At 38.3% G+C, this 288,358-nt stretch overlaps 3 protein-coding genes and 1 non-coding gene across 12 annotated transcripts; 2 read left to right on the forward strand and 2 right to left on the reverse strand.

Annotated features, from left to right (window-relative positions):
- The first annotated feature begins 1,053 nt into the window (after window positions 1-1,053).
- Window positions 1,054-164,703, forward strand: LOC145990982 (proton-coupled amino acid transporter-like protein acs). 6 transcript variants are annotated; one of them, XM_083126592.1, is made up of 11 exons: window positions 1,054-1,117; window positions 98,163-98,253; window positions 136,038-136,156; window positions 137,041-137,196; window positions 145,756-145,906; window positions 146,533-146,654; window positions 148,307-148,391; window positions 148,793-149,065; window positions 152,566-152,744; window positions 155,516-155,691; window positions 159,893-164,703. In XM_083126592.1, the coding sequence occupies exons 2-11, from the start codon at window positions 98,215-98,217 to the stop codon at window positions 160,132-160,134; spliced, it is 1,542 nt and encodes a 513-aa protein (XP_082982718.1). In that variant the 5' UTR covers window positions 1,054-1,117; window positions 98,163-98,214; the 3' UTR covers window positions 160,135-164,703. The 6 variants fall into 6 exon arrangements, with proteins under 6 accessions (XP_082982718.1, XP_082982715.1, XP_082982716.1 ...); XM_083126589.1 differs by lacking the exon at window positions 1,054-1,117 and adding an exon at window positions 84,639-84,746; XM_083126590.1 differs by lacking the exon at window positions 1,054-1,117 and adding an exon at window positions 97,069-97,299.
- LOC145991748 (uncharacterized) lies at window positions 18,923-24,133 on the reverse strand. Its single transcript, XM_083127801.1, has one exon. It carries the CDS (start codon window positions 24,131-24,133, stop codon window positions 18,923-18,925), a length of 5,211 nt encoding a protein of 1,736 aa, XP_082983927.1.
- A 24,593-nt stretch (window positions 164,704-189,296) lies between the features above and the next one.
- Window positions 189,297-258,455, reverse strand: LOC145990983 (nocturnin-like). Of its 4 annotated transcripts, XM_083126596.1 has the most exons (7): window positions 257,759-258,454; window positions 216,999-217,287; window positions 203,527-203,750; window positions 201,243-201,308; window positions 199,245-199,366; window positions 192,192-192,398; window positions 189,297-190,070 (listed from the first exon to the last, which is right to left on the reverse strand). In XM_083126596.1, the coding sequence occupies exons 2-7, from the start codon at window positions 217,070-217,072 to the stop codon at window positions 189,579-189,581; spliced, it is 1,185 nt and encodes a 394-aa protein (XP_082982722.1). In that variant the 5' UTR covers window positions 217,073-217,287; window positions 257,759-258,454; the 3' UTR covers window positions 189,297-189,578. The 4 variants fall into 4 exon arrangements, with proteins under 4 accessions (XP_082982722.1, XP_082982724.1, XP_082982721.1 ...); XM_083126598.1 differs by lacking the exon at window positions 216,999-217,287 and having other exon boundaries at window positions 257,759-258,455; XM_083126595.1 differs by lacking the exons at window positions 216,999-217,287; window positions 257,759-258,454 and adding an exon at window positions 225,435-225,933.
- A 12,967-nt stretch (window positions 258,456-271,422) lies between these two features.
- Window positions 271,423-271,506, forward strand: TRNAL-CAG (transfer RNA leucine (anticodon CAG)). The gene has a single exon. It is a non-coding gene; the product is annotated as a tRNA-Leu (tRNA).
- The last annotated feature ends 16,852 nt before the right edge of the window (window positions 271,507-288,358 follow it).

The raw sequence follows: 288,358 nt of genomic DNA on the forward strand, positions 1-288,358 counted from the left end.
GTGTTCAAAAGGATTAATCTTGTGTTATCTGCAAAATAAGAGTCACGGTTTTGTTTATTGGAAGGCAAGACAAGAATGAAAAATTGAATCCTTTATGTTGGATGAGTCATTGCTGTCAGAAGCGATATGGGCAGAAATAAAGTGCAAGAAATATTTGTATTTTAGAGGACACCTTTTCCAGCATCCTTGCGGCAAGGTACGTGCTTATTTAAGTTGTAATTGTAACTATAATTGTGAAAAGTGGAAACATTACAAAACAAGCGGTTTGTGTAACGGGCTATCTGTTACGCAATTTGCCGGCACCTGTTGCATGACTGGGCCGGCAAGCGGCCGACGCTATTGCGGTGTCATGCTGCAATAACCTCCCTGTATATGCACATATAGACTGGTCCTTTTCCAAGTAATGTTCCTCAATGAAGACTCCCCCTACCTCAGATCCGATCCTGGTTGGTCACTCCTTCACAGAGGCCATCAGAGCCTGGGAAAGGGGTCTCACTTATCGCACAACACTTGAACAACCTTGTGTTCTGACGTCACGGGAGAAAGCTTTTTAATTTTAGGCTAAATGTCTACGTTGTTAGGTTAGGCTAGCTATTCTTAGTTATCTTAGCCTAAATAATAATTATTATAATTTTTCATTGTATTTATGCTAATGGAACCTAACCTAACAGGCCTAACCTAACCTTGTAGGCATTCCTCATCTGACGTCAGAACATAAGGTAGCAAAACTGTTGTTCGAAGAGGAAGACCCTTGGGAAAGACGAGTTGGCTTTCCCGATTCGATTGTTTACCTGAAAATCTCCTGTGAACTGTCTCTCTTTTACAAAATATGAAGAAACAAAGCAATAACGTAAATCTAGTGTCAAGGATGGAGCCAAAATACCGTGCCTCTCCTTTCCAACACATGCCTGCAGGGTTTGCAAAAACATTTTCAATGCCAGTTCTATATTTAAACTCGGAGAATATTGCAAACTCGAGCGAGCTCCGTCAAATACTGCGTGGGTTCGCTAGTGTGTCTTGCACACGACTACCATGTGACCCCTCTGCATCTGTGTAGTGACGGAGCGGTCTACGTAATAAGCAGCAAAATGCGTGTTGCCGGTTGACGGTTAGGAAGGTAAGTGATACTCTGGGAGTTTTGTTTAATATCCTTTTAACGTGAGTGTTTTGTTCATCAGAGTTTCACTATTATGAATTAACAGAATGAAATGGGGGGGGGGGTCTGCTTAATATAATTTCTGTTGTCGATTTAATTTATGTTGCTTTTCTGCCAGACTTGACTAACCACGACGATGACAATGGATGTTGGTAAGATGTATAGGGACAATCACAAGCACATGTGGGGGAAGTGGTTAGCACAGAGCGCCACGACACCAGGGGTCCCAGGTTCGAATACCGGCCTGTGTATGGGTCGTTCCGATACTAGGGAGGACCCACTCTGTCAATTCGCCGAGGCCCCGCGCCAGATAAAAATAATAGTGTGCGGTTTATTATGAGTTAATAGGCCGCTGATGTTTCCAAATAAGTAACTAATATGATTTGTTTTTGTTGTTCTGATATAATTGAACAGGAACGACTTGAGATGATCGGACCCCTCTCTGATTTTCTTCTTATTTGGCATACTCACTAATTGAGGCCTCCTCATCACGAATCTGAATTTAAAATTTGTCGGAAACTTCTAGAGATTGCAAAATAAGCGAAAATAAGGCGTTAGTTTTCGGAATGGAAACCGTCGATTTTGGCGATTTTTTTTTGTTTCAGAAGCAAATATATATATTCCTGATACTAGCACGACACCAAATTTTAACTATGTTTGCCTAACCTAACCGAAACTAACCTAACCACGCGCCAATGGTTCGCAAATATTTGCAATTTCTAGATCCTGATACTACCTTGACACGAAATTTTAACTATGTTTGCCTAACCTAATCGAAACTAACCTAACCACGTGCCAATGGTTCGTGGGGCTAGCGCCAATGGTTCATGAGGCTAGCGTCAATGGTTCGCAATTTCTAGAAGTTTCCGACAAATTTTAACTTCAGATTCGTGATTAGGAGGCCTCAATTAGTGACTGTCAAATATGAAGAAAATCGGAGAGAGGTCCAGTCATCTCAAGTTATACCATTGAACATATTGAAAAAAACAAACTGAAATGATATTCTAAACGGCGTACTACATAAAAATCGTGTTCAAATATTGCTTTACTTTGCTTCTCTGCCACTTTTGGCTAATCGCGAAGATGATGATGATGAAACCAGTGGCGGCGATTAGGGGGCTAGGGGGTAAGGTGCCCCCCACTCTTTGCCAATTTTGCCCCCGCATTATGCTAACCCTTAGATACGAGGAAAAGTAAACCCCCACCCAGTTTTGGCACTTTGGCTCCTACTTTTGGAACCCAATCGCCGCCACTGGATGAAACTGATGAAGGGACGCTCACAAAGAACACCAATGCCCTGGCGTCGTGGAACGTTGTGCTACCCACTCTACCACAAAGGTTGGCTAGGTATGGGCGTTCTTTGTGAACGTCCCTTCATTAGTTTCATCACTCATCCTCATCTTCGTGATTAGCCAAAAGTGGCAGAAAAGCAAAGTAAAATAAACTAAATCAATCGGTCATTTAATCTCTTACGTCTGTACGTCTCGTTATTTTTTTTCTGGTGCTCTCACTGCTGTCTCTCGTATAGTGCTATCACAATATACGAAAGCTCTCCTCCCCCTGCATTAGACCGTGCTATGAAGGCACAGGGTGCTCCAAAATTCTGCATAACATCTCCACTCTCCGTCCGACTTTACCTACCCTTCCCCTGTTCACGTTACGCCCAGGTTCCAGGCGCGATTAATGATAGCCTGGGCAAGCCTCAGAGCGAAGAGTTAGTGGTAACTATGTGGTTTGGTAATCATGGGGCTCAGGGTTCGATCTCCGAGGAAGGGACATTGCACAGTTGTTCGAGAACCAGTTTAAGCTGTAGGTCCAGTCCCGATTAGCCCACCTGAGCAAAACGTGGACTTGAACGTCGCGGGGGTTATCGAACGTGAGTCTCCCGCATGACAGACAGATGTCGTACCGACTGCACCATAGTGGCTTCTACAAGTTTACTTTTGAGGTATGTTTATTCAAAATGTCTTGCAGTGTTCTCATACAACAAATAAGGTACGTGAACCCAATATGGCCTACCTAAGGTTTGCATTTGTTTCTAATGGTGTACAAAGTCAGAATAGTAAAACTAGTGGCAAGATTCAAGTGAGGGAATATTTCTGTACGTTTACTGAAAATTGGAGTCCGTTCCAAATAATAACATGGGCGCAGTGAAGATTTTGTTTAAAAGTAACGTTTAGGCCACATTGGGTACATATGTGGCCTAGTAATATATTTTCTTTTTTCGCATCAAAAAATGCAACAGAAATTGTAAGGAAAGTACCACAATGTTATTTTCATAGGTAGATACGTTTATTTATATGCTTACGTTTTATTTACATAATGACTTCATGAGATTACACAAGGAAATAACATCGTTTAGCAACCAATAAACAAGGAAGTCACGTGTCATAATTTGTCACCAGAGACCAGGCCCGTACCCAGGGGAGGGGCCATGCCCCCTCCCCCTTCTCGAGCCATGAATTTTTTTGATATGAACCTATAAAAAGCTACTAAAACAACCGACGATTTTTCAAACTTGTAAAAATTTGAATTTTGTCCTTGCATAAATGAATATGTTTGTTGGGTAGAGAGGCAGTTTTCAGAAGTGTACAATCTGCGATATTGGGTGCTTTTAGGTTTATAATCATTGATGCAAGGCTACAAGCAGTGGCGGCGATCGGAGGGTCATGGGGAGGGGGAGTACCCTTCACTATTTCCACTGTTGCTCCTGAACTACCGAGACCCGGTGGAGACACATAGTGATTCGGATCCCACATTAAACTGTAGTTTCAGTCCAAATTAGTCTATCTGTGCATAAAAGTGGACCAAGAACAGAAACTCAAACTTGTATACTAAGAAAAAGTAAATTGTCCATGCCCCCCAGTTTTGGCAGCCAATCGCCGCTACTGGCTACCAGGTGAAAATGTATCTCTCTCTCTCTCTCTCTTTATATACGAAGGATCGTAGCGGGCTATGGGTTAACTCATATTTAGAATCCTTTATTGTAATAATACATAATTGCTAATGCGTATGATTTAATTTGAAAATATATTCTATTCTAAACATAGATTTATCGTGGCTGTCCAATGGTTCTGGGATGAGCAAATAGAAGACATTTGAAAACATTTTTAATTTGCTAAACTCAGAACTATCCGAATACTTCTGACCAGTATCAGCGATTGGGTGCCAGAACTGGGGAAGAGGGGGGGGGGGGGTAAAGACAGTTAGTTTCTCTTGGTAGACAAGTATTAAGAGGGCATAGTACGGGTGCATAAGTGGCAAAAAGTATATATATATATATAACACGAATCTGGCCCCTCCCTAAAAAAAATCCTTGGTACGGACCTGCCAGAGACCACATCACCGTCTCGGCACATAAAAGATTCTTTTTCATCTTTAGTGACTCTCACACACAATACGTGAACATAAGAGTAACAAATGTCACATTTGCGCATATCTTCCACGATATATTTCTATGTAGGCCATATTGATTCCACCTTGCATAGTGTTTTTTCCTTCCTTATAACCAGGACTTTGGATTACATTCTAAACTAAGTAAATTTTTGTAAAGTACGAATTATGAGCTATCATAATATGTACTAGAGATATAAACACCTATCACTAAAAAGGTCTAGTAACTTAACTATGCAATATTAGATCACATACAACACAATCACTAGGTCCAGCGATTTTACCTCTTTGTCCACAAGTTACTATACTATAAGCGCAATCAACAGGTTCAATCACGTCATTCGGACAGTCTATATAACATACTACCGTCATCTGTTGAATTAACCTTGTAACTACACAGCATTCCTTGACATTCGCTATGAGACTAGGTGGCAAGCGGCCCGGCGTCAGCGCTTGTCTTTCCCGGCGAACGGGGTCCGCGACAGTCGCTAGAGTCGGCTATTAGAATTACAGTTTTCATATTGTGTACTAACCTTGACTACAGAAGGTGTTGAAAATGATGTCCCTCTGCTGTAACACATTCCTGACATCTCCGAAGGAAATCGGTATTTACACGTGCAAGTTCGTCTACTGTAATTCTCCCGATTTATCGTACAATACTCTCTTTTAACTCACTGATGGTGTGCGGATTGCCTTTATATACTTTATTTTTTAGATTTAAGAGTTTTAGCGGCTCTAAATGCTGTGGTTTTTGAAACACCCGTTTCTTGTGAGAGGCGGCGGATAGATTTCCGAGGAGACTGTTCTAACCTTTGTCCTATCTCATCGAGTTTTTCCTCAGTAAGTACACGTGGGTTTTTCTTTCCACTTTTATTCAGAACTGACCCTGTTACTCTAAACTTTTTACGAGGTTTAACATAGTGGTCCTATGTGGAACGGGAACACCAGGAAATCTCGTTGCAAAACGTCGTCGCACTTCTCCACAATTTCTCTTTCCGAAGTAACACTCGACAAGATAAATCCTTTGTTGTAATGTAAACTTTTGTGGTGCCATATTAAGCCACAATCTTCAACACACGAACACGACACAAGACAACTTCCGAGGGAGGATTATACTGTCAGTCTGCAACGTCAACAGCAAGGGAAAGAGAGCGAAGGCAGGGAGAGCGAAAAAAACAGACTGTAGCGTGCCACTGTCGCGGACCCCGTTCACCGTGAAAGACAAGCTCTGACGCCGGGCCGCTTGCCGCCGAGTTTCGTAGCGAATGTCAGGGAATACTCTGTACTTGGAAACAACAAATAGGCCATATTGGGTTCAGATACCTTATTATCTGTATGACTAACAGTTCCGTAATTTCAATTCTTCTCGCGAAGATTTTATATACTATTAGCAGCAAAAGTACCACTTTCTCACTTTCAAAGTATTGACGAATACTGAAAAATAATCATGATAATTTATGAATTCTCAGAGAAAACTTTCTCTCTCTGATTTAGAATTAATTGAGAAATGTAATATCTGGGATCAGGGTGCGAAATCACTGCAGATTGGTGGTGGTGGGGGGGAAGGAGCAGACAGACACTATATATATATATATATATATATATATATATATATATATATATATATATATATATATATATATATATAAATAAATATAAAATGTCATTAAATAATCAAATTATATTATAAAATATACAATATATTATATCGACTGTCTTTCTTTCAAAATGTAATTGCAAATTGAAGATTTTGATGTAGTACTGATGCTATGAACAATGATTTGCGTAAGAGAGGAGGGACAAAAATTAATAGCTAGACATAATAAGAACATAATAGTTTCCTGTATAAAATTCACATATAAGTGCTATTACGTGTTTTACTAATATATTTATATACTTCGTGGTTGCTAACGAAAGGCGGTGAGAAATGGGGAAGAAATAAGTCGGTATAATTTCTGTGTTCTGGGGATTGGTGGATTCAGTGTCCTAAGATATGAGGCTCTTTGTTGTCCGTTCTTTTTGTATATTATCGCTATTATTCCAGTCAAGTATATTCGAAACCCAAACTAATTGTTTATTTTCGTTGTTGAAACAAAAACTCTCCCCCCCCCCTAGAAGAGTTTGGTGGGGGAGAAATTTCAGGACAAGATTGTTGGTGGGAATAATCGAGTTTCCTCCACCTTCAGCTCGAACAATGAACGTATACTTAATAAAAAACAAAAAAAAAAAAAAAAACTGGGTAATCCTAGATGTGCTCACAGTGGAGGTGTTATGCTAGGTCGTATAGAAGGACAGCATGAAATGAGTGAGCAGCAGGTGAAAGCCACATGTAATACATACGCACACAAAATTACACATTAGGTCTAAAAGAGCATTTGTTTATTTTTACGTTTTTGTCAGAGCTAGTTTCCGTGAAGGAGGGGCCAGCGTCAAGTGCTGCTTGGCCGAAGGCCTGGTTATCCTTGTGTTGGTCCCATCATCTGTTTCATCATTTACCATGCAGAACAAAAAAAGGAACTTCCTTGCTGAGAGCAAGCGGCATCCTCCTACACACCAGGCACCCCTATCTTTCCCTCATAGAATTTAATTCACAACTTTTAGGCCAGGCAAGTGTTGAAAGGAGTCCGGAACAACATTGACCCAGATATGGACGATCTTGTCCCAGTTTGCAATGAAAAATTGATGTACTAAGCAAGGAGTGTTTTCTTCTAAGTGGAAAATGGTATAAGCATATGCAACGTTCATAGCTGAAAGACATCTTTGTTGTCGAGAACAAGCATTTTCTTCCTTTCCTTACATCTTCTGTTTATACTGTCTCTCTCTCACTGGGTATAATACATACATACTTACTCAATCTCTCTCTCTCTCTCTCGTCTTGTAATCAATGGTCCCGGGTTCGATTCCGGGTGCAGGTACATTGGGCAGTGGTTCGGATTGCACTTTAAACTGTATGTCCAGTCTCGATTAGCCTGTTTGTGCATGAAGTGAACACCCCACCCCCAAATGAAATGATCCGCACACCGAGTTGGAGAATTTCCCTCCGTGAAGAAGATAACTGGGCTTCGTCCTCGTGCCAAGTGATACCAAGGTAACCGTATGGCGGCTGGAACTATTCCAGCCACGGTCTCTCTTCACAAACAACTGACTCATTCGATACGAACGAACAATGTCACGTAGAATCCTGCCAGGTTGCTTTATAGTACAGACCTCATTCAACAGATGAATCGTGCCATTGTTGTCATTCAGGATAAACAGAGCTCTGGCATTGCTAACAACAATATACATTTGATCTTGCTTTGTTGTATCCCGCAGTATTTCAGACACTTTCGTCTCTTGATGATTTTTAGCGCCTCCCCGATGGCGCCTTGTAATCAAGGGGTCCCGGGTTTGATACCCGGTGGAGGTACATAGTGATTCGGATCCCACTTTAAGCTGTAGGTCCAGTCCGGATTAGCCTTACTGTGCATTGGAGGCACATGGCACAGTGGTTCGGATCCCACTTTAAACTGTAGGTCCAGTCCCGATTAGCCTTACTGTGCATAAAGTGGACTTGAAACACCAACTCAATCAAACAAAATATTGATATTTATTTCTCTGTCTTTTCCAACCCGCCCCCTTCCCCATCGAGGGTTGTAGTGGAGAGTATAGGGCGCATACCCTCTCGTTGATGCTACTCATCAGCGTATATCATCTATTACAATCAGGGTGGGTGCGGGGCCTGGTACATACAATATTAAAAATCAAAATTTATCAGATTCTTGTTCCTTAGTCTGAAGTACAGGTGCTCTATGTAATAATAACATAAACATTATTATATTTAATTTATATACATTTCGTATTATTATCTAAGAGCAATAAGCACAACCTATTGAAAGTTAAAACTGAGGATTATGTGAGGTTAATAAAAATCTCAAAATTATTGTTTGATTTCAATTCTGATGTACTCCTGGTGGGACGTTTATTATTTAGTTCTAACACTGCGTGTGTTCAATATCAAACTGTTACTTTAATTATAAAAGTGGCAATATTTAATCATATCCAATAACATAATTCTCTCTTTTTTTACTTTTCATTGGATTTTGACGCTTTAGTGAATTTACATTCATTCATATGAATTAATAATTTTTCACACCATGATTTCATTTTATAAGTAAACGAACAATACATATTAACTATTTTTACACAAATATTTGAACACGATTTTCATGTACTTTGTTTAGAGAATGATTTCCGTAATTCTGGATATCTTTAAGTATGTCAAAATAATCCACGATTGCAGGCTATACCAGATTAGTTACTTAATTGCAAGCATTAGCGTCCTATGAACTCGTAATATTATCGTACACAAGAAAATATTTTTATCAGCGCTGGGGTTCCCCCTGAGGTGCGGGGCCTCGGACGAGTTGCTACCCCCTAGGGCCAGCTCGGGCTTCAATCCGTATACTTCTTCTTTCGTCTCTTCTTATTTATGTAATTTCACCATTACTATAGTGATTACGCTCAAATACTTCTGGTTTCATATGATTGGAAACATAATGTTGAGAAGGGGAGAGTAATAATGAATAATGCGCGTCAATATTTTATCACTATCATTGAACTAAAATAATACTATATAAATGCGCCCAATGTGTGCAGGTAGTTTTAGCAGAAACTTTGTTAGCTTGATTGATATTTTTGTGCAGATCTTGAGTAAAATTAGTTCTCCAAAGTAGCGAAATCATTTGACAAGTCTGATACTTCAGTGTCCATGCTACTGATAGCAGTGGTGCGTTCAGGATTTGTGGGAGGGATATGGCCGTAGCAAGAAACCTGTTATGAACGGTCGGCCCTAATACCTCTCCGAGATCCCCAGCTTTCACCCCTTAATTTGCACTCGTGGTTTTATGTCTTGCACTTCTTGTGGAAGTAAGATGATTGCAGAGGAAAGACTTGATTGAAGCAGACCCGTGATTGCGTAACAGAAGTAGTCATGCGGGGTGGAAGACTTGTCTGAAGGATTCAAAGCAATTTGATCCAAGCGTAAGCACCATGATCAAGTACACTCGGGCAATGATTTCCCCGTTGCGCAAGGCCAGGATCTTACTAAACCATTAGGCTACAGCTTTGTAATCGGACCAACACGGAACATGTTGTAATTTAGTAACAGAAAGACTGCTTGTTTCTAGGTGGTCTACAAGGAAAACAGGCATAATAACAATCAAGAGTGCTAATGGCATATTGTCATTATTTATTGTTAGCTGTCCACTTAGAAATTGCAATTGCAATTTCTTTACGCCGGAAGAGAAGCTGAATATTACATTCAATTCGATTTCAAACTTTAAGGCTTGAATTGCACATTCAGCTTAGTGCAGGAAGAGGGAAGGAGGGTGTTATGTATAATCACCAGCAATAAAAATGTGATACCTAGACACTGAAATTTCGTTGTGTGTTTCCTAACTCTAGGACAAAAGCTGAAGTTTCTACTCGAGATTTGAGCTCATGGATGTGACATCTATCGAGAGATCGTGGAACTACTCTTTTTTTGGGGATGATCTACCCTCCGTGGCGTAGTGGTTGGCATAGTGCGCTACGACGCCAAGGGTCTCGGGTTCGAATCCCGGCATGAGTGTTCTTTGTGAGTGGCGCTTCATCAATTTCATCATGTCGTCACTCATCCTCATAACTCATAACTCTGGGGTTCATCCAGTCTCTAAAGTGGGTAGGCGACAGGTGCCGACCACATCATCACTCTTTGCAGTGATTCAAAGGATTGAATCCCCAAAATAATACCAAAATAGCAGAGGAAAAGATTTCGCGAGATTTTTCAACCTATCTTTAATCAGAAAAAAGTTATATCTGCATGATTGTGACAAATATATCATTTTCCAGGCGTAGGAAACTGTCAGAATGCACCTAACGCTTGAGGAACTCATCGAGATCGTACTACTTGTAGAGGGTGTTAAGGAACGTTTGAATCACACTGAATATTAATAGAATATAGAATAATAATAGAATATTAATAGAATTCTATTTATTAATCTAGAATTCTATTCTATTAATAGAATATTAATATAAATTAATAGAACACAGGAAAAATAACAGAATTTACGGAAGCTTCCTTCTGTGCTGGGTCTGGATAGTAATGTGCGAGTGTCACTACCCCTGTGAAGTTGGCCCGACCCATTCGCGTTGCCCACTTCAAAACTAGTCAGGACGTTAGTTCTTCGTTAGTTCTCGATAGTTCTCATAAAATTTTCGTTAGTTCCGAAAATACATAAAAACTATTAAGGAAATAAATGGGTCGGGCCAACTTCACACTTTTTCGACCCATATTCAAATTCGAACCGAAAACCATCCAGATCGATTGATTTTCGTTAGTTCCCGTTAGTTCTCATAAAATTTTCGTTAGTTCTCAAAATTTATCCAATTTATTCGCCGAACAAAAAATGGAGGTAATTTGCAGTTTTCCAGTTTTCACACGGAAATTTTATCAAAAAATGGTCCGTATTGGTAGAATATAGAGAGTATGAGTCAATTTTGTTGAAACTTTAGTCATTTTATGAAATTTATACAATTTATTCACTGAATAAATGCTTAGACGAAATGTGTTGTCCTGAACGGCCAAATTCCGTTGCCCACCTCCAACCTAGTCAGGACGTTAGTTCTTCGTTAGTTCTCGATAATTCTCCTAAAATTTTCGTTAGTTCTCAAAATTTATCCAATTTATTCGCCGATTAGAAAATGGAAGCAATTTGAAATGTCCCAATTTTGACACGGAATTTTTCTCAAAAAATGGTCCCCATTGGTAGATTGTAGAGAGTATTTGTCAATTTTGTTGAAACTTTAGTCATTTTATCAAATTTATCCAATTTATTCACTGAATAAATGCTTAGACGAAATGTGTTGTCCTGAACGGGCAAATTTCGTTGTCCACCTCAAACCTAGTCAGGATGTTAGTTCCTCGGCAGTTCTCGATAGTTTTTATAAAATTTTCGTTAGTTCCGAAAATACATAAAAACTATTAAGGAAATAAATGGGTCGGGCCAACTTCACACTTTTTCGACCCATATTCAAATTCGAACCGAAAACCATCCAGATCGATTGATTTTCGTTAGTTCCCGTTAGTTCTCCTAAAATTTTCGTTAGTTCTCAAAATTTATCCAATTTATTCGCCGAACAAAAAATGGAGGTAATTTGCAGTTTTCCAGTTTTCACACGGAAATTTTATCAAAAAATGGTCCGTATTGGTAGAATGTAGAGAGTATGAGTCAATTTTGTTGAAACTTTAGTCATTTTATGAAATTTATCCAATTTATTCACTGAATAAATGCTTAGACGAAATGTGTTGTCCTGAACGGCCAAATTCCGTTGCCCACCTCCAACCTAGTCAGGACGTTAGTTCTTCGTTAGTTCTCGATAGTTCTCCTAAAATTTTCGTTAGTTCTCAAAATTTATCAAATTTATTCGCCGATTAGAAAATGGAAGCAATTTGAAATTTCCCAATTTTGACACGGAATTTTTCTCAAAAAATGGTCCGTATTGGTAGAATGTAGAGAGTATGGGTCAATTTTGTTGAAACTTTAGTCATTTTATCAAATTTATCCAATTTATTCACTGAATAAATGCTTAGACGAAATGTGTTGTCCTGAACGGCCAAATTTCGTTGCCCACCTCAAACCTAGTCAGGACGTTAGTTCCTCGGCAGTTCTCGATAGTTTTTATAAAATTTTCGTTAGTTCCGAAAATACATAAAAACTATTAAGGAAATAAATGGGTCGGACCAACTTCACACTTTTTCGACCCATATTCAAATTCGAACCGAAAACCATCCAGATCGATTGATTTTCGTTAGTTCCCGTTAGTTCTCCTAAAATTTTCGTTAGTTCTCAAAATTTATCAAATTTATTCGCCGATTAGAAAATGGAAGCAATTTGAAATTTCCCAAGTTTGACACGGAACTTTTCTCAAAAAATGGTCCGTATTGGTAGAATGTAGAGAGTATGGGTCAATTTTGTTGAAACTTTAGTCATTTTATCAAATTTATCCAATTTATTCACTGAATAAATGCTTAGACGAAATGTGTTGTCCTGAACGGGCAAATTTCGTTGCCCACCTCAAACCTAGTCAGGACGTTAGTTCCTCGGCAGTTCTCGATAGTTTTTATAAAATTTTCGTTAGTTCCGAAAATACATAAAAACTATTAAGGAAATAAATGGGTCGGGCCAACTTCACACTTTTTCGACCCATATTCAAATTCGAACCGAAAACCATCCAGATCGATTGATTTTCGTTAGTTCCCGTTAGTTCTCCTAAAATTTTCGTTAGTTCTCAAAATTTATCCAATTTATTCGCCGAACAAAAAATGGAGGTAATTTGCAGTTTTCCAGTTTTCACACGGAAATTTTATCAAAAAATGGTCCGTATTGGTAGAATGTAGAGAGTATGAGTCAATTTTGTTGAAACTTTAGTCATTTTATGAAATTTATCCAATTTATTCACTGAATAAATGCTTAGACGAAATGTGTTGTCCTGAACGGCCAAATTCCGTTGCCCACCTCCAACCTAGTCAGGACGTTAGTTCTTCGTTAGTTCTCGATAGTTCTCCTAAAATTTTCGTTAGTTCTCAAAATTTATCAAATTTATTCGCCGATTAGAAAATGGAAGCAATTTGAAATTTCCCAATTTTGACACGGAATTTTTCTCAAAAAATGGTCCGTATTGGTAGAATGTAGAGAGTATGGGTCAATTTTGTTGAAACTTTAGTCATTTTATCAAATTTATCCAATTTATTCACTGAATAAATGCTTAGACGAAATGTGTTGTCCTGAACGGCCAAATTTCGTTGCCCACCTCAAACCTGGTCAGGACGTTAGTTCCTCGGCAGTTCTCGATAGTTTTTATAAAATTTTCTTTAGTTCCGAAAATACATAGAAACTATTAAGGAAATAAATGGGTCACACTTTTTCGACCCATATTCAAATTCGAACCGAAAACCATCCAGATCGATTGATTTTCGTTAGTTCCCGTTAGTTCTCATAAAATTTTCGTTAGTTCTCAAAATTTATCCAATTTATTCGCCGAACAAAAAATGGAGGTAATTTGCAGTTTTCCAGTTTTCACACGGAAATTTTATCAAAAAATGGTCCGTATTGGTAGAATGTAGAGAGTATGAGTCAATTTTGTTGAAACTTTAGTCATTTTATGAAATTTATCCAATTTATTCACTGAATAAATGCTTAGACGAAATGTGTTGTCCTGAACGGCCAAATTCCGTTGCCCACCTCCAACCTAGTCAGGACGTTAGTTCTTCGTTCGTTCTCGATAATTCTCCTAAAATTTTCGTTAGTTCTCAAAATTTATCCAATTTATTCGCCGATTAGAAAATGGAAGCAATTTGAAATGTCCCAATTTTGACACGGAATTTTTCTCAAAAAATGGTCCCCATTGGTAGATTGTAGAGAGTATTTGTCAATTTTGTTGAAACTTTAGTCATTTAGCCAAATTTCGTTGCCCACCTCAAACCTAGTCAGGACGTTAGTTCCTCGGCAGTTCTCGATAGTTTTTATAAAATTTTCGTTAGTTCCGAAAATACATGGAAACTATTAAGGAAATAAATGGGTTGGGCCAACTTCACACTTTTTCGACCCATATTCAAATTCGAACCGAAAACCATCCAGATCGATTGATTTTCGTTAGTTCCCGTTAGTTCTCATAAAATTTTCGTTAGTTCTCAAAATTTATCCAATTTATTCGCCGAACAAAAAATGGAAGCAATTTGAAATTTCCCAATTTTGACACGGAATTTTTCTCAAAAAATGGTCCGTATTGGTAGAATGTAGAGAGTATGGGTCAATTTTGTTGAAACTTTAGTCATTTTATCAAATTTATCCAATTTATTCACTGAATAAATGCTTAGACAAAATGTGTTGGCCTGAGCGGCCAAATTCCGTTGCCCACCTCAAACCTAGTCAGGACGTTAGTTCTTCGTTAGTTCTCGATAGTTCTCGTAAAATTTTCGTCAGTTCTCAAAATTTATCCAATTTATTCGCCGATTAGAAAATGGAAGCAATTTGAAATTTCACAATTTTGACACGGAATTTTTCTCAAAAAATGGTCCCCATTGGTAGATTGTAGAGAGTATTTGTCAATTTTGTTGAAACTTTAGTCATTTTAACAAATTTATCCAATTTATTCACTGAATAAATGCTTAGACGAAATGTGTTGTCCTGAACGGCCAAATTTCGTTGCCCACCTCAAACCTAGTCAGGACGTTAGTTCCTCGGCAGTTCTCGATAGTTTTTATAAAATTTTCGTTAGTTCCGAAAATACATAGAAACTATTAAGGAAATAAATGGGTCGGGCCAACTTCACACTTTTTCGACCCATATTCAAATTCGAACCGAAAACCATCCAGATCGATTGATTTTCGTTAGTTCCCGTTAGTTCTCATAAAATTTTCGTTAGTTCTCAAAATTTATCCAATTTATTCGCCGAACAAAAAATGGAGGTAATTTGCAGTTTTCCAGTTTTCACACGGAAATTTTATCAAAAAATGGTCCGTATTGGTAGAATGTAGAGAGTATGAGTCAATTTTGTTGAAACTTTAGTCATTTTATGAAATTTATCCAATTTATTCACTGAATAAATGCTTAGACGAAATGTGTTGTCCTGAACGGCCAAATTCCGTTGCCCACCTCCAACCTAGTCAGGACGTTAGTTCTTCGTTAGTTCTCGATAATTCTCCTAAAATTTTCGTTAGTTCTCAAAATTTATCCAATTTATTCGCCGATTAGAAAATGGAAGCAATTTGAAATGTCCCAATTTTGACACGGAGTTTTTCTCAAAAAATGGTCCGTATTGGTAGAATGTAGAGAGTATGGGTCAATTTTGTTGAAACTTTAGTCATTTTATCAAATTTATCCAATTTATTCACTGAATAAATGCTTAGACAAAATGTGTTGGCCTGAACGGCCAAATTCCGTTGCCCACCTCAAACCTACTCAGGACGTTAGTTCTTCGTTAGTTCTCGATAGTTCTCGTAAAATTTTCGTTAGTTCTCAAAATTTATCCAATTTATTCGGCGATTAGAAAATGGAAGCAATTTGAAATTTCCCAATTTTGACACGGAATTTTTCTCAAAAAATGGTCCCCATTGGTAGATGGTAGAGAGTATTTGTCAATTTTGTTGAAACTTTAGTCATTTTATCAAATTTATCCAATTTATTCACTGAATAAATGCTTAGACGAAATGTGTTGTCCTGAATGGCCAAATTCCGTTGCCCACCTCCAACCTGGTCAGGACGTTAGTTCTTCGTTAGTTCTCGATAGTTCTCCTAAAATTATCGTTAGTTCTCAAAATTTATCCAATTTATTTGCCGATTAGAAAATGGAAGCAATTTGAAATTTCCCAAGTTTGACACGCAATTTTTCTCAAAAAATGGTCCCCATTGGTAGATTGTAGAGAGTATTTGTCAATTTTGTTGAAACTTTAGTCATTTTATCAAATTTATCCAATTTATTCACTGAATAAATGCTCAGACGAAATGTGTTGTCCTGAACGGCCAAATTTCGTTGCCCACCTCAAACCTAGTCAGGACGTTAGTTCCTCGGCAGTTCTCGATAGTTTTTATAAAATTTTCGTTAGTTCCGAAAATACATAGAAACTATTAAGGAAATAAATGGGTCGGGCCAACTTCACACTTTTTCGACCCATATTCAAATTCGAACCGAAAACCATCCAGATCGATTGATTTTCGTTAGTTCCCGTTAGTTCTCCTAAAATTTTCGTTAGTTCTCAAAATTTATCCAATTTATTCGCCGATTAGAAAATGGAAGCAATTTGAAATTTCCCAATTTTGACACGGAATTTTTCTCAAAAAATGGTCCGTATTGGTAGAATGTATAGAGTATGGGTCAATTTTGTTGAAACTTTAGTCATTTTATCAAATTTATCCAATTTATTCACTGAATAAATGCTTAGACAAAATGTGTTGGCCTGAACGGTCAAATTCCGTTGCCCACCTCAAACCTAGTCAGGACGTTAGTTCTTCGTTAGTTCTCGATAGTTCTCCTAAAATTTTCGTTAGTTCTCAAAATTTATCCAATTTATTCGCCGATTAGAAAATGGAAGCAATTTGAAATTTCCCAATTTTGACACGGAATTTTTCTCAAAAAATGGTCCGTATTGGTAGAATGTAGAGAGTATGGGTCAATTTTGTTGAAACTTTAGTCATTTTATCAAATTTATCCAATTTATTCACTGAATAAATGCTTAGACAAAATGTGTTGGCCTGAACGGCCAAATTCCGTTGCCCACCTCAAACCTAGTCAGGACGTTAGTTCTTCGTTAGTTCTCGATAGTTCTCCTAAAATTTTCGTTACTTCTCAAAATTTATCCAATTTATTCGCCGATTAGAAAATGGAAGCAATTTGAAATTTCCCAATTTTGACACGGAATTTTTCTCAAAAAATGGTCCCCATTGGTAGATTGTAGAGAGTATTTGTCAATTTTGTTGAAACTTTAGTCATTTTATCAAATTTATCCAATTTATTCACTGAATAAATGTTTAGACGAAATGTGTTGTCCTGAACGGCCAAATTCCGTTGCCCCCCTCCAACCTAGTCAGGACGTTAGTTCTTCGTTAGTTCTCGATAGTTCTCCTAAAATTATCGTTAGTTCTCAAAATTTATCCAATTTATTTGCCGATTAGAAAATGGAAGCCATTAGAAATTTCCCAAGTTTGACACGGAATTTTTCTCAAAAAATGGTCCCCATTGGTAGATTGTAGAGAGTATTTGTCAATTTTGTTGAAACTTTAGTCATTTAGCCAAATTTCGTTGCCCACCTCAAACCTAGTCAGGACGTTAGTTCCTCGGCAGTTCTCGATAGTTTTTATAAAATTTTCGTTAGTTCCGAAAATACATAGAAACTATTAAGGAAATAAATGGGTCGGGCCAACTTCACACTTTTTCGACCCATATTCAAATTCGAACCGAAAACCATCCAGATCGATTGATTTTCGTTAGTTCCCGTTAGTTCTCCTAAAATTTTCGTTAGTTCTCAAAATTTATCCAATTTATTCGCCGATTAGAAAATGGAAGCAATTTGAAATTTCCCAATTTTGACACGGAATTTTTCTCAAAAAATGGTCCGTATTGGTAGAATGTAGAGATTATGGGTCAATTTTGTTGAAACTTTAGTCATTTTATCAAATTTATCCAATTTATTCACTGAATAAATGCTTAGACAAAATGTGTTGGCCTGAGCGGCCAAATTCCGTTGCCCACCTCAATCCTAGTCAGGACGTTAGTTCTTCGTTAGTTCTCGATATTTCTCGTAAAATTTTCGTCAGTTCTCAAAATTTATCCAATTTATTCGCCGATTAGAAAATGGAAGCAATTTGAAATTTCCCAATTTTGACACGGAATTTTTTTCAAAAAATGGTCCCCATTGGTAGATTGTAGAGAGTATTTGTCAATTTTGTTGAAACTTTAGTCATTTTATCAAATTTATCCAATTTATTCACTGAATAAATGCTTAGACGAAATGTGTTGTCCTGAACGGCCAAATTTCGTTGCCAACCTCAAACCTAGTCAGGACGTTAGTTCCTCGGCAGTTCTCGATAGTTTTTATAAAATTTTCGTTAGTTCCGAAAATACATAGAAACTATTAATGAAATAAATGGGTCGGGCCAACTTCACACTTTTTCGACCCATATTCAAATTCGAACCGAAAACCATCCAGATCGATTGATTTTCGTTAGTTCCCGTTAGTTCTCATAAAATTTTCGTTAGTTCTCAAAATTTATCCAATTTATTCGCCGAACAAAAAATGGAGGTAATTTGCAGTTTTCCAGTTTTCACACGGAAATTTTATCAAAAAATGGTCCGTGATTGAGTCCGGTCACTGGACCAAAATGAATGTTTTGTGTGTGGCCACTGATGAACCAAAATGTGCTTGCCTGTTGGGCCGAGATGGGTCTGTCTAATTTGTACGATGCACGCCAAAGAAAATGATAGTACTTACTGCGTGTCGCTGTCACAAACCCATACCTCTGGAGTGGAGGACCATATTGAATTCCATAAGTTGATTCGACTCGGATGATTGCAAATGACACTCACTGATAATAACTAAGATATATTGAATAAAACAAAAGATTACAAGTATGTGCAAACTTGGTGCAATGCAACGCTATGGACGGAATGAAACTACCACGCACACTCGGCCATATTGTCTCGCGAACTAAGCGTCACTCTCTCTCTCTCTCTGTTCGAGAGTAAACATAAAACAAAACTGAATTCCCCTGACATCTATTGTTAAAAATATCAAACATATCAATTATGACTTGAGACATATTCCCCCCTCTTGGTCAAACAACGTTTGACCAACAAAATTCACTTATCTCCGTCCTTATTGCACTGAGGGAGTGGAACTAGTCTGTGAATCGATCTCTTGAAGATCCCTGAAGCTGTATGCACTGTGGCCACTTGCACTAAGCCGTCTCTTCCTGGCTGGACGCTGGTGACTCTTCCCAATTTCCATGATAGGGGAGGCAAGTGGTCGTCTTTGATAAGAACTATCAAACCTGGTTTGAAGTTTTCTTGTACGCTAGTCCACTTGGAACGTTGCTGAAGACTGTTTAAATACTCCTTGGACCATCGCTGCCAAATGTTTTGATGAAAGCTTTGGAGTCTCTGCCATCTAGACAGTCTATTTCCTGGGAGGTCAGTGAGGTCTGGCTCGGGAAAGGAAGTAAGGGCTGAACCAATGAGAAAATGTCCAGGAGTGAGAGCACTTAAATCTTCAGGATCGTCGGATAAAACAGTCAGAGGCCTTGAATTTAGGCATGCTTCTATTTGTGTGAGCAAAGTTGCAAATTCCTCAAAATTCAATGTTGACTTTCCTACTACTCTGACTAAATGATACTTCATGCAGCGTATTCCACTCTCCCATATTCCTCCGAAATGTGGTGAGTTAGGTGGAATGAAATGCCACTGGAAGGATTCAGAACTCGCGTACTCATGAATATTTTGTGTGAATTCCTGCGACGAAAATAAGCTATGTAGCTCTTCAAGTTCGTTTCTTGCCCCGACGAAATTCTTGCCATTGTCACTGTACAGATTGGCACATTTACCTCTACGAGATGTAAATCTTCGCAAGGCTGCGATAAATGCGTCTGTGGTGAGATCGGAGACGAGCTCTAAATGTATAGCCTTGGTGGCTAGACAAATGAATAAAGCCACGTATGATTTACGATGAACTTTGCTGCGTGGCGAATGCGATTTAAATGGAAAAGGTCCGCAATAGTCTACACCAGAGTTGAGAAATGGCCTTGACGGTGTGACTCTAGGTGAAGGAAGTTGACCCATGAGTTGATTGGCCGTGGTTGCCTTCAACTTGTAACAAGCGAGGCAATTGTGAATTACTTGCTTGATTGTACGCCTTGCTCGTACAATCCAGTATTGTTGCCTGAGGGATGACAACAATAACTGTGATCCTGCATGAAGCTGTCTCAAATGTTCCGCTTCTATTATAAGCTGTGTCAGGTGACCTTTCGAAGGTAGAATAATTTGATGTTTTGTTTCATACGTCAAATTGCTATTCTTGAGTCTTCCTCCAACGCGAAGAAGGTTGTTGCTGTCCACAAATGGGTGCAGGCTCTTCAATGTGCTGTTGGCTGAAACTTGTTGGTGCCGTTGAAGATCTTGAATTTCAGACTTGTAGCTTGATAGCTGAGCAGTCTTGATGCATGTATGCAATGCTGATTGCATTTCCTTTGTTGAAAGCCTTCCTTTTACTTTGTTGTTGGACTTTCTGCAGTTATGTATGAATCGCTGACAGAAAGCTATCACTCGAGTTAATTTCGATAATTTGGAGAATCGTTCGATTGTTTGCTCAAGCGAACTCTGGCAAATTGATACTGCCGTTATGCTTATTCCCTCCGGTATTTCTACTTTCCTTGGCTGCTGCGTAAGTGGCCAATGATCTTCTGTATCTGTTAACCAATGTGGCCCATGCCACCATAAATGGCTATGTTGTATTGAAGTGGGTTCAATACCTCTTGAGATTATGTCTGCCGGGTTATCTGCTGAAGGAACATGTTTCCAATCGCTAATTTGCGTAATGTCTTGAATCTCTGCTACCCGGTTGGCTACAAAGGTTTTCCATCTGTTGGATGGTGCTGCTAACCATGCCAATACAATTTGTGAGTCCGACCAGAGATGTATCTCGTCTACCTTCAGACGTAAAACTGGTAATACCTTGTGGACTAATCTTGCTAGGAGTAATGATGCACATAATTCAAGACGAGGTAATGTCACCTTCTTGACTGGCGCTACTCGTGATTTAGCACAAAGTAGATTTACTGCTGTTTCGCCTTTATGGTTAGTTGAATGCACATACAAACATGCACCGTAAGCATATTGAGATGCATCTGCAAATCCATGTATCTGGATATTTCTAACTGTTCCATTAATTAGAACAAAACGATTGACTTCAATGTGTTTAATTGCAGGGAGTTGTCTGCGCAACTGTTGCCATTTCTGATTCAAGTCTTGTGGAAGTTCTTCATCCCACTGAACATTGCATGTCCACAATTGTTGAAGAAATAATTTGTATGTAATAACAATTGGAGCGATGAGACCTAAAGGGTCAAATATTGACGCAACGACTGATGCTACCTGTCGTTTAGTGCTTGATATTTCGACGTTATTCGCTACTTCAGAAGCTTTGCTGTTGATCAGTAATTTATCTGCAATAGGATCCCAAGATAAGCCTAAAGTCTTCACTTCTGAATCGTGAAATTCGACTGGAAGCTTCATTTCACGCATGGCTGGTGGAACTGCTTCTAGCACTGTCGTGCTGTTCGAACACCATTTACGCAAAGTAAATCCTCCACGCTGCATAATGTTAATTAATTCTGCCTGAATCTGCAATGCTTCAGCTACGTCTTGTGCTCCGCTCACTACGTCATCAACTAACATGTCTTCCTTGATGATACTACTAATGCGAGGATGCCTGCTGATTTCGCTGTCTGCCAGTTGCTGTAAGCATCTAGTAGCTAGGAATGATGCCGAAGCTGTGCCATATGTAAGCGTTCGTAGCTCAAAAACTTCAATTGGATGCTTGTTGGAGCTTCTCCACAATATTCGCTGTAATGGATTGTCATCTTTTTGCACCTTAATCATTCTATACATTTTCTCTACATCTCCTGTGAATGCTATAGGATGTGTGCGAAATCTTGTCATGATGGAGAATAAATCTTGTTGTATGGTGGGCCCGACCATCAATATGTCATTGAGGCTCTTGCCACTTGTGGTTTTAGCCGATCCGTCGAAAACAACACGAACCTTGGTTGTGGAACTCTGTGGTTTGATTACTGCGTGATGTGGCAAATAGTAGGCTACCCTGTGGTCATGAGACATAGGTAATTGTCCTACAGGTACCATGTGACCTAGCTGTTCATATTCATTCATGAATTCTGTGTAAGGAATCCTTAGTTCCGGTTGATGCTCAAGTCTTTTCTCTAATTGGAGAAATCTCTTGGTGGCATGTTGAAGTGAATCGCCCAATGCTTCTCGGCTTTCTTTGAGTGGAAGTCGAACGATGAATTTGCCTGTTTCGTCCCTCACCGTGTTTTCACAATAGTGATGCTCACAGCTCATTTCTTCCTTTGTTCTATGCCTGGTATATATCTCCTCAAGGTCCCAAAATCGCTGAAGCTGTAGGTGGAGACTTTCTTCCGTTCGAAGGAAGCATGATATCGATGAATTGTTTCCACTGCATTGTTGTGGAATGCGTCCTGCGACTATCCATCCGAATTCAGTGTTTTGTAGAATCGGCAAATCAGCTGAACGTGTTATGCGATCAGGCTTGAGAATTTCGAAGAAGATCTGGGTGCCTATTAAAAGATCTATCTTCGCTGGCACATCAAATGTCGGATCTGCCAATGTTACATGTCTTGGTATTTTGATTGATGCTCGGTCGACTCGATGTGAAGGTAAGTTGCTTGTGAGCCGCGGCAATATTGAGCATTCAATGTTGGAACGCCATGTGTTTATTCTAGATTGCAACTGAATATCCACCTTGAAGTTTGCTTGCGACTCAGCATTGTTTATGCCTTGAATCGGTAAATGCTGAGGATGTTTCTTCAGTTTGAGACGCTGAACCAACTCTTCAGACGCAAAGTGGCTCTGGGATCCACTGTCTAGCAAGGCTCTACAGTATATCCATTGACCTGCATGATTCTTGACCTTAACCACTGCCGTGGAAAGTAACACGCGTGATGTATGTTGCCCTTTGAGTGCACAATAAGAAGCTTGTGGAGTTTGATCTTGATTCTCGTTTTGCGTTGCTTGAGAATTTTCATTCTTGCCTTCTTCCGTAGATTCTGTGCTGGAAAATGACGTTCTTGATATACTATCATTATGCAACAATGTGTTATGCTTCCGTGAACATTTTTTACACGAACCTGCCTTGCAAAGACGCAGTATGTGATTTGGAGATAAGCAGTTCGTGCAGAGTTTATTCCTTCTAACACAATCATACTTCTGTTTGTTAGTCGCGGCAATAAATGATGCACACCTAAAGAGAGCATGCGGCTCTTTACAAAAGAAACAAGAATTCGCACTAGTGGTACTAATGAAAGATTTCGAAAAACCCTTGTTTGATCTTACATTGTAATGTTGAGGTTTGATTGATTGCTTATTTACTTCACTTGGTGCGGGCTGAATGCTTTCCAGCGCTTGACATCGTCTTTCCAAAAACGAAAAGAAATCATCTATGCTGACAAAATCTGTTTCACTATTTTGCAGTTCCCACGCTTTCCTAGTTCCTGAATCTAGCTTAGACACAAAATGCTGAGTGAGTAACATGTCCGCCAAAGGTACATCTGTGTAAAGTGCATTTACTGCATTCAAGTTGCTTGTCGCACATCCCACAAAGGAACGCAATTCCTGAGCACTTTCCTTGCTGACTGCCTTGATGTGCAATATTTCATGAATGTACGATGATGCGATTAGCTTCTTGTTTGAATATCTACTCACTAACAACTTCCAGGCCACTGCGTAGTTTGCCTCCGTGATGGGTAAGTTTTGAATGAGCTTGTACGCTTCGCCCTTGAGCGACGAACGTAGATACTGAAACTTCTGAATGGAAGCGATGTCTTTGTTATTATGTATTAAAGACGTGAAAGTATCTTCATAGGACAACCAGTGCCGATAATCACCCTCAAACGTTGGCAATTCTATTGTGGGAAGTTTGAGCCGGGTTGCTGTGACATGCGATGTGTTGACAGCATCATGCTCCGCTTGAACCTTATCATGCTGCGATAATAAAGCTTGCATCCGGGCACTCAACTTGTAGTACGTCGTTTCCAATTCGTCTCTGACGTCATCCTGCGATGAACCAGTTTCAGCTTCTAACTGATCTTGCACTTGCTCAATGTCCACCCAAATGCGAGACAATGCATTGAAACGAGTACGCACTTCTTGAATGTTTCCTTCACTTTCACTGAATTGATTGACGAAAGTTTCCATTCGAGTGATTTTTCCTTTTAATGTCCCTCGTTGTCTAACGAGACGCTGCTGCACTTCGCTCTCACTCATTTTTATGAAGAACACGAAAGGTTAAAGGAAATAAATGCAAGGAAATGAGCCAGACAAAGTAAAATATACTTACCGACCTCCTGCGCCGTTGTCGTGAAGAAAATGATGCATGAAACGTATCATCCAGCTGTTTACAATCCTTTGCTGCGAACGACAATGGAGCTGCATTGTTGGCAATATGGCTGCTGTAAGAAACTGTTGTTTCCGCACTGCACTAGCACTTGACCTTGAACTTGAATAGAATGTCACGTAGCTGAAACATCCGTGCCGGTAAGGACCAAAATGAATGAGTCCGGTCACTGGACCAAAATGAATGTTTTGTGTGTGGCCACTGATGAACCAAAATGTGCTTGCCTGTTGGGCCGAGATGGGTCTGTCTAATTTGTACGATGCACGCCAAAGAAAATGATAGTACTTACTGCGTGTCGCTGTCACAAACCCATACCTCTGGAGTGGAGGACCATATTGAATTCCATAAGTTGATTCGACTCGGATGATTGCAAATGACACTCACTGATAATAACTAAGATATATTGAATAAAACAAAAGATTACAAGTATGTGCAAACTTGGTGCAATGCAACGCTATGGACGGAATGAAACTACCACGCACACTCGGCCATATTGTCTCGCGAACTAAGCGTCACTCTCTCTCTCTCTCTGTTCGAGAGTAAACATAAAACAAAACTGAATTCCCCTGACATCTATTGTTAAAAATATCAAACATATCAATTATGACTTGAGACAGTCCGTATTGGTAGAATGTAGAGAGTATGAGTCAATTTTGTTGAAACTTTAGTCATTTTATGAAATTTATCCAATTTATTCACTGAATAAATGCTTAGACGAAATGTGTTATCCTGAACGGCCAAATTCCGTTGCCCACCTCCAAACTAGTCAGGACGTTAGTTCTTCGTTAGTTCTCGATAGTTCTCCTAAAATTTTCGTTAGTTCTCAAAATTTATCCAATTTATTCGATGATTAGAAAATGGAAGCAATTTGAAATTTCCCAATTTTGACACGGAGTTTTTCTCAAAAAATGGTCCGTATTGGTAGAATGTAGAGAGTATGGGTCAATTTTGTTGAAACTTTAGTCATTTTATCAAATTTATCCAATTTATTCACTGAATAAATGCTTAGACAAAATGTGTTGGCGTGAACGGCCAAATTCCGTTGCCCACCTCAAACCTACTCAGGACGTTAGTTCTTCGTTAGTTCTCGATAGTTCTCGTAAAATTTTCGTTAGTTCTCAAAATTTATCCAATTTATTCGGCGATTAGAAAATGGAAGCAATTTGAAATTTCCCAATTTTGACACGGAATTTTTCTCAAAAAATGGTCCCCATTGGTAGATGGTAGAGAGTATTTGTCAATTTTGTTGAAACTTTAGTCATTTTATCAAATTTATCCAATTTATTCACTGAATAAATGCTTAGACAAAATGTGTTGGCCTAAGCGGCCAAATTCCGATGCCAACCTCAAACCTAGTCAGGACGTTAGTTCTTCGTTAGTTCTCGATAGTTCTCGTAAAATTTTCGTTTGTTCTCAAAATTTATCCAATTTATTCGCCGATTAGAGAATGGAAGCAATTTGAAATGTCCCAATTTTGACACGGAATTTTTCTCAAAAAATGGTCCGTATTGGTAGAATGTAGAGAGTATGGGTCAATTTTGTTGAAACTTTAGTCATTTTATCAAATTTATCCAATTTATTCACTGAATAAATGCTTAGACAAAATGTGTTGGCCTGAGCGGCCAAATTCCGATGCCAACCTCAAACCTAGTCAGGACGTTAGTTCTTAGTTAGTTCTCGATAGTTCTCGTAAAATTTTCGTTAGTTCTCAAAATTTATCCAATTTATTCGCCGATTAGAAAATGGAAGCAATTTGAAATTTCCCAATTTTGACACGGAATTTTTCTCAAAAAATGGTCCCCATTGGTAGATTGTAGAGAGTATTTGTCAATTTTGTTGAAACTTTAGTCATTTTATCAAATTTATCCAATTTATTCACTGAATAAATGCTTAGACGAAATGTGTTGTCCTGAACGGCCAAATTTCGTTGCCCACCTCAAACCTAGTCAGGACGTTAGTTCCTCGGCAGTTCTCGATAGTTTTTATAAAATTTTCGTTAGTTCCGAAAATACATAGAAACTATTAATGAAATAAATGGGTCGGGCCAACTTCACACTTTTTCGACCCATATTCAAATTCGAACCGAAAACCATCCAGATCGATTGATTTTCGTTAGTTCCCGTTAGTTCTCATAAAATTTTCGTTAGTTCTCAAAATTTATCCAATTTATTCGCCGAACAAAAAATGGAGGTAATTTGCAGTTTTCCAGTTTTCACACGGAAATTTTATCAAAAAATGGTCCGTATTGGTAGAATGTAGAGAGTATGAGTCAATTTTGTTGAAACTTTAGTCATTTTATGAAATTTATCCAATTTATTCACTGAATAAATGCTTAGACGAAATGTGTTATCCTGAACGGCCAAATTCCGTTGCCCACCTCCAAACTAGTCAGGACGTTAGTTCTTCGTTAGTTCTCGATAGTTCTCCTAAAATTTTCGTTAGTTCTCAAAATTTATCCAATTTATTCGATGATTAGAAAATGGAAGCAATTTGAAATTTCCCAATTTTGACACGGAGTTTTTCTCAAAAAATGGTCCGTATTGGTAGAATGTAGAGAGAATGGGTCAATTTTGTTGAAACTTTAGTCATTTTATCAAATTTATCCAATTTATTCACTGAATAAATGCTTAGACAAAATGTGTTGGCCTGAACGGCCAAATTCCGTTGCCCACCTCAAACCTACTCAGGACGTTAGTTCTTCGTTAGTTCTCGATAGTTCTCGTAAAATTTTCGTTAGTTCTCAAAATTTATCCAATTTATTCGCTGATTAGAAAATGGAAGCAATTTGAAATTTCCCAATTTTGACACGGAATTTTTCTCAAAAAATGGTCCCCATTGGTAGATGGTAGAGAGTATTTGTCAATTTTGTTGAAACTTTAGTCATTTTATCAAATTTATCCAATTTATTCACTGAATAAATGCTTAGACGAAATGTGTTGTCCTGAATGGCCAAATTCCGTTGCCCACCTCCAACCTAGTCAGGACGTTAGTTCTTCGTTAGTTCTCGATAGTTCTCCTAAAATTATCGTTAGTTCTCAAAATTTATCCAATTTATTTGCCGATTAGAAAATGGAAGCAATTTGAAATTTCCCAAGTTTGACACGCAATTTTTCTCAAAAAATGGTCCCCGTTGGTAGATTGTAGAGAGTATTTGTCAATTTTGTTGAAACTTTAGTCATTTTATCAAATTTATCCAATTTATTCACTGAATAAATGCTCAGACGAAATGTGTTGTCCTGAACGGCCAAATTTCGTTGCCCACCTCAAACCTAGTCAGGACGTTAGTTCCTCGGCAGTTCTCGATAGTTTTTATAAAATTTTCGTTAGTTCCGAAAATACATAGAAACTATTAAGGAAATAAATGGGTCGGGCCAACTTCACACTTTTTCGACCCATATTCAAATTCGAACCGAAAACCATCCAGATCCATTGATTTTCGTTAGTTCCCGTTAGTTCTCCTAAAATTTTCGTTAGTTCTCAAAATTTATCCAATTTATTCGCCGATTAGAAAATGGAAGCAATTTGAAATTTCCCAATTTTGACACGGAATTTTTCTCAAAAAATGGTCCGTATTGGTAGAATGTATAGAGTATGAGTCAATTTTGTTGAAACTTTAGTCATTTTATCAAATTTATCCAATTTATTCACTGAATAAATGCTTAGACAAAATGTGTTGGCCTGAACGGTCAAATTCCGTTGCCCACCTCAAACCTAGTCAGGACGTTAGTTCTTCGTTAGTTCTCGATAGTTCTCCTAAAATTTTCGTTAGTTCTCAAAATTTATCCAATTTATTCGCCGATTAGAAAATGGAAGCAATTTGAAATTTCCCAATTTTGACACGGAATTTTTCTCAAAAAATGGTCCGTATTGGTAGAATGTAGAGAGTATGGGTCAATTTTGTTGAAACTTTAGTCATTTTATCAAATTTATCCAATTTATTCACTGAATAAATGCTTAGACAAAATGTGTTGGCCTGAACGGCCAAATTCCGTTGCCCACCTCAAACCTAGTCAGGACGTTAGTTCTTCGTTAGTTCTCGATAGTTCTCCTAAAATTTTCGTTACTTCTCAAAATTTATCCAATTTATTCGCCGATTAGAAAATGGAAGCAATTTGAAATTTCCCAATTTTGACACTGAATTTTTCTCAAAAAATGGTCCCCATTGGTAGATTGTAGAGAGTATTTGTCAATTTTGTTGAAACTTTAGTCATTTTATCAAATTTATCCAATTTATTCACTGAATAAATGTTTAGACGAAATGTGTTGTCCTGAACGGCCAAATTCCGTTGCCCCCCTCCAACCTAGTCAGGACGTTAGTTCTTCGTTAGTTCTCGATAGTTCTCCTAAAATTATCGTTAGTTCTCAAAATTTATCCAATTTATTTGCCGATTAGAAAATGGAAGCCATTAGAAATTTCCCAAGTTTGACACGGAATTTTTCTCAAAAAATGGTCCCCATTGGTAGATTGTAGAGAGTATTTGTCACTTTTGTTGAAACTTTAGTCATTTAGCCAAATTTCGTTGCCCACCTCAAACCTAGTCAGGACGTTAGTTCCTCGGCAGTTCTCGATAGTTTTTATAAAATTTTCTTTAGTTCCGAAAATACATAGAAACTATTAAGGAAATAAATGGGTCGGGCCAACTTCACACTTTTTCGACCCATATTCAAATTCGAACCGAAAACCATCCAGATCGATTGATTTTCGTTAGTTCCCGTTAGTTCTCCTAAAATTTTCGTTAGTTCTCAAAATTTATCCAATTTATTCGCCGATTAGAAAATGGAAGCAATTTGAAATTTCCCAATTTTGACACGGAATTTTTCTCAAAAAATGGTCCGTATTGGTAGAATGTAGAGATTATGGGTCAATTTTGTTGAAACTTTAGTCATTTTATCAAATTTATCCAATTTATTCACTGAATAAATGCTTAGACAAAATGTGTTGGCCTGAGCGGCCAAATTCCGTTGCCCACCTCAATCCTAGTCAGGACGTTAGTTCTTCGTTAGTTCTCGATATTTCTCGTAAAATTTTCGTCAGTTCTCAAAATTTATCCAATTTATTCGCCGATTAGAAAATGGAAGCAATTTGAAATTTCCCAATTTTGACACGGAATTTTTCTCAAAAAATGGTCCCCATTGGTAGATTGTAGAGAGTATTTGTCAATTTTGTTGAAACTTTAGTCATTTTATCAAATTTATCCAATTTATTCACTGAATAAATGCTTAGACGAAATGTGTTGTCCTGAACGGCCAAATTTCGTTGCCCACCTCAAACCTAGTCAGGACGTTAGTTCCTCGGCAGTTCTCGATAGTTTTTATAAAATTTTCGTTAGTTCCGAAAATACATAGAAACTATTAATGAAATAAATGGGTCGGGCCAACTTCACACTTTTTCGACCCATATTCAAATTCGAACCGAAAACCATCCAGATCGATTGATTTTCGTTAGTTCCCGTTAGTTCTCATAAAATTATCGTTAGTTCTCAAAATTTATCCAATTTATTCGCCGAACAAAAAATGGAGGTAATTTGCAGTTTTCCAGTTTTCACACGGAAATTTTATCAAAAAATGGTCCGTATTGGTAGAATGTAGAGAGTATGAGTCAATTTTGTTGAAACTTTAGTCATTTTATGAAATTTATCCAATTTATTCACTGAATAAATGCTTAGACGAAATGTGTTATCCTGAACGGCCAAATTCCGTTGCCCACCTCCAAACTAGTCAGGACGTTAGTTCTTCGTTAGTTCTCGATAGTTCTCCTAAAATTTTCGTTAGTTCTCAAAATTTATCCAATTTATTCGATGATTAGAAAATGGAAGCAATTTGAAATTTCCCAATTTTGACACGGAGTTTTTCTCAAAAAATGGTCCGTATTGGTAGAATGTAGAGAGTATGGGTCAATTTTGTTGAAACTTTAGTCATTTTATCAAATTTATCCAATTTATTCACTGAATAAATGCTTAGACAAAATGTGTTGGCGTGAACGGCCAAATTCCGTTGCCCACCTCAAACCTACTCAGGACGTTAGTTCTTCGTTAGTTCTCGATAGTTCTCGTAAAATTTTCGTTAGTTCTCAAAATTTATCCAATTTATTCGGCGATTAGAAAATGGAAGCAATTTGAAATTTCCCAATTTTGACACGGAATTTTTCTCAAAAAATGGTCCCCATTGGTAGATGGTAGAGAGTATTTGTCAATTTTGTTGAAACTTTAGTCATTTTATCAAATTTATCCAATTTATTCACTGAATAAATGCTTAGACAAAATGTGTTGGCCTAAGCGGCCAAATTCCGATGCCAACCTCAAACCTAGTCAGGACGTTAGTTCTTCGTTAGTTCTCGATAGTTCTCGTAAAATTTTCGTTTGTTCTCAAAATTTATCCAATTTATTCGCCGATTAGAGAATGGAAGCAATTTGAAATGTCCCAATTTTGACACGGAATTTTTCTCAAAAAATGGTCCGTATTGGTAGAATGTAGAGAGTATGGGTCAATTTTGTTGAAACTTTAGTCATTTTATCAAATTTATCCAATTTATTCACTGAATAAATGCTTAGACAAAATGTGTTGGCCTGAGCGGCCAAATTCCGATGCCAACCTCAAACCTAGTCAGGACGTTAGTTCTTAGTTAGTTCTCGATAGTTCTCGTAAAATTTTCGTTAGTTCTCAAAATTTATCCAATTTATTCGCCGATTAGAAAATGGAAGCAATTTGAAATTTCCCAATTTTGACACGGAATTTTTCTCAAAAAATGGTCCCCATTGGTAGATTGTAGAGAGTATTTGTCAATTTTGTTGAAACTTTAGTCATTTTATCAAATTTATCCAATTTATTCACTGAATAAATGCTTAGACGAAATGTGTTGTCCTGAACGGCCAAATTTCGTTGCCCACCTCAAACCTAGTCAGGACGTTAGTTCCTCGGCAGTTCTCGATAGTTTTTATAAAATTTTCGTTAGTTCCGAAAATACATAGAAACTATTAATGAAATAAATGGGTCGGGCCAACTTCACACTTTTTCGACCCATATTCAAATTAGAACCGAAAACCATCCAGATCGATTGATTTTCGTTAGTTCCCGTTAGTTCTCATAAAATTTTCGTTAGTTCTCAAAATTTATCCAATTTATTCGCCGAACAAAAAATGGAGGTAATTTGCAGTTTTCCAGTTTTCACACGGAAATTTTATCAAAAAATGGTCCGTATTGGTAGAATGTAGAGAGTATGAGTCAATTTTGTTGAAACTTTAGTCATTTTATGAAATTTATCCAATTTATTCACTGAATAAATGCTTAGACGAAATGTGTTATCCTGAACGGCCAAATTCCGTTGCCCACCTCCAAACTAGTCAGGACGTTAGTTCTTCGTTAGTTCTCGATAGTTCTCCTAAAATTTTCGTTAGTTCTCAAGATTTATCCAATTTATTCGATGATTAGAAAATGGAAGCAATTTGAAATTTCCCAATTTTGACACGGAGTTTTTCTCAAAAAATGGTCCGTATTGGTAGAATGTAGAGAGAATGGGTCAATTTTGTTGAAACTTTAGTCATTTTATCAAATTTATCCAATTTATTCACTGAATAAATGCTTAGACAAAATGTGTTGGCCTGAACGGCCAAATTCCGTTGCCCACCTCAAACCTACTCAGGACGTTAGTTCTTCGTTAGTTCTCGATAGTTCTCGTAAAATTTTCGTTAGTTCTCAAAATTTATCCAATTTATTCGCTGATTAGAAAATGGAAGCAATTTGAAATTTCCCAATTTTGACACGGAATTTTTCTCAAAAAATGGTCCCCATTGGTAGATGGTAGAGAGTATTTGTCAATTTTGTTGAAACTTTAGTCATTTTATCAAATTTATCCAATTTATTCACTGAATAAATGCTTAGACGAAATGTGTTGTCCTGAATGGCCAAATTCCGTTGCCCACCTCCAACCTAGTCAGGACGTTAGTTCTTCGTTAGTTCTCGATAGTTCTCCTAAAATTATCGTTAGTTCTCAAAATTTATCCAATTTATTTGCCGATTAGAAAATGGAAGCAATTTGAAATTTCCCAAGTTTGACACGCAATTTTTCTCAAAAAATGGTCCCCATTGGTAGATTGTAGAGAGTATTTGTCAATTTTGTTGAAACTTTAGTCATTTTATCAAATTTATCCAATTTATTCACTGAATAAATGCTCAGACGAAATGTGTTGTCCTGAACGGCCAAATTTCGTTGCCCACCTCAAACCTAGTCAGGACGTTAGTTCCTCGGCAGTTCTCGATAGTTTTTATAAAATTTTCGTTAGTTCCGAAAATACATAGAAACTATTAAGGAAATAAATGGGTCGGGCCAACTTCACACTTTTTCGACCCATATTCAAATTCGAACCGAAAACCATCCAGATCGATTGATTTTCGTTAGTTCCCGTTAGTTCTCCTAAAATTTTCGTTAGTTCTCAAAATTTATCCAATTTATTCGCCGATTAGAAAATGGAAGCAATTTGAAATTTCCCAATTTTGACACGGAATTTTTCTCAAAAAATGGTCCGTATTGGTAGAATGTAGAGATTATGGGTCAATTTTGTTGAAACTTTAGTCATTTTATCAAATTTATCCAATTTATTCACTGAATAAATGCTTAGACAAAATGTGTTGGCCTGAGCGGCCAAATTCCGTTGCCCACCTCAATCCTAGTCAGGACGTTAGTTCTTCGTTAGTTCTCGATATTTCTCGTAAAATTTTCGTCAGTTCTCAAAATTTATCCAATTTATTCGCCGATTAGAAAATGGAAGCAATTTGAAATTTCCCAATTTTGACACGGAATTTTTCTCAAAAAATGGTCCCCATTGGTAGATTGTAGAGAGTATTTGTCAATTTTGTTGAAACTTTAGTCATTTTATCAAATTTATCCAATTTATTCACTGAATAAATGCTTAGACGAAATGTGTTGTCCTGAACGGCCAAATTTCGTTGCCCACCTCAAACCTAGTCAGGACGTTAGTTCCTCGGCAGTTCTCGATAGTTTTTATAAAATTTTCGTTAGTTCCGAAAATACATAGAAACTATTAATGAAATAAATGGGTCGGGCCAACTTCACACTTTTTCGACCCATATTCAAATTAGAACCGAAAACCATCCAGATCGATTGATTTTCGTTAGTTCCCGTTAGTTCTCATAAAATTTTCGTTAGTTCTCAAAATTTATCCAATTTATTCGCCGAACAAAAAATGGAGGTAATTTGCAGTTTTCCAGTTTTCACACGGAAATTTTATCAAAAAATGGTCCGTATTGGTAGAATGTAGAGAGTATGAGTCAATTTTGTTGAAACTTTAGTCATTTTATGAAATTTATCCAATTTATTCACTGAATAAATGCTTAGACGAAATGTGTTATCCTGAACGGCCAAATTCCGTTGCCCACCTCCAAACTAGTCAGGACGTTAGTTCTTCGTTAGTTCTCGATAGTTCTCCTAAAATTTTCGTTAGTTCTCAAAATTTATCCAATTTATTCGATGATTAGAAAATGGAAGCAATTTGAAATTTCCCAATTTTGACACGGAGTTTTTCTCAAAAAATGGTCCGTATTGGTAGAATGTAGAGAGTATGGGTCAATTTTGTTGAAACTTTAGTCATTTTATCAAATTTATCCAATTTATTCACTGAATAAATGCTTAGACAAAATGTGTTGGCCTGAACGGCCAAATTCCGTTGCCCACCTCAAACCTACTCAGGACGTTAGTTCTTCGTTAGTTCTCGATAGTTCTCGTAAAATTTTCGTTAGTTCTCAAAATTTATCCAATTTATTCGCTGATTAGAAAATGGAAGCAATTTGAAATTTCCCAATTTTGACACGGAATTTTTCTCAAAAAATGGTCCCCATTGGTAGATGGTATAGAGTATTTTTCAATTTTGTTCAAACTTTAGACATTTTATCAAATTTATCCAATTTATTCACTGAATAAATGCTTAGACGAAATGTGTTGTCCTGAATGGCCAAATTCCGTTGCCCACCTCCAACCTAGTCAGGACGTTAGTTCTTCGTTAGTTCTCGATAATTCTCCTAAAATTATCGTTAGTTCTCAAAATTTATCCAATTTATTTGCCGATTAGAAAATGGAAGCAATTTGAAATTTCCCAAGTTTGACACGGAATTTTTCTCAAAAAATGGTCCCCATTGGTAGATTGTAGAGAGTATTTGTCAATTTTGTTGAAACTTTAGTCATTTTATCAAATTTATCCAATTTATTCACTGAATAAATGCTCAGACGAAATGTGTTGTCCTGAACGGCCAAATTTCGTTGCCCACCTCAAACCTAGTCAGGACGTTAGTTCCTCGGCGGTTCTCGATAGTTTTTATAAAATTTTCGTTAGTTCCGAAAATACATAGAAACTATTAAGGAAATAAATGGGTCGGGCCAACTTCACACTTTTTCGACCCATATTCAAATTCGAACCGAAAACCATCCAGATCGATTGATTTTCGTTAGTTCCCGTTAGTTCTCCTAAAATTTTCGTTAGTTCTCAAAATTTATCCAATTTATTCGCCGATTAGAAAATGGAAGCAATTTGAAATTTCCCAATTTTGACACGGAATTTTTCTCAAAAAATGGTCCGTATTGGTAGAATGTATAGAGTATGAGTCAATTTTGTTGAAACTTTAGTCATTTTATCAAATTTATCCAATTTATTCACTGAATAAATGCTTAGACAAAATGTGTTGGCCTGAACGGTCAAATTCCGTTGCCCACCTCAAACCTAGTCAGGACGTTAGTTCTTCGTTAGTTCTCGATAGTTCTCCTAAAATTTTCGTTAGTTCTCAAAATTTATCCAATTTATTCGCCGATTAGAAAATTTAAGCAATTTGAAATTTCCCAATTTTGACACGGAATTTTTCTCAAAAAATGGTCCGTATTGGTAGAATGTAGAGATTATGGGTCAATTTTGTTGAAACTTTAGTCATTTTATCAAATTTATCCAATTTATTCACTGAATAAATGCTTAGACAAAATGTGTTGGCCTGAACGGTCAAATTCCGTTGCCCACCTCAAACCTAGTCAGGACGTTAGTTCTTCGTTAGTTCTCGATAGTTCTCCTAAAATTTTCGTTAGTTCTCAAAATTTATCCAATTTATTCGCCGATTAGAAAATGGAAGCAATTTGAAATTTCCCAATTTTGACACGGAATTTTTCTCAAAAAATGGTCCGTATTGGTAGAATGTAGAGAGTATGGGTCAATTTTGTTGAAACTTTAGTCATTTTATCAAATTTATCCAATTTATTCACTGAATAAATGCTTAGACAAAATGTGTTGGCCTGAACGGCCAAATTCCGTTGCCCACCTCAAACCTAGTCAGGACGTTAGTTCTTCGTTAGTTCTCGATAGTTCTCCTAAAATTTTCGTTACTTCTCAAAATTTATCCAATTTATTCGCCGATTAGAAAATGGAAGCAATTTGAAATTTCCCAATTTTGACACGGAATTTTTCTCAAAAAATGGTCCCCATTGGTAGATTGTAGAGAGTATTTGTCAATTTTGTTGAAACTTTAGTCATTTTATCAAATTTATCCAATTTATTCACTGAATAAATGTTTAGACGAAATGTGTTGTCCTGAACGGCCAAATTCCGTTGCCCCCCTCCAACCTAGTCAGGACGTTAGTTCTTCGTTAGTTCTCGATAGTTCTCCTAAAATTATCGTTAGTTCTCAAAATTTATCCAATTTATTTGCCGATTAGAAAATGGAAGCCATTAGAAATTTCCCAAGTTTGACACGGAATTTTTCTCAAAAAATGGTCCCCATTGGTAGATTGTAGAGAGTATTTGTCAATTTTGTTGAAACTTTAGTCATTTAGCCAAATTTCGTTGCCCACCTCAAACCTAGTCAGGACGTTAGTTCCTCGGCAGTTCTCGATAGTTTTTATAAAATTTTCGTTAGTTCCGAAAATACATAGAAACTATTAAGGAAATAAATGGGTCGGGCCAACTTCACACTTTTTCGACCCATATTCAAATTCGAACCGAAAACCATCCAGATCGATTGATTTTCGTTAGTTCCCGTTAGTTCTCCTAAAATTTTCGTTAGTTCCCAAAATTTATCCAATTTATTCGCCGATTAGAAAATGGAAGCAATTTGAAATTTCCCAATTTTGACACGGAATTTTTCTCAAAAAATGGTCCGTATTGGTAGAATGTAGAGATTATGGGTCAATTTTGTTGAAACTTTAGTCATTTTATCAAATTTATCCAATTTATTCACTGAATAAATGCTTAGACAAAATGTGTTGGCCTGAGCGGCCAAATTCCGTTGCCCACCTCAATCCTAGTCAGGACGTTAGTTCTTCGTTAGTTCTCGATATTTCTCGTAAAATTTTCGTCAGTTCTCAAAATTTATCCAATTTATTCGCCGATTAGAAAATGGAAGCAATTTGAAATTTCCCAATTTTGACACGGAATTTTTCTCAAAAAATGGTCCCCATTGGTAGATTGTAGAGAGTATTTGTCAATTTTGTTGAAACTTTAGTCATTTTATCAAATTTATCCAATTTATTCACTGAATAAATGCTTAGACGAAATGTGTTGTCCTGAACGGCCAAATTTCGTTGCCCACCTCAAACCTAGTCAGGACGTTAGTTCCTCGGCAGTTCTCGATAGTTTTTATAAAATTTTCGTTAGTTCCGAAAATACATAGAAACTATTAATGAAATAAATGGGTCGGGCCAACTTCACACTTTTTCGACCCATATTCAAATTCGAACCGAAAACCATCCAGATCGATTGATTTTCGTTAGTTCCCGTTAGTTCTCATAAAATTTTCGTTAGTTCTCAAAATTTATCCAATTTATTCGCCGAACAAAAAATGGAGGTAATTTGCAGTTTTCCAGTTTTCACACGGAAATTTTATCAAAAAATAGTCCGTATTGGTAGAATGTAGAGAGTATGAGTCAATTTTGTTCAAACTTTAGTCATTTTATGAAATTTATCCAATTTATTCACTGAATAAATGCTTAGACGAAATGTGTTATCCTGAACGGCCAAATTCCGTTGCCAACCTCCAAACTAGTCAGGACGTTAGTTCTTCGTTAGTTCTCGATAGTTCTCCTAAAATTTTCGTTAGTTCTCAAAATTTATCCAATTTATTCGATGATTAGAAAATGGAAGCAATTTGAAATTTCCCAATTTTGACACGGAGTTTTTCTCAAAAAATGGTCCGTATTGGTAGAATGTAGAGAGTATGGGTCAATTTTGTTGAAACTTTAGTCATTTTATCAAATTTATCCAATTTATTCACTGAATAAATGCTTAGACAAAATGTGTTGGCCTGAACGGCCAAATTCCGTTGCCCACCTCAAACCTACTCAGGACGTTAGTTCTTCGTTAGTTCTCGAAAGTTCTCGTAAAATTTTCGTTAGTTCTCAAAATTTATCCAATTTATTCGCTGATTAGAAAATGGAAGCAATTTGAAATTTCCCAATTTTGACACGGAATTTTTCTCAAAAAATGGTCCCCATTGGTAGATGGTAGAGAGTATTTGTCAATTTTGTTGAAACTTTAGTCATTTTATCAAATTTATCCAATTTATTCACTGAATAAATGCTTAGACGAAATGTGTTGTCCTGAATGGCCAAATTCCGTTGCCCACCTCCAACCTAGTCAGGACGTTAGTTCTTCGTTAGTTCTCGATAATTCTCCTAAAATTATCGTTAGTTCTCAAAATTTATCCAATTTATTTGCCGATTAGAAAATGGAAGCAATTTGAAATTTCCCAAGTTTGACACGGAATTTTTCTCAAAAAATGGTCCCCATTGGTAGATTGTAGAGAGTATTTGTCAATTTTGTTGAAACTTTAGTCATTTTATCAAATTTATCCAATTTATTCACTGAATAAATGCTCAGACGAAATGTGTTGTCCTGAACGGCCAAATTTCGTTGCCCACCTCAAACCTAGTCAGGACGTTAGTTCCTCGGCGGTTCTCGATAGTTTTTATAAAATTTTCGTTAGTTCCGAAAATACATAGAAACTATTAAGGAAATAAATGGGTCGGGCCAACTTCACACTTTTTCGACCCATATTCAAATTCGAACCGAAAACCATCCAGATCGATTGATTTTCGTTAGTTCCCGTTAGTTCTCCTAAAATTTTCGTTAGTTCTCAAAATTTATCCAATTTATTCGCCGATTAGAAAATGGAAGCAATTTGAAATTTCCCAATTTTGACACGGAATTTTTCTCAAAAAATGGTCCGTATTGGTAGAATGTATAGAGTATGAGTCAATTTTGTTGAAACTTTAGTCATTTTATCAAATTTATCCAATTTATTCACTGAATAAATGCTTAGACAAAATGTGTTGGCCTGAACGGTCAAATTCCGTTGCCCACCTCAAACCTAGTCAGGACGTTAGTTCTTCGTTAGTTCTCGATAGTTCTCCTAAAATTTTCGTTAGTTCTCAAAATTTATCCAATTTATTCGCCGATTAGAAAATTTAAGCAATTTGAAATTTCCCAATTTTGACACGGAATTTTTCTCAAAAAATGGTCCGTATTGGTAGAATGTAGAGATTATGGGTCAATTTTGTTGAAACTTTAGTCATTTTATCAAATTTATCCAATTTATTCACTGAATAAATGCTTAGACAAAATGTGTTGGCCTGAACGGTCAAATTCCGTTGCCCACCTCAAACCTAGTCAGGACGTTAGTTCTTCGTTAGTTCTCGATAGTTCTCCTAAAATTTTCGTTAGTTCTCAAAATTTATCCAATTTATTCGCCGATTAGAAAATGGAAGCAATTTGAAATTTCCCAATTTTGACACGGAATTTTTCTCAAAAAATGGTCCGTATTGGTAGAATGTAGAGAGTATGGGTCAATTTTGTTGAAACTTTAGTCATTTTATCAAATTTATCCAATTTATTCACTGAATAAATGCTTAGACAAAATGTGTTGGCCTGAACGGCCAAATTCCGTTGCCCACCTCAAACCTAGTCAGGACGTTAGTTCTTCGTTAGTTCTCGATAGTTCTCCTAAAATTTTCGTTACTTCTCAAAATTTATCCAATTTATTCGCCGATTAGAAAATGGAAGCAATTTGAAATTTCCCAATTTTGACACGGAATTTTTCTCAAAAAATGGTCCCCATTGGTAGATTGTAGAGAGTATTTGTCAATTTTGTTGAAACTTTAGTCATTTTATCAAATTTATCCAATTTATTCACTGAATAAATGTTTAGACGAAATGTGTTGTCCTGAACGGCCAAATTCCGTTGCCCCCCTCCAACCTAGTCAGGACGTTAGTTCTTCGTTAGTTCTCGATAGTTCTCCTAAAATTATCGTTAGTTCTCAAAATTTATCCAATTTATTTGCCGATTAGAAAATGGAAGCCATTAGAAATTTCCCAAGTTTGACACGGAATTTTTCTCAAAAAATGGTCCCCATTGGTAGATTGTAGAGAGTATTTGTCAATTTTGTTGAAACTTTAGTCATTTAGCCAAATTTCGTTGCCCACCTCAAACCTAGTCAGGACGTTAGTTCCTCGGCAGTTCTCGATAGTTTTTATAAAATTTTCGTTAGTTCCGAAAATACATAGAAACTATTAAGGAAATAAATGGGTCGGGCCAACTTCACACTTTTTCGACCCATATTCAAATTCGAACCGAAAACCATCCAGATCGATTGATTTTCGTTAGTTCCCGTTAGTTCTCCTAAAATTTTCGTTAGTTCCCAAAATTTATCCAATTTATTCGCCGATTAGAAAATGGAAGCAATTTGAAATTTCCCAATTTTGACACGGAATTTTTCTCAAAAAATGGTCCGTATTGGTAGAATGTAGAGATTATGGGTCAATTTTGTTGAAACTTTAGTCATTTTATCAAATTTATCCAATTTATTCACTGAATAAATGCTTAGACAAAATGTGTTGGCCTGAGCGGCCAAATTCCGTTGCCCACCTCAATCCTAGTCAGGACGTTAGTTCTTCGTTAGTTCTCGATATTTCTCGTAAAATTTTCGTCAGTTCTCAAAATTTATCCAATTTATTCGCCGATTAGAAAATGGAAGCAATTTGAAATTTCCCAATTTTGACACGGAATTTTTCTCAAAAAATGGTCCGTATTGGTAGAATGTAGAGAGTATGGGTCAATTTTGTTGAAACTTTAGTCATTTTATCAAATTTATCCAATTTATTCACTGAATAAATGCTTAGACAAAATGTGTTGGCCTGAACGGCCAAATTCCGTTGCCCACCTCAATCCTAGTCAGGACGTTAGTTCTTCGTTAGTTCTCGATATTTCTCGTAAAATTTTCGTCAGTTCTCAAAATTTATCCAATTTATTCGCCGATTAGAAAATGGAAGCAATTTGAAATTTCCCAATTTTGACACGGAATTTTTCTCAAAAAATGGTCCGTATTGGTAGAATGTATAGAGTATGAGTCAATTTTGTTGAAACTTTAGTCATTTTATCAAATTTATCCAATTTATTCACTGAATAAATGCTTAGACAAAATGTGTTGGCCTGAACGGTCAAATTCCGTTGCCCACCTCAAACCTAGTCAGGACGTTAGTTCTTCGTTAGTTCTCGATAGTTCTCCTAAAATTTTCGTTAGTTCTCAAAATTTATCCAATTTATTCGCCGATTAGAAAATTTAAGCAATTTGAAATTTCCCAATTTTGACACGGAATTTTTCTCAAAAAATGGTCCGTATTGGTAGAATGTAGAGATTATGGGTCAATTTTGTTGAAACTTTAGTCATTTTATCAAATTTATCCAATTTATTCACTGAATAAATGCTTAGACAAAATGTGTTGGCCTGAACGGTCAAATTCCGTTGCCCACCTCAAACCTAGTCAGGACGTTAGTTCTTCGTTAGTTCTCGATAGTTCTCCTAAAATTTTCGTTAGTTCTCAAAATTTATCCAATTTATTCGCCGATTAGAAAATGGAAGCAATTTGAAATTTCCCAATTTTGACACGGAATTTTTCTCAAAAAATGGTCCGTATTGGTAGAATGTAGAGAGTATGGGTCAATTTTGTTGAAACTTTAGTCATTTTATCAAATTTATCCAATTTATTCACTGAATAAATGCTTAGACAAAATGTGTTGGCCTGAACGGCCAAATTCCGTTGCCCACCTCAAACCTAGTCAGGACGTTAGTTCTTCGTTAGTTCTCGATAGTTCTCCTAAAATTTTCGTTACTTCTCAAAATTTATCCAATTTATTCGCCGATTAGAAAATGGAAGCAATTTGAAATTTCCCAATTTTGACACGGAATTTTTCTCAAAAAATGGTCCCCATTGGTAGATTGTAGAGAGTATTTGTCAATTTTGTTGAAACTTTAGTCATTTTATCAAATTTATCCAATTTATTCACTGAATAAATGTTTAGACGAAATGTGTTGTCCTGAACGGCCAAATTCCGTTGCCCCCCTCCAACCTAGTCAGGACGTTAGTTCTTCGTTAGTTCTCGATAGTTCTCCTAAAATTATCGTTAGTTCTCAAAATTTATCCAATTTATTTGCCGATTAGAAAATGGAAGCCATTAGAAATTTCCCAAGTTTGACACGGAATTTTTCTCAAAAAATGGTCCCCATTGGTAGATTGTAGAGAGTATTTGTCAATTTTGTTGAAACTTTAGTCATTTAGCCAAATTTCGTTGCCCACCTCAAACCTAGTCAGGACGTTAGTTCCTCGGCAGTTCTCGATAGTTTTTATAAAATTTTCGTTAGTTCCGAAAATACATAGAAACTATTAAGGAAATAAATGGGTCGGGCCAACTTCACACTTTTTCGACCCATATTCAAATTCGAACCGAAAACCATCCAGATCGATTGATTTTCGTTAGTTCCCGTTAGTTCTCCTAAAATTTTCGTTAGTTCCCAAAATTTATCCAATTTATTCGCCGATTAGAAAATGGAAGCAATTTGAAATTTCCCAATTTTGACACGGAATTTTTCTCAAAAAATGGTCCGTATTGGTAGAATGTAGAGATTATGGGTCAATTTTGTTGAAACTTTAGTCATTTTATCAAATTTATCCAATTTATTCACTGAATAAATGCTTAGACAAAATGTGTTGGCCTGAGCGGCCAAATTCCGTTGCCCACCTCAATCCTAGTCAGGACGTTAGTTCTTCGTTAGTTCTCGATATTTCTCGTAAAATTTTCGTCAGTTCTCAAAATTTATCCAATTTATTCGCCGATTAGAAAATGGAAGCAATTTGAAATTTCCCAATTTTGACACGGAATTTTTCTCAAAAAATGGTCCCCATTGGTAGATTGTAGAGAGTATTTGTCAATTTTGTTGAAACTTTAGTCATTTTATCAAATTTATCCAATTTATTCACTGAATAAATGCTTAGACGAAATGTGTTGTCCTGAACGGCCAAATTTCGTTGCCCACCTCAAACCTAGTCAGGACGTTAGTTCCTCGGCAGTTCTCGATAGTTTTTATAAAATTTTCGTTAGTTCCGAAAATACATAGAAACTATTAATGAAATAAATGGGTCGGGCCAACTTCACACTTTTTCGACCCATATTCAAATTCGAACCGAAAACCATCCAGATCGATTGATTTTCGTTAGTTCCCGTTAGTTCTCATAAAATTTTCGTTAGTTCTCAAAATTTATCCAATTTATTCGCCGAACAAAAAATGGAGGTAATTTGCAGTTTTCCAGTTTTCACACGGAAATTTTATCAAAAAATAGTCCGTATTGGTAGAATGTAGAGAGTATGAGTCAATTTTGTTCAAACTTTAGTCATTTTATGAAATTTATCCAATTTATTCACTGAATAAATGCTTAGACGAAATGTGTTATCCTGAACGGCCAAATTCCGTTGCCAACCTCCAAACTAGTCAGGACGTTAGTTCTTCGTTAGTTCTCGATAGTTCTCCTAAAATTTTCGTTAGTTCTCAAAATTTATCCAATTTATTCGATGATTAGAAAATGGAAGCAATTTGAAATTTCCCAATTTTGACACGGAGTTTTTCTCAAAAAATGGTCCGTATTGGTAGAATGTAGAGAGTATGGGTCAATTTTGTTGAAACTTTAGTCATTTTATCAAATTTATCCAATTTATTCACTGAATAAATGCTTAGACAAAATGTGTTGGCCTGAACGGCCAAATTCCGTTGCCCACCTCAAACCTACTCAGGACGTTAGTTCTTCGTTAGTTCTCGAAAGTTCTCGTAAAATTTTCGTTAGTTCTCAAAATTTATCCAATTTATTCGCTGATTAGAAAATGGAAGCAATTTGAAATTTCCCAATTTTGACACGGAATTTTTCTCAAAAAATGGTCCCCATTGGTAGATGGTAGAGAGTATTTGTCAATTTTGTTGAAACTTTAGTCATTTTATCAAATTTATCCAATTTATTCACTGAATAAATGCTTAGACGAAATGTGTTGTCCTGAATGGCCAAATTCCGTTGCCCACCTCCAACCTAGTCAGGACGTTAGTTCTTCGTTAGTTCTCGATAATTCTCCTAAAATTATCGTTAGTTCTCAAAATTTATCCAATTTATTTGCCGATTAGAAAATGGAAGCAATTTGAAATTTCCCAAGTTTGACACGGAATTTTTCTCAAAAAATGGTCCCCATTGGTAGATTGTAGAGAGTATTTGTCAATTTTGTTGAAACTTTAGTCATTTTATCAAATTTATCCAATTTATTCACTGAATAAATGCTCAGACGAAATGTGTTGTCCTGAACGGCCAAATTTCGTTGCCCACCTCAAACCTAGTCAGGACGTTAGTTCCTCGGCGGTTCTCGATAGTTTTTATAAAATTTTCGTTAGTTCCGAAAATACATAGAAACTATTAAGGAAATAAATGGGTCGGGCCAACTTCACACTTTTTCGACCCATATTCAAATTCGAACCGAAAACCATCCAGATCGATTGATTTTCGTTAGTTCCCGTTAGTTCTCCTAAAATTTTCGTTAGTTCTCAAAATTTATCCAATTTATTCGCCGATTAGAAAATGGAAGCAATTTGAAATTTCCCAATTTTGACACGGAATTTTTCTCAAAAAATGGTCCGTATTGGTAGAATGTATAGAGTATGAGTCAATTTTGTTGAAACTTTAGTCATTTTATCAAATTTATCCAATTTATTCACTGAATAAATGCTTAGACAAAATGTGTTGGCCTGAACGGTCAAATTCCGTTGCCCACCTCAAACCTAGTCAGGACGTTAGTTCTTCGTTAGTTCTCGATAGTTCTCCTAAAATTTTCGTTAGTTCTCAAAATTTATCCAATTTATTCGCCGATTAGAAAATTTAAGCAATTTGAAATTTCCCAATTTTGACACGGAATTTTTCTCAAAAAATGGTCCGTATTGGTAGAATGTAGAGATTATGGGTCAATTTTGTTGAAACTTTAGTCATTTTATCAAATTTATCCAATTTATTCACTGAATAAATGCTTAGACAAAATGTGTTGGCCTGAACGGTCAAATTCCGTTGCCCACCTCAAACCTAGTCAGGACGTTAGTTCTTCGTTAGTTCTCGATAGTTCTCCTAAAATTTTCGTTAGTTCTCAAAATTTATCCAATTTATTCGCCGATTAGAAAATGGAAGCAATTTGAAATTTCCCAATTTTGACACGGAATTTTTCTCAAAAAATGGTCCGTATTGGTAGAATGTAGAGAGTATGGGTCAATTTTGTTGAAACTTTAGTCATTTTATCAAATTTATCCAATTTATTCACTGAATAAATGCTTAGACAAAATGTGTTGGCCTGAACGGCCAAATTCCGTTGCCCACCTCAAACCTAGTCAGGACGTTAGTTCTTCGTTAGTTCTCGATAGTTCTCCTAAAATTTTCGTTACTTCTCAAAATTTATCCAATTTATTCGCCGATTAGAAAATGGAAGCAATTTGAAATTTCCCAATTTTGACACGGAATTTTTCTCAAAAAATGGTCCCCATTGGTAGATTGTAGAGAGTATTTGTCAATTTTGTTGAAACTTTAGTCATTTTATCAAATTTATCCAATTTATTCACTGAATAAATGTTTAGACGAAATGTGTTGTCCTGAACGGCCAAATTCCGTTGCCCCCCTCCAACCTAGTCAGGACGTTAGTTCTTCGTTAGTTCTCGATAGTTCTCCTAAAATTATCGTTAGTTCTCAAAATTTATCCAATTTATTTGCCGATTAGAAAATGGAAGCCATTAGAAATTTCCCAAGTTTGACACGGAATTTTTCTCAAAAAATGGTCCCCATTGGTAGATTGTAGAGAGTATTTGTCAATTTTGTTGAAACTTTAGTCATTTAGCCAAATTTCGTTGCCCACCTCAAACCTAGTCAGGACGTTAGTTCCTCGGCAGTTCTCGATAGTTTTTATAAAATTTTCGTTAGTTCCGAAAATACATAGAAACTATTAAGGAAATAAATGGGTCGGGCCAACTTCACACTTTTTCGACCCATATTCAAATTCGAACCGAAAACCATCCAGATCGATTGATTTTCGTTAGTTCCCGTTAGTTCTCCTAAAATTTTCGTTAGTTCCCAAAATTTATCCAATTTATTCGCCGATTAGAAAATGGAAGCAATTTGAAATTTCCCAATTTTGACACGGAATTTTTCTCAAAAAATGGTCCGTATTGGTAGAATGTAGAGATTATGGGTCAATTTTGTTGAAACTTTAGTCATTTTATCAAATTTATCCAATTTATTCACTGAATAAATGCTTAGACAAAATGTGTTGGCCTGAGCGGCCAAATTCCGTTGCCCACCTCAATCCTAGTCAGGACGTTAGTTCTTCGTTAGTTCTCGATATTTCTCGTAAAATTTTCGTCAGTTCTCAAAATTTATCCAATTTATTCGCCGATTAGAAAATGGAAGCAATTTGAAATTTCCCAATTTTGACACGGAATTTTTCTCAAAAAATGGTCCCCATTGGTAGATTGTAGAGAGTATTTGTCAATTTTGTTGAAACTTTAGTCATTTTATCAAATTTATCCAATTTATTCACTGAATAAATGCTTAGACGAAATGTGTTGTCCTGAACGGCCAAATTTCGTTGCCCACCTCAAACCTAGTCAGGACGTTAGTTCCTCGGCAGTTCTCGATAGTTTTTATAAAATTTTCGTTAGTTCCGAAAATACATAGAAACTATTAATGAAATAAATGGGTCGGGCCAACTTCACACTTTTTCGACCCATATTCAAATTCGAACCGAAAACCATCCAGATCGATTGATTTTCGTTAGTTCCCGTTAGTTCTCATAAAATTTTCGTTAGTTCTCAAAATTTATCCAATTTATTCGCCGAACAAAAAATGGAGGTAATTTGCAGTTTTCCAGTTTTCACACGGAAATTTTATCAAAAAATAGTCCGTATTGGTAGAATGTAGAGAGTATGAGTCAATTTTGTTCAAACTTTAGTCATTTTATGAAATTTATCCAATTTATTCACTGAATAAATGCTTAGACGAAATGTGTTATCCTGAACGGCCAAATTCCGTTGCCAACCTCCAAACTAGTCAGGACGTTAGTTCTTCGTTAGTTCTCGATAGTTCTCCTAAAATTTTCGTTAGTTCTCAAAATTTATCCAATTTATTCGATGATTAGAAAATGGAAGCAATTTGAAATTTCCCAATTTTGACACGGAGTTTTTCTCAAAAAATGGTCCGTATTGGTAGAATGTAGAGAGTATGGGTCAATTTTGTTGAAACTTTAGTCATTTTATCAAATTTATCCAATTTATTCACTGAATAAATGCTTAGACAAAATGTGTTGGCCTGAACGGCCAAATTCCGTTGCCCACCTCAAACCTACTCAGGACGTTAGTTCTTCGTTAGTTCTCGATAGTTCTCGTAAAATTTTCGTTAGTTCTCAAAATTTATCCAATTTATTCGGCGATTAGAAAATGGAAGCAATTTGAAATTTCCCAATTTTGACACGGAATTTTTCTCAAAAAATGGTCCCCATTGGTAGATGGTAGAGAGTATTTGTCAATTTTGTTGAAACTTTAGTCATTTTATCAAATTTATCCAATTTATTCACTGAATAAATGCTTAGACGAAATGTGTTGTCCTGAATGGCCAAATTCCGTTGCCCACCTCCAACCTAGTCAGGACGTTAGTTCTTCGTTAGTTCTCGATAGTTCTCCTAAAATTATCGTTAGTTCTCAAAATTTATCCAATTTATTTGCCGATTAGAAAATGGAAGCAATTTGAAATTTCCCAAGTTTGACACGCAATTTTTCTCAAAAAATGATCCCCATTGGTAGATTGTAGAGAGTATTTGTCAATTTTGTTGAAACTTTAGTCATTTTATCAAATTTATCCAATTTATTCACTGAATAAATGCTCAGACGAAATGTGTTGTCCTGAACGGCCAAATTTCGTTGCCCACCTCAAACCTAGTCAGGACGTTAGTTCCTCGGCAGTTCTCGATAGTTTTTATAAAATTTTCGTTAGTTCCGAAAATACATAGAAACTATTAAGGAAATAAATGGGTCGGGCCAACTTCACACTTTTTCGACCCATATTCAAATTCGAACCGAAAACCATCCAGATCGATTGATTTTCGTTAGTTCCCGTTAGTTCTCCTAAAATTTTCGTTAGTTCTCAAAATTTATCCAATTTATTCGCCGATTAGAAAATGGAAGCAATTTGAAATTTCCCAATTTTGACACGGAATTTTTCTCAAAAAATGGTCCGTATTGGTAGAATGTAGAGATTATGGGTCAATTTTGTTGAAACTTTAGTCATTTTATCAAATTTATCCAATTTATTCACTGAATAAATGCTTAGACAAAATGTGTTGGCCTGAGCGGCCAAATTCCGTTGCCCACCTCAATCCTAGTCAGGACGTTAGTTCTTCGTTAGTTCTCGATATTTCTCGTAAAATTTTCGTCAGTTCTCAAAATTTATCCAATTTATTCGCCGATTAGAAAATGGAAGCAATTTGAAATTTCCCAATTTTGACACGGAATTTTTCTCAAAAAATGGTCCCCATTGGTAGATTGTAGAGAGTATTTGTCAATTTTGTTGAAACTTTAGTCATTTTATCAAATTTATCCAATTTATTCACTGAATAAATGCTTAGACGAAATGTGTTGTCCTGAACGGCCAAATTTCGTTGCCCACCTCAAACCTAGTCAGGACGTTAGTTCCTCGGCAGTTCTCGATAGTTTTTATAAAATTTTCGTTAGTTCCGAAAATACATAGAAACTATTAATGAAATAAATGGGTCGGGCCAACTTCACACTTTTTCGACCCATATTCAAATTCGAACCGAAAACCATCCAGATCGATTGATTTTCGTTAGTTCCCGTTAGTTCTCATAAAATTTTCGTTAGTTCTCAAAATTTATCCAATTTATTCGCCGAACAAAAAATGGAGGTAATTTGCAGTTTTCCAGTTTTCACACGGAAATTTTATCAAAAAATAGTCCGTATTGGTAGAATGTAGAGAGTATGAGTCAATTTTGTTGAAACTTTAGTCATTTTATGAAATTTATCCAATTTATTCACTGAATAAATGCTTAGACGAAATGTGTTATCCTGAACGGCCAAATTCCGTTGCCCACCTCCAAACTAGTCAGGACGTTAGTTCTTCGTTAGTTCTCGATAGTTCTCCTAAAATTTTCGTTAGTTCTCAAAATTTATCCAATTTATTCGATGATTAGAAAATGGAAGCAATTTGAAATTTCCCAATTTTGACACGGAGTTTTTCTCAAAAAATGGTCCGTATTGGTAGAATGTAGAGAGTATGGGTCAATTTTGTTGAAACTTTAGTCATTTTATCAAATTTATCCAATTTATTCACTGAATAAATGCTCAGACGAAATGTGTTGTCCTGAACGGCCAAATTTCGTTGCCCACCTCAAACCTAGTCAGGACGTTAGTTCCTCGGCAGTTCTCGATAGTTTTTATAAAATTTTCGTTAGTTCCGAAAATACATAGAAACTATTAAGGAAATAAATGGGTCGGGCCAACTTCACACTTTTTCGACCCATATTCAAATTCGAACCGAAAACCATCCAGATCGATTGATTTTCGTTAGTTCCCGTTAGTTCTCATAAAATTTTCGTTAGTTCTCAAAATTTATCCAATTTATTCGCCGAACAAAAAATGGAGGTAATTTGCAGTTTTCCAGTTTTCACACAGAAATTTTATCAAAAAATGGTCCGTATTGGTAGAATGTAGAGAGTATGAGTCAATTTTGTTGAAACTTTAGTCGTTTTATGAAATTTATACAATTTATTCACTGAATAAATGCTTAGACGAAATGTGTTGTCGTAAACGGCCAAATTCCGTTGCCCACCTCCAACCTAGTCCGGACGTTAGTTCTTCGTTAGTTCTCGATAGTTCTCCTAAAATTTTCGTTAGTTCTCAAAATTTATCCAATTTATTCGCCGATTAGAAAATTTAAGCAATTTGAAATTTCCCAATTTTGACACGGAATTTTTCTCAAAAAATGGTCCGTATTGGTAGAATGTAGAGATTATGGTTCAATTTTGTTGAAACTTTAGTCATTTTATCAAATTTATCCAATTTATTCACTGAATAAATGCTTAGACAAAATGTGTTGGCCTGAACGGTCAAATTCCGTTGCCCACCTCAAACCTAGTCAGGACGTTAGTTCTTCGTTAGTTCTCGATAGTTCTCCTAAAATTTTCGTTAGTTCTCAAAATTTATCCAATTTATTCGCCGATTAGAAAATGGAAGCAATTTGAAATTTCCCAATTTTGACACGGAATTTTTCTCAAAAAATGGTCCGTATTGGTAGAATGTAGAGAGTATGGGTCAATTTTGTTGAAACTTTAGTCATTTTATCAAATTTATCCAATTTATTCACTGAATAAATGCTTAGACAAAATGTGTTGGCCTGAACGGCCAAATTCCGTTGCCCACCTCAAACCTAGTCAGGACGTTAGTTCTTCGTTAGTTCTCGATAGTTCTCCTAAAATTTTCGTTACTTCTCAAAATTTATCCAATTTATTCGCCGATTAGAAAATGGAAGCAATTTGAAATTTCCCAATTTTGACACGGAATTTTTCTCAAAAAATGGTCCCCATTGGTAGATTGTAGAGAGTATTTGTCAATTTTGTTGAAACTTTAGTCATTTTATCAAATTTATCCAATTTATTCACTGAATAAATGTTTAGACGAAATGTGTTGTCCTGAACGGCCAAATTCCGTTGCCCCCCTCCAACCTAGTCAGGACGTTAGTTCTTCGTTAGTTCTCGATAGTTCTCCTAAAATTATCGTTAGTTCTCAAAATTTATCCAATTTATTTGCCGATTAGAAAATGGAAGCCATTAGAAATTTCCCAAGTTTGACACGGAATTTTTCTCAAAAAATGGTCCCCATTGGTAGATTGTAGAGAGTATTTGTCAATTTTGTTGAAACTTTAGTCATTTAGCCAAATTTCGTTGCCCACCTCAAACCTAGTCAGGACGTTAGTTCCTCGGCAGTTCTCGATAGTTTTTATAAAATTTTCGTTAGTTCCGAAAATACATAGAAACTATTAAGGAAATAAATGGGTCGGGCCAACTTCACACTTTTTCGACCCATATTCAAATTCGAACCGAAAACCATCCAGATCGATTGATTTTCGTTAGTTCCCGTTAGTTCTCCTAAAATTTTCGTTACTTCTCAAAATTTATCCAATTTATTCGCCGATTAGGAAATGGAAGCAATTTGAAATTTCCCAATTTTGACACGGAATTTTTCTCAAAAAATGGTCCCCATTGGTAGAATGTAGAGAGTATGGGTCAATTTTGTTGAAACTTTAGTCATTTTATCAAATTTATCCAATTTATTCACTGAATAAATGCTTAGACAGAATGTGTTGGCCTGAGCGGCCAAATTCCGTTGCCCACCTCAATCCTAGTCAGGACGTTAGTTCTTCGTTAGTTCTCGATATTTCTCGTAATATTTTCGTCAGTTCTCAAAATTTATCAAATTCATTCGCCGATTAGAAAATGGAAGCAATTTGAAATTTTCCAATTTTGACACGGAATTTTTCTCAAAAAATGGTCCCCATTGGTAGATTGTAGAGAGTATTTGTCAATTTTGTTGAAACTTTAGTCATTTTATCAAATTTATCCAATTTATTCACTGAATAAATGCTTAGACGAAATGTGTTGTCATGAACGGCCAAATTTCGTTGCCCACCTCAAACCTAGTCAGGACGTTAGTTCCTCGGCAGTTCTCGATAGTTTTTATAAAATTTTCGTTAGTTCCGAAAATACATAGAAACTATTAAGGAAATAAATGGGTCGGGCCAACTTCACACTTTTTCGACCCATATTCAAATTCGAACCGAAAACCATCCAGATCGATTGATTTTCGTTAGTTCCCGTTAGTTCTCATAAAATTTTCGTTAGTTCTCAAAATTTATCCAATTTATTCGCCGAACAAAAAATGGAGGTAATTTGCAGTTTTACAGTTTTCACACGGAAATTTTATCAAAAAATGGTCCGTATTGGTAGAATGTAGAGAGTATGAGTCAATTTTGTTGAAACTTTAGTCATTTTATCAAATTTATCCAATTTATTCACTGAATAAATGCTTAGACGAAATGCGTTGTCCTGAACGGCCAAATTTCGTTGCCCACCTCAAACCTAGTCAGTACGTTAGTTCTTCGTTAGTTCTCGATAGTTCTCGTAAAATTTTCGTTAGTTCTCAAAATTTATCCAATTTATTCGCCGATTAGAAAATGGAAGCAATTTGAAATTTCCCAATTTTGACACGGAATTTTTCTCAAAAAATTGTCCGTATTGATAGAATGTAGAGATTATGGGTCAATTTTGTTCAAACTATAGTCATTTTATCAAATTTATTCACTGAATAAATGCTTAGACAAAATGTGTTGTCCTGAACGGCCAAATTTCGTTGCCCACCTCAAACCTTGTCAGGACGTTAGTTCTTCGTTAGTTCTCGATAGTTTTTATAAAATTTTCGTTAGTTCTCAAAATTTATCCAATTTATTCGCGGATAAAAATAGGAAGCAATTTAAGATTTCCCAATTTTGACACGGAATCTTTCTAAAAGTATGGTTTGTTTTGGTAGAATGTAGAGGGTATGGGGCAATTTTGTAGAGACTTTAATCATTTTATCAAATTTATCCAATTTATTCACTGAATAAATGCTTAGACGAAATGTGTTGACCTGAACGGCCAAATTTCGTTGCCCACCTCAAACCTAGTCAGGACGTTAGTTTTTTGTTAGTTCTCGATAGTTCTCGTAAAATTTTCGTTTGTTCTCAAAATTTATCCAATTTATTCGCCGATTAAAAAATGGAAGCAATTTGAAATTTCCCAATTTTGACACGGAATTTTTCTCAAAAAATGGTCCGTATTGGTAGAATGTAGAGAGTATGGGTCAATTTTGTTTAGTCATTTTATCAAATTTATCCAATGTATTCACTGAATAAATGCTTAGACGAAATGTGTTGGCCTGAGCGGCCAAATTCCGTTGCCCACCTCAAACCTAGTCAGGATGTTAGTTCTTCGTTAGTTCTCGATAGTTGTCATAAAATTTTATTTAGTTCCGCAATTGCATAGAAACTATTAAGGAAATAAATGGGTCATGCCAACGTCACACTTTTTTCACCCACAGGGGTGGGCACCGGTGGGAAAACGCCCACCCAAAATTCCTGTGCCCACTCGATTGCCCACCCAATCAAATTAAATAAATATATACAATTATGATAATGTAAATGGTTCTGTAAGTATAGGCTGGTACTCACTCCATGTATATTTTACTTGTGAATTTGGAGATACTCGAGAGTTCAAAATTTTCATCCCATAACAAGCTTTGCTGTCATTTGGCGAAATCTTTGTCTAATAAGCAAGTTTACAAAGATTAGAGAAAATATCTTCTTGAATGAAATTAATTTAAGCTTTTTCTTTCTTCTTCCTTAATTTTGTCATTGGAGAGCTAAAAGCACTATCAGAACTTTTTTTTTTTAACACTGCTATGACTGGAAGAAATCAACAAGCTTAGTAAGTTTTATTGGATATTCACAATTATGAGGTATGCTATATGATCAAGACTTAATCAGGATTTAGAAGGATTTGGAGGGTTGCAGCTCCCAGCCTTCAATGGGGAAAAATTGCTTTGAAATCAGCCATATATTGAAGTAAAAAAATATATTAGGAATGTGGAAGTATGAAAAGTATAACTAACCATCTGGCATGACTTGGGTTAAAGGTTATAGACTAACTGAAACTGTGCATAGATGGGAGTGAGTTCTTGATGTTGTCAACACCGGACCAGCACATAAATCTCGGCCTGGGTATGATCAAAGTAATAAACAATATACAAATAAAAGCATTTTCCTTGCCTTAATCACAATGATGACTATGAATGATGATGATGAAAATGATGAAGGGACACTCATAAAAACAGCCATGCTCAGACCGGGATTCGAACCTGGGACCCCTGGCGTCATAACCCACTGCGATAATCACTCCCCTGGTAATTTGATGTGTCACTTTCTTTATTCTCTGGCAGTTTTATTTGCATAACTGTCATCTTCAAATAATGCAATGTTTCTAAAATTACAATTTTTGATTTGTTCTAATTAATAACGAGTTATCACAAACACTACCATACCGAGGTGACCCAATTTTAATGTAACAGTTTTGTAGGTTTGGAAAAAATCTATAGAATTACTGAACTGATATTATTAGTGGCTAGCACTATTTGCAAGTTCTCTTCCAACATATAAATTTTCACTATCAGTTATGCAGTTCTTATGATTAACTTGCATGAATTTCAAAGATGATGAAGGAAGGGGTGGAAAGAAACTTTGTTCCCTGTGTATATAGCACCGTGCCATGAAGGTACATTAAGGTATCTGGGCCCTACATATGTTTCGATCATCTTGGAGGTGATGTGATCAGCACCACGCTGCGGCCGCTTTTATCCTCTTCCCCCCAGGTACCATTTGATTTTATGTTTGGTGGCCCATAGAGCCGCTTTATGTGGGGACAAAGCCGGAAAAATTACGACCTTAGATCACCCACCAAGATTTTCCTGCGTAGCAGTCAGACTAGAATCAAATGAAGCTAGAATTTCAGGAGAAATGCAATGGTGAAGGTTTCTTCAACAAATCTTTAATCAGGAAGATGTTACGACTGCATGATTGTAACAAATGTATCATTTTCCAGGTGTTAGAAAACAGTGTCATATATATATCACATCACCCGTTTAAAAAATTTGAGTTGAATGCAATATGGCACACGTCCGCTTGGAACACACCAACGTAGTTCCCCCTATGACTAACATGTTTCTATCGACCAATTGTAGCCAGCCTAACTCCTTTCCTTTCTATACGGGGCGTTAACGGACTTTTGAATCACCCTCTTGTCCCTTATATGTGACTTAGTCAGCATGAGATCAAGAGTTACACACGCACACACACATACATGTGTGTGTGTGTGTGTGTAAAGGCAAGTAGGTAGTAGGGGGCTTTGGTAATATTTTGCGGGGTGGGGGCCAAACTTTGTAGATCCGGCACTGCCAAGAGGATTATCTTGACTGCGGTTACAGGCGCTAGAGACTCATTTGCCTACAAGAATACAGTTTACAGGATGTACTATTCAGGAGGAAGGTCGACATTTGAGTGTGTTCGAAAAGGTCACACTTACAGCCCAAATGATCTGTAAAAAAGATACGAATTACTGGATACGATGATTAGGTTTGATGAATTCCTTATGTCCTGATTGCTTTCTACACAAGGTAAGAGGGAAATCGAGAGAGAGAGAGAGAGAGAGAGAGAGAGAGAGAGAGAGAGGAGAGAGAGACACTGGGGGTAGATACGTGCCTTACGTTTGTACTGCCCACCCTAATTTATCAATAAACAGCTTCTGCCCACCAGGTCGAAAAATTCTACCGACGCCCCTGTCGACCCATATTCAACTTCGAACCGAAAACCATCCAGATCGATTGATTTTCGTTAGTTCCCGTTAGTTCTCAAAATTTATCCAATTTCCTTGCCGAGCATATTTTTTTATTTAGTTCTTAACATTAGTCCAAGAAATATGGAGGCCATTTGTGGTTTCCCTATTTTCCGCAGTCGAGTTTGACGATACAGAGGTCCATGTTAGGTTTTAAACAATATTGCCCTGTTTTTTTGTAATACTTAGGTAATTTTGACAAATGTATCCATTGTATTCATGAGATAAATGGGTTGTGAAAATTTGGAATTGGAAGTGGTCGGAGAAAACACTTTCTCTTTAGGGGGCGGAGATTTTTTTTTGGCGGGTTTCTTGTTTCGCCTTTTCCGCCCCGCAAAGTGTTTCATATTAATTAAAATAGATTAATTGGCCTCAATTTTCTAGTTCCACATCTTTGATCTATATCACTAATGTAAAAGCACATTTGTATCTAAATTTAAATTACAGCTTTCGAATTAGAATTGATAGGTACATAAGCAGTTGTTGGGAAAAGATTTGCTTTCTTGAATGGATGTATTTCCAAGTTTTATCATCATATTTCAGTAAGCTTATTACGTCTACCATATACACTCACATATCTAAAGTATTTCCGTATATATTTTGTAAATAGAATCTAATACTACAAAATTCATCTCTTGAATTTGCCATATGAACATTCATATGAAGCTAGAGAAAAAGAAAGAAAAATCATATTTCTACAAAATAGAAAATTTACTATGAAACCTTTTTACATTTGTAGCTTAAGATATTTGTATTCTGTCTTTCAAGTGTATCATCTATAATGTAACTTAATGGCTGCTGAATCTGGTCATGGAGCAAGTCCTGTTGCATTTTGCCAATCTAATGTAGTGGTTCTGAACCGTTGTGAAATCAAAGAGCGATAACTTAAATTTATTCTAGTCGTTGATCTACTAATATATATATATATATATATATATATATATATATATATATATATATATATATATATAGACACACACTCCTCACAAAAAGTTTGGAATATTACTCTATTAGGCACAACAAATTTGGAATGTTATTACATTAGGCAATAGGTGATAGTCACAGTGGCATATGTCGGCGAAAAGACGGGAACGTCGACCATACAAATACCATGTGTTGTTGATTTTCAAGCCCGTGTCTATCACCTATTGTCTAACGTAACAATATTCCATACTTTTTGTGAACAGTATATATATATATATACAACCTTAGTGACAATGAAGTTCGACCAGAAAGGAATACGTGATTAAATGCACAGAGGCATAGGCGGTGGAATGGGTGACCCGCAGAAGTGACGCATGAGTGTAAGAGGAGGCGTGTGAGCAGGCAAGAATCGTGATCCCAGCATGTTGCACCCAAGGTCACGTAAAGAACGAAAACGGGGAACTATACGCGTGACATTGAACTTCGACCAGGCACCAGACCCATAGGGAAAAATTCCAGATAGTGGCGCATTCGACGGAAGCATGACGTCACGGACACAATAAGGGAGTCCGCCGTATATAAGCGCGTGCTGTGCACCGAAGAACCGCAGTGCATCATCACCATGGCCAGGGGCAAACCTATTGACAACACCGTGAGGAGAAGAGTGGTGGAGTTGCAACGGGATGGACTCAGTGAACGGGAAATAGGGCGCCAACTGAACTTACCCAAGTCAACCGTCCACTGCATCATCAAACACCACCAAAATACGGGTACTACAGAGCCAGGTAAGGCCCCCGGTCGAAAACGCCTGCTGAGCGTGCGTGACCTACGGATATTTAGGCGCTATATCCAGACCAACAATCATGTTTCTGTGGCCGAATTACTACTGTGGACTCGAGAACGCTTTCACATTGAAGTGTCAACCAGAACCATTCGCCGTTACCTACAGCGATGCGGTTACCGAGTGTACAGTGTAGAACTTTAGTAAGGCCTCACTGAGACCGCACCTTTTACGAACAAAACAGACAAAAACTGATATTGAATTGGAAACACTGCATCATCAATGCTGAAACTCTATGCAAGATAAGGAAGAGCTGCACAGGTGTCAGTCGTGAACACCACACAGAAGAGAATGTTAACCATGAGTCATCAAGGAATTAGCACAGCGTTTCTTTCTGTGGTCATTCGGCCTCGGAAGAAATATTTATTGTCCATTTTGAGCTTTCAAGAAATCAGGTTCTGAGCTGGCGATTTATTTCCTTCATGAATGAAAATAGGTTGTTCATTTGTTCGTTTCTTTTCTCTCTTTTGTCAATAGCTCTAAAACAAATATAAAAAGAAAACGAGCAAAGAAGGTAGTTTCTTTCGGCACGTGGCAGGCATATGTGGTAACTTTGCTATTTCTACGACCATATTATATCCCTCTTGTTTACTTTCAACGATAAGGACGAATGTTGGAGTGACCAGAAAAAATTAACGAACACAATAAGCTCTTAAATATTACCCACGCTTCGAAAATAGATTCCGGCCCCAGTGGCAGAGTGGTTACGACATCACGCTACGACGCCAGGCCTGGCCTGGCCTGGGCTTGAATTTGTGAGTGTCCAATCATCAATTTAATCATATCGTCACTAATCCCCATATTTGATTGAGTTTGATTGATTGAGTTTGTGTTTGAAGTCCACTTTATGCACAGTAAGGCTAATCGGGACTGGACCTACAGTTTAAAGTTGGATCCGAACCACTATGTGCCTCCACCGGGTATCGAACCCGGGAATCCTTGTTCACAAGGCGGCGATGCTACCACTCCGCCATCGGGGAGGCCTCCCCCATATTTGCAACTTAGCCAAAAGTGGCACAAGAAGCGAAGTAAAATAAAGCAAATCAATCACTCGAACATAGGGTCTCCGGTTTCATAGAGCAGTATGCAAAGCACTCGGTCATGAAGACCCTCAAAATTGAAATAATAAGTGGAACAAAAAAACAACCTGATATTAGAGTATTTTAAGAGTTTAGGCAGATTAACAGTTCATGTCAACCTAAAACAATTTCACCTGTATTGTGTGATATATGGTTCTGCCCTAATATAATTAAACGTGCTCTTGCAATAATAGTTACACATTTCCGTCTTACAACACACAACCTCGACTCGGCACGATATGTGCATTTCTTTGCCCCTTTTCTGTATTTTTTTCTATTTAGGATATATTACGTTGCCTTCTTGCCTCTTGGTTAATCCGTGGTGATGAGAATGATTGACCAATTGATAACATGGATGTGATGGGGCAAACATGCCTTAATCATGGTTCGAACTTAAGACCTCTGTCTTCAAAGCACGTTACAATCTGCCACGTGTGTCTTTTCATCTCCAGTCACCATTAATTTCAAGAGGTAGAAAACGACGTTACTCAAACAAATTGTATAAATAATTTCCATGACTATAAACATTTGTTGCACTTGTTGAGAGAAATCCATACCCTCGTAATGTTATAAGTAAACGTCGACCTAGCTGATGTCCCAGGAACCCTTCCTTGCACGAAAATCACACTGTGTCCATATGATTTACGACTGAACGCTTACTAAAGTAATAGAAATGTGCATCCCCATTTCCATTAATCGTTCACTCTTCGTATATTTTGAGGTCAGCTAATTCGAACATACGACCCTAAGACAGCTACACACTGCCAAAAAAACTGCAGTGTCAACAAAGTAATTACTGTATATTTATATATTTTATTTTTGGTAATGGAAAATTTTTCCCTTCAGATTCTTATTTATGTTTGTTTGGTTTATTTTACTTCGCTTTTCTGCAGCTTTTGGCTAAACGCGACGATGAGGATGAGCGATGAAATGATGAAATTGATGAAGGGACAGTCACAATGAACACCGAACGAACACAATGCCAAGGCGGTGTTTAAGCAAGCTGTGTTAACCACTCTATCACGGAGGCCGGAATCCTTTTTAGTTAGGAGAAATCGTTCCTTGACAGCGAACTAAGAACATTTAATATGCGTCACGTCAGAGTTATAATATTTGAAATTTCTAACAATCAATTGGGATTCACTCTTAACCATTTTTTTTGCCTACATAACAACTTCCACACAGTTAAGATCGTTTACACTAAGGACAACAGCGTTAAAGTCCATGCTTTAAGGAATGATTAAGCACATTATAATGACGGAAAATAATAATTCACATGACTATATTCATGCATTACATCGGTGAAACATTAATTTTCGTTCAGGAAGAAATATTGAAAAACGCAGGGAATCAATGACCAATTGGTTTATTTATTTTACTTCGCTTTTCTTCCACTTTTGAGTAATCACATAGATAAGGATGAAAGGTGTGTTAAGACGAAATTTGTGAAAGGCAATCACAAACGTAGGACACAGCCCAAACTTCACAGACCATTATACTGGCCTTGTCTAGACGCCAGATCCTCGTTAGTCTGCAAAATATACTCCATTGTCACAATGGCGTAAGCATTCGTAGAATAAATTTGTATATCATTCTCCCCCTCCCCCCAAAAAACGTGAGCTAAAATATTGCGCATTCTGTGATATATTCATTACTTCTCAGGAACCACTCGCGGCCTTCAACTAGTTTATCCTGAAAAAAACTGCGGGTTAGGATGTTAACAGATATTTCAGGGACAATATCCAAAGAATACTGTCACAGCCGCAGAATGCAAAACATTTCTATTTTCTCATTTCTACTACAACCCTGGCGAAAAAAAGGCGGCTGGAGCGTGGTGCTGATCGTATCACCTCCAAAATGGCCAAGCTCGAGAATATTCGGTGCCCTATTACCACATCCCCTAAATGTGCCTTCATGGCACGTTGCTATACGCACGAGGAACTTTCCTAACCTTTACTGCTACTGACTACTCATGCCAGGAATTTTGGTATTTTATATACTTTTTTATTTGCCCATTGCTAACCTGGTTCATTCCCAGCCATAACAGCAATTAGTCGATGCAATAAACATACGCCAAACTTAAAAAGAAATGGGTGTCGGCGTGCGCGCGCACGCACACACACATACACAGATAAATGGGGGCGGGGGGGGGGGGTAGGAACACAAAATTCTTCCACAAACTGCCCCGATCATGCCTGACAAGACTCCAACAGAAAGCTTTCCGGAAACAAGTTTACGTGCGCATAGGGTAGTGATGGCCTTGTCTGCAACTGCCTTCCCCCACTTTCTTATCCAATACAGGAGTAATGAAGTGTTTCCAACTACCTTCCAATCTAACTAAGATTAGCGAGATCTTTTTTTAAAGTTCGCCAGTGTACAAGGCGAAACGTAAACCCTTCCTTTTCATGTTGAACAAAGGCAATCGACTACGGTGGGCACGAATGTACCGGGGATGGACATTTCGGCAGTGGAACAGGGTTTTGTGGACGGACGAATCCATTTTCAATGTTGTGTACGGGAAAATACGGAAAACAGTCATTTGTCGGAAGGAGGAACAGAATGAAGCAAAATGTTATGCACGTCGGGTAAAGAAACCTGCGTCAGTGATGGTATGGGGATGTATGACGGCATCTGGGGTTGGCCCACTACACGTCTGTGAGGGCATTGTGAATGCACACGCCTATACACGCATACTGGAGCGGCATCTTCCCACAGTGCGAAGGCACCTGTTCCACAGGCGGCGTCTCATCTTTCAACACGACAATGCCAGGCCTCATACAGCGCGGCTGACAAGATAATGGTTGACTCGCCATCACGTGCGAACTCTGCCATGGCCACCATCGAGTCCCGACCTCTCGCCCATTGAGAATGTGTGGCGTGTTCTTAAGCGACGTGTGCAACAGAGGGGACCCACGACAGTGGCTGCTCTTATCGCCTGCCTGCAGGAGGAATGGCACCGCATCGATGTGGAATACCTTGAACGACTCGTCCGCAGCATGCCCAGACGCATTGCCACAGTTATTCGCCGACGGGGCGGCGTCACACCAGGATCCCCTCTAACAGTGGTCGAACTTCAATGTCACGTGTAGATGGACGAAATTTTTTTATTTTGTGTGGACACCATACATTGCTGCGTTGCAGCGGAAATTTATGTTTTCCTTTGTTCCATGTAGCCTGCTGAATAAAAAATGTTCAGCATATGCATGTGTTCTCCTTCTTTCACAACGCACTCCTATATTTGTGACTGGTCGAACTTCATTGTCACTAAGGTTGTATAGAAACAAGAAACAAGAAACCCGCCAAAAAAAAATCTCCGCCCCCTAAAGAGAAAGTGTTTTCTCCGACCACTTCCAATTCCAAATTTTCACAACCCATTTATCTCATGAATACAATGGATACATTTGTCAAAATTACCTAAGTATTACAAAAAAACAGGGCAATATTGTTTAAAACCTAACATGGACCTCTGTATCGTCAAACTCGACTGCGGAAAATAGGGAAATCACAAATGGCCTCCATATTTCTTGGACTAATGTTAAGAACTAAATAAAAAAATATGCTCGGCAAGGAAATTGGATAAATTTTGAGAACTAACGGGAACTAACGAAAAACAAATTTGGAATGTTATTACATTAGGCAATAGGTGATAGTCACAGTGGCATATGTCGGCGAAAAGACGGGAACGTCGACCATACAAATACCATGTGTTGTTGATTTTCAAGCCCGTGTCTATCACCTATTGTCTAACGTAACAATATTCCATACTTTTTGTGAAGAGTATATATATATATATATATATACAACCTTAGTGACAATGAAGTTCGACCAGTCACAAATATAGGAGTGCGTTGTGAAAGAAGGAGAACACATGCATATGCTGAACATTTTTTATTCAGCAGGCTACATGGAACAAAGGAAAACATAAATTTCCGCTGCAACGCAGCAATGTATGGTGTCCACACAAAATAAAAAAATTTCGTCCATCTACACGTGACATTGAAGTTCGACCACTGTTAGAGGGGATCCTGGTGTGACGCCGCCCCGTCGGCGAATAACTGTGGCAATGCGTCTGGGCATGCTGCGGACGAGTCGTTCAAGGTATTCCACATCGATGCGGTGCCATTCCTCCTGCAGGCAGGCGATAAGAGCAGCCACTGTCGTGGGTCCCCTCTGTTGCACACGTCGCTTAAGAACACGCCACACATTCTCAATGGGCGAGAGGTCGGGACTCGATGGTGGCCATGGCAGAGTTCGCACGTGATGGCGAGTCAACCATTATCTTGTCAGCCGCGCTGTATGAGGCCTGGCATTGTCGTGTTGAAAGATGAGACGCCGCCTGTGGAACAGGTGCCTTCGCACTGTGGGAAGATGCCGCTCCAGTATGCGTGTATAGGCGTGTGCATTCACAATGCCCTCACAGACGTGTAGTTGGGCCAACCCCAGATGCCGTCATACATCCCCATTACCATCACTGACGCAGGTTTCTGTACCCGACGTGCATAACATTTTGCTTCATTCTGTTCCTCCTTCCGACAAATGACTGTTTTCCGTATTTTTCCCGTACACAACATTGAAAATGGATTCGTCCGTCCCACAAAACCCTGTTCCACTGCCGAAATGTCCATCCCCGGTACATTCGTGCCCACCGTAGTCGATTGCCTTTGTTCAACATGAAAAGGAAGGGTTTACGTTTCGCCTTGTACACTCGGTAACCGCATCGCTGTAGGTAACGGCGAATGGTTCTGGTTGACACTTCAATGTGAAAGCGTTCTCGAGTCCACAGTAGTAATTCGGCCACAGAAACATGATTGTTGGTCTGGATATAGCGCCTAAATATCCGTAGGTCACGCACGCTCAGCAGGCGTTTTCGACCGGGGGCCTTACCTGGCTCTGTAGTACCCGTATTTTGGTGGTGTTTGATGATGCAGTGGACGGTTGACTTGGGTAAGTTCAGTTGGCGCCCTATTTCCCGTTCACTGAGTCCATCCCGTTGCAACTCCACCACTCTTCTCCTCACGGTGTTGTCAATAGGTTTGCCCCTGGCCATGGTGATGATGCACTGCGGTTCTTCGGTGCACAGCACGCGCTTATATACGGCGGACTCCCTTATTGTGTCCGTGACGTCATGCTTCCGTCGAATGCGCCACTATCTGGAATTTTTCCCTATGGGTCTGGTGCCTGGTCGAAGTTCAATGTCACGCGTATAGTTCCCCGTTTTCGTTCTTTACGTGACCTTGGGTGCAACATGCTGGGATCACGATTCTTGCCTGCTCACACGCCTCCTCTTACACTCATGCGTCACTTCTGCGGGTCACCCATTCCACCGCCTATGCCTCTGTGCATTTAATCACGTATTCCTTTCTGGTCGAACTTCATTGTCACTAAGGTTGTATATATATATATATACTGTTCACAAAAAGTATGGAATATTGTTACGTTAGACAATAGGTGATAGACACGGGCTTGAAAATCAACAACACATGGTATTTGTATGGTCGACGTTCCCGTCTTTTCGCCGACATATGCCACTGTGACTATCACCTATTGCCTAATGTAATAACATTCCAAATTTGTTGTGCCTAATAGAGTAATATTCCAAACTTTTTGTGAGGAGTGTGTGTCTATATATATATATATATATATATATATATATATATTAGTAGATCAACGACTAGAATAAATTTAAGTTATCGCTCTTTGATTTCACAACGGTTCAGAACCACTACATTAGATTGGCAAAATGCAACAGGACTTGCTCCATGACCAGATTCAGCAGCCATTAAGTTACATTATAGATGATACACTTGAAAGACAGAATACAAATATCTTAAGCTACAAATGTAAAAAGGTTTCATAGTAAATTTTCTATTTTGTAGAAATATGATTTTTCTTTCTTTTTCTCTAGCTTCATATGAATGTTCATATGGCAAATTCAAGAGATGAATTTTGTAGTATTAGATTCTATTTACAAAATATATACGGAAATACTTTAGATATGTGAGTGTATATGGTAGACGTAATAAGCTTACTGAAATATGATGATAAAACTTGGAAATACATCCATTCAAGAAAGCAAATCTTTTCCCAACAACTGCTTATGTACCTATCAATTCTAATTCGAAAGCTGTAATTTAAATTTAGATACAAATGTGCTTTTACATTAGTGATATAGATCAAAGATGTGGAACTAGAAAATTGAGGCCAATTAATCTATTTTAATTAATATGAAACACTTTGCGGGGCGGAAAAGGCGAAACAAGAAACCCGCCAAAAAAAAATCTCCGCCCCCTAAAGAGAAAGTGTTTTCTCCGACCACTTCCAATTCCAAATTTTCACAACCCATTTATCTCATGAATACAATGGATACATTTGTCAAAATTACCTAAGTATTACAAAAAAAACAGGGCAATATTGTTTAAAACCTAACATGGACCTCTGTATCGTCAAACTCGACTGCGGAAAATAGGGAAACCACAAATGGCCTCCATATTTCTTGGACTAATGTTAAGAACTAAATAAAAAAATATGCTCGGCAAGGAAATTGGATAAATTTTGAGAACTAACGGGAACTAACGAAAATCAATCGATCTGGATGGTTTTCGGTTCGAAGTTGAATATGGGTCGACAGGGGCGTCGGTAGAATTTTTCGACCTGGTGGGCAGAAGCTGTTTATTGATAAATTAGGGTGGGCAGTACAAACGTAAGGCACGTATCTACCCCCAGTCTCTCTCTCTCTCTCTCTCTCTCTCTCTCTCTCTCTCTCGATTTCCCTCTTACCTTGTGTAGAAAGCAATCAGGACATAAGGAATTCATCAAACCTAATCATCGTATCCAGTAATTCGTATCTTTTTTACAGATCATTTGGGCTGTAAGTGTGACCTTTTCGAACACACTCAAATGTCGACCTTCCTCCTGAATAGTACATCCTGTAAACTGTATTCTTGTAGGCAAATGAGTCTCTAGCGCCTGTAACCGCAGTCAAGATAATCCTCTTGGCAGTGCCGGATCTACAAAGTTTGGCCCCCACCCCGCAAAATATTACCAAAGCCCCCTACTACCTACTTGCCTTTACACACACACACACACACATGTATGTGTGTGTGCGTGTGTAACTCTTGATCTCATGCTGACTAAGTCACATATAAGGGACAAGAGGGTGATTCAAAAGTCCGTTAACGCCCCGTATAGAAAGGAAAGGAGTTAGGCTGGCTACAATTGGTCGATAGAAACATGTTAGTCATAGGGGGAACTACGTTGGTGTGTTCCAAGCGGACGTGTGCCATATTGCATTCAACTCAAATTTTTTAAACGGGTGATGTGATATATATATGACACTGTTTTCTAACACCTGGAAAATGATACATTTGTTACAATCATGCAGTCGTAACATCTTCCTGATTAAAGATTTGTTGAAGAAACCTTCACCATTGCATTTCTCCTGAAATTCTAGCTTCATTTGATTCTAGTCTGACTGCTACGCAGGAAAATCTTGGTGGGTGATCTAAGGTCGTAATTTTTCCGGCTTTGTCCCCACATAAAGCGGCTCTATGGGCCACCAAACATAAAATCAAATGGTACCTGGGGGGAAGAGGATAAAAGCGGCCGCAGCGTGGTGCTGATCACATCACCTCCAAGATGATCGAAACATATGTAGGGCCCAGATACCTTAATGTACCTTCATGGCACGGTGCTATATACACAGGGAACAAAGTTTCTTTCCACCCCTTCCTTCATCATCTTTGAAATTCATGCAAGTTAATCATAAGAACTGCATAACTGATAGTGAAAATTTATATGTTGGAAGAGAACTTGCAAATAGTGCTAGCCACTAATAATATCAGTTCAGTAATTCTATAGATTTTTTCCAAACCTACAAAACTGTTACATTAAAATTGGGTCACCTCGGTATGGTAGTGTTTGTGATAACTCGTTATTAATTAGAACAAATCAAAAATTGTAATTTTAGAAACATTGCATTATTTGAAGATGACAGTTATGCAAATAAAACTGCCAGAGAATAAAGAAAGTGACACATCAAATTACCAGGGGAGTGATTATCGCAGTGGGTTATGACGCCAGGGGTCCCAGGTTCGAATCCCGGTCTGAGCATGGCTGTTTTTATGAGTGTCCCTTCATCATTTTCATCATCATCATTCATAGTCATCATTGTGATTAAGGCAAGGAAAATGCTTTTATTTGTATATTGTTTATTACTTTGATCATACCCAGGCCGAGATTTATGTGCTGGTCCGGTGTTGACAACATCAAGAACTCACTCCCATCTATGCACAGTTTCAGTTAGTCTATAACCTTTAACCCAAGTCATGCCAGATGGTTAGTTATACTTTTCATACTTCCACATTCCTAATATATTTTTTTACTTCAATATATGGCTGATTTCAAAGCAATTTTTCCCCATTGAAGGCTGGGAGCTGCAACCCTCCAAATCCTTCTAAATCCTGATTAAGTCTTGATCATATAGCATACCTCATAATTGTGAATATCCAATAAAACTTACTAAGCTTGTTGATTTCTTCCAGTCATAGCAGTGTTAAAAAAAAAAAAAGTTCTGATAGTGCTTTTAGCTCTCCAATGACAAAATTAAGGAAGAAGAAAGAAAAAGCTTAAATTAATTTCATTCAAGAAGATATTTTCTCTAATCTTTGTAAACTTGCTTATTAGACAAAGATTTCGCCAAATGACAGCAAAGCTTGTTATGGGATGAAACTTTTGAACTCTCGAGTATCTCCAAATTCACAAGTAAAATATACATGGAGTGAGTACCAGCCTATACTTACAGAACCATTTACATTTCCCTAATTGTATATATTTATTTAATTTGATTGGGTGGGCAATCGAGTGGGCACAGGAATTTTTGGGTGGGCGTTTGCCCACCGGTGCCCACCCCTGTGGGTGAAAAAAGTGTGACGTTGGCGTGTCCCATTTATTTCCTTAATAGTTTCTATGCATTTGCGGAACTAAATAAAATTTTATGAGAACTATCGAGAACTAACGAAGAACTAACGTCCTGACTAGTCTTGAGGTGGGCAACGAAATTTGGCCGTTCAGGACAACACATTTCGTCTAATCATTTATTCAATGAATAAATTGGATAAATTTGATAAAATGACTAAAGTTTCAATATAATTTACTCATACTCTCTACATTCTACCAATACGGACCATTTTTTGATAAAACATCCTTGTGAAAACTGGAATACTGCAAATTAACTCGATTTTTTGTTCGGCGAATAAATTGGATAAATTTTGAGAACTAACGAAAATTTTATGAGAACTAACGGGAACTAACGAAAATCAATCGATCTGGATGGTTTTCGGTTCGAATTTGAATATGGGTCGAAAAAGTGTGAAGTTGGCCCAACCCATTTATTTCCTTAATAGTTTCCATGTATTTTCGGAAATAACGAAAATTTTATAAAAACTATCGAGAACTGCCGAGGAACTAACGTCCTGACTAGCTTTGAGGTGGGCAACGAAATTTGGCCGTTCAGGACAACACATTTTGTCTAAGCATTTATTCAGTGAATAAATTGGATAAATTTGATAAAATGACTAAAGTTTGAACAAAATTGACACATACTCTCTACATTCTACCAATACGGACCATTTTTTGAGAAAAATTCCGTGTCGAATTTGGGAAATTTGAAATTGCTTCCATTTTCTAATCGGCGAATAAATTGGATAAATTTTGAGAACTAACGAAAATTTTACGAGAACTATCGAGAACTATCGAAGAACTAACGTCCTGACTAGGTTTGAGGTGGGCAACGAAATTTGGCCGTTCAGGACAACAGTTTCGTCTAAGCATTTATTCAGTGAATAAATTGGATAAATTTGATAAAATGACTAAAGCTTCAACAAAATTGACCCATACTCTCTAGATTCTATCAATACGGACCATTTTTTGAGAAAAATTTCGTGTCAAAATTTGGGAAATTTCAAATTGCTTCCATTTTCTAATCGGCGAATAAATTGGATAAATTTTGAGAACTAACGAAAATTTTACGAGAACTATCGAGGACTAACGAAGATCTAACGTCCTGACTAGATTTGAGGTGGGCAACGAAATTTGGCCGTTCAGGACAACACATTTCGTGTAAGCATTTATTCAGTGAATAAATTGGATAAATTTGATAAAATGACTAAATTTTCAACAAAATTGACACTTACTCTCTAGATTCTATCAATACTGACCATTTTTTGAGAAAAATTCCGTGTCAACATTGAGAAATTTCAAATTGCTTCCATTTTCTAATCGGCGAATAAATTGGATAAATTTTGAGAACTAAAGAAAATTTTATGAGAACTATCGATAACTAACGAAGAACTAACGTCCTGACTAGCCTTGAGGTGGGCAACGAAATTTGGCTGTTCAGGACAACACATTTCGTCTAATCATTTATTCAGTGAATAAATTGGATAAATTTGATAAAATGACTAAAGTTTCAATATAATTTACTCATACTCTCTACATTCTACCAAGACGGACCATTTTTTGATAAAACATCCTTGTGAAAACTGGAATACTGCAAATTAACTCGATTTTTTGTTCGGCGAATAAATTGGATAAATTTTGAGAACTAACGAAAATTTTATGAGAACTAACGGGAACTAACGAAAATCAATCGATCTGGATGGTTTTCGGTTCGAATTTGAATATGGGTCGAAAAAGTGTAATAGTTTCCATGTATTTTCGGAACTAACGAAAATTTTATAAAAACTATCGAGAACTGCCGAGGAACTAACGTCCTGACTAGCTTTGAGGTGGGCAACGAAATTTGGCCGTTCAGGCCAACACATTTTGTCTAAGCATTTATTCAGTGAATAAATTGGATAAATTTGATAAAATGACTAAAGTTTGAACATAATTTACCCATACTCTCTACATTCTACCAATACGGACCATTTTGTGAGAAAATTCCGTGTCAAAATTGGGAAATTTCAAATTGCTTCCATTTTCTAATCGGCGAATAAATTGGATAAATTTTGAGAACTAACGAAAATTTTACGAGAACTATCGAGGACTAACGAAGAACTAACGTCCTGACTAGATTTGAGTTGGGCAACGAAATTTGGCCGTTCAGGACAACACATTTCGTGTAAGCATTTATTCAGTGAATAAATTGGATAAATTTGATAAAATGACTAAATTTTCAACAAAATTGACACATACTCTCTAGATTCTATCAATACTGCCCATTTTTTGAGAAACATTCCGTGTCAACATTGAGAAATTTTAAATTGCTTCCATTTTCTAATCGGCGAATAAATTGGATAAATTTTGAGAACTAAAGATAATTTTATGAGAACTATCGAGAACTAACGAAGAACTAACGTCCTGACTAGTCTTGAGGTGGGCAACGAAATTTGGCCGTTCAGGACAACACATTTCGTCTAATCATTTATTCAGTGAATAAATTGGATAAATTTGATAAAATGACTAAAGTTTCAATATAATTTACTCATACTCTCTACATTCTACCAATACGGACCATTTTTTGATAAAACATCCTTGTGAAAACTGGAATACTGCAAATTAACTCGATTTTTTGTTTGGCGAATAAATTGGATAAATTTTGAGAACTAACGAAAATTTTATGAGAACTAACGGGAACTAACGAAAATCAATCGATCTGGATGGTTTTCGGTTCGAATTTGAATATGGGTCGAAAAAGTGTGAAGTTGGCCCAACCCATTTATTTCCTTAATAGTTTCCATGTATTTTCGGAACTAACGAAAATTTTATAAAAACTATCGAGAACTGCCGAGGAACTAACGTCCTGACTAGCTTTGAGGTGGGCAACGAAATTTGGCCGTTCAGGACAACACATTTTGTCTAAGCATTTATTCAGTGAATAAATTGGATAAATTTGATAAAATGACTAAAGTTTGAACATAATTTACCCATACTCCCTACATTCTACCAATACGGACCATTTTGTGAGAAAATTCCGTGTCAAAATTGTGAAATTTCAAATTGCTTCCATTTTCTAATCGGCGAATAAATTGGATAAATTTTGAGAACTAACGAAAATTTTACGAGAACTATCGAGAACTAACGAAGAACTAACGTCCTGACTAGGTTTGAGGTGGGCAACGAAATTTGGCCGTTCAGGACAACACGTTTCGTCTAAGCATTTATTCAGTGAATAAATTGGATAAATTTGATAAAATGACTAAGGCTTCAACAAAATTGACCCATACTCTCTAGATTCTATCAATACGGACATTTTTTTGAGAAAAATTCCGTGTCAAAATTGGGAAATTTCAAATTGCTTCCATTTTCTAATCGGCGAATAAATTGGATAAATTTTGAGAACTAACGAAAATTTTACGAGAACTATCGAGGACCAACGAAGAACTAACGTCCTGACTAGGTTTGAGGTGGGCAACGAAATTTGGCCGTTCAGGACAACACGTTTCGTCTAAGTATTTATTCAGTGAATAAATTGGATAAATTTGATAAAATGACTAAAGCTTCAACAAAATTGACCCATACTCTCTAGATTCCATCAATACGGACAATTTTTTGAGAAAAATTCCGTGTCAAAATTGGGAAATTTCAAATTGCTTCCATTTTCTAATCGGCGAATAAATTGGATAAATTTTGAGAACTAACGAAAATTTTACGAGAACTATCGAGAACTAACGAAGAACTAACGTCCTGACTAGGCTTGAGGTGGGCAACGAAATTTGGCCGTTCAGGACAACACATTTCGTCTAATCATTTATTCAGTGAATAAATTGGATAAATTTGATAAAATGACTGAAGTTTCAATATAATTTACTCATACTCTCTACATTCTACCAATACGGACCATTTTTTGATAAAATATCCGTGTGAAAACTGGAAAACTGCAAATTACCTCCATTTTTTGTTCGGCGAATAAATTGGATAAATTTTGAGAACTAACGAAAATTTTATGTGAACTAACGGGAACTAACGAAAATCAATCGATCTGGATGGTTTTCGGTTCGAATTTGAATATGGGTCGAAAAAGTGTGAAGTTGGCCCGACCCATTTATTTCCTTAATAGTTTCTATGTATTTTCGGAACTAACGAAAATTTTATGAGAACTATCGAGAACTAACGAAGAACTAACGTCCTGACTAGTTTTGAAGTGGGCAACGCGAATGGGTCGGGCCAACTTCACAGGGGTGGTCCCACTTCGTCAGTTTCATCCAATCAATACTCTTGATCAGCGCAATTAGCCACAAGTGACAGAAAAGCGACGTAAAATAAAAAAATATATATTAATTATTAACCAAATGATTCAATTCGCCTTTCTTGAAAATTTATTCATTAGCCACGATTTCAATTCATGAATTGAATATAAACGTACATACAATACACGTATATTATAATAGAAGTTATTGAAGCATATGCCTGTAGTCAATTTCCCATGCGGTTGAAGAGTCTTATCAAAGTTTTGATGGATGAAAGCATGCCCCTGCGATACGTTTTGTGAACGAAGCTTCTGTGCCGAGATTTCTTTGTGTGGACGATCTGAAAGTGAAAAGGAGCACAGAGAGACTCGAAAAAGGCACGTGAAGTGTGTCGGGAACACGATTTGGCAGTACGCTCTCTTTTTTCCGCACAATTTTTGCACTGGCCAGCTTCCAAACGGAAAGCAAACATTCCTTTGTGCGTAACAAGTAGGTTGAACAGTGATCTTTCTGTTCGAAAGTTCACGGAGGAGATGAGTTTGCAAGAAATATAAGAATTAACAAATCGCGCCCCTTTAGATTAAAAGTAGCCTCTGTACTGAAACGTATCCACTGAAATTTTGGGTTTATTTAGCTTATCCCCCATTAGACCACTTTCGCTCGCTCGTACTCGTTCGAGCCTCTCGCCCTCGAGCTTGCTATGCTCGAGCGTGTACAGTGGAATATCATTTTAATGTGACAATAATCGTACACACGTTTATGTAAAATATCCGCTTTGGAAGTTTCAGCCCACAATCCTCCATCTTATTTTCGCATATCACTGTGTACTTTATTACTAAGATAGACTAACCCTCATTTCAACATGGATATCGTGACTATGCTCACTTAAGTTTCAATTTCATCGAGTCTTTGATTTCACGATCCATACAGCGTGATTCTAAAGGTATAGTACAAACGAAAACCACAGATACCTCCCATGAAATAGAGACGAAAGTTCCCCTTCCACTTTGCCGAGAGATGCCTCCGTGAGGAGCTAGACAACGCCGAAAACGTGTGAAAATGAACTTCACACCTCTGTACTAGGGATGGCCAGATCCGGATCCTAGCGGATCCGAAATCCGGATCCGGTTGGTTCCGGATCCTAAGGATCCGGATCCTAAAATTTTTCGGATCCGGATCCGCGGATCCGGAATTTTCAGATCCGGATCCGGAACTTTCGGATCCGGATCCAGAACTTTCGGATCCGGATCCAGAATTTTCGGATCCGGATCCAGCACTTTCGGATCCGGATCCAGTACTTTCGGATCCGGATCCAGAACTTTCGGAACCGGATCCAGAACTTTCGGATCCGGATCCAGAACTTTCGGATCCGGATCCAAAACTTTCGGATCCGGATCCAAAACTTTCGGATCCGGATCCGGAAGTTTCGGATCCGGATCCGTTTTGCCATCCCACATGCGGTTCTTTGGAAAGTAACAATGTGCTTATAACATATTGTTACCTGCTAATATACATATAACAGTTGGGCTGAAAAGTTCGTAGGCTAACAAAGTAAAAAATATTTTTTTGACAAAATTCGATTTTATTATTCAATATAGTTGCCTTCGAGGGTGATACAACGATTATAGCGGTCATACAATTTTTCGATGCCATTTTTATAGTACGATTTCTCTTTAGCCTCAAAATAGGCCTCAGTTTCGGCGATTACCTCTTCATCAGTGCTAAATTTCTTTCCAGCGAGCATTCTTTTAAGGTCTGCAAACAGGAAAAAGTCACTGGGGGCCAGATCTGGAGAATATGGTGGATGGGGAAGCAATTCGTAGTCTAATTCATATAATTTTGCCATCGTTTTCATTGATTTGTGACACGGTGCATTGTCTTGATGAAACAGCACTTTTTTCTTCTTCAAATGGGACCATTTTTTCGTGATTTTATCCTTTAAACGCTCCAACAACGCTATGTAATAATCGCTGTTGATGGTCTGGCCCTTTTTGAGGTAATCGATGAATATAATACCATGCGCATCCCAGAATACTGATGCCATAACCTTGCCAGCCGACTGTTGCGTCTTTCCACGCTTTGGATTCGGTTCATCACGTGCAGTCCACTCGGCTGACTGTCGATTGGACTCTGGAGTGTAGTTATGGAGCCATGTTTCATCCATTGTAATATATCGACGGAAAAATTCGTGTTTATTACGGTTGAATATCGGTAAACATTACTCCGAATCATCAAAACGTTGTTGCTTTTGATCGATTGTGAGCACGCGCGGCACCCATTTTGCACACAGCTTTCGCATGTTCAAATATTCATGCACAATATGTCAACACGTTCCTTTGATATTTTTAAAGTCTCAGCTATCTCGATCAACTTCACTTTACGATCATTTAAAATTATTTTGTGGACTTTTTTGATGTTTTTGTCGGTAACAGCCTCTTTGGGGCGTCCACTGCGTGCATCGTCTTCGATGCTCATTTCGCCTCGTTTAAATTTAGCAAACCACTTCTCAACGGTTGATTTTTCCTGGTGCAGAGTCCGAATAATGTTTATCAAGCCAAGCCTTGGCTTCAACAGTATTTTTTTTCGCAAAAAAGCAATGCTTTATTAACACACGAAATTCTTTTTTATCCATTTTTTCACAATAACAAAAGCTGCTTCACTCACAATGCTATATCTCACGAACTAATTATCCGGCAGCTGTGAAATTTATACACGTATATTTTGAAGGTTAGTACTAAGTAAAAATCACATGGATTTAATTCTAGTAACGCCATCTATGAGTCAGCCTACGAACTTTTCAGCCCACCCGATATATATAATATACATACACATATATATATATATATATAGTGTGTGCGCGCGTGCGCGATTTGTAATTAATTAACACTTACAAGGGAGGTCTAAGTCTCCCCCTCCGATTTCCATGAAACTTGCAGGGCCCAAATGAAGAAATACGTGTTTTTTTGTTTCGGCAAAAAATTTGTTCTAGGGGGCAACCACCTCTCAAATGTCAAGATGAGGACAAATTGAAGTGGGGATCTGACCCCTGTGTTCCCCTCCGATTTCCATGAAACGTGGCAGGTGTATAGTAGGGATGGTCAGATCCGGATCCTAGCGGATCCGAAATCCAGATCATTATTTTAATTTGTAGAACTGTAACTGTAGAACAATTGTATAATTTTTGTATAACATTTCTATCTTGTTATATGTGTTAAAGGTTTCATCCTGGAATGGAATTTCTCACATTTATGTGTGTTTTCATCCCCCCCCCTCAAATGTCAAGATGAGGAGAAATTGAAGTGGGGATCTGACCCCGAAACCACGTAAATATGGCATAGGAAGAAACAAGGGGCATACGGACTCTCTATACACCTGTCAAATTTCATGAGAATCGGAGGGGGACACAGGGGTCAGATCATCCTCACGTCAATTTGTCCTCATCGTGACATTTGAGGCGGGTTTTGCCCCCTAAAACAGTTTTTTTTTAGCCGAAACAAAAAAAAACCACGTATTTCTTCCTTTGGGCCCCTCTATATACCTGCCAAGTTTCATGAAAATCGGAGGGGGACACAGGGGTCAGATCCTTACTTCAATTTGTCCTCATCCTGACATTTGAGGGGATTTTGCCCCCTAAAACAGTTTTTAGCTGAAACAAAAAAACACGTATTTCTTCCTTTGGGCCCCACTATACACCTGCAAAGTTTCATGGAAATCGGAGGGGGACACATAAGTCAAATGCCCACTTAAATTTGTCCTCATATTGACATTTGAGGGGGGGGGGGGTTGCCCCCTAAAACAGTTTTTTAGCCGAAACAAAAAAAAACACGAATTTCTTCATTTGGGCCCGTTTATACACACACCTGCCAAGTATCATGGAAATCGGAGGGGGATACTTAGATAACCTCCCTTGTAATTATTTAACACTGCATATATTATAATGTTTTATTTTAATTTGTAGAACTGTAACTGTAGAACAATTGTATAATTTTTGTATAACATTTCTATCTTGTTATATGTGTTAAAGGTTTCATCCTGGAATGGAATGTCTCACATTTATGTGTGTTTTCATTTCCAATACATTCGAATGAATACATATTCGTTTCAATGGCATTTACAAAATCACCTCTGAGATGTGTGCACGAGTGTGTTAGCCGATGCGTAGCAAAGTATTTTAGGAACAACACTTGAAAAAAATTCTTGTTGGACTAACGAAAAATTTCTTTGTAATAGAAGATCATAATACCTTTTAAGTTGTGGTAATATTATAATGGGATTGAGATACGAAACTCTCGGATCCGGATCCGGATCCAGATCCGAATATTTCGGACCCGGATCCGAAATTTTCGGATCCGGATCCAGATCCGAAACTTTCAGACCCGGATCCGGATCCAGATCCGGAACTCTCGGATCCGGATCCAGATCCGGAACTTTCGGATCCGGATCCAGATCCGAAACTTTCAGATCCGGATCCGGATCCGGAATTTTCGGATCCGGATCCGAACGGATCCGGATTTTTCGGATCCGGATCCGTTTGGCCATCCCTACTCTGTACAGCCAGTACCAGTGAAGATAGAAAGGCGGAACAAACGAAAACAAAAGGAACACCAAAGTCGCCCATCCGAAAAACACTAGGCTGCAGCTGCGCAACGCATGCGCATGGGGTTCCACAAAGGAAATAGGAGTGTCCCGCAAGACAAGTGAAGGAAAAGGGTAGCGATCGACAACGGTAGGGACAAAAGAAGCAATGAAGCATGAAGTAACAATTGCACAGCGGGAAACAAACACATGCAACGCGTGGGGAGTCCCCAAACACAGTGGGGAGACACCGCAGCAAGAACAAATCACGGTTCAACAAAAGAGAAAGAGGACCGGACGGGGAATGGTACCTGTCAAGGAGACAACAAATGCGGGACGAGGGATTCCCCGTAGCAGCACCGAGGGGATGTCACACAGAGGTCGTGCGCCAGCAGGACAAACACAGCAACTACGGGCACAGGAGGTTTATCGCCACGCAAAGGTGCACTTACAGATAGGAATAGTACGTAGTACATAGTCGTACCCCGGACTGACGTTGTTACAAAAGTTGCTCAAATTGACAACCACCACATTCAATGCAGGCATTGCAGCGTCGAAGGAAATTCTGGCGAACCCTATCAAAAATCCCTGGCATGGTACACACCTCGGCCGATGCTGCAAGTATCCGCGCTACCAATGTTTCCTTGTCAGGCACCGGTGTCTCGTAGACGAGTGTTTTCACATGGCCCCACAATAAGAAATCCATTGGTGTGAGGTCAGGCGAACGGGCGGGCCAGGGGACGGAGCCCTCTCTGCCGATCCAGCGCTGTGGGTAGGTACGGTGCAAAAGGGTTCGCACTGTGCCATCAAAATGTGCAGGCGCTCCATCCAATTGAAACCACATACTATGTTGCACGTTGAGGGGTACATCTTCTAGCAGCTCTGGAAGGACTGATGCAAGAAAGGTGCGATAGAGGCGGCCATTTAAACGTGGTGGCAGCAGGTATGGACCGATAATCTGTTCATCGATGATACCTGCCCAGATATTCACTGCAAACTGGGTCTGATGGTGCACCTCGACTGCTGCATGTGGATGTTCATAATCCCACACATGGCTGTTTCGGCAATTGAAGATGCCCTCACGGGTGAATGTTGCCTCGTCCGTGAAAAACACATGGCGCAAAAAACGGGGATCGTCGGTACAAAACTGCAACAGTCGTTGACAGAATTCCACACGTCGTGGGTAATCCCCAGCCTGCAACGCGTGGACTCGTTGTGGATGATAGGGATACAGCAGATCATCATGAAGGACACGCCACACTGTCGACTGTGACACTCCCACTGAAGGTGCAATGCTACGGGTGCTAGTGGACAGTGTGTCATCCACGCGAGCAAGTACGTCGTCCTCGACCGCCGCGGTGCGCACATGTCTTGGGTGACCGACATGATGGCCTGCACGTAACACACCCGATTCACCAAGGGTACGGTGCACGTTCGAAAACAACCTGCTGTCGGGTTGTCGCCTCTCCGGATACCGTCCGCGATAAAGGCGTGCAGCTGCTCGGCCATTGCCATCTGCAAGGCCGTAGACAAAATGCATGTCACTCAGTTCTACAAATGTGTAGCGTTCCATGGTACGGTGAGGATAGTGCCAATTATGGAATACTGTACTGCAGTGCACAGGTGGCACACACACACACACTGGTCACAACGGCTTCGAAACAACGTACTCAATTGTCGTACGTCAAGCACACCACCACCGCACCGGCTCTTTCACTGACACGCTCCCTGACGCTGCACTTCCAATCAGCCCACACGTCCTCACGAGGCTGTGGTACAATCAACTGACGTTCCTGAGCCACCCGTGCCTGTGCTCTTCACTACCTGACCACTGCCGTCAGGTGGGGCCATGTACTCTGGGGCCTTGTCATCGTGGAACACATGTAGCGTCCTTCATTCTTGCCCCATTCACCCACAACACGTACTTCGTCCGTCTTGCTCGAGCCGACGGGGAGCACTACGTACGATCGTGTGGTGTTTGTGTACACCAATGTGGGGTAACCCAGCAGTTGAACAGACGTGCATAACCCCACGTAGCTTCATTACACGATTGTCCCACGCAGTTTATCTGTCCAGCCTTGCTCGGCCCGGTCTCACACCCACGCGGCAGTGTGCGGCTGCGGTGGTGTGAGGCCACGCTTGGTTTCGGAGCGGAAAGCTGCGGCCGAGGAGGGACTCGAGTTGTTCGGCTGGGGTTGCGCTCGGAAGCAAGCAGCCGCGTCAGGTCTGGGAACGGTGGACCTGGTGATCGGGATGGAAACATTCCGACCTCGTCCATTAGTGTCGTCCACCGTACGGAGTGGTGGGGTCCGTACGACACTCCAGCAGCCTTTCGCCCGCTCCCACCCAGCGATGTGCCTCCGGCTTCATTTCTAAGAGGCTGATTGGGCCCCATCACGACGTTTGTTACAACGTCAGTACAGGGTACGTGGTCCTATCTGTACGTGCACCTTTCATTAGCAATAACCTCCTGTGCCCGTAGTTGCTGTGTTTGTCCTGCTGGCGCACGACCTCTGTGTGACATCCCCTCGGTGCTGCTACGGGGAATCCCTCGTCCCGCATTTGTTGTCTCCTTGGCAGGTACCATTCCCCGTCCGGTCCTCTTTCTCTTTTGTTACACCGTGCTTTGTTCTTGCTGCGGTGTCTCCCCACTGTGTTTTGGGGACTCACCTTGCGCTGCACCGCCAGCGCCGCCATTTCTGCCCCGAACCATGTACGCGTCTGTTGCCTGTCGAGTGTCACGGACCACTTTGCTTGCATTCTCGGTGTGTTTTTACATCCTACGTCGTCCTCCCGTGGTTCTGCAACCCCGCACTACTTTTCTCGACTGCACTGCTTCAGTCATGGTGTTTGTTTCCAGCTGTGCAATTGTTACTTCATGCTTCATAGCTTCTTTTCTCCCTACCGTTGTCGATCGCTACCCTTTCCCTTCACTTGTCTTGCGGGACACTCCTATTTCCTTTGTGGAACCCCATGCGCATGCGTTGCGCAGCTGCCGCCTAGTGTTTTTCGGATGGGCGACTTTGGTGTTCCTTTTGATTTCGTTTGTTCCGCCTTTCTATCTTCACTGGTACTGGCTGTACAGAGGTGTGAAGTTCATTTTCACACGTTTTCGGCGTTGTCTAGCTCCTCACGGAGGCATCTCTCGGCAAAGTGGAAGGGGAACTTTCGTCTCTATTTCATGGGAGGTATCTGTGGTTTTCGTTTGTACTATACCTTTAGAATTACCCTGTATATGAGGGTCCACTACCACGGACAAATTACGGTTATACGAGTACTACTGGGCTTCGAGCGTATACAGCTCGTTTTGCCTGTTCCAGCGTTATTCAGTCGAGCGTAGAAGCTCTCTATTCCGTGCGCTACCTAGCGTTCTCCGAGCGAACTATTTGGCGCTCGAGCGAAATCCTCTTCCTGTAGCTCTCTACACTCTGTCCCAGCTGACTCTGGAGCAGCCGAACGAAAACAAGTCTCTGCGCAAGTAGTGACCCGAGACGGCTCCACCAATGAACACGTGAGAAGGAATGGGATTGCGTGGAGTGGGAAGCGACTGCAGTTACCAGCCTTCCCAGCAGCGTGTATTGCTTCGCTCTGGCCAATAGATTTCCCTCGCTTCTCTGACGCTATACGCGGCCTTGCTACACAGTTAGCTGGGACAGGTTATAGTACAAATGGTATCTAGACTAGACGAGACTGGGCAAAGTCTCAATCTCGTCTTTAGTTGCATGTATCGTTCTTGTCTCCATTTATAGGCATCCGTCTCGTTCTAGAAATATATACTCTAAACAACATATTAAGCTCGTTGTCCCCTAAAGAGACACTTTCACAGCGACTTGAGTCATTGAAGCAAACAGCTTTTCGGGATTTTATCCAAAATACATGCAAGATCGTGACACTGGTACATAGTTGCTACTAATGGATTGATTTCATAATTTCCATAAATATAATATGACTTGTCTACATATAATCAAGTAGGCATCCGCTGAGAGGCCTATCGCTGAATAAGTCGCATAGTAAAGTAATATTGGTTTTCACATATCGTATATTATAGCTTACGAAAGTCTGGAACACATACTCTCACATCATCTCGATTTAAAAGGAGCCTGTCTCGTTCTCATCTCGATAAGTTTCGTCTCGTTCTCGCTACTATCCCTACTTGTTGGTATATGCTTTGCCACTTCTACTCTATGGGGAAAGTAACAATGATTTGTCGAATTTAGTCAGTTGCAAATTATAGTTTCGAAGGGCGACACACATACAGGTGTGTCAATCTATTGCAATACATCGAGAATTTGTTTTCAACAAATGATCTCCTTTTGAAAATAAATGAAATAATTTAAAAAAAAATAGAACGTAAAATGTCTCATATAACAAGCCCACGTAAGGTAATGCAAGTAAAATTTCTTAAAATGCATACATGAGCTCAGAGGCGCCAACTTAAGATAAATGTTGGGGGGGGGGTAAGATTGGCATAAACAATACTTTATATATGTAAATTTACATAAAATGTGCCCTTCTACGTGAATTTTCGGGGGGCAGAAAGTGCCTCTTCCCCCAAAGTCGACGCCTATGCATGAGCTCATTTTGCGTGTTGTGCAACGTTATTCAACCACAGTGCTTCCAACATTTTCGCACCATCCGCGTGGCGGCGCTAGTGATCTCGCGTTTGCTTTCCAGAATAAGCGACGTATCCCATGATATGTTTGTGTTGTGTTGTGAACAATCTCCAGAAAAAAAAGGCTCGTTGATTGAATCTAGCAAACTCACAAATGACAGTTCGGTGTGCAGATTTGGTATATCTTCGACTGAGAAGAAATCGAAAGTGGCAATTAGTATCTGTTACTCCGACTTGCCTTGTGCAATTTTCAACGTTCAAAATAGGATAGCGAAAACATTTACAGCGATGCACGTCGACACTATTGTCTGAATTTTCGCAGTCATGTGCTAAGGCTGTACTGTTTATGTCTTTTAATGCAGGAAAATTCGCACTGGAGTGACAAAACGGTATATTTTGGAGTAGGAGAGTGAGTGAGGGCATATGAGGAATAGCAAAAAAATAAAGAAAACCTTTTGCGCATTGGTTTTAGGAAGTGGGAAAAATCTGCTGGAGAGAAAAAACGCAAAAAAAAACAAACAAATGGAAGTGCGTGATCAGGTTGCGAAGTCGAATGTATGCTGGAGGCAAGCAAGTCCTTAATGGTGCGGTTGGTGACAAAATAACAAGACTGAATAACCTTGGAGAGAATTTATACCCTATTACAGTCTCCATCGATGGAAGCCTTTTCATTTCGACTTTAGCTTTCAAACCAGACAGATTTGCATAACCTTGTTTCTTCGATATCTGTTTCTTAGTATTGTTTTTACTGGTTCTGGCAACAGCTGGTTCGTTATTAGCATCCCTGTAACTGCGTAGATATAGAGTCAATCGTATACATGGCTAGAGATGTAGATTCGTGTTCTGCAGATTGATTTGACCTGATCGCAGCCAATTTGGCATAAGAAAGAATTAAAATAAAATCATGTTGCTCAGGTCTCAATCAATGAACAGGAAAAAAATGTAAAGTTTTAAATAACATTTTAATTTACAAATAATCGCGGGAGTTGCAAATTATTCACAAGGGAACGTTGGAGAAAATGCAGTAGTTTGGTAAAAAAAAAAAGGAAAGACATTTTCTACGACGTCAGTGTTGCCAGATACACAGACACTTCTTGGGTAGTGTGCAAAATGGGCGGTATCATACGTTACAGGTGAGTTATAATTTCAACTTTTTTTTATATACGAGTATTTTTAAATCTAATGTGAAACTTTACAATGTAATTGAAATATATTTAGAGCTATATTTTGCATAAAAATAATTATACAATAGTTTCCATTAGACGAATCACTTTTTCTAATACCTGTGGCGTACAATATGAACTAATTCTAAATTATTTTTTTTAAGGTTTGGAACTTTGTCAAATCTATGCGTTTTTACATTTGAATCGACATTAATTACCTCTCTGTCTGTCCACGCAGGTTGGTATAGTGGGACCCATGAGTATTACCGTGCAAATTGTCCATCACCATGTTCGTGCACTTCATTTGACCCAATGAGAGCTTCAAGAATTAAAGGAAAACTCAAACCAAGCTGTTGACAACTTCTGCACCAGCATACATAAAAATCCATCGCTTAAAAACAAATAGGATGTAAGAGAAAAATTAATGAAACCGTAGTAATGGGCAATTTGCACGGTAATACTCATGGATCCCACTGTAACTACTCTAAAGTTCTAGCAAAAGATGCCATTCTCTTGCATCTCCCCCCTCACTTTGAACGCTGCACACACCCCTGGAAAGATTCCAGTTCCGGTACTCTTCAATTTGGTTTATTATTGTTACTCAACATATTGTGCTATATGTTCGTAAATGTAGTAACACACACATTTCTTTCGTTACGTGTTTCATATTACTGCAATTGCTCTGATTTGACTATCAGTGTGTCATGAGTTGGATTGGGTAATGCAGTGGTGGTTAAGCAAACAAATCAGGTATTATGGCCTCCAAAGTAAATAGTAATTTCGTTCTACCCGTGGGATTACTAGCAAGACCCGTGCCACCTCTTAACTGAAATGTACGCACAATACAATCTCTTAGCAGTTCCGCAACGGAAGAAAATAAAAAACTCGCGGTTAGAAAGTGGTGCGGATCCCACTTTAAACTGTATGTCCATTCCTGATTAGGCAATCTGTGCATAAAGTGGGTTTCAACTTCAGCCCTTCAGGAAAATATGAATGCTACAAACAGAAAACGTGGATGATGAATTCGGATTCAATTGCTAGTTAATTATGATATTAAATGCTTATTAGTAATTCGTAAGAATTCTATAACCAATAAACCAGAGAATGTGCCAATGTACTGATATGGAGCATATCACGGTTACGTAGAATATGCAGCTCTTGCTTGTTTCCTTACATCCTACGTATTTTTAAGGAATGAGGTTGTGTTGATATTAGAGCAGAGGTTTCCAACTGCTGCTTGAACCTGGCGCTCTGTAAGACGGAATTATTGAACACAGCAATGGACAATTTGCCTGGTAATATTTATAAATCCTACTGTTCAACGAATTCCTTTTTCGTACCTCAGACTGGATTTTGTCAATGACGTTTACAAATGAATTTGGGTAATATAACTTCTTATTGATTGATTTGTTGTTTTAAGTCCATTTTATAAACAGGAAGGCTAATCGGGACTGGACCAACAGTTTAAAGTGGGACCCGAATCACTGTGCTATGTGTCTCCACCGAGTATCGAACCCGCGACCCCTTGATTACAATACGACGGTACCACTAGGCCATCCAGGACGCTCTATAACTTCTTATTGCCTCGCATGTCCTAAAACTAGTTTTGTATACGTGGAAAGGTGAAAAAAGGTTGCTCCTACAAGCTAAAAACAAAAAATAACCGTCACACACTTTGGGTTTATTTCTTAACAATGTTCTTAGTTTAACCAATATGAATGGCCTTAACGTTGCCGCAACGTTATGCAACCTTTATGATATACTGCTACGTATAGTACCGGTTTTATTTAACAGCAATCAAGCTGTCCACAAATGCAGGCAGTATTAAAAGCATCTCACGTGCTTTGTTTACATGCGAGTGTTGCTAACTACGATTCGAAAAAATCACTACGGACACATGCATATGTAAATCTACAAGCCAAAACCTAGAATAGTAGAAGGGGAAATTTCTTGATTTTCCCCTTTCAATTCATTGTTGAACATCAGAAAATGATCGGTACACACAACGGAGAGCCTGTACTCTGACCCGTACACTCACCTACTAGTAGCACTCCAAATCACTTCTCTATACAGCATTTGCGTCTAATAAGATGCAGTCCGGCCGTGTTTCAGTTTTGGTTTCAAGTCCATTTCATTCACAGATAGGCTAACCGGGAGTGGACATACAGTGCAAACTGAGATCCGAATCATTATGTGGCTACATGAACTCGGGACCCCTTGAATACAGCAGTTAGACCGACTTTATTAGATTGTTTTTAAGTATAAGTTTATATTGCATCGTATAATTCCTTTTATTGAAAGTGAAAACTTTTCCAATTAATTTTACAAAAGTCAAAATTAGTGTAGTGCATCACAATTGTTGTGTATAAATTATACACTATCACTACTGAATTCGTTGACTGTACCTGAACCAGTATCGTGCCCAGGATTTTCTTTAGGGGGTGGGGTACATATACTTTTTCTTTTAGAAGTCCGCCATAATTTCGCCACCTTTCTCTTCCTTTGACGTTCTTTTAGTAATACTGGGCCAAAGAGGAATAGGGTGACTCCCCACCAACCCCCGCATCCTCCTTGGGCAAGCCACTGATCTAAATCCAGATCTTCCGAGCCGAACACTTACTATTCTCGTCACCGTTGTGACAAAAGAGACTGGATTTTGGCATCGTAAGAAAACACTTCTACGTTGCTTTTTGCACCATAATTCTGACAAGCATTTCGGTGAAGGGATGTAGGAACATGTTCGTACATTTGGCAACACTGGTTGCTGGAGAAAGTTTACACTGCAAGCAACAGTCTGTTAGTTGAATGGGTGAGAGATTAACATCTAGAAGTTGCCCCTAAAAAACGATAAAGAAGTAGCGTCAGGCTCTGCAGCGTGAGTTTATTTTGTAGTCTTACGCCCTGTGTCAATGTGGGCAGAACAGGGCGTGAGGTGACAAAGAAAAAAGCATTGCAAAGCACTTTTTTTATGAAATGTACTGTTATTAATATGTACGCGTATGCTAATTCGCAAGGAAGCCAATCTGGTTAGAACCAGATGGGATTAACGTTGGCATGAGGTCGTGACGTCTGTGTTTCCGACACCTGGTAGCTAGGCGACCTTGTTGGAGGCCAATCGTAACCCGCGTCTGTAGGAGGTGGTAGTGAATGTGCGAGCGTCACAGGAGAAACGCTCGTCACAGCTGCCCGTCGACACGGCCACAGCCTGCAGGTGTCGGGGGATATCTTTCTTGAGGTAAGAGATTGGGTTTTATATAAACGTTCACATTGTTCGCACCCGCAGACCCGTAGCTAAGTATAGGAGGGTCTCGGCACCTCCGGACCCGTGTCAACCTCCCATTTGATTTCCGGTAAAGGTACATAGCAGCAGTGGCGGATCCAGGAGTTACAGTTGGGTGGGGGAAAATTTAAGTCAGGTACCATCCTCACCTTACAGAAAACAATTCTAACATACACTTGCATTGTTTCATGTAAACAATATTGTGACAATTACTTTTGTCACCAGTCTTTTTGTAGTATGTGAGTGTATTTTAGAATTTCGTAAATACTCTTAACAACTTTCTGTAGCCAGTTCTGCTTTTTGGCTTTTCTTGGATTTTCGGTTCTAGACGGCGAGGGTAGGAAAACAATAGCGACTTGTGGAATTTTTGCCACTAAGGGTGACTTTTACTTGTTCAACGAATGGAAAAAACGTCCGAGCTGCCGACCGAGGGGGAGTTCTTTCGCAACACGTGTGAGGGCTGCTCTGTTTTTTTTTCTTCACCCCCAAACCTCCCAAGTGGACAACGAGCCTGGAAGAAAGACCACCGTCCAGCATTTTTTCTAAGCTAACGAACTGCGAGGCGGTTGATTTTTGAAGTTTCAAGTTTTCCTTAAATACCCCTGGACTCCAGAGGACTGAAACAGTTTAGCGCCATATTCAGACCGAACACCATCTCCGCGTCACTTTGCGCGAGATACGGAACTTTGCTTTGTTTTAACCTTTCGACCGCGTCGTGTTAATTGTCGTGAGTGTGTGATCGCAGTGACAGTGCCAGGAATTGAGGCCGTGTTGATTACGTGTTTCACGTGCTCCAGGTGTTTTTCCCTTTTTTGTAAGGAGGGACATTGAATAACCATGGGCGGTTGAAAACTACGAGAGGGACGGGACCTTCGGGTTTCCGATTACTGCTGCCAGGAAGCCAAGAGAAGAAGCCACGACGCCTGCTTAAGTATACGACGCCTTAAGCCAAGAGAACCGCAACACGACGCTTGCATAACGGCGTCTGAGATGAAAGCCACGCCGCAGCGACAACTCGCATTGCCAACCCAGATGAGAGACGAAAGTACCACAACGGTGAGACGGATGTTACGCCGAGAAAAGAAGAAGAGATAGAGATGAAACGACGTCCGCCCTTAGACGACCCGACGCCCTGCGTATCCCCGAACGGCCATTGGAAGCCACGATCGGATGCAACGCCCCGAGCAGACAGATGGAAGCGAGGTGCTTTTCCGCCCATCTTCGTCGCCGCGATGGAAAAAGGGAAGAAAAATGAATGTTACGTCTAAGTCGAAGACAGAGTTTTCGCCCGCCAGGAGGACAGACTGGCATAGCCACGAGTGTCGTCGGGACGCCTCAACGAGGACCTCGCCGCCATTGAGTCGGTATAGTATCCTCCAGTTATTTCTTTATGTGTGAGAGTGAACATTTGTCCACCTACGTCGCTACTGGTTCGTCATAACACAAAGCGAGATGAAATCGAACAATGTTGCCTGCAATTATTAATTATTTTGGCCAATCAAATCGAAAGTACTATAAATCTTCAAAAATTAAGAACCTATTTCGCTCACCCTTCGAAGTTCTATAAATGTAAAAGACCTACTCTATTCTCGCGCCGAGTATTTATATAATTAATTATTTGACTTTTACCGTGCTCTTTGATATATATAGGTATTAGAAAAACTAGGTACTAAATAGTATAGCTGAGTTAATCATTTTGAATATATCCTAGTTTATATTACTGTCGTTTGTATTACCAGCACTCGTGTACTTGTAATCAAGTTTATTTCATCTTGTCACTCATTTAGTCTATGCTTATTTTTCTTGCATTGTAGTGCCTCAACAATGTGTAATGTCAATTATTGTTTACTTTTGTAACTATGACGCCTAGCTAATCGCGTCTCATACGTGACAGAGCGCTAACCGCGCGTATTTACATTGAAAGCAAGCCTAAGGGGCTAATAGAAATCTCAAATTCGAAGGTACACAGGAAATAAACCAAAGAGGCGGTTAGATATTTTATCATGTAATGCTATATTGTGTCCACACTTGCAGTGTGTGTGTGTGAGTGCATGATAGAATGAGAGTGAGGGGACATGTAATGGTTACATTATCATTGTTGTGTTTATTTTTACCGAATACACGTATATATATTCGTTATCCTACAGGTGTTCTTGATTCATTTATATGTATGTATAGATGTATATCCTCGTATGGTCGATATTTTTGGTTTTAGTCCTGAGTTTGAAGCTGTATAGCTTGTCTCCATTGACCAGAAGATTTATAGTTTTCTATTATTACAATTATTATTATTATTATTGCTAAAAAATGAATAACAGCACCACTTTATGCACGACGTGGCTTACCGCCGGAGGTGTAAATAACCGACCCGGTGACATGAACCTGGACTTAAACCGTTAGCTGGTGGTAGGAATCGTGTTTCCTTAACCGGAGACGCGAACCAAGGACCGACGACCGTCCAATCGGGCGGCCGCGGAACCCTGAACCTACGGACTAGCGGTAGAGTTGTTTGGCACCTCGAACTGGGGACTTCGGTCTTCAGGACGAAGCGTCAAACCCGTTACAATTTGGCATCCCGAACAGGCACCGGTCTTCTTTTTCGCCTTCATCGGGTGTGTCACGGTAGTAGTTTTACAAGTGCATAATATTTTTTCAGGAAGCGTTGAAATGTTTTTATACGTATTCTGCTATGTTTATTGATATCCATATTTAGTATTCGGTGTTTATGTTATCTCGGCGCGAATTTGATTAACGTAAAGGGCAATTATGTAGGCAAACATCGGCAAGGGCGATAATTCAAGGAAGTAGGTTATACAGATTTAGTGGCAAATTTTTGTGTGTGTGCGTCGTTTTTAATTTCACTAGGCTTCTACAAGGTAGCAGGAAAGGACCCGTCGTGCCCTCCTCTCTGCATTTTTGATAGGTTATTGTTTGTATTGTTTTTCTGTAGTGCGTTATATATTTTTGAAGTGCAGACTTATTTTCCGACGACCTCAGGACGTAGTGAGTGTTTTTAAAAATCTAATGAAATTGAGAAGTGAGAAAATTATTTATCGAAAGATGAGCGAAGCACGAAATTGTGTAGTTTGCGGGATGGAAATCCTATTAGGTGAAATGGACCCGTCGAACGAAGCGCAGCCGCGCTGTAGTATTTGTGTTATTTCGTCAGGGATGCAAGGACACGGGGGCTTAGTGGTAAATACTGAATCCACGCCACCTATTGAAGACCTGAATCAGCTGACCCCTTCCCCCCCGGAAGAAGTCGCTCCGATGGAAAAAACAGATGATGCATTGAATAATGGCGCCGGCACCAACGACAGGATGTTCGAGATGATAAGACAGCTGATCCGAGCGGAGCATGCGGAGACACAAAAGCGGATAGAACAGCTTGAGACCCGATTCCAGGAAGTGGTGCGTATTTCGGTGGAACAAATGACTGAACGTTTTTCCACGCGTTTGCAAGTTACTGAGCAGAAACTCACCGCGGAAATCGCTCGCTTGGATTCCCGTGTTGATGACCAGGACCAGCAGTTGGCAACACTGTCGCGACGGACAGACCACACGGAAGAGAAACTGGCACTTATGAGAAAATCCTCGGCCCAGCTTGAGGCGAGCTGTCACCAAAACTCTGAAGGTCTGAGAGAGCGGGTGACGAAAACAATAGGCGAGGTTGAGGACCATTCGCAAAGGATACAGGCCTTGGAAAAAAGAATGGACAGTTTGGACTTTTCTCACCCTCAGCGACGAGAAACGCCCGCGGCTACGAGGACAAACCCAGGTACTTCGGTTACCAGCAATAATGAGGAGCCTGTCAATGAGCCAGCGATAAATGAGAGTTTCCCCGGTTTACCCACTCGACCAGCGACCACCAGCTGCGAAGGTCATTATTCGCCACCCACAATTGCGAGGCGAGCAATTTTTCCACTTGAATACAAGAACCATTTCAAAAGATTCAACGGGGCTGATCGGGTTTTACCGTCTGCATTTTTGGAACGATTTGAAACTACCTCAGAGGAGCTGTCCTTAGGGAATGAAGAAAAGATCCTTGTTTTGCGAGGCTTGATGGAAGATCGGGCGAAAAATTGGTTTCAAACGAATGAAGGGCATTTCACATCTTATGAAGCTTTCCGGGAGATGTTCCTAGGGCACTTTCAGCGGCCGATCCAAGTAGAACGCATGTTAATGTTACTGCGCAATGAACGTTACAGCCGAAACGCGGGCGTTACGTACGCGCAATATTTCTGGAAAAAATATAATGAATTCAAGGCACTGCAGCCTCAAATGACGGCTCCAGAAATAATCGCGGCGCTGATATATCATTTTCCTCAAGATGTCCGGCGTCACCTTAATGGCAGTTGCGTGTTCGACCCCGACTCGATGTCGCTGACGCTGGAGAACCTGTACCAGTGCTCAGAAGAAGAAGAACGCGACAGGGCAGAGCGCTGGAATAAGCGTCCCAGAGGAGAAGATGATCGTCACGGCCGGAACCGACCCCAGCGAGTTCAGATGGTTCAGCGAGGACAGCACCACGATCCACGCGCCAATGATCAAAACTTTCACCCCTCACCACCTTCGCCACAGAGAGAACAGCGGCAGTACCAGAGAGGCAGACGTGGAGGAGGAAATATGCGTCGACCGCCGCACGGCACAGTGCAGGGCAACCGCGACGATAAGTTTCAACTAGGTCAGATACGTGATGGGTATTACCGACCCCACGGTCGATCAAGGAGCCCGCAGTCGGACCGAGGGACTGAAGAGCGAAATCAGGTGCAAACAAGAAGTGACTCTCCAACACCTGGCGTCTCCGGACTTCAGCGTTCGGGAGACCGCTCTTAGAGATTTCAAGTTTATGTTAATGGACTAGTTATATTTTTATATTTTACTCTTGTGTCATTATTGATTTTTATATGCGTATATCCCAATGTATTATCTTTTTACGTCCTTTAAGGATTGTTTTATTGCGTATTTACTCTTAAAAGCATTTTTCAAGTATAGATTCGATTCATATACAGGGTGTTTCAAAAAAGTGTTCTGATACAGGGTGTTTCAAAAAAGAGTTCATATACAGGGTGTTTAAAAAAATATGTAACCTTAAAAAATCTCCCCAGCCGAGAGCGATTTTGAAGCCTACAATTTTTTTTGAAGTTAGGGGGGGCGAGATGTGACAATTACTTTTGTCACCAGTCTTTTTGTAGTATGTGAGTGTATTTTAGAATTTCGTAAATACTCTTAACAACTTTCTGTAGCCAGTTCTGCTTTTTGGCTTTTCTTGGATTTTCGGTTCTAGACGGCGAGGGTAGGAAAACAATAGCGACTTGTGGAATTTTTGCCACTAAGGGTGACTTTTACTTGTTCAACGAATGGAAAAAACGTCCGAGCTGCCGACCGAGGGGGAGTTCTTTCGCAACACGTGTGAGGGCTGCTCTGTTTTTTTTTCTTCACCCCCAAACCTCCCAAGTGGACAACGAGCCTGGAAGAAAGACCACCGTCCAGCATTTTTTCTAAGCTAACGAACTGCGAGGCGGTTGATTTTTGAAGTTTCAAGTTTTCCTTAAATACCCCTGGACTCCAGAGGACTGAAACAGTTTAGCGCCATATTCAGACCGAACACCATCTCCGCGTCACTTTGCGCGAGATACGGAACTTTGCTTTGTTTTAACCTTTCGACCGCGTCGTGTTAATTGTCGTGAGTGTGTGATCGCAGTGACAGTGCCAGGAATTGAGGCCGTGTTGATTACGTGTTTCACGTGCTCCAGGTGTTTTTCCCTTTTTTGTAAGGAGGGACATTGAATAACCATGGGCGGTTGAAAACTACGAGAGGGACGGGACCTTCGGGTTTCCGATTACTGCTGCCAGGAAGCCAAGAGAAGAAGCCACGACGCCTGCTTAAGTATACGACGCCTTAAGCCAAGAGAACCGCAACACGACGCTTGCATAACGGCGTCTGAGATGAAAGCCACGCCGCAGCGACAACTCGCATTGCCAACCCAGATGAGAGACGAAAGTACCACAACGGTGAGACGGATGTTACGCCGAGAAAAGAAGAAGAGATAGAGATGAAACGACGTCCGCCCTTAGACGACCCGACGCCCTGCGTATCCCCGAACGGCCATTGGAAGCCACGATCGGATGCAACGCCCCGAGCAGACAGATGGAAGCGAGGTGCTTTTCCGCCCATCTTCGTCGCCGCGATGGAAAAAGGGAAGAAAAATGAATGTTACGTCTAAGTCGAAGACAGAGTTTTCGCCCGCCAGGAGGACAGACTGGCATAGCCACGAGTGTCGTCGGGACGCCTCAACGAGGACCTCGCCGCCATTGAGTCGGTATAGTATCCTCCAGTTATTTCTTTATGTGTGAGAGTGAACATTTGTCCACCTACGTCGCTACTGGTTCGTCATAACACAAAGCGAGATGAAATCGAACAATGTTGCCTGCAATTATTAATTATTTTGGCCAATCAAATCGAAAGTACTATAAATCTTCAAAAATTAAGAACCTATTTCGCTCACCCTTCGAAGTTCTATAAATGTAAAAGACCTACTCTATTCTCGCGCCGAGTATTTATATAATTAATTATTTGACTTTTACCGTGCTCTTTGATATATATAGGTATTAGAAAAACTAGGTACTAAATAGTATAGCTGAGTTAATCATTTTGAATATATCCTAGTTTATATTACTGTCGTTTGTATTACCAGCACTCGTGTACTTGTAATCAAGTTTATTTCATCTTGTCACTCATTTAGTCTATGCTTATTTTTCTTGCATTGTAGTGCCTCAACAATGTGTAATGTCAATTATTGTTTACTTTTGTAACTATGACGCCTAGCTAATCGCGTCTCATACGTGACAGAGCGCTAACCGCGCGTATTTACATTGAAAGCAAGCCTAAGGGGCTAATAGAAATCTCAAATTCGAAGGTACACAGGAAATAAACCAAAGAGGCGGTTAGATATTTTATCATGTAATGCTATATTGTGTCCACACTTGCAGTGTGTGTGTGTGAGTGCATGATAGAATGAGAGTGAGGGGACATGTAATGGTTACATTATCATTGTTGTGTTTATTTTTACCGAATACACGTATATATATTCGTTATCCTACAGGTGTTCTTGATTCATTTATATGTATGTATAGATGTATATCCTCGTATGGTCGATATTTTTGGTTTTAGTCCTGAGTTTGAAGCTGTATAGCTTGTCTCCATTGACCAGAAGATTTATAGTTTTCTATTATTACAATTATTATTATTATTATTGCTAAAAAATGAATAACAGCACCACTTTATGCACGACGTGGCTTACCGCCGGAGGTGTAAATAACCGACCCGGTGACATGAACCTGGACTTAAACCGTTAGCTGGTGGTAGGAATCGTGTTTCCTTAACCGGAGACGCGAACCAAGGACCGACGACCGTCCAATCGGGCGGCCGCGGAACCCTGAACCTACGGACTAGCGGTAGAGTTGTTTGGCACCTCGAACTGGGGACTTCGGTCTTCAGGACGAAGCGTCAAACCCGTTACAATATATGGTTCTGTTAGCAGGAACCAACAACTTTCTATAGATTTTCTGTCTTCTTTTTCATTTTTTTGGCAAAAAAATCATAAAATCATAATTCCTCCGATTGTCACTGTAAACTGAACGATCAGATACGAGGAGTAAAGTAAACAAATAGACCCCTCTGCAGTGGCCTCGGGTTCGATTCTCTTCTGAGGCATCTCGCAGAGTGGTTCGGATTCAAATTTAAACTGTAGGTCCAGTTCCGATTACCCTATCATGAGCAAAATGTGTGCCTAAACAAACTGCAAAAAAAAAAATTAATGAACCTGTTCATCTTTGTGATAAAAAGGCAGAACATTTGAGTCTTCTAAAATACGTATTAGGCATAATAATTATCCGCAAACCCTCCTCGTGTGCCTGCATTGCATTTAAACTGTAGATCGAGGGTGACCTTCTTCAAAAGTTGCCTGCAGGGTGGGAAATTTTGGGGGAGACGGGGGGATCCCCCCACCGACAATCTTGTCCTAAAAAAAATTCTCCCACCAAAAAATTTACGGCGAGGGGTGAATTATTGTTACACCAACAAGAGATAATCAATTAGTTTTGACTTCAGCTAAACGCAGTCGTGTGGTTGTTGGTGTTGCACGTTTTCTTTCTTCCTCTCTTCCAAGAGATCATTAACAGACCTACATCAATAACAATACACGCACAACTAAATTAAAACAAGAATGTGAAACAAATTAACTATGGAATCTAATTTATTTATGTAAATAGAAATAAAAACTAAACAGGCCCGCGGTCGAATCCCGGCCTGGGCATGGGTATTCCTCGCAAGTGTCCTTTCACCAATTTTATCATATCATCACTCATCGTCGCGATTAGCCAAAACTGGCAGAGAAGCGACGCTAAATAACAAAAATCGGTAAGAATTTACAATACCGAACCCCTCCCCGATTTTTGTAATATTTCGCATACTAACTAATTGAGGCCTCCTAATCACGAATTTGAAGTTAACAATTTGGGAGTCACGTTATGCGTGGCCTTGCTCCAAAGATTTCAGGGATGGAGTATAGTAGCAAATTTTGAATAAAAACCTTGTACCACCCCCGTAAACAGGCAACGCACATCATGCCCCTTCAGGGAAGCTAGTATTTGAGGGTATAGGTGTCCGAATTTTATTACTGGTGACTGTACACGGGAATAGGATCTTCTCAGATATATTTTCCCCGACTGAAGTTTCATCAAGGCTTTTGTCCCCCAGCAGAGGGTGTGCGCACGCCTATGGCACTTCGTTATGGCTGTTCTGCTTTGACCAGTCCTCTATCGGGGTGCTACTGAAGTGTGCAAGCTTGTTCGGTTAGTGGATGTTAAGATGCCGGAAGTTACATGACCTGCCTGCAGAGTTTGATTGATTGATTTGGTGTTTTAAGTCCACTTTATGCACAGTAAGGCTAATCGGGATTGGGATCCGAACCACTATGTGCCTCCACCGGGTATCGAACCCGGGACCCCCCCAAGGCGACGACGCTACCACTGCGCCATCGAGGAGGATACTGCAGAGTTTGACGTCTTCGACCGAAGTTCTACTAGGGCCATAGACATACGCAGAGTCCCTTGAACACTAGCCATTGTTATTTTTCCTAAATTATTTCTTTTAGTGGGGTGCACACCTCATTTGCAAGAGCAGGGATTCCAAACTTCAGTTTCAGATGAGAAATCTGGTTAGTGGTTGAGCGCGTCTGTGAAAGGTTTTCTGGGTCAGTCTGTTGCTTTGGCGCCGCCAGTTAACAGCCTTCAGATAGGCTCAAGGGAAGAAATGTTTTCAGGTAGACTTCGGTTCGGTTGTTGTACCTGCAAAGATTGTTCTACTGTATTTCTCTCTCTCCTCCTTTTCCTATCTTTCCTTCCTTTTTTCTTTCTCTGATTCTCTTTATCCTCTCGTCTGTTTCTACTTATCTCTTTCCTCCTATTGTTTCTCCGTTTCCTCTGTTTCTCCATATCTTCCTTTCATTTTTCATGCTTTTCTTCTTATCGCTTTACCTTTCTTTCAGTCTTTCTATCTCCCTCGGTCTCTTTCTCTTTTCACTCTCTTCTTCACCCTCTTTCTCTTTCTTTGTGCTACTGTTTCTTTGTCTCTTTCTCTCTCTCTGTTTCCTTGGTTAGCGTCTTTAAATTGCTTTCTTCTATTACTGTTCTCTACCCTTATTTCTTTCTTGTCTCTCTCGATATCTTTCTTTTGTTTCTTCCTCTGTTTTCTCACTTTCTATGATTTCATGTTTATTTCATCCTCTCTCTCTCTCCTTTAAATGAATCCGAAAGTTCCAGGGTAACTTCCCACCTAAGTTATTTATTCAAGTGTTTGATTTTTCGTCAGCTTCAAGTGATGATCGTCATGCAGCTTCATCGTTGCAGTTTATGGTACTGTGTTCAATTCCCGATGGTGGCAAGGGCGCCCGCAGAGGGGGACCAGGGGGCAAATCCCCCCCAAGATATCTGGGAATACTTCATATAATGCAAATTTATAAATTTAAATCGCTTTTCTGTTATTTTTGGCTAATCGCGACGATGGGGATGAATGGTGATGAGATTAGGTAGATGAAGCGACCATCACAAACAGGCACGTAGCCAGGGGGAGGGCGAAGGGGGCTGCAGCCCCATGAAATCTTAAAAATATCGAATTTAAATAGTGTATGGTGGTAATTAATTTTACTTCTTTAGCAGGAATAAACGTTAGATCGAAAAAAGTTTAGTGTATAACAGAGGAACCAGTTTATAGTTTGATTTTCTACCATTTCATCCAAAGAATAAATGGATCCACAGCTATCAAAATGTATAGGTCTCTTTGTGAGAGGTCACACAATATAAACTTTATGAGTAAAATTTGGCCCTAACTATTAAAGCCCTTTTTTTAACGGAATGTATAGAAGTTAATAACAAAATACAATAACTATGAATTTCAGTACACTAACTGTACAAAATGTATGAAAAATAATGGACAACAGTGTTGGAAATTCACTCATAGGGTGGATCGAGTAGCAGTCTCTAATCTACTAATCAAGTTTTATCAAATATTTCTGGCGACACCTGTCCTGATAAGGAATGACCCCCCCCCCCCCCCCGAAAAAAAATCCTGGCTCCGGGCCTGATCACAAATGGACAGAAGACACGAGCCCCACAGAGGACTATACTGGCTGTGAGTTCAGGCGCCAGACCCTCATTAGTATGCAAAATACAATCCTGGGTGTAACGTGGAAGACAGTTTGACATCTGGGTGTTTTCAGAAAGAGTCGCCCCTTACCGGTTGACACAACAGAAACCATGAGTTAGTTCTCCAATTATTTTGTGAGATAAAGCTATGGATAACTTGATTCAATTTCAATACATTAGTAGTGTGTCTGGCGTATTTGTTTTCGGACTGGCTTGAACGTAATGTCTCGCAGAACAGTTGGCAACATTACAGAAGCTTCGGAGTCTTTTGTTCAATTGCCGATGTTTACGTCCCAGTTCATCGGCTGTTCTTGTCCGTAGGAGGATACTGAATGATATGTTGACAAACAACGTCTCCGAATTAATGGATGTCTTGTGCTGGGCGTGCGTCAGTGAATGAATCGCTGTCGAGTTGATGATTCGTCATAACAACTAGAAACACGTACCTTTTTTCCCTTTGCTGTGGGTTTACTGTGCTACTTTCGTTGTTGAGACATACCAAGGGAATGCCTATCTTGAGATAGCTTATGCGTTGTTTATTCTAATAAGTGTTTCTTTCGCTTTTGTAACTCTCGTATTATTTTTTTCAAGATGAGAAAGGCTCTAGGTTTTGCAACTCGAGACTATTTAACATTAATTAGGTTATTTTACGTCGCATTTCTGTCACTTTTGGCTAATCGCAAAGATGGGAATAAATGATGATGTTCGAAAGATAATTGAGAATATTGTATATATTAGTATATAGTGTAATCATATTTTTAAATGTAAACGAAGGTCACGTGGAGGGGGTCCTGAGGGGCGTACCCCACCTGACCCCCCTTTAACGAAACCGCTACCCTCTAGGTGATTTTTTTTAAATTTTTGTAATTTTCTGTCGCTTTTCTTCCAATTTTGGCTAACCGCGACGATGAGTGATGATATGATGAAATTGAAGGATACCCTCACAATAACACACAAGCCCAGGCCGGATTCGAACCCATGGAGCCCTGGCGTCGTAGCACGCTATGCTAACACCTCCGCCGTGGAGGTCAGCCGGGTATATATGTGACTAATGTGTTAGAATGATATGTATAATTAGAATAGGCTTATATATGCATACCACCTTGACGGGCTGCTACAAATTCATCACGTAATGACCGAAGGCAGTTGAGTTAAATATTTCCTCATTTAAACACTGATGACGTCTTGTATTTTGTATTCCATACGTCAGTGGCACTGCATATGGCACGCGTACGGGCTTGAACCCCAACCCCACGAAATGTCCGCCAACAGAGAAATAATTACAAATGTATAGCCTCGATTTGGTTTTAGAAATTTTTGTAAAGTTCAACGAGCACGCACATTTGAAAAATAAAAAAAAGAGAAAATCTTACCCCCCAGAGAAAACCCTAAATACGCCACTGTTCGAACGCAGTTAATAACCTTAACGCGGTCAGTGCATTCCCTTCAGAACTGCGGAAAAGCTTCCACGTATCGATCTTAAGGCGACCTCCCCTACTGAATGAATCAACAATAGAATGAACCGAAGCACGAACTCTTCTCCTTGCGTGCCTACAGAGATTTTTGCAGCACGGCAATGCCCTTGTGTTGCAGATAATCCACTCTACCGCCCTCTCGAAAAGCCTATGTAGCGCTATGGTACGGTATACAGTACCAGTGATAGTGCACATGGTTCGTGCGTAAACAGTGCTTCCACGCCATCTGGCGCAATGTGGAGAAAACAAATTATTTTTCAAGCTCACATTTGTGCAAGTGCTACGAAGTTCCGTCCAGTTGTTATACTTTAGTTGTTTCTGTCAAGGTAAGTTTGTTTCACTGTCGTATGTTGAAAAGTTCTAGGCAATTGTAATGACTAGCCAAAATGCTTAAGTTGATATGGAAAGTTGCTTTATTTTGTTTTTGTTTTAATTTTAATTTTATTGCGTTAGAAGGACCTTCTTCACATGGAGAGGAATTGCGTCTTGTTATTAAAATTACAGGAAACTGAAGGTTAGAGCCATACACGCTATTGTCTTAAACTGGAAACATGGATTTTTGGGGGGTAAATTAACGAAAAGTGAAAAATAAATGATATTGATTTTGTAATAATCGAAAAATCTTGATTCTTAAGTATCGATTATGGACACAACTAACTTTTCATTCCATTTTGTAGAACTTTTCGAGATTAGCCTCCGCAAATGTATATACATGTATAATTGATTGATTGAGTTGGTGTCTTAAGTCCACTTTATAGACAGTAAGGCTAATCGGGACTGGACCTACAGTTTAAAGTGGGATCCGAACCACTACGTGCCTCCACCGGATATCGAATCCGGGACCCCTTGATTACAAGGCGACGACGATACCACTGCGTCATCGGGGAGGAGTATATAATTGTATAGCCTGATGCCTGTGCTCGTCAATTACTGTAATAGGTTCTCGACAAGTATGTTCAACTCGGAGGCCGAGTACGTTGAGCAGTCGACTCAATGATCTCGCCACCGGAATGCTTCAGGTTCGATTCCTGGACTTGGCATGGATGTTCCATTGTGAGTGCTCCCTCATCAATTTAATCGAATCATCATTCATCCTTATCTGAAGAGGCAAATAAAAATAATGTAAAATAAGAATTATATAGAAAAACAAGTGCATCAATTATTCTAATTAAGAACTTTTTAATTTCAGGATATATGTTCGAGTTTCCTTACAACTGTGACAAGTGAACCTTAACTTCAAGATGGCCACTAACAACCACCATGGATACTCGTATCAGCAGGTAAGTTGAGGCAAATCCTTTCATTGTGTAGAAGTTTAGATTGGTATGTGTTTTCAGTGTGCATTGCCTTATCTAGACTTGTCAAGTTAGCCGAATTATAACTAATAGTGACTGTTTTCAAGCGTTTTGCAAAGCAGTGGCTTTATATCATAAGAAACGTTGACTAGACTACACTTATCTGTGGTTATACCTTTTGCCCTGTAAATGTTGCTAAACCTTCCTGTAGAAGATATACAATACGAAGCACAACCGCGTCCAAAAATTGGTCCAACGTACTCCCCTGCGTCATACACCAACGACTGAAAACCTTTGGGCTCAGGATGCAGGTTACTCAAACAGGGTCAACGACGTGTCAGAGATAACAGTTGACAAAAGAATAAATCGAATTTGCTACTTACACAATGATGAGTTTATCTTCACGAAGAGAAACAACTCTAGGATGTTTTCCTTACCCTTTTGGAAACTAGTCAATAAAATATTATCTGTACTTGTCCCCATTGGAAGGCCCTTCGGTACGTTTTTGTTACGTTCATATGGAGTTCCGTCCAGCGAGGAGTGTTAGTTTTTTGTGGTGCTTGTATGTTACACATTGGATGTAGGGAAAAGAACACAGGTGGCGTTGCTTAGGGCGAAAATGGGTGTTCTCTTGATGGCAGAGTGTTCCGGAGAAGGAAGAAACATGGTACGAGATAAGTAGTAGTTTTTCCTGATTTTTTTTTTGCATGAAAACTGACGAAATCCGATCGCACTGTTAGCCAGTGATTTATGCACACACTCTTTAACCGACTCAAATTTCTCCCTTTCCAGGAATTTGTTTCACAAAGGTTCAATTTATGGCAATTTTGGTTAGCGAATGCAATCCCGAGTAGTTTGAATAATCGCAGATTTCGGACTAGGATAAAGCTGCGTGTTAGCCGGGAGAGTTCATTTTTTTAAGTCTCTGTCTCGAGTTTTTTGGAACATAAAACGGGACACCAAAATGTATCTTTCTTGTGACAACGACTTATCGACTTAAAATTACTACGTAATGCCAGAAATATTAGAAAAAATGGTTGCTGGAAAAAACATCACCTAACGATTGTTGGGGTAGAAATTATTTCACATTTTAGTTTCAACAATGTGCCACATTCCAGTTTTCTGAAAGCATTGGAGTTTCTTCTCTGTTCACCTGGAATTAATGCCCCCAATGATCGAGTGTTTTCGTAATGAATGATTAGTGGACAAGTAGCAAGAACGCTCTTTCAGTACAAACTTTGAAAGCTGTGTTAATTAATAAGGTGAACTTTAATCACCCGTGTGTAAACTTTTACAAAATGTTATTTGAGAGAAGGATGCACTGAATAAGATTCATTCATCGGCAAAATATCAATGAATGACTTCTAGTTCTAAAGGACTGCTTGGTTGGAATGCAACCCCTGGCGATGTCGATTCACCTTCGCAATTCTGGCAGTCTCTGTGGAAATGGAGGAACATAAACATTGTCTTTGATGTTTGATGACACTCCACAGGCAGAAATCGCACACTGAGTCCCATCGGAAACGTCATACAAGACATGCTTGTGAAGGTTTAGAGAGAATGGAAGTACCGCCTGGACATCTGTCGTGCCACACACGGGGCATACATCGAATGCATTTTAAGGTCTGTGTCAAATTGCAAATATTCCTCTTTTTGAAATGGTGGCAATATCATGTATTTCTGTTCACTATTGATGAAAATATGACCTACAAAATCGACCAATAGTTTTTGCACATCGTGTACATAATATCTCTATTCAATTACCATAAGAAAGTATTAACCTGAGAGTGGAGATGGTTTGGGGGGGGGGGGTATCCTTGCCCGCAAGCAGAGCGGAAAGTGTTTACCTGATTGATTTAGTTTATTTTACTTAGCTTTTATGCCACCTTTGGCTAATTACGAATATGGGGATGAGTGATGATATGATTAAATTGATGAAGGAGAACACCCATGCCCAGGCCGAAAATCGGACCCGGGACCATGGGCATCCGGAAGGGGGGGGGGCAAAGGGGGGCGTGCCCCCCGGAAAACAAAAGTCAATCAAAAATTATATATTTCCCACATATAATTTCATTTCAGCCACAATAATGTGTGTTAATTATTGCACGAACATGATAAATTCAAATTTAAGCAATGTTTTTCCAGGGATGAACACTATTATTGGGGAAAATATGCCATGTTGGCCCTCCTGGAAAAAATACCTTGCTTGCCCTTCCCTGGAAAAAATCCTGCGGACGTCAATGCCCGGGATCCCTGGCGTCGTAGCGCGATGTGCTAACCACTGCGCCACGGGGGCCGGCTTACCAGTAATTTAACCGTTTAGCAGTTACGTAATTGATATGGTGTAAACAACCTTGCGAATACTTGTATGATATTGAATAACATCTGCCTCTCCTTGTTTACACCGTATCACGTGAATTTCTGCCAGTCCGAGGAAAGAGCTAAAGAAACTTAAAACATTTTGCAATTCAGGGTTTAACCTTGAAGAAACGGTGCCTCGAAGGCAATTCCTCGAGTTCATAGCAACAGTGTGCTAAAATCATGACACAGTATGATAAAGCACAGCTGTTTCAACCTAGGATTGGATGTTTTGTTGGTTTACGTAATTAACTACTGTTATTTATATCAGGAGGTTAACTGCAACAATTAAACGACGTTGTACGGAAAGTTGACAAAGAAATCGGAGGGTTGCGTGCTGAATTTTGAAGATAAAATATTTTTAAAATAATATTAATATTTAATGCGCAGATAATTATGTAATTCTCTGTTAATATTTTTAGATTAAATCGGTGAAATGTTGGCGTTACATGCCAAATTGAGCCTAAAAATGTGAATTTTAAGTTACATACGTTACTCATAAGCAGGAGGATTTGTCACTAGGCAGTGGCGGATCCAGAATTTAGAGTTGGGAGGGGCGAATTTCAGTGGGTTAGTCATCTTACCGAGAATCATTTCGAACATGTATAAACACAAGCTATACGGTTCTGTTAGCAGGAAATAAATATGTTCTAGAGATTAACTTTTTTTCTTTTTTTTTGGCACGAATAGAGGCTGTGAGCTTGAATAATTGGTTATTATCGTGTGTCGTTATTATCACGAATCCTCCCATTGATACGGTAAACTGAACTATCAGATATGAGGAGTAAAATGAATAATCAAAGAGAAGAAAAAACATTTCTGCAGTGGTTTCAGGTTCGACCCCCTTCTGAGGCAGAGTTATTCGGACTCAAATTTAAACTGTAGGTCCAGTTCCGATTAGCTTATCATGGGCAAGAAGTGGACTTAAATCAAACTTTAAAATGAATATTCACAAACTTGTTAAACTTGGTGATAAAGAACAAAATTTGACATAATAATATATCCCAAAATATTGCAGTAGGGAGGTGTGATTTCTCCTATCGCCGTTGCCGTGGATCCACGCATGTCACTACGCTATTCTACTAGAGTGCGCGTCAAATCTCGTGCATATGGCCTTGAACGGCTGAACAGCACCTGCGAATCACAGACGTGCGGCGTTGCCTAGTTCCGTGACAAGGCGTTTCGCTCAACCACGCTGTCTCTTTTCAGTGTGAGATTTCGACATGGCACCGCTGCAGTGCGCTGCTATTGGCTACCGCCATATGCAGGAGATTTGACGCGCACTTTTTTTTTTTAGTAGGCTATAACCTAGGGGCCGAAAGTACATGGGGGCGCATAACAATGAGACGCCGAAGGGGTACAAGTGACAAAAGACCATCGGCTATTAGCAACCCTTAATACTGTGATAATAGCGAAAGAAACTAACATGTCAAGTTGTTTTACTTCCTTATTTCATGAAAGAAGGTAGAGGCAAGGACTTTCTAGCGTTTAAATAACTTCTTACATCATAGCTTTATTTTCAGTACTGTATTTTAACCGGAGTGGAAGACTCCAGTACGAATGCACCGAATGTAAAGAATTGTTCCTGGAACAAACGAATGTAAATATTTTAAATGCCAACAATTGAAAGTCAAGTGGAGGGATATTGAGGGTTGAAATCAACATCCTTATTTCTAAGTTCGCGGCCAGTGTGACTACCCTAATGTACAGTCGAGTCGTCCGACGCGACGGGCAGTGAGAGCGCATCTGCCGGCATTTAGACCCACAGCTGTACGTTGACATTGGCACTGGACGCGCCAGTGCTTCAGTATACAGATAGCTAGTGCCGAGTTTGCACGTGTTTGTAAAGTGTTAAGGTGTTAACAAGCATTTTAGATTGTTTTATTTTAGTTTACTTATTAGGCTACTGGTGCTTTTCTACAGTATAATAATGCCACGTTATAATTCAAATTTAAAACAAGGAATGTTTATGTAGAATGCGTTTTGCAGTAGAATTCCCGTTGCACACAGAGACATTGTTCGAAAACTTGTGAAACAAAATCAGGAAACAGGGTCTGTTCTTTATAAGAAGCGAAGGGTGAAAGGCGTGTGCTTACTGAGGATAAACTAAACTTCGTACCAGCTAACTGTAGACCAGGCGAACGAGAACAAGTCTCTGCGCAAGTAGTGAGGCGAGACGGCTCCACCAATGAACAGTGAGAGAAACGGGATTGTGCAATTGGCGACGGGAGTTACCCGATTTCCTGTAAGCGTTGCAAACTTTTGAAAAGGATAATGCCGAACGCACATGGCAAACGGACCGTATTTTTATCTCCAGGTCCGTACGATTGGTTTCTTAGAGAAATATTAGGGATAAAACTGCAAGAGCAAATTTTGACAAGCCGTGCATTTAGCGTACGGACTAAGATCTGGACCGTACGTCCGTACATGTACGGCCAGCACCATACGGTTGGCAACGCTGCGCTTTTACCACTAGATTTTCCTCCTCCTCCTCTGCCGATATGCGCGGCCCTGCTCTACAGTTATCTGGGACAGGGTATAGACGACGTTGAAGCACGATTGAAACATACTCCTCAAAAATTCCTCTGGCGCCTTGCATGACGTCTGTTTGGCGAGCTACTAAGCTTTTAACCTGAAGCCATACATTAGAAGATTGAAAGAAAACATCCGGAGAGAAATTGAAGCAATTTCAGAAGAGGAACTGATACCTGTTAGTTATTTTTTTTTATTTTTAAAAAAATGCCGTACTGATACCTGTTAGTTATTTTTTATTTTAAAAAAAAATGCCGTTAATGTGTGGATACTGAAGGACAACATTTCCAACATCTCTTGTAACAAGATACGTGCTCATTTTAATCGTAAATGTAAGAGCGTACTTCATCACATAGCTAGCGGTTCCATTTACGCGGATGCTGCATCCAGTTTGCCGGCAGATTCGCTCTCAATGCCCGGCGCGGTAGCAGCCGCTCCACGGACGACTCGACCGTGAAAAGCACTATAGTATCGATTTCAATTTTAGGTGATTGTTCTCGTGTTTAATCTAAGTGTATTATTGTATCGAAGTTTAGTGAATAATTTTTAATCACATGTCTATACATGAGAAGTAAAATACCATAACACAACTGTTCATTATAATAATAATATCGGTAGGGACCAAATTTTATAAATTCCCCTGCTCGTAAGTACATATATTTACATATTTCCTAACTTTTTCATATTTAACAAACATGTAATACGTATATTTAATACATTTTAGTACACATGTACGACAGAATGTATGGTTCAGAACAGACAGCCTTGAAATTCTTCAAAATATTGACATATTTTACTGTTAATAATGGAAGATTAATATTGTTAGTGAGATTATTTCCGCAAAATCTCTCCCTACTATTATTTCTCTCAATACACAGCAATGTCTGCACCTAAAGTTCCATTGCGGAAACTCCCTTTTACTAAAACTACCTCGAGTTCCTTGATGTTGCCTTTCTGAATGCAACACACGCCTACCTATTGCGAATGACGTGACAATTTACGTGAGAGGGCGGCTATGACGCAGGTATCAGTACTCCAAATGGCACATAAGGCGTCAAAACCTGCTTGTTAGACGCTTGAGGCTACTGCACAAGAAAAAGAACCTGGCAGCATGGCACGTGGAAGCTGCTAAACATACGCTTTCCGAGCACCCGAACTGGCAACTTGCATTTCGTTACAAGCTTTCACCTCCTCCAGACGAGACGCATTAAGAAAGAAAGAAGAAGAAAGTCGTGAAGAACTGGATACAACTGGATATATCCAGTACGGTTGGAAAGAAAAAAAACGTGCCTTCCTGTTATTTAGAGCTTTAATGGATCGTTTGGCGGCCAGGTTGAGGATTAAGAATAGAAAGGGACAAGTGTATGCGGTTATTAAATCAAGTGGTCGAAATCACTCTAAATGGACTTCAGTTATGCTATTTTAAACAGAAAAAACTTGGCTCTCGGGCATGGGAGGCGCAAGGCTGTGCTAGTAGCTAGGGGTGTTGAATTTGTATAAGAGACTGCAGTCATGGGCGTCCGGAAGGGGAGGCAAGGGGGGGCCGTGCCCCCCCCCCCCTGGAAAATGGAAGTCAACCAAAAATTATATATTTTTCACATATAATTTCATTTCAGCTGCAATAATGTGTGTTAATTATTGCATGAATATGATACATTCAAATTTAAGCAATGTTTTTTTGAGGGAACAACACTATTATTGGAGCTAATGTGCCTTGTTTGCCCCCCCTGGAAAAAATACCTTCCTTGCCCCTCCCTGGAAAAAATCCTGCGGACGTCCATGACTGCAGTGCGTAACGTTGAAAAAAATTCACAATTAAATATTGCAAATGGGAGATCTTCTTTGACACTCTAATTCTTCCTTCTCTCTTTTTCTTGTTCCGTGTCGCTCTCTTTTTGTGTGCTTCAATCTATTCTTGTCTCTCTCCCATTTCTTTGTCTGTCCCGTTCTCATTCTTTTGTCTGACGGTCTCTCTCTCTCTTGCGTGTCTCTCTCTCTCTCTTTTTGATTGCCTGATTCTCCCTCTCCCTTTGCCTGTCCATTCATTCTTTCTCTCTCTTTTCGATTGTCTCGTTCTATCACCCTTTCTCTCTCTTTTGTTTACCGCGTTACCCCCCCCCCTCTCTCTTGATGTCTGTCTCTCCCCGTCTTCCTTTTTATCTCCTCTCTCTAAATATTCCTTGTCCAATTATTCTTTCATTTTCTCTTTTCCTTCCTCTCTGCTTCCCTTTTTTATGCCCCCTCTCTCTCTGTCACATTCTCTTCCACTCGATCGCTTGCTTGTCTTTATATTCCTCTTCTCTCTTCTTTCAATCCATCTTCCCAGCTTTTCTTAATCGCTGAAGCACTCAAATTTCTCTCATTCTCTGCCAGTTTCGCTGTTTCGGTAGCCGTCAGATGTGAGTGGTCGACTCATTACCTAAGGTTCGAGTCCTAGCCTGGGTATTCTTTGTAAGCCTCTCCTCAGCAAATTAATATATCGTTATCCATTCTCATTGACGCGTTTAGCCAAAGGCGACATAAAATATGAAAAGAAGAAAAAAATAGAAATCTAACGTTTCGTTCTCTTCAGCGCCCACTTGCTCAATTTTTGTCGTCTCTCAGACGCGCTGTAGGTTTTCTTAAAAGCTAGATAGACTAATTGGAAATTGTTCCACAGAATTAGATATCATTTGAATGTCGAAATCGAACCGGATAAAAATATTTAAATAGTACGAAATAAAGAGAAATATATTCGTTTAGCGTTTGTTGTATAATTTCCTCTGAACTTATTGGAAGAAAAGGGGTATATATTGGGATCGTACGGCTTTAAAGGGAAGGATGGAAGTATTTAGGGGGGAGAGGTCCAAGGATCCGGACCCCCCGAAAGACTTACCAAGTACTAAAATTTAGTAATGAAAATATTAGCATTTGTTACATAATCGATGGTTATTAATTTCCTCTGAACCTTTTACAAGGCAAGGATTAGGCTACATATGCGGCCATACGGCTTTGAATGACATTACAAAGAAGATTTATGTACACTACTCAAAATAATCTGCATAATATATTTATTAGAAACTCACTTTTCTCGAACTACATGTAACATCATTTTTGTTATTTAATAAATATTCAATTATTCATCTATTTGACATTAATTTCATTGCCAGGGCACTTGTTTTTATGTAAATTATTTGGATCTTAACTACAGGTAAGCTACGTAATGAATATGCGCTGTTATATATCTATTCTTATACAGTCTTTTTACCTATTCATGTAATAATAATGTAATATTAAATTATATAATGTAATTAGTATTAATTTAATTTAATATAATTATTTTAAATTAAACATTATTATTATTACTATTATTATTATTCCCGAGACACTTGGTTCGGACCCTCCCCCCGAAACATATTTCGAGATACTTGCCTGACGGGATCAATTGCTAGCTTAGGAAAGGTGGCCTTTTAGAGTCTAAAGCAATTGTTGTTATTTGCTACCTTATGATAGGTGGCCTTTTAGAGTCTATCAATTGTTGTCATTTGCTAGCTTATGATAGGTGGTCTTTTAGATTTGAAAGCAGGCGGTATCAATTGCTAGCTTATGATAGGTGACCTAGCAATTGTTGTCATTTGCTTCCTTATGATAGGTGGCCTTTTTGAGTTGAAAGTAGGAGGTATCGATAAATAGTAGTTGAGTCGATACCACTTTGAACCGATACCGATACTGTCACCGATTCCAACAGATACCGATATTAATGATTGAAGATTATAATATTTATAAGTTGTTCAAAATATATATATAAATATTAGTGTTTAAGTATTCCACTCTTATTACATTGCACCAATTTACCAGGATATTTGAGATTAGGTCATAAAATTAAATTACATGTTACGTCATCACAAAAAGCAGTTTTTCATACAAAACTGATGCAAAATGAAAAGTAAGTTCGACTTTTGCATAACTTCCAGGTTAATTGGACTCCTCGAAAGTGTCTCACGGCATTTTTGCGGATTCCGTGAAAGGTCAAAATGCCGATAAAGTATCTGTAGATATCGATAAGTAAATTCTAACCTATAGTTTCCGCCTAAGTCTTCTAGACTTGAAAGTGAGTGCTGTCATTTTGCTACCTTGCTATAGATGACCGTTTTGAACAGAATTATGCTGTCACTGCCACCTATCAGTTCCCGGTGGTGCAATGGTAGCGTCGTCGCCTTGGAATCAAGGAGTCCCCGGTTCGATATCCAGTGGAGGCACATAGTGGTTCGGTTCGGATCCCACGTTAAACTAGGTCTAGACCCGATTAGCCTTATTGTGCATAATCAATCAATCAAAACCACATGTCGGTTGTTGTTCCTGCCCACGTGGTTTCAGCTCACCTCTCGCTACGAGACGAGGATGAGATGAGGAGAAAGCGTAGGTCACGTGACCAGAGATGTCATTAACACCGCACCTCCTTCACCATCTTGCACAATGACTCGTCCTGGATGTGATTCGTCTGCTCTAATGGGTAAGACCTTGTGATGAGGGCCGCAAGGTTGCATGCAATCGCCACTACTTCCTTCTTGCTTTCATTGTCTTCACGTGTGTTGCACTGTGCATCAATATCCGAATTTTAGCTTTGAGACTTGCGCATCGATTAGGTGCCCATCACTCAATCGGACCAATTTGTTTAATATTAGCTAATAATTTAATCAAATTACCAAATTTAGTAAAGACCACCATGTATTTTTTTTTTTTAGCCAAAAACCTCAACCTAACGTAATGGCTTAATTCAAAGTTCTACAATTAATATTACGCCAAGCACACACTATTTTACGAAACGGGCCTCCCCGATGGAGTAGTGGTTACGTCGTCGCCTTGTAATCAAGGTGTTAAGGGTTCAATACCTGGTGGAGGCACATAGTGGTTTGAATCCCACTTTAAGCTGTAGGACCAGTTCAGATTAGCCTATCTGTGCATAAAGTGGACTTAAAACAAAAACTCAAACAAAGAAACTTTTACGAGACCTATGTCTACAGTATATAATTCCATGTTCAAAATGTACGAATCTAAACAACTGCGCCCCCACTAATCACCGCCACTGCACGTGTTTATTGTCTGCTGTGATACATTCGCTAACAGTACTAAACCTAACCTGCCTAACCTGTCCACATGTTTATATCTGCTATTAGATGTATATGTGAGTAGGTTAGGCAGATTAGGTCTTGTGCAATTAGCATGCATCTCAAAGTTGCTATGGCTATCGTGAAGCTGTGATTGTACTATGGAGTCGTCGTGCCCCTGTCAGGGTTATCCGATTATCTGCTCCCTTTGAGTTGATTTGTTTTACTTCGCTTTTCTGCTATTTTTGGATAATCTAGAGGATTGTTTACTTTGTGTACGAGATGGTAATACAGATAAACGTTCCGTCCTACCGAGGCCTGGAAAGTGCAAAGAATATAAACAATTAACCATAATTGTAGAATTATCCCACCCACATTTTAAATATGATAAAAGGAAACCGTGGTGAATTTGAATCGTTTAAGTCCGCTTTATGCACAGAAAGGCTAATCAGGATTGAACTTACAGTTAAAAGTGGGATCCGAACCACCATGTGCTTCCATCGGGTATCGAACCCGAGACCTCTTGATTACAAGGCGACGACGTTAGCCGTGGTCGATTCATTCACGTCGTCTCCTGTTGTGGCGCAGGAAGGCAACGGAGTTAGTTATTTATGCCTCTTAACGTATAAACGGATGACGTAAATCAGGAACTGAAAATGTACGAGAAATGGTTATTTATATTATACAGTCCCCTTAATCAAATAGCTGCATCCCAAAACGAACTCTATAAGGAGGAACTAAAAACAAAGCAATTATATACACACACACACACACACACACACACACACACACACACACAAAAAAAAAAACATCGGTGTCCGCAGACGAACTGTACACTCTTGTTCAGATAGTGCAAGACACTTTTAACTTATTGTAGTTTGCATACATATCCAATCCAGTAAATCCATCTACGAGAAAAAAGAAAATAAGGGTGTCAAACCTTAGGGGCTATTTCGTAATCAAATCTGAGACATCCAATGCAACAGAAAGAATTTTTAAAATTAAGGAAGAATGCAGTTTGTCGAAGTCAGTTATTTATAGCACACACGCTAAATAACAGTGTTAAAATGAAAGAAACTTAAATTCTGTTGCAATGCTTTACGCTAACAGAAAGAAGTCAGACATCTTGTGTTCGGTACGTTAAAGACAGACAAACTTTCACAGCGTGGAGAGGACATGGATACTTGCTATTAATAGAGCTTCGTTCATTCAGACCTCCATTCGAAGCTAAAGGGATCGCTTCGCTCTCAATACGATGATTGTCCCTTAATTACTTTCTTATCACCATTCAATCTCATCTTCGCGATTAGCCAAATGAGAAGCAAACTTAATCTATCAAGCCTTTTATGGCACCCATGTTCAGTTATCTATTCCGAAACATGACCTGTTGCCTATCCTTCAGGCGTCAAGGTGAAAACTATCCTACGAACCCAGAGATTGCGAACCTCCATACATGCTACTCTCGAATATGTCTTTTGTTTATGGAAGTTTCATCACGATACTCAATGTGCTCGTCCCTTGTATGTTATTTTCATTATCACCAATCTGATTTGAACTGATATTTCTCTGGATTTAAAATTTATAACACTTGTGTACAAGGAGAAAATTTTAAAATTCTTCATCGAAAGGAATCTGTGCTAAATACGTTTGTACATATCCGCATTGTATTTGTTAAAAGGGTCTGCCATTTTCCTGTGCAAAGATTATGAGTGACTTTAAACGTCAATACATAAAGTTCAATATTAATGGTTCCACGCGTCCATTTATCGCGAAATTAAACAAACATTATCTCTAAATAATTTTGTCAGTTTCGCATCATAAGCTTTTTAATGAGCTTTTACGTGCATACAGACAGGGGGGGTTATCTCACAAAAATGACCTTAAATAAGTCAGAATTGATTAGTGTTGGATCCAAAGTGCACAGACTGAATCCCGTCACAAATAAGCTGAGAATACATTTGTCAAACAGCGAACAAAAACGTAAGTACATTTGGCTATCTCTTTCTAGGAGATTTACCTTTGAGGCAAATCCTTTGTTGTACTTCTGAAAATATCTTCGGTAATGTTACTATTTGCAAAATTGTTATACATTCATGATTCGAATGTGAAATGAAGATTTCGTTTACTGTAATTTTCCACTCACATTATTACATCATTGAAAAAGTACTGACAATACTGCAATACTGAATAGTACCCATTGACGCCAGTGAGACTTTGAGGGAAGAGGAGCGTTGGGTTCGAGGTTGTATGAAATATTTTCGGGTTGGTTCTTCTTCTACAGTTATGTATAGGAAGCGGAACTTGATGAAATGTCATCTTTTTTCTGACATCTCGGACACGATGCCCATTAAATGTACACAATATTACACTTCGTCTAGAACCCTAAAAAGGTAATTTTAAAGTGCATTTTTGGCATATTTTCAGGTTTTAGGTAATTTTCCCCGATTTTCGACATTTTCCCGTCATTTTTCGCAATATTCGGTGTATTGTTTAGTCATATTTTGTCACTTCTTTCATTTTGGTAATATTCTTGAGTCTTTTCACCAAGGTGAACATAGGCCTATATATATCTCGCAGGATTGCAATTTAGGAGCAAGAGAAATGCTGAACTGGTGACAGTCTTCGTTGTATCGAGGGAAACCACCAGGTGCCCGTCTGGGGCAAACTCAGATATTTCAAACAATTTCTGATGTTAAAAATTACTTTTCCAATGTACTTTTTCCTTGGGGGGGGGGGGCGTGTCTATGAACTCTTTCCCGGATGCGTCCCTGATTTTGGATTCCCTATTTTTTTATACAATTTGTTAAATTTCTAAACAAAATTTGTCTTACGTGGATCGTGATAATTTCTTTCTCCTTACAGTGCCACAAAAACACACCACACTACATCATCAGGCAAAGATGCGGGAAATTAATGGATTTTACACCAATTCATTTAGTCTATACGACTTTTTCATTAAATTGTTTTAAAATTATTCGGTAGATTCCATTGGAAATCCTCGTTGCATATTTTAATTGAATGTGCATGTGGTATCATTTGGTGCCTTTTTAGTTTAAAAAAAAACAAGATTGCATCCGTTTCATTTCAATTTTTAACCTGAAACTAACAAATTTAATGGTAATTTTTTGCATTTTTTACGTCATTTTTCCCATTTTTTAGGACATTCTATAGGTCATATACCTATATTTTTTAGGTCATCAACTTCCGCTCCCTAGTTATGTATATAGCCTATATACATTCCTCACAAAAAGTATGGAATAGTGTTACATTAGTCAAAAGTAGGGCTGAGTCGATACCACTTGGAACCGATACCGATACCCATGCTAGAAAATAATAATAATTAAAAGTTGTTCAAAATATTGATTAACATTGATATGTAAGTATTCCACTTTAAATATATGCATCACTTTACTAAGATTTTTGCTGTAAAATATTCAAGAATTACATGAGAATATTTTTTTGTTTGAACTGAATTGTTGTGTTAAGTCCACTTTATGCACAGATAGGCTAATCGTGACTGGACCTACGGTTTAAAGTGGCATTCCAATCACTGTGAAATGTGCCTTCGCCGGATATCGAACCCGGGACTCTGATTACAAGACGACGAAGCCACCACTACAATATTAAATTATATGTTATGTTATTACAAAATTCGTTTTTTTCCACACAAAACTGGTACAAAATGAAAGGAAACTTCGAATTTTGCATAATTTAAAGGATATTTAGAGTCTGCAAAAATGTCACGCGACATTTTCGCGGACCCTGTGAAATACTAAATTCCGGTAAAGTATCGGCCGGTATCGGTTAATAGATTCCAACCGATACTTTCCGATACCGATACCACTGGTATCGGTATCGGCTCAGCCCTAGTCAAAAGGTGATAGGCACTGCCTTGGAATGCAACAACACAAGGTATCTGTCTGCTGGACGTTCTTGTGGTTTCGCCGACATATGCCACCGTGTCTATTACCTATTGCCTAATATAACAATATTCCAAACTTTTGGTTAGGAGTGTGTGTGTGTGTATACATATATAAAGTAAGTTACTTACTTTATCGAATACCGGTAATTGTAACTCCTTTACTATTTCAGAAAACAAGTAATTCTAAGTTGAATATTATTTTCAGTTGTTGCACAGAAAATTGAACGGATTTGTTTGAATTAAAAAAAAACAGTTTGGTTAAGCTTTTTGGTAGCCGCAAACAAAGGAAAATGGTATTACACTAAATTTTGACTAATTTTTATCTTCACTCTAAACAAATGTGCATGATTGCTAAAATAATTTGAATGTGGTGAACAGTTATTTGTTTGTCGCCTATTTCAATAATACACTATGTAGAAGAAAGTCATTGGACACCCGGTTTCAACTCTGAAACGAACTCCTCATGGAGAAGAGAGTACAGACGTGTATATATACGGTAGCAGGAGGCTTCTCAGATCATTCGCTCATAAAATGATGGACAGGAAAGAGCTCAGCATGTTTCAAAGAAGGATCATAGTAGGCTGCTCCATAGGAGGCATGAGTATACGTAGCATAGCTGATGTTCGACAGGACCCTAAATCAACTGTAGCCTTTGTCATCAAGAAGTGGAAGGAAAAGGGACACTGCAGCAATGCACCACGAAGTGGAAGACCCACGAAATTGACGACCGGGACAGGAGAGTGCTGAAGAGGGAGATTCGGAAAAACAGGACCCGTCCAATGCATTCGATTGCAGAAGAGTTTCAAAGTGCGACCAATTTGACTGTTTCGACCAAGACACTTCGCAAGGAGGCCCATGCGATCGGTTATCATGGTCGAGCCGCTGCCCACAAACCCCTGATAACAAAAAACAATAAACGGCAGAGACTACGCCGGTGTAAAGAGCGGAGAAACTGTACGGTGGAGCAATGGCAGAAGGTCCTATGGAGCGATGAATCACGCTTCACACGGTTTCGATCAGATGGGAGAGTGTGTGTATGGCGATTAACCGGAGAACGTCTGTTACCCGAGTGTGTAGTGCCCACAGTGAAATATGGTGGTGGTGGCATCATGTTCTGGGGTTGTTTCAGCTGGCATGGCGTGGGTTCACTGGTACCGGTGTATGGCCACATGACGTCTGCGTCCTACGGAGATATTCTCAACAACTCCATGCTCCCCACTTTGTGGCGTTCCTATGGAAACGAAGAATATGTGTTCCAGGACGATAATGCGACTTGTCATGTTTTCAGGGCTAGTATGGAGTGGTATGCAGAAAATAATGTCACCTGACTGGATTGGCCTGCTCAGAGCACTGACCTCAACCCTATCGAACATCTATGGGACGAACTGGAGCACCGATTGAGGTCGCGATCGCCTCGCCCTTCTACACATCCAGGGTTGGTGACTGTACTGCAGGAGTAATGGCGGAATACCCAACTCGGTGTACTACACGACATTTTGGCCAGTTTACCAAGACCAGTGGCTGCTGTTATCGCTGCCAAATGCAGACCGACCTCTTATTGGTTGAAAGAAAACTGATGGTATCCGCTGACATGTGGTGTCCAATGACTTTCTTCCACATAGTGTATTTGGTTACGAGAATTCCAAATCATTCCAAACATAGGTTTTTTCAAACACTTTCCCTCTATACATAAATAATCCGTGGCGCAACAGCCCGTGAGGGCCAGGGCCTACCTACGGAGGTGGAAGTTCATGCAACAAGTTAGGGTGTGATGTATGGTCAGCACGACGAACCACCAGTCGTCGTTGTAGGTTTCCGTGACCGGGTTACACTACTCATCCGTAGGTCTTCAATTTCCTCACGATGGTGGGTGACCACCGTTCCGCACGGAAGCCGAAATCTCGGGTGTCCCACTAAGTGTCCAAAATATTCCTAAAATTTAGAGTTTTTATTTTGTAACGTTCTAAATAGGGTGTGCATGGTAGTATGTCTGTCATGGGGTCTATCATAATGATATTTCACCCCATGATTGAATTTACCAGAAAAGAATGTTGTCACGTGACTTTCTGTTAACTAGTTTCAAGATGGAAAACAAGTGTACTATACAAAAAATTAGGAGTGCTTGTACATATGCCGTAGTATAGATAGCCTTTCAGTTTTTTTTTGAAGGGACAAATATTTGGTTTATGTCATCAATGTTACCCAATTCCTCTGGAGCTGGAAAGTTAGCATTTTCTGTCTAATTTTTGTTGTAGCGATGATTTTTTCCGGCAAGGAATTATGCACAGCATCAACAACAGCTGATGTGGTTGCGATCAGGGTTTCAAGCAGTTAAGTAAGGTTAAAGTTCACGAATCTCGTGGCTAGAAGGGCATACGATAAGAGAGCTGCCAATACTGATGACGAAATACTCTTTACGGAAGATGCCGAAGACGTAACAAAACACAATCATGTCGACTCAAGGAAGTGGCCAAATCTGAACTTTGGAACGTAACGCTATGATAGGAGGAAATGGTTTCTAAGCGTTTCTTTGACACACATTTGATATTTGATATCAATCAACCAATAGCATCCATATAGTGCTGTGCTCCAAACGAATACTTTTCCCACAGAACCCAAAACCCAAGTGCAAAAAGAATCGAGGTAAAATGTTAAATATTATTATTGCTATTTAATTTATACGATTTTTCTTGCGTATCAGTGTTGTTGCTGAATTCTTTTTAATTTTTTATGTGCAACAATCTAATGTACTGGAAACTATAGGGGAAGTTATGAACCTCGATTTATAAAGGGTCTCCTTATTCATATCTGGGGAGGGCACTGATTTTCAGGTAGTCTGTATTAACGTTATTCGTATATTAACATCATCGACATGTAAACAAGATGCCAAGGGTTCGGTTCTCAGTGTCAAAGATTTCCAATGTCACATATGTCCGGTAGCGATTAGAGCTGATTATTTATATTCTTTGGTAATTTACAAAGGATATTATTGATAAAATTAATTTTATATTACTCGAACTTTTCTGTTCGTTGGGATATAACAAGGTCATCCCTTTTCATAATACTTAGGCATGGCTTTGGGGGGGGGGGGGCACGTGCCCCTGTGATTCCCCGCTAAATCCGCCAATGGTGAATGCTATATACTTTACTAAGTTGATCAAGCATTTCTTGTATCTGCTTTGTGAGGTGTTGCGTTAGGCAATTCTGTTTTCTCGGCCTTGGCCGTGTGAAGCGACTAGACATACCACAGGACTTAATAACTGTCTTTAGTTTTCTAAACACTAGTAATACATACAGCAGTAAACAGTTCTCGGAAGATATAACATCTCGGATAACATACTTTCACCATCTCCGTACTCGGTTAGATCTACATGTTGCCAAGTGGAAAATTACTGAAGCTCAGTAGCGACGACAGAGGAAAAAAAAAAGAGGGTTCGAATATTTTGATAGTCAATTATTTCTTTCTAAAAAGTGAAGGGGCCATGGAGGAAAGAGGGGGGTAGCCTTTATTCTGGACACGCCTTGGTTCCCCTAACTAAAGTTTTACTAACGTTTCCTTTAGCACGAAACAGTGGCGTATTTAAGAAGAGGCTGTCGGGTATATGCCCTCCCGGATGGAATTCCCTCGAGTCAATACACACACACACACACACACACACACACACACACACACACAATACATACACAGTATGTATGGTTATTATTGAGGGGCCGATTTAGATGCACTAGGAAGTCTAAAATACTCAGGCAAATAAAGGTAACTTTAAAAAATGCACCAACGTTGTTAGTGATCATCGACTTATTTCAATTTGCTGTGTCAGTTGCAAACATAAATTGATCTCACTACATTTTCTTCCAAAAGGTCTATTGCACTGTCCTTTCACAGTGTTATTTTTACTTCACATGAAGTTAATACGCAATATTTGAAAATCAGTAACCGACCTCCGTGCCGGAGCGGTTAGACAAGCGCGCTACGATGTTAAGGGGCCTGGGTTCGATTCCTGGTCTTAACATGGGCGTTGGTGTCCCTTCATCAATTTCATCATACCATCACTCATCCACATCGTCGCGACGAGCCCAAAAGTGGTAGAAAAGCCACGCAAGAGAAGCTAATTCATTCATTAGAAACCAGTGGGTTCACTGGAACATTCTGCTACCTCCTTTAGCGTTGAATTTTGCCCCACTTCCAAGAACGCTGGTAAACTCCAATGTGACATTGTATTCTTCACTTCACTGGTTTTGATCACTCCCCTTGCAACATCCACTAACTATACCGCGTTTCTTAGAACCTGTCCCGTTTCCTGCGCTAGCGATCGCTCGACAGTTTCGGTGCCAATGAGAAACGAGGAAAAAGTCGTCTGCTGGCAGGCGAGGAGCGAATGGAAGCCAGAAGAGATGAGCTTATGTACACGCTGTTGCCACGTTGCGTATTTTAATTGGCTGCCTGGCTTTGGCTTTCCCCTTCACGGAGATCACGCGACCTGCAGCAGCAACGCCGCGTGGTTTATGCTGGGAAAGCCAGCGATCAGCTAGAACGGGAAGCGGGACAGGTTGAAAAACCCCGGTATAGTGGTTGCTTTCTCTTATGTAAAGTCGCGATTTCAACCGACATACTACCAAAATGACGCCAGGTCAGCATCAGGTATGGATTTATGTTAGGAGGGGTGTTGGGGAGTTGCATCCCTGGAACTTGATCTTCATATGCATGCAAAGGAAAGATAAATGCTTTGTTGAGTTTTTAAGTCCACTTTATGAACAGATAGGCTAATCGAGACTGGACTCTTAGTCGAAATGAGATCTGAAGTGCTATGTGCCTCCACCGGGTACCAAACCCAGGACCCTATGATTACAGAGCGACGACGTAACTAATACGTCATCGAGGTGTGCGCCAAAATGTTTTGAAAAAGGCCACGTAATGATTAAAAAGGGATATTTTAAATGTGGCAAAGTATTAGAAATAACAAGTAATCTGCAATACATTGGCGTAACTGTTATATACTAAAATTACACATACATATTATCAGTGGTTTATCCAGAGTTTTTCGTCTGGGGGTACAAGTTCGTATTAGAAGGGAACATTTAGATCCAAAATGACCATAATTTGGACTTTTTTAAAAATTATGAGATGTTGAGAAAATGTCAGTAAGGGGAAGTTCAAGAAATGCGTAGCTCGTTTTTGTTATTAATATTCTTATTTAATAATTCTACCCAGTCTATGATTTTCACGAAGACCTCCGTGGCGGAGTGGTTAGCACAGTGCGCTACGACGCCAGCGATCCCTGGTTCGAATCCCGGCCTGGCAATGGATGTTCTTGTGGGTGTCCCTTCATCAATTTCGTCATATCAGTCATCCTCATCGTCGCGATTAGCCAAAAGCGATGTAAGATAACCGAATTGATTCAATAAATCAATTACAATCTACGATTTTGCAAGAGCTCTTGAATTCGTTTGGAAAATGTTATAAAGGCATCATTTTACATGTCCCGAGTGCCGACCAAGCAAGAAGTAATTTAATCAGAAAAGAAGGGGGGGGAGCGTTCACTCTGCTTCCACTGTTGCCAGATAGGAATCAGTTTCTGTCACGGCCAAGTAGGCAAGGATAACCAATACGTGGTTGCAGTTCCGCATTGGAAGAACAAGAAGCGCTATGGACGCAATCGACCAGTTTCTGATTTCGCTGCTTCGAACAAACTGATCTTTGAATCCGCAGAGCGCCAGTTTTGATAACCGATATGCAAGTCGATCAGATTACGTGCGCAAGGTCAAGAAGGCTCTATGGGACAGCGGGGCGAATTTCGGACCGAAATGCGTCAGAAGAGCGCGATAAAAATCGCCTCCCTTGAACTAATGGAGCGACGAGAATCATTTCAACATCATCGGGCTCCGTAACGGATCAAATTCTCACGTGATTTAGGCACGTGACACGCGCAGAAAGGGTTTGGGGGAAATGGGGAGGGAGAAACCCATCAGGGAATTCGGGATCTGGCTCGGATTGAGCTAGTTCGACTTCGGAGATGTTGACGGGGTGCAAGGGATAGAAACGGGAGGCTGCGACTGGACCAGGTGAGCCAACGCATCTTCAATCTGTTCACTGCAGGCTGGTTTCACGTAAACTCTCACAAATATATATACCTGTACGAATACGGAACACACGCATACACATATTTCTATCACTAAGACCGTCGAGATACGAAAAATAGCTATGGGATATCTGTTGAAATATTTCAACAATGACAGTAATTATAAAAATAACACCTCGTTTTCGTTCACGAACGTATGTATCATCAATCAGAAAAAAATGCATGAGGAGAAATACTGTCAATTTCATACGGAAAATTTATCCCATTAAACATTATTCTTAATTATACTCTCATAGTATCGTGCTTAGAGTAGGTATTAACGATCGATGCAAATATACTATTGTGCGAACACAACTGAAAAACATAAGTAGTGGATTGAGGAAGAATATTTTGTGTCAGCACCGTCTTTAGTGCGCCCAGAATTTTTTTAAGTGGAACTGCTGAAAAAATCATCTTGATTTCAGTTGTGAACCCAATCAAGGGGTCTCTGGTTCAATACCCTGTAGAGGCACATAGAGATTCGGATCCCACTTTAAAAAGTAGGCTCCAGTCTTGATTCTTGATTACCCCATTTGTGCATGAAAGTGGACTTAAAACAACAACTCAGAGTCGGGTATAAACAGGAAAAGGAGGGAGTTTCGACCTCATCCTCATCCTGACATCCTGACTTCTTTGAACATCCAGTTACTGCAGACCCGACGCGATATGGCCGATATGAAATTTTTCTATAAAATCATCAATGGAAAATTAAGATCTGAATTTCTACTTACAGAATTCAACTTTAGAGTTCCCTCTCGATCGACCCAAAACACTGAATTGTTCCACAACTCTACCGCTAGGCTTTCCCTTATAGAGCGCGCTCTATTCCACAGGCTGCCCCAGTTCTATAATAAACTACCCACAAACATAGACATTTTTGCCCCTGAAAGTATTTACCGATCTTCCCTAAAAATGAATATGTAAATCTTTGTTTGTTTCCTTGTTTATGCCTTATGTTTATATTTAACTTTTCTTGTTTTTACCTAAAACCATCTTGACTGGTTCTTGTTATTTGTTAGTTTTCAGTGTAAAATGGCCTTAAAAGTGCTGTATCTGAAACTTAAATTTCGGTGCACCGCATGACCTCAGTACAAAACTGAGAGTGTACTAGAAAGAAAGCACCTATTCGAATCACATTTTCATCACTCGTTTATATCAAAGAAAGGAAGTGTATTCCATACCATACATCGGATATTGGCTTAATTTGCAAGGCAGAACTGCAAACAAAAACTTTGTCAGAAATTTAAGTCCACTTTATGTGCACAGATAGGCTAATTGGGACTGGAGTTGCAGTAACATCCGAACCACTATGTGGTTCCACAGAAGATCGAACTTAGGACCACCTGTTTACAAGACGACAGTGTTACCACCGGGAAAACCGGCAGAGCTGAAGACTAGCATTGAGTTGCCTAACTATTTCAAACTGATGTAATGAACTTGTGAAATCACTATTAAACAAGTTTCCCAACCATGTGAATGATGCATTTTTTTTTTCAATTTTGTGTCAACTTTGAAGTTCCACCTTGTTATACAAGTAAATTCACTCTCGGTCAGTGGCGCCACTAGATCCCAGGAGGGGATACACACAAAAATTCTCGACTCATATTTACTAACATAGATATTTGTTGTGTACTAAGAACACAAAATTATCTGGGGGGCGTGGCTTGGGTTGTACAAGAGGACACCGAATGATTATTACGAAATAATTGCCTCATTATTCCGAACATTATTGTATAATTTATTAACGATTATGTACAAAGTTTGATATTGAATGTGCAGAGTAACTTTGAAGATAATGAAAATCAGCATATTGACGAAATTATCATAGATACATACATACTATACCAGATTTAAGGGACAAAATAAATCTCAGTATTAATTCGTCACGTCATTTAAAAAATACTACTTCGTCATGCATTTATTTTTTCAATAGTGTGTCTACTTTGGTGCCCTTTTTGAGAACTATTATTTGTAACAATTTGCAAAACTTATTTATGACCCTAAAGTATTTCATTAAGTAAAGGCTGATGCAAGGAATTTTGGGCAAACAATAAAGGAACCTGTTGACATTAAAACATCAATTACTAATTTTACATTAAGAAAGTTATTGAGGAGACATGAATTGAATGTTTGACTTCCATAAGCTACCCCTGCGTGTGTGTGTGTGCACATGTCGTCGCTCCATTTTCAGATTAATCTTGAGAGGAACATGACGTAAACTAACCAATTTTAAAATAATTTGTGTAATATGTACACTCCTGGTCACATAAAGTGGCACATTTTATAGGGTTGAACAGTTGAATTATGTGCCACTTTGTGTACAATACAAGTGTCTGGGACCCTCCCCTCCAATTACGACACACCCAAACTCCATGGAAAATAGACTGCAAAATAATCTGCATAGTTACGTTGGTGTAATGTTATTCCCGACGTGTCAATGCCCAAAGAGGGGGATTATGGCGCAGGTTGCGCCATCGAGATTGGGTATCGAGTCTTGGGTATCCACACCTTATCGACCCCGAACGTACGAAAGGAGAAGCTGGAAAAGACTAAATATCTCGGGATCTTAAGAAAACACTGACTCCCCATTAAATTAACATTCTTGAAAGCCTGCAAAGAAATGGATGTAAAAATTTTCTTGCTCTTCGCTCGCAATTGTGTGTTGCTTGAATGCGTGTTTGGCGCTTTAATGAGGTGAATGAATGTTTTTTATACTACAGCTGCGAAGGCAAGCGATATTCTCGATTATGATGAACGATCGCATCCCTGTTTATGGAGGAGGGACAGATCAACTATAGTGTTCAGTAAAGTTAAGGAACAGTTACTTTCGGTAGACACGCTGTCGTAATTAAATACTTTGTGGGGATTACGATATGGTTTGAGGGCGCGAATGATATGATTTTTGTGGGGGACGCGCCATTGGCTTTGGGGGGGATGGGCACCCCTGGGTTCAATTCCGCCATGAGATATGTCAGGGATTACCTGACTGTTTTTCCAGCTGAAACTGAAATGTTACCTCCAATCCAAAGTGTTAAACCCGCCGCGTTCAGCAATACGTTTCCAGAAATACAAAATAGAACATATTTGCTCAACAAACATGGCTTTTTGGAGGATAATAGTGAAAGTGTGGTACAGTTATCATGCCGTTTATACTTGCTCAACATGCAATTCCTCTTTCGCCTGTTGCTCGACTCGCTTGATTGTCGCAGCAGAAAAAAAAAGTGCAAGTTATGCCCAGAACAGCATCAGTCGTATAAAGAAAATCAAATTGCACATGGTCAGTTTTCCCTTTCGCTGTGCCTAGTGCCAATGCGGAAGTTTTACTAAACTTGTCATGAACTCACGTATTGTAGAGTTCTCAGGTCGTGATACGATATTGTGTACTTGTCTGCGAACTTGTCAAATACAATACGTGACATGGATATTGAAAATCTGCCTATTCCTACTGTTTGGTGCCGAAAAAATCTACTTCCTTTGCATAAACATTTCCAGTGCAAGAAGGATCTGCCAATACTGTTTGAGAAAGAGCACGTTGTTGACACTTCTCTGATTTCTTACTCCGAGAAATGCAACTTGTGCAAAGAAATGATACTTTGCTTAAAAAATAATACAGTTAGCAACGGTAACTGTGTAACTATACGCACAGAATAAAAAAATGTGTCTCTGACACAAATATGCATGCTTTTTTGTCCCCAGTAATACATTAACCCTAGCTTACTCGGGGAGGGGGGTTGTCAGGCCATGTGTGTCCGGAAGGGGGCAAGGGGAGGGGGGCACGCTTCCCCCTGAAAAATGAATGTGTGCCTAAAAATTATATATTTCACACATAATTTCATTTCAGTCACAGTAATTTGTGTTAATTATTATAAATTCGTTGAAGAAACGTGATAATTTCAGACTGAAATAGTGTTTTTGAGGGGCATCACTATTTTGGAGGAAAATATGTGTTCCTTGCCCCCTTTTTGCTCTCCCTGGAAAAAATCCTGCAGAGATCCATGGGCCCACCGCCTCTACTTTTCGATTTTTCAAGTGGCCGCGGTGGCTCAGTCGGTAACGCGTCTGACTACCATGCTAAAGGTCCCGGGTTCGATCCCCGACCGGTTCAAATCCGGGAACTTTTCTAACTGTGGAAGCGGCCCCGGCGCCCACCCAGCGTCGAATAACATGGGTACCTGGGGGAAACCCTGAGGGGTAAAGGCGGTCAGGGGCGTGGTGCTGATCATATCACCCCCACTCACGACCGGATCAAGAAAGTGTGGGGCGTTCCCCCCACACCCCCTATACGCCTTCATGGCGTGGTGCTATGCACAGGGGAACACTTTACTTTTTTTTTGAAACTGTATAAAATATTGAAAATAAATTACATTGTTTCCTTTGGTGTTTAACAATATTTCTGTATTGCTCTTGTTCATAGAAAACTGTAAATAAGAGGCAAAATACACTAAGTGGGCCTATCAAGGGCAATCTTTGAATACTTGTAATATGAGGCACTCATGCCAGTGTACAGTTGGTTGGTAATGATGGGAATTTTCCTAATTAAACAACTGCATCTCTCTAAACAAAAAGAGCATAAAGAAAAGCTATTTTTTGTGAGGTTTAGTGAAAGGGAAAATATGAGTAAAACCTCATGCAATAATTGGTTATTATTTCTTATTAATAAATAACTGCACATATATAATAAAGAAAGGAAGCAATGATTCAATAACAATAAAGTGTGCACCTGTCAGCCCCCCCCCCACCACCACCAGGTAAGTAAGTTTCTCGTACGGCAAGGGTAAGCTAACGTTAAAGTGTATAAACTGCCAATGATTCACTTTGAGTGCATCAAAATGCACAGAGAAATGAATGAAAGGATACTTATATCAGCTGTAGTTACATGTGATACGCTAAAAATACAGCAACTGAACAGACCGGACACGAAACCAAAATTACACTTTGTATCAATTTATGCATCAAAAGTGCATTAACCTTAATTTGATGCATTTCGAGTTCTGTGCGTTTCTTTTGAAAACAATTTGAATTTGAATTTGAAGTAAAAATTGTGGGTGCGTCAGCACTAAGGCTATTTTGCACCCGTCACATTATACGGGGTCCATCCCCTTATCGTTACAAATAACAACTCTAACGTTGCAGAACTAAAATCATAAAATATTAAAATCTTCTGACTGTCGTTAAAAGCTGAGGCTGTAAAGAGGCACTCAACACACATAAGGACAAAAGAACAGGACAATACAAACAAAATTATACTGGCCATGGGGCCAGTCGCCAGAGCCTCGTTAGTCTTTGGAAACAAGTAACTGTATTCAGTTAACTTTTCAGGTAACGAGTATGGAAATTTCGAAATTAGGAGTTACTTTCACAGTTAACACTTACTATACATTTTTCAATAGTAAGGAACAAAGTTATGATTTGAAAAAATATATATATTATATCTTCAGTTATTTAATGCCGTCGTCTTGTTATCAAGGGATCCAGGGTTCGATACCCGGAGGAAGGCACATAGTGGTTAAATTGTAGGTTCAGTCCCCATCATAAAGTGGATTCAGATTCAATGCGATTCAAATACTTTTTCAGTGGAACGAACAATTTTGGCCAAATGTCTACGTATGACTACAACTCTTCCTAGGGAGATAGTTAATTGATTTGGTTTATTTTACTTCGCATTTCTACCACTGTTGGCCATTCGCCCAAGGCAAGGTTTCGAACCCAGGACCCCTTGCATCGTAACGCGCTGTGCTAATCACTCCACCACGGCTAGAGAGATAAAACCTAGACGTATACCATTGTAAGGCGGCCATAAAGTTCAATGATCAAATATTATAAATGAAAATATATCAATTAATGGTTCCTCTAAAGAAGTATTTTATAAATACAGTAGTCACAAGTTACATAGAGGTATTACATACATGTATTATGTTGTTATTTCTGTACTAATTTCCCCTAACCATTTTCAACACTTCTTTTTTATTAAATGTTCGGCCCCACCGGAAAAAAAATTCTGGCTACGCACCTGTTTTCACTTTCAACACTTTTCTTTCTGTCTGCGTAAAGCTACACCAGACGTCCAGATTTAATTGAGGCAGTGTTTTGTATCCCGTCTAAACTTTTTCTGACTTCAGTTGAGACGTAAAAATGTCACAGTTTTTTTGGTTATGAGAATTACGGCTGATATGTATAATTCAAAATATATTATTGTAATTAGCTCAACGCGTGAAGGGAATATTCATTACATTTCAAGCTTGTTAATACAGTTTCATTTCAATCCCTCATTTGTTTTCGCTTCTTTATTTCGAATGTCTTGAAAATAGGCGAAAAAACACATTTCGAAGCATTTGTAGTTTATTTCAGCAGGACAGTATAATCTGAAGAAATATTAAATTAAAGTTTCATGTCACCATCTCAGCATAGTATAGAGTACTTGCCTTGGATATGATGCTCCTTTGTGATTATACGTTTATCAATTTCATCTAATCATTTACTTTCTTCGTCGTGTATTAGTCCAAAGAAACTGAAAAGCGACTTAAAATAAAAATAATATAGGCTATGTTCAAAATAATTCAAAGCTTCACAGTTTGTGGTTAGTTTACAGCACCTTCAACAATGAAGGATAAACGAAGGGATTGGATAGATTATAATAGAGGAATAGAGGGCCATTTTACTTCCCTCTTATAATCCTTCTTCTTCTATTCCACCCTCAGAATCGTGCTCGCAGTTTTGATAATTCTCAAAGCAGAAATAATTCAATTATGCAGTCACTGTTTCACGTTTTCTAACGTCCTAACATTGTCCTGCCCTACTCTTCGATTTTTATCGTGAAGCAAAGCTGAGCATTGCGTAGAATAAGAAAAGTAATATTGTGCAACGGTTTTCGATAACCGTGAGGTCATAACCTTGACCAGGAGACGTAATATATATCTACTTCTAACTCAACAAGAATATTTTTATGTCATTTAGGTTGAGCATTTTTTCTTATTATCGAAGGCATTGAATATTTAACAGTGTGTCCTTTTGTTTGCTAGTTTGTAAGTATAGATAATAAGCAACTGGGACTTCAATACCTACTTTGGCGATTTTTTCATTTTCCATAACCATATACTTTCTGTTTGACGTAACCTATTCTGGCTTGTCAAACTTATTTATATTTCTTAATCCATTGTTTCGAAACGAAGATAATATATTACCGTAATCCTTGGAGTGTTCCTGTTGTGCACATTGTACTGGCCCATTGTAAAAATAAAAAAAATAAAATTTGTTGCCATGGTTTGTGCTTCCTCTCCCCACCACCCTTCCTTAACCGAACTTCCATAAAAATGAATGATGAACTGGATATGAGATTAAACACATGTTAACCCACGTTAGGATAACGTTAGTTTAACAGAGTGTTAACATTACAACTGCACCACAGAAGCAGTACCCCTTACCTCTCATACACAACTTTCTCTTCGTATTTTCAAATGAAAAAATATCTCGGGTTCGAATCCCGGCCTGGACATGAGTGTTATTTGTGAGTGTCTCTTCATCAATTTCATCACTCTTTACTCATCATCTTCGCCTTTAGCCAAAATTGGCAGACAAGCGAAGCAAAATAAACGAAATCAATCAAATGAAAAAGTTTCGGTTGATTCGAAAATATCAAGCCTTTATGTTGTTAAATAGTGTGTACAGCCATATTTGACTTTGTATGCTCATTATTATTATTATAATTATTCACATTATTTCATTAAAAAATATATACGATATCAACTTCCACAGGATGTAAAAACAGGATGTCTGGAAACCTTAAAATAAGCAAAAAGGTGGAAAAGCGACATAAAATAAACTAAAATATAATGAACAGGGAAAGTGACGTAGGAACATTATTGATATGAGGGAGTAGATACACAGTACACATGAAAATCTCGTGTATACGAGACAATTGGGCATATAGGAAGTCAGCCGATGATTTTGAATTTTTATGAAATTCGAGAAATCTGTGTGCTTCCACTAGCAAAACACTATTTACATTTTGATAATTGCTATCTTTCAAAATACGGGTATAACTTCGGAACAAATTGAAGCTAGAGGTCATGTTGTTTGTTCATGTTACTTTTCTATTTTTAGATTTTCAAATGAGCTTACGCATTTCTGGAAATTAAGATAACTTGAAACTTTTTGCACAGAAATAAGTAATATGTGAATCACGTTTCCTAATGTGAATTTCGTGATTCTTGGAGATATGTGGGCGCAGTGGCGTACGCAAGGGCGAGGGTTACGGGGTTTAACCCCCCCCCCCCTTTGAGCTTGTGAAATATAAAAAATGGTGTGGACAAAAATATAGCCAATTTATCACAGTCAAAGATCTGGGACAATACTATGACTATTACTACTACTACTACTACTAATAATAATAATAATTTGAATTATTATTTCCATGGAGAATGGAGAAAAGCACAGCATTCCAATTACACGCGTCTTTCAGAGTGATGCCTTTTAAATAAACACGAATTCTTGAAAATAAAATATGAGGGCAACTATGATTTAGAAGAGAAAAAAGTTGTTTTGTATCTCAGTTGCAAGAATGTTCAATACACTGGCGTACGCAGGATTTTTTTCGGGAGGGGCTGGAATAGTAAATGTGGATAGCACATGGCTTCGTTTTGGAGGGCAGGGATGCATAGTAAAATATTTCGTATTTTTGGAGCTTTTCAGTCTATTAAAATTGTATGCAAAGACAAAAATGGTAATCGGTACTCACTTTAAAAGAGGTTTCGCATTTACACATTTTGATTTTGTAAAGTTCTCAACGGATTTTTATTTGAAAATTCTCATTTTCTCAAAATTTCGGAAGGGGCTGTAACACAATCAGCCACCCCTCTACGTACGCCAGTGTTCAATGAACATGTATTTTTTGTGTGTGAACAATGAGCATTAACTAAATAAAGTTCTTTGTTCGTTGTAAGCGGCTAATGTATAGACAAAGGCTAGGCGGACAAGAATACAGTCACCAGTCCGCCTTCCCATTGTTTACCGCAGCACGTTTGAATGTCTCTCTTTAAAATGTCTCACCTTGTTGACTAGACAATAAGCTTAACAATTGTAAAATGTTTTGTTGGTAAGAATAGCGAGACAATCCAGATGTGAATTATCGGGGACATTTATGCGAGGAAGAAGCCGGAAAAATTCCAACCAATTTCGGGAATCGAACCCGTATCTCCCGAGTGGTTGTCAGACCTTCTACCGACCAGACGACCGCAGCTCCTTGGATTAGTTCCATACTTTGATTATTTCAATTTATTTTAATATATTTTCTTCTTTTTATGGATTTTCTTCACCCTTGAAATGTCACCTCGTAGACCACACAATTATTTCGTAACAAAGAAACAAAAAAATGCTCCCAGGATTTGATAAAAATCGAATGACTAGAAAGTAATTTCGTTCTATTGCTTTCATAAATACTATATTTATGTAGATCTCTACTACTTAATAGTGGTAGTGGTATTAATAGTATTATTAGTAGCTAGTAATTCAGCTAATTAATTATAAGAATTATTAATTAATTATGAGTATTATTATTTAATTAAAGTATAATAAAACAATGGTCATGTGAATTTGGAGAAAGTTTTAGAAATAACACCCCCCCCCTTGATAAAATCCTGCATACGCTACTGTGTGGGCGAGAACTAAACATGTTTTATGTTACTAAAATATATTGCTACTTCTTACTATCCCTATTTTAACTTGTCAGACATTTTCAGAGTGTACAACGTGAATTTATGGTTTTAAGGGGTTACTGTACGCCTTCCTAAATACAATGCACCCCTGTGCGCCCTGTTCTTGCGACACTGGACAGGGATATGTTATTGATTTTCATTTCTGAAGTGCGACGACGTACATTGGAACTGGTTCTGACTGGAATAATCCCAAATGTGAAACACTGCTGCTTCCGAGGTCTTTTTCTGTATCCGCCCTTGCACATCATGTACGCAACTCTTTTTGTCTTCCCTACCTTAATTTTAACATGGAGTGTGTGCCAGTTCCACATTCCAACCGCAACTAGCGCGCAGGAGGGTTGAGTGGGGGGCATAATTGCGATGACATAACTACTGGCCTATTAGCTCCCCACCAGGCAGGCAGCGTACTTCAGACCCCCCCCCCTCCTCCCCACACTCCCTGCAACGAGGTCACCAGGTCCTGCAGCCCGTCCTTATCTACGCAAACAGCATTTCACCCCAGCCGTAGCTTATCGTAATGGTCCTAACACGATAAGCGGGCCCGTCCTTGGCAATCATTTACACACTAAGCAAATTCAACATGAAATTTTGTCAAAAGAAGGAGTTTCGTGAAACTGTTTAAAGACGCTTAATTCCTTATTAGTATCGCAAAGGGAACTAGTTATGTTCAATTGATAAAAACTGGGATAATTGGTATTCTGTGCTTGCACACATCTGTTTCTACTGTTCTCGTCATTAATACAGTGGGCTTGTGAGATTGTAACCTATTTGTATGCAATAAACTTTTTATTACAAAAGTCACCTTCAACAGGTATTCGTTTCCTAATTTCGGTTGGCTGTAGAGATTTAAAGCAGATATGATCCTATTTTCTTTCATCGCCTTGTTTCTCCCTCTCAATCTTTTCCTTTAACGCTTTCTCGTTTACTTGCTTTTCTTCTGTTTCTCTCCCTCACTGTTCTGTTTTTCTCCTTTCTCTCTTTCTCTCTCTCTCTCTCTCACTCACTCTCTCTCTCTCTCTCACTCACTCTCTCTCTCTCTCTCACTCACTCTCTCTCTCTCTCTCTCACACACACACACACACACACACACACACACTTATTATCTTTCTCTCTTTTCTGTTTTTGTCGCTACCCTCTTTCTGCTTAAATCTTTTTTTCCTATCGTTTCCTTTCTTTCTTGTACAATTTCTTGTACAATTAAATATGGTGCTTATTGCTTGATTTCTTCTTTCGCAGTATTTTAGACCTGGCAACATTTTGAAAGTTGTAATATGCTAAACTCTAGTACAGGGCATGAAATTTCAAGTTTGAAGTCAGTCGCCGGACTAAAATCTTTGGTCGCCACTATTTTATATTTATAAATAATAAAAATATGAGCAATTATTAAAAAGAACATACCTTAGGAATTAATGTTTATGTAGCGCTGTCGTTCAGCATTGAAGTACCACTTAACAATCGCAACTGCTGGGTCAAACACTGACGGGGGGGGTTTCATTTACGGAAACTCAGAGCAAATCATCCAGTGTCTCAGTCTTTAGAGAGTTCCTGTAAATAGTCTGTTGTAACAGCTGAAACCTCTCACACATGAAGCTGTGCTCACTGGTAAACAGCTCAAAATGTCAAAATCTCGAGTAAATTGGGGAATCTTGCTGAACACTCCTCACTGTGAATCTTCTCCAGCATCTGATTCAAAGTCAGAGAAGGAAACAAAAGTTTGTATTCTGTCCACTCCGCTAACAGAATATCCATTTTCTCATTATAAAGGCTCGGGTTCAAGTACATGTAAAGCTTCTTTATTTCTTCTATCCCAAACTGAAGAATATTTTCTTTGGGAGGCCAACCCAAGGTGTCAAAAACATGCAGAGATGCAATCACATATGTTGATATAGATTGCAATCTTTCTGTGATGTACACCTTCTCATTGTTAATTAAGTTTCCTCTAACAGTCTGAAACTCTTGCTCTCTATTTTGAATGTTTGTGAGCTGCACATCCCTGATCTTCCCTGAAATGGATACATGGTCCAAGAAATCTTGTTCGCTTGGTCCAACATTAGATTCCAGGTCAGCCAAAACTGAAATACAGTGTTCAATTCTTACTTTCAGAGATGAAATCAAAAGATTCTTATTTTGTAGTGCCACGCTTAAAGGGTTCAATTTCCTGTAAAAATCCAAAAGGAAGTACAGAGGCTTAACAAATTTAAATTGCTTCAAACTTTCCAGCAAACCCTTAGGTTTAGTACTTTCATTGTCTTTTCCATGGGTCACAACAGCTTTCCATGATTGCAAGAGATCTCTTACAGTACTTTCTTTGCTGGCTAACCACCTAATAGCGTGGATATCATTCAGTTTTAGAATTTCTTCTATAACTTCTGCCGTTTCTCTCAAGAGGTGAAGTCTTTAGCAGAGCCATGATAAAACTGAAAAATATTCCTAATCACGGAATCAAATGCTCTAAGATATTAACTCCAACACAGCTAACTGCAACCGGTGTGCAAGGTAGTGAATATTTATAATTTTATTACAAATATTTTTCATTTGCACACCCAATCCTGATTTTTGCCCGACCATATTTGCTGCACCATCAGTACCCAAGCCTACAATGTAATACTTGTTTCTGTATTTATTTGAACCTATTGCCCAATATAAATACTAAATAACCAGTTATGGCTGTGAAGTGACCAGCAGAAGTAGCGTTTGGGAACTCTATTACTCCTAAAATGTCCTCTTTGATGTAACCATCAATTGCATCCACGTATCGAACATACACATTTGCATGCTCGACTGACTATCTATCTGTGGATCCATCAATCAGAAGGCTGATGTATGTACTTTTCTTTCTTTTCTCCACTAGATCTAACTTCAAAGTTTCAGCTATAAAATTAATAAATTCTCTGCATTGCTTATTATTGCCATACTTAGGTAGAACACTCACACTTAATTTGCCTGCCAAACATAGCAGATCTGCAAAGTCTTTAAATGGCTTCTCATGTTTAGCTACATAGTATGCTACATTAAATAATTTGTAAGATGGGGTCGGCATTGAGTGGACACGGGGTTTTCAATCGGCTCGCTTTCCAAAACCATGTATGAATGTTGGATTGAGATGTTCGGGCATATTTGACACACATTTGAAACAACAAAATTTTAGTCGCCAGCCCCAAACTTTTGGTCGCCGATGGCGACCTGGCGACCGGAAATTTCGCGCCCTGCTCTAGTATGAGTTTTGCTCCAACCGTTGAGAGTCAGTAGGGCCGTTTTAAAGGGGAAAGTGTCCATGGATATATATTTATCTATTTATATATTTTACAATAAATGCCAGTGACAAGGTTTCCGTAATAAACGAACGTCCATTAAATCAAGTCTTCCATTGTTCTGTGCGTAGATTAAGAAATATCGATTCAGTCGAAATGCTTTATCGATTAATGCGCATCCCTGTTTGGTGCCGGAAACGAAGCTCTAGCTTGCTTCAAGCATGATTGATGTTAGTTTTGAAACGTAAGGTCTGGGATCTGCAGTCTGGCGTATTCTCACATGCTTAGTCACTATGATTTTTCTCTTCCTCTTTTATGCAAACACACCGTTAGCTGAGTGAACTTAAGAAACATTCGTCAAGCGAAAGTGTACCTCAATAACATTTCTCTTTAACCTAAAAAGCCTCAACAACCTCAGTTAAGTAATGATAAACATACTAAGGCTATTCTTTGATTTACCTGTATCGGATAAGTGGCTTTTGGCCGAGTTGTGGAGAGTGGGTGGTAATAGACCGGAAGTGCTGAGACCTAATGTCGAGGCTCAATGGAAAATATGTGCACTGTGTAGTGATAAATCATTACAGCAATTGTGCTTGCAAAGCTGTTTCACCTGGACTGAAAGCTAGACAGCTCTTTTTGACTTGTTGATTTATTGATAATTTTATTTACTTCGATTTTTCTGACACCTTTGGCTAATCGCGAAGATGAGGATGGATGGCGGACAGGACACAGCACAAGCCCCACTGACATGACTGCGAGTCCAGACGCCACAACCTCGTTAGTCTGCAAAATGCAGTCAGGGGCTCGCTTTGTGGAAAAGAGGTTGATATTTCACTGACGTAGCACTCTTTATGTTTAATTACAAAATCAGTTTTAATATCAAACCTCAATTATTAGTTCTCTTAGAATCGGGCTTCCCTGATGACGTAATAGTAATACTGTCGCCCTGGGGTCACTGCCATGGGATCGCGGATCACCGTGGTGAAGACACATTGCACAGCGGTTCTAAGTCTGACCCCACTTTAAACTGTAGGTACGGTCTCGTTTAGCGCATATCTGCATAAAGTGGACTTTAATTTATATTGATCAGGGGTGCCCACAAGGGGACGGGGGGTTGTGGCGTAGGTTGCGCCATCGAGATTCTTGGGGGGATTTTTTCTGTTCAATTAATATAAAATTCAACATTTTTATATTTTTCCAAAGTATATGTAAAATTTTAAAAACTTTAATGCACCATATTTAATTCATGAGATGAAGAAAGAAAGCGTTTAAGCTTATTATCGAAGGCGTGGGGGGGGGATATCCAACTCTTACATAATATTAGGCCTTAATTGACACGTGGATTCTAGGGGTGGAATTCTGAATGAATTAAACGTTGGGGGGGACAGTATCCAACTCTAGGTCTTAGATTATGGCGGGTATTTTAGTTAGAGGGGGATTGAGCATTAAATTGGGATCTGCATTAAATTAAATACAAATTTATATGTATCAGTATTGTCTTAGACTGTTGCGGAGATTCTAGTGTGGAGACTGAGAATTAATTTTTGGAGGAGGCAATTTCCACTCTTCAATATCAACAGTAAGTCTAAAATTGGCATGGAAAATTTTGTGCAAGGACTTAGTTTTAAATTTAAAGGGGGAGATAGGAAGCTCTTGATAAAGTGTTAAATCTTAGATTGTCAAGGGATTTCTGTAGTGGAGAGAGAGTTCGAATATTAAATTTTGGAGACTGTATTTAGTGATATGTTATGCACACATTTTTGACCCCGAATGTGCCAAAAGAGAAGCCGGAAGTGACTAAATATCCCTGGATCCTAAGAAAGTATTGACACCCAATTAAATTAATATTCTTGAAAGCCAGAAAGGAAATGGATGTAAAAATTTTCTTACTCTCTCCGCTCGCAATGACGCGTGTTTGGCGCTTTAATGAGGTGAATGTGAAGTTTTTATGCTATAGCTGCATTACAAGACAAGCGATATTCTCGATTATGATGAACGATTTTAAGGGTGGTCTTGAGTAATGGTCACTTCTGTTTAGGGAGGAAGGGCAGATGCAATATAGTGTTCAGTAAAGCTAAGAAAAGAGTTATTTTCGGTAGACACGCTATCGTAATTAAATACTTTGTGGTGAATACGATATGGTTTGAGGGAGCGAATACTATGATTTGGCGGGCGGGGGGGGGGGAACGTATAACACGATTTTGGGGGCGATGCGCCATTGGCCTTTGGGGAGAAGGGCACCCCTGATATTGATTGATTTATTTTACTCCGCTTTTTGTACCACTTTTGGCTAATTTGCGAATATAGGCATTAATTATGACATAATGAAATTGATGAATGAACACTCACAAACATCCATGTCCAGACCAGGATTCGAACTCGGGACCCCTGGCGTCGTAGTGCGATGTGCTAACCACTCCGCCACAGGGGCCGGTTTGGATTTATATTATTTTACAATTCAGTGAATGGTAGGCTATGTATGAACTATTTAGCATCGAAGCATTTTTAGTGATTTTAGTGTTGTATTCCATCCTGCCCATTCATCCATGTGGTGAACTACATTATCAAACTTGCAACTGGAATCAGAAAATAACTAACTTAAATTGAGGAGTATGGTTCGATATACACGTGTTTTGAAGGTTTTGTGTATTTTGGCTAATTACACTGGTCGACATTTTGAGAAAAATGTTCGAATGTTTTCAAATCAATAGGTGTTTCTGGAAGTATTTTAAATGCTGATCACGGAAATAACATCCATTTTTTCCCATCACGTCAAAATTATTCGCCATTACATTACATTTATTACATAACGCAACAAAGAGAAATTTCGATTGTTTCCAAATCAATAAGTGATTCTGGAAGTATTTTTAATGCTGATCACGGAAATGACATCCATTTTTTCCCCCATCACGTCAGGATTTTTCACAATTTCACAATCAAAATTCTCATATTCGTCATTCTATTACACCTATTAGAAAACAAAACAAAATAATTTATACAAGGAAAATTTCTGTTGTGATTCTGGAAGTATTTTGAATGCTGATCACGGATATGTGATAATTTTTTATCCCATCACGTCAGGATATTTTCCTAGGTCCACGACACTGAGTTCAATTAACCCATCACATTGTAACATTGAGTATTGGATATTTTGTGAAGGAAATTTTCATGATGGATTTCGAATACAGAACTACGTATTCACAGTGTGCGAATTAACGGGGGGGATACCGGGGATCCCTCCCCACCAAAAACATTTTATCTCCCTCAAAAAAGAAAATGGAATTGAAAGCATACGGTATACCATTTCTTAACTGCAACAAACACAACTGAAAAATTATTAATTGTCATCAAAGATTCCCGTGCCGAAAAATATGCAGCCTTGTGGATTAAAGGAGGACCATTCTGCAACTGACAAACCTCACCGACTATGTATTCAAGTGTTCACAAGAAACTTGTAGGTGCTTAAATGGCTTAAGTTTGGAAAAGTTTTCGGTGTTGCTAGCTCGAGAGCTCTTTTTGTCTACGAGTTTGGGTTTTCTTAGAATGTAAATAGGCTACACTGTTTCTAAATTACGTCATAAATGTATTAAGTAAGATTTAATGACCTAGGTTATAACCAATGTTCAAGGTACTTAGAACCGTAGGGCTATAGTTTAGTTTACTGACGGGCAACATGTATACAAATTTGCACACCCAAAACACTTCCCAAAATGAAATCTCAAATACGCCACTGAGTGGGCCACTGAGCAGGGGGGCGGGGGGCAATTACCCACCCGAGATATCTGGGAAAAGTTCATGTATTTCGAATGGTGAAATTGTAGCGATATTTTATTACTAAGAATACTGTATTCTACGATTTACAGGCTGTCAGTTACAGCAGTTAACTGCGATGTCCAACAAATAACGAGAGAACGTTTACGCAAGAAACATTAGAATCATGTTGACGGCCATAGCTAAGGGTCAGGATGGTATTGGGAAGGAAATATTAACAATTCTGACGTTCAGGACTGAGAAAACTATCAATTTCCCGACCAGGTCGGAAAAAAATTTCTGGACGGGTTTAAATCTCGAATTGTACACACTATTTCCTATTCAAGTGATTGTTTTTGCACTTTTGGAATAGACTATTAATTTCAAGAAACTTCAGACACTAATAGCGCAGAAATTATGAAGAATTAGCCTCTTTTAAATAAGATCCTTTGGAATTTCGAAGCTGTTCGAGATTACGAAGAGCTCGATAATTCATACCCCGTCACTTTCAATTATTACTTTTTTTTCTTACAGTAGACCGTTGCTAAATTTTTCCTTTGATTAAAATTTCTCCAGGACCTTACATTTGGCCAAGCTGTGAGTCAATACTTTTAACAAATTGGTTAAGTGTTGATTACAAATATACTTAGCAGGTATTTCGTACAACCTCTTGGGCCCACGCAAACAGAATTCTGTCGAGTGTCATCACAGCTCTTCTTTTCATTGTTTTATGCATTTGACCTTGAAAATTTAAAGTACGAAAACTGCTCTGTAAGTATATTCTCTAATTTCCGTACTCAGACTGGTATGGTACCAGGACACCTTCCAAGGTCATTATGGAATTGAACGAACGACATATTTCTCTTTGGTAGCCGAGTCCAGTGTTCATTCAGAGCAAGAGTGGTTGCTTTGAATGAATCGTTTTCTTTTTTTGAAACCGAAAACAAAGCTAGGAATGCCGTCGAAATGAAAACAATTCGTTGTTTTGTCGCTTCAGTTTTTTTTTTTTAATGCAGACATTATTTTTCTTCTCATTGCAGATACCGAACAACATGACGAAGGCAGAGGTTGAGACTGCCCCCGACCCAGACGAGAGCCAGGAACACACTCCAATAGATCCTCAACTGGCACAGGTCGAATTAGGAAGCCTCAGTGACAAGTAAGACCCTTCTATTGATTATTTAGTTTATAGTGTGGGCACATTAGACAGAAACGGGGGAAAATGGAAAGACAAAGTGGCATATATGTGTGAAATGTTAATCTAAACAACATGCTAAAAGTTCTAGGAAATAGAAATGGAGCTTCGGTCGCCATATTGGAAACATGGCCGCCAATCGCATTAAATTAGACAGAATTTCGGCAATGTAAAATGTAAGGAAATAAAATTAGCTGAATTCTTCGACTTTATGTCCTATGAAACATGCTGAAAGCATGCGATGTTCATTGTCTACTGCAAAAAGAATTTTGTTTACCTGAAGAGGAGAGAAGATATGCTCTCTCGAAAAGTAATGTTAGAATATAGTTAAAAAGATGATGTAAATTAACATTGCATGCTAATGTAGGACCATTGTCAATCAGATTGAAAGTTCTGAAAAATCCTTTGCTACCCCTGAAAACCTATGAACTTTCTTTTCTTCTTAGAACGTAATGTTTTATAAAAATATTTTTAGTGATATTAAGTGGTTAAATATTAAGTGGGTGTACATGATTTTATATTTCTGTTTTATGCCACCTTTATCTTGTTGATTTCATATATTAAAATGAACACGTGAAAAGGGATATGGGGCCCCACACATTCAAAATCTCGGTCATTTGTGGAGGTGATGTATTGTCTGCCTCAAGGTATCCATTTATTGGTGGCTATGTGAATCCCGTAGTTGCTCCATGCAGTGACATTGCTGGAAAAATTGCCTGAAATCGTAACACGCTCTGCTGATGTGCATTCTCTGTTCTCTTCTTTGCATGGGTTATATATATATATTGTGATTCTACTAAACGTAACTTGATTTGTGATGCATGTTTTTTTTACTATATTTATTACAGAAGCCAACAAAATGGCGACACTTGCGCCTTCACATCCCCTGGCGGAGTGGGCGAGCACTTGCCCGAAGTGAAGAAGTTCCTAAGGAGAGAGGAGTCTAGGAGATCTATCATTAGCTACAATCCCCATGATAACCGCGAAGTAGAAAATCCTACGACGTAAGTAAGATGACATAGTAAATTTTGTTCATTAATTGGGGCTTTCATCAAACTTGGCGAGATAATAGGGGTGTGCGGGACAGAATTTTCTTGGTCGGGACGGGATCGCGACGGAATTTTTTTTTAAATCCCAACATTCGGGACGGGAAATGTTCGAAATTTCCCGAAGCTCTAAAAAACTCTAATTCTACACGTCATTTTCAACTCAAGTGATTGTATTTCCATTTCTGGAAAAAAAAAAAAAAAAACAATTTTCGATATGTTCCAGACACTTGCAATGCAGAAAACGTCGAGAATTAACAACTTTTTAAAATGACCATTCGGTATTTCCCGACTGTTCGGGATCCCGAAAAATCGGGAAGTTATTTCCCGAAGTTCTTTTTCCCGATCCCGCTCCCGACTTTGCGGTATCCCGTACACTCCTAGATAATTATAGTATGGCCCGCTTTATTTCTAACCCAATAGCGTAAGAAGGCTGGCACATTAAAAAAATATCCTCAACTGACTGGCTCAACTGCTGGCAATGGCAGGTAGTTGAACTACCTGCTGTGACGTGTGGGAAACATCCGCCTCTTTAAAGGGAAAACGCGTCGTCTAAGTCCATCATAAATTTATGCCTTTTAATCAAGGGGTCACGGGTTCGATTCCCGATGGAGGCACATAGTAGTTCGGACCACACTTTAAACTGTAGGTCCAGTCCCGATTAGCCTTACTGTGCATAAAGTGGACTTAAAACATCAAATAAAGGTCCAGGGACCGATAAATTCCAATGGGTTCTATCAGGTTCCGCAACAGGACCGGAACCTTTTTATCGCACAATTTAAATTCGGTCCAAGTTGCGTATTGTTCCATTTCAATACGTAACTTGGACCGTATTTAAATTCCGGATAAAAGGTTCCTGGATCTTATTTAAATTCATCCGGAAAAAAGTTTCTGACGTATAGGACGGGATACGGATGGGAAGGAAATTACGTAATTCCACACATCAGATGGGACTGCACTCCAAATGTCTGCAATTACCTGATAGTTTCGGAATTTCTGCGATGAGATACCGCACTGGGACTGTCAAATCACTTATAATTTTTTTTTGCCTCGAGTCTTCTTAAAGTAATCTGGTTTTTAAAAACGCAGTGCAAGAAAACCAGGGAAACACCGTAACATTCTCAAGTTGTTTGACACAAGATGAACAGAAAAGTACACGGTATACTCGAAAAAAAAAAATGGTTAACATAAATTAATGCAGAATTGAATAAGCTAAATTTTGATGTAACATCTTTTTTATGGAAGTCTACTGGTTAGTTTTCATTCGAGTCGAACTCGAGTATCTATAATTTTTAATCCGACAGTAGTTCCTGAAATACTCACTTCCTGCAAGGCGTTGTGTGTGTTGCCTAACTATACGGCGGTGGTAGAAGTTGCCATTGAAAATTTGCTATTAAAATCCACTTATCGCCTAGAGTTAGGCTATACATACAATGTCTTGCAGACAAGCGTCCTATTAATCTCAACTATCCTTTCTCCCTCATACTGAACCCAGCCGCACCTCCCCCTTTCGCTGATCCTCCATCTTTTTCTGCACCTTTATTTATCCCTCTGTGCGTTTGTATCAGGTTCGGACTAGGTACAACAGCCCCGCACCTCCATCTTCCACTGGTGAAATATTATTTTGATATGGGCTACAAATTAATATATATATATATTTGAAATATTGCAAAATTACATAAAAATATAACTAACTGATTGACATGACTGTTATGATTCGAATTCTATGTAGGCGCGAGACTCGTATGTTGCTATGTCCTGAGCCTCCATAGGCTGTCTTCTGGATATTCATGCTGAAGTTCTGGGTACATAACAAATACCCAGGCAGTAGCGTACGCAGGATTTTATCAAGGGGGGGGGTTATTTCTAAAACTTTCTCCAAATTTACATTACCATTGTTCTTTATACTTTAATTAAATAATAATAATACTCGTAATTAATTAATAATACTTATAATTAATTAATTAGCTAAATTACTAATAATAATCCTACTAATACCACTACTACTATTAAGTAGTAGAGATCTACATAAATATAGTATTTATGAAAGCAATAGGACGAAATTACTTTCTAGTCATTCGATATTTATGAAATTCTGGGAGCATTTCTTTGTATCTTTGTTACGAAATAATTGTGTGGTCAACGAGGTGAGACATTTTAAGTGTGAAGAAAATCCATAAAAACAGGAAAATATATTAAAATAAATTGAAATAATCAAAGTATGGAACTCATCCAAGGAGCTGCGATGGTCTGGTCGGTAGAGCATGTGACAACCACGCGGGAGATCCGGGTTCGATTCCTAGAATACGTTGGAATTTTCCCGCTTCTTCCCCGCATAAATGTTCCCGATCATTCACATCTGGATTGTCTCGCTGTTCTTACCAACAAAACACTTTGCAATATTAAGCATATTGTCGTTTGAATAATTGTCTAGTCAACAAGGTGAGACATTTTAAAGAGAGACATTCAAACATGCTGCGGTAAATAATGGGAAGACGGACTGGTGACTTTATTCTTCTCCGGCTAGCAATTGTCTATACATTAGCCGCTTACAACGAACCAAGAACTTTCTTTAGTTAATTCTCATTGTTCACACAAAAAAAATACATGTTCATTGAACACTGGCGTACGTAGAGGGGTGGCTGATGGGGTTACAGCCCCTTCCGAAATTTTGAGAAAATCAAAATTTTCAAATAAAAATCCGTTAAGAACTTTAAAAAATCAAAATGTGTAAATGCGAAACCTAATTTAAAGTGAGTCCCTATCAAGTGTATTGAAGATTGTTGCAACTGAGATACAAAACAACTTTTCTCTCTTTTAACTCATAGTTGCCTTCATATTTTACTTTCAAGAATTCGTGTTAATTTTCAAGCCATTCACTCTGAAAGACGAGTGTGTTTGGAATGCTGTGCTTTTCTCCGTGCTGCATTAAAATAATAATTCAAATTATTATTATTATTAGTAGTAGTAGTAGTAATAATAGTAATAGTATTGTCCCAGATCTTTTTCTGTGATAAATTGGCCATTTAATTTTTTTCCCAACAGCATTTTTCATAATATTTCACAAGCTCAAGGGGGGGTTAAACCCCGTAACCCCCCCTTGCGTACGCCACTGTACCCAGGAATATCCAGTAGACATCCATTCCCCTGGATATCTATATGTCCACCCAGGGAACATCCACGGGATACCCAGGAGGGAAATGTTTTAAACAAGCTGTGGATCATTTTTGGACATGTTTGGACAGTCTGTGGTTCTTTTTTGGACATTTTATGGATCCCATTTTTCATATTATGTTTCGGACATCAGTGCGACTTTTTCACATAAACGGAACTTTATCAGGATGTTTTTATTTGATTGACGATAAGGATGTATTCTGGACTAGAATTAGACTCAATCTCATATTTTCACACATATTTTGGATACGGGCTAGTTTTACTCATATCAAAGATCTCCTGCACTCATATGTTTATAACACATACTGCTTTCTCGCTCTTTCTCTCTCTCTCTCTCTCTCACACACACAGACACACGTCTTGGTCTACACATCCGAAAAATGCTTTATGTTCACATGCATATCCATGATAAGCAGAGTATTCGCTGTATTTGAGCTTATTCTTCACTACCACGGGTAAGCACATCAATTTCCTCAATTCAAACTGGCGTGGCAGACGAGACAGCAAAGGAATTTTCACCTGGTCTTGCGCGCATCTGTGACACTCTGGGTCAGATAATGGCCCTGTAGACAATGAGGCAGAATGACATGAAACTTTAATTACGCTGATCTGCATCTCTTCTAAAGTTATATGAAATCTAGTGTATGTAATGCAGGGAGGCCCAAAAGTCAGTTTCCCCTAGGAGAGAACAAAATTATGATACTTGTAGTAAGGAATTTATTGCTGGAGAAAGGTAAGAGAACACAATCTACTGCAGTGGCGGCTCGTGGTGAACCAAAGTGGAGGGGCGACAGCTCATAAATTTGCTCTACTTGTAATGTGAGTTTAATTGATTAATTTCGTATATAACAGCCAACATGATAAGAAATTGATATATTCGTCTTTACTGAATATCATGCTTTGCACGTTTGCACATATTATGATAAATTAATAATTATTTAACAGTAATGCGAAGATTACGAAAGATGGAAGAAGAAATAGAGTTCTAACAGATTTAGTTGTTTGTTTTTTAACTTAACAGAGGGGAAAATTGATAAGCACAATGACGAATATTTACGTGCATTGAACGTGAAAATTTCTAGTAAAAGTGTTACACAAAAAACGTTTCCTGTCCAACATAACTAATTGATATATGAAATAGGGCAGCGAAGTAAATATCTCACTGGAAAGGTGATATCTGCGTTACCAGAAGCTCAAGCTCTACAGTAAAAACTTCAAACTTACCAGAAATCTTCTTCAGACATGCTTGTTCTAGATTCAAATTCGGTCTAGGCCGGCCTAGGTTTTTTATGTTTATTTTATTCATCTAGACTTCTGGGAGAAAAACTTCGCACCAACAAGTTCTCCACATAGCTCATCGCAACAAACGCACAACTACAGCACACTACCGAAAAAGCTTCACTTGTCCATGGAAAACGAAGAAACAACAAGCAAAGAGAATCGAGTATTCTCTTTGCAACAAGTGTCAATGCTATCGTCTTCCCATGCAGTCATTTTATTGCCTCGGGGTTGCCAGACAATTTTGCCAAATTTTCAGAAATTCGTAGTACACAGGTTCCTGTAGCGGCTCTTGGTGAGTTTAGATGACTAGTTTCTAATTTATTTAACAGCCGGCTTGAAAAGAAATTGTGAAACTTTGTCACACTATCAGGGTTTTTTCAAAACGTGCTCATCAAAACATGTAATTAAATCTAATTTTGTGAGTAACACGAAGCTGTAGCCGACTTCCGTGGCTATAAAAAGCCATGGATCCTGGGTTCGAATCCCGGCCTGGACATGGGTGTTCTTTGTGAGTGCCCTTCCATCATTTAATTATCACTTATCCTCATCGTCGTGATTACCGAAAAGTAGCAGAAAGCGACGGTAAATAACAAATATCAAGCACCTGTCTGTACTTTTTCAGTTACCGATATTTTCTTTCCTCATTGGAAATTGCATTATTTATTGCTCTATGGAATACAGAATGATTTCTTTCGACGGTTGGTAATTTTCTTTCTTACGTTAACTTCATTGCTTCTGGCAACTCTTCATTGTTTACCGTTCTCCGGAGAGAGGGCCAGTTTCGCCTAGGGGGTTGGTTTCGGACGACAAACCCTCCGTCCTCCCAGCCCATTCCCAGCCACAGATCCCGCGCGTGTTATTCCGCCAGTTCCCTCGCCTCTTACCCCTCGCGGCAGCGCCTGAAAATGATCTACGTCTCGTAAGGTGGGAGGACGCCGCCCTGTCAGATTTCTCTCGAAGTTCCGTATTCCCCCGCACGGTGGCCTGCAAACTTCGCAATTGTCGCGGAAGAATGAATACAGAACCGACTAACCAACGATCTATAAGCAACGGAATATTTGTAATTCAGACAATGTAAAATATAATATATAAATGTTAAAGTAATGTTTGTTTACTTGTGATTACACACGGCAGTGCGGCGTCCGTATCGTCCTTATGAGCGGCCGCCCCTGATCTACTGTACATGCTCAACAGGTTTCCCATAATTTGCAATACATTCTAAGCAACGATGATACACAGATTCACATATCTTTGATAACAAACCCTTATTTGCATTAAGTTCATCAATAGCATTTTCAATGTCTTGTCACAAATCATTCACAGTTTGAGGTTTTGAAGCGTAGATGGCATCCTTAATTATACCCCATAAGCCAAAATCACAAGGAACTCTTAACAACAATTTAAATTTAATTCTTAGAATTACATATATAGTTTCTCTTAGGGGAAACTGACTTTTTGGTCACCCTATATATATTTGTAACTCAATTATGCTGATCTACATCACAAATATGTTATCAAGGGTATGTAATATATATTTGTAACTGTAACTGCTGTATCCCATTTATGTAATCAAACCGATGTAATAATATATATTTGTAACTTTAATTATGCTGCATCCCATATATGTAATCAAGTGGATGTATTTGTACTGTAATCATACTATAATATGTTATATGTAACAAGATGATGTGTTCTATACTACTGCAGATAGAAATATCAACAATGTAGTCAACAGAACGAGAATAAATTATAATAACAATTACAATATAAACCTTTCCACTGATAACACGTATGTCATTTTTTTAATAACATGTGGACATGAACAGTATATCCGATGGATATCCAGCACTGGAGATCCCATGGATATCCTGGACCAGATATCGTCCCGTGGACGTCTAATATCAATGGATCTGATCTAGACATTGTGGATATCCATTAGAGATTTGTGCTGTATGGGATATATAAATCCAGGTCTGGTGTACGTGTGTGATTAAGTGCTCTATCACTATAGCGAGGAAAATATTTTTTTTGGATGGGCTGGAATTTTAAAGGTATATTACATAGCTGCATCCTTGGAGGGCAGGATACACAATATAATATTTAATATTTTAACCTTCGCAACACTGCTGACTCCCTGGCTCACCCTCTGTGTCTCTTACTAAACAAGTGTTTTTATGCAGGTGTGTTTCCTGAACTGTTCAAACGTGCAAATGTTGTACCAATCTATAAATCTGGAGACAAACATTCTGTAAAATCTTATCGACCAATCTCTCTTTTGTCACCTCTCTCTATCATCTGTGAGAAAATAATCAAAGACAGGTTGCTGAAGTTCACATCTCCCCTCAGTTTGGTTTTCTTCCAGGCAGCTCTTGCTTGACCAATCTATCGGTATTACTTTCTCATGCTACTCAGTCTATCTCAAACAATTCCCAGCTTGACGTTTATTTGGACATTTCAAAAGCTTTCGATAAAATTAACCATAATCTCCTTCTTCATAAATTACAATCCAGATTTCACATCCATGGTAAACTTCTATCTTTGCTAACAGACTATCTGCATGCACGAGAGCAGCGTGTTATCCTCCCTGGCTCCTCTTCCAGCTTTCTACCCGTCCTGTCCGGTGTCCCCAGGGCAGCGTCTTAGGCCAACTTTTGTTCCTTCTTTACATGGATGATCTGCCCGACAGACTGTCTTCTCTTCCCATAAATGTACTTCTCTTTGCTGATGACTGTAAACTCTTGAAAGAAATTTCATCGGAACGCGATTCACTAATCCTACAACAAGCTCTTACAGAACTACTTGTGTGGTGTCGCCAGTGGAAACTTGAATTGAACCCTCAGAAATGCCTCACCATTTCCTTAAAAAGGAACAAACTGATCTCTCTTTATACTCTCAAAAACTGTCCCATCAAAAATGTTTCCTCTCAAACAGATCTTGGTGTTACCATCGATGAAAAGCTAAACTTCAATGATCACATTACATATACTACTAAACGAGCCATGTGTCTCCTTGGTATTCTGTACAGGTTCCCTGAAATCCAAAACCAAACAGCCATTAGCATATTTTTCAAATCCTTTATCTCTCCCATTCTTGAATACTGCTCCCCCATCTGGACTATGGCTTCTAAAACTAATCTTTCCAGGATTGATTCTGTCCTCAGCTTTTTCCTCGCCATTGCTCGCCATAGAATTCCTTCTCTCAGACACCTCCATAAAACAGATATTATGTCTATTTTGAAGATCCAGTCACCACACACTCGTCACGAACTAGCAGACATGAAATTTTTGCATAAAATCATTAATGGCAAAATAAAAACCAAATTCCTTGTCAACTAATTTCATCTACGAGTACCATCACGGCCAACCCTCAACGTAAAGCTCTTCCACATTCCTGCTACAAGGCTCTCTCTCCTACAGTGGTCTCTTTACTATAGGCTCCCCCACTTATATAATAACCTGCCTGTAAATACCGACATTTTCTTGTCAGAACACAGGTTCTGACAATCTCTAAGAATGTACGTGTAACAATTTCTTTTTTTCGTCTGCCATCTTGTATTGTCTTTATTTTGTTGTTGTTATTTTTATTTTTATTATTGTTTTTATTTTCTCCTTGTTGCTACAGTTTCAGTATAAAATGGTCTTTCAGTACTGTATCTGAAACTTTAATTAAAAAAAAAAGATGTGCAAAGTCAAAAATAGTTATCAACGTCATTTTAAGGGCACATTTACCCCCTTGTTTTTCCCTTGGGTTCTTTACTGCTTTCATTTGAAAATTTTGATTTTTTCTTAGTTTCCTAAAGGGCTGATTTTGAAACTATCGCAACTAGTCTATTTACCTGGAGGATGCTTGATTAATGTTTTTCTAATTGGGGGATCGCATCACTTTGCATCTCCCCCACTTCGAGCACAGATATATATGTGAAGTGGGTCAAAATACTGAAGGAAGCACAACAGTGTTGCAATTTAATATTATCACATATTGTGCATGTGCCATCTTGGCTCGGACCATACTTAAATTTATAATGTTCATGACCATTAAATGTATTGTAACATTTTTTTGCAGGAATACAGAAACTTTGATCCATCTGCTAAAAGGCAGCTTGGGAACTGGAATTTTAGCAATGCCAAATGCTTTTCTCAATTCTGGCTTAATAGTTGGCACCATTGGCACTATAATTATTGGAGTAATCTGTACTTACTGCCTTCACCAATTGGTAAGCACTTTATATTTTAGTGTTGAGATATTTCTAACAATAAGTAATGTACTTGGATATCACAAAAGTTATCATATTTCTAATTATCACTTTTCATTACTTGCAAGGATAGGCCTATCCTAGAGGGTGTCTAAAAAGTCCCACACCATAGGCAAAATGCTAAAATTGACTGTGTTTTGTTCTTTTGTTAACTGTGCAAGACTGGCTGGATACCATGTTTTAAGAACATCAGACTTGTCACAGAGAATCCATCTAATAGCCCAGTTTGACTTTGCTTCTGTGGATATCTGAAATCCCAGATACGCAGCATAAAGATTCACCATCTGGATCATTTCAGCACCAGGATCAAGGACAATGCCATGCCAAAGTCCAAGATTATGTTTCTGTGTACTTAACAACTAGTGGTTCATCTACAGGCTGGTAGAACTTCATGAAGCCATATTTAACAAATACTTTGATTTCGGCTATGGTGTGGTACTTTTCGTACACCCAGTAGACAGTGAATGGAATTTTTAAATTTAGAAGATTAATTCTTCTATTGCAACACATCTGATCTAACTGTAGATTTATTAGAAGTGTTATAATAGTTTTGTATTGTGTTTACATGTATACATTTCTTTACTTAGGTTCAGGCTCAGTACATACTATGCAAGAGGTTGAAGGTTCCATGTCTCAACTACCCAGCTTCAATGGAAGTTGCTTTAACACAAGGACCTGAAAGGTTACGGAAATTAGCACCGTATTCAGGGTAATAACATTATTTAGCCTTTCCATCCATTTCTGGTATGAGTGAAAAACATAATTATTTTTAAGAGCTTGTATCTTAAAAGAGACAAAAGATTATCTTGTGGTCAACATGGTGAACTCAAGAGATATACAGTTATACAAATTTCGGGTCTGTGGTCACATCACCCACCCTCGATTTTGCAAGGATTTTTTTGTTTTTTATGAAGATTATGTGTTGCAAATTATGAAGAACAAAATTCTGGAGCGTGGAAAGAAGTATTTACGACTGTAGAGCTGTTTAAAGTTGAGATGTGGAAGTCTACTTGCGGCCATGTTAGTTTTGTAGCACCCGTACCGATGGATGTATGTAAAAGTCGGTTTTTCAGAGCTATACCCCAAGAAATGTCATGGAAATTGCTGTCCAAATTTCCCGCCGATTCCGGGCTCCGCCCCTGGGGTAATTGACCTACCACCCACTACCGCGGCACCGCCTTTCTCTATAGAGTCCCTTTGGAAGGCATGTTAGAAACTGCTCGGAGCCACCTGCCCAACACATTTTAAGCACTGAAACATTAGGAAGGTAAACCTCGGAAGGAAACTTACCTCTTTATCTCAAGGCAAGGCACTGAACGAATAGCAGGTCGTATGCCTGTGACATGAATCCATGATGGAAGCCCTGAAAAACCGTATTGACGTTACATAGGTAAGGAATTTTAATGTTATAAAAATGTAAGTTTCGTAGCATGTAGAACTCTAACAATTACCTTCCATGCTTGTTTGGAACTCCCTTTCTTAGAAGAAACTTAATTTTGGATGAAAATATTTTGAAATATGCTCGAAATCGAGGGTGGGTGATGTGACCACGGAGCCCAAATTTCTGATGACAATTATTGTACTTTGACAATATGCACATCTGAGCTAATGCTAGTTTCCTCCACAATTTTACCTGTTTACTATTGTCTCTGACAATTGTTAAATTCCATGCAATCATATGACAAAGTCAAGTATTCTCTATAATGGCAGATTAATTACCATTTCCCACAGAGGGCTGGCTTATTGATGTTGGTTGGCAGTGGCAATTTAGACACAAACTAAACTAAACTAAACTAAACTAGACATTTGTACAGACCTTCTCTGTGATCACTTGATTTTAGATGTCAAGGGGAGAGGCGATCTTCTTAAACGTCAAAGGACATTATTGCAATTTTTAAAGGGTTTTAAACATTTGTTGTTAGTTTTAGAGGACCCATGGAGGGATTTTTTTTAAATTTAACAATGTAGTTTTTAGACATTTCAGACTCCTCTGCCCTTCCTTTAATCCACTCATGATTCTCCTCTATAATCTATAATTTTAATTTAGTATAATACTTAATTAACCGGCTGTAGATTTCTTGAGCACCAAAAATCATTTCTCAATACTTAAACCTAATACTGTGAAATCTCCCATGTAGGTAAAATAGCAGTCGGTAGGACAAGAACTGGTTCAGTACTCAAGATTTAAAGCACTGCACTTAAAAATTGATACATATGGAATGAATTATCTGTAGTATCTTTGAATAAACGGACATTTTTTTTATATGATGAGCAGATTTTGACCTGTAGTTGTTGTGTTCATAAACTAACCAAACAATCCCTTTTCTTCTTGTTCTATCTAAATGTTTTTCTGTATTTCAGGCATATTGTGAATGCATTCCTAATATCATACCAAATTGGCATTTGTTGTGTGTATATAGTGTTTGTTGCCAAGAACATAAAAGAGGTAAGTTAATATCATAATGGTTTATTTTTGTATATAAACTATGTATTGAAGAGCTGAATATATTTCATTACCACTTGATGTGTCACCCCAGGTTTGTTCCCTGGTGGAGGCACATTGTCCATCAAAGTTTATTTTCTTTCTCTGTGTGCAATAGTTAAATTTGGTGTGTACATGTATAACTCCTTAAAAATTGCAAATACACAAAATAAACTATAGATTTAAGTCTGCAGGAAAAAAGCTATCAGTTAATAATTTTTTACCTAATTTTGATAAAAGCAATATGCAGGCATTTTTTTGCAGTTAGGCTACCTCTTTTTCCACGTTGTGTATTGTTATGTAAAATACCATTTGATTTGTCCTGTTTCTGTGAAACTTATGAGAAAATATTTAATTTCTTTCAGGTGGTGGACCTCTATGCTTTTGAAATGAATGTTAGGTTATACATGGTGTTTCTGTTGGTTCCGTTGATCCTGATAAATTTTGTGAGGAATCTCAAGGTCTTGGCTCCATTCTCGACCCTAGCAAACATCATTACTTTCGTTGGACTGGGGTTAGTTCTCTATTATGTGTTTGAGGACTTCCCATCAATGAGTGACAGGAAACTAACAGGGGAACCAGGACCATTTTTCCTCTTTGTTGGAACAGTACTCTTTGCACTTGAAGCTGTTGGTGTGGTAAGTTAATGTTGATTGTTTTTTGCTTAAGTTTAATTGTGCATTGCCTTATATAATGTGCTTTTTCTCTGGTGGTACACAATCAGGCCCGAATTTCCAAATTGGCCTCATAGGCCCAGACCTAGGGCAGCACTTTGGTAGAGGCGGCATGATTGATTGTTTTAAATTTATAAGGAATACCTAATTCTCGGATTGCCTCATTTTTTCTCCAGACACGCGAATGAAAGTCTTAATGTAGTTGTATTGTAAATATAAGTTAATGAAGAATATTACTTAAGAGAGATAGTCTAATAGAGCTCGGAACTAGTTCACTAATTTGTTGTTTTAATTAACGACGTTGTTGCTTCGAATGATCAGTATTGTGCTGAGCCAGGTCAGCGATTGTGGCAAGAACGTGGAGCCTGCTGCTTCCTTTTGAAAGACAACACCGGCTTGGCTGCGTTCCAGGAACGCCATTCCTTGTTACTGCCGGCATTGGCCGCATATCAAAAGCATGTGAATTGTTGAGAATTAAAACTGTTGGTGCAAGCATTATTAAAGTGGTTTCACATAGTACTATTCTACTGTTAGTTGCTCGAGAATATTATTCAAGAAGTAGGTGCTGTGTCGCGTCTCGCGTGTATCAATGTTCGACGTGCATTTGTTGGGGGTAAGTTTAAAACGTCATTACACTCATTATGAGTGATCAAAGAGTAAGACTCAGTGGGTCACAATACAAAGAGAGAGAAGCGGAGAATGATGAAAAGACGAAAATCAGTTATTTTTTTATACAGAAATGTAATCAGGGAAAAGTGAGGAAAGTGCCGTTGGTGTTACTTAAATGAAGTAAAAATAAAAGTCTTCTCTGAAAAACAAGGTAAATGTTAAAATGTAATTTATATAATTTATGTCATATTGCTTTGTTACATTTTTTGTATGTAACTATCATTTAATTAATACTGCATGCTGTTAATAGTAAAAATAGTAATACAGAAAATAGTGATTTTTTTTCATTCTTGATAAACGGTATGAGGGCGACAGAACTTGTTTGGCCTAGGGGCGGCAAAGAGGTAAATCTGGTCCAGTACACAATGGTATGCCATACTGGCACCTTTTTGTGGTGCAACAGTCCATTGAGAGCCCGGGCCTACCTACCCACCCGAAATCTCAAGAGAAAAGTTGTTAGCTTCCCCCAGGAGATTCACACGTGTACGTGTCTTGTAGCCGGACTCCAAAGCATGACGCCTTAGACTGCACAGCCACGGTGCGGGACTGCATCTTTTTGTAGATGAGAATATAACTAATGATATTTTGTTGTAACAAATAAAATGTGTGCATAACTACGTAGATGCATGATCACTTGTGAACATCTAGCACAATGCCTTGTGTAATTCACATAATGAACAGAGTAACAATAATAATCCAAATTGAAAAGTACTGAAACCTATCTTCCCAGAAATAAAAAGCACTGCTTATATATATATATTATAACAGTCTCATTTCATTGGTTGCAAAATTGCAATATTTTATATTTATGCTTGTCAGGTTAATTAGTGGAAACTGCTTTCCCTCTCTCTCTCTCAGGTTGCAATGGGACAGAGCATGGAAAGATTCTGCACACACACCTGCCAATAACCATAACCTAAAATGAAAATTTTCTTTTGTTATAATGAGAAAGAAAAGGAATTAGTTTAGACCTCAATTCTCTCTTTTTGTATTTGCATCTCTCTCTCTCTCTCTCTCTCTCTCTCTCCTATATATATATATATATATGTGTGTGTGTGGTTTTGTAGAAAGGTCTTTTTGTATTCGTATTTTTCTTATTTTGCATTGTTTTTCTGCCACTTTGGCTAATATTGTACCTGCACATATAGAACAATATATTTATTTGTACAGGATCAGGTGCGAATTTAGCTGTGTTGGACTGGCTCTTCAGTTTCCCATCAATCAAAGTACATATATACACATAACCATACAATAAATGTAAAAGTCATTTTGTGATGTATGTAGGCAAACATAAATTTATGTGAATTTGTTGTGGAAATTGTTTTCTGGGTTTTGAAAGAAATAAGATGACTTGGAACCGACTGAGCCAAACCCTATTAACCTTCTTTGAAATGATACTTAGGATTACATAGATTCCAGTATTTTTTGTTCTGTATTAGTGAACAGATAATGCTACTCTTTTTTACAAATGTGCGTAAATACTGATAGGTCAAAATAGTCCTTGTAAAGATATCCCTCTGTTCTGTGAGACAATATTGTCTAGCTAATTTTGATGAGTGTTCCAAGTAGCAAGGTAAAATTACCTCTTCATATAAAAGCCACAAGTATAGAAAAAAGACTATGATAGTAAGTGCTACAAACCACTACTAAGGCTGGTAAAAGGAGAAAACTGGTATGTGAAGAACTAAGATTGAAATGATTGCTTTTAAGAACTTTATTTTTGTGTTTTATTTTTAACATTTTACAGCCTAAATTAATTCCTAAATTAATGTATGAGGGCTGTCAATAAAGAATGCGAATGAATTTATTATGCACCACAAGCATTAGTCAGGGTCGAGGTAGATATGATCCTATTCGAGATAGTCTCTACCGAGCTGAACTCACTTGGCTGATGTGCCTGCCAAGTTTGGAATATGTGCTGGAACCCATCCTTTGACGTGGTCTTTAGAACTGCTGTTGTCCAGTCAAATCAGAACAGACAAGAAAAAGTCTCATGGAGTGAGGTCAAGGGATTGAATATTGGGAAACAACACATACAGTCTGGCATTGTGAATTGATTGATTGGTTTTGTTTGTTTTACATAATTTTTCTTCCACTTCTTGGTTTGGGGGATCAGTGTAACATATTTGCCAGGCCATCTACAGTTATCCGGAAATGTTCACGAACAATGACAGCAGCAGTGTTGATTGGCTGTGGCCTGAGTACCTGGACGATGAACTCTTGTTGTTGATACAAGGCTAGCAAAATGCAGTTGATTTGGCTTAGCATCTTCCCTGTAAGCTTGCTGCAACACTTGTTAAGCTTCCAGACACAAAATTTCAAGGATCCATACTGCTCCTCCTGAAGGGACTTGATCTTGGGCATGAAGTCTGGAGAATCTTCTGCTTAGTTAATGGTTCACTGTTGCCAGATACATGCAGCAATACACATCAAATTTTCCTTGGCGGTTCATCCACATCCCTACCAGTTGCAATGAATATTCTTATTCCTCACACTGTGAGGGATACACGCATTGAGTAATGAAATCATTGCACACATTGTGAGTAACAAAATCATTCTAATTTTTATTTACTAGCCCTGTATTCTGCTGATATGTCCATCAAATCTGTTCCTTTTCACAATTTCTTATACATTTTTACTTTTACAGGATGACTAAAAATGACAAAACACCCCATGTGATACTTAATTCAATACTTAAATTTTCTGCATAATTATAAGTAAATTAATTGTAAATACAGTGTTTCCTCATCTACACAAAACAGAAAATCTTCTCAATTGCATATTTTATTTTTCAGATCATAGCCTTGGAAAACAACATGAAGACACCACAGCATTTTGGAGGTTCTGTGGGAGTTCTTAACAGAGGGATGGTTGTCATTGTCATTTTGTATGTTGTTGTTGGATTTCTTGGATACGTTAAGTATGGACCAGATGCTCAAGGAAGCATTACATTGAATCTTCCACAGGATGAAATGTAAGTATTACTATTAATTATAATTTAGAATATTACTTTCATGTTAATGAATTTTCGAAAAACAAGAATTCTAATTTGTCGTCAACCTGGTGAAGATGAGTTTTTGGTCCCAGGCCAGCACAGAAGTCAAGAATGTCCATTTCTTTCTTTTCTCCTTCCTTCTTCCTTCTTCCTTCTTCTCCCTGCTTCTACCATCTATAGTTTGGTCATTCCTTTTGCACTCCTTGTGCCAGCACTGGAAGTTTTTCTAGCACATCCTCTTCATATGCCCAAAACACCTCAACCATTCCTGATCCATCCTGACTTGCAGTTTCACTGTGTCCATTCTCTGTTAAATATCTATATGTTTAATATAGTCTGAAAGAATATCATCTTGAACAGTATCTGTGAGAGAAAAGAAGCACAAAACAAACAGTTCCTGCATTTTGTAAACAATTCATATTGTTGCTTTTGTGCATATTTGTAAATTACTATATTCAAACTTCGGTTGATCACAGATAAGGGATATAGTTCAATGTTAAATTCTCAGTGCAGAAATAGTCCATAAGAATTTGTACTACCTGCTTTGGGGCTCTCTCACCTTTATTTTGTATGAGTCTGCTCTTTAAGTAATTATTTGTTCATAGCATGTACTGCATGTTTGCTTCTTGCATTTACCAGGCACGTACCCTTGTTCCATACAATTCTCCTTGCACTTTATTACAATTCTGTTGATCAGTTGTCTTATTTTATCTATCCTTCCATTTCCCTCAGTCATGTTCTCCTACTCTTTAAGTTTCAATCCAAATTTTTGGGGGCCTCCCCGATGGCTTAGTGGTAACGTCATCGCCTTGCAATCAAGGGGTTCTGGGTACGATACCTGGTGGAGATACACGGATCCCACTTCAAACTGTAGGTCCAGTCCCGATTAGTCTATCTGTGCATAAAGTGAACTTAAAACAACAAATTAATCAATCAAAACCAAATCTTTGGATTTACAGGAAATATAATGTTGATTCAAAATATACCCTAGAATTAGGCATGCATTTAATTATAGCCCCCAAAACAGAATCTCGTACCTCTCTAATCAACAAAATCTCGCACCTCTCTAATCATGAGTAAATACTAGAGCTGAGCTGATACCTGTACTAATGTATCATTAATGGCAAATACTTTCTGGAGTCTGCCAACTGTCTCATGGAGTCTGCAAAAATACTACATAACACTTTCACAGTCTAAATATCCTGTAAATTATGCAAAATGTACTATTTTGATTATTTTTGCAACAGCATTGTGGAGAGAAATGGATTTTGTGATTAAATGATTATGAATACTACAGAGGAAAACTCTGGTAGATTGTAATGAAAAAATTACATATTTAAATTTAGGAATATAATCTCAACTACTTTGAATTCTAACAATTTTCAAGTATGGTTGGAAATTTGTAAGAGTATTGAGCATTGGTTCAAAATATTATTGGTCAGTCCTATTAAATACAATTTAAAGCTTTTGAATTACAAACATCCAAGTTTTGTTGAAATACATTTGGAACAAACCCAAGTAACCACCACTGTTGGGCGAGCTTCAGTTTTTACGTGGGAAAGGTTGGCTTTACGTTGGTTGGCAAATTGACATTGGTCTTACGTTGGGCCAACGGTGGTTGCCAACATGTGCCCAACCATGGAAACGTGAGTCAAAATCAGTTTTACAAACAACTTTCTCATTCTAAGACAACTTTCAGAAGTATGCTGAAAATTCTAGAGTGTAATATAAGTGACATGTAACAGCGTTTCTTTTCGAATATTTCAGTCACAGCACGTACTGGAATTATAATATATATTTTTAATGAAAGTATAGAAGCTTTTTTTAAATTGCACTCACTCACCAGTCCTTTGTCAGCTGACATGGATGAAAGATGTGTTGCTAATTGCTTATTGTTTGTCTCTTTTGATGTAGTAGAACAAGAACATTCTTACAGGTATTATTGTGAAGGTGGTTATGCAATGTTATGTGCAGACTAAATTCCATGAAAGGTGGAAAGCTAAGTAAACCCGAGAAAGTTTTTGTGCTACCACTTGAAGGTATGGTGCCATGAAAACAATGATACCATGTGACCGAGCAAGTACTGTGTATTATTTTTATTTTCGTAAACTTGTACTATTGTTTACATTTGGCCTAACAATAAATTATTTATATATCGGAACGCAAACCTATCCATTCTTTAATTTTCAGTACGTTGGGCTAACGTAAAACCATACGTTGGGCCAATGTAAAACCATACATTGGCCAAACATAAAAACCACATGGCCGAACGTTGGAACCATGGCCAAAATAACCGTTACCCAATGGTATGTTTTTATGTTGGTCCAACCATTGGCCAACCATTTTCAGTGTGGTTGGCCCAACGTTGGGCCAACCACTTTTGGTTAATTGGGAAAGGGGGAGAAAATTTCTTCACATCTTTTGTAATTCTGAGCCTATTATTTTTCCCCAAAAAGTCTATAGAAAATATCAACATGTGAATTAAATGGTTGATCTAGACTAATTAAGGTAAAACCTGTGTGAATTAATGAAAGTCCAGAATAACTGAATTAATGTAAAAATGTTTGTGAAGTATAAAGTTAAATTTTTCTACACTTTATGAATTACAGATATTACATCAGCCTTACAGATGAAAAGTCAAACTTGTAGTATTTAAGTTTCGATGACTATAAACTCAAGTTGGACTTTGTTTAGCTAATCAATTAATTATTCCATAAGCATTCTAAAAGTATGTAACATTTCTTTTTCAGATTAGCTCAGTCAGTGAAAATTATGTTTGCCGTTGCCATTTTCATTTCGTATGCACTTCAGTGTTATGTACCAGTGGAGATAATTTGGACAAATTATTTGAAAGAAAGATTAGAAAAGAATCCAAGGAAGATGATGTGGGAATATGTGGTGCGAACAGCCATTGTTCTTGTGACATGTAAGTTTTTGTCATTAACATTCCTGACAGGAAATATATTTAGCATACTTTATGTAGCAAAGAGATGTTCCTGCAGACATAGATTGACTGTAGCCTTGCCACGGTTTTAAGATGGAATAAAAACATAATTCATGGTCCTGCACATTATAACCATATGTGGTCTCAAGATTTTTTCTGACCTTCTCCCTGCATACTTGGGGGCAACCTTAGAAGTAAAAGTGGCCAGAGAATGATGCTGATCGCATCACTTCCATAAAATGGTTGAGAACAAGAATTTGTTGGCCCCTAACTTGACATTCCCCAATGTGCCTTCATGACATGGTGTAATTTAATATATATTGTTTAAAAAATGGTATTTTTAAAAAGTATTTTGGGAACATTTCTTCCTTATAGTATTTGTAGGTAAAGATATTTCTTTAAGTGCACTTTGAAAATATATGAATTTGCTTCTCTTTTTATTACATTCCTGTTATGGCCATTGAAAAAATGAGCTCTGGTGTTTAAATTATATTAGAAAATAAGCTGATATCAGTGTATCTGTTCAAACAATATTAATATTGGCCAACACTTTCCTGGACTCCTGTATTCCAAGAAGATATAATATGACAACCATTCTGGAATTTAAATATCCAGCATATTATGCAAAGATGATAAATTTTACTCATTTTGCACCAAAATCGTGTGACAAAAATATATGTGTTAATAAATAGTAGTTATTTGAATATATACACTGCTGGACAAAATAAACCAGACACTTGCATTTTTGTGATAACCAGAGGTCATCGAGAGATGCGGCGATGGCAAAGCAAAATAATAAAAATATTGTTTTTTAAATATTTTAGGGAAGAAGAAAAATAAATCAGAATATTTGCATATTTGAGCGAATTTAGTCAAGTAACACCACTAAACAGCTAGAAATACACAAGAGATTCGCTAAGTTTAGCGCATCGAAAGGAGAGCCCAGTTCTACACCTCCTCCCCCCGTGCCCAACCATCTTGGTTTACAAAACAAAAGATTGATCAAGATTTTTGTTCTCGAGGTGATAGCCATACTTACTCAAACAGAACCTTTTCCCTAACATATCTTACTTTCACACCAGGGATGGTCAAAAATATCAGGATTCCGGAAAATCTAAAAATCTTGATTCAAAATTATTATTATTATTATTTTAAGAATAGATTTAGCCATCTCTACTTTACACATCATGTACGAACACTGTTATCATCATTATCAATATAGGAATGCCCCCTCTCCCTTCCCGGGTTGAAAGATTGACCATGACGTTTGGCAAGTCTTGCAATGACTACGTAAAAATGTCACGCTTCGCCACTGGTGACAACGCATAAATTCTGATTCGAAGGCTAACTAAATGTTGCAGAAATTATTGGAAATAAAACCTGAATATATTCAATAGAAAACAAATTAAAATTTATTGTTAATAAATTACATTAGAACAAATTCAATACTTAACTGAGAGCGTAATTCATAAGTAATTGCAATTCAGATGTCAAATATTAAGGTGTCCGGTTTTTGTCCAGCAGTACATATATTAAAAATTTGATTTATCATGTGCATGTATCTATAAATATTTTTAGTTATTCTCAGGTATATCAGCACCACAAAATAGTAATATAAATAAAATGTATCCCTTGAAATTTTAAATTGTCATAATGCTCAAGTATTTGCATCCATATCAACAGGAATCAACCAGCAAAGGTATTGTATCAGATCAAAGTGATATCAACTCAGACTTATTCCTATTATAATTATTATTGCTACATCTGAGTTAGAGGCTTGAGTGTTTTAGACCTATACATTGGCCTTCATCAATTTAATATAATCATTCATCATCATGATTAGCCTGAAGAGCAGCTAGAATTGATCTCCAGGGGGCTCACGGGATATCAGGGGGAATTTGTAAATTAAGTCCATTTTTCAAAAGTTTGACAGTATTAAATAAAGGTAAATTGTGTGTGTGGGGAGGGTCATCAAGTTAATATAAAATATATAATTTAGAAATATCATGCAAATACTGCAGGGTTTCTTTCCTATAGCTTTTAAAACTTCTCTTGAAGTGTTAATTGACTGCTACTGACATCATCCCTTACTACACGCTCCATACTACTTTTGATGATACAGATATTTATATCACACACAAAAAAAATGCATAATATTCCATCAGTGTCTACCGTACATTCCATGTGGATGATGATGTCAAAGTCACAGATTTCTGTCTAAATGGGAGGCCAGAACAGAAGCAGCGAAGATACAGATAAAGAAGCTCCTCTATGAAATAACTTTCTAAAGTCTAGAGAATCTTCCGAGACTTCTGCTCATAAACAAGATTGAATGAATGAAATAGCTGTTGTCCATGTTCTGTAAATTTATTCTTCACCAAGTTGATAAAAATACTATTTGCTCTCTATATTTTCACTCTTCACTAGAGCTGAGCCGATACCACCATTTGCTGATACTGATACCGATACCGATACTTGTATAATTCCAGTATAAAATAGCAAGGGCTAGTTACTGAGTCATACTAATACTAACTTGTCACATCACTAGGCACGTATTTAGAAATATATAATTTGGGAGCCAGTCCAAGCCAAGTGTCTCAGAAATATAATGATAAAATTGTTTCTATTTAATATGTTAATATAATTATTTGTAATACTGTAATATGAAAATTAATTAAGTAGTACTTAATTTCTCTGATGCATATGTAGTATTGTTGTATGTAACCACAGACTAAGAAACTGAGGAAAGGCAACGCTAATACTATTTTGTTCTTTCTATCTTTACTAAAAATTATTATTATTACATAAATAGTAAAAAGATGCTATAAAATCAGAGATAAAACAGCAAATATTCATCATCTAGCTTATGTGTATTTAAGACTGCTGAAATTTGTGTAAAAACAACTGTCCAGTCAAGGAAATTAATGTCAAAGAAGTAAAAAATTGAATATTTATTGAATAACAAAAAGAATGATGGTAAGTCCATTTGATGAAAAGTAAAGTTCTTGATAAATATTTTATGTAGATTATTGTAAGTGGTGGTGTACATAAAGCTTAAGAGGGGCCTCTCCGATGGTGTCGCCGTCTCCTTGTAATCAATAGATCGCAGATTCGATACTCAGTGGAGGTGGATAGTGGTTCGGGTCCCACTTTAAAATGTAGGTTCAGTCCCAATTAGCTTATCTTTCTTAGTACTGTCATTCAAAGCCGTATGTTCCCAATCTAATCTCAGCAGAAATTATTGATAGATTGATTGACTGATTTCCTTTATTTTACTTCGCTTTTTTGCCACTTTTGGCTAATTTGCGAAGATGGGGATGAGTGATGATGTGATGAAATTAATGAATGGACACTACCAAACATCCATGCCCAGGCCGGGATTCGAATCCTGCCGTCGTAGCGTGATGTGCTAACCACTCTGCCATGGAGGCTGGCATCATAGCCATCATTGGCCGATACCGGCAGTCACGCGAAAGACAGATGTGAAGAGGATAAGTATAAATTGCTGATTCCCCTTCCCGCTTGAACGTAGATAAAACAAAGCTAATTTCATCCCTCTTTTCCAAGAACTCCGCAACTACCTGACCCGCCATTAGTGCAGCGGGGGGCTAAAAACATCCACCTGTCTTAGAACCACGATCTTCAAGCAAGAATTAGCAATCAATGGTTTATTTTGCACAGCGTTAACTAAGCAGTTACATGCCTTCATGGTCACTGTTGGGTTCAGCTTTCACTTGCCCATGCCATGCCTTTGATCTTGTCATCTGCTTGCCAGGAGGGTGGGGTTTTATCCAGTGTGTCTAGGAAAATCTATGGAACTTCTTTTCCTGGTCTTCCAATCTGTCGCAAGGAAGGGTGAACGAACTTCTAAAAATGACAAATGTTGAGACGAGCTGTTGCCTTTGCCCGCTCTTCTAGCCACTGAAAATCTTTGGTATCGGATGGCATCAGTAAAAGAAAATCAACCGATGCCGATACATTGGTTACGTTATCGGCTCAGCCCTATGATGCAACAAATTATACAAAATAGTTTTACCTCATGTCTAGGGAGCTGACGACAGTGCCAGGGGTTCCTGCCTGACTATGGGCCTGCTGAAGAGGCACGGAAATGATGCAAAATTTTTAAAAAGCACAAAATTAAAATGTTCTTATTATAACTTAATTTTTCCATTCCTCATTTCAGTTTTATTTGCTGTGGCCATTCCAAGGCTAGAACTATTCATATCCCTCATTGGTGCCTTATGCCTATCAGCTCTTGGCATAGGATTTCCTGCCATTATCGAGATCTGCACCTACTGGTCAACTGGCTTTGGCAAGTGGTACAGCATGTTGTGGAAAGATGTTTTCCTTATACTTTTTGGGCTTCTAGGATTGGTTGTTGGAACATACACCAGTGTTTCTGATATTGTTAAGTCATTTTTGTAAAAATGAAAGAGATATTATTGAAAGTGATCAAATTTTTTAAAGAAGCATTTACATGCTTCCTTGTGTTATATTGTAAATATTTAATTATATATGTGAATTTTATATAGTATGTTAAGTCTATTTTATAGCAATAATTGAATGCATCTAAGTGGCCTTACAACAGAAAGGTTGTTAAAAAAAAATGTTTCTTGTTAAAATGTGAAGAATGTTCACAAAAAAATTGACACATTAGAAGTTCACAGCAAAAAATATGTTTCTCACTACTTTTATATAAGCATGTGCAATCACAGCTATGCTATCAACAATTCTCTACAGTTTAAATGTAGAAGAAGAAAAACAAATCAATACTCATGTGACATCACAGTAAGAACATCACATTGTTGATAATATAAATAGGTCTGTGATTGACCTACACACAACTTTCAAAAAGATATTGATTTGAAACAATCGCCTTTCTGCATATATTTTTCTTTCTTGAAATATTCGTAATGTGCTATGAACCATTTCTAAATGGTACCCGAGAGTGGGGTACATGTTACTTCAGCCACTCCCTTACAAAATTAAATCTTGAAACTTTTAGTTTTGATTGATAACTTGTGATTTTTTTCCTTAAAATTCAAGATCTTTCTACACTCGTGTTAAAGGTTTGGATTGAAGAAAGCATTTTAATTCATTACAGATTCCAACAATTTTTTTCCAAAATACAACTGTTTGTGTTCAATTCGTCTCTCACTTATTGTTCAAAATTAAGAGATAACATCTGGATTGATCACCACCTGGATGTCCCAAGTTAATCATCACAACAAGGAACTTGATTTTTGTTAAGACATTTCTTAGTAATTGCTGGACTATAACAGTCTTTTTATATTACTGTTGGCTCTTTTGATTGGTTGCTGCATGATCCATGCAACAAATGCCATTGCTGATGTTGTCTTGCTTGGTCATAAATGATGTAAGAAGTTGTTTTTTTTATGACCGGAACTAAAGATGGTGGATATTAATATATGAAAGAAATGGGCAGTGATGTAAAGAAGTTGGGGAACCATTGGTTCATCATCATCAAAGTAAGATATCCCTAGCTTTCTGTAGAGAAGTCAGTAAAAGAAATTATGCACTGCCCAATTAGAAAATTTAAGAATAAATTACTATGAACAACAGGTAAACAGGAAGTACAATCATTTCAATATTTATGACACCTAACACCTCAATTGTAAGTTGAACAAGAAATGTTTTATATGAGATAATGATTTATTGAACTTTCTAACGTCTCATAGTTTTGTGAACAATCTTGATGACAAGAAATGCTTTTAAAATTACATAAAAATTTCAGTTTATAACGTAAGTGACCAAAGTTCCTCACATTTTCTGAGAAAATTTAGACATTGACAGGTCATAATTTTCTTCCCTATATCTGGGTATGTGCTCAGAAGACAATATTTTATAGTTTTAAACTAAGAATACTCACTACTTTAAGAGAGAAAATAAGTGGAAGAAATTGGAGGTATAGACAAGAGCGTAAGCAATTCCTGCCTCTTGGAGTAAACAACGGTTTTAAATTTTGTGTAGTGTTCCAATTTTAATCTTCTTTACATAATCATTTATTATTCACTTTACCGCTCTTAGCATTGTGAAATGTGAGGACATAAATTGAGGCACATACTGTTTGTTTTTTAATCCCAGATTTTTTTTATGATAATGTTTTACTTCTGATGTAGCCATTTCTATGACACATAGCTCTTATTATATGCAGTGCAATCATGAACATTAACAAATTGTTTCAAACCCTTTCTTGGGAACTGGGTTCTTTCCCAATTAGTATACACATTAACATTCTCATCTGCGGCACAATCTTGGAGCGAAATTGATTTCTAGTTCAAGCTTCATGATATCAGTTGAGGAGTTGCTTGAATATGATGAGTTAGGAATGCAATACTTCAATTTGTATGCTATTGGTATAGGCTAATATGGACACACCTATGTACCAGTAAAAGTGCTGATAATATTTCTGTGATTTGGTGTAAAATTCTGTCATTTTGTTATAATTTTTATGAATATAAATATGTAATTCATATATTTTGATTTTGTAATAAAATTAAAGACATAGATCCTGAAATTCTTGCTTCACTGCAATGTATTATATGTATGCACACATTGGATCCAGTTTTAGCTAAACTTTTAAATGGCAGAAAACAGTAGAACAAACATCACAATGTAAATATCTGTAAGCAGTCACATTGGAGCTGAGCTACTCTGACGTGTACTGTTGTGTCTCACTGACCCAGGGGCGATTCCTCCATGTAGGAAGTGAGGAACTTCCTACAGTTCATTTATACTTGCTTTCATGCAGGTAACATTCTAGATGCAATGGATAGTACGAGCAATTTGTGCAACTGTAATTGAACGCATTTTTCAAACCTTCCTCAGTTTACCATAACTTCTTCCTACACTTCAAAAAAGCCACAAGTCGCCACTGCACTGACCACCAATTTGAACCAAATCAATATGTTTCTTTTGGTAGAATTTGCCAGAAATGTATAGTGCCAATTGATTTCTTGCATCGTTTGGGTGACAACAACAAGAGTTTATTTATTTGGTTTATGAATGTAAACCATTAGATATATATTAATCAAGAAACTGTGACTTAAAACTATTTTTTTTTTTGTTGTTATTATTAATAAATACTAGTGGTGTGCGGGATCGAAAATGTTTGGTTGGGATGGGATCAGAACGTGAAATTTTTAAAATACCATGTTCGGGGATGGAAAAATTCTCCATTTCCAGATCAAGTCAGGAAATGTTCAAAATTTCCAGACATCATAAAAATCTCAAAGTCTACGCAGCATTTCTCCCTCAGGTGATTGTACTTGCAATTCTGGAATAAAAAAACTGCTAATATCTGACACTTATAGTGTAGAAAAATCGAGAATTAACCACTTTTAAACATGACATTTGGAATTTCCCAAAGTCTGAATTAAGATGGGATTTTTTTTTCCGATGCTGGTATTGACTTTTTGGGATCCCACATACCTCTAAAAAATGCACCAAATATTGAAAATCTTGTAAAATCTCAATAACCACTACATTCTCCCTCTCCAACATATTATTTTGAATGAGAGTTTTGAACAGTACCATATCGATACATTCTGCATATCAAACTCTACCAGTGCACTGACGATTTTTCTGATACAATGTTACCACAACATTTCCAGAATGCCCACCAGTCAAACTCAGCAGAACACGACAGCTGGGCCGGATTAAGACGAAATTGGGCCTGATCAATTGATAGCATTAACTTGAAATATTCAGTGAACAATAAACACGACAATGTTATAGTTACATCACAGCGCAAAGAATAATAGTAACTGTATAGTAAGTAACGCTGTTTCTAGGCGTCCGAAAATGGGGCTCCAAATTTCATTCTAAGATTTATTTTCAGGTTAATATAGCAAAAGAAAACTGTTCAGCTTTTGGAAAATTCTCGTCTGTTTTCATCTGGGCCTAATGCTGCTGCATCAATAGCACCCACCTTAATCCAGCCCTGCATGACAGTGTATAAGTTCTGCATAAATAGGATTCAATGTGACCATTAGGTAACTCTATGGCAATGACTGCTATTGAAGTTTGCTCATCACCATAAAGTTAGGATACACACAATTTATTGCAGTGAAGCAAGTATTTCAGATATCCAATTTTTATTGACAGTGACTGTACAAGTATGGAGTTCCAATTTCTAAGGCAAATTCTGATGCAGTCATCTTGTTATACAATGCTAATTACAGATGAAAATGAACCATTCAGGTTTTTCAAATAACATTTTATTTATTTTTCAGATTGATAGATTATCGGTCATCTATAATGCTAAATTTCATATCAGTGCTTTATATGTATCAAACAAAATTTCATATCAGTCCATCTGTACTATAAACTATGCAGATGATGTAGCAGAGCTTATATATGTTGATCACACAATGAGACATTACTTAGCAGAATTTCACCCTCCAAAAATTAAAGTATACAGACGAGACAATAAAAAAATGAGGATTCAGGCTACTAACACCAGTAGAGCATGAAAGAATAAAATATCAGTGAATAATATTTTATATATTCAAGAAATAATTCTACAGTTTTAAAATTTTATACACATGCAAACATTTTCTTTAACATCTTTCTTTCACATTGAAGTCATTTTCTTTAACCAATTGGTTACATAAAAATGAAGTCTAATAAAAGTGTGAAATGGAAAGTTTCTCTTCATTAGTAATTGGCAAACAAGAAACTCATAGTAATGGAAAAGTCTTATGTATTTATTTGAGAAATCAAACACATTTTGGTTTTTATGTATCTTCAGCTTTCTTGATATGATGTGTCGTTTGTAGAATTACAACATGCATTTAAATTTACACTTAAGTGTAGTCATACATCATGCATATGCAGAAATGAATAATACTCATCAGCTTTTAAATCCACTAAATTAAGAACATAAAATGTGTATTAGTTTGTACAATACATAAAGCAACAAAATGTACAATAAAAGTGTATTGAGAACATTAATAAATATTATGTTTTTTATATTGTTTGTTTTTATTTTGTGCAATGGTAGTTGAGGAACTTATAGTGATCCTGTAGGTATGACATCTGACACAAACATTACCACATTTCCCAAAGTGCCTTCATGGCATGGGCAAGTTTACCAATGATAGTGCTGATGAATATTTTTCTGGTGTCCATGATTGAAGACTTTTTCGTCTAATTGTTGATATGCAGTTTTATCATTGTGTTTTCATCAGTACATTATTCATCTTCATTGACGCGATTAACTCAATAAGTAGAGTGAACCAAATATAAATAACTAACTTGTGTAGTTGATGTTGTCACCACCTCGCTTCCTTCTCGCACTGTGGATTACTCACCCTTAGTACTCTCCCTCTTCTCTTTCCTTCGATATATTTGTCTTCTCTCCTCCTTCTCCTCCTCCTCCTCTCTCTCTCTCTCTCTCTCTCTCTGCATCTGGATTTCTCTCGCAATCTTTCCCTCTTACCATGTCTACTTGATTCCATGTTTCTCTCTTTCTATTTAAAGCCGGACCCTGTGGCCAAGTGGTTAGCACATTGTGCTGCGACGCCAAGGGTCCCGGGTTTGAATCCCGCTCGGGCTTGGTTGTTTGTGAATGGCCATTCATCAATTTCATCATTCATCCCCATCTTCTCAAATTAGCCAAGAGGTACAAAATGCGAAGTAAAATAAACTAAATCAATCAATCAATCAATATTTCTATTTAATGAACTACAGATTTACCTCCCTTGGGAAAAGATTAGATACTTCCATGCTAAGAGCGTGATTTTAATATACCTCCATGTTAAAAGCATAATTTTAATATATTTGATTCCAGCGCCATCAGTGACGTGTGGTCATGTTGACACTTGGGGTAGCAATCAGTGGCGTGCCCAAGGGAGGTTGGTGTGGGTCATAATCCCCCCTACCCCCAATATTCCTAGAAATAGAACATCAAAGAAAGGAAAAGATTGCAAAATGAGGAAGGACTACTGAAAAAAGTACACGTAACTCCCACCCCCTTTCGAAAATCCAAAACATGTTGATTTCACTACTAAGCCAGAGAACGCGGGTTCGAACCCTGACCTGGGCATGGGTGTTATTTGTGTTTGTCCCTTCATCAATTTTATCGTATCATCATCACGATTAGCCAAAAGCAGAAGAAAAGCGAAGTAAAACTAACTAAATCAAACAATCAATCAATGATTTGATTTGATTTATGCTACTTAGCATCGCTGGCACATTTGGTTAATTGCGAAGATGATACAATACAATTAATGAAGAGACAAACACAAATAACACACATGCCGACGTCTGGGTTCGAACCTGGAACTCCTGGTGTCGTAACGTGCAGTGATAACCACTCCCCCGCGGTTGGTTGATTTGGTGTTTTGAGTCCACCTTGTGTACATAAAAGCTAATCGGGACTGGACCTACAGTTTAAAGTGGGATCCAAACCACTATGTGCCTCAACCCGGTACCGATCCAGGGTCACTTGCACTCCTCTACGGAGGTCGGCCGACAACAAAGATGAGGTGGATAGCTCTAACTATTCGAATACGTGGGTATCGGTAAAGCAAACTGCATTTTTCCTCAGTGGTAAATTTCAATTGGATTTTTGAAACAACATGTTTGCATGTGATAAACGTTTTTTTTATAAAAAAAATGCATTGTTTGATTTCCCTCATTTCTCTATCCCTATCCCACGATCTCATTACTGAAGGATCCGGGCTCAAGCCCTGGACTGTGCATGAGTGTTCCTTTGTAACCACTCTTCATCCGTTTAATTTAATCAACGTTCATCCGTCATGGCAGAAGTTAGGTAAAGTGATGGAAAAGCAACGCTAAAGAAAGGAAAAAGAAAATACAAATAATTTCCTCCCAGTGCATCTGCAGGGCACTGTGAAATCAGGGGTGCAGGGTTCTCTGTTTATGATTGCCCCTCATGACTTCCATAAGGTCATTAACTACTTATCGCGATTAAATCTATACAACTAGATGAAAAAGGGATGGAAGGTGGCAAAAATTCAACACACAGGAACAAGAATGCACGCTTGTCACGATTTCGAATCCCGGTCTAAATTGTTCTTTGTGAGGTCCCTTCATCAATTTCATCATATCATCACTCATCCTCATTTTCGCGATAACCAAAAGTGGCAGAAAAGCGAAGTAAAATAAACCAAACCAACAGCAGCAATTAGAACGTGCGTTCTCTTGCCCAAATTAATACATCCGTATTTATGACTGTTTAGCTTACCATATTTTTTATTGGAGACCAAAATATTAGTATATTTAAATAAAAAAGTACTAAAACGAGAGCGAGAGATAGAGTGTGAGCAAATATTTGTTTTTTAATCATTATATATTCCATATTTGAAAAAAGAGTATAAAAGAAACCATAACATTTTTGTCTGCACATAATACAAGTATGTTCCCATTCATATACAAATAAAACTACATCCCATATTATACATACATATTGTAGTGTCTCTCAAAAGTTTTAGGACAACGACATTTTAAATTAGGCAACCCAATTTACACAAGGAGTTGGTGGGTTGCGTGTAGAGTTAGGCTCAATTTCAGGGTTGCCACATGCACAATAGATATTTATGAAATACGCGAAAGAAATAAAAACAATTATTATTGTATAAAATTATAAAAACATCACTATTACATGGCAAATGACAAAATTCTTTCTGAAAGAAAAAAAATAGGTTTTCTAGTATTTCATCGCTAAAGAGTCTACAGAGAGGAAAAGAAGTGACAGGAAACGAAAGGTGACAAAGGAGAGGAGACAGAGAAAGCAAAAGGAGAAGTTGAAAAGTAGAGGTGAGAACAAAGAGAGGATAGACGAGGAGAGAAGAAGTAGTGAGAAGAAAGGGAAAAGATTCGAGGAGAGATGAGGAGAATGGAGCAAAGATGCAAAGAGAGGAGGAAAACGAGAGGAGAGGAGTGGAGAAGACGAGAAGAGGGGAGTGGAGAGTAGAGTAAAAGAGAGAAAAAGAGAAGAATGAAAAGACAAATGCAGTGGAGTCTGAAATCTAAGACAGGAGAGGAGATAAGAGGAGTGGAGAAAAGTGGGATGGAGACAAGATGCAAGAAAAGTAGGGAAGGCGATATCAGATAAAAGCAGAGGAGAAGGAGGGGAGAGAAGAAATAGGAGAGAAGAACAGAAGGAACTGGAGACGAGAGGAGAGAACAAGTAGTTGCAGAAAATATTGTCTTAGTGTCAAGAATTGATGCATTGATCAAATTATCGACATGAAACATTCAATAACATTTTGAAATGTATTGGAGAATGTATTAGATCGGTGCGAAATGAGTTTTGGCTGAGTTCAGAGCAAAATAAAATCTTTCACGTAAGATCTTTGATTTTACCTGGGATGATATCACTGAAAACATGAATGTAATTTTAATATTTATAAGAATCATGCAATTTTTCTCCACTACTCGGTTCGTTGAAATGGAGATTTTGTAATTTAATATTCCCCTCCCCCCATCGTTAATTCCAAACTGAATCATTCCGTTTCACAAGGTGTGGACAATGAACACAATGGGATATGTCTAAAACTTAGGAAAATGTTCTGCCACCAGAGGGGTTTGAACGTACGACCATCAGGTTGACAATCCTTAAAGATAACCATTACCCTACAAGCTGTCGCTCCTGAAAGCAGGCACCTCTTTTCTTTTCTGTAGACTCATCAGCGATGAAATACTATTCTTTTTTCTTTCAGAAAGAATTTTGTTATTTGCGATGTAATAGTGATATTTTTATAATTTTATACAATAATATTTGTTTTTATTTCTTTCGCATATTTCATAAATATCTATTGTGCATGTGGCAACCCTGAAATTGAGCCTAACTCTACACGCAACCCACCAACTCTTTGTGTAATTTGGGTTGCCTAGTTTAAAATGTCGTTGTTCTAAAACTTTTGAGAGACACTGTACAAAGTGTAAAAAGTTGTGGTGTAAACACAGAGAACATAAGTACTGCAGAAAATTTTCCCCCGAGTTATTTAGAGAATTTACAAAGGAATCGAAGGGAAACCAATCCCTTATCTGTCCTATAGGAGATAGACTGGAGGATCTGAAAGCACCGGCTTTCAACCATTGAAGCGGGGTGGGGGGTTAAGGGGAGGGGCCAAGGGAGGTAGAGGCAGAAAACTTCCCTTTCCCTTCGGGAAGCTGCCTATACCTGGAACTAGTCAGGCGGAGGGAAAGCCAGCTAGGGTATCCAGCCTTACCCGCTGATCACATCGAGGGACGAGAAGCACGTGGAAAAAAGTGTTGCATATAAACTTTGGCTTCAAGACAATAAATATTGTGATTTGAAAATAATTAGAGACGTGAGATTGATTGATCTATCTCTGCTAGACTAGCTACTCCTCAGTGAACGTCACTGAGCTCAATCATCGGGAAATTGTTGAACTGCAGATAATTTACCTACCTTTGGAAAAGATTTGTTACTCCATGTTAAAACTGTGATTTTATTATAGTCGATTCCAGCACCAACATCGTGAAATTGCTGAGCTACACATTAATTGCATTGCATCCGCTAGGAAAATATTTTCAGCGCCATCATTGGGAAATGGATGAACTACAGATTTACATCCCATGGGAAAAGATTGGTTAATTCCATATTAAAAGCGCGATTTTAATATATTTGATCCCAGCGTCATCATCGGCAAATTGTTGAACTGCAGATTATTTACCAAGGGTAATTTTAATATATTTTATTCCAGCACCATAATCCGAAAATTGCTGAGCTAATTACTTGTATCCCTTAGGAAAATGTTTTCAGCAACATCATCCGGAAATGAATGAACTTCAGATACAGATTTACATCCCATGGGAAAAGATTGGTTACCTCAATGTTAAAAGCGTAATTTTAATATATTTGATTCCACACCATCATCGGGAAATTGTTGAACTACAGATAATTTACCTCCTTTTCAAAAAAATTGGATACCTCCATGTTAAAAGCATAATTTTAATATATTTAATTCCAGCGCCATCATTGGTAAATGAATGAACTATACATTATTTACGGCACTTGCAAAAAAATTGGATACCTTCATGTTAAAGGAAAGCATAATTTTAATATATTTGATTCCACACCATCATCGGGAAATGGATGAACTATAGATTATTTACGGCACATGGGAAAAGATTGGATACCTCCATGTTAAAAGCGTAATATTAATATATATGATTCCAGTGCCATCATCGGGAAATGGCTGAACTACAGATTATTTACGTCCCTCTACATACCTCCAAAGGGAGGTGTATGATTTATAGTTCTGCTAATTCCCGATGATATCGCTGAAATAAAATATACTAAAATCTCGCTTTTGAAATGAGGGATCCTACCTCTCACAGAGGAGATAAATAATGTGTAGTTCAGCCATTACCCGATGATGGCACTGGAAGGGAATCAAATATATTAAAATTACGCTCCTAACATGGAATTATAGAGGTCTCCAATCTTTCCAAAGGGAGGTAAATTATCGGTATAACTTGACAAGTTTAAAAACAAGACGCTGCAAATAGCTGTTGCACATCTCGAACCACATTTCCCCACTCCATTCTCTGCAGCGATGTTGGTTCGCAGTGTTTCAACCTGGAGGGAGCGGAATGGTCGGAGGATTTTCAACGAAATTTGTATTCGCTTTTTCCTGGGCTGTTTTCTACCTGTCGGAGTACAGAAATTCAGCTCACCTTTCGCCAACGACTCTTTTTCCTTCTTTTAAAACTTGAGAAACAATCCATTTAGATATTTAACTTTTCTATGATTATACTTAAGTTTATGTAACTCCTCCTGATTTTGCAAATATGTTGCAACATTGTAAACAATTTATCTGGCCTATCCTCAAAGGGGCTTTCCAGAGCAGATTGTGGATTTCGTTGGACCCAGCATGATTTGATTTTAGCATTTCAAAAATATGCAGCCAAGAGTAAAGAGCAAGAACATTTCAATGCTTTAAAAAAGATCACAGGCAAGCGTGTTATCAGATTGCCTTCTGGTAGTGATTGTTTTAAGATAAACAAAAGAACACCTACCCCACTCGGCTTTTTTAAAAAAAAACCAGGCCACTGCTTGATGTCTCATTCAGAAAATGAAGTCATTCGCCCAGAAGTTTCTTTTCGTTATAAACCTTATCACGCGTGCGTAATACTACAGTTTACGATCCGCGCACCGCACACATTTTCAAAGACCGGATTAAATCAAATGAACCACTGATAAACTTATATGAGCCGGCACCGTCAATCCACAAAGTAAAAATCGTTTGTCATAATAGTTTTAGCTTAATTTTGCTGAGTTGGCACCACTCGTACTCTCAAGGCCAGACCAGCATGTAGAAGAGTGGTGGGGAGGATGACGTAATAGGAAGTGCTCCGCAGTGATCTGCGCATATCGGGACTTAACTTGTCAGGCTATAGTTCACACAATTTCCCTTTGGTCGCGCTGGAATGAAATATATTAAAATTAAGCTTTTAACCAGGGTTGGCTTGTTTAAAACATGTGTTGTAAACAACTTGTTTTAAACATTTAAAACGAATGGCTTTGTTTTTTCACAAATGTTTAAAACATTTAAATCAAAGTGTTTTAAACATGTTTTTTTCAGACTTATTTAAAACACATTTTGATACTTGATATTTGATAGTTTGTGGTTATTTGCGTGTTTTGTAACTATGCCTTTTCATTCAATGCGTGTCATTCTGTTTACCGTGTATAGAAATCTATTCAGTGGCTGAAATTGTATACTAGATTAACAAAGAAACGTATCGTGATGCAGCTAATGTTTTTTTAAAATACATTTTATCGTGAATGCAACTAAATTTTGACATTAACAATTATGTGTGGTGTGTTAAGTGAGGAACAAAACTGTTTCATCCATATATTGTTCAATTTTTTAAAAAAATGTTTTAAACACTTGTAAAAAACAAACAGCCAAGGATTTTAAACGTGGCCCACGGTTACTCATAACGATGTTCCTTCGTTAATTCAACAGATATTTTCAGCCACTGAACAATGCACAATAAACAAAATGACAAGGATTCAATGAAAAAGCATAGTTACAAAACACGCAAATAACCACAAACTGAAACATCAAGTATCAAAATGTGTTTTAAACAAGTCTGAAACAAGACATGCTTAAAACACTTTCTTTTAAACGTTTTAAACATTTGTGAAAAAAAGCATAGCTGTGTGTTTTAAAGTTTAAAACAAGTTGTTTAAAATACTTTTTTTTCTAAACATGCCAACCCTGGTTGAAAGCGAAAAATTAGACATCGTGGTGCAGTGATTGCGAACTTGCTTCATGTTCCAGAGGTCCAAAGATTGATCCCCGTCGCAGCTGCAATTTATTCTTTCAACCCAATCTCAACTTCTTATATCAATTTCTAGGTTGCTGCCGTACCTTTCTTCTCTTTCAGATTTGCTTCTCCGCATTAGTCTGATGATTGAAGCAGTCGATTCTTCTTCATGCATAGACGCAGATCGCCATTCCCATGTGTTGTTATCCTCAAGTACTAATGTCCGATTCCTTGCCAAATGGCCACAGCCATCAATGATTAAAGTAGTGTTAATCGCTAGTCATGGCTACGAATAACTAACAGGAAATATTGCAAGTAAGAAAACTTTCATCCCTCAAAACTCCTCCTAGAGTGGAACAGGTCTCTGCACAAGATCTAGTTCACCACTCCCAATGAGAAGCAAATGCAAAAGGAGAAGCAGGAAAGGAAGCGAAGCTTGAAATAAATGCCCGAGTCCAAGGTCCGTGAAGATTTTCTCCTACCCCGCTTGAAGAGGTCTGACCATAACAGCCCCTTTTCCACGAGGGGCGGGGATCATAAACTCGTGACGTCACCGAGGAAGCAAGCTTCCCCTCTGCCTTGACAAATTCATTTAAAAACAACGACGAGGTGTCAATATTTTCCAATAGTTACAACAAAATTTTTGACTCATTATATTTTATTTCTGGGTTATGACAAGGATGCAGGCACTTATCTAGATATATATTTTGGGAAGGGTTCTTGAACGTTGGTCAATTGTATCACATATAATAGTATAATATATATCACACAAAAATGTCTTGGTATTACAATATCTGCTAATAATACTATGTTATAAGACAAGGAATAGCTGGCTCTATGGCCGAGTGCATAAAGGGTCGACTTTCGATCTCGCCACAGAAGTTCCCGGGTTCGAATCCCAGCCTGGGCAATAGGCATGCGTGTTCTTCATCAATTTCATCCAATCTCTCATCGTCGCGATTAGCCAAAAGTGGCAGAAAAGCGATAAAATAACCAAGTAGAAAGAAATAGATAAAGAATAGGAATAGGTAATACTTGTAATAATTATGGATGATTTGTGAGTAGAGGCAGGGAGCTGCGGTGATTAAGTCGGTAGGGCGTCTGACTGCTACGAAATCCGAGAGTATTATTATTATTGATTGATTGATATGCTTTCTTTTACTTCGCTTTTTGTGCCATTTTTGGCTAATTTGCGAATGAGGATGAGTGATGAATGGACACTCACAAACAACCATGCCCAGGCCGGGATTCGAACCCGGGACCCCTGGCGTCGTTGCGCGATTTGCTAACCACTCCAGCCCGGGCTGGCTATTATTATTATTATTATTATCACATATAGTTCATCCTATTCTTGAATATGCTAATGAATTATGGTTTCTGACAGCCATCAGTCACCTTCAAAATGTTGAATCAGTTCAAAAACTTTTTATCAGTTTATTATGCACAATGTTTAAAAAAAATTACTATGATCAAAATTACTCTGAATGGTTAACACATTTGTATATGTTTACCTTAGAAGAAAGAAGAAAAATGAAAAGGATAAATTTTGTACAGAAGATCTACTTTCCAAATTGAAAGTGAATATTTTTTAAATAATGTATCTTATAAAATTCCCAGATATTCCCATAGGTATATCTCAATTCTTCCATGTGTAAATAAGGCCAGAGGTTTAGTAGCTGATTTTGTTGAAACCTACAATTTGAATTTATGATGATGTATAACATTGTAGGATCCACTGTATTATTTTATAATTATGTATTCAATTCTGTAATTTTGTATAACCAATTTTGACCTGGTTGTAAAATCGTGCTCATCACTTAAATAAGAATAATAATGATAATAATAATTATTATTATATTATTGCATCCAAAGTAATATATAAACACAAGATCTATCACGTCTGTCACATCAGGAAATTAGGTACTCAATTACAACTTAAATTTATAGCACTGACCGAAATGTATTTTTTTTCTAAATTTTCAGGCCAACCACCGACAAGAGTAAAATTTAGTTCAAGATCTTTCTCCTTCCTCTTTACCTATTGTTTACAAGGTGTAACAAAGAATGGACTTTCGTGTATTATGTCGCAGCAGGAACTGAGTTCCGACAACAAACACAGTTCCGGAGCGTTCCGGCTCGCTGGCCATACTGTAATCAAGTATTTTGCTTATTAAATTATAGTACTTGGCAACTTTTCCGGGGGAGCTTTACCCCCAAAACCCTTCCTCTAAATACGACGTTGCATACAAAAATTCCAACAACAATTGTATACATATAGGCCAGTAGCGAAGCGTAGTCTTACGAAGGAGGCAAGCAATGTTTCAGTACAACAAAACATGTAGTACAACGACATGCCGAGGGGAAAGATTCAAGGTTTATATCCTCATTTACCCAGTCGCTGGATTTGTCAAAATATCGTAATAAAGTGACTGTACTAAAAATAAACCATATGATCCGCAAACGTCTCATTTACTTTTTTAAAAAAAATCCAGGTAACGTTATTCATATGATATTAAACGTTTTGCATATGCGAACTTTCCGCATACGACTAAAGGGAGACGGAATTTCTTACTTACTTATTAGTACCTTTATTTGTTCATTATTATTTAATATGGTCAAACGGTGACCAAACCGATTTAGATAAAAAAAAATGGGAATCATTTGTTTATTTTACGCTGCATGATGTAATTTAGTATTTTTGGGCACCCTAAAAACCGCATTGGAGTAACTTAAACACTAAATAAAAAGTTAAACACAAACAATAAAAAATTCATTTCAAAGCAAAGAAGCACATGCATAGACGATGTACTCACCACAATAAATTTCAAACTCTTGGTGTTGGTCGACCCCCTTCCACGATTTTCATTTTAACACTTATCTCTCTCGAGCTAAACGAAGCAATTTTCAATTGCTCAATAATACACCCGCACTTCACATCAACCGTTCCTAAATACGCGTTCATTCCGATAAATTCACAGCACAAAACACGAAGCAACAAACACTCACACTATCCCACGCGCTTTCCACAACTGCAAATACAAGCATCCACACAAGATCACTTTGAAAATCTCTGAAACAACAGAAAGTGATACCAACCTATTTCCTTAATTTTATCCGTCACAAAGGAAAGATATATCAGTTTGGAGATAAAAATTACGCGGAGGAATCAGAATCATTTCAGCAGAACGAGTATGTACATTAATATTTAAGTAATAAAGTGTCATTCAATGGCGTGCCCGGGGCGAAGGGGGGGTGGATGGTAGACATAACCCCCTTTTGGCCCAGTATATCTAAGAAAAAACGTCAAAGGAAGGAAAAGATGACAAAATGGGGACCGTAAAAAGACCCTGGGAACACCACTTGCGTCATAATAATAGAACTTAAAACATATTCGGGCCTCCCCGATGGCGCAGTGGTAGTGTCGTCGCCTTGTAATCAAGGGGTTCCGGGTTCGATACCCGGTGGAGGCACAAGTGTTTCAGATCCCATTTTAAACTGTAGGTCCAGTCCCGATTAGCCTTACTGTGCATAAAGTGGACTTAAAACAACAAATCAATCAATCAATCATTAAAACATATTCTTGTGCTCATAATATGCAGAATGTATACGATTTACTTCTATGCCATGTACAAATATCAGTAGATAGTTCTTTCTCAGATAGCTTTATTTTCACCCCAAGTTTTATTCAAAAGCAGTCAATTTATTGATTGTAAAATTTGTGAAAGAGCTCACTTGAATTACTGCGTAAATAATTTGGCAGTTGCAAACACTGGTAGCGGTCAACACTTCTGGCGTAATTTGAGCTGGACCGACCAGGAAGCAGGGTGCAGGACCAAGGTCCGTCCAATCTTCCCTCCCTCCCTGAGAAAACTCTTCACGGGGGTGCAGAAATTCCACTGCCCCAACTCCCAATGTCAACTTTTTTTACGCGTTTTACATTTCGCGAAATCTAAAATAATTTGTAATATAATATGATATATATGGAATTTAGAACAGTGATAATAACTTCTTTTAGTTATTTTATGACTAACAATTATTATTATATTTGCGATCTTGTTTACGTGTTCATGAAGACAAATATTCGTTACTAGTTTTAGCTGGCAACGTACCCATAGATGAATCCTTCTGCTTTCGGTTGAACTCGGCTATTTTCGGGAATCACGCAAGCTCGGAAAGCACAGCTTTTTGTAGAAGCTTTGTGGACGGGTTCCACCAGAATTTCACGCTTCGCCATGTGACTCCTTCGGAGGCCTTATTTTCCCGCAGAACGGCTGCAAGCATTGAGGCTGGTGCTTGCTACAGAGCTGCTGGGGGAGTTTGCGGCCGCATTTTTTCGCGAAATCGAGTGCAATGGAAACTAAATACGGTTAGAACATTAAGTACATTAAATGATATTCGAATTATGCAAGCAGTGCTTGCATTGCTTGTACTATATCTTCGCCTCTGATATAGGCCTGTATACTAATTGGAAACATTCGTGCCTCTGCGCATCAATGTAAAAAGACTGGCGAAGGAAGGCAAGTGCATCCGCGATGACGTCACAGAATTCTCGACCGTTGTGGTTGTTAAAAAGCCCAGTTATGGCGGGATCTTCTCAAGTAGGGAGGAAGACTGATTACACGGACCTTGGTCCGAGATGTGGTGTGGTTTGGGCGAATGACTGCTGTTCCAACCGTCCAAGACGGTAGGAACTGTTTTCAAGAACTTCCAGCATTCTGTCATTACGCTTTCTAGACTGTTGTGAAACTCAAGGTTCTGGGGATGAGAGGTGTAACGTAAAAGGCCTCGTGGCGCAGTGGTTACCGCAGATGGTCCATATGTCAGAGGTCCAAGGATCGATACCAGAAGGGAGTGGAAATACTTTTCAACCACATTTTTTATTTAAATTTTCATGCTGACGGTGTAAAACGAAAAATTAGACATCGTGGTGCAGTGGTTGCGTACTTGTTCCATGTTTCGGACTTCCAAAGATAGATCCCCGTCACAGCTGCAATAAATTTTTCAACCCATTCTCAACTACTTATTTCAATTTCTAGGTTGCTGCCGTTCTTTTCATTTCCTTGAGTTTTGCTTCTCCGAGAACTTCACCATCGCAGTAGTCTAATGATTAAATCAGCAGATTCTTGAGGATGATGGAAGGTTGGTTACTGAAAAAGTTCTCGCTGCTTCTTGGATTCGATCCTTGGAACTCTGTAAGATGGAGCACGTGCGCTAACCACTGCACTGTACTGCTTTTTTACTTTTTAGTTGTTTCTTCTTGTTGCTTGAGGATCATAGTAGCCAGCATGTAGCAACCACCCATGAGTTTCCTGGCTTTCCTCAGTCACGAGAATATTTCGTATATTGCTTGGTATTCAGTGAGAGATGTTAATAATTCTCCTTGGACTGAAACATAGGATAAATCGATTACGATTCTACAGAACCGGTTGTTAAGCCCATGTTCTCCACCATGTTGTTTATGTACAGGGTGGCTCAATAAGTTACTTAACACCCTCAGTACAAGGCCACTGCGGAATGGAATTTGAAATTGGCGATGACCAATCGTTATCTGGCCAAGGGGGAACCACATTGACGCCACCCACACGGTCGGCGGCCATCTTGATGTCCGCCATCTTGAATTCAACTTCAGAATTTTAAATGGGAGGGGGTCGTGCAACATATCAAAATGGGCTAGAATTTCACGAGAAATGCAATGGTTAAGGTTTTTTCGACGTATCTTTAACCAGTGAAAAGTTATGACTGAATTTTTGTACCAATTTGCTCCTTTTCGAGGTGTTAGAAAAATGCCTTAAAATTTGTTTAGCGCTTCGGTAATGCATCGAGATCAAAGTGACGTCTATGGAGAGACGTTCGCATGCCATTGCACATTATTTTAATCGGATACATTCATGAAGAGCTGTGCATTATGAATGGTTGTCGCGAACAATTTACAGTGTGACGCTTCCATTGAATTAAAAGTCCTTCACAGTGACAAGGCTAATTTTTATGTTCATAAGGAAGTTTATAAACAGAATATGTGACCCTTGTCATCTGATAGCTAACTTTGGACAAAAACTGGTTCATAACGTTCCCATAAGTGTTCTGGTGTTCTTCCCTATTGAAAAAAACTCTGTAAAAAGTACCTTCTTCCATAAGCAAGGATGAAAAAAACTGTTTATTTAAGAAATCCAAGTAGCCCTAAGCATTTAAGGTTCCGTTGATGGGAAATTGACTAACCAATCGTGTTCCACACAGCACACCACAACATTAACTTACCAACACTAACCATTCAGCTTTGATCTGTCGAAAATGGGTTATCAGATAAAAATCATCGAATATTATGTTTATGAACTTCCTTGTGAACATAAACTTGTCTTGTCACTGTGAAGGACTTTTAATTCAATGGAAGCGTCACATTGTAAATTGTTCGCGACAACCATTCATAATGCACAGTTCTTCATGGATGTATCCGATTAAAATAATGTGCAATGGCATGCGAACGTCTCTCCATAGACGTCACTTTGATCTCGATGCATTACCGAAGCGCTAAACAAATTTTAAGGCATTTTTCTAACACCTCGAAAAGGAGCAAATTGGTACAAGAATTCAGTCATAACTTTTTACTGGTTAAAGATACGTCGAAAACACCTTTACCATTGCATTTCTCGTGAAATTCTAGCCCATTTTGATATGTCGCACGACCCCCTTCCCATTTAAAATTCTGAAGTTGAATTCAAGATGGCGGACATCAAGATGGCCGCCGACCGTGTGGGTGGCGTCAATGTGGTTCCCCCTTGGCCTGATAACGATTGGTCATCACCATTTCCATGTTGCGTGCTGCAGTGGCCTTGTACTGGGGGTGTTAAGTGACTTATTGAGCCACCCTGTAGATTGCATCGTCTACGCGTATTACATGGTCTACTTGTGTACTAACATCCTACTGTTCTTCATGCGTAGACCCAGATCGCCATTCCCATGTTAATGTGTAGGGAACAATTCAAGGGTAGAGGGAATAGCAGATATCCTGTTCTGTTCTTTCGAATGATTACAACGTGGAGACAGACGGAGCACAGAGTCATGCCGACCAAGGTGCCTACTGTGATACTCAGGTAGCAATGTCCGATTCCTTGCCATATTGCCAAAGCCGTCAATGATTAAGGTAATCTTAATTGCTAGTTATGGCTACGAATAACCAACAGGAAATATTGCCCGTAAGAGAACTTTCCTCCCTCAAACCTCATAGCAAAACGGTGGAAGAGGTCTCTGCACCAGACTTAGTTCGACACGTAGAAGGAGAAGCAAAGGTCTCGAGCAGGAAGCGAAGCTAGAATTAAATGCCAGAGTGGTGGTGTGGTTTGGTCACATGACTGCTGTTCCGACCGTCCAAGATGGTAGAAACTATTTTCAAGAACTTCGAGCATTCTGTCATTATGCTTTCCTAACTGTTGTGAAGCTCAAGGTTCTGGAGGTGAGAGGTTTTACGTAAATAGTCTTGTGGCGCAATGATTAGCGCTGATGGCCCATATGTCAGAGTTTCAAGGATCGATACCAGCATGAGTGGAAGTAATTTTCAACCACATTTTTTAAAAAAAAATATCCATGCTGACGGTTGAAAGCGAAAACATAGACATCATCGTGCAGTGGTTGCGCACTTGCTCCATGTTCCGGAGGTCCAAAGATCGATCCCCGGCGCAATTGCAATAAATTTTTCAAACAATTCTCTTCTTATTTCAATTTCTACGTTGCTGCTGTTCCTTTCATTTCTTTGAGATTTCTTTTTCCAGGGACTTCACCATCGCAGTAGTCTGATGATTGAAACAGCCGATTCTTCAGGATGAAGGAAGGTTACTGAAAAAGTTCTCGCCGCTTCTTGGATTCGATCCTTGGACCTCTGGAACATGAAGCACGTGCGCTAACCACTGCACTGGACTGCTTTTTTACTTTTTAGTTGTTTCTTCTTGTTGCTTGAGGATCATAGTAGCCAGAATGTAGCAACCACCCATGAGTTTCTCGGCTTCCCTCAGTCAAGAGATTATTTCGTATACTGTTTGGTATTCAGTGATTCTCCTTGAACTGAAACATAGGATAAATGGATTACGATTCTACAGAACCGGTTGTTAAGCCACGTTCGTCACCATGTTGTTTATGGAGATTGCATCGTGTACGCGTATTACAAAATGGTCTACTTGTGTACTAACATCCTACTGTTCTTCATGCATAGACGCAGATCACCATTCCCATGTTAATGTGTAGGGAACAATTCAAGGGTAGAGGGAATAGCAGATACCCTGTTCTGTACTTTCGAAAGATTACAATGTGGAGACAGACGAAGCATAGAGTCATTCCGCCCAAGGTGCCTACTATGAACTTCAAGTAGCAATGTCCGATTCTTTGGCAACGAATAACCAACAGTAAATATTGCACAAAAGAAAACTTTCTTCCCTCAAACCTCATACCAAAAGAGTGGAACAGGTTCCTGCATAAGATCTAGTTCGCCACGCACAAGGAGAAGCAAATGCCTTGAGCAGGAAGCAAAGCTTGAAACAAATGCCCGAGTCGTGGTGTGGTTAAGGCGAATGACTGATGTTCCGACCGTCCAAGATGGTTGAAACTTTTTTCAAGAACTTCGAGCATTCTGTCATTACGCTTTCCGGACTGTTGTGAAGCTCAAGGTTTTGGGGATAGGAGGTCTCACGTAAATGGCCTCGTGGAGCAGTGATTAGCGCAGATGATCCAGAGGTCCAAGGATCGATCCCAGCAGGGGGTGGGAATAATTTTTAAGCATATGTTTTATTTAAATTTCTATGCTGACGGTTGAAAGCGAAAAAAAATAGATCATGGTGCAGTGGTTGCGCACTTGATCCATGTTCCGGAGGTCCAAAGATCGATCCCCGTCGCAGCTGCAATAAATTTTTCAACCCATTCTCAACTTCTCATTTCAATTTGTAGGTTGCTGCCGTTCCTTTCATTTCTTTCAGTTTTGCTTCTCCGAGAACTTCACCATCGCAGTAGTCTAATGATTGAAGCAGCTGATTCTTGAGAATGATTGAAGGTTACTGAAAAAGTTCTTGCAGTTTCGATCCTTAAACCTCTGGAACATGGAGCACTTGCACTAACCACTGCGCAACGCTACATTTTACTTGGTTTTTCATTTTGCTTGAGGATCATAGTAGCCAGCATGTAGCAACCACCCAAGAGTTCAGCCGCATCCCTGTCACGAGAATATTTCGTATATTCGGTGAGACGGTTTTTAACATAATGGCGCCGACTAGCGTAGATGTGTGTGTATCTGCTCCTACAAATTTACGTATAAAGTGTGATGATAAATGTGCAAAATGTAAGAGGGTAGTAAAAAACGGCATTTTGTGTGATTCATGTGATAAGTGGCTGCATTTTAGATGTGAAAATGTGCCGAAAGATGAAGGAATTGAAGAAAATACTGAATGGTTTTGTCCCCAGTGCATCAAAGATGGCGGCCACACTATCTCCCCAAAGGACAATGAAGATCATGATGGTTCAACTCTTCTAGAAATTGTTAAAATACTTGAAAGTGATATTTTGGAACTAAAAAATGAAAATCAAATGCTGAGAAACAAACTAGAAACCATCGAAAAAAGAAACAAAAGTAATGACTCCACCCATACATGGACACAAGTTGTGAAGCATGGCAGAAAATCGAGCAAAAGGAACAAAACTGTAAATTTCATAAACAAGAATAGATTCAGCATCTTGCAGGAACTCCCAGTGGAAGACATGTGTACAGTGAAAGATACAGGGAATCTTTGTAAATATGCCTCAGCAGTAAATCCAACTAAAATTGAGAAGAGAAATAGGCAAAAACCTAGTCATCTGCAAGTGCACATTTTTGCAGACAGTCACGGCAGAGGTCTAGCAGGTGTAATGAAGAAACAACTAGACATCGTAAGTGGCATAAAACCTGTAAATTTGAAAAAAAACTGTGTAGTTATCATGGCTGGTGCAAACAATGTGGCCTGCAACGAAGGACAGGATGTTGCAGAAACACTGGAAGAGAAACTGAATGATCTGGCCATGTCGAAAGTGATTGTTGTAAATATACCTCATAGATATGATCTGCGGTCTGACTCGTGTGTAAATATTGCAGTACATAATACAAACAGGAAAATCAAATATTTGTGTAAAAAGTATAAGAATGTAGAAATGTTAGATATAAGTAGGTTAGGGAATGATAAACACACAAACCATGGTTTGCATTTAAATTGGTCAGGTAAGCAGGGGGTATGTGATCAATTATGTACGATAATTAAAAATCATAGTGCAAATCAAAGTAAAAGCTCCAAACCTATCGAGCTGAAATGGCAAGAAACGGAACCAAAGCAGGGAAACTTTCTGCCCCACCCGGCCTCATAAGCAAAGACAGGCCCTCACTGAGTCGGGTGGTGGACAATCCAATTCATAATTATGATGCGAGATTAATCCACGAAAATATTCAAACACGATTATTACGGCAAGCCAAGTTAGGGATACCACCTTGTAATGGAAATGATATCTTACTACTGCATCTGAACATTAGATCCATTAGAAATAAATTAGATGAACTAGAAATATTAATGGGGGAATAAATAACTGTATTTTAAGCATAAACGAACACTGGCTACGGGATGAAGAATTGCAAATATATGTACCTCCAGGTTTCAGGTTAATTACTGGCTATTGCAGATCAAATATGAATTATGGTGGTGTATCACTATATATCAGTGACAACCTAGATACCAGCTTTAAAATCTTAGATGTTAGTCAGTTTTGCATAGAATGGTGTTTTGAAGTGGCTGCTATGTCACTGCCAAATTTAAGAACAATTGTTATCTCAGTGTACAGAGCACCTGAAAGTAATGTAGAATTTTTTATCGAGTGTGTGCAAAATATTATTTCGTACCTAGACAAAAACTTTAACAAACATAAAATAATTATTCTTGGAGACATCAATTTTGACATTCGAAACAGTACCCCTAAGCAAATACATCTTCTAAATATTTTAAAATCTTTCAACTATTACTGCGCAAACAATAGGCCAACAAGACTAGACTCTTGTCTAGATAACATTTTAACAAACCTAGATAAATACTGCTATGAGATAGGGATATTCAATACATTTTATTTAACGGACCACAAAGGCTTATGGTTAAAATTGAACAATAATATACCTCTGAATACTATACATAAACAAATTAAATCTGTTAGACTAATTAATGATAACAGGCTGAATATACTAAGAAACAAATTAAAAGACGTTGATTGGATTCATTTAATTTTCTCAAGTGCAAATGTCGATGCATTATTTGAGAAATTTATGAGTACCATCTCTGATATATGTAACGACTGCTGTCCTAGAGTTCAAAAAAAGGAGAAACCAATTAAAGCTAAACGCGAACAAAGACACTTAGGTCAATGGTATAATCCACACTTGAGTAAATTAAAAATCTTGCTTATGATGTATTATAATGGATTTAAAAATGGTAACGCAGATAAGAACAAATATATCAAATTAAGAAATATTTACAGATCAGAAATTAGAAAAGCTAAATGCACAGCAAATGATAAATTTATTAATAACTCCAATAATAAATGCAAAGCAGCTTGGAATGTCATTAAGGCAGAATTAGGCAGAGGGAAACCCAGAAGAAAAGAAAATGTTCCAATTACTCCAAGCGAATTTAATGATTTCTTTATCAGGGTAGGTAACAAATTGGATACAAACCACAATTCTATGAATCAATTTGATTATGAATATAATAATCTCATGTCACAAGACATCGGTAACATTTTGACTGACTTCCGGTGGCATGAGACCCAACCTGCTGATATTTTAAAAGCAGCACAAAAACTAAATAATTCAAAATCGGAAGACTTTTATGGAATGTCGAACTTTATTTTAAAAAGAATCATTGATATTCTACAGTACCCACTTTGCATTCTCATAAACTGGATGATGTATTGTGGGCACCTTCCTTCCTGCCTCAAGCTCTCGGTCGTCATATCCGTGTATAAAAAGGGTGATAAATCGAGCCCCGACAATTACCGTCCTATATCACTTGTTCCCATAGTCTCCAAAATTATAGAACACTGTTTATATAATCAACTCGATAGCTATTTCACAAATAATAATTTATATACAAGTGCACAATATGGTTTCAGAGCCCATCTATCCACTGTGAAAGCGAATGAAACCATTGTTTCCACAGTGTTAGATGCATTTGAATCCAAACTTTCTGTAAGTGCAACACTTATCGATCTGAGTAAAGCCTTTGACTCTGTTTCCCATCAAATATTAATAAAAAAATTACACTTCTATGGCATCAAAGAAACGGAACTTGCTCTAATAAAATCCTACTTAGCAAATAGACAACATAAAATCAGAATTCTTAAATATAAAAAATGGAGTTCCGCAAGGTTCTGTCCTCGGCCCATTGTTGTTCAATATTTATATAAATGACTTACCTAATATTATTCCTCATAAGACTGTTTTATATGCAGATGATACCACATTCCTTACAGTGGGCAGTGACAAATTTACAGTTGAGAAGCTTGATAAGGAAATAGAGGAAAGGTCCACTTTTTGGTTTGAAACAAATCAACTTACAATTAATGAAAATAAAACAGAGAAAATATTTTTTACATTAGGAAATGGCCATGAATGGACTTCTGTAAAACTTCTTGGTTTACACTTAGACTCCAAATTATCTTGGGAGTCGCAAACAAATCACCTGTGTTCCAAACTTGCCAGGGTGGTATTTCTACTTAAAAAGCTTAGAACATGCATTAGCAAGGATTTGTTGCTGCAATCATATTATGCATATTTTCATAGCCTTCTGACTTATGGAATTCTCTTGTGGGGAAACTCATCTGGTGCTGGGGATGTATTTATCTGGCAGAAAAAAGCTTTACGAAGCATGGCAGGAGTCTTTGATCAGTCTGTTTCCTGTAAAAATCTCTTTAAAGAACTAAAGATAATGACTGTGCCAAGCTCATATATATTTACCTGTCTAGTGTATACAAAAGAAAATGTACATAATTATAACGCAAGACACACTGTGCACAGACACAATACAAGATTCTGTTACAAGCTCGACACACCATCAATCAGATTAAGTAAAACACAAAATAGTTATAAGTATTTAGGAATTAAGTTATACAACATGTTACCAGAAGCTGCTCACAGTGTCTCTCTTAAAAAATTTAAAAGTGTTTTTCAACCCTGGTTAAAAGAAAAGGTCTTCTACAATCTAGAAGAATTCGAAATCCATCCCAAAAATGATTTAATATTCTAGAATGTATTGTATTGTTTATTTCCTGTTTTATGAATTATTGCTATGTATATTGCCACTGCCATATTTATATTATTTCATCGTCACTAATATTATAATTGTCTTATGTCTATGTACTCTTACTTTATATATGCATATACTCTCATATTAGTATCTATAACATATTGTAGTTCCATGTAATCCCTCTCTCTATATATAATTATATATTTACATATATACAATAACAAATATGTAACCAATAACTGACGACATCTATTGCATTGTACAATGTCTAACGATGAATAAATATATTGTATTGTATTGTATTGTTAACAATTCTCCTTGAACTGAACATAGGATAACTTGATTTCGATTCTACAGAACCAGCTGTCAAGCCGACGCTCCTCACCATGTTGTTTACGTAGATTGCATCGTGTACGCATATTACATGGTCTACTTGTGTACTAACATCCTACTGTTCTTCATGCGTAAACCCAGATCGCCATTCCCATGTAAATGTATGGGGACCAATTCAAGGACAGAGGAAATAGCAGATTTCCTGTTCTGTTCTTTTGAATGATTACAACGTGGAGACAGACTGAGCATAGAGTCATTCCGTATGAGGTGCGTACTGTGAACATCAAGTAGCAATATCAGATTCCTTGCCAAATGGCCAGAACCGTCAAAGATTAAGGTAGTATTAATCGCTAGTCAAGGCTACCAATAAATAACAGGAAATATTGCACATAATAAAACTTTTAGCTCTCAAAACTCCTATCAAGAGAGTTGAACCGGTCTCTGCACAGGGTCTAGTTCGCCACACACAAAGAGAAGGAAATGCCTTGAGCAAGAAGTGAAGCTTGAAACCGGGTGGTTTTGTGGTTTGTGTTAATGACTGCTGTTCCGAGCGTCCAAGACGGTGGAAACGTTTTTCAAGAACTTCGAGCATTCTGTCATTACGCTTTCCGGACTGTTGTGAAGCTCAAGGTTCTGGGGATGAGAGGTCTTATGTAAATGGTCTCGTGGCACATAGTGTTGCCCACGAGACGAGACTTTGACCTGACTTTGACCTCGTGGAAATGCTGTGAAATGCTGTCTCGTCTCGAAAATATTCGTTTGTCTCGGGACACATGATCAATCTCGTCTCGAATTTTTAAAAGCCTGTCCCATCTCGTCCCGTGGGCAACACTAGTGGCACAGTGGTTAGCAAAGATGGTCCATATGTCAGAGGTCCAAGGAATGATCCCAGCATGGAGTGGAAATGAGAATCTCTAAATTGAAATAATTCAACTTGTGGATGGAAACATACGTATTTTATGGGAGAATTATCTTGCTGGACCTCTTGCACATGTGTAATTTGGACTAGTGTTTCTTGCTACTTTACAAGGATTCTGAGCTTCCATCTTTAGCATTGCAAGTAACTTCATTAATGAGATTATCATTGTTCTGTTGTACGTCACTGGTACAATTTGTCAGCCAATTTTATCCTCTTCAAAGAATGGACATCATAAAAGTCGAGAGCATTTGCTTTTTTTTCGTTATTGTATCTAAGAAAAACTTTTATTACTTCAGATTAATATTATAAAATCCCACATATCAAAGAAGATGAGTTTGTAGTGTCCAAGAGGCTCGGTAATTCCTATCCTCATTTATGAAAAGTGGAAATTGCAATTCAGATCCCCCCTTTTTTGTAGGATGGCTTTAAGTCCACTTGATCAAGTATCGCTTCAATCACGCTCAGCCCGCAGTTTGGTCAAGATCAGATGAAAATAATATTTGACTGTTGATTATTGATGTGAAGGTCTGTATCGCTCAGCCCCGTTGCAGAGGATATGCAACCCAGTTTTGTGTGCAGAAGATGAGCAGGCACAAGTCAAAGACCTATTGAAACACAGGAAAAGGCAAGCATAGATAAAATTGATTGATGGGGCATTGCACAAATGAAACCCAAAAATATTTTCCTCTCAATTCTGTTTGTAAAATATCGGTCAAAATATGTGATTTCATGAACCAGAGTACACGAAATTTAAGAAAAAACTGATTGAAACAACCAAATTACAATTATAACCAATGAAAAAATTCAATCCATGAGCACTAGTTGTAATGGCCTTTTCTGCATGAATTAAAATCCTTAAATCAAAGAGCTAACCTGTTGATGGTCATATTTTTCCAGACAACAAAATTGTCATTTGCGTGTGTTTGCAAAGGGAAAGGACGTGTTGGTCAAACCTCTGCCACGGTAAAGATTATTCTTGATATCTAGCTCTGAATCAAGATTAACAACGAACTTGTTCTTAGTTTACGGGAAAGTAACCAAAATTATTCATTTATTCTTTTCTCAGTCTAGGAAGATGACAAGTTCAGAACGAACGTGACGGCTTTGTGGATACTGTTAAATCATGTATTGCACAGTACTCTGTCGCAAATGTGTTTAACTCTGATCAAAGTGGTTTTAATTTAGAAAAACACACTGGTCGCACCGTAGCTATTAAGGGAACGAAGAAAGCGGAAACTATTGTGCAATCTGTTGCATCCACAACACACAGCTACACCATTCAACCAATTATTTCGGCCGCGGGAGAGGTGTTGTCTCCTCTCTTTCTTGTTCTGAAGGAACCTGGAGGTACCTTTGGACCCTATGTCAACTGAACACTGTCCCGCTCAAGGAGGTGTACTTCCCAAACACAGGTGATTTCGGTGCTCTGCTATTGGATTCGTGGAGTGGACAGTGATATTGTTATGCGAGAGGTGACACCACGGAACAAAAACATTACTCTGTTGACAATACCTAAAGGATTGACTGGCAGTCTCCAACCATTAGATGTGTATGGATTTAGGATTTGGAAAAATTTTGTGCGACGGTTTTCCGATCTTGTCCTGTTACTGCACAGTGACATTAATCTCCACCTACGCAATAACATTATCAAACTACAATCACTAACACATAATCAATTGTCCTTACCCAGGTTTCGACACGTCTTCCAATACACATGGTATAAGAGTGGGTATCTTCTCGAAAGACCACCTCCATTTGAGAATCCGGTGGTATTCTGTTTTGGTGGTGACATTAATCCGATATGTGATGTTTGTGGTGCAGTGTCAGTAATCAGATGTGCATGGTGTAACCGAACATTATGTTTAAATCATTTTTTTGAGGAGTACCATTACTGTGACGAGTATGTACATTGACACCGTGGAAGCAACAATAGGGGCGATTTTCAATGTGATGCATGGGTACTTGTCTTTACTTTGTGTTGGCAGATCGTTTACCATAACATTGTTTCGTATTACTTTCTGGTGGTAATAAATGTTTTATACATGCTGTGTATTCATCTCTTGTGTCCTTGGCTATGGATATCACCTATACGATACCTAGGTCATGCTTGATAAGGTTATGGTTCCCGTGTGCGGCTATTTTGATGCTCCGTTACCCTGCTTTGGTCCATCTATTGTTATGCCCATGCCTATTAGGGAACAACGGTGTCTATGAATTGGGCATATCTCTACAATTGCACTGCGTTTGGTACAGACAATCCTACAGTTCTGTGCTGTGTGTGTTCCAATTATAATTATATGAGCCTGTTCTTCCTATGCCAGATTTACGTGGTTTCGGAATCAGATCTCCACTTCAATCTGTCCTCATCTTGACATTTGAGGGGAGTTTTTACCCCATAAAACAATTTTTTAGCCAAAACAAAAAAACAGGTATTTCTTCCTTTGGCCCCCGTCTATACACCTGCCATGTTTCATGGAAATCTGAGGGGGACACAGGGGTCATATCCCCACTGCAATTTGTCCTCATCTTGACATTTGAGGGGGGAGTTTGCCCCCTAAAACAGTTTTTTAGCCAAAACAAAAAAAACAATTATTTCTTCCTTTTGGCCCATCTATACACCTGCCAAGTTTAATTGAAATCTTGTTCTTGAAGTCCTTCCCATGGTACTAAAATATCCTGTCCTTGATAATGACACTTAGATAGTGACAAATTATTACACACAATATTTAGTAAAAAAAAAAAATACATATATATATATAAATTTACTTTCATTAAAATATTTTATACAACAAACTTAATACATATACAAATTATCACAAACAATCATTAAAGCAGTCGCATCACTCATGCAATACATATGGTAAGACAGTAAAAAGATTTGTTCTGTATATTTACAATTTTCACAGTGTGTAAAATACACTTACACAGAAACGTTGTACTGTTTCGTCTTTCTTGAATTATATAATATATATATTTAAGAACATCAAAGAAAAAAATTGGGAAAGAGTTTCTTCATTTCCACATCACTATCAGAATCATGACATCTCATGATTCTTAAAACGAAAGTCACAACAAAGGGAGAAATGGTCCGATGGGTACTTGAACGAGGGTACTCGACCCTCTCCAATGTCCTCGCCTGTTGGGAAATTCAACACAGCATCCACACTGAAATCATCTTTGGTATAAAATATGTAATCAATCGTGTGACATATTTCCCCTTCCTCCCTAACTTTCCACGTTGTGTAAGGGGGCTCGTCACCACTCACGGACGCATAGGCACTGGCTAAATGCAACGATTTGTTGTTCAACATTGTGAAATATATTGGCTCCGTTGGCTCAGCATTAAAGTCTCCGCACACAACGACAGGCTTGCCTCCACATTGAGACATCACAAACTCCAGCAAGTCTTTGCCCTGCTCGTTACGAAGTGTAGAGAGTAAGGCACCGTTCCTTGCCTTCAAATGGGTTGTCACCACACAAACTTGTTGACCTGTTTCCTGGACGGTCAGGCCTACCATGAGGGCAACCTGTCAGAGAAATAAGTTATTTTAATCATACGAACTGCTTATTAACTTTATTAGAATTCTAAAATTCACAAATTTCAATCAACTTCAAGAGAAACCTTTTGACATTTTCATTTACAAAATGCAGATCACAGAATTATAAAAATCTAAAAAACAGGACAGTATATAAACAATGCTATGTAGATGAGTAACATATCTCGTAGTGAGAAAAACAAGTGTCATGCTCCATTTCTAAAAATGGAATGAAGAAGAACACTAACAATTTTTTTTGTACGTGACCAAATCTGGGCTATTTTACATTGATGTTCTACCTCTTTTATCACCTTTTTTCCTGCTGTTTAATGGCAATGAAGGAAATCAAAAGACAACATCAGGAGAAACACATTCATGCCTTTCCCTGGGCTCAAACCTAGGACCTCTGCCACAGAAGTCAGCAGAGATTAATAATATATATGCCAACAGCTTTTTAATACTCCACATGGCATACAAGAGAATTAATTTAGATTATAAATATCCTATATTTTGAGTACCACCATTTGAATTAAGAAAATACATACATATATTAGAGAACCTGGAGAATTAAAAATCCCCAGTTAATTTATTACTTTACAACCTTTATAAAGGGTCTTTCATTAAGAGTGATACTTTTTAATTTTTTAAAAAAAAATAAACCACTCAACGTATCAAAGTAAATTGTGCTTTATTTTGAAGCTTAGACATTGCAGTTATGTTCTGAACAAAATATCGTTCAAATGTCCACCACGGCTTTGAACACACTGACGCACACGAAGCTCCAATTGTTAATCACTCTGGCCAACATTAGTGGCGTTATGTCTGCGATAGCCTGACGAATGTTCACCTCCAATGTTCCAAAGTTCATGGCTTGTCAGCATAGACCTGGGCTTTGATGTAGCCCCAAAGAAAAAAATCCATGGGTGTTAAATCACACGACCGTGGCGGCCAATTCACACATCCACGTCTTGAGATGATCCGGTTGCCAAACTTCTCCCTCAGCAAATCGAGCGTAGCATTTACCTGTATGGCACTTAGCGCCATCCTGCTGGAACCACATGTTTTCAATATCTATGGTGTCAAGTTCTGGCCACAGAAATTCGCGTAACATGGATCTGTAGCGGTTGCCATTGACGGTAACGATTCTCTCATCATCTCGAGAGAAATAAGGTCCAATGACGCCGCCACGCCATAAACTGCACCACACAGTGAGTTTTTCTAAATGCAATGGCACCTCATGGACCACTTGTGGGTTCTTCTCGATCCAATAACAACAATTTTGTGTATTGACGAATCCACTAAGACAACAATGCACCTCGTCTGAGAACATGATTTTTCCACTGAAATCAGGATCAGTGGAGCCATCGTGTGCGTCGGTGTGTTCAAAGCCATTGTGGACATTTGAACGGTATTTTGTTCAGAACATAACTGCAATGTCTAAGCTTCAAAATAAAGCACAATTTACTTTGATACGTTGAGTGATTTATTTTTCTTTCAAATTTTAAAAAGTATAATGAAAATTCTATTGGTATCAGCCAATGTAGGCAATTTTACCGACAAGTTATATCCATAAATATCTTACAATTTAGTGCAACTCTGACATTATTGTTATAATTTTTATGGATGTAAACATGTAATCTCCATTGTGTACTTTTCTTTTCTTTATTAAAGTAAATGTCCAAATATGCAGCTAATTTTGTACTGCAAAAACTTTGTGCATCTGGTAATATACATTTTTAAGGAGGTTAACAAACCATTTGAAATTTTATTATCAGATTGGTAGAATAACAATTAACGGTAAATTTTGTGTGTGTACTTTATTGTACTGGCCAAAATTTCATTATTGGTCCATCCTCACTGAAAAATGTTATATGTTTTTTTTCTTTTTGATCAGGAAGGCATCCAAATTGGTGATGCAAAATTCCATGATCAGTTATGTAATCAGATGTAATCATTATAATTATAGTCTAAATTCAAAAGAGTTCTACTATTTGTAAAGTGTACCCTACTATTTGCTCAGTGTGATCTTGGAGCCTTGATTTTAGTGCTCATCAACACAGTTTGATACAAAAGACACTTTACTTGCAAAGGAATATATTCATTTATTCTTACCTGGTTACTCTGTACCCTCCACACCTCAAGAACTCTTTTCTCAACCTTATTCAAATTGAATTTGTCATTTCGGAAGAAGATTGCACACCCATCGGGACCATTATTTCCTTTAATATACAAACATGGGGAATCTGGCTTTGGGAAAAAAGTCCCACTGTAACCTTGAGTTCCAAGAACTTTCTTCAGAAAGTTGAAGTGGTCCACTTCCTGTATAAAAAAAAAATAAAAAATGAAATTTTCTATTTAAATATCATAAAATACATGCATAACAACAGTTAATGACAATCTATTCTTCGTCCAGCCTTTCAGGACTAGTTGGAATTTTACCTTAGGCAGAGATACAGCTGACAGCAAAGATTACAATAGGCAAATGGTCAACCACTATTTTCATTCCTTCTTATTCTATATCCTATTCTTGAGAGATGGAGTTGTGTTCATGCTTAATTAGGTATTGTCCTCTGCTCATTGGCTTGTTTACTTTACTTCATTATTCTCATATTGTGGAAAACAGAGTAAATGAACATGGAGAATATGGAGAATTCACCCACTATCTTCTTTACTGGTGGCTGTACTTGTATTTAGAACTTAAAAATTATGCCCATATTCAAGCAACGAAGACATTCCATGTAAAACACAGATATAAAAATATAATTTTTGTGGTTGATAACTTACCTATTCGATGCTTCAATACACACATCTCAACAATATATTTTCTTTCTTTCTAACAAAGGCTCATATATATCTGTTGAATAAAGAATCATCCACCAAAGGCACATTTTCTGATTGGTAATTAATCTAAAGTGTCTGATTATAAAGACTCTCATTCTGTATAAACTGGAAGCCTTGTTGTAAAATCTGCAATTACATAAACCTATTGCTCCTGCCCATGTCAAAGTAACTTGTTTAACAAGTATATCCTTTTTAAAAAAGGAGCATTCCACATCATACTTCAAGATTACTTGACTGGCCACCTTTGTGGCTGACCAATGAACTTGCCAGAGAAACTCTTACATTCGAGTCCTGTCCTTCGCATAGGTGTTTGTTTCTAACACATTACTTCTCCATAATTTTCATCTATCACTCATTTTCAGCATCGGAATTAGCATAGAAAAACAATGGTAACCCAAAGAAGAAAAAACTAAGTATAAATACAAAAGAATACTGATGTACAAGATCTTGGTTCATTCTCAGGAGTCAGCAAAGGAGAGGAAGAAGTTCCAAATTTCAAACTTCAGAAATTTATCAACATTTCAGTGTCAACTTTTCAAACACTTTGCTGTGTTTGTTTTAGTGGCAGTTACACTACATTTCAATTTCTGTTCTTCTTTTAATTTCAGTGTTTGCTCTGTGATTTCTATATACCAATGTGACAGAATAAGCAGCATCTGGGCTAGTGAGAAAGTAACAAAATGGAAGACAAAGGAATGGAAATCTTTTTACATCCTTACCATTCTACGCATCCCTCATTATTGAAATAAAATTAGCTTTCTGTAAATCACACTGCAAGTTGCACCTTAATCTTCAGGTGCGTTGTTCTGCACAAGAAAGTCTTGTCTGCAACCTTTTTTTGTGGGGGCATATTGTAAATTTATTGGTGAAATACTTGGAACACAAGGTGAATACATGTTCTGAATACCAAGAATTTACTTGTTGTGTTGTGTACCATTGTGGTGTATCTTAGCAGAAGTAAGTCTTGAAGCATTCCTGGTGACGAATATTGAAAAGATTCTCTCGGGCTATCGATCAGGGTGGACTTCTACCCTGAAGATGGGAATGAAAGCTCTCGAAAGCTTGGGATATTTTCCACAACTCACCTGGTCGATAGCCCATGGGAATCTTTTAATCATTTTAGTAAAAGTTACTTATGAAAGTATTGCTTCCAAAGTAATGTTGCCATTACAGATACTTACTGTGTGGCACCACAAGGAAAAATTCTGACGGACCAGAAGAAGACTCATTTCTATGCATACAACATTGACAGTTATCTCATAACACAACAGTGAGTGATGCTTATGAATTGATTACAAAATTACAACACTTACAAGCATATACTATATGAGGGACATACAATAAGTTTGTGGCCTGATCCACTTCCGGTTATGTCTGATGGACCAAATTTTGTAGTATTATTCATGTATCCTTTCGTTGTACACGTTGCAAGTTTCAAGCTTGTATCTAATAAATTGTTTGTGTTCAGTGTAAACATAACAAAAGGTGAGGGTACATTGGAAAATAGAGCCTTCAGAGTTGCGAGCTGTGATCAAGTATCTCCAGTTGAAAGGTCTATCCCCTCAATTGATTGATTGATTGAATTGCTTTATTTTACTTCGCCTTTTGTGCCACTTTTGGCTAATTTGCTAAGATGGGGATGAGTGATGATATGATGAAATTGATGAATGGACACTCACAAATATCCATGCCCAGGCCAGGATTCGAACCCAGGACCGCTGGCATCGTAGCGCGATGTGCCAACCACTATGCCACGGGGGTCGGCTCTATCCTCTCAAGAAGTCCACAATGGTATGGTGCAGACATTAGGGATAAAGCATCTTCATATTCGATAGTAAAGAAGTGGCATAGGGGATTCAGCTGTGGTCTTGAGTTATGTGAAGAACGTTTTTTATTTGGTTGTTAGAAAATTCAACCTCCACACACAACACCCTACAACACACACAGAGAGACAGAGAGAGAGACAGAGAGAGACAGAGAGAGAGACAGAGAGAGAGACAGAGACAGAGACAGAGACAGAGACAGAGAGAGACAGAGACAGAGACAGAGACAGAGACAGAGAGAAAGGAAAATTCAATTTTAGTACAGCACACATGAATTTCAGTTTTTTAAAATCGAAGGTTTTGAAAAATAATTTTTATTTCTTTCTTTCTTAGAATCTATGGTTACTAAAAAAAAACAAAAAAAAAAAAACAGGTTTGTAAAATAGATAATTCCGAAACATAAAAATCTCTAAATCTCGTGCTTGGTTCATTTGTAATTTAATGGAATGGAAAATCAGAAATTTGTAATATGAAAGTTGCGAACACATATACATCTATTCAATTTTAATGCAGAATGCGATTAGAAAGGGGAGGGGGGGAAATTTCCCCATACTCTGTCTTGAGCAATCCCAACATCTGCTTTTGAACGACACATCCCAACCTGGGACTCACTGGAAATTCAAACTGTATAAGAGTTCCAGTTCATTTCAGTTAATTTTAGAGTCTCATATAAAAATATTGTCCAGCAATTTATGGCGGATGTGTCATACCATATCTAGTTACTTTTAGATGTCATGCATTTGTTATTTTCACAGACGTCTAGAGATTGTTCCACAAGTACTTATCTATCGAAACCTAAAAACTGTGCCCTGTTGGATTCCTTTCCTTTAATGCTCCTTGAGCACTTGTTTAGAGTTCTAGCATTTTGTTGCCTCTTTAAAAAACTAGTCTTGATGGTTCCCAATCGACTCTGAAGAGGTCGAAATTTGAAAGACTGATAAAACATTTGACATGGTACAGGAATTGCCTGTACATTACAATGCTGCACAATCATACTTTATTGAATTATTTTACTTTGCTTTGATGCAAACTTTGGCTAATTGCGAAGATGAGGATGAATGGTAATAAAAGAAAGTACAAAACACATTGCCACCTGACTTAAAGATCTTGTGTATCGAATCAAAATTGTACCAATATCTAAAGTTCAATGTGTAAGCGAATTCAGTGCTATAAATTGTTAATAATAACAAGTAAACCTAAGGCCAATGATTGGAAAAAGGAATCATAGATGGCAGCATGTGGAAGAAATATTAGGATCGCAGATTATAGTAAGAATGCACACGCGAATTGAACGAAAGTGTTTGCGAGAACTGAAACTAATTGTGCTTACATAAATTTATGAACCGAGATAAACAATGAAGATGAATAAAGGCGAGATAAAGAAATGATCGACACTTGTAGCATATGTGATTGTATGTAAAGATTAATGAAGTTAAAAAGAGATTACAATTTTTTATCTCTACAGTCTTAGTGGGAATGAGTTTTCCCACTAGACCTTTTTGGTTGTTTTCCCCGATGCGGCGGCCCCCAAGCACTTCCGTTGAGGTGCATATATTGCTGACCCGGATTGAGGTTGAACACGGGACAGGTGGCACCCCTCGATTAACCCCTTTTCTCTGCTTGTATTAAGCAATCATGCAGAAAAATATTGATTTAAATTATTGTTATATCTTCGACAAATGCCAAAAAAGGGGGGAAAAAGAGCAGGGAAGAAAACACTGGAATCTATTCTGGAAAAAGGAAGGGGGTGACATTATCCAACCACCCGTCCAGATAAAGGATCCCTTGGATCTTTTGTATGAGATAAAGAAAAGGGAGTGTAGTTACAATCTTACACCAATAGATTTACCAACTACACACAAGGATATATATATCGGGATGCTCGTTGAAGCAATCTCGATGACCCCTGAGATGAATGCCACCAGCAAGAAGAAAGGACTGGTAATTCGATGAGAAGGGTTGAATAGATAAAGAAATTTTATATAGATATTCTGTAAATAAGAAATATATAGCTTAGAAGAATAAGTATAGACATATGAAAGAAGAAGCCCATAAACCAATAGACGAATCAGCCAATTAATTGAAGAAGAAGAAGAAGTCTATTAACCAATTGATAGAAGAAGTAGTCTATCAACCAATAGACGAATCAGCCAATTAATTGATAGAAGAAGAAGTAGTCTATTAACCAATTGATAGAAGAAGTCTATTAAATTGATAGAAGAAGCAGCCTATTAACCAATAGACGAATCAGCTGATTAAGGGATAGAAGAAGAAGTCCATTAACCAATACAAAGGGGAAGCTTATTAGTGAAATAGAAGAAGCCTATTAACTAATAGAAGAAGGCCATCACTAATCAACGAAGGAATAGAAGAAGCCTCTTAATATATATAATATACTAAAAAAGAAATATATGTTATGAATAACAAATGGGTAGAAGACTATATACCACCATGTATATAATGTAACACCAGAAAATTAAGAATATAAGGTGCATTGTACCTTCTGTAGTGGGTTAAACAAGTTGTTTCTTTTTTTTTTTTCAGTCTCAAACTAAGTTATCAGTTTTAGTTGACCTGAGAATCTCATGTTTTACCCTGGCCTAAGCCGCACTGGTGTCACCCTCTCCGGGACGTGGCAAAATCTAACCTTAACTGATCAGAGAAAATTAGTTAGTAGTTGCGATACTTTTGATCTTGGTTTCTTAACATGTTAATTTGCCCTTGAAAGCAACTGGAAAAGCATCGAACCTACAGGAACATCTTATCTATTCACCTTATTTACATAATGTTCTTACAGTTTGATTTTAGAATTGTTGATTTGTGTTCCATTCTATATCAAAATTAGTTTTTATTTTAAACAATGTCCAATTACAAGCATACTTAATACATACATAAAAAAAGTTAGTAGATTCGAGGTTTAAATTAATGGAAACCTGTTTTTCTAGTGAACTATGTCAAACATCTATAAGCTTATTGAGATAGTAAACACACTAAGTCTATGCCTCCCTCTGATAAATTCAAGTCGTGCACCCTGTTTAATTCCTAGGAAGCATCACTTCCATTTCTACTAGGATTGGCATGCGACTTCTGTATAAAAAGATCCATCTCATTCTTGGTTGTAATTGTTCTTGTTTTGGTCTCAATTCAGAAGTTTGTCAAAACTTGTTTTAGATTCACTTTATGCTCAGGTAGGGTAACGAAGACTGGATCTACAGTTTAAATAGAAGTATCTTACAAATAATTAATGTGATATACAAAATTATATGGCATTTTCAAGGCATTTATGTATGCATAAAATGGGAAAACTATAAATTCTGTTTATAGTGATGGAATATGAAAAGTTTATACGGGGTATCTCAAAAGTAATACTGACACAGGTGACATGACACATTAGTCAAAATGAAAATAAATGTCTGATGAAGGGAGCGTGTGTTCTCCTGAAACGTCACAACAAAAAACACTTTTCTTATGCTTGAATAACCGTAAACTACAGGAAAATAATTCTACAATGCAAGGAATGTGTACATACAAGAAAAACTCCATAATTTTGTTCGATTAAAGTTCTATATGCTGAACTGACATGTTACAAATAAGAAAAAAATCTTAGTTTGTTAATTCATAGTGGGATTTCTGTTAGCAGGGTGGCCACACTAAGAGGATGAAAAAAATCAAGTACAATTCCTGGTTTTCAAGGTGAAAGCAAGCAGATGCTTTCTGTTTTCAACCTCACCTCTCACCACCCACACTCAACCCCACAGATATATTAACAATATAAAAAGGTCAGAGATTTCAATGTATCCAAAAATTCTAATTCAACTGTATATATATTGAAAATATTTCATTTAAGGTGTGGAGTTTAAATTTGCCATTTCACATATTCAGACTAGAAATACATTTACAAACAAGTCACAAATGTTACGGGTTATACTAATCTATGAAAAAATGTTAATTGTATAAGAATTTTCAGATAGATTCTTCTACAAAGGACACTAAAATTAAACAGATTGAGAGAATTCTGTTTTATTTTCCATGCTGTTTACTGTAAAAAACTTGCCTCAGGGCATGTATAAATTCAACAGTGTTTGAATTAATAAAAGCTGCAATTGTTAACGTCCATGGAGAAAAATTAACACAATTCCCGGAGGCAATAATTCATGCAGAATTCCTTGAATTCAAGGATGAGTAGCCACCCTGGTTACATTCTCTCTCTCATACACACACACACACTTGTAACACCTTAACGTGGTTCACCCTGCCCCTAATAAATGGGTACCTAGCGGCATCATATGAAGCATGGTGTTGATCACAACAAAAAAGATAGAGATAATGAATGTGCGAGGCCCTACTCCACTCCTGCTATGTGCATCCATGGCATGGTGCCATACGCATGAGGAACTTTACTATTTTTACTTAAAATCGCCTTACAAGAGTGGTGTATATTTTTTCAAGACAATACCTTGCACTTTAACTCAACATGCCATCGCATTTTGACATGTCTTACCTGAAGGCAAATTATATCTGGACAGTACCCGACAATTTCTTCTACCATCTGGAATCTTCTTGTCCTCCATTCCAAAGCCTCATCGGGACAGCAAACGAAATTGTCATTCTGCAGCCCGAGAGCTGAAAGCAAAATGCAAATCTGTAAGTGTGTGCAAGAACATAAAAAGTCTAATAAACCACCCATAATTTAATTATGACTACAGTAATATTTTGATGAAATGGTGTTTTAATGCAAGAAATTGACTTTCCCACTCCATACTATGGTGTATCATTGCAGATTTTAAATTAATCATGCAATGAATAATTTTGATGCTCAGATTTTGTCAAGTTTCATAAGAACCAACATAAAATAAAATCCCTAACTGGACATATTCCTTAATTTTGTACCTTCATACAGGAAAGGAGTAACATAAGGATGGACTGATGTGTATTTTTAACAGATATCAAACTACAGATATGAGATTTATCAATATTTTACCAGTGGTCTAGTCGGTAGCATGGTGCAAATCACATCACCTCCAAAATGGCAGAGATTGAGAATGTGTGGGGCCCTATTGCCACATCCCCTAAATGTGCCTTCATGGTACTATATGCATGGGAACTTTACTTTTAAGTTATCTAACATTTCAATGTTCCTTGAAGAATGAATATTTCATTTAATGTATGCAACAAGGTGACAAATAGGATTTATCTTTGAACAAGAACTGCATATTTAGACATTATTTTACCAAAACATGGCATATGAATTATACCTTCATGTATAAGGTATGCCCGAATGAAAAGGAGACTACGGTTATATCGAAAGAATATTATATTATAGAACATTTGCATTACATAATATGTGAATTACAGTTATTGTGTAACATGATACCATCACATAATTGTCATTGATATTGATGCACTGATCCCAGCGCGTAAGAAGAGAGTGGATGGTTTCAGTGTAGAAACTCCTGGGTTGCTTACGGATCCAGTTTTCCTCGGTGTTCTGCACTTCCTCGTCACAGGTGAACTGTTCACCTCTCAGTGATTGTTATAAGGGGGCGAAGTTACGGGAGTCACATGGGGAAATATCGGGGCTGTACGAAGGATGTGTGAGGATTACCATTGAAATGTTCTCAGCAGGTCAAGGGTCTTTGTGGCCACATGTGGCCTAGCGTTATCCTGGAGCAGCACTATCCCCTTCGAGAGCTTACCTCTGCGCTTGTTTTTGATGGCCTGTTTAAGCCTCAACAACGTGTCGCAGAACCGATCAGAGTTCACAGACACACTGCTCTCTGTAAACGTCCTTCATCCTGCGATAAATTTGTGTGAAGCATGCTCGCCTTCTGCACGAAGAAATTGGATTACAGCTCTCTACGCTGATCAGGAGGAATTCATAATGCACCCGTCCGCACAAAACAACTCTCGCCAACTGAGGAAACAGCAGGCGAAGCCATTCGCTACACCTGCAAACTGGGACAAACACCGTCTATCGGCAAACATATTTACCTTTTTCGATTACATACAACGCCGCTACAGCAAAGGTCTCCTTTTCATTTGGGCATGCCTTACATATTCATTAAAAAAATTACAAAATGCAATGTTGCACTAAATTACAGAGAAATATTGAATTAGTAACACTATCAACAATTTTTATTGATACACCATTTAGTCTCTATGTCCACTGATACCAAAAAATAACTAGTCAGCTCTGTGGGCAAGCACAATTAGTGGTCAATTCTGATTTCATTACTCATGTTCCCAAGCTCGGGTTCCAGCCTGGGCATGGGTGTTAGTGTGTGTCCATTCATCAATTTCATTTATCGGCACTCATTCTCACGATTAGCCAAAATTAGCAGAAAATCAATGATGCTCGAAAGTAACCTCGTTTATCCTCAGGAATAAATAGATTGAGAGAACACACAATTACTATTTTAATGGCATTTAAGGCATATTGCAATTTTTACTTTTTCACCAAACGCTTTAATTCTAAACATAAAATAGATATAACACTCACATTGAGACAACACATTCCACTGAAACACACGGATGTGATGTGGGCTAGATACTGCTTCGTCACATACTGCAAGAACAAAATAGCATTAAGGATAATGGAGATGGCATATTTGCTTATGATATCTCCTTTCTGCAACATTATTGAGCCACATAAACTGTAATTTCAAGAGGAAAGGTCTATCAAGCTAAGTGCATTGTTAAGTGTTGACGTTATCAAGGCTGTGTGTGTTTTTCTTCCACTGTAGGTCAAGTATAAAGTGAAATTATAATAAATAATAACCACATGCAAAATTAGCATTCCACAAAAAGCTAATTTTTACATATTATAACACCAAATCTTTTAATTTTGAATATTATTTTTATAAATATGCCAAACTTGTACTGGGTTCTGTGTAACCTTAGAAAGCAATAATGCAAGTGATTAAATGTATAATTCTTTGTTATGGTAACTTTAAGTTTTCAGAAATTTTCTTGCTACATTAAGTGTTGTCCTAACCCTTTCCTTTCAAGGAGTCCTAGAGCATTTGCAAATGACTACAAGGCATGACAACATGGAAAAAATGGCAGAAAATTTATTGAAAATGAATAAAGTAATGTTTCACTTCAAAGATGGCATCTTATCCAAACCTTGTTTATTGGCAATGATTAAGATTTTAGGTGTAAACTAGGATTTTGAGGAAGGCCAGGTCCAGCATGCAAGACCATCCCCTTCACATCCAATTTGAGAACTCATGCAGAAACATATTTTTTTATGTAGTTACAACAGTTTGAAAGTTTTCTGCAGCATAAGATTTAGAACTGTGGCATATTATATCTATTATCATGAATTCCCATTGACTCGTACATGAAGTTAGGCAAATAAGACAGTTGCATCGGAATCATGGAAATCCATACCTAACATCCATCAGAAGTATCCTTTAAGATGGCACACAAAACATAACTGTCTAATGTTAACCCTAGGAAGCTAAATTGTCCTGTGCCAAACGTTAAAGCTAACCATTCCTCTGTTGGACTACCAATTTCTTCAGAATTATAACGCAGCCTACATTTTGCAAAAACGATTTTATTTACTACAAAAGTTAGCATGGCAGGAATGCAAAATTACATTTTGCTAAGTCTTGTGTGCACTCAAAACAACACTTTGACTGGTGTTCACCACACACAGCTTTGGAGCAACGGCAGCAGAAGAATCTGGTCATTCTCCTCTTGCCTGAGGATCAGAGTGCACAAATTTTCATTCCTTCCTTGTTGTTGTTGAGCATCTGCATTAGTCTTTTGCAATTCCACATTCAATGATAGCAAAATCTTACGAAGTTTTAGTGTACTTAAACACTAGCATTTTGCCCGCCAGACAAAAAATTAAAAACCGTTAAAATCACACTGAAGGAACGCTTGTAAAATGACACCGATACTTCTCTGTCAGTCTCTCCGATCCAAATGAAGGTAGATGGGATGGGGAGCAGAAGATTTTAGTGGAAGGGAGTGAAAAAAGAAAATGGCCCAACATGCGTAGTCTGCCATATGATGCGTTAGCTCTCTAGGGTTAACAACCCTTCAAACCAAAGAAATGTTCCATTTTTGAGGGACATCGAATCTAACTATTGTACTGAAAATGAACATAGTAATTAATAAAAAAATCAATTGTGTTGAACAGTTGCTATCATGACTGGTTGTTGGGAAGGGTCCAAATTACTGACTGGTTGTTGGGAAGGGTCCAAATTACTATCTGCCTTTTCACTGAACACCAGATAGTCATAGTACAAAGAGTTTTAAAAAACTATGTAAATTCAAGGCAATGATGAAAATATTTCCTATCTGGTGAGTTAGGAACATAGTTTCCAAATACCTCAAATCTTTTCAGATTAAATGATTAATAAAATTAACAAATGTGATACTCTGCGCATTAAAACTGCATAACTCATACCACCAGCTCACAAATTATCTCCTCCATGATCCACTAGATGTGTTGTGTGTTAACACCCAAGTTCTGTGTAGTAAGCAATGAATGTAATACACAACCAAAATATACACTATGTAACCTAATTTATGAGAACTGCTTGGAACCATGATGGAAAAACATGCATGTGATATTAAAGAAAATTCAGAATCCCTGAGCATGGAAATTTCTTAGCATTTCCTAGTTTGCTTTCCATTATTCTTAGATCACAATTTACAATCTGATGTATTATTCTGTGCTGTATTCCTAATTCCACAGTTCTAAAAACTGAATGGGCTCAGCTGAAGGCACAAGATGCCATCATATTTTCAACACAAAGCAATCTCACCTTTTGACAACACATTCCACTGAAGAACTCTTACACCTGATACTGCATCACCAAACTGTTCATTTACACTATGAAAAGAGCGTTTCACTAACGAAGGAAGCTCTACAAGTTCCTTATGGCAGTACTCTAGCAGCTCATCCTTCGTTAAGTGATCAGGTAAGTCAATATCACTGTCCTGAATATCTTCATTCTGTATCTTTGGTGCTGACGTAAAGCTGCCCATCCTGAAATATGCCAAAATGAAGTTGAATTTAAAAAGTGCTTCCATCAAATAATTTTCGGCAGATTGGCATTAAGAAAATGCACAAAATCATGGTTTATTAACCACTTACATGTTCAAAATTATAGCCAGGGGTTTTCTCAATGGCATAGTAGCTAACACTTTCAACTTAAAACCAAAGGGTACCAAGTTTCATTTATGATGGGTGCACAGTAGTTTGAACCTCACTTTAACTTTAGGTCCATCACTTAATTTTGTTTCAGCACAAAGTGGACTCAACAAAATTTGCAACAAAATCCAACAATGAAATGGTGTGCTCCTTGTTGCACTACTGTCAACAGTAATTTTATTTTCTTGCTACATCCCTGAGATTAGTCTTGAAAGGCAGGTACGTGATGTAAACACAAATAAGAGTATAACACCATTAAGCCTTGTTTCCATGATATGGAAAACTCAATATGCTGACCAAGGCAGAAATTTATTTTATTATAAAACAAACTAAACTTAACGTTTCAACCTTCTAGCAAGTTCTTCTTTAGACTCTGCACCAAATACGTTTCGTTTACTTTATGTCTTATATTAAAATAAATTTCTGCCTTGGTCAGCATATTGAGTTTTACAAATAAAGAGTCATTTAATTTTATTGCAGGTTTCTGTTACAAAAGACCGACTGAAAAATCAAGATAATGAAACACATATGGGTATTACAGGTCTATTACTGGTACTTTCTTGTGTAATAAACATAAATTATTATTCTATAAGCAAATACTTTTGGCAAAAAATTCAGGGCCGGAAAAAATAGCTTTTCTAAATAAAGGAAATTTGCAATTCCCTCTTGTGCTCACTTTTTCAGTCGTAGATTCAGCAAGTGTAAATTGTAAGATATCTATATATTTATCCAGAGTACGGTCAATGAAAAACTATTAAATTTCTTAAAAATTATTCTTGTCAACAATCAACAGTGCTTTTACTTACAACCCCTGAAACCTTACATAATATCCTTTAATAAAAAGTAACAGTTTCATACATCGCAGACACATTTCTTCAATTTTACACAAGAAACTACTTACGGAAATGAGTTTCTCCAAGGTTTACAACGTTCGTCGAGGTATTTTCTTTCATCGTGGAATATATTTGACCGGAAAATAATGTATTTTTCAAGAGAAATATCTCACAGATGCAAAATTGCCATTGCTTTCATTTGCTTGCCCTACGACAACCAGATGCTGCGTACATTTGATGACGTAAGCTCCTGTCAGTGTTTCAACCCCCCTTTCTTTTACTATGCTTGCCTAAAGTAACCAAACCTAACCTAACCTTATCGGAAATGGTTCGTGAGACTATCCGTGAATGGTTCGGGGGGCTATCCGTCAGCTACCCGTGCATAATGTATAATTTCCACCAGTGACGAACACGATAGTAGGTATTTTTCGGTGCAGAAGGTTGAAACACTGCATACCCACAACCCGAGTCAAGATGTGCCCGCCATATTGTGTGTTCTGAAAGCGAAGAAAGGAATAAAAAAAAAAAAACACTCAGAATGTGAAAAATTGAGTTTGTTTTAGTGTAAAAAGCATAAGGGCACCTTGAACTATGTTCCGCAATACACAATTGGTAAGTACGAACCATGCGAAACACAAAATATCCGATTATAATGTGTCTCCGATCTATGAAACTGTTACCAAAGTTTCTTAGAGATTTGTAGTTTTATAATATTTAATTTAAATAAAAGCATAGTGCAAGTAAAAACGCCCTAGTACACGGTAAAGTTGTATTCTACTGACGAATTAGGTACACAAGCAAATATCAATGGCATAACAATATATTATTTCGTATATATATGTATATGTCAAGTACCTACACTATTACGAAACCAAAGAAATCTGCTTACTGGCCTTGACTACCAAGGCTACTGTCAAGGTTGTTGCATACTGGGTACTAATGTATGATACAAATTTTGGATTAAAGTATATGTATTAGAAAATAAAGCATATGTAACTAACATGCTACTCTTTTTAAACTTTTCAAATGGAACAAGGAAATTAAGCTACTCTAACCATTTTCGTTTCAGGAAATTCATCGATGTCGTCTATCCTTCGGAATTCGGAGTTCACTTTACAATCGCAATTCGCTCTTCATTTCTTTTCTCAGCTAATCACAACTACCAGAATCTGGTTCCCATTTGCTAGAATACTTCAACAGAAAATTCTAGGGGTGTGCGGGACAGAATTTTTTGGGTCGGGACGGGATGGGGACGGGAAATTTTTTAAATCCTGACATTCGGGACGGGAAATGTTCGAAATTTCCCTAAGATCTTGAAATCTTGAATCCTACACGTCATTTTCACTTTAAGTGATTGTTTTGCATTTCTGGTACAAAAACTAACAATTTCCGATAAGTTCCAGACGTTTACAATGCAGAAAACGTCGAGAATTAACGACTTTTTAAAATGACCATTTGGTAATTTCCGACTGGTCGGGATCCCGAAAAGTCGGGAATTCTCCTGATTAATGATTAGAGAATGAATCGAGATATACGGGACAGGATATTTTTAAGATTTCAGGATAGGAAAATTTCACCATTTTCCGACTAAGTTTGAATATTTTCGGCACATCATGAAAATTCCTAATTCTATTTCCCCTCAAGCACTGGTGTACGTGGGCGGGGAAGAGGTTGATGAGGCTACAGATCCCCGAAATTTAGAGAAAATTAATATTTTCAAGTAAAAGCAGTAAAAAAAAAAAAAAAACTATGGAAAAGTTAAATTCAAACTCCCCTTAAAATGACCCCAATTACATTTGTCTTTGAAGAAATTTTAAAGCGAAGGTTAAAAGTAGTAATTACGAAATATTTTATAGTGTATCCAGTTCCTCCCAGAACGCAACTATGATCCCTCAAGTGATTATTTTTTTGCATTTCTGGAATCAATACTGCAATTTCTAGTGTTGCCCACGAGACGAGACTTTGGCCTGTCTCGTCTCGTGGAAATGCTGTCCCGTCTCGAAAATATTCGTTTGTCTTATGACACATGGTCAATCTCGTCTCGTCTCGAATTTTGAAAAGCCTGTCCCGTCTCGTCCCGTGGGCAACACTAGCAATTTCAAAGAAATTTCATGCACTTGTAGTGAAGGAAACCTCGAGAATCAACCCTTTTTAGACATGATCGTTTGAAATTTCCCGACTGTTCAGTTTACCGAAAAGACTGAAAATAATTTCCTGAAGGAGATAAATGTATTCCCGATTCCGGTAGTGCGTTTCCGCGCAACTCTACTGCTCTTGTACTTTAACTCTGCTAGGTAGGGGTATGCGGGACAGACTTTTTTTGGTCGGGACAGGAAATTTTTTAAATCCAGACATTCGGGACGGGAAAAATTTGCAATTTCCCGACAAAGTCGGGGAATTGTCGGGACGGGACAAGTGAGGAATTTCCAGAATCTCTGGAAATCTCGAATTCTACACGTCATTTTCACTTTAAGGGATTGTTTTTGCATTTCTGAAATAAAAACTAACAATTTCGGATAAGTTCCAGACACTTACAAAACGTAAGAGAATTAACTATTTTTTTTTAAAAAATGAACATTCTCACACGGCAAATTATCTCAGGATAGTACGTATTGCTTATTTCGGACCTACCAGATGGTGTAAAGGATATGATTTTGCATTGTACCTAACCCAAAGTCTCATCGGGACAGCAAACAAAATTATCATTCTGCTGCCCATATCGCTTCACCAGGAGAGTGCGAAGGGGTGCTTGCGCACCCCTTTTTCCCTTCCGCACCCCTTTTTCAAAACCTATGTTCACCGAAAACACACGTACAGTATCATATGACGTCGTCGTATCGAGCGCCGAATGTTAGGTAATGAAGTGAGACCGCTGTTATTGTATATTGTATAACACAGGCAATCATTGATCCTACTCTGATCAATCCTACTGGCGGCAGTCTCTATCAAGATCAGTGGTCCTCATCATTCTCTCGTCAGCATTGTTAAGAATTGTTTCTTCAAGTGGTATGTTTGTAGTTCTTGATAATTGCATAGCTCAGTGAGAGTTATTTTATATTTTGGGGGGGGGGGGGGGCATTGATGATAAACGGTTTTATTTTGCACCTATTTGTTCCTCCTCTTTTCTCCAAGTCGCACTGGAACAATCATTTCAGTTGCTTTAAAGACATCAGCAGGGCGTATTCCTAACGAGAGTTGTATCCGAGGCTGCCTGGAAAATGGATGTCACTAAAAATTATATATTTCACACAATTCATTTTAATTTTTACGTTACAGTAATTAATTTTAATTATTATAATAGCGTTGCAGGAACATGATAACTCCAAACTAAATTAATGTTTTTTTTGTTTTTTTTAGAGAGCATTATTAACGGGGAAAATATGCCTAGTTTGCACCCCCTAACAGTGGGGGAAAAAAATTGCTTGCATCTCCGTGAAAAAAATCCATGTGTGTCATTGGCCTCCCATGAACAAGCTGTTCCTTTCAAATTTCCAAACATGTCAGTAGTGTGCTAAAATCATGCCAAAATGAAGCCATCGCTAGCTAGTATTCTTCAGTTTCATTATCATAGATTTCTACTAAAATTTCATTGGTATTTGATTTTGTTTATTTTCAACATCACCTCCCCCCCTAAATTTCATTCTGCACCCCTTCAGCCCCCAGATGATTAATCTTGGCGCCGCCCCTGCGCTTCACCACGGATATTTAAATTTTTTATTGCTAAAAAAAATGTTTGACACTCATCAATGAGGTAGGAGTCTCATGAATAATAAAATATATTTCATTACAATTTCCACGGTGTTTAGCATTATTTTATTTTTTTGCACATAGAAACAATTTTTGTACAGCGAATTTTGTAAGCTGTACATGAAAGCGCTGTTCTGTATTTTAAGGAAACTTCGTCGTACTTTTCAACTCTGTAATTTGAAAATTTTATACATTCTAATATACCAAATTATCAATGGTTAGAGCGAACGTTCCTTAATGGCTGTTATGAAATTTGAAGGGGTGAGGGGTTTCTACCCCTACTGGGTACTGCAGTGATTTATTTTTCACCAAGGCCTAATTTATGGTAATTTTGGCTTTAAATTTACCCTTACCCGCTCCTTAAATACGAACATACACCCGCACTAGATAGAAATTTCTGGATAGATTCCTGGCGACTAGGTTGAAAACTTGAGTAAGGCGTGAGTGTGTTTTGGCGTGCCAGGGGAGTTTTCTAAAAGGTAATTTGGGGGATACCTCGATACTAAGCAAATCAAAAGATTCCCTATTCGTTATTCATAGTGGCTTTCTAGGTCTGCAAACTTCAGGATGTCATCATTAGCAGTGATTAGGTTACAGGTCAACCTCTAGTCACAGATAACGTTGTTCAGAGGGCAGTGAGAAGAATATGGGTAGGAGCACAATGTTATCAAGTTATTCTTGCATTAACTGATTTCGACACTAGTACTATTTTTAAAATAACGTTAAGATTTTATGACATAATCTTACATCACGAATAAAAATAGTTCCCGAATAAAAGTTTATTGCAGCATGGTCCACCCTGTCAAAACGTGATAGGCAAATTGCATGACAAAAATTATAGTTTAAAGTTAAGATTATGGGAAACATTTAAACATTCAGATCCAAAGTCTCTGATTTCGGAGCGCGTTTTACTAACCCTTGGATCATGATGGGTCTGTAGTATTATAATATTTTCCCATATTTTCCATTAACACATTACAATGCTAATTAAGTTATAACTTTTAATTATGACTTGAAACAATCATACTGCTGTGAATTCCATGACTTCAAAAATATCACTACGCACTGGCGTACGCAGGTGGGAGAGCTAATGGGGCTACAGACCATCCCGAAATTGAGAAAAATCAATATTTTCAGATGAGAGCAGTAAAGAACTCTGCGACCCCCCCTTAAAATGACCCCCCTCCAGATTTCAAATTTTATCTTTGAACAACTTTTAAAACTAAGATTAAAAGATGAAAAATTGTAATTACAAAAATATTTCAGTTTGTATTCTGCTCCCCCTTCCTAGAACGCAGCTATGTAATGTTCACCGTTACAATTCCAGCCCCCTCCGAAAAAATATCCTGAGTATTCTAGTGTCAATACGTGATTCCTAACGTCAAGGTTTAGTTTTCCGTGAAACCGATAGAAATGGTTCTACAGTAGCCTACTATATTTCAAAATTATTGTTAAGATTATTGCGGTAGGCTAATGTTTTACGGTAGCAAGGTTCAAGAAAGCACTTTGCAAACTTTTCATGAGCTGAGTACGTACAATTCCTAAAACATATGTTATAGAAAAATATATGAAAATGGACAATTTGTCGCGTATCTATTCACCAATTCAGATTTATGTCCCCATTTTCAGAATTCTGGTCTACTGTGCGGTGGTGTGATTCAAGTTAGCCTCTGAAGCATTAAGAGAATTGTGACTATAGGACTGAGATTTGTATTTTTTCTAATTTGTAATTTTTGTGCAAACTTTTATGCCTCATAAAAATATTGAAAGAATGTGGGAAGTAATGAGTTTCTTTTAAAGTTGAGAACATTTTTTCGTTGAGGACAAAACAAAATATATTAAATAATATATATATATATATATATATATATATATATATATTTATTTTTGAAACATGCGTCGCATATTATTGATATTTGCTTTTATTTTATGTTCGAGTTTCAGAAGATTTAGAAAATGATTAACTAAATATAATTTATTTCATCTGTATGTATTTAAACGGCACTTTCTCTCTAAAACATAATTGAGATGTTTGATTTTTCTGTAGTATGAGTACCTACGTAGGTCAGTGGCGAATGCTGAGTTCAAGACAAGACGAACAGCAGGATTTTTTTTCTCGGTTCGGTACCGGGAGGGGGGGGGGGGCAGCAGTGCTTAAAGTGGGAGAAAGGTTTGGTGATGCTTTCCCCAGTTAAGATAATTCTAAGAAAGCACTAGGATAATTTGTATAGGCACTTAATCTGTTGTCATTCATGGCATCCCCCGTCCATGCTTTCACGCTACAATTTCAACATTTAAATTACATTTAGTCTTTCCAAATATCTCAGGAGGAGGAAGTGCCCCTGGGCCCGCTCTACGGGCGCCTTTGTTACGTACCCAATAGGACCAAGTAATATAGTTTGCCAAAGAGGAATAGAGATGGCAGCACCAGACGTGTAAGATTAAGAATTAACATAATATATGTGAATAACTTTATAAATAAGAACAAAGCAAATTTGAAACATGAAAAACAATAGAATGTATTATAAGAAGACAAAGAATAAATATAAAAGAAATAAATTAATGTATATACTCGATAAATCAAACTAGTGATCATATGTAAATTGACAGGAAACTAAAGAAAAATCACCGATACAAATTTGTGTCAACAGATCTTGAATCAGTATCAGTGGTTTCACTTCTTTAGTTTTCCGGTGTATTTACATATGAGCACCAATAAAATTTATTAAGTATTTACGTTACTTTATTGTTTTTATATCTTTTCTTCATCCTCTTATAATGGATTCTATTGTTGTTCATTTTCCAAATTACTCTGCGCTTATTTATACTGCCATTCGCGTATCTCGTGTTAATCTTCAATCTTGCACACCTTGCGTGCCATCCCTATTCCACCTCGGCAAACAGTTTACATGAGTTGGTCCCATTGGGTACGTAATACCTTTGGTTCAAGATGAGAGCTATCTCACATGTGCTGAAAAGGCAGGGGAGGAGTGTAGGGCTTTTCCTTGTTTTGAGATTTAAAATTGAAATCAAGAATGTCATGAAATATAGTAAGCTTAGTAATAATTCGGTGCCATTTCTTATTGAAATTAAGAATTTTATGTACATTTTCTAATCAATTTTTCTTCTGCATTTTAATGTCTAGGCCTCAGGTTTCGTAGATAATCTACCTAAGCTACAATATAGTTTCCTGGTAGCAGTGGCGTGCCCAGGATTTTCGGAAGGGAGGGGTTACGTATACTTTTTCTTGGTAGTCAGCCCTCATCTTGTCATATTTTCCTACCTGTGACGTTCCTTATTTAGTAATACTGGGTCAAAGGGGGGTTATAACCCCCCATCAACCCCCCTTAGGCACGCCACTACCTGGTAGGTACCTATGTAAGCTACAAACCAATTTGGTTGTCAGCAGTATAAATTATCTATGTAGATACCTATGTAAGCTACAAATCAATGTAAACATTGTATAGACTAAATTGACAAAGCAATATTTAAACAATTTTCATGGAAACCATTGTCAAGCATAAATAGAAATAATAAGAATATGAGAAATGTAAACTGGAATAGCTGTAAAAATGGGAATTCTGATATGGAGATAATGTGGTACTCATGTGGCATGACGTCCCTGTTTTAATAATCCAAAGCTATTTTTTTATTATTTTAACTTGATACCTACATTAAAAAAATCAAGTCACCTAATCTACTGATAATTAGCTGTTTAGTGAATGTGTGGTCTCACTCCAGATAAAATTAATGACGTTTCTTACCGTGCAAGAACTAGCCTTTGGAATGGACTCTTCTTGGACAATTCAGACTGAGCCGAAAGCATGATGGCGGCGAGATGTAAACATGAAAACTGTCCTTCTGGCACCAAACAGGAAAAGACAAAATCTGTTCGTTATAAGGAGGAGGAACTTTCCTTTTGTCACGTATCATAACTCAGCAACCATTCAATTCGTCCACAGATGCAAATCGGAAAGGAAGCGAAGGCGTATTGTCGACCATAATAGAGCGTGACCCTGGTGTCAAAAAGAGCAAGGAATTTGCAAACAACTGATTTGCAAAACCGCGATAGATTGAGGGAACTTTTGTGGAGTGCAGTTATCTAGTTTGAACATCTCGGAAAAGCCTTATCTTTTTCTCTGAGGTGATATGGAAATTTCACAAGGATCATGACAGCGGGGGAAATTGCACGGCTACCAGCTATTTTCAACGTTCAGCAGTCCGCCACACTGTCACTGCTCTTCTGATGGCAATGATAAAAGTTCCTTACCATTCGTTACCTGTCATAATGTGTTGAGAGAGAAGCCCACACATTTTTTTTTCTGAATGACAGCAGGATATTTAGTTATGTGTTACTTCCTAAACCTCTTTATTTTGACATTGTTCGCTTTTGCTTGTAATAAAGGTGTCCCAAAAGAAACGCAGGATTTAATTTAAGAAAACATTTTATATATGTATATATTAGTTTGCAAAGTTATTACATTATTTGAAAGGGTAAACTTTGCCATTAAATGTAGAACAGGATATCTGTCAAATGTTCTCCACGACGCATTTGACACTTGAAATCTTTTGACAAAATTCTGAATCATTTTTTCACATAACTGCGGCTCAATGCCATCGATAACTCCTCGAATTTCTGCTTTCAATTCAGTAATCGTTCTTATTTTCGCAGCATAAACTTTCGACTTAATGAATCCCCAGAGAAAAAAAATTGCACGATGAGAGGTCGTACAGTTGTTTCATTTGAGGCACTTCTACCGAAAATGTCAATTAATTTAATTTACCAGTCTCCGTACTTGTAATGAGTTTTAACGATCGTCAGTCGCTTCTCCGTCGTGTAGCGCTCCATATTGACTAACCGCAATGTTTTTACAACATGTGACTTCACAGAATGCTACCATCCTTGCGGGAAAAAAAATAGTGCACAACTTAAATCCTGCGTTAATTTTGGGACACCCTTTATCATATTGTAAGTACAGTAAATGCTATTATCTTACGTTCATCGTCTCACTATTATTATCTATAAAAGCTTTTATACCATTATGACTATTGACTGTAGTAATAAAATAATTGTGTCTATATTTGGGAACCTTGTAAGCAAGAGCTCTCATTAAATGGTAACTAAAAACAGAATTCTTTTAAAAAAATTAAATTAAAATGTATTCAAATGCATGGAAACTTTTAGGTGGGCAGTGTCCCCCAGGGCCCTTTTAACGACTCCCCTGTGTCCGAAACTCTCGATCTTGCTCGAGATTCTGAATGTACGAAATGTTATACATAATTATTTTAACTGCTCATGCAGACATACCAAGCAGATATCTACATCTTTCTTTTCGTAACAGTAAAGTAATTAAATAACGACAGCTGCGAACCTGTTCAGCGTGGTTGCATACTTTAGATAAATATTCTATTTCAGGAGGGTTCGTAGTGTTGAAACCTGGCGTCAAACGAGAGAACGTTATTGAGGAAAACTGCTTCATATAGTGATATGTATACGATGTGAATATTATATTATGCTGTTTATTCTATATATTAGACTGTATGTTGATATACTAGCGACAACGAAACTGCTGTTTATAAATCGATACTAAACAGAGTCCGAGAACCTCCTCACACACAAGCCGAGACTTCTCTTATTGTAAGTGTGAAATTAACACTCCCACCTCTTAAAAATAACACAAAACATGTCAGTATGATATCATCGCGTGCAAAGAGAGTTGAACGTGGTTCAACAATGGCAGAAAAGGCCCCACTCTCATTGTTGGTGAAAAAGTAAAGACACGAAGTATGATGAAATTGAGGGGGAAACATTGCAGATTCGTACAACACAGAAGAGGTTCCAACTCCATTGTTGCACATGGAGGCTCCTGTGGAATGTCGTAAGTTTCAACACACAACCTCGAACTGACATAATTCTCCAACCGGTAGGGATTAATACAATGAAACGTGATCCCTACAGAGAGATCCAGTTTTTCTCCCCCACTAGGTTCAACGTACGAAACCAACGACTCCTACGTGCACCGGGGACCTAACAAGGACCAATAGGAGATCCGGCCATATATGCGGTTTCTATTTGTGTTCGCATCTTATACCTTTCCTGGCAAGCGTGATACGTGGCTTTCATTCCTGAAAAGGTCAGTCATACCAACGAAGAGGGATTAGTGCACTCACGGCTTGATTTGGGTGGAAACTCGTTCTAAAAGTGATTTTGGGTCACTCAACAGAATGTCCTGATAAAACTGACCATTGAGCAACCAGTGGACGACCCAGGAATTTTCTAAAAAAGGGGAGGGGTGCTATATTTTACCGTATAAAGTTCTATAATACAATGCTAGACGGTATCACGGTAAGTCCAAATCGACATTTTTTCATCTACGCAGCAAGTTACTTCAACATTTTAATCTTAATATGTTCAATAATAATTAATTTTGTATATTGCACAATGAATTTAGGTCATTAACATGAACATTTGGAAGGGGGGTCAAGGGGGGTGGCACGACCCCCTCTAGCATAAACATATTACGCACACATGTATATTTCATTTCAGTCACAGTAATTTATGTTAATTATTGGAAGGGTGTTGCAGGAACATGAAAACATCTGAAGAAGTGTCTTTAGAGGGGGCAACGCTATTATGGGGGGATATGCCTAGTTTGCTCCTTGCCTGGAAAAATAACCTTTCTTGCTTCTTCCTGGGAAAAATTCCGCCGACGTCCATACTATTCTCTGCTTCCATATGTGATATTGGTAATGTAGTAATATACCTCGAATTATAATTATTTTTGGATTTGATTTAATATTCAATATTAAATATATTGCATCTTGTGTAGTCTACAATGCAGTTTTTCAGTGTTGCATGAAATATTTTTTAAAATCGATTTATTGTACTTCGCTTTTCTGCCACTTTTGGCTAATCACGAAGATGAGGATGAAAGGTGATAACTGATAAGATGAAATGAATGAAGAGACAAACAAACATGGACAGCACACAACTCAAGCCGCATGGAGATTCAGACGCCAGAGCCTCGTTAGTTTAAAAGAGATTGACATTTGGGTGTATTCACGCCTTACACCTCTGCATGAAGGATCAAGTGTTCACAACGGTGAAATAAACTATCTGTTATGTTGCGAGGAGTCAAAGTGAACAGTTTTTAACCCCCATCCACACTCTTCACAGACAATGCACTGTTGTGAATTATGGGAAAGTTTGATTCTATTATTGTTATTGTTTTATCCTATATTCAGAACTGGGTGTAAAAGTAAAAAAAAAAAGTAAAGTGCTCCCCTGTGCTTAGCACCACGCCATGAAGGCGTATAGGGGGTGTGGGGGTAACGCCCCACACTATATTGATCCGGTCGTGAGTGGGGTGATGTGATCAGCATCACGCCCCTGACCGCCTTTACCCCCCAGGGTCTCCCCCAGGTACCCATGTTATTCGACGCTGGGTGGGCGCCGGGGCCGCTTCCAACGTTAGAAAAGTTCAGAATTGGGTGCTTATAATAAAATGTTTTCAGCGTTTAATTAGGCACACGGATACGGATTTTTAAGTACATTTTATAATTTTATTTTGAATATATTATCTTGCAACCAGCTTGTGAAACAAAAGCAATATGTCGTTTTAAAAAATGGTCTTGCTTCCATTTCTTTAAAGCATTTAGTTGAAAATTATAGATCTAACTTATTGGAAGACCAAATCCACACTTCTGGTGATATGTTCATGACGTTAAACCAAGGTTTTTGAGTATGCAGAACAGAAATTAATGTGTGCAAGTAATTCAGAATAAAGCAAGTTCCTTCATTAGGAAATTGAAGAATAACTCTTGTCATAGAGTAAACTACTCTCTTGTCTTGGGAAAGCTGCGGAGCAAGATCGCACATAATGGCAGTGAAGGGAAGGAAGGGAGTAGGCAGAGCAATGCGCGCTGCTGCAAACGGCCGGTAGCTGCAGCCGCGTTTCTCCCTCCATACACTCACTTCCCCTCTCACGCGTTCATTGGTCGATCCATCTCAAGTCCTACTTGCGCAGAGGACTTGTTTCCGTTCGCTTGCTCCACATATTCCCAAGACAGACTGTAGGCTGATTTTCTTGCTTATACGAGTATAATGCCAATTAGGTTAAGTTCGAAGGGAAACATGAAAGGAGAAATGAAAGAAATATAAAATTATATGTTTTCGTATTTCAATTTTTTTAAAACACTTATCAAACCACAAAATTAATAGCATATGCCTTAAAATTCTTTGGACAGTGATGCTGATACGTTTATAGTTCTATGTCAGCTTCTAGAGTTGGCAACAATGATTATTGACGCGCGCGTATACTATACAGTTTGCTTCACGTAAAATTTCTTCCCTGAATGTGTGACCGCAAAGAAAACAAATGGAATGCTGTCCATCAACCCAAATAATTAAATTTCGAAACTTAATTAACAACAACAAAAAGTAGCCTTAAAGCCTGTAGAATTAGTGAATACACAGCATGCAATGCAAGATTATTTCACTCACCTTTGGTTCCTAAGCAGCTGAGGCAGAGGTCGAAGATGAGCGCGCAGACAGCGCACCCTGGCGAGCAAACCCATGACGCTTGTCTTTCAACCACTGGTCTAATCGAAGCTTCTATTTCTGACAAGAATTGCAGCCCAATAATGAACCATCAGGAGAAAAACTCTTGATAATAACAATGACAGTAACAACGATTTGGTGCAATGCGATTAACAATCATGAGAGCATATATCTGGCATTGAAGATCAACCATCCAACCGAAGATGCAAGTTTCAATGACTCGTTCGCAGGCCTGAAGAAGGAAACATAGTTGGAGAAGCTTAGTAAGTCTAGAACAATTTTAAATCTACGTTCAGGATTGCCAAAAGAATAGTCTGTTCTGGGTTTCGAAGTGTGAACTTGATAAACGAACCATAACATTCTGCGGATATAAATAACGTCACTGTACCTTCGTGATGGATTAATCTATTGTCTCAAAGCTGACAATGTGTGACACTGCCATACTCGATTTGTAGTGCTTAGGTTACGGCTGAGAGTTCAAATGCATAATCGTCGCATGCTCGTAATCTTCTCAGTATGACTGTTAAGATACGTAAGATGGTGTAGTTGCATAAACTCTACAAACCACTAACTTTAAAACATGTTTTTTCCCCTTGCAATCACCAGCGGCGATTTCACAGATGGAGACACTATATCTCACATGTTAAGTGTTCATAACTTAAGGCACACCATACTTTAACTCCTGAAAGCCAAGAAACAACACCGCTTGCAACAATGACGATGACTTTCGACAGGAATAGTGGCGTGTCTTCCCACCCCAGTCTCACACAGTAGCGACCAATGCTCTACCACTGTTCTAGTGACGTCAGAATCTTGAAGCGCGCCGTTACCTCGTTTTCTGTTATTTCCTGTGCTGTGAAAAGTCGTCAGAATCGAAAGGCTCCCTTGTAGTATAATTTCAACTTTTCCCGCCAGGTGTTAGTTCGAACGTCACCCATCTTGTTCAGCGACACGGGCGCACAATTCGAAGTAGAAGGCAGACGTCAACCACACATTATTCCACCTCTCATTTACTACTTGGAACTGACAGTGTAGCATGTGATTTCTTTTACATTTTTTCTAAATACAGTGTTATCGATAAAATGTCCCAAGTAGCAGTGAGTTTTACATCTCATTTTCAATAAACTTTGCATTTACAAAGTGCAAGTTGCAAAACGGTTGTAGTGCGTATCGCTACAGCGAGTTGAAGCGTGCACTTGCGCCTCCACCTCTTCCCTCCAAATCCACCCGTGCCTTGGATTCAGACTATAACTGTACGAATACACCGTTGAATGGAACTGTGCAATAGGCGGCAGCAACTGCAGATTCAGACATGGCTTTGAAGAGTTGCTTGCAGCTGGAAGAACCAGGATGAAGAAATTTAGGACGGGAGGAACGATGAAGAATTCGAACAAGGTGTTCCGGGTTCTAATCCTGGCCTGGGCATTCTTTGTGAGTGTGTCATCATCACTCATCCTCATCTCTGCGATTAGGCAAAAGTGGCAGAAATGTCAAGTAAAATAAACCAAATCAATTTTCTTTCCTGTCTATATTTTTCTCTTCTCCTTTTCCATCTATATTTTCCTCGTCTCCTATTCGATCTATATTTTCCTCGTCTCCTATTCGATCTATATTTTTCTCGTCTCCTTTTCCATCTATATTTTTCTCGTCTCCTTTTCCATCTATATTTTTCTCGTCTCCTTTTCCATCTATATTTTTCTCGTCTCCTTTTCCATCTATATTTTTCTCGTCTCCTTTTCCATCTATATTTTCCTCGTCTTTTATATTTTCTCCTCTCCTTTTCTATCTATTTTCTTCTCTCAGTTTCTTTTCTGCCTGCCTTCTCTAATGGGTAGAGGTGTGTCCTGAGTCCTCCCTCGCCCACCGATGGCAACGCTCCAGCATCGAAAGTATGATCGATTGCAGTCATGGCCTCCAACATGGAAGCCGTCGCCCCACTCTCACCCAAGGTCAACCAGAATGCCTTCCGCTCTTCCTGTTCCACTCGGCGAGCCTACTTCTCGCTTCCTTATCATACACTCCTTCAAGGTAGACCGGAGGATGCACCGAAAGAAAATGTCCTGCCATTGAAGTGCCTTTCGAAACGCTCGCCCTGACGGGAAAAGAAGAAGATAAACAGTTTCCATTGTGCACCGTGGAGAGTATAATCGCACGATCACTGGCCTCCACGGGCTGTTATGCAACTTGCAGGTTCTTGGCCTGCAAGTCAGGCGTAATAGAAGTGAAGGAACTCTGCTATTCAGGAAGCTGTAATCCTTGCACACGCTTTCATAAGTGTTTATGACCAATATATTACGTATGATCAGTGACGACAGCAATTACACATGTTTCTGGATTGTTCTTGAAAGAAAAGTATTATTGATATGAGTGGATTTAAAACGCTGCACAGCTCACAGGGCCAGTGTAAAATTACGTTCACAATATTTTCTGAGGGAACATATCTCGAACAAGATGAGAATCTCCCTCTAGCACCGCAGTCGAATTTTAAACCGTAGGCAAACTGATGGCGAGTGGGCGATGTAATTAGCTGCTTGCATTGTTCCCATGTTCCTGCGTTGCCAAATTGTGTGCACGGAGAGGGGGAAGCGAGAGAGAACAAATGACTGTGCATTTGGTTCGCGTGTTAGCCGGGAGCATTCTTATCTTGGTTAAGCTGTATTGTGGATTCTGCGAATCAGCGGCTCGGAATTATTGTCAAGGTTGTCAGGCTTCCCTGAATTTAGGGGGAAGTCCCTGATTTATGCAATATATGTCCCGCGTAAATCTTTCCCGGGATGTAAGATGCTCCTTATTTGATAATTACATTTTCGCCGGCTGTATCCACTGTTCTTAACGACTAGATCAACTTTTCTTTCACCGGTGACGGTGCGTTGTGGAACAGATTAATTCCGGTTCCGCTTCCGAACCACTTCCACTCAGTGGCATACCCAGGATTTTCGACAGGAGGGCATTACGCATTTTTTTTTTTTGTAATCAGCTCTCATTTTGTAACCTTTTACTGCCTTTGACGTTATCATTTTTACGAATACTGGTCCAAAGGGAGGGCAGGGGAGTGGGTTATGACCCCACCAACCCCCCTTGGGCACGTCACTGCTTCCCTTACACTATCTCTACTTTCTTCTTAGGGAGCGTGGTGCGTGAGCCCTGTTGTAAGTTCCGTTCAACAAAGACGAAACGACTGAAATTCGAAAGTTATGAATGGATGAAGATTTTCACCTGTTCTTGAAGAATAATGGTAATATATACAAAGCAGGTTGCAAATACTGCAACAAAGAATATTCAACAGCACATGGCAGTCGCAGCGATCTAGTGCAATATGATCGAAGAATGGCGTACAAAAGTAACAAAGTAACTTCTTTATTTACAGCATCTATTTGGCATTTTTTCATAAGAAACAACTCTTCTAGCATATAGGTGAAAAGGCGAATAGAAATGTTTATTAAGGCTATATTCAGTGTTTTTGTAATTTCGATCCTTATTTTCAACTTGTGGTTGCGTTTTTGTCTATTGTTATGTGAATTTATAAATGGACGCGGTCATGGCTTTTACTCATAGCATCATTATTCTTTCCAGTACCCACGACTTGTTATTGAAAATTGGCGAGTATCTTGCCATACAGATTTGAAGATTTAGTCTGAATGACTATGTGCTTCAAAATTAATGAATAACCAACCTTGATAACTTCGAAAAAGATTGGTGAAGTTCGTTAAATGCACAACGCTGTCAGTCCTAGAGAAATTTACCAGCTAATCTCAAAACTGTCCTTACCAAGAATGAAGTGCATCACTCATTTTGAGACGTTAAGAGGCGTTGGTATCTGATAGCTGCACTTGATCTGCTACTGGTGTAACATTCCGTAACAAAAAACACCTGCTGAAGTGTTACTTCTTCCACGTTTGCCGGTTCAATCGCATAAGTTTCCAGATTCCAATCCCGGCATGGGCGTTTTTTGCGAGGGTCCCTACATCAATTTAAGCCAATTGCCACTCATCACCATTGCCGCGATAAGCCAAAAGTGACAGAAAAGGGACATAAAATAACAAGAATACAAATTCTTCCCATTTTCCTCAGCTGCGAGAAACCTTTCAGACCGAAGCGTCACCTGACAGACAAGTGACACTGAAGTTTCACACCGAAGCGACAAGCGACTCATGCCGTCTAAAAGCTACCACTTCGCAAGCGCGATCAACAGACCGAGGCGACATGTGCAGGTTGTGTCACTCCGGTCTGAACGACGTCTCGGCGAGCGAGAGTGGCAAATGTTCATTTGTTTGTGGGTGCACATGTAACCTTATACTTGTCAGGGCCTTGAGTCGGTATATGTCGATTGTTTCCCGTCACAAGAGAGTTGAAAAGTTCACAAATGAAGTGAAAAAAAAAATATATCGACATTATAAAACGCTGTAGTTGTAGAATATGGTGCACTGGAACTTGAAAACGGGTGATTTTCAAACGTAGGAAAAACACTTTTAAACGTATTAAAGTTCAAGTCCTGATTCGAACGCCAGTTCTGTATCTCTGACGTAGCTCGAGAGGAAGCAGACCAGACACGTATCTTGTTTCGAGCCAGCACCGGTTTTTCTGAAGGTCGGTATTGCTGCTACAACCAACATTTCGTAGTCTTCTTCTAAGAGAACCAAAGCCAACAAGCCTAACCTAACCACCACAAATTATTTACTACCCCAAAAAGCTACCAGCCAATGGGAATCCTTGAAACGGCTTTAGCAGCAATCACTACATTCTCTGAGAAGCGCTGTCGTCACTTTTACCTGCAGTGTTTAGACATCCAATACGAACTGCGACGTTACACTCCCAAAGTCTCCACATTGTGTGAAAGAAATATCACAACACAATAACGTACCCTCGCAAAGATAACCGCAACTTCACGTTATGCAGTCTCTAAAGAAACTGAATTGGCAACATCTAATTTACTCCACGTGGACTTGACAAGTACTGTCAGTTCCTAAAACGGACGCTATTTGTGGGAATTGTTTCAGGGGGAGGATATACTGAGCTCCACGTGGACTTGACATATGGTTGTCAGAGGGAAACAGATCTTTCGGAACTTTCTTTGAAGTAAAGTGGTTTTGGAATCAACTATAACTCCATGTTAACACTAGAGAAATGTTCTTAAAAGTTCTTATCCCACTATTCGATTTTGCGAGAATAGCGTGACTTGTTCTGGTCAGCGACTCAACCGAATTCCTGTACCCGCAGCGGTAGAAATAGTGAGAAAAGGTTAAAAGGGTCTAAAATTACTAACAGACAGAAATACAGCAGCTCGCGTGACGCTTCACTATGAACAATTCATATTGAAAGAATGAATTCAATTATAGACAATAGAGTTGCACATCAGCGAGAGAGAGAGAGAGAGAGAGGGGGGGGGGATGGAGAGAGAATGATAAAAATATAGGATGAGCAAGATAAAAATATAAGAAACAAAGAGCAAGAAAGAAGAGAAAAGAAAGGAGAAAGAAATAAAGAAACAAATAAAGAAACAGAAGGAATTAAAGAAACAGAAGGAATTAAAGAAACAGAAGGAATTAAAGAAACAGAAGGAAATAAAGAAACAGAAGGAAATAAAGAAACAAAGAAAGTACGAATCAAAGAGAAAAATCAAAGAAAGAGAAAAATCAAATAGAAAGTAAAAATCAAAGAGAAAGAGAAAAATCTAAGAAAGACTGAGCTAGAAAGAGAGAGAGAGCAAGAGACAGAAAGATAAAAATTTAAGGAGATTTAAAGAAAATGACAGCGAGAGAGACAGAAGGAGAAAGGCAGAAAGAATGAATGAAATAGAAAAAGTAGAAAGAGAGAAAGCAAGAGAAATAGATAGAATTAGAGAGATAGAAAGACACAGAGAGAGAGAGGGGGGATCGAGATATACAGGGTGGCCACAAAGTCGCGTTACCCCATGTAAAGTATAATAAAAGTATATATTTGTTTCAGTTTTAGACGGTACAGTACCAGTGACGAACTGAAAGATTCTGTGAGCCGGGCTTTCACTCGTGTTAAGCCAGCATGGCTCCGCAATGTCGCACAGAACCTGGCTGAGTATTATCCCTTGCCATGAGAATGATTGTGCAGAGAGAGATTCCTTTTATAATTAATGGTTTATATCACAGAGGTGTTTAGTAAATTCATTGTCTGTTATCAATAAAAACTACTCAAAAGAACCATCGTTCATTGTGTTTGCGTATTATAGGGGTAACGGGACTTTGTGGCCACCCTGTAGATAGCAAAAGACAAACGGGAGAGAAAGACGAAATATTTCTCGCACTTTTTATTATATTTTTTGGGGAGGGACTTAAGAGACCTCAAAAAACTTCGCCCTGACGCCTTCAGTACTACACATAACTCCTCTGATGAAGGTTTTTTTTACCAGTGACCCTAAATTCTCGTAAAGAGTACGAATATTGTTATAGTTCTTCAATTACACACTTCTTATTCTTTAGAATCTGGTATGTTTATGTACAGTTAACAGAAAAATTCTACTGAAGGAGCACAAGTTACACCCTATCCTGAAAAACAACCTCGCATCGTGTATTCCTCTTGATTGTTAAACCATTACCTGGATTTTGTCAAAAAATAATATAAACTACAGTATATTAATTTTAAAGTTCGGTTCTAATTATTCTACAACAACGGCCATTTTCCCGTAACTGTACATGAAATATAGTATACGGTAGATGGGCAATGACCTAATCAACAACTCGTGTTGAGGTTAATGAAACCTTAATATTTTGTTTTACGAAACGGCAACCTTTACTTCTGACAAACAAGTTGTTGTTTGATAATTTCTCGAGTTAAACAATAATAACGTGGAGAATGAACTTCATTTGATCATTCTAAATTTAGACTTTATGACGTTTGCATACTGTGAAACTGGAGGTATCAGGTTAGGATCCCGTGTAGGATAGGGACGTGCTTGGCTTGTTTCCTCGTAGGTTTCTTTGCCCTCTTAGAATAGTGACGTCAAATGACCACGCACTTTTATCGCTTAGTAGTGCCACAATTTGCCTTGCATGTTTGTCCATTCTTGCTCAAAGTGCATAAATCAGGCTAGTGTACAAAAATTCATCCACTGGGCTTTGTCTTCAACAGAGTGTAGTTAGCAATATTGCTGAAACAAAAACTCTAGTATTTTGCTGTATTGGGTTATTTAAGGCCGATTTCCTACTGCTTTACGTTATTCACAACGATCAGATTGGGTCCATCCGGAAATCCTCTACCCTCGATTTCGGTAGTGAAAATTTTAGCAAGATTGTCTGTTGCATATTGTTAAGAAAAAATTCTGTAGCGCGGAAACAAATATTTACGAGTTTAAACCCGTTTAAAGTTGCGATGTGGAAGTCTACTTGCGGCCATGTCAGTTTCGTAGCAGCAACCCGTACCGATGGACATGTAACAGTCGCTTTTTCAGGCCTAAACCATAAAAAATGCCCACCGATTCTGGGCTCCGCCCCTGGAGTAATTGACCTACCGCCCCCTACCGCTACCCCGCCTTTTTCTATAGAGTCCCTTTAAAGACATGTTAGAACCTGCCCAACACAATTTTTCGACAATTCACTCAAACGTTGGGAAGGTACCAAATACAAATAGCACATCGCAAATTATCCCATTCCACAAGTCATTCATAAGAAAAAGAAAATGTGTAGACGTGCGCCTGTGACATGAATCCATGATGGAAGCCCTGAAAAACCATAATGACGTTACGTAGGTAAGGAATTTTAATATTTAAAAAAATGTAAGTTTCGTAGCACGTATATCTCTAAAAACATTTCTTCCGTGCTAGTTAAAAACACCCTTTCTTTGAAGAAACTTCATTTTGGACGAAAAGAATTGAAATGTGGTATAAATCGAGGGTGGAAGATTTCCGGATGGAGCCACAAAAAACACCCATGCCTAGGTCGAGATTCGAACCCGGACCCCTTGCGTCGGAGGTCTGCTAAATGGACGAAAGAACAAATACATCCCATATACTGGTCGGGAGTGTAGCCTATAATCGGTGCAAGGGGTGACCCTTTGTCAAGATATCCAAATATCAACCTCACTTCTACTTAGTACATCTTTGACTACGTTTTGCAGGCTGTGGCGTCTGGACCCACGGCCAGGATAATCCTCTATGAGCCTTGTGTTGTGTGCTGTCTACATGTAGTTGTGATGTTTCTTCATATTATCACCATTCATTCTCATCTTCGGAATTAGCCAAAAGTGGCAGAGAGGCGAAGTAAATCAGTCTATCAAGCCTGTATCCTTAGGCAACATGATCGAATACTCAATGTGCTTATCACCAAGGTCTCATTGTCAAATGCAATAGTCATGATTTCGGATAACTGATATTACGATACATTTTGAGAGCAATACAAAAACTTTTTTTACCTGACGAGGTAGAGAAGTAGATGTTTTGGCGGTTCGTAGCCATCTCCGCCGACGTCGCGAACAATCCGACGCCTTCTGGAAGGACTTTTGGCCACGGAGTCCATACTGGCTTGCGCTAGCTTCTCGGCCAAGTCCAGCGATTCCATAATGTTGCTCAGATTCACCGCACCACTCATTATATCCTACCGCAGCTGATGGAACTTTCACTCGCAAGAAGATTACACGTTCTGAAGACGCGGCTATGCCCTCTTCCGTTGGGTAAATCCAGTGAGCGTTTTTCGGAAAGCGAACAAGACATCCGTATTTGGACGCAGCTCCCGTGGCAATGTACCGGATTCCCCCTCTTGCATTATCGCTGGAAGTGAATGCCGGCAACCTTGTCCGCTGGGGCTATATGTAACGAACGGCCTCTATGCAGGAGGAGGGAAGCTCACCGGACGTACAGACGTGAGGATCCGTGTACAACACTTTCGCCCGTTCAAAGAACTTGCTCGGGCCGTGACCTGACGCTCGATCGCTCTTCACGTACCTCAAGGCCAGTGGGCTGCATCTGTGTGTGTGATTAGTGACTTCGCAACGTTTTTTTGGATATCGGTAGGGGGTGTCAGAATTTAAGGCACCTTCTTTTTCCATGCTAAAACAACGCCCACCTATTGGCCATTAACATGATCTGACCTTGATAAAGCGTGATTTTGTTCATGCACATCCGATTCTTTCATCGAAAAAAGTTTGTCAACTTTCCGCTGAAATAAGCTGATCGATTTCGAACCACTGTGCTTCCACCAGGAATGAAATCCCAGAACCTTTTATTACATTCACCCGGATGAGGTTGATTTTTTTCACCGCCTCCCCTGTCATCCCCTACTTTCCACTCGCAATAAAAACCTTGACCGTGTTACATATTTACAGATTTAGATAAGAAAACGAATAGCCTTATTTTTAAATACTTTCAAGTATTACTGTTAAAGAATACGTTTATTGTAGGTATGCATACTTACATAATGATATCAAAATAACATTATAACACCATTAAGCCTTGTTTCCATGATTATAAAAAACTAAATATGCTGACCAAGGCAGTGATTTATTTTATTAAAAACATAAACTAAACGTAACGTTTCAACCTTCTAGCAAGGTCTTCTTCAGACTCTGTATCAAGTACCGGAGCTTTTGTACTTGATACAGAGTCTGAAGAAGACCTTGCTAGAAGGTTGAAACGTTACGTTTAGTTTATGTTTTTAATAAAATAAATCACTGCCTTGGTCAGCATATTTATTTTTTACAAAATAACATTATAGCTTAAATTGCTACAGGATTTTGCAATGTATGTAGTGTGTTATGTAGTGACGGAGCCAGCCTGAAATAAGTGGGGGGCTACAGATTTCGGAGTCATATTCGGGGGGGGGGGCTAACTAATACTGAATGAAAGGTATTTACTTAATACTTTATTATGGTATAATTTTACCGGTGACATATTTTACAGTCAGAACCAAAGATAAATCACTGAGATGTTGCATTTTGTACCATCATATACAAAATAACTTTTAGGTACGAATCTTTAATATAAAATAAAATGCAACAATTATATTGTTTTCTTTTCCTAAGCCATTTTTTAATGGAATAATATCACATGTGAACCGAGCACTACAAAATATGCAACAAAGACTACACTCATTATCAGCTCGCTGCATATATGAATAAATACTACACGTAACACTATTTCTAGGTTGTGAGCACTTCTTTGCTAAAATGAGAAAATGAACCACAGCAAGAAACTACGATAAGACACGTCTGTTTTTATGAGCAGCTACAACCTTGTCTAAATCCAAAGATTTTGCAAGCCCTTTAAAGGACAGAACAGATAGAGCCATCAACCTCTTGTTACCAATTCGATTACGAAGGCAACACTTGATTTGCCGCAAGCAGCCTTTGATGGGGGTATGCACATTTCAATAACAAAAAGCTTATAGAAGGTAATTTTGAATTTTTCAACCATTGCAAGCAGCTGCTGAAGGATTTTTATTTTAAGTTCCTATCTGCCTCATAGTGTGCCATAACTCTAAACTGTCCAGATCACAACAGTACGAAGCGACTAAAGATTGTAGCTTGTGCTTCAGAAAAGCGGCACTAACTTAATAAAGTAGGCATCAAATAAACAACACCACCCTGAATAGAAAGTGTGTTAGTGATACCATTATCTCTGCCATGATGAAATATATTAAGTATTCTTGTTCAACGACTGGAATTCAGAACTTAGGGATAAAAATGGAGAGGATGCGAGAAATACCGTTCACTTGGAGGTGCCACTCTCAAGGGGAAAATATTTTCACTACAAATTCAATTCCACTAGGAGACAAATACATTGGCATAAAAGTAATGAATATAATTGCAACTCTTGCACTGGGAAATTTGATTAGAGAATGTAACTGCTGAAGATTATAATTTTATTTCAGAATAGATTATGAATAAATAAGGATCAGAATTGGATCAGTAGTTTTAGATGAGCTTCAAATATTGATTCTCCTGCACAGAATCAAATCATTATGACGGTAGTGGAGAAATTATTTGTCTAACCTCACAAATTATAATAAATTAACATGTAGGACTAGGACTGCGAGCAATAAAATTGCCCAAATGTGCTGATTTTTGCACCGTATTGATTACTTGCTGGATTTATATTAAGGTTCACCATATGCACAGCGGTGTAGTGGTAACGTCGTCGCCTTGTAATCAAGAGGTCCCGGGTTCGATACACGGTAGAGGCACGTAGTGGTTCGGATCCCACTTTAAACTGTAGGTCCAGTCCCAATTAGCCTATCTGTGCATAAAAGTGGACTTAAAACGAAACTCAGACAAGCTAATCTGGACGAGAGCTACAGCTTCTAGTGTTACCTTCGCCGGGGATCGAACCCGGGACCCCTTGATATCAAGGCAGCAGATTTATCGCTAGACTATCGGGACCGGGAGCCCAAATTTAATCTTCCACTTATTAGCATTTAAGAATTAGTTTGTGTACTCTTTGAGTCTTTAACATCGTATTTCATCCTCTCGAATATTTGCAGTGATAAGGATAGATATAACAATGAAACCAATGAGGGAATCGATAACACTCATGCAATCATCGTTACTCGAATGAGGAACTAAGACACAGAAAAGAAACATAACGGTTCTTTAGATTTTGAGCGTCGTACTACAATTAAAAAATAATTTGTTACACCTGTTAAATCTATTACGAAATACAATGATACGATTTATAGAGGCTAATAATTTTACACATTTAGCTGCATATGCCAACAATCAAAGAACAATCCCACAGCCACTGAAGGGGTGCAAGGGGTGACCTTCCACGTAGTACACCCAAATGTCAACCTCACTTCCACGTTAGTGCACCCTGGACTGAAGACTAACGAGGCTCTGGCGACTGGCTCCATGGCCAGTATAATTTTGTTTGTGTTGTCCTGTGTTTTGTCCTTATTTGTGCTGAGTGCTCCTTTACAGCCTCGGCTTTTAACATAAGTCAGAACATTTTAAATTTTTTAGTTATGCAACGTTAGAGTTGTTATTTGTAATGATAAGGGGCTGGCCCCCGTATAATGTGACGGGAGCAAAATAGCCTCAGTGCTGACGCTCCCAAAATTTTAACTTCAAATCAAATCAAATCACAGCCACTGAATGCTTTACCTACCAGACAGCAATGATCAATGGCCACTGTTATCCAGGCATATCTGCAGCTGACCCCCTTCTCTTGATTTTAGAACACATCGCAATAAAATAACCTTGCCATCTAACCGAACTACTAGAAAATGTACTTGAAGATGGAAGTTTTATAATGAAAAATGTAAACTTCTATTTTCTAAGTTTTCGGTCGAAATGCGTCTACTGTACTACAAAAATCTAAGGGCTACAGGGGGGCTGAGACCTGTTTTGGGGGCTTCAGCCCCCCTAGCCCTCATGTAGCGCCGTTCCTTGTGTTATGCAGTAGTAAATTCAAAGATTTCCGAGGACAAATGCCATATTGAGCTGCGCTTGTGGAACCCCTAAATTAATAAACCTTTTTCGATCAGGCCTCGTCTCCAGGAAGGTATCAACTCGGAGCAAGCCCCGACACCTACCGACCTATTGCAATGAATCAAGGCAAGGACTTGATAAATAAACCTTTTCCTGCACCCCCCAAAATAGGCAATAATTAGGATGGAGACTTCACTGAACTAACCTATCTCTAACTACTCACGCTTTTGGAACCCCTAAATTTTAACTGGATAATAAACCTTTTCGAGCAGGCCTCATCTCCAGGAAGCTATCAACTCGGGGCAAGGCCCGGCACCTAACGACCTGTTGGGTGAGATGAGTCAAGGCAAATGGATAATAAACCTTTTCCTACTCACACAAAAAAAGGCAATAGTTAGGCTGGAGAGTTCAAATGAACTAAGCGATCTCTAACTACGCACTGGTAACGATCAGGCTGGCAAGTTCATACGAACTAACCGATCATTGCCCCTGCTTACTGCCGTCCTCAGGGTTACCAAACTGAGGTGTCCGTCCTCCTTTGAGTAGTGCCAAAAATCTTAATTTTAATGATACAAACATAGCTGGCCATTTGTTGTAAATAGAATTGTTATACGTCAGATATTTTATATTGGAAACAATAATAAGATATGGAAATAAAGAGTTTTATAAAATACACATAGATGGCAGCACAAGGTGAAAGAGTATAAATTGATTGTTGGAGGATAAGTATTGACTTAATGAGAGAAATATTATGATAGAAAAATGTAGAAAAGATGAAGTAAATGTATAAAAAATAGCTAATGGATGGAAAGAAAAATAGAAATGATTTTCATCATTCAACATGTTAAGCCTGTATATAGTCAATTAAGAATGTACTCTTTACACAGCCTCAGCTTTTAACCTAGGCAAGGAGATTTGTCTCTCCTTCTTGAATGTGGTCTGGCTAACTAGCTCACTGTTGTATGTGTGGTTCCATCCCTTCACTGCATTATTTGTCCCGTGCCTTCAGTTCCACATCTCTTTTGGCACTGAGGGCTTTTCCATAAATTTACACACGAATGAAAGGGTGAAACGTCCTTGGATGGATTAGAAAAGCAGAAAACCATGATGAGACAACCAGTTTGGCTGTTGTTGCTAGTCAAAGGTGTCTGGGTCACTACCCTTATTTGTTTTTGAAAATAGGTTTTTCAGTTCCCTGTGTTCGCAATTAGGACGATTTTGGCATTGTTCGCAATTAGGACACAACCGTAAGGGATATCTCAACCTCCCTTTGTACTGCATTTTTCAGACCAGCGAGGCTATGGGGTCTGGACTAACATTCAGTACAACACTTTGTTGGACTCTTGTTGTATCGTCCCTACATGTTTCTGATTGTCCCTTCACCCAACTCATCTTATCACAAGTCATTCTCGCCTTCACGATTAGTACAAATTGACAGAAAAGCGAGAATAAACTAGATCAATTCAGACACGTAGCCAGGGGGAGGGCTCAGGGGCTGAAGTCCCTTCCGGAATCCTTCACATATCTAATTTAAATAATAATAATAATTTGAAGATAGTAATAACATTCCAATAGTTACAGTTATAGAACATGAGTGTTTTGTCTTTTGTTGAGTGCCAGTTTACTTCTAGTATGTGCTACTGTTCTGCTGCTGTTCTTGTAGAAGCATTTCTTTAAATTTAATTTTAAAACTCTTATTGAGTTTTATGGATTTAACAGTGTGTAATGGTAATTATTTTTACTTCATTGGCAGGATTAAACAGCTTGTATAATAAGTTGTATTGTACTGTTCTTCTAACCCCTCCCCCCACATTTTTCACCTCTAGATGGCGGCTGCTGATTAGGTATGCGCTCCCTCCGAAATAAATTTGTGGCCACGGGCCTGGATCAATCGAATGAAATCCAATCAGGCGCGGAGCGTCCATGTAAGCCGTGTAAGCCGGGCTTACACTTTATTAATTCTAGTAAAATGTATGTAATTATATGGCAAAATTCGTAAAAACTTCAAAGTTCATCTCGGCCTAATACCAGTCTTCGAGATCCTGTTTGTTAGATTGCAACACTTCACACCAGATGGCACATGAGAACTCCCGCCTTTTGCTTGGGGAAAGTTGTAAGCCGTCTGAATGTTGCCTTACAAATTTCTGACCGCGAAGGAGCAGTGCCTACCGTCGCCCACCGTATCTGGAAGGAGAAGAACAGGGAATATAGGGAGAAGAGCGCGTCGAAACCCTAGGTGTGTAAACCTACGGGCAGAGGCTTACAGCAGCGTTGCAAACCTCATGTTTAGAAAAAGTGTTGTTCATGGACGTCCGCAGTATTTCTTTCCACCAGGGAGGATTAAGCAAAGTATTTTTTCAGGGGTTGGGGTAAACTAGGTATATTTTCCTTCTCAAAATATACTAATTCAATTTGAAGTTAACATTTTTCTGCAACGCCCTTACAATAATTAACAATTTGATGTGACTGAAATGAAATTATATGTGTGAAAATGGTTGACATTGATTTTTCAGGAAGTGCCTCCTCCCCTTGCCCCTTCTGGACATCCATGGTGTCGTTTAAACTCCGAAATTATGCTACATACTACTAAATTGTTCTGGGATTTTCATATTATAAATATTAATTTATAACAAAAACAAATATAAATTTGAATCGTTCAACCAACGACATGGGTTCCACGTTATGTGAAAAGTTTGATAAAATTCAACCACAACGAAAAGCGGCCCTGTTGTTTTATTTATATCTCCAACTTACAAACGACTTTTTAAACTTGTGCGAGATTTAGCACCATTATGCTTGGGTTGGCTTCACTGAATACGCGGCAGCGAGACACAGGTCCTGCAAGAGGAGGGGCTCCAGCGTTGTCGGGTATGAATGGTTGACTGCAAAGGAAATTTGAGCTGGTGGTGCTTCAAGGAGGGTTTTTTTTTCCAGGAACAGGGAATTCTGAAGCAAAAAACTAACAGGAAGGGGAAAAAGGAGAAACCTAGAAATGAGCGGGATACGTAAAAACTAGATACACATTGATGTGCTAAATACTTGTTGTTTCTGTTTTTCGCTTGTAGGAGAGCATAAACATTAGACATATTAAGACTCTGTTTTCCGTTTATGTATGAACTCAGCTGGTAATAATTGAGCTAAAAAGTGAAATAAATGTTAATGAAAACTGAAGATTGAACCAATTTTACAAATTTCATGTCAAATGTGAACCAAATATTATTAATTACATAGTCCGTGATTCAAACACTCTTCGAACAACGTACGAAAAGCCTGTTTCTGATCTTTTAGGTGCTAGATTTGCTTTTACACTATCCTAAGAAAACACTTACATGTCCTTTGATAGAAATTTCTGGATATATCCCTACAATTTGTGAGCATTTCTTTTATATTTTATATTGTATTTTTTTTTTTACTAAATATAGGGAATTTTAAGGCAAGAGAGGGAATTTATTTATATCCGAAAGGGATATTCCCCTCACAGTCCGAAAGATCACTGCTTTGAGCAGTGACCGATTTTGGATCTGGTTTCTTTTTGTTTTCCCCTTCTTGCTGTGTGTTTGTTAAAGTCTCGAGATATTGCTTTTGCGAATTCCATCTATTGAAAAGCGGACTGTCGTCCCTGTGCTGTGGTGTAATACAGTAGTGAAGTGAATTATGGAATAAAATGAGTGTGATTTTGCGGTGGGGTGGAGAACTTGTTGAAGACGCCGTTGTCCAGCAAGGATTTTGCTGCCAAGAAGAAACTTGTGGATATAGGTAGGCCCACCCCTTCCTTCTCTAGCAGACATAGTAACAGAAACGAAAAATAAAGTGCGCCGATTTTGCGATTAATGATACGGTTATGCGGTTGTAAAAAGTATTCAGCACTTTTCTGTTTTCGTTTGTTTATTATTATTATTATTATTATTATTATTATTATTATTATTAATTTTATCTAACTTTGCATATTTTTTTATCGTTACGTTACTCATTGTGATAGGAATAACACTGACTTAGTTATCAGATATCCAGAATTTTTAATTTGGTGAAAAATTCCAGGGAAGTGTTCTGAAAAATTGGGGGGGGGGGTCGATGTGTGTGGATAAATCACTAACCATGTCAGCCTAAAAATAAGCACAACGGGAAATAGCCTTCGTCATGCTAGGCTTACACTGTTGGAAAGGTCACGCTCCGCCACTGAATCCAATCATCCCGAAATAAGTCGGTCTTCCGATGTATGATGGATGGGCGCAGAAAACAGATTTCTTTTAACCTTCCTTTTCATAGCCGGGTCTGGAGCATGAAATGTCAAATTCAAGATAACTAATGCAAAATATTAGAAAATTAATTATATACTATAATACACACACACACACACACACACACAAAAGGATGAACAAAGAAGAGGATACTGCCAAGTGAGGAGACCGAAAAAAAAGGAGAAATATCTAAGGTTGGTATCGTTGTTGAAATGAACCTTCTGATTGGATCAAACCAGATTAATATAGACAGGATAAAGTTCTCTCCATGTTCTATTTTTAAGGAAGCGAAATTATGAACCCTGATTCCCCTGGAATGACGTTCGTTCGGGGTCATGGCTGACAGTCGCGTCCAAAGTCGACGAACACCCGCAAAGTCACAAGGTCTTTGTTGGCAGATCTAGAATTATACAAAACCTCACATATGGGATCAGAGGTCATATGTGCACGTGCGCACATATGTACAAAGACTGTTCTTCTACCAGGAGCGACGTGATTTGTGCATATCGTAATATTTTCTATGGAAGTAATAAGGAAAGACTATACTGGAAAACACAGTGGCTTACGTTAGTCTCTGAGAATTACTTCAAAGATCAAGATATTATATTTATAAATAGGGCCCGGAAGTTGAGGAAAAGTCCTTTTTTCCCCCCTAGTGTCCGAAGAAGAGGCCCAACATAATATATGTTCATTTCGGGTCATTGTAGGCCAGAAAAAGGTGGGTTTTATTTGTCCCGTTTTCCTTTTTCGGCGTTTTTTGGCTTATTGGTACTTTTTTAGCTGTTTTTTAGGTCTTAACGGCTTTTTTTTGCAACTTCACCTTCTTTCGACTACGTTTTTACTGCCCATTCTCACTTCGAATCGTCATCAGTTCATCACCTCTTAAACATCCTTTATGTAGTAAAGAAATAAAAAAAAGAAAGAAAGAAATATATTTGGTTAGGCCCAATATGATTCTTCAAATTATGTTAATCTAAAAAAATATATAATGTCTGAAAAAAGATCCATTTCATTCATATAGTTTTCTCGCACTGTGTGTTCCATACCACCAGAATTTTGTATTTTTTTAAAAAATTCATTAAATGTGTAGCCTAATTAAAACTAAAGTTATTAATTAATTTGGATCACATTTATACGTCCTTTTTTCCGTTTTTAGGTCCTTTTTTTTAATATTTTTAGGTCTTTTTTGGCAATTTATAGGTTTTCAACTTCCGAGTCCTATTTATAAATATCAGTTATCTCTACGATGATTCTTAAGTTTCTACATTGAGCTATAATTTATGAGATTTGCTAAAATAGAATTTAATCAAATTTATGAAATCAAGACATGAAAAGCAGAGGCGCGCGCAGACCTTCTGATTAGGGGATGCAAAAGCCTTGACGAAAGGTTCAGTCGGAAAAAAGAAACCTCATTTCATCTCACTGATTAATTGTATTGATAGGTGCGTTGATATATAGTGTGTTTCCGGACCCACCGAAAATCATTGTATTAGAAGAATTCCAACTTCCGTGGCACCAATGTTCTCTGCCCCCACCCTACATATTTCTCTCTCTGTGGTTCAGAGACTAATTCACATATAAACATTCTTTCGTACAAAAGATTCAAAACAACTACATATCCAATGTATGGATAATTTATTCTACAGACACATAGAGGCAACACAACTAATGAATAATTTATGTGGGAGTGTTAATAACAAGAACTTTGCTAGAGAACGAAAATGAATATTTCAACTACACAGGAAATAATACACTCCCCTCCCACTCCGCAGTTGCTTGGAACTTTTGTCGACTTGAAAATACTTTATCTTTAAGACCATAATGTTGTTTATAACGATGATAAGACTCCTCTGCACTGAATTTCTATGTGAGAGTATTAGGGGGCGCAACTGCCATTTTTAGCTAATTTCGAGGAGGAGGATGAATGGTAATAACATAGGGTAGGTGAATGAATGCATTGGTTTATTTTACTTCGCGTTTCTGCCACTTTTCGCAAATTGCCAAGATGAAGATGAATGATGAAAATAGTGAATGGATAGATGGACAATGGCAAACACATATGAACAGGACACAACAAGAGTCCCACATGTGATTAGTTGGCCATGGGTCCAGACGCCAGAGCCTCGCTAGTCTGCAAAATGCAGTCCAGGGTGTACTCCGTGCCATAGGCGTGCGCACGGGGGGTAAGGGGGCACTTGCCCCCAATCATAGACGTCCGCAGGTTTTTTACACGGAGGGACAAGCAAAGTATTTTTTTCATGGGGCATATTACGCCGATAATTGTGTTGCACCCTAAAAAAGGCAACTTGAATTTGAAATTATCGCATTAATGTAAATTACTATGACTGAATTCAAATTATACGTGTGAAATATATACTTTTAAGTTGACATTCGATTTCTAAGAGGAGGTGTGGCCATCCTTGCCCCCCTTCCTGAAGTCTATGTCCCTACATTATTACACTTTCACCTAGAAATTTAGTGATACAGGAATTTTATCGCCGTTAATAATCGATATTATACTCGTATTGCCCCTCCCCAAACTTGGACTGAAATCAATTCTAGGGGGGCAAACATTGGGGTAAAAGAAAGCAAGACTAGTAGAATCTAAGAGTAGCAGGACCAAACGATACTCAAGATGGAATTTGTTTTCACGTCTATCTTACATTATTTCTTCCAGACGGCCAAGAGCACCTGCAGGGGGCACATGTCCCCCCTCGATATCAAGTTTTATACAAATAAAAATACATTTCGTAAAATTTTCTTTCTCGTTTCGCTCGCAATGTCTGCTTTTCTTACAGTCTTGTCAAGTTAACAGCCGTAGCTAGGAGGCGACGGGAGTTGGCTCTGGGCGCCGAAATGATGAAAAAAGTTGCAAAAGAATGCCATGGCGGCCCATGAAGTTTCTTGAGCCATATTAAATCAATATTGCTTTCAATTTGCCAAAATTTTTATCTGAAAATTTTCTTGCTCGCTTCGCTCGCAGTTTTGTAATGCTTTGTAAATTACCAGAAAGAGAAGTTATAACTACAAAATACTTCAGACTTTTGCTGCTAAACAGTTTTGTCTTAACTGCATGAACACAATTGTTTGGAGGAAAAGCAGCGCGGCACATTTCAGAAACAATTTATTTATTCCGTATGGTGCCGCTATGTTGCTGCATCATATCATCCATCAATGCAATGAAACTAAAACAGTGAGATAAAATGAGGTTTTTCTTTCCCGACTGAACTCTCATCAAGGCTTTGCCCCCCCCCCCTAATCAGAGGGTCTGCGCACGCCTATGCTCCGTGCAAGTCAGGTTGACATTTTAATGGACCACCTCACATAGGATAGGTGAATGCAGTCACAACCACAGAATACGCAATCCACAGAGGACTTTTTCTTTTGGAACTTCTGTTTAAGTCCACTTTATGTACTGATAGCCTAATCGGGACTGGACCTACAGTTAAAAGTGGCATTTGAACCAATATCTGGCTTCACTGTCCCGCAGCGTTGCCGTGCGCCTGAGATTTCGGTCTGTGTATGGGACCGGTGGCTACCCACGATTGTGAGGAAATTGGGGAGCCACGAATAAGTAGCGTAACCCGTCACGGAAAGAATACAACAAAGAATGAAGGTTCGTCATGGTGACGACACGTCGCCCTGTAACTGGTTGGATGATTGTCCACCTCCGCTGAGGCACGTGGGAGTGAGGCTGGCAGTCGGAAGGTAGTCCCTGACCCTCTGCGCCACGGTTTGTGTGCTTCCACCGAGTATTGAACCCAAAACCTCTTGATTACAAGCCGACTACGTTGCCACTATGCCATCTGGGGGGGACTGCTCTAGAATATTATACTCGCTGTTGGTTCGGGCGCCAGAGTCTCGTTTGCCTGCAAGATGCACTTTCCAGGATGTACTACATGGAAGAGAGGGTGGTGTTGGTCTTCCAGAAAGGACCCGGGTTTAGTTAGTGGCAGTAGTTGGTAACAACACTAGAAGAACTGATTCATACTCCACATAATTTCATAATCCGTCTGTGCGACCATGGTTCCTTGCGGGAGAAGCTGGAGAACGGAAGCGGAACTAGAAGGAGGAAGGGCACAGCGGTGACAATGACCAGAGGCCAGGCCGACCGCACCAACCTTGGACGCAGGTGTAATAGTGAGTTATGTCATGCGTCTGTGCTTTGGCTCGATGGCCCGCTTACATCACGCCACGCAACGGGGCCAAGGCCACCTCTTCTCCCGCGTCCGTGTTCGTCGACAGGGATGGGCTTCCTGCCTCGGATTTCCTAAGGTTGGGGGCGCCACATGGCCCCCTTTTTGGTCCCCTTCTTCCGAGTTGAATCGGTCTGATTTTACTTCCCTCTTTTCTGCCTCTTTAGACCAATCTGCCCGGGGAGGATGAATGATGATTATGATGAGAGGAAACTGATGAACGGACGTTCGCAAAAGATGACCAGGTCGGGACTTGAACCTGGGACCTTCGTTGACGAGGTCGTGACAATTCAACACTCTCGCCCAACGCTGTGACTAAGTAATTCCCTCTCAATGTCCCTGCACAGCACGGGTTCGAATTCCGACCTGGGCACCTGTGTTCTTTTGTGAGTGACATTTAATCAATTTCATTATATAATTACTCATCCTCATCTTCACGATTAGCCAAAAGTGACGAAACGTTAAATAATACAAACAAAATCATTCATTCGTATTGTTCTTGTTGTTGGTGATTTTGTTACTATATCTATTGCTTGGTAAAATTACTCTGGCCGATAAAAAAGGTGGGCAAGCATTGGGATCTTTTCTGGGTAGGGCACAGTCTGTTTGATGGGGAGGGGGTGGTAAGAGGGTAGGTTCTACGTCTGCAGGCGAACATCGCACACTTCCAATATTGGGTGGGAAGGATGGACATAATATGTATATTTACAGTATATAAGGACAAAGAATTTAGTGAAATATTCACATACTAACATTATAAAAGTTTGTGCAACAACACTTGTCCGTCTGTCCGTCGCTGCCTTGTAATCAAGGGGTCCCGGTGTAGGCACTCAGTGGTTCGGATCTCACTTTAAACTGTATGTCCAGTCCCAGTTAGCCTTACTGTGCATAAAGTGGACTTAAAACACCAAATCAAACAAACAATTCAATAACACTTGTCTTGGATGAAAATAAGTTCACTGAAAGAATGTCAGTTTTGTTGAATTATTTGTCTGCTTCTTCCAGAGTTTTGTTCTAATCGGCCACTTTATCTTCGGCTGTGCAAACTCAACAAGAATATCTACTAAATGAATGCATTGTTGCAGACAAATGAGGCTCTGGCGTGTGGACTCACAGCCAGAATAATGCTTTGTGAGGCGTGTGTTGCCACAGCAATTTAACCACCACCATTGATTCTCATCTTCGCGGTTACCCAAAAGTTGCAGATAAACGTAAAGTAGAGCAAATCAACACAGATAGCACGAAAGCTTGTGGCAAGCTTGAGGTATCTTTCATGTATCTCGTCAAAGTCAGTTGTATCAAGCATGCAGCTTTTTGTGACGAATTTGGTGCAAGCTTGTCATGTCAACTTTGCTGCAATTTTGACACGTGGTAACTAGTTGGCTTGATTTAAGCCTGGTGCAAGCTTACGCCATTGTATGCATGCAGCAAGCTTGTTCACTTTACATGAAGCCGGCCCCTGTGGCGGAGTTGTTAGCACATCGCTCTACGACGCCATGGGGTCCCGGGTTCGAGTCCTGGCCTGGGCATGGATGTTTGTGAGTGTCCATTTATCAATTTCATCATATCATCACTCATCCCCAGCTTCGCAAATTAGGCAAAAGTGGCACAAAAGGCGAAGTAAAATAAAGCAAATCAATCAATCACTTTACATGAAAAGCTTTAATCAAGCTTGCACGTGCTGCCTGGGAATATATTATATACACAGATGCTGTACAGATAGAAAGTTGGCCAACAGTTCTGTTTGTTTATTGCTTGAATTGTAGTTTCAAGTCCACTTTATGGTGGGATTGGACCTACAGTTTAAAGTGGGATCCGAACCACTGTGCATGTTCCACCACCGGGTATTGAACTGGGGACCCCTTGATTACACGGCGACGACGTTTATCACTACGCCATCGGGGAGGGCCAAGAGTTTTGTTTTTGTTTCTTCCTTTCATTCAATATATAACTTGTTATCTGAGATTGAATATATAAGAAAAGTTTAGGATAAAAATGATACTATGGGTCCGATTGAGGATTGAGAGGGGACCAAAGAGTACCTTGTCTTAACTCTCTCTGGGTCGGCGCGTTTTAATTTTTTCTGGGTCGGCGCGTATGTTCGGTGCTTTGGATAATCACGTCATTAGACCGTCACGTTCCGCGTACTGTCTAACCGCTTGAAGGCTGCAAGAAGTTCAATCCCTTCAACAAAAGGACATCTCCTCCTCCCCTTCCCCCCCAGATGTTACCAAATTGATTTCACTTTCGATGCCCCGCGGGTGCATGACATCACACATCCAACGCCACGGAGCTGTTATTACATACGTTATGCCAGTTATCCATTGTTCCACAAGGTTAGCCTTGTGTTTCCTTTAAGATCTTTTTTTTTTCTTTCCTTATACTTTTTGTACCTCCTTCAAAGTTCGATATCTTCCTCTTTTTTCTCTTCCTCACGAGCAGTGTTGCCAACAGCACGAGAGAAAAACGGGCTAAATCGCACCCAAAATGGAGCTAAAATTCACATCCAAGGGGCTAGATTTACAAAGGTGCGGCTGCGTACTGAAAAAAAAATCTGGTTCTTAATTCTTGGGTGTTTTGGTGCAAAATTTCTGAAACTCAAGAACCCCAAGTAATCAACTGTCAAGATGAGGGGCATACGCTCAACTAAATTAAATTTTCTTAACTTAAATAATTTATTTCCCCCTTAAATTGTGGTGCAGTAGATTACACAAAAGCATTACACATTTTCGGCATATTCCTCCTTCATATATATGCACACGTACACTCACACACACACACACGGCCGCACGCACGAACTAGTCTCTGGGTGAGACTCACTGTTACGAACGATTCGTCGATTCCGCACCGCACTTCTGTGAACTTTCAAGGACCAGATGCAATGCAACTGAACAAAGATTCGCATTTTCTGGAATCGACGTTATCCGTAATTCGCCTCGGGCTACACAGCATACCAAAACCAGATACAAGGGGATAAAGTGACAATGTGCACTTGCTACCGGCTCCCCAGGAGGGGTCGCAGGACGAGCTTTCAGGTGCAGAGGAGAGTCGGTTAAATGAATTCTTCTTTGCAGTTTACTGAAATACCAAAAAAACATTTCATTACTGAAAGGGCTAGATTTGTAGCAAGATTTCTCTCTGTAGAGCTAAAAAGCCCCTTGGGGCTTTTGCTGAATTTTGGGGCTGAGTACGTACTCAAAAGGGCCAGTTCTGGCCCCAAAAGGGCCAACTTGGCAACACTGCTCACGAGCAAAGGGTGGAGGAAACCAACGGGGCCAATGCCACGCATGCGCACCATGCCACGACTTTCGTCCCTTGAAGGCCGAACCATGAATGAATAGTTTTTTTCCTCAACCACTTCTCTATCAATGCAGCCACCGCATGGTAATTAATCTTGGTGCATGCGTCACTGCAGTAGTACGTAGTACTCCACATTCAAAATTGAAGGTTGCTTTTAAAAATCCTTGCAGCTTTTTTTTTGGGGGGGGGGAGTTCCTACTGGTGCGAATATATTGTTTTGCAAGGATTTCTAACCATCCTGGTTTGCCGGTCAAAAACTTCGAAGTTAGGAGTGCAGATGGTGTGTCGAGCTTACTTTGAAGGGGAAATGTGAATTTCATAAAAACACATTTACTTTATCTAGAACCAACGCTTGAAGTGGAAAATGTTAGCTGGGGGATGTTTGCTTGAGCCTTGGGATGTTCCTATGGTTTAACATGCTGACGGTGAGACAGGCCCGTAGCTAGGCACTGCCGTCAGCCCCATTGACATTAGGTAAAACTATATTTTATAATTTGTTTGCAATGAAGAATGTATGTGTAGACAGCAGAAATTACTTTGCTCACAACTTGGTGAAGGATAATTTCACAGAACATGAACAGCAACTATTACATTCGTTCAATCTTATTTATGAGCAGAAGTCAAAGAAGATTCTCTAGACTTTAGAAAGTTCTTTCATAGGGGTAGTTTCTTTATCTGTAGCTGCCCTGCCCCTGTTGAGGCCTCCCGTTAGACAGAAATATGCGACTTTGACGACATCATTCATATTCCTTCCACACCTGCATTAAAGGTCAAGAACTACCAAATTTTGGGAATGAAGGTGAGTTTTATTACTACGACCGAGGGTGGAATGTACGCTATGCACTATGATTGAATATCATACATTTTTCGTGAATGATATAAAATATCTGTATCATCAAAAGTAGTATGGAGTGTGCAGTAAGTGATGGTATCAGTTAACACTACAAGATATGTTTCATAAGATATTAAAAGAACTAGTATTTCTATAATATTCCTAAATTTTATATTTTATGTTAACTTTATGACCCCCCTGTCTCACACACACATACACAATTTACCTTAATTTAATACTGTTAAACTTTTGAAAAATGGACTTGATTTACAAAGTCCCCCTGATAACTCGTGAGCCCCCCGGGAGACCAGTTCTAACTACGGACCTGCGGTGAGACAGCTGAGAGGATGATTTTACAATAATGTTTACTAGATGGAGAGATACCATTCCCCCCGCATCCCCCTTCACTTCGAGCGCTGTCTAGAACACATGCGTCCAGCTTATACATATAACTTTGTTAATATTATTAATCATAGTAGTTGGGTACGTTTCTCAAAACCATAAAGGTGTTACCGTTTTTCATTACTTTGTTTCCAATAGTAACGTGTCACCGTTCCTTTGTCATACAAGGGGTTTATGCAGAATTTTGTATCTTGCGAGTGTGTGTGTGTGGAGGGGGAGAGGTTGTGCTTATGGAAGTAAAGTAAAAAACGACCATAAGTTGGGCCTTTGTGAAAATTTGGCGGGTGGCAAAAATTTGAAGGGTGTTTAGGAGTTAGGTGTGTGTAGATAAACCAGTTTGTGATACAATAAGGACATGTAACTTAACTGTTTACGTAAATGTCGCACCTGATCTGTGTAGTGTATGCTTTCCTTGCCGTAACACAAGTTCAAAGCAACACAACACACCGTGTGCTCGTTCCGGCAAATAAATCCAGTTCTGAATTTACCAAGATAACGCAATTGAAGTACCGAAAGGTATCGAGGTACAGTTACAATTGCTCTTGTAATTTTGGTAACGTGTTACAACGCAAGAAACCTAAAGTTATTTTCGGACTCGCCATCGAATTTCCCGGGTTCGAGTCCCTGCATGAACATGCATGCCTGAGCATGGGTGTTCTTTGTGAGTCCTTCATCAATTTCATCTAATCATCGCTCATCCTCCTCGCCACGGTTGTCCAAATGTGTAATAAAAGCGGCGCAAAATAACAAAAACAAAAAGTTATGTATAGGTATACGAGTTAACGAAAAACCCAACCAAGTGCAGAGTACCACATGACTTACTAACAGGCTCAAAACATCACAGGGGTCCCGGGTTCGAATCCCGACCTGGACATGGATGTTTGTGAGTCTCCATTGATCAATTTTAACATATCATCACTCATCCCCATCTTCACAAATTAGCCAAAAGTGGCACAAAAAGCGAAGTAAAGTAAATCAAATCAAGCAATCAATAAAAACACCCAGATTGCCAAGAATAATTTACGAAACGTATTCCAAGTAATTGTTGAGAAACAGTCAGTTTACTAACCTCAATTCTATTATTAGCGATTTAACTTCAGTTTCTCATTGATGTTGCCAGTTTAGCAATGTACCACTTTAGACTCTTTGGCTTTGTCCCAACTGAAAACAACGCTGCACCTTTGTGCCATGTCGATGCTATTTCTGTACTACACGAAACCTTTATTCTGCTCAAGAGAATTTCAAAAGCTCTGCAGCTGTTGGCAACAGGAACGTTTAAAGCACTAAGGAATATCATTTGTTTATGCAGCTCTAAGCGGATCATGCTGGCAGAAGAGTAACGATTGAGAACAAATCTATCTGAAAAGTTATTGCTTTCGCTGCCAACAAAAAATATAATGAAGCAACATTTTAGCTTAAATATGCCATTGTATCAACGTCATTGAGTCGCGATGAAACAGGGACCCTGGCATGGACGTCCGCAGGATTTTTTCCAGGGAGGGGCAAGGAAGGTATTTTTTTTTTTAGGGACGGGGCAAGCAAGACACGTTTTCTCCAAAAAACAGTGTTGTTCCTTAAAAAAACATTGCTTAAATTTGAATTTATGGTGTTCATGCAATAATTAACACATATTATTGTGGCTAAAATGAAATTATATGTGTGAAATACGTACATAATTTTTGGTTGACTTTCATTTTCCATGGGGGCCACGACCCCCCCTTTGCCCCCCCCCTTCCGGACGCCCATGGACCCTGGTAGAATCCGACTCCAGGGTGCAAAGGAACTCTGGAATCTAGGGGTGCTGATAGGTGATAGGTGATATATATATGATCCTAAAACAAGTATCCCCAGTCTATATATTTATGTAGCCTTACGCATAGCGACTCAATCTATCAATATTGTTGTTGGTATTATTATTATTATTATTATTCAGCAGCAGCAGCAGTAGAAGTGATCATCCTTGTTTGTAGTAAGGTTATACTTATGGTTAAATGATTGATATTGCACCCATACGGACAACTATCTGAAATTTTCAGGGTGCGAAATCCTGGGGGGGGGGAGAAGGGGGATTTCCCCCACCAACAATTTTGACCTCAAAAATCCCCCACCAAATATTTCTGGGGGGAGAATTTTTACTCCAACAAACAAAATATAAGCAATTACTTTTAATTTCAAGTATACTTTACTAAGAATAATATCGAAAACACACACAAATTAGTGTAGTTGTGAGTGTTCAGTGCTTTTTCTCTCTCAAGAGGTAATTAACAAATCTACATCAATACGCACAATAAAAGTAAAACAAGAATGGAAAACAATAATAACTATGAAATCTAATGGATTTATATTAACATAAAGCAAAAGTTAAATAAGAACTTAACATAATAAAACCACTTCAACTAATATTTCATAATTCATTAACATCTTTAACCAGTTAGTAAAGGAATTAGGTTGCTACGTTATAATATCTGATATATGTAAAAGTAACAAATTATTTTCTTTGTGTAATTAATGATAATAATACTAATATATTTTTAATTTAGTAATTAATGTTTAGTTTTAATAACATTATAAATATGTATATCGTCTAATTTATATATATATATTTGTGGGGAGGGGGTTTGTAGATTAAGATCTTTCTCTCCCACCAGTCTTAAATGATTTCGCACCCTGGAAATTTTACACTGTATAAGTAAAGTATAAGTAATGCAGGAGACAGTAAAATCAAAACATAGGGTCAAGTCCCGTAATACGGCCAGTCTTGTAAAATGGCCAGATATTATATTTCGTACTGCTGTGGCTCGACGACTGATGAGACATCTGTTCTGGTACTGCCGAACTGTTAGTGAGAGTTATGATGACCGTCCTGTGGCAGTGAATGTTGAGCTCCGTGCTTTGTTCAGCCGCATGCGTGTTTTAATGAAACAACTATGTCTGAAAGTGAGTAATGAACAGCCATATTGTTTTTTTCTTTATAATCTTACGTAGCATTAGTGTTAGATGTGTGTTGCAAACGGGAGTGTCCTGTGTCTGTAACATGTGCTCATTGTAGTATACAAAGGCACTGTGTGAAGGGAACAGGTGCTGCCATCTATGAGCCACAATCGAAACTGTGTATTGTTACATAGTCTTGTATAATGGCCAGGCTTCTGGCCCTATTCCTTCAATACCCAGAAAGAGAGCTACATCAAAATGCCAAAGAGCAGCAGTCCTGACGTCACCAGACAACATAAGGAAGATGTCAGAGAAGAAAGTGGATATATTAAAGAAAAAGAGTAACAGAAAGCAGAAAGGGATCGAAAAAGTTACCAAACAAAAATTAAAAGATGGAAATAACGATTCACAGTGCACAGGTTTTACAACGATGATCATGGAGGTGAAGTATGGGTTTTTGTACTCGCTGTGGGAACTGGTGTCACGAGGAATGTGCACATGCTGAAAATGTGGACATTTTCGTGTGTAAAGACTGTAGTACTCATTGAGAACATCACATGTAATACCTTGGCCATATTGAAGGACTGATTTGTAAAATGGCCTGATTTATTACTTAGTATTGCCTTTCACATTAAACCTAAATTCAAGGTATTTCCGATTATAGTTTACCATGTATTGTGGAAAGAAAATTTACATGGCCGTATTGCAGGACATTTATCTGGATTGCTCTAATATCGATTGTTTTTTAATGGTTAGTTAAATTGTTAGTTTAAAAAAATAGTTAAAGTTAATGGTTAATGGGTACTTTGATTGATTTATTGAATTAATTTATTTTATCTCGCTTTTCTGCCCCTTTGGGCTAATCGCGAAGATGAGGATGAATAGTGATAATTTGAAATGAAGGAAGGCACATTTACAAACACAACAAGTCGCATAGAGGATTATATTGGCTGTGAGTCCAGGTACCAAAGTCTCGTTGCTCTGCAACGAGTATGCGAATTACGCTTTGGTCATGCCTTTAGCCACCAAACATAGAGGAGCAGATCATTTTATTGCAATATGATAATCAGTTTAGTTTGACATACCTATTATTTTTCATGTTTTTTGAGTTGGTGTTTTAAGCCCACTTTATGCACAATAAGGCTAAACGGGACTGGACTTACGGTTTAAAGTGGGATCCGAACCACTGTGCCATGTGCCTCCACCGGGTATCGAACCCGGAACCACTTGATTACAAGGCGACGACGCTACCACTGCGCCATCGGAGAGGCTATTTTTCATGTTGTTGTTGTTGTTATTATTATTATTATTATTATTATTATTATTATTAATATTACTAAGATGGAAATTCGTGGTGCGGAACTGAATGCAAGGGCGTGCGCAACCCCACCATGCCCCCTAGCCAGAAGATGGAATAGACTATTTTCACCCGTACAGCCTTTTATTTAGGGATATACTAAATTTGAGACATCGTCTTTGTACAGAAATATCCGGACGCAACGTTTTGGTTTGTTTATTTTTTGTTATACTGAAAAGGAGGAGGATAAAACCGATGCTGGCTGGAATATCCGTGTTCATGACGTAAGAGAGAAGTCGTCCTTAAAAGGTCGTAGGAAAACGTAGCAGATTGGCCCAAGAGAAGATTTATATAAAATCCGTGTTCAGGAGGGAGCGGAATCTCCTTCGAAACGATGTACTTCGACACGTGTGGGTAGTAAAAGATACTTTACTGCTGAAAACTGGTTACATGTTTTGTCCCCATTAACACTGGTGAGGTTCATCGATAAGTACGGTGCACTGTGATTGGTGGAAGATACTGAATTCCTTACGGCTGCTGGAATTTGTCTGGTTGGTTTCAGGGATTTTACACAGTCGCCCGCAGGAAAATTTCACGTATATTTAGACAGCCCCCCCACCTTCTCCGATTTGCACCAAAATGGTGCCAAAGGTTAGTGCATCGTTTGTGCACGAATGTGCACGCAAAAATTTCGTTTGTGCACAAACGGAAAACACCAAAATTAGCAAGTCAATTTGGGGGGGCTGTCTAAATATCAGCCCCCCCACCGTCTCTGATTTTCACTAAAATGGTGCCAAACGCTAGTGCATCGTTTGTGCACGAATGTGCACGCAAAAATTTCGTTTGTGCACAAGGGGAAATCCGAGATATTAACACCTTAACTTTTGGGGTCAGCCCCCCCACCTTCTACGATTTGCACCAAAATGGTGCCAAACGTTAGTGCATCGTTTGTGCACGAATGTGCACGCAAAAATTTCGTTTGTGCACAAGGGGAAATCCGAGATATTAACACCTTAACTTTTGGGGTCAGCCCCCCCACCTTCTCCAATTTTCACTAAAATGGTGCCAAACGTTAGTGCATCGTTTGTGCACGAATGTGCACGCAAAAACACCTTAACTTTTGGGGTCAGCCCCCCCACCTTCACCGATTTTCACGAAAATGGTGCCAAACGTTAGTGCATCGTTTGTGCACGAATGTGCACGCAAAAATTTCGTTTGTGCACAAGGGGAAACCCGAGATATCAACTCCTTAACTTTTGGGGTCAGCCCCCCCACCTTCTCCGATTTTCACCAAAATGGTGCCAAAAGCTAGTGCATCGTTTGTGACTTTGCGTACATCTATTCTATCTCATGTGTGCGATATGGAATACATGTGCAATGGGATTCATATGTATTACCGTGAAAATTGTCCATCACCATTTTGGTGCAATTTATTCGAGGCAATAAGAGCTTCGAGAAGTTTTAAAAAAAGTCCAAACAAACTGTTGACAACTTTTGCACGAGCACACACAATAATTCATTGCTTAAAATCACATAAGATATAAGATAAAAATTAATGAAGATGGTTATGGACAATTTGCACGGTTATATTCTTGGTACACTGTACCACGATATCTTTTCTCTTACGCCGGGCCCAGTGTTGGAGTGGTTAGAACATGGATAGACTACAGGGGTCTACGGTTCGAATCCTGGCTTGGGCATGGGCTTTTGGGAGTGTCCATTTATCAGTTTCATCATATCATCACTCATCCCCTTCTATTAGCCGAAAGTGTCTTAAGAGAGAAGTAAAATACACTAAATCATTTTTTCCTTTACGGAAACAATATGAAAAATCAATTTCAATAATGACGTCTATCCATGTGTACACCTACATATCCATACTTCCAGCAAGTAATACATTTTCCTGCTTGATTGAACCTGTACTCATATCAGTTAGCATGCTAGATCACTCTAGATGAAACTCATAATCCTAGAATTCTTCTACTTGTTTAGTAGCATAAATATTGGATCTACTCAAAGGTATATGCGTATGCTGTTATAAAAAAAATATATCAAATCTAGTGTGATATATTGACATTACTTAGTTTGCAAACTGCAAGTATAATATGAAATAATTTTATAATGATGATGACTGGAAGAATGATATGAAAGATTTCTTAATGAGATACACTAACAAAAAACGAAAAATTAACTGCATCAATGTAATAAATTTTATTCGTCTTTAACAACAATAATAAATGTTCAATTAACTTAAAATTGTAATATTGAATTGTATTTTATACATAATATGTGCCTATGTTTCAATTAGCACATTTTCCTCAACTACTTGATTCATATTTTTATATACCACATTTAATTTGTAAATACAATACACTTATAATTTACATTAAAACTTTTTATTGATTACTATTTCTGAAGAATTTAATTCAAAATAAAAAAAAATTATATGCATCAAGAAAATGAAAATAAGCAAGTTTCTATCCTTGTTTCTCTATCTTCAGATTATATGCTATAAACAAGAACTTGGCAATTCACAGCTGTTGATCTCTTGAAGTAAGTCTTCTCCTGGCGTAATCATCATATAACTAAACAGCTATTCTAAGGAGAGAATTCAGTATGATCCATAGTGACCAACACATTGATAATTATTCTGAGTAGTAGTATGCCTTTCTATACATATACTTGGCTTACACACACACACACACACACACACACACACACACACACACACACACACATATATATATATATACATATATATATATTGTAATGATGCGATCATTACTGGATCCTTTTTATGTTATAAATTGTGTATGCCTATGTCTATGTCCTGTACGTTTGAGTTCTTGGCCGTTGGGGAGCGGTAAGTTTCCAGTAACGGTTTAGGTCATTAGCGGGGCCTATAAAAGGAAGGGAAGGCAGCAGTCGGCCTCAGATGTTTTGGTGCGATACGGCGAGGTAAAGAGGTGTCTCTTCTCTATGGGGCGAAACGAAGACTTTTCTTGATAATATGAATAGGCGGATACTTTAACTTTCTCTCTTTCTTTTAGTACACACACTTGCTCTTTTCACATTATTCCAATAGTTTATTTCATGTGGGAAACCGGGTACACAGCACACATACCTTCAGCCACCTTTTTTGGTACTGAGGGTTATTTTTTTTTTTTTTACTCGTGGAGCCAGTGGCTACGCGAGTCTACACACTCTCTTCGGGAAGGGGGGACAGGGTACACCGGAATGTAATGTTGTGAATAACGGCCAAGAATTAACTTCTGTAAATATAATATGAATAAACCTATATATATCTAAAAGGAAATGGGCGTTAAGTTGTAATTTGAAGAGGTACGTGTCTATTGCCTAAACTAGCATCCACAGAACTTCAGGTACTGCAAGTTTTGAACCTCGGGACAAGGATTCAAAAATGTATGGTTGTGTATATTGTGTATGTTGCTGAGAATCAGCTTAAAAACACAAAATATACCGTTACAATATAAATATATCTTTGTATCAACTCGTAGGTAGGAGCCCTTGTTGTTCTTCAAAATAATATTAAATCTAGTGTGTTACATGGACTGACTCGAAGAATTATATGAACGAATTTTATAATGAGATACACTAACAATAAACGAGAAATTCGCTACACTAATATAATAATTTTTTACTAGATTTAAGCACAAATAATAAATGTTCAATTAACTTAAATTATAATATTAAAATGTGTTACATACATATTTGCATATACAGTACGTCCAATTCCTTGCGAGGCCGAGAGATCGGGAGAAGTCTGGCGGGCACTGCTAGCGGAGATGCCGACATTTTCGACCAGTAACGTTCCGCTTATTTTTATGGACATATCTTTAGCATGCAGATATTTATAGCACTAATCTGCGTTATAAGAGTTGTTCAAAGTGATGCCCACCTACATTCACACATTCCTGCTTCAGGAGCAAAAGGAACAAGATTTTCCTTTCATCTACTTTGCAAATTATTAAAATAATGCGCAAAAGAAAATCAAGTGGCTCTAAGACAAAGTGATCGACACTATCTTATATAAATTATCTTTTTACTCGGTCTGAGCTCACCTTACATCGACAACCGTTCCATTCGTCCCCTGTAGCTGCAAAACAGGTCGCATAGAACAAATAAACAATATAGGTTAACTTACAAATCACAGTTATAAAGAATATTAAAAAGAAGAAAAAAGGTAAAGTGCCGCCTTGTGCTTAGCACCACGCCATGAAGGCGTAGCTATAGGGGGTGTGGGGGTAACACCTCACTTTCTTGACCGGTCGTGACTAGGGATGATGTGATCAGCATCACGCACCTGACCGCTATACCCCCAGGGTTTCCCCCTGGTACCTAAGTCATTCGATGCTGGGTGGTCGCCGGGGCCGCTTCCAACGTTAGAAACGTTTCGAGATTTGAACCGACCGGGGATCGAACCCGGGACCTTTAGCTTGGTAGAATAAAGAATATTAACCAGGAGGAATTCAAATAAGTCATTCATACCTCCCCCACCCCACAAACACAAAGGTGAAGGGGCTGACCCCAAAAGTTAAGGTGTTAATATCTCGGATTTCCCCTTGTGCACAAACGAAATTTTTGCGTGCACATTCGTGCACAAACGATGCACTGACGTTTGGCACCATTTTGGTGCAAATCGGTGAAGGTGGGGGGGCTGACCCCAAAAGTTAAGGTGTTAATATCTCGGATTTCCCCTTGTGCACAAACGAAATTTTTGCGTGCACATTCGTGCACAAACGATGCACTAACGTTTGGCACCATTTTGGTGCAAATCGGTGAAGGTGAGGGGGCTGACCCCAAAAGTTAAGGTGTTAATATCTCGGATTTCCCCTTGTGCACAAACGAAATTTTTGCGTGCACATTCGTGCACAAACGATGCACTAACGTTTGGCACCATTTTGGTGCAAATCGGTGAAGGTGGGGGGGCTGACCCCAAAAGTTAAGGTGTTAATATCTCGGATTTCCCCTTGTGCACAAACGAAATTTTTGCGTGCACATTCGTGCACAAACGATGCACTAACGTTTGGCACCGTTTTAGTGAAAATCAGAGACGGTGGGGGGGCTGGCATTTAGACAGCACCCCCAAATTGACTTGCTAATTTTGGTGTTTTCCGTTTGTGCACAAACGAAATTTTTGCGTGCACATTCGTGCACAAACGATGCACTAACGTTTGGCACCATTTTAGTGAAAATCGGAGAAGGTGGGGGGGCTGACCCCAAAAGTTAAGGTGTTAATATCTCGGATTTCCCCTTGTGCACAAACGAAATTTTTGCGTGCACATTCGTGCACAAACGATGCACTAACGTTTGGCACCATTTTGGTGCAAATCGGTGAAGGTGAGGGGGCTGACCCCAAAAGTTAAGGTGTTAATATCTCGGATTTCCCCTTGTGCACAAACGAAATTTTTGCGTGCACATTCGTGCACAAACGATGCACTAACGTTTGGCACCATTTTGGGGTCATCCATAAGTGTCTGCTTAATCGCAGAGAAAGACAGACGACGTCATGCAAAACTAAAAGTTGACGCCACAGGCATTCGTAAAATTACAACATGAAACACACTCCACCTTTTCTAATAGCGGTGGTGCAGGGAGGAGGGGTGGAGGATCTGCGCGTGTAACAGTTCAAGTAATCACGTTGTTTAATTTTTAACTTTGCCCATAATAATCGTCACCAATTCTTAATTTATCCAGTATGCTACTGCGACGATGCACGGTATTTCGAACGAAGCATGTGGCAACATGGCATTTTCTGCTTCCATTAAAACTCGTACAAATATACAACCTCCACGGTGAACCAAAGTTGAAAATTCAATCACTTTAGACGAGTGGTGGAGACTGGGTTCCAAAACCGGGGTACAAGATGACAAAACTGGGGGGCAAAGACAGTATATTTCCCTTTTTAGATAAGGTTTAACATAGTGCGGGGGCAAAGGTGGCAAAATGTGGCGGAAGTCAATTGCACCCCTCAACCTCCTAATCGCCGCCACTGCTTTAGACTGAAAACAATATATTTCCGAACGACACGTTTTCCGTCCTTACATTTTTCGCTTTCTGCACCGGACTTTTGAATCACCGTGTGTATCAAGAACTGATACCGTGGTGTGGAGTTATTAGGCATACAGGTGCCTTACGAAACAGCTGCTTCAGGAGCAAAAGGAACAAGATTTTCCTTTCGTCTACTTTGCAAATTATTAAAATAATGCGCAAAGGAAAATCAAGTGGCTCTAAGACAAAGTGATCGACACTATCTTATATAAATTATCTTTTTACTCGGTCTGAGCTCACCTTACATCGACAACCGTTCCATTCGTCCCCTGTAGCTGCAAAACAGATCGCATAGAACAAATAAACAATATAGGTTAACTTACAAATCACAGTTATAAAGAATATTAAAAAGAAGAAAAAAAGGTAAAGTGCCGCCTTGTGCTTAGCACCACGCCATGAAGGCGTAGCTATAGGGGGTGTGGGGGTAACACCTCACTTTCTTGACCGGTCGTGACTAGGGATGATGTGATCAGCATCACGCCCCTGACCGCTATACCCCCAGGGTTTCCCCCTGGTACCTAAGTCATTCGATGCTGGGTGGTCGCCGGGGCCGCTTCCAACGTTAGAAACGTTTCGAGATTTGAACCGACCGGGGATCGAACCCGGGACCTTTAGCTTGGTAGAATAAAGAATATTAACCAGGAGGAATTCAAATAAGTCATTCATCCCTCGCCCCCACAAACACAAAGGTGAAGGGGCTGACCCCAAAAGTTAAGGTGTTAATATCTCGGGTTTCCCCTTGTGCACAAACGAAATTTTTGCGTGCACATTCGTGCACAAACGATGCACTAACGTTTGGCACCATTTTAGTGAAAATCGGAGAAGGTGGGGGGGCTGACCCCAAAAGTTAAGGTGTTAATATCTCGGATTTCCCGTTGTGCACAAACGAAATTTTTGCGTGCACATTCGTGCACAAACGATGCACTGACGTTTGGCACCATTTTGGTGAAAATCGGAGAAGGTGGGGGGGGCTGGCATTTAGACAGCCCCCCCCCCAAATTGACTTGCTAATTTTGGTGTTTTCCGTTTGTGCACAAACGAAATTTTTGCGTGCACATTCGTGCACAAACGATGCACTAACGTTTGGCACCATTTTGGTGAAAATCGGAGGAGGTGGGGGGGCTGACCCCAAAAGTTAAGGTGTTAATATCTCGGATTTCCCCTTGTGCACAAACGAAATTTTTGCGTGCACATTCGTGCACAAACGATGCACTAACGTTTGGCACCATTTTGGTGCAAATCGGTGAAGGTGGGGGGGCTGACCCCAAAAGTTAAGGTGTTAATATCTCGGATTTCCCCTTGTGCACAAACGAAATTTTTGCGTGCACATTCGTGCACAAACGATGCACTAACGTTTGGCACCATTTTGGTGAAAATCGGAGGAGGTGGGGGGGCTGACCCCAAAAGTTAAGGTGTTAATATCTCGGATTTCCCCTTGTGCACAAACGAAATTTTTGCGTGCACATTCGTGCACAAACGATGCACTAACGTTTGGCACCATTTTGGTGCAAATCGGTGAAGGTGGGGGGGCTGACCCCAAAAGTTAAGGTGTTAATATCTCGGATTTCCCCTTGTGCACAAACGAAATTTTTGCGTGCACATTCGTGCACAAACGATGCACTAACGTTTGGCATCGTTTTAGTGAAAATCAGAGACGGTGGGGGTGCTGGCATTTAGACAGCCCCCCCAAATTGACTTGCTAATTTTGGTGTTTTCCGTTTGTGCACAAACGAAATTTTTGCGTGCACATTCGTGCACAAACGATGCACTAACGTTTGGCACCATTTTGGTGCAAATCGGAGAAGGTGGGGGGGCTGTCTAAATATACGTGAAAATTTCTGCATGTGTATGTGTGAGGGGCATCAAAACTGAAAAGTTGAGTCCTTATGAGAGGGATATTTGATTTCATGTTTACGTGTGATCAAAAGAGAGAAACGTTGTATGTTAGAGAGAAAAGAAGATATGTGAAAGAAGCGACAGAGAAGAAAAGAAAGGAACAGAAATATAGAAGTAAGAGAGAGGGGAATGAGATGAAAGGGAGGACTACAGAGAGATAAAGAGAAAAAAAGAGGAACAAAAAATAAGAGAAAGATTTTTTTATTTATTTATTTTACTTCGCTTCTTGTGCCACTTTTGGCTAATTTGCGAAAATGGGGATGACATGAAATTGATGAATGGACACTCATAAACATCCACGCCCAGGCCATGATTCGAACCTGGGACCCTGGAGTCGTAGCGCGATGTGCAAATCAATCCGTCACGGGAGCCGGCTTAAGAGAAAGAGAAGTGGAGGAATGGGAAAGAGGGAGGGAGAGAAAGAGAGAGAAAGAAAGGCGAAAGGGAAAAGAGAAGAGGAATAAAGGAGGGACAAATAGATAGGTGGAAAGAGAAGTTAGAAGAAAAAGATATAAAGTAACAAAAAAGAGATAGATATTGATAAAAAGAAATGAGATGCGAAATAGGGAAGATAAATAAAAAGAAAGGCAGTAAAGAAGAAAATAAGATAGGAAGCGGCAGGGAAAACGTTGATTACTAGGTAGAAGATATAAAAGAAAAACAGAATGGGAAACAGATCAAAGAAATAAAATTTGTCTCTTCCCAAAGAAGTCAATTGGAAATTATTCGAAAGGTATATAATATATTGCATAACCTTGAACAATTCTCTACTGAACAAAATATTGTTTTCCAAGATTTCCAACCTTAAATATTGCAACGTCTGTTCGTAACAATATTAATTAAATTACAATTATAGTTTTCAGTGTGCAAAAATTACTAAGCTTTTGATGGTCATTGTGAACTAAAATAATATGTTGTTCTTGTTGTAGTTCACAATATTAATTTGTACAATTAGTTCCATTACAGATGCACATTTAATTACAAGGGCTACATGTAAGAAAATTACAGAAATTATCTGTCATAATTTGTCAATGTGCACTAATGCATTGATCAGAGGATGTTTACTCACAGCTTGTTTTGTATTCCGCACCCACATATTTCCTCTCAATAGCAGAAGGCTAATAATAATAAATTATGGAAGGAAATAACACTATTAACCTTCACTAAATAGAAATATTGTTATTTAACCATTGTTCAAAGCCAATTTCTTTTAAAGGAGTCACACGATTTCTTCTTTTATCTTCTAGTTAGACTCCTACATAAGATTGTTACGCAATTCTTTATATTATAGATTCTTAATGTTATTGTCTTGTTTCACGCGCTCTAATTTTAACGATTTCATAGTATGTTAGATAAGTTTTGACAATGAACACTTTTTATGTATGTTGGGCTAGCATTAGTCATAAAAATGCAAAATCAAGCTACTTTAATAATGAATTTACCGGGTTGAAACAGAAATCATATTCTAAGCCTCTTGTAACCTTTAGAGTGACAGACGTCAAATGAAAAAGAAGTCAGAAAAAAAGGAAAGGAGGAGATCAAACTGCCTGACCAACAATAAATGGCGTGGCATTGTATTTGAAAGCAATAAGATTTTACACAACACATTTTTACACTTCAGTGAATTATAGGTGCAAACCAGTATTAAAGGAACAAAAATTTTCAAAGTAATGTATTTAATTTGCTCCATCTTGTCCGTCTCTATACGGAACGGTGGATGAAGTGGTCTGATGGATGTAACTCTTCATGACAAGAAGTACGGGATTGTCGCACTTCAAAATGCTAGCTGGTAGTATCGATATACTGCTCACGATCTCAGACACCAGTTCACCTTCCGATCTCCGCGTAGCCCCTACAGAAGATCCTGATCATCACAAATGCAATCAAGTTTTCCGTCACGTAAAACGTGATATTCTCACCAAATTTCTGGAAATACATCCGCAACTCTTTACGTAATGCTGGTATCTAAAAACAACGGTACGAACACATCCCATTTTAAAAAAATTGACTTCTTGGCGGATGTAATTGACATGGAAAGAAAAACCTTATTTAAAATAAGCCACATTTGTCAAACTCTCTTTTAAAGACAGCTTTCTTTCCAAGACTTTTTTTACTGTTAAAAGTCAATGGTGAAATGAAAGATTCTTTTGCATATTTCAATATACTATTACAAGACAGTCAAAATGACCAATATTGTGTCACATTACTGCTACTGACAAAATGTACACTAGTACGGAAGAATCTAATTTAATATTACGATATTGCAATGATCTCTTTCAAAGTGCTGATTCTGTAGTTTGTCCATGTCAAATTCTTGGTTCGTCTGTCAAAGGTCAACCAACCAAATACAGGAGAATAGTAAATAATCCTGCAATATTACCAGAACTTCTTTTGGCAATCCTTTATGAAACTAAAACTAACATTATTCAAATTTAATATTTTTGGATGAAGAAATTTAGAGTTAATAACATTTTTATTCAATTTTTTTGCTGGCATTAGCTATCAAGATAAAATTTTGGGACAAACTGTTCTTAAAATTAGCGTTTCAAATACTTACAACTGTAGTGTAAGATATATATATATATATATATATATATATATATTAAGAGGTAAATTGTCCATCACCATCTTTATTCCCCTCGTCTTAGGCAATTTAAGTATTGAAACTAACCTTCATTGAAGCTGTCCGCAACCACTGCATCATCATCAATACAGTTTCATTCCATAAAAACACGTTGATCATAAGTAATAAAGGAATTGAAATAGTGATGAATAATTTGCCTGGTAATGTTTATGAACACATCCTAATATACTTTTCATTCCTTACCGTTCGAAGTACTACATGTTCTTTAAATTTGACAAGATATCATTTAAGTAACTTACTTTTAACTTCAATGACCAAGTTGTTAATTGAAAAAAAAAAACAACAGCAGATTCAATAATAAGCACTATTAATTTGCTAACTACATCTAAAGTATAACAGTTTCATTTTAATGAAAGGTATGTGGGTTCAAAAAGCCTTGTCAAACTATGCTGTAGAAAACAGCATACGAATCCTAAAACTAGAGGTGTACAAATGTTTTACTACAGATAGAAAAAGGAGTGGGCATATTTGTTTTACAGTTAGCAAGCTAGGAAACATGCAAACTTACCTCATTTCTGGTATAATCCATTCGGATTTGGATGTCACAAATGTATAAACCTTGAGGAATATTCAATGCTAACGGTGGTGTTTGGAATATGGATCTGGTTTGATCCTACAGCAAGCTGTGTGTTTCCTTCTCGTTCTGGTTAGGTAATAATATTCCTGACAGGTTTCAAGATAGTGTTAAAAGATGTACTTTCTCGGCCTTGCAGTCAACACTCACAAGCCACCAACACTTGAAACAGGGCTACTTTACGTTTTTCATTGTCACAAGATAATAATTTATGCTTAGGTACAAAACAAACACCACTTGTGGCAGCCAGTGTAAAATTATGCTTTCAAGTTGAGGTTTGGAACAAAGTTGTGGACGTTTGCAATCTCTGTGTCTTCTTTACTTATGTGGTGTTGCTGTAGGTTTGTGAATCGAACCGGGCAAGATGTAGTTGAATTAGTGTGATAACGGGCCTTTCAGCAGTATAGAAGGTCAAGGAAGTACAATTTCGTTGCGACTGAAACCACACTCGAATGTGAAGGAGTATTAATTTCTATTTGATCTTTGCTAGTAACACCAATGCTTCGTGTTCGCTGTGTCACTGCTTACGAGTCACTGAATTAAAAGATGATGAAATTCCCCCTTCGTGTATCGTCTGCTCTTTTGCGATTACACAAAGCTTCACGAGTGGAGGGGCCATCCTGTCACGTGTAGGGTTGAGAGATAGTCGTGTCTAAGGTCGCTTGCTCGATTCTGCTGCTTGCGCGTGAGTGCAAAGGATGTAGGTACCGATGAATCTGCTTTTTGGACCGGCACCAACTTTTGATGTTGTTCAATGTCTATTCCTTACGCTTTACTTCTTTCCACCGTATGTTTCTCATCTCTCTGATACAATTTTAGCTCATTCTAAATGTCAAATGGATTGTCCAAAACACATTTTTTGGCAACTGTTCGTGCCCAGCTGTCTCTTGGCACCCACACAAAAACTCTGTCCTGTTTGACGTAACACAAGGTAAACACTCCATTAAATAGCTAACTGCACAGATGCCAATTGGAACCATTGTGCAATCTACGTTGTTTGGACTTAAAACACCACCCTTTTTACCGTGATAATTTAGAAGCCCAGTCTAGTTCGTCGCACTTTTTGACTCTCTTTACACTCACGTGTCTAGTTGGTTACACGGTCCAACCAACACCGACTCTTCTATTTCGTTGATTTGGTGTGAAGTCAGGGCCGTACCCAGGGGAGGGGCCAAGGGGAACATGGCCCCTCCCTCGAACTATGAAATATTTATATGTAAACCTATAAAAAGCTACAAAAATAATCTCGAAGATTTTTAAAATTTGTAAAAATTTCGATCTTTGTCCTTTCATAAATGAGTGGGTTTATGTGTAGAGAGACAGGCTCCAGAAGTCTGCAGTCTGCAGTATTGGGTAGTTTTAGTTTTATAACTATTGATGCAAGACTACCAGATGTCCCGGTTTAGTCGGGACAGTTCATTCCTGTCCCGAGTTTCTTCGAATCAGTCGTGATCCAAAAATATCATTTTTCTTTCGGTTAACTCACATCTAAAGATGCTTTTATTATAATAATAATAATTTCTAATATGTATAATTTAATTTGTAAATATATTATTTTCTAAACACAGCCTTTGTAAGTGTCACGTAGTCTTGTTGATTGTTGTGTCGTGGGGAGGGTTTTGGCGAGTTGAATTTTTTCCGTTGCTTTGGACCTGGAACTCTACAATTGTACTTTTAGCTCCAGCTGTAATATTACCATAGCATTAATGATCACATCTAATACTCCGACAACATATCACTGACCACGGTGGGGGAGTGATTAACACAGCACGCTACTTTGCCAAGAGTCCTGGGTTAGAATCCCGACCTGGGGATGGGTGTTCTTTATGAGTGCGTTGCGTCATCAATTTCATCATCTCATCCTCATCATGACGATTAGACAAACTTGGTAGAAAAGCAACGTAAAATAACCTAATTCAAGGACCCCCGAATCTGCCCCCCTCCTCAATAAAATCCTGGGTACGGCCTGTGTCAAGTAGTGTATTTGGTGTCTGCGCCGTTTGCACTACGTTCTGGAGCGGTGTAGTGTGTGATGTATGGTCACGTGGTGCGTGCTAACTAATGAAATGAACGTTTAAAGCAGCATACAGGCATTTGTTGAATCTTCAGAACTTGGACACCAATATTCGTCTACTTGGTTGAACCTTCCTTGCACCAGCCTGACAGCGGGATACACCTGCACTACACCTAGTGTCAAAAAGTGTAAAAATTACAAACAATGTCCTGATTTCATTTCACATGTTTATAAATTTCCATTTTTGTTCGTCATGCTTCTACTGCGTTTAGTTCCCCAAGTAGTTAAATGTAGCCATAAAGTTGACCGCCACCTGATCCTCCCCTCCTCCTTGTAGAAACAAAATAATTTTGCTTTTGACACTTCGGGGGTAAAAATACAACTAAACTTCAAAATGATATGATGCAGTTTCAGAAGTAAAGAGTGCCTATTTTCTTGTACTAATGAAGATTAATTTGTTCTTGGGTGTTTCCATTATTCCTGCTGATAATAAGGTACATTTTATACGTGTAGTTTTTGGAAGGGGCTAAAAACTAGCATTTTACTATGAGTATGAGGCTGCCCTAGTTTCCACTCCAAGGAGCACGATAGGATGTGTTTATCTACGTGCTGTCGCTATTTTGAAAGTAAGTAGTGTTGTATAGAACGGAAAATGCACGTAAATAAAGCCAGTAAATGCCATTAAACTCCAAAAGTCGTATTTCAATGAACAAACTTTCACAACATTTACAATGTCACAAAGGCTCTCACTTATCAAGTTGTTGGTTATGGAGGAATGCCGGTTTTTGTCACAACAAGGTGGATGACATTTTTAGCTGCCTCCCATCCTCCTTGAAATGTAATTATCAACTGTTCCGAGTAAATAAATATTTTGGTGGTTCATGTCATCTTTATATCATATTATATATTACTAATACAGTATTTAAGGGAATTAAAATTAAATTGAATTAACAAATTACTTTGTCAGTTGAAGATTTATTGCCACAAACCCCTTCTTACTTTGTTCATGACCAGGGCGCAGGCGGTATGTGAGAGATGCCCAAAACTTGTGAGGGCATAAAATAGTCTTGTTCTCCACAACGAGAAATATGTATTTTGCATAAACATTAATCTATTTCATATGTATTCATCATCAACATATATTTATCGTTATGCGACAAATTTTCTCACATTACAACACAACAATGAAAGAAAACAAGAGCTGTATGCTATTTTGTAAGTGAAAGGCACAAATTTGTTCACAGATCCCTGACATATTGTCCAAAATTTTTTGCAAAGACCCGGACCTTAATTTATCATGAAGGTAATAAATTTCACTTTACACCTCCCTCCCCACACCGATTCCAGATTGAAAAACGTAAGTTGAGAGCTTAATCTTCCATCAAGATGAAATTTAAAAGTGGATACATCCGGGGCCTCCGAGATTCGTCTTGAGGTTCAGGCCGCAGCGCTCAGTCAACACGTCATCATCTGTAGGCGATCGTTTTAACGGTCGTGTAAAACCATTGTCGTATTTTTATTGTAGAGAATTAAGGTATATTTATTTCTTTTATGATGTTAAATTTTGACATTTACCCTCCCGACGAAAATAGTAGAATATTGAATATTTACACTAAAATTTTCATTCAGGAAGTCACTATGGTTATAACAAACATTCCTACCATAGCACAAAGAAAGAGTTGAAAACCGTTAGAAACTTCCTGGCGGAAAAAAATAAACATTGTATTTCTTTGAAAAATATTATCCGGAATATTTGTCAGCTACAGCAAAACTTGTTGCAGCTTTTGTATGAACTTTTGTATGTAAAAATCAATGGATTAAATCAAAATCCCGCATGTTAGGTCGACCGTAAACTTGCCAAGATACCTAATCAATTAACATTTCTTTAACTTTACCCAAAATTAATCAACCAGATAATGCAGATATTCTGTGTAGCTATACAATCTCAATACAAAAACTTAATTTCTATAACCTCTCAGCAAATGTCAAAGAAATCGGTACAAGGGCAATGTTGCATTTATGTGAATAAAGAATAAAGACTAAACCTAAATCACTTGTCACATTGTAATTTCGACCCTTTTGACTTTATTGAACGAAATATAATAAACAAATTGAATCTTTTCATTGTCGTTAGTAGGATGTGTAACAGAGTTTCAACATTTTTATTGAAAAAAAGAAAAAAACAGATTGATATTTCGATTTTAGCGTTCATTTGGAAAATAAACATTTGGAATATTTCCTTACTCTGTGTTTACACTCTGTTAATACAATCGTGAAGAATGTTAGTGAATTATGAAACATTAACACTGATTTAATAATCAAAATTACGAACATCGAAGCTTCACAAAGACAAAAAATAGAATAACAGTTCACATGAAACAATTTTATAAAATGTATTACACTTGTAGTTCATATTAACATAGCCAGGTAATAAAATGCTTTCTGTGTGAAAACATTTGTGTTTGAAACAAGTAATCTATTCTTGGATAATTTTTCATCAAGTTCTTATTACACATCGTACCCTGGTATTTGAATTCATAACATATTCGTATCTTTCATTAGCCTTCGATTAGCCTAAAGAAGCATAAAAGCGGAGTAAAATAAGGATGTAAATGTACACATGTATCAATTTGGCCCAGTTGTGTAGCTTTCTTTCATTAAGCATACTTTGAAACTGAAAATTTGTGTAAATTATATGAATATTTTATCGAATGCTTGCATAACAGTTACACTAACTAACTCTTTTGGTAGACATGACCGTAATATTTTAAACGTTGACTAAATCTTGAAACAAATTATTTTGCAATCATAAGCAACAACGCATCTTAACGTTGTATTCAGATTTAGATAAATTATTTGACATTTCTAAAAAAAAACTTGTTGACAAGAGATTAAAATTGACGAAATCTAAGAGTATACTCGCATTAGATGCCTATTCCGGACACATGAAATCTTTACATCATGAACTATTTCTGTTGTTTATTTATTTATGAGTATGAAACCTTTGTTACTTAACTTGCATTTTTTCGTAGGAATCACACGGAATTGCCCTACACAATTCTCATTTTCAGCAACATCTTGAAGAAATGTGAACGTTACTCTTACCTTTTTCATCATAATTGCCCCTGCAATTGAGCACACAACACTTATACACCATACCTTTTGTACATTTAAGCATATTTACACGCCATGTAAACTCGAATACAATTCATAAATTTTCATTACAATTCCACATTCACTAAATAGGTCCAACATTGATTCCCAAGAAGCAAATCAAACATGGCGGCTATCTCGCTATCTCACTATGCACTTATTTTTCACAAGAATGAAAAAACAATATATATATACAGTTTGCTAGATCGTCAAATTACATCTTCTTGTATATCCATAAAGAAGCCATATAGTGGGAGGAATGGGATCCGCGAGCAGGGCAATTAGAAATGAAGGGAATGGAACTCCATGGCGACGCAAACTCTTATATAATTTATCTCGTTCTCTGTCGAAATTTGGACATTGCAAAAAGAGATGTGTGGCATCTTGATTAACTTCTCCACATATGCAGGCTTATTTTGTTGTAATATGTAATCGTGCTAAATGATCATTAGTGCGAACATGACCTGTACGTAGACGTATTATAAAAATAATAACTGATCTTGGAAGATTATATGAGTAGTACCAAGGTTTATTTTGTGAATGTTCTGCAAACCATTTATATGTATTGCCCGCGGATTGAAATTGTTCCATACACCACTGTTTCCATTTATCTTGAAGTTTATATTTAACTCTTGGGAGAAGATCCGTGTATGGAAGTCTTGCAAGTGAGGTAGATTCCGACGACCGGGCAGCTTTGGCATATACGTCCGCACGTTCATTTCCCGTATTTACTTGGTGCTTGGTGAGCCTTTACGTAACCAAACTGAACGTTGATATTTCTTCCATTAGCATACTGTGTTTGTTGGATTATAAGGATGATAAATAAAGGATGTTTACAAATCTGAGGATATGAGGAAGATAGAGAAGGTAATGATACGGGTCGTAACCAGATGACGTAAAAGGACTGATGACGTCAAAAGATTAGTCGTGTGTTTTGGCGAAATACATGTATTTGAATGAGCTAGTTGTTCTAGAAAGAGTTCCTGTAAATGTATTTATTGCACAGTAAGAATAATAATTATTATTGCAAATTAAACATAGTTATGTCCTGATCAGTTATAAGTAAATGTATGTGTCTATATGTAATACAACATTTAATTACACGTTATTATAAAAAGGTGTGTTCAACCAGCGCGAAAAATATTTAAGAATTTGTGTATGGTAATATTAATTACACAGATGCCGAACTTGTAACTACTGATTATATTATATTAATTAACATGAAAAAAATTGATAGTTATTCATATGTCCGTATTATTGCTCATAAGCTGTCTGAAATTGTGTAGTTCAAAGTTCAAAAGTCACGTCCTAAACATCTAATTTACTATCTAGCCACAGTAGAAGAGTATTCACTTGCTTCTTCAAGCTATGTTCCGGTTTACAAAAATTACGATTTTGATTATATACATCACGTGAAAGAAATATAATGTACGTACATCAATGGAATTTTACGACTTCTTTCAATTCTAATAACCTATTTCACAAAACATTGTGGATAATTTTATACCTTTGTACTCAGTAATGGATGTTATATATTTTCTTTGTCGGTTATTCCTGTCAAAGACAGGAAAAGATCTTTATGATTATTGCGATGTAGTTAATGAACTATTAAAAAATGTTTACTTGCCTCACCAGCATTTAAGGTAGGCTAATTGGAAATGTAGAACGAAAATCTGTAGACAAGTTGCTAAAGTGAAAATTTACTAGTTTATATAGAATCTGGATAACGATTCGTTTCGTACACTTGCACAGTCAGTCATTGTGATTTCATGTAACCTATTTGCTTTATTTAAATTTATACTCTGTATAAAAGTAGGAGAGCGAGATTTAATCTCAACCTGTTCTAAATATCCTAAGTACAAGGAGCAATATAAATATGAACTTATGTGTCAGCATGGTACGATTTCAATTCATGTACAGGCACAGTTACAAGTAAATTGTCTTTGTTAGGAATGAATGAAATACACGCTGATATTCCTAAAACTTACGCTGTTTCCTGAAAAACAACTTGTCTCTTGATTTTTACCATATCTAGCTTGTCTACCGAAAAGGGATATAATATAAGGATTTTAGAATACTAATTTCTTCTAACAATATTCTCATGATAGATCATGAGGTTTATTGTGTTCTCCTGCTTTTTGCTTTGACTTCTTAATTAAAGTAAGTCTCTTTCATTAATATTCCCATTTTCCGTGTGATCGTGAATCCATTTTCATAGACTTTAATTACTGTTAGATCATTTAAGGTTAGTGTTCCTAGCATCCAGGTATTTTGAATAGGTTAGGCTAGTACGTTTGCTGCATTAGCATGTGTACACTTTCTCTTCTTGCTTGATGTAAAATTTTTAATACGAGACATGATTTAAAAAAAAAAAAAAATTAAGCTTAACCTTCAACCAGACCAGTCAAATTTGTGCAGCCAAATATTTACCGGATTTCTAGAAAATTAAAAATGTATTCAAGTTATACACAGGAATTCAGTTTCCAAAGTTGGAAAGTTTATTTAATACCAATTTCCAATCTTACAAGCTCTTTCCTCAACCTAACTTTTACAAAATTATCTTGCATGCATAAGTTGAATCGTAAGTGTTTATTCCACAGTAATTCAATAGCAATTATATATTAACGATGATAATTCTTTACGAATTTAGAGTAAGTATCAATGTAGGATCAAATTTTATCTCTATCGCATTTTTTACCCTTGGTAATTTGAAAAATAAAGTTACATTATGCAGAACGGTAAAGATTGAATTTTACTTTTATCAACCTTATTTACGTATTTTGTAATTCAGTATAACATTTGAAATGTTCTTGATGCGAAAGCAACGTTCTGAATGAATAAGAAAGGACGATTCAGTCAGAAAAATAAATATTATACTCTTATAATGCACTTCGTTAAATGCTATAAATTGACTATAGTTAACTATCCTGTGACGTCACGGAAGCTGGTGTGAGGCCCGTATATAAGTATCTCGGAGGCCCCGATCCATCCCTATATGATTATATGACGTCACTTGGAGGATCTTGACTTCACGAACAATAATACAGTCTTGTAATTTTAAACAACTTCATGCAACTAATTTCGCACATGTGCGTTAACTTATGCTTAATTACCCTTCTAAAGTCTTAATTGGAACAAAAGACACCCCAGGAATGTTTGTGTGTGTGTGAATATTCGAGAGGGCATAGCCAGAACGATTTACACGGTCATCTTAATTCCTCGGAATAAAGATGGCCGTGTGCTACGACAACACTATGTGTATGTATGTATGTATTAAGAATGTGTATAAAAAGCGTTTGGCTCTTTCTTACAATCCTGGCACAAAAAGCGAAATTAAATAAAGCAAATCAATCAATCAATTTCTTACAATCAAATGCACGGGGGAAGGGCGACCCATTTATTTGACACCTCCACACGACAACCATGCTTCCAATCTGCATTATCTACACTTAAGAGTATCCGATGGGTACCCTTACATGAATTCCACCCTTGCACTTGCACCCTTGCCATTTAATACATTCAAGATACAATCCAAAATTCAACATACACTTAGAATCATTATTTTACGTATACAAAAGTACAGCAGGTAAAAATATTTTTGTATAGTTTGTTTTATCTAGTGTTAAGTTTATGCAAAATGAGAATTTAATTTCTTATCAATAATTTACAGAAGATATATATGAGAGTGGAGATTTGAAAATCCTGTTGTTTTTTTTCTAACTCACGTGCATAGCACGGGATCATAAACCAACAAAAAATTGTCCACGGGACAGTTTGTTTATCTTTGAAAAAAGCAAGAAGAAACAAACAAAAACAAGTTTTTGCTTTTTTGGTCTTGGCATCTGGAGATAGAATATCAACTGCTTGGACATCATCGTCTAAAAAGTTTGAAAGGTTATCGAGAGTTGTGCAGATTAATTCCATGACATTTAGAAGCAAACGGATATTACAGATAAACACACTATCAACCCACACATTTGGATAAACACACACTATCAATCCATACAATCAATATACACATACATAACAAGTTCAGTTCTATAAACGTTCCAAGTTAGCTTACAGGCTAACTTATACATGGTAGGTTTTATTTGACGCTAACAAAAGAAACAAACATAACTCCTAAAACAGAAATCGATATTTGTAATGGAATGGAAGTTATAAACTCAGCTTGAGCATTGGTTTGAAAATATTGGTATTGATTTATACGCACACGCACACATAAATGGTGCGCACAAGTTATCTGTCGATTTTGTAAGGCCATATTTTCACCAATACTGAACAGAAATACATGATACTCCCACCATTTGAAAGAGGAATATTTGAAGTTTCACACAGACCTTAAATGCATTCAATGTGCGTCCAACGTGTGGCACGACAGCTGCCCAGGCGTATTCCCATTCTTGCTAAACCTTCTGAAGCGCACATGGTTACCCGGGTCAACGGAACTCAAGAGTGTGCGATTTCTTTCTTTGAGGTTACATCAATGTTTACGTTCCTCCACTTCCACAGACACTGCCAGAATTGCGAAGGTCGCGGTTAGACGAGGGGGCAGAAATGGATGGTTCATTGGCTTAATTGTAGTAATAATTAATATCAACACCACCATCGGAAACGTCATACAAGACATGATTGAGGTTTCACGAGAATGGGAGGATTGCCTGGGTATGTCCTGTCACACGTTGGACGCACAAAGATCCTCTTTCCTATGGTAGTAATCATGTATTTCTGTTCAGTACTGGTCTTACAAAATCATCCAATAATTTGTGCTCACCTGGTATCGAACCCAGGACATTACAAGGTAACGACTTTACCACCACGCCATCTGGGAGGCCCCGGGCAATACTGTATGTATAGTAGTAGTACACACACACACACTCTCTCTCTCTCTCTCTCTCTCTCTCTCTCTCTCTCTCTCACTCACTCTCACACACACACACACACAAACACACACCCACACACACACACACACACACACAAAAACAGTGGCGTAGCAATATATCGCGAGGCCCTATACGAGATTATAATGCGAGGTCCCCCCTCCGTTCATTAGATTTGAAATCTCAATGTCATTCGATACAAAATCTTCAGCAATACGTCAGAAATTTATCATATTTAAATAATAATAATAAAAATTACTGACGAAAATTATATTTAATAATTTCACTCAACCTAAGAAGGTCTTTCTCTGTTTTCCCGGAGCTTAATCTAAAGCTATATGACAGGCCCGTACCCAGGAAAGGGGCCATGCCCCCCCTCGAACTATAAAATATTGACGATTTTTCAGATGGTGCAAGAATTTCGATTTCATCCTTGCATATATAAATGGGTTGTTTTGGAGAGAGAGGCTGGCTCCAGAAGTCTGCAGTCTGCATCACTGAGTAATTTTTGTTTTATAACCATTAATGCAAGTCTACAAGACATCCCGATTTAGTCGGGACAGTCCATTCTTTTTAATCACTGTCCCGACTCATTTCAAACTACAGTCATTCTGCAAAAATGTTTCGTATTTTTGGTCAACTCACATTTAGACATGTTCTTCATTTTAATAATCATTGCTAATACGTATCATTTAATTTATAAATATATTATTTTCTAACCATAGAATTATCATGACTGTTGAATAGTGCTGGTATAAGAAAATGTTTTTAAAAATGAAAACATTGTTTGTAAAACACAGTAGCGAATACTTCTGAGCACTGAACGTAAACAATAAGGACCAAACCGAACGCAATTTGACAGCCTTTGGTGTTGCTGATTGTCTGGTCGGGGGATCAATCGATGAGTTGATTATTTCTCGTTACTTTGGACCATAACATTGCAACTCTACAATTGTACAGTCAATAAATAGCAAAGATAATTGTAGGCTAATTCTTCATCACTATTTTCATTCTGATTTTACTCTACATCTTGTGTTGTTATACGAGATAGAACTCTTTTGATGCGAACCTGATGTTGATATCTACTTTGGCCTTTTCATTTCAACCCATTATCATCATACTTGGAAAACCAGACTGAATGAAAATAGTACTGGATACTTGGGTGTACACTTAGCACTAGCACATTGGTGATCACAACTAATACTTCAACAGCATTTTGCCGACCACCGTGACGGAGTGGTTAGCACAGTGCACTACGATGCCATCCATGGACCCCTGGGTGTTCTTTGTGAGTGTTCCTTTATCAATTTTATCATATAATCACTCATCATCATCGCCGCGATTAGCCAAACGTGTAAGAAAATCGACGTAAAATAACCTAACTCAATCAATCCAACAGCATTTCGGATCTTCCCCTTTTTCCACATTTTTGGATCTGCCCTCCCCACCCTAAAAAAATCCTGGGTATGGGCCTGCTGTAGGAAAGGAGGAAACAACACAAGCATTTAAATCTCTCACACTTGATTTGTGGCAGTTGTAGGTGCTTCATTGCTAAATCGGGAGTGCATAAGGTCAAGAGAAAGAAGAAAATACAAGACAAAGTGCTTCTTATTCTATAAAATAATGAAAGGGTTAAGATGTGAAGCAAGTTATAGGGAATTTTTGCGTAAATGTATCACATGAGAAATACAACAATAAGTTTTACTTTCTCGGGGTCCCTTAAGCTTAGGACCTGTCTGCCTGTATGTTACGCCCCTGATTTTGACGTATTCATTCAAATTATAACGTTTAACTAGAATTTAAAACCAGACAATACTTTTATGTTGTCCATATTTTTCTCACTTCTATTTATTATATTTTTCGTATCAACCCAATGGGCTCCTTTAGTACCACTTTGCCCACTCCTTGCTACGCCACTGGACAAAAACACACACAGACACATGTATAAATATGTAGTACTACTATCAGGACCGTATATTCTATGCTAACTAGGCTATCTACGAAACCTGAAGTCTAGAGAATAGAATACAGGAGAAAAATTCGATCAGGAATTGTAAATAAAATTATTTATATCAGTGAGATGATGATGGTGATTCTGGAGTTGGCAACCTGATTTCTTGTGAGTTGGTAACCTGATTTCCTATGAGTTGGCAACCTGATTTATTATGAGTTGGCAACCTGATTTCCTATGAGTTGGCAACCTGATTTCTTAGGAGTTGGCAACCTGATTTCTTAGGAGTTGGAAAACATTTCTATTCATAGCCTAGGACCACGTGACATAATGAGATAGCCCAGACCTTGGACTAAATATACGCCACTGACTACTATAGATGTATATAGTAGTACAAGATAACGTCGTCACCTTGTACTCAAGCGGTCCTGCTTTCGATAGGCGGTGGAGGCATATTGCACGGAGGTTCGGATCCCACTTTAAACTGTAAGCTCAGTCCATGTTAGCCTATCTGTACACAAAGTGGACTTAAGACAAAAACTCAAACTTTGCAGTATAATAATAATAACCCTTGGCTCGACAGCCCTTGAAGGGCCTTGGCCTATCTCCCGATTGCCAGAATCCCTACCACAATCCTACCCAGAGGTGTGTAGATTTTCAACCAGTAATGGGGTGACGTGGGGTCAGCACGTACTTTTTTTTTAACCCCTAAAACATATTAACTGATATAATAAAATACATCTACTCTGTTATGAATCTAAGAGGCAGGTAAAGCAACCGTTATTTAGGCGAAAGAATCAATCAGCTGGCTGCATTGTGTCGACAATGGAAGTTAAGACCTACGCCACCATCATTTTTTCTCTTGACAATAACACGTTTATCAAATAAGAAAATATGAGGTTTACATATAAAGCTTTAAATATATTGCTCTTATTTTTCGCTGCTACAATTATTACTTTAACCTTTGATTTATCCTCTATTTCGTAGTTTTTTTAATTATTAATATGCAAGTTGCACATCAAAATGTTCTTGTAGTATTTTTATAAACCAAATAGGAATTCGGCATTTGTTGCATTATGGGAGAAATTGGAAGGTTACGATAATATGTATTCAATTTATGAAGTACTGTGCAGTGAATACGTCTCGAAACATGCTCGTTAGTGACACGAAGATGTATATTATGAGAAAACAGCGAAGGGAAGGGACCGCCCTGGTACTATTTATTTTACCACTACACCGCTGGTTACGCTACCCACTCGTAGCTCCCCAATTTCCTCACGTGAGTGGGTTGCCACTGGTCCAATGCACAGGCCGAAAACCCAGAGACTGAACCCAGGCGGACTCGAACCCATGCCATCCCGCAGTCGGAGCCCAAAGCACGGCCACGAAGGAGGACAACTTTGCAGGCTTGCAGCTACCTTCTCTTGAAGCATGGGGAGGGCCAATAGCTTTTCTAGCGGGACACGGCCTATCTCGGTCACCGTTTAACTTCGCCACCAATTTATTCACTCTCGTAATTTTGAACTTTTTGGAAATGTAATTTTAGCTCTTAAAAGTTTAGACTTGCTCTAAATATTTATAAATGAAGTTAATGCTGTATGTCAGGATGGCCGAGCGGTCTAAGGCGCTGCGTTCAGGTCGCAGTCCGGTCTTCCGGGCGTGGGTTCGAATCCCACTCCTGACAAGTCTAATTTTTTTTTGGTTTAGTACAGTGTGGTGTTGTCGATAACGACACCGAAGGGGGGGTGCGATCCCCCCCACAAGAAACTATGTAAATAAATGTTATCTTACTTTGAATATGTTTGTACAAGTATGTTACATGTGTATGTTACACGGCCTCCCTTCTCCCCCTCCCCTCTTATTACCAGCGCCATCATTGAGTGTGGTCTCGAGTATTTGCTACAATTTGTAAAGACACTGTCACGTCATGACTAATAGTAAAGAACGCCTGAAGTGGGAAATGTTAGCTGGGGCGCTCCTAACATTTAACATGGTGACAATGAGATAACTGAGGTATGCTTTGCCATTTTTTTATAGCTGGGTGAATACCATTCCCCCGCATCCCCCTCACTTCGAGCACTGGTAGTGAATTATCGTTTATTCTTGCGACCCTGAATTTTATGCCTTCTGATTCAAGTATAAGTAATTACGTACACGTGCAGAAATTAACTAGTGATTATTCTCAGAGCAAACAAAATGGCTCAGTTTCAAAATGTTGGAAAGAAGCTGCAGGACCCATAATGCAATAGAAAGATTCCTTTGCTGATTGTGGGCTGGCGTCGCCAAGGAATGGGGATTAAATTTTCCTGCCCTCATAAAGCTGTAAGCGAATGAAATTATATTTACAGAACTTCTCTATTTGTAGTAGGTGGTAATTTTGGAAAATAATAAACGGAGGTAGGAAACGGGAGAGAAAACAAAAGATAATCAAACAGAAATTAAGTAAGCACGGACAAGGAGCTGCTAAAAGAGAAAAGAAGATCCAAGTTACGACAAAAGAAAAGCGAAGCGAATTAAAAATAAAAGGAAGGAGATAACAATAAATATCAATTTTCCTTATTCAACAGGGGTCAACTACCCCTGACCCTCCCTCCGGCCACCTATGCCCACATGATAATTACAAAATGTACTTTACGTTAGATCTTCAATAGTTTAGTTGTAACAACAGACATGATCATTCTATACATATAAAATTAACGGGCGTAATCAGATGATATTCTACACTTACCGTAATCGAACCAGGGATCCGCGATTTAGCAGCATAGGTCTGCAAATGTGATCCATTGCCCGCCCAGGACCCGCCCGGCCTAATGGTTAGAAATACCCGCACACTCCCGCCCTGCGTAGCTCGCCCATCTGAAGGGAAACTTTCTGGTGTCCATCAGTACCCAGCGTGGTTCAACAGCGGGCGAGTAACCGATGACCGTCGTTGTCTACTGCACTGCGAGCATGGGCGTCGGAAGATATCTCGAAAACGTTAAATGTGAACGAGTGTCGAGTGACTTCCCGTTTGATAGGTTTGTTAATTTCAAACAACAGAGAACATAGTGCAGTACTGGTAACCATGTTTTAATAGTTAACCACAAATCGAGGTCAGATATAATTGGATACGTCAGCGATGTCACAATTACATGAAGGGCATAGGAAGCATTCTTAGCCTGTACTAAATAGTTTGGGGTGCCCATTAGAAAGCACTTTTCCATATCAGAAAATGAATTTCCTAAAGGTTGGATCGTAGTATCGCTTGACTCCCTTTCTCATTTACGATTCCAGTTGTTATGGTAGGATTCAAATTTAACAGGACAAGTCTCTACTAGGGTTATAGCGTGGTCCTAAACCAAATGAAATTTCAACTCTAACTTCCTGTTTATTAGAGACCAATTCAGTCTCTTTTATCTTGTGATTTTAAACAAGACAGCTCAACATCCAGGCTACTTCATATTGATCGAATTACTGACAACCTTCAAATCTACAAAACAAAATATTTCCCTTTTACATTTTGAAATAAATACTTCAAACATGTCACAATTTATATATATATATATATATATATATATATATATATATAAACAAAAACCAGTATTCTTTCTTCTTTCATAAATACGCAATTTATTTTGATTTTTCATTTAGCCACTTTTGGCTAATCGCGACGATGAGGATGAGTGATGATATGGTAACTGATGAAGCGACACTTACAAGGAACACCTATGCCCAGGACGGGATTCAAACCTGGAATCCCTAGCATCGTAGCACGCTGTGGTAGCCACTCCGCCACGCATGTCGGCAAATTCGTAATTAAACATCCATATAATAAATGTTCTCGATTTGTTGGTCTTACAACCACACAATATTTTTAAGCCATTGCTAAGAGAATAGTTTTAAAGAAATATAATTGAATTCATAAGAATGGTAAATCAGTTACATTTTCTTTTATTTAATTTAATCTTATAATTAACTATAGAAATGCAACGAGACATTAAAAAAAAAGTTTTGAAAATAAAGTTGCCTCAAGAGGGGATCGAACATAAGACCCTTATTACCGCAAGCACCTGCCTTAACCACTACGCCATTTCGCCAACTTTGAACTTTGCGATTCTTCCGGGTCCTTTGTGTATCCTGCTACTTACGCTTATAATTTATTTTGTACTGGAACCGAGTTTGAAATAATCATGTCAAACACATGATTTTTAACGCTGAATCTACTATGAAGGATCATTGGGAATTCTGAACCGTCTCCTCAGTTATCATCAAATGATTGCCTTAGCGCTGTGCCAAGAATAACCATGGCTGTGCAGCGTACCGTCTGCCCGTTTAAAGTCCCGAATGAACTGCGAATACCCGCTCAAGCGCGGATGTGACTCGTTAGTTCGCGACCGCAGTTGGAAGCGCCCGGCTAGCAATCGTAGTGAGATGACGCTAGCCCAGTTTTATTCAAGCTGCGCAGACACATGGAGTGCTGGGTCCCGAGTAGTGGCACGGCGATTGAACGAATCCCGGATTACGGAGTGAGTCATGCCCGCCCACGCAGATGTCTATAATGTACTACATAATACACAACGGAGGCCCATAGCTTGATAGCTTGAAAGAGCAAAAGTTTCTTTAAAGTCCACTTTCATGTGCAGATAGGCTCGTAGGCGCGGCGCAAAGGAGAACTTATGGAGTTGGAATCCATTTTGGACATTTTCCTCAAGAAAACAGGGCAATAATTACATCACTGAAATGTCCTATTCATATGCTAATTTAACTCAGAATGTTTTTCCTGGCGTTGAACACTCTGCTTAAAAAAAATATGGATGCACGTATGAAGAGGTCACCATGGTCCGGACCTATACACTATAATGTATCCGCTGGGAATCGAACTCAAGACTTATTGATTACAAGGCAGCTATTACGTTACAAGCTACTGGGAAGTTCCAACAATAATTGCTCATAATTAAGCTGTAATAACTGAAAAGAGTGGTACAAGCTTCCTACAAAGTTTAATACAAACGATATTTTGTACATAGGTCCTACATCATAAATGCATTTACTGCATAGACCCTTACAACGTTGATGCGATTTTGTAAGATGAAAATCTAGGCACGGCAAAAAAGTGACTGCTGATCATGACGGACAAGGACATTTCCTTTTGGGACACTTTTCCTTCTTGGGACAGTTCTGCGAAGGTCTGGAGCAGGGTTTTCCCGTTGTTCCCGGACATGGCTTCGAGCACTGATCATTTTCCTGGCAACCATCGGGAGCTCTAGGTTTGTACGGGCCTCCGCTTGAGGAATCATCTATAGGTGGAGGTATATATGGCGTGTTCCGTGGCGAACACTTAGCTCTGGGATTCTTTGTCGATTGGTATGACCGCTTCAGACTTGAACCACCACAGGACCATCCGGAAGATAGATCTAGATTCATGGAATTCACGGGAGAGCTTGTTGACAACGTCGACGAGATGGTATTGTTTTGCAGACATTGGAAACCTGTACATCTTCCAACTCTCAAGATGGCTACTGCAATTTGTTTACTAACGGCTCTCACTCCTCGTGTAATTGTATGAAGCATCTGTAACCAAGAAGCATTTACTAATAACTTGAAGCACATTTAATACAGCAAAAGGAATTTAAGTTCACGGTTCCGATTTCACGAAAAGTGCATTACTCCATGTAAATAACAAAATAAATTAATCTGAAAGTTCTTATGGTTTTTAATTGCATTAAGGTATAAATGCTTATGAATGCATATAATTTGAATGTTTCACCAACAAGAATTACTAGCATCAGAGACAAATCAAGTCAAACTTTGCTACATTTTTAAAGTGTAACGCACGTAACACATTTTGGTTAATGCTTTTCATGCATTCAGGCTGTCATCATACTCAAGTTATTTTTCATTTGTTAGCAAACACCAGAAAGTACTTCATAATTCTATGCAATCAATTCATTATAAATATTTCAATAAGCGAAAAACGAAAAACTTCAACTGAACTCAGAGAGCATTTGTTTAACGAATCAACAGGAAGATTTTCATTTAATGCTTTATCGTTTCCTTATTTAGCAAAATGATACATTCTCCAACTATCTTCTTTTCTAGAGAGATCAAAGCTTATTCACTAAGGCAGTGGTTCCCAAAATATTCCAACATTCTCTTTGAAGTGACACTTAACTGTTAGTCTACACATGGTTTTATAATCGGACCATCGCATCAATCCAAATATGTGCTTATTTAGTATTTTTTACATGCAAAATGTTTCTGAATTTGAAATATGTGTTTATTTTTTAACTTAAGGCAATCAACCTAACCACAATAACAGAGGGTTGCAAATATTAAATAGGCCTACGTTCTGACTTCGGCGCCGCGGAAAAATCTTGAAACGCTAAGATGCCGTGAAACGAAAAAGTTTGGGTACAATTGTTTAAACATTTATAAAATTGAATAGTATATGGATGAAACAGATTTGCTCCGCACTTGACACACTGCACATAGTTGTTAATGTCAATATTTTGTTGCATTTACGATGAATGTCTTTCGGAAAACAGAGTAGATAGCACGTGGATAGTGTAGATTCGAATTGCTTACATGAGAGATTTAAGAGTAGCGTAAATAGGTATTTTAAGAAGTTAATCAAGTGTTTACTAGAAACACCGTCCTTCCTTGGATGATTAACTGATTCCTTATTAATCATCATTCTTAGAAAATAAGTCTTTTTAGCATTGTCTGCGTTCAGTCTCAAACCAGCGAAATCAACAAAGTGTTTCGATTTTTTTTTAAAAAAACTTACCTTTCGTATATTTAAGTTATCTTTACGGAAGGAATGTAACTTCCCTCTCTTTGATTTGTGTCTACCATTTGTGCCAGCTTGATATTGCACTTACTGTAGCTGCAAGTATAATAAACATCGTGAAAAAGAAAGATCGAATATTAAGAATGTAGGTGTTGTGCCAAACTTGGCTTCTAGAGTAACAAACTAATGTTCACATTTGGCTTGGTCTAGTTGCTTTGAAGCAGAAACTCTTTCTCACCAGGCAGCCATGATTCGGAAAGACGTGCAAAAGGTGGAATATATACAGGTGTATCTGTCCGGGACATTAAACAAGATTATATGACGTCACGTGGAGGTCCTTTGACTTCATTAAGAAATCGGGGAAGAGAGATGCAACTGCTATTTGTCGTCGAGGACAGGAATTTGGTTCCCCTCCGCCTCCAACCGTGTTATGAAAAAAATAATAAGCGACCTTTCCAAACCTAATATGCGACTTCGATAATTAAACACAGTGTGACCCATAAATTTCCGGACTAGGTCGAGAAAACAGGAACGGCACACGCAATGACACTCTTGGGTGTATATTATTCAAAAGACATTTCCTGTGCTTCAATGCACTGAATGCAACGCTCATACAGCTTGTCAAAACACTTCTGGAAGTCTTTGATGGAAAAAGTGTTGAGATACCCGTTCGAAGGTCTTTGAATGTCTGCAACATCATCGAACTGGGTCCCTTTCAGCCGCAATTTCAGTTTCGGGAAAAAGAAGTAGTCAGGAGGAGATGGACAACTACAGACCGGTGACTTGGTGCATTGCCAATCAAAGGGACCATGTGCCCTGTAGTCGGTATTGTGGGCGTAACCCCTCGAATTCGTGCCCACAGACGGTACAAAACCTCAATGTAGAATATCCTTGACACCGTCTGTCCACTGGGAACAAATTCTCTATGAATGGTACTCATGAAGTCGAAGAACGTGATGAGCATCGTCTTGATACCAACAGACGGGACTTTTGCAGGCGAACTCTTTTGGGTTCTGGAGACCCTTGACTATTCCACCCCGAACTTCGGCGCTTTGTTAACTGCTGATATTGGAAACAGCACGTATCGTCACCGGTCACAATAGTTCTTAGGAAATTGGAATCCCTGTCCGCAGTCCTAATCAGGTCTCGACATTGTTGAACTCTTTGGTTTTTCTGGTCAGTTCCGACATGATGTCGCTTGTCGAGGATCCTTCCACAACGTTCAAATTTATCAGAAAGAGAGAGAAAACATAAGGGTAATTGGAGGAGGGGTGTTTTTCCAATATGTAAATGCACTACGACATCAGTCCGGAAAATGTTGGGACACACTGTGCATGTGAAAAGATTTTTGCCCATATTGTTCCCACTAGAAGCTAGACGCAGGGGTGCCCCCCCTCCCAAGGTCAGTGGCGAGTCCCCCCCAAAGCATGTAACTGTCTCCCCCCAAATTATATCATGCGTCCCCCTAAATCATGTCATTCGTTCCCTCAAACCATGTCATAATACACTGCTGGACAAAAATAAACGGACACTTGCATTTTTTGTGATAATGCATAAATTCTGATTCGAAGGCTAACTAAAGGTTGCAGAAATTATTGAAAATAAGAAAAGCTGAATATATTCAACAGAAGGCAAATTAAAATTTATTGTTAATAAGATAAATTAGAACAAAAACGAAAGTTACAGAGAACTACCAAGAAAAAAAGAAATCTTACCAATATATATTTTTTTTAATATTGTTAACTCTTACTGGTGGGGTATATAAGCTGTCTAGTAGTGGGTGTTACCTCCCGTGGCATCAATTACAGCTTGTAACCGCCGTGGCATACTTCGAACAAGGTTGGCAATCACTTTGTCCAATTGCTCCCATTCTTCTTGAATAGCACGTCTTAGCTCTTTAATTGTTTCTGGAACTATTGAGCGGTTTCTGATATGTCGTTTCAGTTGATCCCAGATGTGCTCTATCGGATTTAGGTCCGGACTTTGTGGTGGCCATTCTAATCGCGTAATCGCAACTTCGTCCAGGTACTCCGTGACAATATTCGCAATGTGAGGACGCGCATTGTCATGCATAAAAACAAAATCTGGGCCTATGAATGGTGCATATGGTACTACATGATCTGCCAAACATTCTGTAATATACCTGCAAGCTGCCATTGCCCCATCCTCTACAAGAACCAACTCTGTACGTCCTTGTAAAGAGATACCTCCCCGTACCATGACACCACCGCCTCCAAAGTGTGTTATTTCAACGAAACAACATTGTGCATAACGCTCATTAGGTCTTCTATACACATGTTCACGACCGTCTGATGAACGTAGGTTGAATTTTGACTCATCTTAGAATAAAACCTTTTCCCACTGCGCCACATTCCAATGTAAGTGTTGTGTAGCAAATTCCAGTCTTCGCTTCCGGTGCCGTGCTAACAATCTGGGACCTGCAGCCGGCCTCCGAGATGATAAACCACTTTCATTCAGTCTTCTACGAACTGTTCGTGAAGAAACCACAGCTCTATGAACATTTCTCAAATGCTGTGCCACAATATTTGAAGTCGTGCGACGGTCTCTTAAGACTATGATACGCATTAAACGATCTTCCCGTGCTGTTGTGCATCGTTTCCGACCAGAACCCGGTCTCCTACCATAGGAGCCAGTTGCATAATACCGTCTGAGAGCTTCATGGATAGTACTTCGTGCTATATTTAGCACCCTAGCAATATAGCGCACACTACGACCATCATCACGAAGAGCTACTGCTTTTACTACATCTTCACGTCTCATTTTCAAGCTAGCAAACTTACAATACACTTGCAAGAAAAATACCAGCAATGACAATGTCAATAATATCTGTTACTATGATTACTATGAACCAAAATTCATGGCTCTCTAGACATTAAACAAAATAACATCAACAGGAATTGAAAATCAATAAATTAAAACAAATTGCATGAAGTTGATTTTAAGCCTTCTAGGTGTTCCAAATAAGTAAATACAAGTAAATAAATAAATAAATAGATAAATAATAAACTGAAAAACTATGAAAAATGTTCAATAATGAATGTTCAAATGGTCAATACTTAACTGAGAGCGTAATTCATAAGTAATTGCAATTCAGATGTCAAATATTAAGGTGTCCGGTTTTTTTTGTCCAGCAGTATATATTCCCCATAAAGTATTTAATTACGACAGCGTGTCTACTGAAAGTAACTTTTTCCTTAGCTTTACTGAACACTGTACTTGATCTGCCCCCTCCTCCTTAAACATTGATGACTATCACCTCAAGACAGTGGATGCATTACCTCCCCAAAATAGTTAATCATAATTCCCCCAAAATAGTTTGGATGAATACGTAATAATTTATGTTTATTTGAATACGATACCATGTTAAACTGTCCATATTTTTAATTGTCCAATTTTTGAAATAACTGAAAGCTATCACGTTGGTTAAATGTAATAAATTAAATTATGTATATAAATATGTACTTGAGTTGGTGTTTTAAGTCCACTTTATGTACAGTAAGGCTAATCGGGACTGGACCTACAGTTTAAAGTGGGGTCCGAACCACTGTGAGCCTCCACCCGGCATCAAACCCGGGACCCCTTGATTAGCTACAAGGCGACGACGCTACCACTGCCCCATCGGAGAGGCCCTTTTATACGTATATATAAATATGTACTTGAACAGTTCTTGTGAGTCGAGAACAAGATTTATAAAACCCACAATTTCAGTATTTAACACAAATTCTTACAGAACTTAAGATATAAAACTGAACCTGGGCAAACCAAATAACATGCTGCAGCCTTGTGACAGATTCAATTATTGTTTCACGAGACATTACAGAACCCTAGCTAGAAATTCTTAAGCTCAGGGCGAGAATATAATACGGTTCTCTTCCAAGTAACTCGTCCCGTCTGTTTGGAGTAAATATAATTATTTTACTAATCCATAGCAATAATTACGTGGATTTTATCTTCAGTGCAAATTTCACTTGTTAAAGTAAAATTGTCCTGTGACAAGAAGTTAGAAATGCGAATTTGATATTATTTATTTTTCTGTTTTATTGGGTAACGCAGAAGTTGTTACTATATGAAGTACACTTAGTACCTACATTTATTACAGCATACAGGGAATAAACAATACAATAATATTGCTAATAGAAGTAAATCATCCAAATGATGCACCTGCTTAACCAATATCGAGAATAGTCGTTCATGTCTCGCAATGCAGCTATTGTATAAAACTTCACATTCGCAGTAAAACGCCAAACACGCATTTTAGTAACACACATAAATGCGAGCGAAGCGAGAAAGAAAATTTTTACATCCATTTCTTTGCAGGCTTTCAAGAATATTAATTTAATGGGGTGTCAATACTTTTTTAGGATCCCACGATATTTACTCCTTTCCAGCTTCTCTTTTCGTACGTTCGGCGCCGAAAACATGTGGATACCATATCGCTTAATATAGTCCCCAAAATATAATATTTGAACTCTCCCCCCTACAAAAATCTCTTGACAATCTCAGATTTAACACTTTATCAAGAGCTTCATATTCTCCCCCACCCCGTAAATTTAATACTCAATCCTCCCACCAAAATTTCCATGCCAATTTTAGACTTACTGATTATTATGAAGAGTGGATATTGCCTCCCCCCAAAATTTAATTCTTAGTCCCCTCACCAGAATTTCCGCAACAGCCTAAGACAACAAGATCATAACTAATGCTACTCAAGCTACCCCCCTCAATTTACCCAATTGCCTTTAACTAAACTACTACCTGCCATAATCTAAGACTTACCACTGATATTCAAGAGTTGGATATTGTCCCCCCATATCGTTTTATTCTCAATCCTCCCAGAATTCACATGTCAATTGAAGGCCTAATATGTAAGAGTTGGATATTGTCCCCCCCCCCCTCACCCGATTATACATGTTGCCCGTTACAATTCCCATGGAGTCTACAAATTGCTATTTATATAGCAGCAATGGTTAATTGATAACGTAATTCAACTTGTGTCTAATGCTATATTGTTCACGATAAATTTCCATCATATCCCCCCGTAAAGTTGGATGGACCACAAACCAACCTGAAGGCACCTCTGCCCCTAAATACTCTTTTTCTTCATCTAATGGAATAAATATGGTGCATTTAAGGTGTAATGTTTTACTCATCTATTTCAGAAAAATACTTATATAAATGTTGAATTTTATATTATTTGAAGGGAAAAATGCCCCCCCCCCCAATCTCGATGGCACAGTCTGCGCCATAATCCTCCCCCCTGTGGGCACCCTTGGCTAGATGAATCAATCCACCAAGATTCAAAATCTGGTATGAGTCCCTGAGATAAGCGATAAAAGGGGAGCTGCTTGGCATCGGGAGGAGAGGTCGAACCGGTAGTTCGATATGTATAATACATATAAATTGAGTACAAATAGTAGGAGCCAGGTGAGAGCACCATATTTTCGTATTTTATAATTTAATCCAAAGAATAAATGGTTCTGTGTTTTCTAATTTCAATAAATTAATTTTTATGAGATCATATGCAATTCAATATATTAACGGTGTTTAGTGCACAAAAAATTAAGAAAAACAGTCCACTGGATATTCACTAATACGAGTACAGTGCTAGAAGTGGAGGGAGGATCTGGGGGCATACTATCCCCCAGTTTAGAAAAAAATCATAAAGCAATACCCCAGCTAGGATATATTGCATAGCCATCCCCAATTAACTGCTTTGTCTCTATGTTGACCCACACAACATACACCTACCTTTGAGCACTGCACTAATCTGGTGTATATAGAGTAGAAGAGTATCCCAAAGGTGGTTGTAATAACATTAACAAAAGTTTTGGTAAAATAATTTGTGGTTATTCTTAGTTTATAATATTTATTTTTAATTATAATGCTAATATTCAATCTTTATCAACATCCTGGCCTCCCCTACAAAACATTTCTGGCACGCTTATTGGAAGCAGTCCTCCGAGGTGTATTTATTTCAACCAAGAGGTTTGGAAGTGGTTCAAACAGTGACGTGCGGTGACGTCGACACTTGGGGTAGCAATCAGTGGCATGCCCGGGGGGGGGGGGGGGGGTAGGTGTAGGTTATACAACTCCCCCTTTTAGGGTCCGGTATTCCTAAAAAAACCGTCAAAAACAGGAAAAGATTGCAAAATGATGTATGAGTATTAAAAAGTACACAAACTCCCATCCCCTTTCGAAAATGAAAAATTATTTGATTTGACTTCTAAGGCAGAGATCCCGGGTTCAAATCTCGGCTTGGCTCTAGGTGTTCTTTGTGTGTGTGTCCCTTCATCAATTTTATCGCATCATCTTCGCTAATAGCCAAAAGTGGCGGAAAAGCGGAGTAAAATATACCTAATCAGGTAATCAATCAATGATTTGATTTTTGTTACTTAGCGTCGCTTTTTTATTACATTTCGTTAATGGAGAAGATGATACGATAAAATTAATGAAGGGACAAACACAAATAACATCTATGCCCAGGTCGGGGTTCGAACCCGGAACTCCTGGTGTCGTAGCGCGCTGTGATAACCACTCCCCCACGGTTGGTTGATTTGTTTGTCGATTTGTTGTTTTAAGTCCACTTTATGCACAGAAAGGCTAATCGGAACAGTTTCTAGTGGGATCCGAACCACTACGTGCCTCCACCGGGTACCGATCCGGGACCACTTGCACTCCTCCACGGAGGTCGGCCGACAACAAAGATGAGTGGAAATACATGGGTATCGGTAAAACAAACTGCATTTTTCCTCAGTGGTAATTTTCAACTGGATTTTTGAAACAATATTTTTTTTCAAATATTTTGCATTGTTCGATTTCCCTCAATTCTCCATCCCACGATCTCCTTACTGAAGGATCCGGGCTCGAGACCTGGCGTGTGTATGAGTGTTCCTTTGTATCCATCCTTCACCTGTTTCATTTAATCAACGTTCATCGTCATGGCAGAAGTTAGGTAAAGTGATGGAAGAGCTTTTTTAAACAAATCCCTCCCAGTGCATCTGCAGGGCAATGTGAAATCAGGAGTCTAGAGTTGTCTGTTTACGATTGTCCCTCGTGACGTCCTTAAGCTCATTAACTACTTATTGCGATTAAATCCATACAGCTAGAAAAAGTGATGGGAAGTGGCAAAAATTCAACATATTAGAAGAGATAAACCGGTAACAAAACAAACTTTTTTGTAGTTTCTTCAATAATATTCATTTGGCTTTTTGAGTTCTGAGATACATTTTTCATACCAAATTATTTCATTATTCAATGCCGAGTACAAGACATAGGAACAAGAATGCGCCTTCATCACGGGTTCGAATCTCGGCCTGGATTGTTCTTTGTGAGGTCCCTTCATCAATTTCATCACATCATCACTCATCCTCATTTTCGCGATAACCAAATGTGGCAGAGAAGCGAAGTAAAATTAACCAAACCAACAACAACAATATGAACGTGCGTTCTCTTGCCCAAATAAATACGTTCGTATTTACGACTGTTTAGTTTATCCACTTTTTTATTGGAGTATATTTCAATAAAACACTACTAAAACGAGAGCGAGAGGGAGCCTGAGCAAATATTTGTTATTTAATCATTATATATTCCATATATAGAAAAAATAAAGCATAACATTATTGTCTGCACATAATACGTTTCCATTTCATAAATAATAAAACTACATCCCATATTATACATACATATTGTACAACGTGTAAAACGTTGTGGTGTAAATACAGAGAACATAAGTACTGCAGATAATTTTCCCCTAAGTTCTTTAGAGGATTTACAAAGAAATCGAAGGGAAACCAATCCCCTATCTGTCCTATAGGAGATAGACTGGAGGACCTGAAAGCACGGGCTTTCAACCATTGCAGCGGGGGCCGACGGGGCAAGGGAGGTAGAGGCAGAAATCTTCCCTTTCCCTTCGGGCAGTCGTTTCTACCTGGAACTGATGAGGCGGAGGAAGAGCGAGCTAGACCAGCTTAGACCGAGGGACAAGAAGCGCGTGATGAAAGTGTTGCATATGAACTGTGGCTTTAACAAGACAATAAATATTGTGATTTAAAAATAACTAGAGATGTGATTTTGATTGATCTATCTCTGCTAGACTAGCTACTCCTCAGTGCACGTCACTAGGTTCAAACAGAAACACGATTAAAAAGCTCACATTTTTCTGAATCGTGGCACTTCTAGTGACCTCGGAGGTTGTTTCTTGATCTTTCAACTTTCCAATTAAGAACGCTGCTGGCTAGCTCTTTGCCCTTGTAGATAAGACTTCATTCAAACTTGCGACGCAATTTGTTATAAAATAAGCTGTGATCAATGTATGTTCCAACTTCCCCTCCCCATGCTTCTTGCTTATCAGCACAGGCAATTTTTAATTTCTGTCCATGACCTGTTGTCTAGAGGTCACCGTAAACTGTAAACACAACATTTTTTCGTTGGCATTAGCACAGGGACAGGCCTCGACAGAAATTTAGATCAGCACAGGATCAGGAATTTCACAAGGAAGTGGATCCATTTTTTAAAAACCTGTCAGTGCTCTATGTTTGAATTTTCCCATTTTATTTGTACTGGTCAATATCTGTAACAAGGGGGAAAACACAGTTGCCAGCTAAAAGTGAATGGTAGGATGAAAGATGGCAACGAGTTGGACTACGGCCTGCTTGTTGGACCAAATTCCTAATTTTCAACCTGACTTTTGGCACATCAAAATAATTAAAATTATGTAATCACGCAGACAGAAAGTGGTACATACTGGGAAATTAGACCAAAAAAGGACCAAGCTTAAACATTTGAAATAAAAAGCTGAAACCTTGTGGAATATGCTGCCCAATGTCTCATCAAACCCTCTTTCCTCCTTGGATTTTGTGCATCAGTCTTATTTTTGGCTACAACTACTAAACCAACTCTTTTTTAAAGTCTTCCTTATATTATGTTCAGTGTAAAATGTTACGATCATCTTGACACGTCCTTTCCCCTTGGACCAATATTTACTGTTAATTTTCTTTCTCATTCTACAAATGTAATTAATCTTAATCTCTGTTATTTAGTATGTGATTCTTGTGTTATTTAATATTTAGACCTATCATTGATAATGTCAGGACAGTGACTGGCCTGTATATATATATATTGTAAGAGCTGTTGCCATGCGAATTAGGACTGTACTTTCACAGATTAATGGTACTTTGTCTTAGTTTAGGCTTTGGAGTAGGGGTAGGATGTGCCTATTACATCCCAGAGAAAAAAAAAATATCAACAATTTAGATTACCTATAGATTCATCTATTTTTACTGCGGAAAGTTACGCTCTATACAAAGCCTTACCACAGATTAGCCTTACTATGTGGAATAGCAGAAGATTTATAAAAAAAAATATTGAGTGTACTTCAAGCATTATCTACATCTTATCCCAAATTATGTCATCAATCATATATTATTTTAATTATTCAACAAGTTCAATTTGCTTGCAAAAGGAACATTGACATACAATTCAGTTATGTTAAAGCACATAATATTAACGTAGGAAATGATCGAGTTGACTTATATGCTAAACAGGCCAGAAATTTACAACTCATAAGTTTCAATAGATTAATGTATACGGATTTATTACCACGAATGAAAATCAAAATTATGGAACAATGGAACGAATGGTGCAAGGATCAATTTAAGTCTGTGGGCAATACATATAGATGAATTGCAGAATTTAAATCCAAGGACTCTTGGTTCAATTCATACACAGTCACACGTCAAGTCATAGCTTTTATTAATAGATTAAGAACAGGACATGTGCGTAACACCAGCACATTTAGCAAAAATAAAGATTAAAACTCAAGAAAATTGTAAATGTGGCAATAATCGTAACATTTTACACTGAACATAATATAAGGAAGACTTTAAAAAAGAGTTGGTTTAGTAGTTGTAGCCAAAAATAAGACTGATGCTCAACATTCATTTATTTCTAGAATGGCCATTTTTTTCAAATCAACAAATCACACTCTACAAAGGTATACAACGTTTAAAAATTTCATGTCCAATATCACTCTCAACCATTCTAACAGATTTATCCCCTTCATTAATATGGATGCTGTATGCATATGCTCGAAAATGTAGGCTCGAAATATAAAGTGATTCCTATATACATATTTTTAAAAAAAAATAAGAAACAGCAAAGGGATAAAAAGAAGTGAATTATTCATAATAATCGTTTTATATTTGTGATTCTGATTAATTTGAGAGACTAACTATCAATCTTAGAAGAAAAACATTAAAACAAATACAAAACAATAACGATGTCCAAATTCGACAAGATAATGCTGACAGGGACAGTTAAAAAGAAGAAGAAAGTAGTTGTATTTATGCTATAGCAAGGACCACTTACAAGTGTAGAAAGGAAGAGCCCCCCTCCAGCAGATTTGTTTACACTTAAAACTAGCTCAACATGGGCATATGAGCTTTTTGCTCAAGTGTGGAACCCCCTCTAATCCAAGATTTTTGTAAAAATGCCCTCAGGAATTTTTCGGAAAGGAAGAGCCCTCTCGGATTGATGTGCCTATACTTACAAAAGGCACTTCTGTGAGATTGTTGTCCATAAACTTGTCAAAAATTGATATTTTTTTGGCCATACCTGAAATTATGCTAAACCCATACCTACCCATACATATTTATTTCAGGTTTAAGTTCAATTGGATACCAGGCTCAATTTGTATATCTAATATTAAACAATGTAATTCTTCTAGAATTGCTCCGTGACTCTCTCATTTCTTACATCATAAACATATGATTTTTCTCCTATGAGAATAACACTACATATGGTGTCATCAGGTAATGCCTCATGGAATTCACAGATAATTTTAATATTTGTTCTGTCATTAACCACAACTTGTTTCCTTTTTGAAGTGTTGATTACAAACATGGGCCTCTGTGCTTTGAATTCATCTGGAGTGTAATACATATCAGTATTGCCTGTAGTGACTCTTTTGAAGGATGTAAATGCTTCATATAATTTGAGGAAATCATTCTTGGACATGTCTAAATTATAATTTTCTCTAGGAAAGACCTCATTTCTGCCATTTTTAAGATATATGTTCTTGATGTTGCAGTTATCAAATTTACTTGAATTTTTTTCCTGATTATTGTGTCTCCCAGTCTGAAACAGTACCACTACAAAATCAGGCATGTCATATTGAATACTGGAGAATGAATTTGTAGCATCAAATTCATAATAAGAACCAGTTGCGGGCTTCTGTACACATTGATATGTATAAAATTGCAGAGGAATCTGTGGATTTTTTATTATATCTGCTTTGTATTTAAGAGCATAGCTGGCCTCATACTCAACAACAGGGATTCTTAACTCCATAGTCTGAATAATGCATTTGCCTGCATCTGGTAGGGTATTGGGCAGAGCTTCCCCTGCAGAGTTTATTGCACTGTACCTCATCAAAGCATTGTTATCATTTGCAGCTCTTCTAAATGTGATTCTTAACCCACCCTTCCACATAATATCTTTGTAATCCGAGAAGAATCCTGGCAATAGGCGCATCGGGAACAGCACTGTGTGGTTCTTAGATAATATCTTATCACCAGCCTCAAATCCACCGATTTTGTAGTATGAAGCCTCGGTTTTGGATAATTTTAATGTGGCCAAAGCTGTGGAGGTAATGCCGGGATAATCCACTCTGTTTATAACAACGCCATGCTTTCTGACCTCAATTTCAGAGAATAGATGTGGCACAAAATTGTCCACCAATCTTATATTA

Source organism: Lepisma saccharinum, chromosome 8 (assembly GCF_977018435.1).
Source record: "Lepisma saccharinum chromosome 8, izLepSacc3.1, whole genome shotgun sequence".
Classification (NCBI taxonomy): domain Eukaryota; kingdom Metazoa; phylum Arthropoda; class Insecta; order Zygentoma; family Lepismatidae; genus Lepisma; species Lepisma saccharinum.

Excerpts from the sequence above, each read along its gene's own strand:
- LOC145990982 (XM_083126588.1), top strand. The coding sequence starts at position 98,888 with ATGGGTGTTCTCTTGATGGCAGAGTGTTCCGGAGAAGGAAGAAACATG. Across the intron at positions 98,936-136,037 it reads CCGGAGAAGGAAGAAACATG|ATACCGAACAACATGACGAA; the intron begins GTACGAGATAAG and ends TTCTCATTGCAG. Across the intron at positions 149,066-152,565 it reads CACTTGAAGCTGTTGGTGTG|ATCATAGCCTTGGAAAACAA; the intron begins GTAAGTTAATGT and ends TTTATTTTTCAG.
- LOC145991748 (XM_083127801.1), bottom strand. The coding sequence starts at position 24,133 with ATGAGTGAGAGCGAAGTGCAGCAGCGTCTCGTTAGACAACGAGGGACA.
- LOC145990983 (XM_083126595.1), bottom strand. The coding sequence starts at position 225,610 with ATGAGTGGTGCGGTGAATCTGAGCAACATTATGGAATCGCTGGACTTG. Across the intron at positions 201,309-203,526 it reads GTGGAATGTGTTGTCAAAAG|TATGTGACGAAGCAGTATCT; the intron begins GTGAGATTGCTT and ends TTGTTCTTGCAG. Across the intron at positions 199,367-201,242 it reads GTGGAATGTGTTGTCTCAAT|CTCTCGGGCTGCAGAATGAC; the intron begins GTGAGTGTTATA and ends TTTTGCTTTCAG.